Source organism: Leptosomus discolor, chromosome 1 (genome assembly GCF_034619465.1).
Source record: "Leptosomus discolor isolate bLepDis1 chromosome 1, bLepDis1.hap2, whole genome shotgun sequence".
Classification (NCBI taxonomy): Eukaryota; Metazoa; Chordata; class Aves; order Leptosomiformes; family Leptosomidae; genus Leptosomus; species Leptosomus discolor.
In genome coordinates, this window is record NC_141391.1 from 98,128,030 (window position 1) to 98,414,908 (window position 286,879).

Here is a 286,879-nt window from a genome sequence, read left to right on the forward strand (position 1 = left end):
CCCCCTTTCATGCCCACCCAGCCTGCATGGTTGTGGGATATGACTGCTGAGACCATCAGCAGGGGAGCGCCTCACTGGTGTTGTGTCAAGGCCTCCAACAGACGGGAAGGTCAGATTTGTCTCATCCTTTGGCACTGTTTCTGGTCTCCCATAGATATTATTAGAGTTCCTACACTTCAGGCAGTTTTTAAGGTTACTTTCAGAGCCACGTGATTTTGGACGTAATGTAATACGAATCCAGACCTAGGGCACAGCGATGCAGAGATGGACCCAGATCTCTGGATACAGACACCTGGGCAGTTCTGCAGCACCATGCCAGGAACTAACCAACCTTTCAGGAGATACATGAGAAATCCTCCAGCAGAGAGGAATTTAGATGTTGACCTAGTCAAGGGGCAGGTCTTGTTTCTTTGTTCTTTGGGCCTCTAGAAAATGTGTCTGTATCCACTCAGGGTAGGCAAACAAATGAAAACCCCACTCTTGCCATTTTTCTTATATCAGATGTTAAGGGAACTGAACACAATGAGCAGAACGCAACTGTATATTACAAGGTGGAAAACCAGTAATGCTCTTCCCTCCATGCACCAGCCACCTCAGCATGGCATGCTGCCTCCAACACTTGGCTTTAGGGCTGGGCTGGCTGCTCCTGGCAGGGGTGATGCCAGGGTCTGTGCCACTTCTCAGAGGTGGCGAGGGAGGTGCTTGGATGCTGCTGTTCCCAGGCGGGTGTCCAAGGGGTGTCCAGGTGCTCCTGAGCCCCCGGGGAGCTTGCCCGCCCTCACCCAGGGCTTGGCAGGTGGTTGTCCGCACAGTTGGACACGTGGTGTTGGCTGCTCACGTGCTCAGCTGAAACATGAAGTGGCTCTGGGGACACCAACCTAAACTGAGAGTGCAAACCCCAGCATGGAGGGGGGCCAGTGGCACCGTGCCCTCTCCAGCGATCCCTGCAGCTTGATGTTGCTCCTGCAGCTGCCCCCCGGGGAAAGATGGAGCACAGGCAGCTCGCCCATGCATCTGGGGCAGAGGGGGCTTGCGTGGGGCCGATGTCGGCTCCTCCCCTGGGGCTGGAACCCACCAGGGCAGAGGGAAACGACTTGCAAAAGCAGCGCTAATAATTTCAGCCCCCTGCCTCTCCTCTCTTTCCACCCCACAGCAAAATGGTGGAGATGGGCATTACCAGAAGAAAAAAAGAAGAAAAATACTTGTAAAATGTAGTTTGCCAACATTTTAATTGGTAACCAGTGACCTCAATTGTGAAAGCGTGATAACCACCTCTGATACACTGTGGCTTATCTCTTCTTTACCCACAAGTGACTTTTGCTCCTTCCCAGTTAATTCACTAGGTAAACAAGGATTTGCTTGGGGAGATACACTCAAGGCCGACACAAATCCTGGCTTGCAAGGAAAGGAACTTTTTTTCCCCCTTTAATCCCTGCCAAGAAGCTAGAGGTTTGGCAGAGGTGGGGAAGAACGCCAGGAGGCAAAATTTGCAGGGAGAGCTTTTGTCTGACTGGCTGTGGGGTCGAAGCTGTTTTGGTGTGACTGCCCTACACCCTCATGGTCTTTCGCTGCTTTGTGGGGCCAGGATTGGTGCCTCTGGCTCAGCATCTGACATGGGGGCAGCCCAGCGTCCCCTGCCTGCCATCCTGCTTTGAGTTTGGTTGCAGGGCCAGGCAGGTTGTTGACCTCCATCTTCAAGATGCCCTAGCACCTCTGGCTGAGAAGGAGGCTTGGCTGCATGCTGTGGGCTGTTTCAGCCCTCTGCTATGGCTAGAATAACAGTGTGGTGTACTTCTGTGTTTCAGGGACAGCTCAACACACAGGTAGCGAACCACAGCCCCATCCTGCTGACCAGTGGGGAAACCACCGGGAAAGCACGGCGCGAACATCAGGTAGTCCCGACACGCTGCTTCAGCGGAGCTCCCTCCAAGTGGGTGAAGCAAGCAAGCAAGCAGCAGGAGGATGGCAGAAACGGTAATTAAGGCTGCTGCTGGGCTCACGTGTCAAGCCACAAATTAATTAGATAATCAGGACCCAGCCATAGCAGCGTGCTGTCCCCTTGGCTGGCCGTTATGTGTCAGCTGGGCTTCGCAGGCACTGCAGGCAGCCTGGGTGTCAAGGAGGGGCAGAGAGGTGGCTCTATGGCCTCAGATGGTGCTCCGAGACATGTTGTCCTTCACTATCTGTGATGCACATGTTGGCTCCAGCATCCTCCTGTCGGCTGCCTGAAATCCTTCCCTGGGGCAGTAGCTAGAGTGGATTTCCCACATCCCCTCCCCTCCACGTGGCAGCAAGCGTGGTCCTTCTGCAAGTGATCCTCTGCGTTTAGAAAGGAGATACTTGTTCTTTGTGTCACTGGTTTGGTTCTATCAAATTTCAAAATTACATCTTTGTTCTCAGTCTGAAGTTAAATGTTGAAGGAAGGTCCAACACCATACACTTGAGAATTTCTACTACTGTAACATTAACGAGAGCATTGCACTTGCTTTAATTGCACCACAGTAGTGTAGAAAGATAGGGCAGACTATGGTACAACAAGCAGGTTAATGCCAACTTCCATCATCAATCGAAGTAAGGTACAAGTCTCCAACTGCGACCCTACTGGGTTGCAACCTCCCTTTATTCAACAAAGGCTGAATCAGGGCAAATTAATTCTGTGAACAAGACAGAAAAGAAACTTCCAATTACCAGAATCATGTGTCTTTTCTCCGTGTGGCTGGTTTAGCACAAAAGAGTGACTGATGAATTACAAAGGGTCGCACCAGAGTCACATCAAAACTCCGTGTAACCCTCGTTTCTGCTATTGGTCAGCTGCAGATGCTGAGAATACTCTATAAAATCAGACCCCTCCTTTTGTCTCTATACGTACTAGCAAAACAGAGGAGCCAGCACAGCAAACTGACATGACTGAGCAACTAATGAACTCAACCTTCGCAAACTTGTTTAACCCTTTTCTGGTCTCACTTTACCTGCTCTGCTTCTCTAGTTGTTTCTGATAATTTCATTTTGCCTTATTATTTGATGCTGAGAAAAAAAAAAAAATTCTCTGTCACCTTCTCCAGATCCTCCAGGATTTACAGCCTGCTCTCACCGCCAGCCACCTGTCTCATTTCCAGTCTGATGAATCCTCATCCATTTAAGCTGTTTTACTGTGGAACTTGCTCAGTGCCCCTGAGCACCTTTGCCACCCTTCCCTGACATTTTGTTTCTACTGATTCTCTTTTTTCACTTTTAACACACTTGGTTGCCAGAGTAGAGGTGTCCTCTGGCCCTTTGAGGACCACTACCACCATACAAGTATTCTCAATTTTTTTCTGGATAGACTTATCTGCAGTTTCTTCACTGCTAGGGCGATGAAGTAATTCATTCTTGACCGAATAATTAAATACAGAACACCAAATTTTCTAGTACACGGGATGCTTCAATGTACTTTAGAGTAGCAGAAGATTTACTGGAGATGGTGGCCAGATGACAGTTTACCACATACGTGATCTAGTATACCACGCCGAAAGAGCAATTTATGCATCTGTAGAACTGGGTTATTGAAATGCTGGTAGGGATGCTCCACGCAGGCTGGCCACCCTGCTTTCACATCCAAATGTAATTTCTTGCCTTCCAAAATTATTACCCAGGTGTCTGGCTGCCCACTTTTCCTCCCAGGTGACTGTGGGTCTCTACTTCCACAACACAGGAGCTGACCGAGGAGTGCCTGCTCACGAACGGCAGTTGCCTGGGAAGTCAGGAAAGCAAAGCTGACAGCCCATGGGTTCTTCCTGATTTGCCCAGTAAGTGCACATGGACAGCTGCAACGCCTGCCACCAAGTCTCCACACTCCTGTGTGCCCTTGTAAGTAATTCTTTCATGCTGATTATTCCAAAGTGCAGGCAGCTCAGTATCTTTTTCTGAAGACAAGTTGTTACATCAGGATGGTCATGATCAGAAGCCAGTAGTGTGACAGTATTTTAATGATGGTTTATTTTCCAGAAGGCAAAACCCACCTACTATCTCCTCTCCACAAAGAGCTTTCTCACTCCCTTTAGCCTTGCATAAAAACGTGGCTGGCTCGAGACTCAGCTCTGTTTTCCAGCACTCATTTGAAAGCATCTGCTAGTTTGGTGCATCTTATTTTAGAAGAATCAAGAACTTATTTCAGAGGTAGTTTCAGCCAGGGACTTGTACGCTTCTGCAAAGTGGACTCAGTGATGTCTGGTGTTGTACAGCAGAAGTGAAGGCGTTCCTGACTGCTAGATGCTCGAGGAGATGCAGTAATGGCTCTCCTGGTTGGAGTGTAATGCATGCAATACACCCCAAAGCTGCTGCACCCATCCTGTTGTACAACACAGTCATTAATAGCCAGGCAGTCCTCAGTTGAAGGGCTGCAGCTGGCTGCCCTGCAGCTGGCTGCCCTGGCTCATTCAAACAGTCTGAAGCTGTGCATAAGAAGATTTCAAAGCACTAGCAATGTCTTTACCGATGGCTGAGAGACCTTCATGAAAACAGGCTTTTAAATAAGCAGAAAGTGGCCCACACAGAGGTTGCCCACTCTGCATAAGCAACCCAAGAGCACAGTGCAAAGCAAAGTGATTGCCGTGAACGGTTCTTGTCCTCACAGCAGCGGGTTTCCTCCCAGAGTGAGGTAAGCTTGCAAAAGTGCCCAGACTAAACTCGATGAAAGGTGCTTTTATGGCCTGGCAAACCAGACCCAGACAAGCTATTAAAGATAAGGCTGTCCCGTAAATGTCAGGGGAACTGCGGACACATCCCTGGCTGTGCCAATGATGTAAAACATGAATTCATCTCCAGCATGTGAGGAACTGGAGCCCATGGGAGGTGCAGCACTGCTCTGTGTGGGATGCCTGCCAGCTGGGAGCTGGCTGGGGGAGCTTCATACCAGCATGCCAGGCGGGACATGACCAGAGCACAGCCAGCAGCATGTGCGACGCCAAGAACAGCCTCTCTGGGTCTGGCCCATGAAGGCATGAGGAGTGGGCTCCACAGCTCCAGAGCTGACCCAAAAAATGTGCATACAGACACTCACCCCGTGCAATCCCTGCAGCTAGTGCCTGAGGATAGGCTCAGCTCTTTTCAGTCAGACTGGTTGGGTTTTTTTTTTCTCAGTTATGGTGCTGAGCAGCATAACATTCTCGGTTTTTAGCAACTTAGTATCAGGGAGCCACAGGGCAGCAAGGCCGGGCTGGTGCCAGGGTCCCATCCCATTCCCCCAGCCAGGATTTGGGCAGCTAGAGGTGGGCACTGGGGCAGCCCCAGCCCTGGGCATCGGGCACCTCCCTGGGGATGGGATCTGGCTGAACGGGGCCCATGCAGCGTCGCTGGGGCAGGGACTGAAACATAGTCCACTGCAGAGCAGTGAAGAAAATTCACTGGGCAATGCCACATCGTTTCTTTTGCTTTGCAGCAGTGCATGGAGAGGGTTGTTTGGTATCTCTACTCTGGGTAAACCGCAGATGGAAGCCAATGTAGCAAAAATCTCTGGACTTTCTGAGATTCCCAGGTGAAACCTGGTTGAGTTTCGGGGGTAGAAGAAGAGGATGAGGGCAGAGGGAGAAGACATGATGGGATTTTAATTAAGAATATTAATTATTTAAATTCTTCCAAAGATACAGAGGTAGACTAATTCTGATATCCTTTGAGCCAATTCTGAGCCACTATAACCTCAGCATGAATCACTTTGTTTGCCAGGACTGGTTTTCCCCCAGGCATCTTGTGGAATAACATGCCAGAAGCAAAAGCAGGAATCTTGGAGAAAAAAATGTCCTTTCCCACTGTGATCCTGAAATGATACCAGCAGTTTCAAGACTCGAGTGTCCCCAACACATCTTTAGGAGCACCAGAGACATTCGCCACAGATCCTTGTATCCCCATAGACTTGCTGCCTTCAGGCCCACACACAGAGCTTATACAGCTGGGGAAGGAAGCTGACCATGCTACTACTATTTTTGTAGTAAAATATGGTAGTTATTAGGAAAGGAATTTGATAGGAACTGCAGAGAATTTGCCCCATAGTAAGAGAAAAAGGCTATTGTTTTTAGGGGACGGTAGCTAGAGGCATTGCAAAAGAGTAGTCCGGTTTCTGGTTCCAACTTTTGCCCTCCTGGCAAGGCTCGACCTGGAATGCAAGGCAGCCCAGGTTGCTTTCCCCTTCCCCATCCCCTCACCAGATCCCACAGCACCTTGCTGTGCCGCATCATGCCTTGCTGGGATTCAAAGGGCACGGTAGCATCTCATTTACTAGCTGAAGGTAAATAAATTTCTTCTCCTGAGCTGACTTCCTGCAATCTAGATGTGTAACGTAATATGCGAGTCACCATCTTGAAAGATGGGCTCTAGTTAAACACTGCCTGAAGGAGCTGGAGTCTCCTGGTACCATGGCTTAGCCCCACTGATATTCCTGAGCATTTTGGTGGCTTTTAGAGCAGATGGAAAATGGCTTCAGCTGTGGGGGAAGCTCATTTATTGAGTTATTGCCTCACATTTACCAGCACTGAATAGAGGTTGCGATGTGCATGGTAGCTCTTTCCATGGAGGGAGAGGTAACAGCAAAGCTGACTCCTTTTGATAGTAAAGACCTGCACTAAACCACTACCCCTGTACTTTTGCAAAGCAAGAAGTGTTTATATCACGCTTGCAAAACCTGGAGGGAAGGGTGTGTGTCTAAGTAAATCAGTATGCCATCCCTTCACCATATGGACTTTCTGTCAGCAGACAGCCGTGATAGCAGACAAGGATAACTTGGGTTCAAGGTTCAAAGGATGATAGTAGGTGAGAGCTGTGCAAAGGAGAGCTGAGCAGCGAGGGAGTGGGGCTTTGTCAACCCACTCAGAGGGATCATGCTGGCTGTCAACCAGGAGCAATACATTTGTGGCCCCAATAAACACAGTCCTTGTCAACCTTTTCCCTCTGTCTTTTAAAAAGTTCAAGGACACAAGTGCCCTGGCTGCGTGGCAAGATGCATTTAGTTGTGCATAGGGCAAAGAAGTCTTTTTCATTCTGGTTGCAATTGCTGTGACATGGTTCTTGGCTTCTGCCAGAGTCTGACAGAGACTAGCAAAACTGGGAGGCTGGATTGCACTGATCCAAGAGCTCAGTTTAATTATTTGCAAAAAAAGCCTCTGGAGTCCTCTGTGGCTTGGGCCTTTCTGGTGGCTTGGGGCCATCCTTGCAAGTCCAGGAGTCCTGTCCAGGCAAGAAACTGCGGCCCAGAGATGGCTGGAAATGAGAAAAGCACAGGTTGTGCTGGGTAGGACAGAGGAAAGAGGAGGAGGCTTGTGTGTGTTGTGCATGGCCTTCTGGCTTTCTCAGCCACTACATAAAATGCCGAGGCTTATCAGCTCTTCTCACTTCACTTAGTTATAGGCCTGGCCTAGGGCCTTGCAGAACAAGACCTTTCCAAACAGCGCTGGAAATTATTTACTTTATTTTTTATGCAAAATAATCAATAACTCATTGTAAGAGTGATGGAAAACCATAACTTGCTCCTGTTGCCATTGTCAATGGAGACTTTTTCTCCTGGAGTTGGGGTGTCTTTCAGTGGCCTTGCCAAAGTTGCTGAAACCTCGCTCATATTTTATCTAAGTTCATGTTGCATAACAGTTGCTTTGGTTTGACGCATTTCTTTTTTTTTTCCTGCATTATTTCAGGCCAGAAGAAACAAAGATCTTGCCCAACATCCTGAAGAAAATTGGCTGCACGCCAATGGTTCGAGTCAACAAGATTGGGAAGTCCTATGGGCTCAAGTGTGAGCTCTGTGAGTGTCCCTTTTCCACCAGGTTTTTCTGTGCCATGAGGTGAGGGTGAGGGGCGGTGCTGGAGGGGGGGTTCAGAAGAGGCTCTGTGGAGAGAAAGCACAGATGGGGAGGGCCAGATGTGGCACGTGTTGGGTATTCCCACTTATTACATTACACTGCAGTCATTTGTCAGACCAAACAGGATGGTTTCAAACTGGTTTCCTCCACTAGGGAGGCATCTCTCCTACCAAATAACTGCAGCGTAAACTCAGAGCAGAACTGGGCTGAATTTGGGGATGGGTGGATGACATCATGGCAATGGGAAGAAATGCTGCAGCACCCAGGGCAGCACGCAGCACGCACAGGAGAGACTGGCAGAGACTTCCCAAAACATGGTGGCTGGGATGGGGCGAAGGGCATGGTAGGACTCTTCCTGCAGCCTGCCTGGGAAGAGGGAGCAGCTCGGGCTGCGGGGAACAGACACCAGCGTAGCCCCTGGCTGCCAGGCAGACCTCCCACACAGGAGGGACTCTGCTCTGCCCTGGCGTTGTCTCCACCAGGTCAGCTGGAGCTGGGCCAGGTGCTGTCTGCTGCATCCGTGTCCTGGGGGCAGCAATAGCTTCCCTTGGGGACCTTCCCAAAATGCAGTCCTGGGCAGAGCAGCAGCATCTGCAGACAGCTGGGTTTATCAGATACACGCGTGCCAGGCCCTGGTGCTAAAAGCCAGGCCATGACACTGGCTGCGGGGCCAGGTTTTCCAGCAGGACCCAAGTCCTCCCCTGAGGGGATGTTAACTGTAGCGCTGATGTTATCTCATGTAAGGGTTGGTTTTAGCCCAGTGCCCTACAGTCAGAAGGATGATAAGATTAGACTGTCTCTGTGCATATGGACTTTTCAGTCCCCTTTCCTATTACATTTAACCCTACTAATTAATTTCAGCCAAACTGGGCAGAAAGACAGATGTCTTACAAGGCAGCAAGATTCATGAATGTCACATAGCTGGGTAAGGAGGAGAGGCTTGATGAGTGCTCACGGTCAATAAAAAGGCATGGCGGGACCTTGTGGTCCTGTTTGGCAGCTGGGAATCCGCACAGCAGCCAACCTCCGCTGGGCACATGGCCACATGAAACATGCCGTGCTCTTCAACCAGATGCCTTCTCAGGATCTGGGATCCTTGAGCCCCTAACCCTGCAACCTCTATGTTACACCACCTCTCACTTCCCAGAATGAGACCTCAGGGGATGGTAGGGGACCGTGGAACAGAGATGGTGGAAGCAGAACGACAGGTCTGCAATGTCAGGCCCACGTCTGAAGCAGTCTGTCTCTTGGAGGTTGTCTTGCTGGCGCCTTGGGGCATGGGAGGATTTGGTGCAAACAGCGGTGGGCAAGCCAGGGAGACCCTGTTTGCTGGGATGTTGTCTCCCTCCCCTGGTGCAGGAGGAGAAGGAGAGCAGGACAGGCAAAGCAGTTGCAGGGCCCTCTCTGAGCTGCAGGTCAGCACAAAGCCTCTTACCAAGCAAATACATGAATGCTCGCAGCACTGTTGCATCACGGAAGCAGTTACAGTTGGATGTGATCACCTTGTAATCTCTGTGCCTCCAGGGATCTCTGTGTAGCTAGAGTTTTGGCACTTTGCATTATAAAATGTAATGATGAGCACAACATGGGGTTTTTTCCCCATTCTGGCTGCTCAGTTTTCAGGTGGTTTTCTCAGCCTCAAATAGCTGTCTCTGCTAGGATTAAGTGAGTGACATCCTGAAAGTACCCATTTCTCCTTGTGGTCCATAAGAAAGAGCTCAGTACCATCAGTTCGGATGTAGATGCTCATCAAAACCTTGGTAAGAAGAGTCCTGCCCTGAGCATTAGCAATGTGGAGGGCCTGATTAGGACTTGAGGTGTGCCTTGCAGTTTGAGCATGCCTTGGAAAGTCACTGTTACTTGTTTTTTCAGTAGCTCAGTGAATTAATGATAATTTTGGCTGACACTTGAAAGTGCTCTTTCTATTGTTTTTTTTCCTTTATGGCACCCCGTTCAGGACTATAGATCAACACTACAGAAGCGGACCTTTTTTGATACCTATTAATAACTGTTATACCCCAGCAAAGACTGTGAGACCTTACTGCTAACCCTGACAGTATCTCTTCTCAGTGTATCTTGCTCAGAGAAATGTCCTCAAGGCAGAGCAGCAAGGTGTATTGCACCAGTGTGAGACTTTCCCCACCTAGCAATCCCTGTATGTGCAGTTGATTTTAAACCCATCGTGAACTTACCAGGCCTGCCCGTTGCCTTCAGGATGCTGCAGGTAGACGAATCATGGGGGCAAGATGGAATATGGGCAGGTAGGCTGATAGGTAAGCCCATGGCAAGCTACAGCACCCTGTAAGCAGATGGTGGCTGTGCTCCCCTGAGCAAAGGACCATCCCGCAGAGGAGGAATGGGTGTCCTCAGATGACTGCAGCAAGGGCTGGGGGCGCAAGGAACTGGTGCTCCTAGCTGCAGCTTATCCCTGACAGAGCCTCCCCTTTCATTTCCAGTGGTAAAATGTGAGTACTTCAATGCGGGGGGCAGTGTGAAGGACCGCATCAGCCTGAGGATGGTGGAAGATGCAGAGAGAGCTGGGATTATAAAGCCAGGAGACACGCTGATTGAACCCACTTCAGGAAACACAGGTGAGAACGGCAGGGATGCTCCCTCTGCCTGGGTACTGGGCAAGGTGGCATTTCTTAGGGGTTGCAGGAGGGGCAGGGATTCCAGGAGCTCTTGCACTGGCGACACAAGGTTAACTTGAAGGCCCACGACTCTGGCTTCATCCTCCCCTTGGCTCCCCTCCCAATGGCCATGGGCATCCTGGGGTGCCAAGGTGCTTCATTACTGAAATTCCCAAGGGTCTGTGAGGGTCCCATGCCTGCACAGGTGTGCCCACCAGGTTACCTTGCAGCAAGGCAAACAGCCTTGGGAGCTGGAGGAGTCAGGGCAACCCTGAGTGTTTTCAGGCTGGAAACCTCTTGAATATTCTGAGGTTCCCAGAGGAAGTTTCCCTGATGGGCTGGAAGATAAACCATCTATTTGTTTTCCTTGTCACTGTCATTCTGCTCAGGCATTAGACTATGGTGGGATACAAGGTGAGGGGGCACGATAGAGAAGCATCCCTGCTATTCTGCAGCCTGCACAAGACCATTGGTGCAAGTTTCCATGGCCCTTTGCTGCTCCCTGCAACGGTGTGCCCACTGTGTCAGGGACATGTGTGTGCATAGTGTGCTTTCCTGAGAGAAGGCACAGTGGAGGCTGTTGAGGTGCTCTGGACACAGTTGGGGCCGTGTCCCTCGATGTGCCCCCTACCTCCCCCTCACTAGCCATGCAAAACAGGGCTTGTCTCTAGGAATTTTACTCCTTACTGGCCCATTTGCTGCAGGCTCCCCAGAGCCAGCCCCCCTCCCTTTTCCCCAGACAACCCTCGGATGGGGGGGGGGGGGGCGGGGGGCAAGGGGTCCTGTGTGCCCCCAGCACTGTTTTCCAGCCAGCTGCGCTGGCTCCCTGCCCACCTGGGGCAGTCAGGGCAGCACCATGCTCCCTGCAGCTGCCCCCAGCACCCTTTCACAGGGACATGCTGCTCCAGCATCGCCTTCCCCCCTAGCTGGGGAGCAGCTGGCTCCATCCATCACCCGCAGTGAAATTGGAGCAGAGGTCCCCTTCGCCTGCTTGCCACGGGGTGAAATGTGCAGCTTCATGTGTGTGTCCCCACTCGCAACTGGGAGCATTTGAGGGGGAGGGGAAAGCACTCCTGAAGCAAAATCACCTCTCTCCTGTCTTTTGGAACACAAAGGAAGAGGCCTGAGCCTGAGCGCGGGGCAGAAAGCACTCCCCAGCCTTGCCATTCGCTCTGTGCCATGCTAATAGACTCCTGCAAGCAAGAGGGATCCTGCAGCTGGGCTCGCCTGTTAGAACATCCTCCCATGCTCCCTGGCACTCCCAGCACATCCCGAGAGGATGCCTTCACCTGTAGCTCGTTGGTGAACCTTTCTAGGTTTCGTTTGCTGGAGGGAGAGAGGAACATGGGAAGCAACGCGCATCGGTCAGCCTTGCCAGACGCTGTTGTCAACTGATTCCCTTTCCTCCCCACCACCTAGGAATCGGGCTGGCACTGGTAGCTGCACTGAAAGGTTACCGCTGCATCACTGTCTTGCCGGAGAATATGAGCACGGAGAAGGTCAGAGCTCTGTACGGTATTACTCCACAGCTGAGGAACATCTCCTTCCCTGTCTCTCTCTGCCTCTCCCTTTATAGAGACGAAGTCTCCTCTCCTTTAAAGGGTAATGAGCCTTGCTGCACACATTGGCATAGCTTAGTTATTCAGAAGATTTTCTTTTGATGAAAGAAAAGCACACTGCGATGGCGTGGCTGATTATCTAGCATCAGCGGTGCAGCCGGGTCACATGTCAGCCAAACACGGTGCGTGGCTGCAGAGAAATGGAGCGATATCTGCTGTCTGCGAGGGCAAGGGCTGGATGGAGCAGAGGAGAGGCAGGCAGATGCCAGGGCTCGGCTGCTGGTCCTGCTAACTTCCCCTCTGACATCTGACCTATCACTTGGTCTCTTTGTGTCTTTATGGTTTTCTTTGACCTGGAGACACGGTTGCCTGAGCCGCTCTCTTGAGATGGTGGAAGGCAAGTTGCTTGCACAAGAGTTGATGATCAGGTAAAACTGCCATCCTGGAGATGGCACAAATCTCTGCCTTGGGGAGCCAAAAGTCTCACAAAATGCTCAGCTGAACTCATGCCAGTAAAGCCAGACCTGGATCCTGATTTGTCTCAAAAGTGAGACCTTCTCCAAAGTGCCACCCTCATTTCAGCCTAAATCTCGCTTAAGCAGTCTGGATCAGATGCCAGCTCCAGCTGCCATGGGCTTCATCTCCAGGCGCCCTGACATTCACCCACCCTTCTCTTTTAATCCCCTCTCCCCCCTGACAGCCATATGTCCCAGTGGATTAATACCCTAGGGCTGATTTGTAGTTGCTCATTCACCATGCTTGGTGAGTGGAGAGAAGGGACTTGGGGCAAAGAAACCTCCTGCTTGCATGCAGGGGCTCAGACCACAGCACATTGGAGACACTGCTCCCTACCCCAGTTCCCTCTGCTCCTTTCCCCAGGCACCAAGGAGCAGCACAGTGCTATCTACCTCTGCTGTGTCCCCAGCCTGCCCTCCAAGCAGGACAGGGCAGGAGGCAAGGCTTGAATCCATGTGCCATCTTCAGACAGGAGGCCTTGGGTGCCAGGAGGATGTCAGAGATAGTATAATCAAAAAACGGATATTTTATCTCTACGTGCTAAATGTCTCCTGCACGCAAAGCTCCTCTGGCATCTGATGCTGCCATGAGTCCACAGGTTCAGATTACCATCGCTACGTGGGATCAGCTGTGTTACATCTACTCTCTTCCCTCCAAAAGGTCGATATCCTGAAGGCACTGGGGGCTGAAATTGTGAGGACCCCGTGCGCCCGCTTTGATGCCCCAGAGTCTAACATTCGTGTTGCCTGGAAGCTGAAAAGTGAAATCCCAAACTCTCACATCCTGGACCAGGTAAACACTGTTTCTCCACTGACACTCTTTCCAAATACAGTTTATAATGTGAGCTCCAAGCGTGCCTGTGTTTGAGGGCTTCGTTCAAACTGGCAACAGAGGCAGATTTCATCAGTGTTTTATGGCGTTTGAAACTTAATCACTTCTCTGTAAAGCACGGGGTGGCAGAAACAAAATAGGGGACACTTCCAAACCTGTAATACTTCTGCCAAAGCCTGGTGGTGGGCAAGGCTGGGTTTTCTTGCGCAGTTCAAAGACTCCTCAAATTGCTTCAGATTTAAATTTGACCTGCAGAAAATCACTTTTTATGCCTGGCTAGCAGCCTCTGTTCTGCCTCAAGAATAGACCTCATGCTGTAAAGGGCAAACACCAATGATTCATGCCAGCCTCTGATCTGACCCAGCTGCAGGAAGGCATCCCTACAGCGAGCAGGGAGCCCCTATAGTGCATAAAAGTCAGGGAAGCTCCTTCCTTTTAAGAAAAAGGGAGCTCAGTGTCTGAATGCCCTGAAAAGTTCTACAGATATGAACATGGGGCTGCACAGATTTCAGTGCTGTACCTGTGTACCCTGTGGTAAATCCCTCTGTACAGGTAGGACAACTACTCTGACCCACAGTTCCCAGCCACATAACTTGCACTGGCAACCACAACCACAAATACCCCTAAATGACAAAGCAGCTCTCAAAATTATATCTATATCTATATCTATATCTATATCTATATCTATATCTATATCTATATCTATATCTATATCTATATCTATATCTAATCTAATATATATCTATATCTATATCTATATCTGTATCTATATCTCTATATCTCTATATCTATAAGACACTTGAAAGAAGTTTTCTAATATGGCTTTTGAGGAGGGATTTTGTTTATTTGTTTTCTGGGCTTTTTAGGAGTATTGTAGGGCTGTTTTCAACTTCTTCAAGGCAACAGAAAAGGTTAAAATGCTTCTATCTAAGCAATAGCAAAAATGTCAAAATGCTCTCTTCCTTCTGGCAGCTCAGGCTTTAACAAAACCACTAGATCCCACAAAACCTGGCAATGCAGCATATAGGACAGCCACACCATCCTCACATGGAATGGGCACCAAGTGCCAGACAGCGAGTGTTTGTGGGCACATTTAATCTTCCACTGTGGACAAATCCCAAGCGTCCTTGGAAATCTGTCCCAAAGCGACAATACCTGTGACCTGGGATAGCTGGGCTGCTGTCCACCTCTCGCCAGTGAGAGGAGGGGGCAGCTGCATGCTTTGGGTAAAGCTTGTCAGGAGCTATTGCTAGTTTGATATTTGACCTACATTTCACACAGTAACTCATGCTGTTCTCTGTTGAAATAAACAGTATCGAAATCCAAGCAACCCTCTGGCTCATTACGACACTACAGCTGAGGAGATCCTGGAGCAGTGTGAAGGTAACGTCTGCGCTGTTGTTTCTACATGTTGAGGATGTGCAGAGGGCTATAACCCTCTCCGAGAGGCTTATTTTACATCGTTTGTTGACCTAAAATGTCTAGAAACAACCAAAAGGGCCTCTGGAGGTGAAGGCACCCTTAATAATACTGACATGCAGAGTGTAGCAGCTTCTCATAATTCACTCCAGATACACCTGAATCTGCAGGGCTGCCTTGCTATGGCTTCCAGTTTCAAAAACCTGAGGGAGGAGACCAGAAGCTTAACAAATTCAGGCTGTACCCAAGGGGGAAGAACCCGTCTCTTAGTGGCTACAACATCTCTGCGACCTGTCACCTGGGAACACATGATGGCTCAAGAGGCCTCACTAGGGAATATAAATCCATCAGGGCATGGTAGGCTGCATCTGATACAGCACACTCATTTGCAAATCAAAATAGACTGAAACTTCACAGACTAATGACATTTTATGTGATAGCTGGGGGAGGATAAAAGGCTATCCCAGTCCATGTCTGTGCAGATAGAAGTGAAATTTATTACCAAGACTGGGAGCACTGCAAAATGTAAACAGGACTCAAGGGTTTTAACCAGAGAGCAGTTATGATAACAGTAAAGGAGTTGGGTAGCAACAGGAACAAGAGAGTTCCAGCCTTCCCTTTACTACAACATTTAGATTTGCTCCTACTGGCTGCCAGCACTGAATTACAAGTCCCCTTTTCCCAATGCAGTTGCAGCATAACGCTCTGAAGTCCTGACTCTGATTCTGCTCCTACCAGCCTTAAATCAGTATAATCTCACTGACGCCAGTGGGGCTACATCTGACTGACACAGGTGCCAGGGCAGAGCTCGGCCGCCTCTCCACTGTGGATGCTAACACTAGCTGAAAAGTTGTGCCTGTTGTTGATGTGTGCTGCTATTCACGTGCATGCTTTGCTTCAACGCGGTCCTGCTTGAAAGGGCTGGAAGTGCCGAGATACTCCTTCCACCTTAAGCCAGCAGATGCCAAAGACGCAGAAATCATGGAGACCAGTGGGAGATTTGGAGGTCACCTTCAGCCCCCTATGCTGAGCCAGGATCAACCATGGTCAGATCCTGCAAGCTCATCTCAGCTTCTCCACAGGACCACTCTTTGGCCACTGGCATGACCTCTGCCTATCCTTTCCACACATGGGGTTCTAGCAGCTGAGGGACATGGGCTCTGCACCTGTGCAGGGCCCTGAATAAAGGGGAGACCGCGCTGGAGGCCATGCTGAGTCCCTGCAAGCCTCTCTCTTCCTTGACCTGCAGGCAAGGTCCACATGGTGGTGATCGGGTCTGGGACAGGAGGCACCGTCACTGGTGTTGCCAGGAAGCTGAAGGAGAAGTGCCCAGAGTGCAAGGTAAGCTGGGAGGCAAGGCTGCCTGTGGGGAGCCATGGGCCTCCTGGGTTTTCCTGCCTGTGCTTTTGATCAAGCCTAACCCTATGGCTAGCAGCTGTTGTCTCCACCTATTTGTTTTTTCACAGTGAGCTTGGCTTCTGTGGAAGCAATTGGGTGTTACACTTAGCTTGACCTAGATCCCTCTGAGTACCTTAGAAGTCAAAGGCTCCACAGCCCCATAACTAATTCCACCCTGCATGGTGCCCTGCCCTTTGGAGGACACTGTCAGATGTCCGCTGCTGAAGTGGCTGGCCCAGCTGAGAGCATTTCTGCTCCTGTTTAACCCGCCTGCTGCAAGATTCTCTTCTGGCAGCTCGGCGTGGGGTGCAGACTGTGCAAGTGCTTCTCATCTGCCATTGCAAAAGCCTCCTTGCTTCATGGTTGACACCAGTCATAGATGCTCATTCTGCAGAGCTTGTGCTTCAAGGCAGACTGGAGGCTTGACAGTTACTGCCTCTCCAGGATAGCCCGTGTGTGAGCAATCCATGACCCACCAGAGGCAAACTGAGGTGGTATGGACCCAGCCACTGGAGGATCTGGGCATGAGATTACCTCACTGACTGCTTGAAACTGTGTGTGGAGCAGCGTCACCATCCCTTCTTAAGCCGTGTGCTGAGGGAGGCATCCTCAGCCCAGGTGTAAAGCTATAAGCAATAAAGGAGGTGCCACTGTCAGCCAGCACGACAAGATCCAGAAAGGATGCCTGTAGCCATGGGCTTCCACAGGTTTGAGCTAGCTGGCTGGCTTTGTGCTGGAGCAGATTAAGGAACACTCACACTCTCCTAAGGGTTGAGCTTTGGAAGTAGCAGGCTCTGCCAAAGGGGTGATGACAAATACCTTGTGAGTGATAACACTTTAAGCAACTAGTTGCTTCTGCAGCAGCTGAACACTGCCTAGGATCTATTTAAAAAGCCAGTGGGAAACAGTACTCTTTTATCCTGGAAGCTCTCCATACTGCCAGAGGATAGGAATATTAATGAATATCATGGGAAGGAAAATGTTGCTGATAAGGGCGTGGGTAATTTTTCCTTTGAGCTGTGTGTTTGACTATTTCTGAACTCCCTTTGTGGTTTAACAAAACTTCCTTCCCTCGAAGATCATTGGCGTAGATCCCGATGGCTCCATCGTCGCTCTGCCCAGTGAGATGAACACGACGAACACCACAACCATCGAAGTGGAGGGCATTGGGCATGACTTTATCCCTACTGTCCTTGACAGATCAGTAAGTCGCCATGTGACGAGAGGCCTGTCTGATCTTTGGGTTTGCATCCAGCGTACTCCCAAGTTCAGAGGCAGCCAGCTCTGGCACCTGGCTGTAGCCCAGCCCTAAGGCTACTCGTGTACCTTCCCAGTGCAGAACAAGCTGTTGTAGAGGGACTGGGACCCCAGCACTAAAGCATCTCTCTGAGTAAATCTGACTATAACTGACCTATAAGGAGAAGGCAAATACAGGGGCAAATGAGGAATATGCCACAGTACCAGCCTCCTCAGCTCAGCCTCACCAATGTTCATAGCATGCCTCTTTCACTACAATCGCACAGAAGAGGTCAGCGCTGAGGCTGCTCTTCATCATGCTAGCGTTTCCTGAGCCTTCACTATTGCAGGCACCACACGCACACAGCAAAAACCTTGCACCGCTTATGGGCTGAAGGGCAAGTTCCAAGCCATGTAAGACAACAGATCATGAACCTCGTACCATTTCCTATCAAGTTTCTTCTCAGTGTATCAGTTGCCACCAGGCACAGAGCTTTAAAGCCTTAGTTCTAGCTGCCTGTGTTCCCCTGGCCTCATTCTTAGAAAGGTCCCCCACAGCCTCAGACCCCAGATTCCTTCTGCTTCCAGATGTTGTGTTAACTACATCTTTGCTGTCAGCACATGGCTTTAAGCTGTGACCTGTAATAACCCAAAACTCTTTTTGTAGTTGGATCTGATTTTGCCTGGCAAAACCTTGACCATTATTGTAGCCTAGCCTGGGACATCATGTACACCACTCCCTCTTCCACATCCTGACTCTGGACCTGTCAGATGTCCCTAAATCTCCAAGGAAAGGGTGCCAGCTGGAAAGGCTAGAGTGGGTGCCTGCAAGGACGCACTCTCCGGACCAAGGATGCCCTGACAAATGTGTTTGCTTTCAACAAGTGTGGACAGCATCTCAAAGCTGGCAGGTGTTGTAGGCATCGGCAACATGGCATGCCTCAGGGGGTCGCGAGAGCCTGAAATAACACTGCCAAGACCCAACCTTCTTGTTTTCTTTTCAGGTGGTTGATCAGTGGTATAAATGCAACGACAGAGACTCATTCCTCATGTCTCGCAGGCTGATCAGAGAGGAGGGATTACTGTGCGGTAAGCACCAAGAAAACAGTTCTTTCTCTTAACAAACTTTCTGAGCCTCATCCTTTTGGGACCAAAGTTCTTCAGGGTAGGTGGTCTCAGCATTTTGTGTCAGTTAGATTAACAGGACTGAATGGCTGAACCCAGAGGTGGTGTGTAGGTCACTGTAGACTTCAGAGGTGTGGGAGTGAGTCCGTGGTCTGGGATCTGACTCATCGGCCACAATAATTATAGAAGCAATAACTCTCCTCTTACTGGGGCACTTTTGCACATGGAACTGGATCTTCAAGCCTAACTCTGTGTGGCGTAGTGTTACAGGGGCTGAAGGGAGGATTAATGGGACTCCAAGCAGGACAGGTGGGCTAAAACCGTTGCTCTGCTAACAACTCTGTGAGGCTGTACTCTGTGTCGTTGAACAGTTGCCACACTAGAGGTGCCAGGTTTGGACCAGAAAAGTCTGGAAGTAAAGAAAGTGTAAGATGTTCTTACTGAGTATTTCTGCCTGTGCCAACAAGCTGTAAGTGATCCCACCAGCTTTCTAAAATGAACAGGAGCCCTCAGACAACCCTGCCTGCACCCTAAAAGCCTCTACACAGTGTGTAGAGGTGTTTTTTCAGCCTCCCCTGCCACTGAGCAGATAGCTATAGGTTTGCATCCAAGACCAGACAATATGTAAACTTGTAGTTACAGCTGATAAAAGTCCTGAGCGCTCATATCCAGGGAGTTTTGAAAAAGATCAGGCCATTTGTGACGAAATGCTTAAATGTTGATTTAACCTAGCAGCGCAGAGCCACTGTGTTTCAACAGAAACCACTTGCTGAACTCAACTATAATTTGTGAATAGCTTCATGTTCCCTGAACTGCATTTTTCAGGGCCTTTCCTCATTTGTTTGAAAAATGTGACCCAGTGCTAATTAACCTGCTGTAAAATACGTGCAGACTTGAATGCAGTGTGTAATTGGCACACAGATAGTGGAATGTTTTTGACTTCCAGTACGTGAACTACCGGTGGAAGAATTGCCTCTGTAAAGCAGGTACCTGTTTTCCCTACGTGCAGCAAACCACATGCGTGCACACAGACACAGGGTGCGTTTAAGTCTTCCCATCAGGTTGGCCTGGTATTCCAAGCATGAATGTAATGTTTATGGGTTTTTCAGTCTTTACAATGCATTTAAAGCCGATCTTTGCCAAATATGTCAGACAGAAACTCTAGATTTGGCATGGTCTTCTGCTCACCCAAAGGAAGGGTGAGGCATGGGCAGCAGTGGTATGAATGTCCCCATATTGAATGCTCAGCCCTTGGCCTGCCCACAGAGTCACCACAAGAAGAGGTTCATGAAGTTCATAAGGTGACTGTTATGTTGCCTCAGAAGCCCATCGCCAGGAGTGACCATATGAACATGTCCTTTCAGTCCCTACCGCTTCCTGATCCCAAAGCCTACAACGCTGTGGGGCTGATTGTCCTCCCACTCCCAGCATCTTGAGCTGTCCCGGTGTACAAGGTGCCACATCTGCTACACTTTGCTTGGGTGCCTCTGTGCCGTTAGCTGGGGCAGCGCTGTGCTCCGCGCACCGGCGCTGTGCCCCTGCACCCTGGGCAGTCCCAACGCCTGTGTCTCTCTCTTCTTGGTACCCACCCAGGTGGCAGCTCGGGCAGTGCCATGTCCGTTGCTGTCCGGGCTGCCAAGGACCTGAAGGAAGGTCAGCGCTGCGTCGTCATCCTGCCTGACTCCGTCAGGAACTACATGTGAGTTTCTCACTTCCTTGCCTGCTTGCCAGCGGCAGGGCGGGTGCTCCCATAGCCTTCTCCCTCACTCCCTGCCAAGCCCAGGTGGTGTGGGTTGCTGGAGAACCACCCCAATAACTCTGATAGCATGGCACCTGGAGTGGGTCCAGAGCTAGGAGTCTCCTGCGAGCAGCTCACAGGAAAAAAAATAAATAAACAGCAGGGAGGACTCTACCATGGCAAGCACCAGGGGCTGGGTGTTGGGACACTTGAGTTTTATTTCCTCTTGTCACTGACCTACTGCACGGAGCAGGAATCAGTCAAGCTACAGTTTTTGAACTTGCATGCCTAAAGTTAGGAAGTCAAATAGCTGACGTGTTTCTAAGAGTTACTGAGCACCTGCAGCTCCCATTGACCTTAAAAGGGGCTAAAAGCAGCCAACTGCAAAAATCATGGGAGCCCTGAGGCAGTGCTGCAGTCTACTGCATGAAACAAAGCACGACTTCTTCTAGAAGGCTCACAGACTCACTCTTTGTTGGTGATTTCTAGGTCCAAATTTTTGAATGATAAGTGGATGATAAAAAATGGTTTCCTAAATGACGTCCAGGAGCACAAGCCTTGGTAAGACAACTTCCATCGTTATAAACTGTGCTAAGGGAGTCAGCTTTCTGAGTCTGGGAATTATTATCTTCAAAGGAAAGTGTTATCTTTTAGTATTCAGAAAAAACACAGTTAAGTCCAGATCGTTCTGCGGAGGCCGTAATGTCATCTGCTCTCTTTTGAGTGGTTAGATATCCCAGTTCTCCAATCAAAGTCTATAAAGGAGCCATTTCTGTCCCGAAGTTGCCAATCTGCTCCCGCGTGGCAGTCATTGTCCAGCCCACCTAAACCCTGCTGAGCAGAATGGCTGTGGTAGACATCTAGCTCCCCTCAAAACCTCCTCTCTCTACTCCACAGCTGATGTTCATAACAACATTGGGCTGGCGGAGAGATGGGTCCCTCCTGTAGCAAGCAGGCTTTCAAGCAGCTCTGGAGGTCTTTTCAGGCAGAGAACAGTAAATTTTCACCTTCCAGAGCTGCAGGCCAGAAAAGATGACCAACTCATCTGTCTCTTGGACTCCATGGAGAAAGAGTACCCTCAAGGCAGGGAATCACAGACAAACTGCTGATGCCAGATGGTTGTTTAGAAATTGCCTAGTCTCACTTTAAAGACAGCAGGTATTATTGATGTCATCTGCTCCTTTGGGTTACTACAACCAAAGGTTATTGCAAAATATTTCCTGAAAAATTAATACATTTCCAAGGCCTCTTGTGCCTGGTTAGAATTGCTCTTGGCCCTTCCAGCCTCCAGCATTGCCCTGCCTTCCTGCAAGGATAAAGGGCTGAGATGACTTGGGAGTTACCTGTGGTCCCCAGCAAACAAGCATATCTTGTCCCTCATAAGTCACACAAGCACCTCTGCCAGGCTCTCTCCTGGAGGAGCTGCAAATGCTGCATTTTGAGAACCAAGATTGCAAACTAAAGAAGTAAAACTGGTAGGAGTCCCCACTCACAAGCTTGAAGTGAAGCCCTCAGTATCTTCCTTGGATTCAGGACAGCTCAGTGCCTTGCCAACTGCTGGCCTCAGCCCTGCCTCTGGAGTTGTATGAACACCGGGCGTAGTGAAAGCTTGGTTTCAACAAGACCTGGTCATGGTGGACTTGTAGCATTACTGCATGGGGAACAGGAGCGGGACAAGCTTTGTAGGCAGGCAGACTATCTCTGCATGGTTGGTGTCATCTCTGCTGGCCTTGCCTCCCTCAGCAAGGCCCACAGCCACACAGCAGAGAGTAACAGCTTGGTGCTGCCATTTGTCTTTCAACAGGTGGTGGAACATCAAGGTGCAGAAACTGAATCTCTCAGCGCCCCTCATTCTCCTCCCAGAAGTCAGCTGTCAAAAGGCAATTGAGATCCTTCAGGAGAAGAGATACGACCAAGCTCCTGTTGTTGCCGAATCAGGGTAACTATTTTTACTTATTACAGAGATGGCCATTCACATGGGAAAAGCAGCCATGATGAAGCTCAAGAGAAAGTCCGATTTACCAATCCAGTGATGGGGCTCTTGCATTGGATTCTGTGATGTGTATTTCAAAAATATCATTTGCCTCCTTGTGAAGATTCATCAAGAAAACTCCCTGTAATGAGCTAGTTAAAGTCAAAGCCAAATCCAGTGCCCACTAGACTTGGAGGAGGTTGAATCGGTGCACAGGCAAAGGGAGGTCAGAGGAGAGGTGAGGGCTGGGTGGGAAACCCACACAAATAAGCAACAGGAGGGCCCACAGGTCTTCCTTCTCCCAGCTGCTAAGTTCTAGACTGCAACACCAGGCTTTAACTACTGTTAAACCAACAGCTAGGTGAGGAGGAGGATCTTCTTCTCCTGCTCAGATGAGGGGAAAGCTGGTGCCTTCTGCTGACGGCAGCAGCAATTTAGTCACTGACTTCAAGGGGAGCAGTTCAGCCCCTATATAAAATGTATGCCCTACCTTGGGTCTGACCTTTTGGAAAACTCCGTGTTACCTTACAGACGTATTTTGGGAACGGTGACTCTCAGCAACACCCTCACCTCGGTGATGGCTGGAAATGTGCAGTTCTCGGACCCTGTTACGAAGGTTATCTATGACCAGTTCTCAAAGGTACCGCTAAGGCTGTGGCTGGTGTCAACCATTGTCCAGGGCTGGGGAGAGGTGCACCACCACCCTGAGGTGTGAGAGGAGCTGGGAAAAGAGGTCAATGAAAAGACAGAGAGCTGAAGGTAGAGAGACGTGGGCAGGGTGATGGACACCGCAAGGAGATGAGAGTAAGGACAGGCACCTGCAAAAATGCTGCTGAGCCTGTGGCATTCAGACATGAGAGCTTTCATACCAGGAGCAAAGCGCATGAATATCCACCCCCAATCTCACATTAGCAGAGGATTTTGTCCAACTGGGCGATCAGCACGCTCTGAAATCAGAGCCCAGTCTTTGCCAGGGCTCAGCAGGGCTGGGGCAACAGGCCATGTCCTGTGGGTGTGCAGGGGTCCGCCTGGGTCGGATGGCCATCAAAGGTCCAGAGATGGTGTGAGGTAAATGGATGGTGTTTTAGGGGAGCTGGAGCCAACACCTCATGCTGGCCCATGGAGGCCCTTTAGGCTGGGAGGGGGAGGCAGCACTGTATTTCAGCTACAGCAAAGCCAGGTTCACAGGTTGCCTGCGTCCCCTCCCATCTCCCAAAAACAACATGGGTATGTGAGGCGCACCCGATTCTGGTCCATCTGAATGCCACCCTGCCCACTCACGGCTACTGTCAGAAGCAGGAGCCAGGCTCTGCACTGCTGTCCTTTAAATGTGAAGTGAAACGTAAAGTACCTCTTTTTGTCCTGTTTAGATTGGCCTGGAGGACAGCCTTGGGAAACTTTCCTGCATCCTGGAGAATGACCATTTTGCTATCGTTGTACACGAGCAAATGCAGTGTAGGTATCTGCAGAAGCACTGCACGGGCTTTGCATGAATGTGTGAAAGGGGAGAGGGAAATTCTTATACTGAGCTTGGCAGGTATAAGCGCAGCTGCTCCACATGCGTGGCCCCTAAGCCTTTGCAGGAAGGATTTCTGTCCCATGACTCTGCAAAGCCCTGGAACTGCCAACCCATTTCCTTTCCTGACACCACAGGGATGAGGGGAGAGGGGGGAAGTCTTAACTACAGGAGCCTGGGACCAGTACACTGCTGGATGTGTGTCCTGTGGGAGCACTTCCCAGATCCTGGCCATGGGAGCTGTGTTGTCCCCCCATGCAGGGGTGATGATGAAGCACCCATCATCTCCATTGCCTCCCCTCAGCTCATGGTTTCCCATGGAAACCCACTTTTGAGGATGGAAAGGTATTCATTATGGGATTTAATTTGGTCCCTCTGACAGCCAAGGTGGACCTCTAGTACTCGTTTAGTCTCTTGACCCTGAATTTAAGTCACTGCCTTGCTGGCTGTGGGCAGCAGAGGAAACAAGGGGGAAGTAAGGGATCTCAGTAGACTCAGTATCCCAAGGGCAAGGTCAAAAGGAGCATTTGGGCACATTAGATAAAGCTTAGGTGGAATGCAGGTGTATAAGTGCAAGGGAAGAAGCTACACAGTTTGCATCCCATTGCTTAAAGACCTTCTGCTGTGCATGACCTGAGGCAGTGCCATCTTCTCTGAACACCCCTGTTCCCAGCTCCCACTTGCCACCCTTGGAGAGGCAGCCAAGAGACGTTCTTATGTCTGTGGGCCCTGGGGGGTCTGGGTAAATTGATATGCTAAGGGAGGTTTCCTGTTAGGTGCCATCAGACACCTACCCTGGAGGTCCAGGGTAAGTTGAGAAAGCTGAAAACAAATGCGTTGGACCATGAGCAAGCCCTGTGACAGGGGCACAGGAGCAGGGAGTCAGGATGCACAATGCACACTGATGCATGCAGTCTGAGGCACCTCTGTATGAGCCTTACCTGGACAACGGCTGGATATAGGCATGCTCTGCCAGTTTGGGAGCACCATTAGACGAGTCCAACAAAGCAGCCATACCAGCAGCTTTGGTTTATTCTCAAACCACTGTACAGCCACCCCCTCCGCGGTGAAGCAAACTGTCTCAGTAGAGTCACGTGCAGTAGGACCACGTCAGCACAAGGGTTGCTGACACATTGATGGCAGCAGGGATCACACCTTATTGCTCCCCTGACCAAAACAGGTATGGTGGCAGGTGCTGTTCTGCAAACCTGACCTAACACACCTTTCCAGCACAATTACACCGTAAAACTTCCAGAAGTACAAATTTGTTCTTATCTCAAGGGAGTTTCTGTGTTTAAAATGTTAGCAACATAAAAAAACAGTCAGAAGACCCATGTTTAGGTCTTCTAAATTAGAGCTGAAGGGTGCAATTATACTGATTTTCTGGGATTACACACTGAACACGCAAGGTGTTCCTGTGGTGAGCAGCATGCAATAGTGCACTGTATGGACTATCAGCAAAGGGCTGCCTGCTGAACTTGGGACCTCTGAAACCCATCGTGCGTAAACATCCCAGCCCCTCTGCTTGTATCTCCGTGGCCTGCTGCCCCAAAGCCCCATCAGCTCTAAAACTAGCTTCCAAGTCCAGCCACGGTCCCACAAAACGTTGCAGACATAAGTCTCTCATTCGAAACTGCCTTTGGTGCACATTTCTGATTCTCTCACCAAAAGTAATGCCAGGCAGAATTTCTTTTCTCAGCTATGTTGTCACAGAATAATGAAAATCTATTTTGTATCACATTTCAGTATAAATTAAATAGTACCTGCAAATTAAATGGTGCCTACCAAAAAATATCAGCCAGCTCTATGTAGTGCCTCTTGCTCTGGTTTTCTTTTCCAGAGCTGCTGTTTTAACGCCATCACAGTTACCTCCTTATCCACAGTTACCCCCTTATTTATTACTTTCTTCCCACACCTTTGGAGCCTGCATTTTATCTTGTGTTTGGGCTCTGGTGGCTAATTTTATTTTTATTTAAGAAAATGTTTCTCAGATAGTTAAAGCAGTTGTTGTGATGCTGTTTTATTAATGGTGATGTAGGACATTATGAGAACAGAGCGGAAAGTGTCTCACTGCTGCTCTTAAAGAGTCTTATTAGTTTGGCCTGAAAAGTTTTGTGATAGAAGCAGGACTGGAACAGAGGTTGGGTAAAAACAAATGGGAAATTAAGTTTCCTGCTCTGGTAAAGGGTTCATTATTTGCAGCTAAAGCCTCCCTGACGTGATTCCAGTAACCCGACCGAGGCTGCATCAGTCATTTCTGTTGAGGCAGAGCAGAGACAGCTGCTGTCCCTGTTAAATTTTTCTCTTAATAAACAAATAGCAGCCTCTGCAGAGCTGTGGGGGTTTTTTTCTTCTTTTTGCTTTTTTTTTTTTTTTCTTTTCCCACTAAACTGGCGTTTTCTCTGCTTACAGTCAATGGAAATGGCAGTTCCTTCATGAAGCAGATGGTGTTTGGTGTAGTCACAGCGATGGACCTCCTCACCTTTGTCAGCAAAAATGACAAGCAGCAGCACAGCAGCTTGGCTGCACCCACCTCCGCTCCGACAGCAGGGCCAGCTGCCCCCCCGGAGCCTGAAGCACCCGGCCGAGGGTGCTTTCTGGTCTAACCCAGCTGATAGTTTCTCAAAATGACTAGGTGAAAAATTGTAATGTAATAACCATTTGTTTGCTAAATGCCACCCAGAATGTCACTAAAGAGAAGATAACTAAAGAAATTGCGTTTAATAGCCATGTGTGGTTACACGGAGCTTCCCAGGGCTGGAGAGGTAATGTGGCCGGTAGGGAGGGGAAGGCTGTTATTGCCCAGGTTTTAGCAGGTGGGGGTTTGGGGTGTTCGTTAGCAGTAGGTACCTATGCACTGCCCATGGTGTAGCTGCTGTGGGTCGCCCCGATCCCACTGGGGCTGGAGCCTGTCTCCACCATGAGAAGCTCCAACCTTTTTGAGGGCTGGGGGCAAGCCACATCACGGATGCACCCTCCTGCCCCTCTCCACCTCTTGCAGGGGGGGCTGCAGGCACCCCACAGGAGACCACCCCTCCATCTCACCCCCAGCTCCATTTGGGGGGCCAAGGAGGCTGCTTCTTCCTCCCCTCCCCAGGGGCTCATGGGAGAGGCAGAGCCCTGGAGGAGCGATGAGGAGGGGAGGGGGTGGGGCATGGCACCCTGGTATGTGAAAGGTGGGGAGCTGGACAGGCACAGGCATGAGGGACAGGAAGGGACAGCGGAGGGCTGTGAGGGGCAAGGGGGATGAGGTGCTGGGCTGGTGGGGAACAATAGCTCCAGTAGCGGCGACTGGCCATTGGAAAGCACCTTCCTCAGCCCTAGGGGAGCTGGTGGGACCGGCTGTCTCGTGCACAGTCCCACGGGAGTAGGCAGTGAACCGAACCTCTTCAAGAAGTAAAGGCTCATTCTCATGATACAGGAACTGGGATATCGGATATGGCTTCATCCCCATGTCCTGTGACAGTCATCTCATGAATATGCATCCTGAGAGCTCTTTATTGGGGGGTAGAGAGGAAGGAGAGGTTGATCTTAATTTTGCTGTCAGAGTATTATATTCCGGGAACTGAAAATGAAGGTCAGAACAGCCATTTGCCATGGCTGCAAAAAACATAAATGAAAGCAAATGTGAAAGGAGAGCTGTGGGACCAACCTGAAACACCGTTGAAACTCAGTTTGCAGGAGTTGCTCTCAAAAGATGTGAGGAACTTTGCAATCTTTCCGTAAGTCTTGGGAGCTGCTCCAAGGTGGCAACAACCAATTTATATTTTGGCTTGCTGCTAAGTGGCTAGTCAGTACTTTCAATCTAATCTAGATTGTACAAGACTTTTATTAAATTATAGAATGTTGACGTATTTATATTTAGGAAGAGTGTCTCTGCTGTCATGTTTCCTGAGTGACACAAGCCATACCAGATCTTCTGTGAATTTTTGCTTGAGTAATAACCATTTTTGTCTAAAAAGTAAAAACCAATTAGCTCAACCTTCTTGTACTGTATTTATTTTAGTAACTCTGTTGCAAACTGAAGGGTATTAGTCCACGCATGTATTCCAAACTCACATGAATAAGACTTAAAGTGCCCCAGAACTCCATGAAGCCCAGAACCGAGTCTGAATCTGGATCCCTTTGAAACCTGGGGCATGCCAGACCCTTCCTGATGCCCCTAACTGCAGTATGTCCTCCTGTGCAGCAGACATGGCTGCAAGAGAAGGAGCGGAGATTTGCCTCCACACAACAGCCAGTGACTGGCACACCTCTCTTTGCAGGGAGCTCCACTTCACTGGGAGTTGGGACCCTCCCCTCCAACCCTCAGATCCCCCACCTCCTATGCAAGAACCCCAATGGGAGAGCTCTTGTCCCAAAGGCAGCTCACCAGTTTTAAGGTCAGGCATTGAGACAGCTCCTTGGGCTGCTACAGAGACATGGGCACCTTCAAAGGGGTGACTTGCCCATGCCTGGAGACTGCTGCCACCCTTCCCCAGAGAGACCTCTTCTACGTGTGCATGGAAGTAAGTCCCTGCATGCAGGGCAGATCTCTCCCAGGGGGTTAGGGAAGCTTTAGGATGCCTGGGTCACACCCAAGACCTTCAAAGTAGGAATGAGAGCTCCAGGCTGCTGCTGCATGTGTGTGTGCGTGTGCAAACAAGAGCTTAAGACAGCTCCTCTTTTGCTCTAGCAGTGCCCAAGGCTGTGGGGACAAACCATGTCCTCTCAGAAACCGCGCATGTTGATGCGAAAGATGTTCTGTTACTGTGAGTTTGGACAGAAACAAATACATTATTTGACACATTTGAACTGAATGCCTGCAGAGCAGGCTGCTGCCTGGCACGCTGAGCCTGTGGGGCTGTGCACTCTCCTGGGCATGAAAAATGTGGCAGCTCTCAGAAAAACCAACCAGATGACAGGCTGACGGCACGTAACCACTGCCCAGAATTCTGGTGCCCTGAAGTTCCTCTCAGTCCACATGGCCCCTACACCTACGTCTGAACCCCAGTGCTCCCAGCAGCAGCAGCACCAGTGCTGTGGGGCTGTAGCTGCCAGCTGTAGGCAGGCTATGGGGCAGGCAGCTGCACTTCAGCAGAGGGTGAAGTAACTGCTGTGTTAACTACGAATATTTACAAGGGCTTCTGTATGTTAACTATGAGTGTGGGAACTAATAAAGTTGGGTGCAAGCTCCAGACATTTTGGGATTGCTTCACCTGGGCTGTGCTCCAAGGGCCCCCTGCCCATGGGGGCATTGCCCTGGCCAGGGATGTCAGTGTTGCATCTGCTGTAGTTTGCCACAGACCGTGACCTTGAGGGTGCAAATGGGCCCTGCAGCACACACTCAGGGCAGACCCCCACCCCGCCAGCCCCTGGGGTGTTGGGTTGGGTGTATGGGGTGGTGAGAGGGACCGGCTGCTGCTGTCCTGCCTGCCACATCTCCAGAGAGGAAATGGCCTCAGCAAACAGGGGAGGAGGTTTCATTTGCCTTGTCTGCAGAAATCCCCACAGGACCTGTAAACAGGCGCCCGCACACAGCATCAGTGGCAGCAGCGCGACCAACAGCCAAGTGTTTCACCCACTGTCCCTTCTCCCCACGTCCTCAGGGCTGCATTGACAACCCCCTTCAGATAACTGGTCTTTCAACTTCATTTTGCTTCATGCACTGCCGAGGCCCTGTCAGTATTTTATGTCTCTAGTGAGAGGTGGCCGCCCAGCTCAGCGCAGCCCAGCGCTCTCAGGCTCTGTGGGCATGGGGGTTCCATGCATCTGCCAGAGGAACGGGATTTTCAGGCTGGAGGAGCCATGAGAGGGTGGTGGGAGGAGGGCGAGCGCCGGGCAGCATCCCATCCCTCTGCCCTGAGTGTGGTGCCCAGCTCTGGTGCAGGAGACGGACCCTGGTCCTGCAGCACCGGCCCACGCTCTTCTCCAAACAGCGCCTGCTCCGAGGGGTGTGCGATTGTGTGCGTGGGGGAGTATGTGCTCCTGAAACTCTTGCTGCTCTCCACCATCCCATCTGCTGCGAGATACCTTTGCTTTTCATCCCATTGCTCTGCCAGGTTGGGGGGCACATTTCCAATGAGCTCATTAGTACATCAGGCTAAGACTTTTTCTTAGCAGGGAGCAAACGGCCCTGGAGGAGCTTGGGCTGCCTATGCCAGTCAGGGCACACGGGTTACGCCTGCACGTGAAACTCATGTGAACCTCCTCCACTGAGATACATGGCCTTAGCTCCCTGCAGCTTAATCCAGAGGAGAACACCCATGCAGGGCCTGAAACACTTCAAATGGTGTGTGTCAAGCATGCAGCATGGGAGGGCTGCCCTGCCCCAGGAAGCTGCATGGAGACAAGGATAAAACATGTGCCCCGAGAAGGTCTATGCCCACCTTGAGCTCCTGGGGGGAAGCATTGTGGGGTGCATCACCCAGACCTGGCTGCCCTCCACCCGTGCTGCCTCACTAGAGCTTTTAAATCATTTTGCTTTCCCTCTGGACACTGGCATCTGTGCCCCCAGCAGTCTGAGAAGTGCAAGGGGATGCTGACGCTTCAGAAACCCTGGCTGAAGTCTGCAAAGAGGGGTGTGGGGAGAGATGACAGACCAGCAGACGACTGAGAGGTGCTGGATTAGTTTGCGGTCAGACTGACTAAACCAACACCACTAGCAAGATAAACATCTTGTTAGCCCTGCCCAGCTACGGAGGAGGCTTCCCCGCCTTCTCTGTCTCCCCCCCACCAGTGTTTCATTGTGGAGCCACCACCGGCAGCACATAAATAGAGGGCCTGGGTGGGCTGCAGGGCGGAGACCAGAGACGCTGCTCAGGGTCCCGCACGGCACACCAACGCTCGTCCCGCCTGCCCGGCCACCCCGCAGGTAACCAGCACCGCACGGTGCCTCATGGCACGGCTGCGGCCGGGACCCATGGGGACATGGAGTGGGGCAGGAGGGAAGCCCGCAGCCTTATTTTCCAAAACTAAGGGGAAGGATGAGTATTTTCACCAGGAAAAGTGGCCTGGCTTGAGCAGGAGGCTATTCCTGCTGCTCAACAACAATCTCAATATTGTGGTTTTGCTGGAAATGGGCTCTGTTGAAGAAGCCCGATTTCATTGCTAGGAGGGGTCAGAGGTTCTGGTGGTGAATGGGACTGCCAGGGCTGGGCGGAGGTCTGGGTGTGCAAAACTTTTGACTTAACGGTGTCTGATGGAGGTGCCCTGCTCTGTCTGTGTGTGAAGCCCAGAAGAACCGGGTGGCTGAATCCAGGATCAGCTGGGAGGGAGCTCTCAGCCTGGGGCTGTGGAAGGGAGGTGCTCACCAAGCAGCAGGCCTTTCCACGGGGAACAGGTCTGTGCTCTGTGCTGCTCAGCACAGGGATCAGTCCATTGGGAATGGTGATAAAGTAACCAGTAGATTAAAATGTGTGGGTGAAATGAAGGGCCAGAACAGTACAGCAAGGATAAAATTACTGTACCAGTAACTTAAACAAGCAAGAATTTGCTTTAAAAACTGGAAAGCTTCAAAGTCTTTCTTTTTTCAAACTGAAGATGGATGGAGTTCATGCTTTCAAGTTTCTTATTTGTAGTTAGGCAATTTGAAAGTGATTTTGTTTAAAGAAACTGCAATTGCAAGCAGTTGCATGCCTGCAAACGTAGGCAACTGAGGCTATAAAATACGCATCATGAAGGCAATGATATAACTGTAATCAAAGGTGGCATTGGGGCAACCAGAGAAGAGACCCAGCCTGGAAGGACTCAGTGCAGGAGGGAAGCAAGTGTGTTTAATACAGCAGGATGTAAAGTCACTCAGGCAGAGGGAAGGGATCTGAAACGCTGCCCTTAAAGAAATGTAACGTCTTGAAAAGCTGGGAGTCTGAAAAAAAGTGTCCTCAGCCTTAAAATGGAGGAGGGAGAGAGCATGAGCTGTGAGGCGGTGCTGTGCATCCTAGGAGGTGTAAATGGAAGATGGAGCAGGCACGGGGAGGGGGTTTCGCACCCATGAATTACTCCGTTTGAAAACAGACTGGCTGAAAAAGAGGCAAAGAGCAGAGTGAGTCACACAGGAGTGCCCGATAGCTGAAATATCTTCCTTACAAAGCCAAGGCTTCACAAATCGAAACAAGAAGGAGGTGACCTCCTTGGCCTCCTGTGAGGGAGTGAGGTGGCTGGAAAAGACAGGCAGCGAGCTGCCAGGTGGCCAGCGGCGGAGTGTGAGGGGCTGGGAGCTGACACCCAGACCTAGTCCATGGAGAAGCAGGGTCCCCATCACAGCAGTGGCTGCGGCATGAGCTACCAAAGCAGACAGTGCTTCTCTAAGCCCTTCATGTGTCCAAGCCCAAATGCCTCCCAGGAACAATTATTCACTGAAATGTAAATTATTAGCATCAATATAGGGGTGAACGAGTGCCATTTGCTGCCAGGGCAACCGTGCCAAAGCTCAGTGTGTGCTGCAACGTGGACCTTACTAACCTGGTGCCCATGTTGCAGCCATCTGAACACCTGGTAGGTGGAGGACGTGTCGGTCAAGCCAGGATGAGCTTTTGGACACAAGACTTTATGTTTTAGAGCAAACCACCCTGATCCCAACAAGCTGCAGATGACCAAATCTACGGCTAATGGGCATGTCAGGGAGAGGTGCCTGCGTCCTTTGAATCACTTTGAATCTCAGGCGGGGTCCAGACCTTGGGGGTTTGGTGTCCCCACGCCCAGTGTGACGCCTGTGCCTATCTCCCCCTTTTCCTCCCTAGAACATGGCTCTCGCCGGTGCCCTTCACCTGTCGCTCGCCTGCCTCCTGCTCTGTGGTGCATCCCCGAAACCCACGTGTGACCCCAGCGCCTGCACCCCATGCTCTGAGAGGGACGTGGAGGGACCAACCACCACCGCCACCAGGGGCTGCTGCCCTCCCTGCCCCCCACCCTGTGCCTGTCCCCCCTACCTGGAGAGCGACTGCGAGATGCAAGGCTTCGCCAGCGGCCACGTCCCCTCCGGCCGCTCTTTCTACATCGACTTTGCCCGCAAGCTGTGCACCTGCCACCCCAGCGGGGACATCACCTGCGCCCCGCTGTGCCCCCGCCTGCCCCCCACCTGCCAGGCCGTGGGCAGCCCCGTGGCCGACGGCTGTCCCCGCTGCGTCTGCTACGACGAGGAGGAGATGGCGGTGCCCGCCGGCACCGTCACCGCCCGGGGAGCCCAAATTTGCACCTGCCCCATCCATGGGGGCCGGTTGCAGTGCAGTGGCAGAGAGAGCAAGGAGTGAACCTCTCCTCTCTGCCGGCTGAGGGCAGGAGGACAGGGGAGCCTCTCTGGCAGCGGAAGGCTTTCTGCACTGTGGGGCATCCTCCCTGAAAAGCGTTAAGTGCTTCAAATTGTCGGACTTGGCGATGAATACGGCCGTGCCACAGAGCGCTGGAGAGATGCTGCATTGTATGTCATTTATACGCCAGGGCAAAGCATCTATAGCGGGTGAGCTTTCTTTGTTGTAAGGTTTGTTCCATGGCGGTGGGCTATGAAAGGTTACCTTGCTGCTCATATGTACCTGAAACAATTCAGTTATTTATTTATTTGTAAGATGGTTGGGCATTTGTACGCATTTATGTTTATATAGTCAGTTTATATAGCTCGCTGGATAGACTTCCTCCTGGGAGCCAGGTTTTCTCTTCCTGTAACTCTGTCAAATTCAAAGTGGTGGGACTAAAATCAGAAGATTGGCTGACATCCTCCTTTCTAGGCTTTTTTTGAGGTGGGAGGAGTAGATGGGTTAGCACGTGGCTGTGTTCTTAGGAGGAGGCAAACCCCTCTTGTGCCTCCATCCTCCAGAGCAAAGCCTTGAAGACTCATCTAAGGATGTTGGCAGTCCAAGGTCAATCTTTCACAGCCACCTCGATGAATCAGTTACGCAGAGCTGACTTTGTTGTCGGTCCCTGCTGTGTCCTGGTTCAGTAGGAATACCCCAAACTGCATGTCAGTGACTGTGTCCTCCTCGCTCTTGCTCTCCCCTTACCACTGCTGGAGACATAGGATATGGCAGAACTGCATCTTCTGAACGCTTTTACATATACACATATATAGATGTACAGGGAGACTGTAATAAAAAAGACAGCTTCATCAGGCTGAGATGTTAACAAGTGTTAATTATGTTCCTTCAAGGTGTTTAATAAAATAAATTTTACCAATAAACTATTGAAAACTTTACTGATGAGCACTCATATACTTTCCTCATGCGTTATTTGGCGTTACTTGGGCCAGGCAAGCATCTCTCTGGCCACCTTGACTCCGGGTATACCCAGAAACCTTAAACATTTCACCCAGCTTCTTTTCATATTCCTCTCTACTGCTCTGTTGGATTTTATTCAGCTGCAAAAAAAACGGTGAGTGGATGAGATTCAGGCAAAGGGTTAGAGAAAGATTGGAGGAAGCAGGTGAATTTGCTTTTCAAGATTAAACAAGGGTCCCCATTGACTGGAGCTGTCAGAGGCTGACCCTGCCCAGGGCTCTGGTCAGCCTTGGCCAGAGACGTGAGAGCTCAGCACGTCTGAAAAACCACCGCACCTCAAAGCTGAGCCTGGGGAATAAAGGCACCAGAGTGACTACACTGTCCCCCTCGGCACAGCCACCCCACCGACGGCCCTCCGCTGGTAGCTGCAAGGTGGGAGTGGGATGGGACTTTTCTTGAGGCTGGAGGGCTCTTGGAGACTAAGTGGGTCCCACTCGTTCAGGACCTTGCACTGGGCAGTTTGAGAACACAGGAAGGGGACGTGCTGGGGACAAAAGGGGATGCGTTTTGCGTGGAGCTGGAGCAGCCGGGATACCTCCTTGCCCTGGTCCTGCACTGGCTGCTGCAGGGACAGGGGAGCAAGGGAGGAGAAGGCCACCTTTAATGGTGAAGGAGTCCCCCCCAGGCGCCTGACCCACACGTGGCAAGCTCCCCATCCTGTCCCCGCTGGCAGGACGACCCTTGCGGCCACCACCCACCCCACAGAGCCGACGTGCTCAGCAGTTTTGCTGCCTGCCTGCGTGATCTGCAGCAAACCGCAGTAAACCTGAGGGTTGGTCTGGGTGAGGAAGAGCACTCACTGCAAACTGAGACGTGACAGGGCCTCGCAAGAGCCACCACGCGCTCCCACTCAACGTGGAAAACCACAGGAGGCATCAAGTCGAGTCACCTTCGGGCAGTCAGCAATTTCTGCAGTGCTTGCTTTGCAGTTCAGAGTTGAGAAACTCGTCACTTGCAACAAGCACCAAGGTTAGGAAACAACACCTCTTGCCTCCCCCCGGTTTTCTGAGGTAGGTGTTAACCAGAAATGGTAGACGGAGGCTCCAGATGTAACATTGAGCGTGTGACAGTGAACACACACCTCTTCCACCAGGGATTTTACTGCAGCCGAGCCGGGGGGAGGGGGGCAGAAATTGCCGTCCCTGAGCAGCGAGGGTGCCCACGCCTCTGCGTGCTCTGGGTCCAGCCGGCTGCCAGGGCTCCCCAGCTCCAGCACAAGGTGAGTCCCCAGCCTCATGCACATCCCTGCCCCATTCCCAGAGGATGTCTTCTTGTCATGGGGAAAGGGCTTTTGCCCAGTGTCCCTTCCCCCTCCACTGTTCTCCATTTGGTTGCAAAAATCTCTCAGTTTTTAATAAGGTTAAAGCTCACTGCCACCTTACAGACCAGACACAAGACATCTGCTGCTGCTGCTGAAGCCAGCAGTGCAAGAAATTCCTCCCATTACCAAGGTTTTTAATTACATGCTGTGCAGGTATTTACAAATAGGTGAACGCATTCACATCCTGCGTACCCTTGCAGTCCATGGGGTTACCTCTTGTTCATGTCCGCCAAGCATTTCAGGAAATCAGTTTGCAAGCGTAGCGATCGGTTTTGCAAGAGTAGTGATTGTTCGGGGTGAGTCATGAGTGATTTGGGCAGACTCCTTGCCGCCTGGGGAGGGTGGTGGTCAGCTGAGGCGGTTTATTCTTTGTCACACACCTTATCTGTCACACCGCTTCCCCCCCCCCCCCCCCCCCCTTGTGCAATTGATAACCTTTGAACAAGAAAGAACGACTGACAGACAGCAATCCCTGAATAATATTGGTTTTGTGTGAATGCTCTTTATACAGGGTCAGTATGGGAACAATGAGGAGTTATTCTTCAAATATCTGCGCAAAAAGTCCCCACTGGCTTCTCTGCAAGCTGCCTGCTGGAGGTGGTGAACACCTTCCCTCTGCCATCATCTCTGATTTGAGGATAGCTTGCATCTCTAGCCTCTGCCTGGAAGTCTTGCAGGATCTGTCTGCATTTCATTGCATTGAAACAAGTAGCCGCATTAAGCTACTTTTCCCACGAACAGCTGCACCAGCACAGGGAGAAAACAAAAAGAAAAACTGTTCAAAGATGACACACCATTCAGTTGGCAGAATTTATTCACTTATTTTTAACGTCTTGTTTTTTTAGCATGCTTTATTTGAATGGGTGTTGTCCTGGGTTCTCCAATATTAATCACCCACGTGCTTTTCTACATTCTGGACACGGTACTGCTGGTATTGTTATTTATATCTTTCCAGGTCAGATTTTCCCCACGGTGGTCTGGACATCAGCATAGTTTTATGGTTACCCATTTGCACGGTCACTGTAATTTTGCATCACAGCCAGGCACGTGTTTGCAGGTAAGGAGCCGTACATGTTTCTTAAGTGCAAAGCAGCATACAGACTCTCGTGCAGCCCTAAGCTAGCCCTGAAAATTGAGTCAAAAGCTGAAATTTGCAACTCCTAAAAAGAATTGATTTTACATACAGTGCAATCAAATTGGGGTGGTGGTGGTTTTGTTTGTGTTCTTCAGCGTCCGGTAACTCTGCAAAAGATCATTACTGCTGCTTAGTTATTTGTGGAACTGACAGGGCCTTTCTTCACTGTATCACAGTGATTTAAAAGAACCATCAGTCCTTTTAACATGCCCTTGCAGTTCCTGCCTCATGAGGCTGTAAAATATTAAGGTAAAATATGGAGGGAAAGCCCATTAGATGTCCCCTTTCAGCACAACTGTACCCAGCACCAAGAAGTTGAAGTGTTTGCCCAAGTCCTTCCACCTTTCCTAACACCCTGCCAGAAGAAGTGAATTCCGCCTGGATGGCTCACCAAACAGCTTTAGCACCCCTGCTGCTCTGCTCCCCCAGCCTCTGTAAAGCCTGGATGCAGGGGGAAGGCTGCCTGTCATTTTGTCTAGGTATGATGCTTTTAAATTACCAGAAACCCTCATCTTGAAGCAGGTTTGGCACTTGCAACTTCTGATCCGGATGAGAACATTACAGAGCTTTCCTCAAGGATCGCCTCACGTACCCACTCAGTGTTGGTAATGGAGTGACCACATGCCCCTAGAAATACTTTTCCTTTAAAATTTGGGGGCAGGGAGAGAGGTAAAATTTGGCACTTTATCTTTTGAATGTGTTCCTTACAGGAAATTCTAAGAGTATATTTGCCTGACTTGCCTGCTGGCGTAGCACCGATGCAACATGCTAACCAGCAAACGGCACAAGGATGAGAACTAAACTCGCACACACAAATGTGACTGGGTCAACACAACAAGAAAAATATTATGAAGCAAAATGTATGACCTACAGCAGGACACGGAGCTGAAGTAGATTTTTAAAATGCATCTTCTTCCCGTGTCCCTTTGGTTTAATATCACAGTGAAAAATCATGGAGATATTTTAGAAGAAACTGCGAAAAATATTGCATAGTAATAAGAGAAGTCCTGATGGCCAGGTGTTCCCCGTGTTACAACTAACAGCCTTTCCTTCCTCTGGGCGGTTGGGCGGGGGGGGGCCAAAAACATAGATTTGGTATCTGTTGTCTGGGAAGAGCAGAGGAGCTGACACTTCGGTTGCCTTAGTCAAAATTACAGAACAGCAAGCAAGGGGCTGCATAAAAAGAGGGATTTGCTGGTAAAGAGTTTCAGGGCAAACTCTATATATGCACACTTGATGTGGTATATATTTTACTTTTGAAATTTAAAACTGAAATGGGTATTTCTGAACATTTTTAAAGTGTAATTTCTTTAAGTTAAGGATTTGCACTATGTAGTAGGAAGGTTTTTTGCATGTTTCCCTAATAAGTGCGTATTTTGTGACGCAGATAGAAAAATATGCATATTTTTATGCCTAAGACCTTTAACTGGAGCAAACACAAACATTATAAAAAAGCATGTACGTGACAAAAATGACACACATTCATTTGGGAAAAGAATGTACAAACTGTTCTAGATCTAAAGTTATTTATCTTTAAGCTTGTGCATCTACGCTAAAAACAGCTTATTTTTAGTTATCTGTGCAATACTGCATTCATAGTAGCACCCACAACTCAGTTCTGTTGGGCTTTTTCCAGCAAAGCTGGCTTTGAATCTTGGAGTGATTTGTGAGTCATTATTCAACACTATTCATAGTTGAAAAGCTCAAGAGACACAGAAGTTTAGAGCATGTAATCAAGGATTAATTGTTGCCAGCTTTCAAAGAAAGGAAGGAAGCAGAAAAAAAACCACAACAGGAATAGAAAAACAGTTCTTTGAAAGCAGGATGGAGGATCTTAGAGTAAAATTATTATTTTTGTAGCTGCTTAAAGTGTGACTGCATTTACAAGTGAGTCAGGAGTATCGCTTCCCCCAGCAAACTGAAAAGCTGAAAAGGCAGTGCGGGTATTATCTATCAACTGCCAACCCAGTTCCTCAAAATCTCTCTGAGTTTCATTTGAGGATGCTTCTTAACGTTTTCAAGAGCTTTCAGGTCTCAGTCCAGCTGTAGTACTGAGTTAAGAAAGTTAATCAGAATCAGCTGTGCAAAACAGTCCTTTTGTGAATTTAAAAAAAAAAAAAAAAAAAAAAAAAAAGAAAAATCACCCTCTTGTTCCAAGATAAAAACACAGTGAGGCACTAGTAACAAATATTCTCTTTCTCCTTCCTGGCCTTAATTTGGCTCTCACCGATGGAACCATATATACTCCTAAGTATCTTAGGAAAATCAGTACCCGCGCAGTAATTGATTTTGCATATACAATCGCACATAATAAATACTTATGTCCCCTTGTCTGTCCTGTGTGCCAGCCTCGGCTGAAAGGAAGTGGTCTACAACTTAAAGCCCAAATAAGGTTATAAACCGAGCTATGCAGAAATGCGTAGTGAACATCATTTGATGAACACGAAGACATTAAGGAGAGTCTCTGCGGTTTGTAGCTCTCAGTGAAAGGCTGCGGGTGGGGGGCGGGGGGAACAGCAAAAATGGCATGTTACCCCGTCACTAGTTAAGTATGATCTGCCTGTTTTTCATCACTATTAAAAATGTTTGGATCTTAACAAAAATGTCTCTAAACTAAATTTGATTACCACATTCACAAGTCGTGAATATACACCGGTTTATATTTAGGATTCAGTGATCAACTTAACAAAAAGCGCGGTAGGAATAATGGCAGGAGCAGGTCCAAGGGCCTCATCTTCTGACTCATGCTCGTCGTGGCACGCAAAAGTCCGAAGACCAACACAGAAGATAAATATCCGTTGAAGATTTTCCCCTATTACTTCATAAGCTCTAGATCACATCTCAGTTGCATCAGGAAGACAAAAAACCAAACCTGACCTACGAAGGTCACGTTGCTTTCAGATTTTAGTAGGGTATCTAAATGGTGGTTTGTCATTTTGTTCTTTAAATACGCCACAGGCTTAATCCTGCGCACCTTGCACTCTGAACTTGCATGAATTTAAATATGGATTTTAAGTAAATAATACAGCACCTAATATGCGTCCCAGCCTTATCTGCTACTTTTTGGAGAATCCTCATTTAACACTGCATGTGGAGTTTATTTTCCCTTGTTTTAGCATTGAAGATACGGTTTTCTACAAACAAGGGTATTTAGAAACAGCCCCAAGTTGCTCACTAAAGGTTACTGGTTTGTAAACAGGTGCTCCACAAAAGCAAACCAGCTCATCCCTTACTTACGACTACACTTCTAATTCCTGTAATGCCTTCTTGAACAGGGTGTGTTCATCTCGCAGGGGAATTTGAAACCAATGGACTAGGAATACACTATCCTGGACATAATTTAGGTGAAGTAATCTGCTTTACAGGTTTTTTGTTTGGTCCTTTGTTTTTTTTATTCTCTTCAGATTAAGGAAAACATTACTCCCTGGCAGCAGCAGAGTTAAAACTATTTCCAATTATATCACCAGGAGTTACTCGCACTACTCTCAGGGACTCTTCTAAGGTCAAAGAAATGATCAAATACTCCTGTGTCTAGAACACATACTGCTCAGCTAATCACAGATTAACCCTTTAAAACAAAATACAATCCAAAATTCTTGGGCACACGTTCTGGACTACGTAAACACCTATAAAAATAAAATCTTCTAAGAAAATGGTTAATTGTGCTTAGACCTGCATGTTCTTCAGGGCAAGAGGAAGTCTGTCGTACAGTTGGTCAGAAAGCTGACAGACACCCTGGCCTGGTCACGGGAACAGTTTCTACGTGGCCCACGAAACTCAAAGGAAGGTGCTCACACCCTGCCGTGACCCCCGTCCAGCCGTTACTCAAGGGGACGTGTCCCAAGCACGGCGCGGCATCATGAGGCTGTACCAGCGGCTCTGGCCAGCCCCGTCACACACCACCCCTGCAGCCAGGTGTACTGGGCTCAGGGCTCTACTGTCTGGGGATTGCTCTTGGATGTCACCATGTCAGATGCAAGAGTAGGAGTAAACAACGCTTCGGTGCTAAGCAGAAGCACACCTTGCCTTCAGAGCACCCACGTCTGTCTGCAACTTTGCTGAGTAAGACTCATATACGCTGGATGAAAAGAGTTTGAGTTTCTTCCTAGAGAGGAATTGCTATCTTGTAATAAAAAGGCTGCTCATTTCCTAAGATTTCTGATCTAGTAGAACATGGTAATTTTAGAAATGCCTGACAATCTATCTGGCTAAACAAGTTAACACACGGGACTTGCACAGGGGAAGCCTTTTCAAATAAATTGCTACCATATATGCTTGGAACCATTACCGAAACTTTGATGTCCATGCCATTTTAATTAACGGTTTTGAAACAACAACAAAAAAAAAACCCAAAGTCACACAGCTATGGACTATTTACCTGCTAATTCTTTCTTTCATTGAAGCTGCTCCCGCATTACAAAAGCGTAATAAAAATCCCCATACTGGTAAGAACTGGTAAACATTTTTCTTCATTTGCATAAACAAGAAAACCCAAACAAATAAAAAGGCTGAGGATTGTCCCTGGCCAAGAACTGGTTAACTAGTTTGAAACTACACTCAATGTTTCTTGAAAACATATTTGTCTTTCAGCCAGACAATACTGTTAATGTTAAAGTAATGCAAATGCTTTGCTTTAAAAATGTGCTTTTTCCTCTCACAGAGAACAGTCGTGTAAAAATAAATCATCCACGAAGCATATTCTCATTTTTAATTTTATCCTTTGACAGACCAGTTGCTTCAAAATCCCTTAACAACCAGAGAAAAAAAAGTTACAGGGCTGACGTTTTAAAGATTGTTGATTGTATAGAGCAAATGTTGCTAACCCACGGAAGGATTTATGGGCCACTTCTGTCACAACCTGAAAACACTGGATTCTATTACCATGAAGTAAGTATCTTTATAGTAGTCTACAAGGTTGGTAAGGCATTTCACTGCTTTCTCGCACCTTGCTTTTCTCTGGCAAAACCAGCTGCGATCACTCAGCAGGCCCTAAAGAACTAAGTCACAGAAAAGGAACAGATCTTATATTTCCAGGTGACAAGAAGGAACAAATAACATGATCTGGGCAATCACTTAAAAGCACATTAGTGCCAATTTCACTACACTTTACACTGGATGATCAAGTTACTTCAGGACTTAAAAATTAAACAACCCCAAACCTATTGGAAGGAGCTTAGCAAGCCAAGGGCAGGGGTGGGGGGAAGGAATCTACACTGAGTTTGAGCCTGGCAAAATGAACCTGCTTTACTATTCAGCTACACTGAACAGTAACGAGCGAAGTGTATTCGGCACAAGGCTGATGATTTGATCATTTGCACACTACAATTAAACGTGCATTTTCATGGATATGGTCTGGTTTTAGGAGGTGGTGAGAGTTTAAATTTATTATTAGGAAACCAAAACATTTCACTTAATTGTTTAACATGCGAGACTTTCATGAGGGCATGAAGGTTAGTTACATTTCCAACAGGATTTCAAAACTACATTTTGCCTATTCAACTCTAAAACTAAGCTGACTATAAGGCTGAAAGGTTTAAAAGACTAACCAAAGCAGCAGAAGTCAGAAAGACAGTAACAATACAGCACCTAAAAATGGGTAATTCACACATTTTTGACATTTGTGTCTTGCATAGACAAATACTTACTCACTTACTTCTCCCAAGACGACCCAGCTTCAGGAAATAAATCAACTTTAAGTACAATTAAGTGCATGTGTTCCAATTTTTCAAAATACCAGGGTGTTTTGTTTTTTTGTTTAAGTGCTACCAGTCTAACGGCTTTATGAAACTATCATCCCTTGGAAAGGCATTGTTTCATCCTTCGGGCTGTCAGGTTCATAAAGTCAGGAAGCTGAACTGCCTTCTAATTCTTCCAGAAACAAACAGATCTATTAGTCATGCATTAACTCTTTGTGGCCCTACTCCACTAGAATATCCATAAACCTGAAGCTACTTTTAAAGCACAGGAACTTGGAACTCTAATTCCTCAGTGTAGGACTGCCTCCTGGCCATATTTTGAACATCAAAACAGTATGTGGTGCACACTAGGTCAACGTGAATTCCTGTCCTTCTAAGCCTTTCGTCCATAACTCTGGTTTGCACTGAAAGAAACCTAGGTATGCAGGCAAGATAAAGTTGGAGGGCTCCCCAAAAGGGAACAGAACAAGGAACCAATTCTCTTGCAGGTAAATGCAGCCCAACATGCAGCCTTACGGAATTTCCCTGAGGTCAGCAGGACTCCACTTTGACCCAATATCCAGACCTAGGAACTCTCTGCAGAGCCAGAGCCATGCCTGTCGATCCTAAATGTCTCCCAACATTATTATTTCTTTGGAGCATTTAAAAATATCTATCCTGATGGATTTGGAATTGATTTACTAAAATGCAATGTTTCTAAAAGTTAAAGAACAACAGGAAATTGCCTTGCCTGTTACAGGAATCTTGCAAAAATCGGACTGAGAACCCCATTCTGGATTAATGACCTAGATTATGTTGAAGAAAATTTAAAATTTTCAATAGTCATAGTTGCAGAAGAATTACATTGCTGTTAAAACCAAATTAGTTCTATTGCATATGAATATGACTTTAATTGGGGGTGGGGGAGGGGAATTATACATGAGTTTAAAGTTAGGTCCCCTATAAAGACTTTTTAAGTAGTGTAAACATGTACCTTTCCTGAATAGTGATGCTTTGCTAAAACCAGCACTCTTTCTTACACTGCAAAAAATGAAAGAAGTTACCTTTCCTTTTTTTTTTTTTTTTTTAAGTTGTGAAAAGAACAAGCATTTCTGTGCAGTTCATACCCTCTACAGAATCCTCACTGAACTAAAAGACAAGGTTTGAGTTCCATAGGTTAAGCAATACCTTTGACTACATCGGTAAAGCCTTTTCAGTTTTAGGAATTCACATCCCTATGTTTTTAAGTTTCTAATTTGACAGTAAAACTATTCCATACCCCGCCTTTCACAGTAAATTCTGTCAACTTCACCTTCCAGGAACAGATAAACTAGCTAAAGACAAGGTCACAAATGTTTCAGAAGAATAAAACTGCTGCTGCAGGTAAGGTGGGGGGAATAGAAAAAGCTAACCAGGTAACGGTTTCTTTCTGAAAAATAAACTTTCAGAAGTCTGCAAACCTTGATGCCTGGTTGTTTCCAGTTGAGTTCCAACTGCCACATAAACTACACATTCCTGAACCCTCTTCTGGCCAGCTGTACAGACATTAAACTATTTTAATACCCTCTCTCTTATTAAGATCTCAGTTCTTATAGTGTTGAAGTGTGGGCAAATGCCCATTGCCCATTATCTCCAACCACAGGAGTCTTGTCCATTTTGGCTTACCCTTCCCTTCACTGCTGGCTACTTGCTACTCACTCCAACAGATCTGCCAACTGAGCTGCTTCCTAGACCACCTCAAAATAGGCTGGGGAAAGCTCTGCTAGTAGATCCGAGGCAGCACCAACAGGTCAGGAAGGGAAAGGAGATTAGTAAGAAATCGGCCTGTTCCTCCAGCATATGTTGATTTGGAAAAACACCTATTTGTCCATAGGCCTGTACACACTGAGAAGTAGATTATTCCTCTACCTACGTGCTAAAAGTACGAGGATTAACTCACTATTAAATATGAACAAGGGTAGCTGAATAAAAAACCCAAACAGACTCACAAATATAACCTACTATATAATGGAAACTGTGGGGGCGATGAAGCACTTACGGAGTTAAATCAAAAACAACTAAAAAGAAAAATACAGAATCTGTCTCTTGGTTCTAGTCATCTCAGGTATCCTTTGTAAGAGCAGCAGGCTGAACGTTTCCAAGAAACATGATTTGTACATGGCATCTGTCTTTTTATATGTTTTGAGGTCAAACTGGATTTGTCAACAGCCTTTGAGATAGTTATGCTCTGTCAAAGCTTTCCTATCACATCTTCATTATTCATTTACTACACTTTTTAACAAATGTGGCAAAGCAGAGAAGTTAGAAAAACCCAAATTCTTTAGAAATTACCACTCCAGCTGGAGTAGATCATTGCAGCATCTGAACTAAGCAGCAAGATCCTCAGCCAGGAATAAGCAAAAGCCATAGCAGAAACATCACCTGTGTTGAGTAAAACCCAGTGCCAATTCAAAATAACTACTAGTCATTGAAAACCAGTATTACTCTCCAAGTACATATGCCAACGCTACTGACACTTCTTTCTGAAGTTTTTCTTCATACCAACTCACACTTGCCTTGGCAGACAATCTTTACAGACCAGCTTCCAACCATTTAAGCATGTCAAAAACTACATGCGTTAATCCTACTGAAATCAACGGGACTTAAGCACGTGCCCGAGTGTTTTGTGAAGCAGAAATTAAGTATTCAATTAAACATTTGCATCTGTCAAAGGGCTTTGTACAAATACAATGTCTAAAGATTCTAAAAGCTAATGTCTTTTTCCCTGTCACATTAAAAATGCAACTAGATTTGGTGTAAATCAGAAGGAAGTTCTGGCTTGGATCTCACCCAACATTGCGACAAATGGACAGGGAGGGGAAAGAGGACATTGATCATACCATGAGACTCTTGGAGTCTGTTACTTGTACTTAACAACAGGAAATACAAAGCTCCAGAAGTAAGTGTTCATGGATAGACAGACACAGACTCCAAACTTTGAGAAAAAATGAGAAATGAACTGTTACCACAAAAAAAAAAAAAAAAAAAAGAAAAAAAAAGGCGTTTTCAACACTAGCTCTTAGTTTTTAAATAACAGACAAGGATTTTCTACTCTAACAAAGCCTGCTGTATATTCTGGTAGCGACCTTCAGATTCGAAGAAATTTTATATAAATCCGTAAGTTATATTTCTTTTTGTATTAGGGGAAAACATTTCAAATGCAACAAAATAGCAGAGTGATAGCAGAATTCATGACTGTATAGTAGGCAACTCGCCATTGTTCAGATTCGGTTGTACAAACTATAAACTGTTAAATTTCTCTAATAACTGAAAAAGTTGTGGGTATTTGAATTTACTTACCTGAATACTCATTTAGCAAATATCTTCAGATACAAGTCTAGATACAGAGCTAATGTAATTTGAATATTAGTTTACACATAATATAAATCAATGTTTGACAATATCAAAATCCCATCAAACAGTGGGCCCTTCTTATGCTACTATCAAATATAGTATATCACTGTGGGATAGCTGAGAACCATAGAATGCTAGCGTAGGCTTGTTTATTAAATTGGGTCAGTTTTCAGACCTTCCAAATAGGAATACTAAACATTTCTTTTTCCCCTCTGGAAATTATTATTTTTTTTTCCTCCTGCTTAATACAGTCATCATCCCAATTCCTAGTGAATTTATAAAAATATTTTTTATCCAATAACCCCGGCAAGGTAAAAATAGGAGTTTTTATAGCAAATGATAAACAGGCTCACAGACTATGAGAGAAACTAAACTTATTTAAATTGCCATACATTCGCTACTGAATCACACATCAACGTTTTCTTTTTATGTGTGTTGCTGTCCACCTCAGACTAGCAGTTTTTAAGGTGCAGAAGCATCTTTCAAATATATGCATCTAACTTAATGATCAAGTTCCACACACTAGTGTCACATGCTTTAAATTTACATCACCTGCCCATCAAGAGCTGTGTTAAATAAGAGCATTAACTGAAACTGCATAATTCTTTAGAAATTGCAGCACTTCCAATTCGAAGAACAAAGGGGTGCTTACGTGGTTCTTCATATTACTAGATAGAATTTTCTGAAACAAGGAAATGAAAAAACACATTTGAAAGAAGTTGCTGCACCTGCAAAAACACTCTTTAAGCTTACTATGAAATACAAAAAAGTGCACCCTTCTATATCTACATATAAAACATATTAGAAATAAAACTTGTGTAAAATGTTTGCTGTGCAAACTATAAAAACAGTCAGTCAGTCAGTCCATTCTTTTTCCTAAACATTTTATCCCACTCTCTTGCTTCTTACTGCAGAGAATCGCTGTTATCCAAGACAAGCCCACTGATATTTGTTGTTGAGAGATCTCCTCCATCATCTTCACCGCTGTCTACAGACTCATCCTCACTTTGCCCTGCCATCATAACTTGCTGAACAGCCAAAGTAGCACCATCGGATGACAAAGACTGAAGACTGTCTACATTCATGTTGACTGGAGCTGTAATTGTTACAACAGCACCTGGAGAAGCACAATTGTAGTACTTTAGCATCTTTCTCAGTTTCAAATTTTAAGTAACATATATTTATATATAACAGAGTTTGTTTCTAATCAACAGGAAGAAAACCTAAGGAAATAAATTAAAATAAAAGCTATATAGGTTGTCAAATACTTAAATATCAGGAAATGCCAGAATTAAGTTGGCCAGGAATCTTAAACTGAGCTGTGTTATGGACACCCATCACAGCAATTCTCCAACCAAGTCATCTCAAGACCACTTCTGCGAAGTGTTCCAGCTTAATTCGTTGCAGAAAAATGGGAGCGTTCACAGAGATTCAAGGTGACTTAAATGGATAAAGCTGTAGTCAGATCCAGCAGAGGCCAAGGGAGAAGCTGCTGCCAACTGGAAAGGAATAAAGCAGCAGGCGGTAGGATGGAAAGGATGGTCCTGAAATTAAAGCAGTTATTTATCTTTCTTAAATTGAGTCTACTTGTTCGATCTAATGCTAAGGAAGTTACTGCAGACAGAGTCTTTGGAGGCTCCGTTACATTTCTCTGCACCTCAATGTTCAACTTGAGACACAAGAGGCATATATGGAACTGCAGATGCTCAGTCTCTCCAGCAGCAGTGAAAGGAATGTGAACAGGATGGAGTGTCATGCAACTGAAATTGCAGTCCAATGCTGCTAATCAAACAGAATGCTACTGACATGCATACACATACTGAGAGACCTTAGTTGAATATCTAACCTTTGTTCTGTTGTTTCATAACTTTTGAAACAAAAGCAACAGTCTCACAACATAAATTCCAATAAAATATCCCCCTGAAACACAGAAAATTTTTAAAGAGGGAAAAATTGACACATTTCTGTTACGTTTTTCCAGACTAACAACACACTTCCACTGAAATATCAAGAAGTTTCCCTCCCCCCACAGGCATCAAACCCTTCATTTCCCTGTTACAGAGGAATTAACTCTGTTATCTGTGGTTTAGCCAGTTCTCCTTACCATCTGACATTGTGAGCTCATTAGATTGCTGCTGAGCAACTCCTGAGGCAATGGAGTCAGGCCAGAACCTCTGAACGGGTCGGTTCTGAGCTGTTTTCTTCTTTGTTTTTGGAGTTTCAGAACAACTGGAATCCAGCATCGGCTGAAGAATTCGCCTTCTAGCATTGATAAACCTAAACACAATCAAAGGCAAGGACTACTTATGACCAGTCCGCTGCAAATTCTCTCTCAATCAGGTTCAAAAAGTATGCAGCAGCAGGAAAAAAAAAAAATGAGGAATATAAAATCTTGTCCCTACCAGCTTGGCTTGACACTGTTTTTAACGTGTAAAACTGCTCCTAGAACACTGGCATCTTTCGATTTTGGCAAACTAGCTAAGAGAGTACTTCTATCATTTTGCTGCTAGCAGCATTTTTTCCCCACCTCAGAAGGGGAAATTCTCCAGACAGCATGACAGATGTACATTTCAAGATCTTATTAAAAACTAGGCACCAGAAAACTTGCTGACAGCGCAGCTCAGAAAGCTGATACTCCTTTCATTAGGGCTCACCTAAAATCTAGCCCCTGCCTAGCCTAGTTTGTTTGGTCTGGTTTCTTTTACTTCCTTAAGCTCCCGCATTACTTATTTTATAGGCTCCCTGGCTTTCCAAGGTCTGGTTCCTGATCCAGGAAACAGTAGCAAACACATTTTTCAGATCTTTCCCAATTCCTTTTTGTTCCCTGATTTTCACTTGTTTACTTTAGCATGACAATTGCTACCCTTCCTCTTTCTGCTACTGAACAGGAAAATACTGAAAGCACGTCTCACTTAGCTACCAGCAGTTAACTGAATCAATTTTAATGTAGCTAGCTGTGGCAAGGAGCTGTGACTGAGGAGAGCATCCCTTGCTAAATCTGACAAAACACATCCAGGACCAATCTTTACCTGCAGGAGGTAAAGGAAGGAAGGAAGTAGGGTGCAGCTAGCTGGTCCACATGCTGTAACGTAATGCTCTGCAGAGACATTAATTGGATCCTGGTACCATAGAGCTCTGTTACTACAGTGTCACACAGGCACAGTTACGCTGTTCCACTTTTGGAACCACTGCACTCCCACTGTATCGAGTATTTCCCCACTGGACCCCTCTGCAACCACGCGGCCAGCGTCATCTCTGAAATCTGAGGAAGATCCCTGCAATACTTTTAGGAACCAATACCACAAGCAGAATAGGATTCAAGTTGGCACCCTTGCTCCTCTCTTCTGCAGGGGCAGGTGTATTATCTTAAACCTCTAGTGAAGGTAAGATGTGCTACAACACGTTGAACCACGAACTAGAGTAGTTGAGGTACGGACACTCTCCATTTGAACATCACAGCATCTCTTGATACAAGAGCAGAATGAGTATGTGTTGACAGTAACTTCATAAACCTTTGCAGCCGTGATTACCAGAGAACAGTTTTCAGAGCTTCAGGTCACTAAACGCCTTTAAACTCCAATTTCTTTAGTTGCAGAAGAGACATGAGAGTACTTCCATCTCTTCCAGAAACAGAACAGAATGTAATGCCTTAATGTTGCAAAGTTTTCTGGAGTACTTCTATAACTTAAATGGCACAAGTACTATTATATCTTACTATAAAAATAATATGCTTGTGTATCAGCGCAAAATTCTTGTATTTTTATACGTATTTTGTAACATATGTAGAACAGTAAGTTCAACTCCAGATGTCCCAGTTACACTCTTAGCTGTTTCTCTATGTTGTAAGCATGTGGAGACAACAACAGACATTAAGTATGAGTTTTCACTCTTACCAATTGTTAACCTGAAGTAGTGTCAGATTTGTTTGTGCTGCAATCTGTTTCTTCTCATCCTCTGTTGGATATGGATGCTAAACAAGACAAAAAAGCAAACAAAAAAGGCATAAGCTTGTTTCATCTCCTCATCAAAAATAAGGACTCCTTTATTACCACTGATTAAAGCTGCTAGATCAAGACCACCTGACTCATTAAAAAACAAACTTTAGAAACCTCACAAACTTTTATAGATAAATATCACTTAACAAAGAGTGCTTTGCTACACAAAACTGATTTTATCCTTGAAAGTGTACTGCTGATGTGTAATTCAGAAGAAAAAAAGCTTCTCATGGCTGACAGTCTTTATTAAACAGCGTGATCCCTGGGCAACACAGCATGTGATAAGATCTGATTAGTTATGCTGCCTAAAGGCAATGTCATATGAGAGTACTGACATGCATTTTCTAGTTAAATAAAGCTACTCTGAACTACACAGATGAAGAGAGTGTACGTAATGCAAGAAGCATACACACAGTTTCCCTGTACCATTTGTCTGTTGTAACATAGTTGTAAAAGACAAAATACCAGTCAACTAAACATTGTGATATAACTCGAGACCCACATATCCTTTCAGGATAAGTATTTATGCAAAGGAAAAGCATTGTTTCAAAAGCACAAGTAGATAGTAACACACTCGGTACACATTAGCAGGATTGTTGGAAAGGAGATAAAGCCAGAAAATCTGAAATTCTCCTCTACAAAGACACCCCACAAAACACAGACAGAACTATTTTTCCTTGTGCCGTGAATCAGGGTGTAGAGAGCATTAAGTTCTCAACACGATGAAATGAAGAAAGATCCCTTTTAACAATGTTTATTGAGATAATGAGGTACAAATGTAACACACTTATTAAAATAATAATAAAATCAACTGACATTAGACCGTGGAACTACTCCAAACGACTTCAGGGAAAACTCAACTGAGATTACACAAATGACAACAGAATAAGTTCACCTCTCTATGGAGCAAAATCATAAGAGACCACATAAAAGAGTTACATAAAAACCTGTGACTCCTGATCATGTTCAGTCCTTACCCCTATGTGCTGAAAAAGCCAAGATCTCATCACATTTGTAGCGTGCTTGGGAAGAACTCCTCTTTTATTTTTTGATGAGCCATCATCTTGATGCAAGATGCCTAGATCTTGGTTTAATTGCAACTGAAGCTGCACATATAATTTTAGAAGAAATAAGGCAGTTAACATAGTAATAGTAGTATTCTGTATCAACGTATGAATAACTCATTTTATAGAAGGAATGAAAAGAAATTAGGCTTGAGGCATGCCGATTATAAAAAGCTACTTTATTTGCTAGGGAAGACTTACAATAGCAGCTCTCCTACAACAGCATTCCAAAATTTCTTTACCCAGGGAAAATGCTGTATCAGACTTCTATAGTTTTCACATTTCATATAACTTCTGTTTTAAGAACTACAGCTGTTATCAGGCTGTGTATGTGATCCTGTGACAACAGCCAAATACTGATTTACTATAATTCAGAATAAAATCCACCTATGTAGTACAGGTCAGGTTAATGATCCTCTGTATTAATCTACACTGCCCTAGGGATCCAACTGCCTTGTCACCCTACGTAGTCGTTTGCACATGTGAAGAGCAATTGAAAAACACAATACTGAATATACTCACTGTGTGCAAACATAAACAACTATGGAAGCTGCAAAACAGTACTGATTTAAGACTTAAACTGAGCACTTAAAGTACAATTAATTATTATGCTAGAGTTGCAAATAAAGACGCTAAAGGTCCTGCTAAATAAATGCATCTAAATTCTCAAAGAGCAAGAAGATATATACAACAGAACACTTAATTCACTTTACAACACTCTTACTATTTTCCTAAAGGTTCCTATTTCTTTCTCACTTTTGCTTTCTTTTTCACTTCCTATGGATACATCACATCATCTGCACATCAGTTATCTGAACATTAGGGAATATGTTCTTAAACGCTTCCGCAGAGATAAGAAGAAACAGCATATAAATTGCACATGAGATTATATTTCAGACAATTATAACGGAAATCATTCTAAATCAGTTTTTTCAGACAATACCGAGCAATTTCTTCAAGCCACTCATTATGGCTACGTCTTGGACGAAACAAGTTTTAAATGAGGTTTAAGCTATCAAATTACAACAAATATATATTCGGAGTATACTTTTATTTCCAAAATAATGTTTTACATTCTAAATAATCTGCTTGTACTTGGAGGCTTTATAATAACCTTTCAATAGCTCTCCCTCAGTATTTTCCCCCTACCTCCACAGCATTCTGAAACACTGAAAAGAAGAATCTGAAGATGGATTTCCTATGGGTGACAAGGAATACAGGTCCAAACCTACGCATATGTGGGTCTGGAGATTCCTCTAATATCAACAGTAGCCACAGATATATATAGAAGGTCAAGTCTTTTTTTTGCTTGTTTATAGGCTATAGGTATTATTTTCAACTCGGTATTTAATTTTTTTCATCAGAAGTATAAAAAGCATTTTTCTTCAAAACCGCTTCAGTCTGGGAAAGTAATTTTACATATTTCTTTCTGAAAGGTATCTGAGGACAGAACTGCATGCTTTCTAGTGAAGAATATGGGCAAGTACATATATGCTACTGCCAATAAAAAGAAGATAAGAATACTCCAAACATACTTTTTAGGTTAGAAGATCAGAAGAAGGCAGAAGAAAAGACAGTGAGTCAGTGATTACCAACAGATTTTATGCTGTGGAGATGGTAGCTCCTCATTCACATTTTTAATTGACTCCAGATTCCTGGAAGATTTGATTTACCACTCCCTGCTCCAACAGAAAGCTAGCAAGGTTTTCTGTAACTGAAGATGGTCTAGTTTTCATGTTTCCTTTTCCTTAGTTGCTTCTTTGAGCTCTCCAGATCCAGCACTTAAAAGCCTCCCCGAAAAAGACTGCTGGCCCATCCCTTTTAACGCTATGATATAATGAGCCCAATGTGAGGATCCCCCATAATCTCAACTGAGTATTGTGAAGGTTTTACGGCAAAATGCTTCTCAACGTACATAAATTCCGAAATACGTGTAATTTCACAGTACTAGTGGTTGCCATCATGATAAAAAGTCCAATTTTTTACAACAGCAGTGTGGCACCATAATGCAATACAGTAAATCTATCCAGCCATAAACCTTGTTCAACAATTAGGAAAGTTTTAATCATTGAAAAAGTGTCTATCTAATTCAGAGGGTTTTTTGGTTTGGTTTGGTGGGAGTTTTTTTGTTTGCTTGTTGGGTTTGGCAGTGTTTTTTTTTTTTAATTATTCTTTTTAAAAAAAAAAAAAAATCATGTATTTATACTTTTCTACCAACAGTAAAAAACCGATATTTAACAGGTAGGAACTATGCTGACCTGTTGTGGCAAGGGAGATCTGTGTGGGACCTTATGCCACGTCACAAATGTTGTAACTCCTATAGCAGCACTTGCACTCATTTTACATTAGTTACTACGTGTGTGCACACAGAGCTCATTCTGACAGTGTGTCAAATTTAAATCAAAACTCTTAAAAACAGTGAGATTTATTTGAACCCAGAATACTATTCTGTGAAGCCCATGAAACAAACCTGAGAGTTCTGGATCCGAATAGTCCCAGGTGACAGTGCTTGTGTCACCACTTGACCTTGTGGAGTGACCACGGTGACTGGCTGGTACACTGTCCCCCCTTAAAATGAAACAGCAACAAAGATTATAGCTAAGCAAAAGCCCTTCAAATATTATTCTCTTTAAACACACAAACACATCAGCACTGCAGACAATACAACAGTTTTGATAACATATCAACTATTCTTTTCTAGTATGCATGTAAGATGTGCTCTTTGCTACACTAAAATTTTTTCATCCACAAAAATCTGTATGAAACTTGGTATTTTCAAAGGAAAATGCCATGACTATCAGGCTATAAAATAGTTCATCATTTTGTTTTAACTGAGCTAACTTTTCAGCCAACAAGGCTCACAACACCAAAACCACACCTAGTGGTTAGGGCACTCAGCTGGGTGACACCTGGATGTTCAGGCCAACTAAGATGACAGAATCCCAGTGAATGCACAGGGGGTCCCGGGCACCAGAGCCACAAAGCACATACCGTGTCTCAGGATAACCTCTCTGCAAGTATGTGGTCTAGGAGCAGACCGCGTTGCTTTGTTGCATTTGTCCGTCAAGGGTTTTTTTTTCTGTTTGTTTGTTTTAAAACCTTACTTAGAAGCATGATAAAACATTTCAGTTCAAGTGTCATCTCCATACAATAGCAGAACAACTTGGACATCAAGGATTTCAGAGACTTGTAGGTCTGCATGACACAGTTAGCAAGTGCAATATTTTAGGTAATGCATGTTTTTGTCAAAACAGAATTCTTTTTTTGAAGAGGGAAAAAAAAAAGAAAAGAAAAAGTAAACCATCCCAGTCTCTGAAATGTCTTTTAAAAGTAGCATTGCACAGAAAGATCTCTTAATATTATATATATGTAACCTCCACTCACATTTGCATATTTGGTGCACGTATAAATTAAACAAACATTCAGAAACCAGTAAGGCACTTCACTGTATTATAACAACTTTTCAGGTATTAGATTTAAAACACATTTTTGAAAGTATTTGTGTATTTTTTTGTAACAACTATAAAAGAAACCAAAACGAAGAGCAAGGTGCCAGTTTTTCTTTACTGTGTCATACCTGCTACTGTTGCCATAGTTACATTTCCCTGCTGCAATGCTGATGCTGGCACCATAATCCCTTGGGGACTGAGTGTGCCTGCAATGGCACTTGGAATTTGCTAGAAAAATAAAACAATTAGTTGCTTGCATTTTTTTAAAAAAGTTATTTTATTTTTTTTTTAAGGAGATAAAGCATGCTTGTGTAATTTTGGAAGTAAAAGTACATTTGGAGTCTAATCACAGGATTAACTTCAAAGAGAAAGAGACTTCATTAGATGTTCTTCATTACCTACATTAACTTCCTTGTTATCACCAACCATTACCTTTAAAAATCCTCATGAAAGCAACTGTTAGAACTAAGACATAAAACTACATTGAGAAATTTTAGGAGAGAAATGAGTCTAAGAGAAACAGTTTCCAAAGGCATAAGGGAAAAAAGACAGATGAAATGGACCCTTGATGCTCTTATTACAAGCATCAAAGCTTTAGAATTTTAGTTATTACCTTAATTCCTTCAATTTCAAAATAATGTATTAAGTATTCAAGATGCCCAATATGTTTTATTATGCTCAGGAGACTTCTTACTCAAGCCTGACCATGCAAACTCTTACACATTCCTTAATATGTATGAATACTCTACTGTTACCAAAAGCAAAATTCAGTCCCTCCTGTCTCCCTCTACAGAGACAGGACATGCAAAAAACATCTTTTAAAAGCTGTTTTTGTCTGATTTTAGATTCTCCTTTCCACACTTCCAGACACCAAAACCTAAGTAGGGAGTCCAGACAGTGAAGTTTAAAAGTCATTGAGGCTTTTCAGAATACATAGCACCAAACACATTAGTAAGTCAGAGAAGAACCATCCCCCTAAGACTAGATATCTAGTAGGTATTCAGATGGCACGGCTCACTTTCCAGCATCTAACCGCAGGAGCATCAACCATAATGTACTAATTGTTGTCCATTTAGTAAAAAAAATGCAATTGTTTTATTGCATTTAGCTAATGTCAACAATATATAAACTGAGGTTCATATGTTTAGGGTGCTGTTCATAACCACACAGTTACCCTAGCTGACATGCAATGACATATATCTCAAATATTGCAACTATAATCTATCAGACATTGTCTATTTGCTCCAGAATACAGATTGTGTATAAAAAGTATGAGACATCTTGATATTTTAATGAGACTAAGCAGATAATCTTAACAAGGAATGTTTTTTCTTCTCCCTTGTTTATTCTGTTTCCAAGTTTTTCTTGTACACAAGAAAAAAAAAACACAGCTTTTTTACTCTTAACAACAGATTTTGAGAAAGTGAAAGAAACTGCAGAAACTCTGCAAATTAATAGCAACAGAAGTGTAATTATACCTTCCTAAGAAAATCTAAGCAAAAATACATGTAACTATATTTGAAACATACCTGAGATTGCACAGGTGAATAAGGACTTCCAGGCTCTCCGCTTAATAGAGTTTCACTGTTCATTTTTGTCTTCAGGCAGGCAATGTAACGACTACAGAAATCCTTGCAGAGTTCATTAACCTTTTCTAGCTCAAGCAGATGGATACGTAGAACTTGGATTGCTTTTACCATCTAGGGAGAGAATTGGAAAAAAAAATTTAGAAACAAAATAACTGCTAATTTAAAAAATATTTAATGTGAGATTCAAGCAAACACTACTTTCCAGTAACAAAGACCATCCATTTAAAGCAGAGTTACTAATTGCTAAGTGCTGACTAGAGTTCTCTAGCTCTGACCATTATGCTCCTGAAATGTGACAGGAATGTGTTTACATACAAACTCTGTATCCATCCCCTGCATAGGTAAACTACCATGCAGGGGAAACCAAACACAACAACAACATAATCTTTGTCTCTGCCACATGTGACAAAATAAGAAGACAGAGCACAGTTAAGGTGTACATGGAGCACAGAATCAGCCTGCATGTCCATGTGATCTTTATCCCCATCATGCAACTCTGGGTCATACACCACACAAGACCAAAACTGAAGGCAAGTAATCCCATCCACATATACTACTTGGAAAGCGTGGTTGGAACAGGCTTGGTAAGCAACAGTCGTCTTGAGCTACTTATCAAATATCAGGTTCAGTTCCACATTACACCCTGACCCAAGAAAACCAAAAGTGTACAGATTAATTTGAGATGCAGTGAGAAGATCCTTCTGTGATTTAGCATAAATTTGTCGCACAGATTGCTAGGGAAGGAGAAAGGTACAGGAAATGGTCTGCCATCTCAGCTACAACAAGAACACAATAGCTTTTATTTTTCCATAAAACGAGAATAGAGAGGTCCCAAAGTTCGACACATTGTTCAACAAAGCTTAAATTAATCAGACAATTCTTCAGTCCTAGAGTCCTTTGAAGTTCCTCTGCAATTGTATGTCAAAGACTAACAACTTTGGGGTAAAATAACATTAGAACTTTCAGGTGAGCAGACTGTTTCTGAAATATAAACCATTAAATACAAAGCACTAAACCAAATAACAAATCCATGTTTGAACAGAAATTGAAGTACAGGAGATATGTATGTGATGAGACTACTTATCATGCTTACTGCGAGAAAAAGACTCATAAGCTTCTATAGCTAACAATTATATACTGCATAAAAATAGCTTAGGTGATTATAAGGGTCATGGCAGAAGATCAAAAGCTAAAACCAAATCCAGATGGTCTAAATTTTCATGAAGCAGTAGGAAATCCAGGACATTCAAATATGTACATAACACATTGGCAAAGTAATTACTTTATTTTTTTATACAGCCTGCCATCCCCAGCATTTACTTGCTATGCTAGATCTCCAAAACAAATATCCTTCAGTTTCATGAAACTGAATAGATTATCATTTTGAAACATAGTGCAGAGCTTGATTTTAGCTTTATTTGGAAAAACTTGTCCTATATGAAGGGTCATTTACCTGGCCAGAGCACTGAATCCAATGACCAGACATGATAGCTTACTAAGTAATCCACTTATCACTTCTAACTAAAGAAGCCAACTGAGGGCTGAAGTGGCCTTTGTTCAAAGCACCTGAAGGAGATCAAGGCAGGCAAACTCCTGTGCGTACTCCCCTCTCCACCACAATGACTTTAGCTTTCACTGTGACAGATCTTTTCCCCGTTTTTTCAGTAGTAGGTATTCCAGTTGTACACTCACCCAGTCAGAAAATCATATGTTCAAATAAACAAAAGAAAAAAAATGAAGTGATAGATAGCAAAAAAGGAAATCTCATCCCTTCTCAGGGCTAAAAAGAAGAAAACCAACTCCATATATCTTTAAAAGCACAGCTGCAACAAAATCTGAGCTGCAGACTTGAGGCAGTTGATCCAAATTAAAACCTGGTAACTTTTACGACCTATGACACCAAAAGCCTTTGAAATAGTAAGTGCAATGGCCCAGTGCTGAGGTATATAAACCAGCAATCTTCTAAAACAGCCCTCAGCGGTGGTTGCTGCTTAAACTGTGTAAATACCTTTAAAGACAACCAAGTTAATCTACGCAAATTTTACTAGATTTTAACACAAAACAAAGGTCATCTATAGCTCTGTAACACCACAATAGCCAAAGAGTTTCAGAGACAAAAAAAAAAATCTTAAATTATATAATCCTTCATGTGTGGAAGACCAACACAGAGCACATACATTAGTGAATGCCTTAAACAATTGGCTAAAACCGAAATTACAAAAATATGCCTTTGGGCACATAACATTTGACCATATTAGTGATTAGTTTTGCTCAGTCAGGAGGGTTTTTTCCCTTAAACCATTATCCATATTTATATTATTTATTTATCAGCATTTGTTTGGAGGAAAAATAAAAGCCCTTTCTTCAGCTTAGATTTAGCTGCAAATTAATTCTTGATATTTGAAGTGAAAACTGAATTCAAGTCAAAATTAACTATAAACGAAGAATTACTAACACTATCCAGGTTTCTGCAAAGCCACACACAGTCACACTACTCTCATAGGAAGCCGTGCTACTGTGGTTAGGAAGGCAAACAAAACTTTGTAAATATGCCATGCCTGTCACCAGGACTTATTTACTCATTTACAACTACAGTAATTGTGGCCATATGGCTCCTGGCCTCTTGCAGCACGGGTGGATCAAACTTACAATTTGTTGGCAAGAGTTCACTTTTTCCTTGAAACGAAAAAAAAATATCAAGAACTCCTGATAAAATCACCCATGTTGAACAAATGTAATACAAAGAAATGTGTCCAGACAGATCACAGCAGCAGTAGTATTTCATTGCTATCTTCTTAAAAGGCACACCTTAAAAACCTATAATAACCGTGGTTTTGTTATTTAGTGCTACCGAGCAGAATATGCCACAGAACAATGAACTTTCATAAGCCACTTGATTCAGCCTTTTCAGCTGTAGAAATAAACTTGCAGCATCATTTCAGGGAAATCCTCAAAACCAGAAGTAACCATGAGATACATGTATACTGTCCAAACTCTTGTAAATACAGACAATAGTAAACTAATAAGCTGAGAAAAATTATTTAAAAACTTCAAGTCCTTGCTAAAACCGCTATCCAGAGCATATTCACATATAAATAAATTATATATTAAATTTGGAGACATCTTTAGCCCTAAAAATGCTGTAGATTGTGCCTGCATCCCATCTTTTCAGTTCCTCAAGCACGTGGTGCAAAGGGCACAGAACACACTATGCACTACCTTAGTCATAATCCCCAGCTCACCTTTGTTTATCTAAAACATACACCCACACTTTTTTATGGATTTCAGGGCACATAGCATATAGCAAATACACATGTGGAAAACATATAGGAAAGAATATACAGACAAGTAATCTTCTCACTCAAATGACTCTTCTCACTTGAAAAAAAAACAACAATTAAAATAGGTGCATTCACAGCTCACCTACCTTCCTGAGCAAAGCCTTCTGGGGCTATTTAGGTCTTCAGGTAAAGAACACAAACTCTGGGAGAGGGGGTATTTTGTTTTCATTTGTTTTGATTTGATAGCCTCTCTCCCCTATTTTGAGTCCCCAGCTACAAGATATAGCTAGGAAAGGTATGACTATAGGTTTATGAGACAGTGCTGCACGTTACAATAGTAAGAACACTTTTCAGAAACGCAAAAGCATGGCTTGTTCACTCAAGAATATTGAAACGACATCAGCTGGCTTCACCACCACTACAACTTTTCCTAACACAACTAAAATTTCAATAGGATAGTCTTTGAGAAGAGGATACTGAACCAAAAATCCTTACCCCAAACGAAACAAAAAACTCGGGGGTCTTCAAAAAAGGCAGTGTCCTGTTCAAATACAAAAGTGAGATTATATTTAACACCCCATGTTTTGTATTGCTTCTAAACTTGATAAAGCCATAAGTAACCTGCTCTGACTTCACAGCTGACACTACTTTGTGCAGGAGATTGGACTACAGACCTCTTGAGCTTGTAATCCAACCTGAATTGTCCTATGAATGTGAGGAAATTAAAAAAGCTACCCATATATGGGAAGAGTTTACTCTCAACAGAAGCTATACAAGAGGCAGGAACCACCCTGGGGCAACATGATATTTCTGCAGTGGCTGGGTTAACAGCAAGCAAACAAGTGTTAAGTACTGAATGTCTTAAAACATAATGTAATCTGTGAAAGCTCTAAAAATTATCTGCCAACACTCATGCTGAACAACTTCTAAGACATGGAGGAGCCTGTCTATTTAAGTTCTAAGCACAAAAGGATACTAATGGAGAAGAAGAACCAAAGAGAAGTTGCTTCATTGTTTCATTCCAAGATCTGTTTTCTGTGAAAATGAGATAGAGTTATCAAAGGGTAAGGGGCAAAGGACAAGAAGCTCCAACAGATGATTCTCCACGTTATGGGGATACAGCTGAGCATCCTTCCAGAAAGAAGCATGTGCACTTGGGAACCTCTGGCTAGCAATACAGACCACCAAGATCTGGGTCCTAACAGCAAACATCTCTTCTGGTACTGATGTTTGACATAAGGACTAAGGTAGATGCAAAGTCACAATTCAAAAAGATCAGAGGGAACTTAAAGTTCTGGGAAAGAAAGCACATTTCCAGTCTAGTAAGTAAAACATGAGCACAAGCTTCAGCTTCCACTTCCTTCCCACAGGGACTAGGATTTGAAAAGGGGAGGTCTGCAGCATTTCTTGCAGCTAATCAGCACTTACATCAAGTTCAGAGAAGATCAATGGAGACACAGACAGCATGAGTGACAAGAATCAGAAAAGAGAACAAAATCATGGAAAACCGGAAGATTCCTGAAGAAGACATTCCAAGACTGAGGATAATTCTGGTTCCAATAATATGCTGTGCCATGCATACCTACAAGAGCTAAATATTTACTGCAAAAAAACATAAACTTGTACCTCTCTCTTTTACCTCCCTGAATAGTCTAACCTGTGTGGTCAGAGCCAGTGAAGTTCGAAGGGACGGGTTTCAAAGTTTTTCAAAATACTATTTCAAAACAGCTCTTGAAGAGCAAACATGTAACCACCACAGAAAAGCCACTTTCATTGTGTATTTATTCGGGATAGACTGGAACTCCTGGGAGAGTTTCAGTCCAAAGACAACTACCTCTTGTGACTGGGAGATCAATCTGCATTAAAAGTAAAGACATACCTAGAATGTCAAGACTTCCTAGATCTCAGAGCAAGCTGATAAAGTCTGTCCCGGAGCTAGCACTGAAGCTTCTCAGTTTTCTCTCAACAGATCTTAGAACTGAACTTCTCATTTTCCTGCGATATGCTCTTCCTTGGAAGGAAAAGAGGCATCTTTTCCTCTCAGACAAAGGAAGAGAGAACAACTGAAACTTCACGTGAGACATAACACAGTTTTGTGGGTTTTTAGTGCTGCAAGTTTTGAATGCAAAGCATTGCTGACTCTATTACGTGAATGCACACATAGAAAAAGAACAGGAACATAGCAATATATCAAATAAAAATATGCTTAATTCAGATCATTTCACAGAGTACCTTAAAAATTCATTTAAGGAAAAAAAAACCTCCCACAAGAAAGTGACTTTTTTCCCATCTCTTTCCAAATTCTTACAATCACTTCTGAGAAATTCTTGCTTTTCTAAATACGCTGAAGACTAATACCTGACCTGATCCAGAAGCCATCAATATTTATAGAAATGCTCTCATCCATTTCACTGCAAACAACCTGCTCTAACATGTCTGACAAAGTCAGCCTTGGGAAAGACACTGCAAAGGTAAAAGGCCTAGTAACACTATTTCTGTGTTGACCACAACCCTTTGCCGTGCTGCTTCAAGATCACCAACTGACACTGTTGGATGAGTTAACTAGAAAGAACAGAACCCCTCCATCTAGATAATAAAAAAAGATTGAAACTTGGTTTACAGGCCAAGCTTAGCAATACATGGATATCCTTAAAATTCAGTTTCAGGTGGATGCTACCTCTGTTTCCCAGTGCTGAAATCCTTTGTACTACTAATGCAGGAAACCACCAATTAATTTAGAATGGGAACTGTAACAGTAACAAGGTAATCCAGACCGCAGCTTACTAAGAGCTACTCAAGTTAGATCAACCATACACTGCTCTGAACGAACTTTCTTTCTGGTCAAACTGATCTAACACTTGTGCCGTCCAGATTAACATTCTGTGGTGCTCTGGATGAAAACCAAACTTTTTCTTTGGAATATTCAAGGCATTTCAAGGGAGTGCACAACATGAAACATTACCAGGATTGTAAGAGATCCTACAATCAGTATCTGTGACCCTTCACAATTTGTGTTACCCAGCCTATTAGCCTACAGGCTGTATGGAGCCTGAAATTATATTCTGCTGATTTGGAGCCATTAGTTTAAGCTCCATCACAAAACCTGTGCAGCGTGGTTGAGTTCTACCTGCCGCTTCCAAAAGAAGGAAAAAAAACTGAACCAGCTGAATTAGTGGCCAGTTTCCCTACTGTAGGCAGGCCTGTGAATCTTTTCAGATAGGACCTGAATTTGTCTCTTTACACTGCTACAACATTCAATTCATCTCAGTTTAGCTCTAGCTCCAAGTTGAATGATTGCTACGAGCAATTTGTTTGACTCCGCTGGCGTCAGATAAGAGCACAGATGGAAAGCAAGTAGTTGTCTGGCCTACCTGCTCCAATCTTCTGGCTCATTCTAATCATGAGTCTTCACTAGCTTCTCCTTTCAAGTGAATAGCTGATTTAACATTGGAGTTAAAAAGGGAAGGGCAGCAAGAACAGATGACATAACAAAGGTGCATAATATCAAAATCCCTCTCTACTAAAAACAGATTTTTAATCTATATAAAAATGTATATACTTATATGACACAAGGCAGAAAAAAACCACTCGGCTACAGCCTTCTCTGTGCTAGCACCAATATTTCAAGCTGAAGAAGAGACTGAAAACCATAGTAGCTATTTCACAACTTGACAGAAACTCTTCTGCTCTTCTGCTCACTGCCCCTGACAAAATGAGCAGAATGTCAGCTGTTCAGAGTCCCCAGCCTTCAGGACAGGCAGAGGACAAGTTGCACTCAGATTTCATTTGGTATCTAGTAACAGAAAGTCATAGCTAACAATATGACTACAGAACAGGAGTTCAACGCGAAAGATTTTTGATTTTACAACGTGGTTCCAGTTTAAGATACTACTGACCCCAGCCACCATGGAATACAAGACATAAACAAATACTTGCTCATGCACCTCAAGCGCAACCAGACAGATTTGTGCAGCCCGTGAACAAAGATGAATACCACATAAACCAAGAGACTTTGTCACCACAAAACAGGTCAATCATCAGAAAGGACTATTTGAATGCAGCAGACCCATCTACAACCAAAGTAAGCCAGATATGAGAGAATGTGTACAACCAAAAGCATGTGACGCAGGCCAAGGTATGCAGGATCTTTAGGAAATCATCTTTCAAGGCTCACAGAAAACACAGAACAGTTGAGGTTGGGACCCCTAGAGATTGTTTAATGCAACCCCCCTAGTCAGAGCAAGGTCAACTATGGCAGGTTGCTCAGGGCAACGTCCAGTTGGATTTTGACTGTCTCCAAAGATGGAGACTCCACAACCTCTCTGGGCAACCTGCTCTGGTATTCAACTACCCTTACAGTAAAAATGATTTTTCTTATGTTTTAATGGAACTTCCTGTGTTTTGATTTATGTCATTTCCTCTGGGCCTTTCACTGGGCACCACTGAGAAGAGTCAGAGTCTGTCTTCTCTGGCGGAGTTCAAGATCCTTCAGGAAGCAAGGAAGGTGCACAGCAAGCTCACTAGCCTGTACTTCAGAAAGCAGACTTTGACCTCTTCCAGGATCTGCTTGGTAGAGAACCATGTAATAAACACCTGGAGGGAAGAGGGGCCCAAGAAAGCTGGTTAATATTCATGGATCACCTCCTTCAAGCTCAGGAGTGATGCATCCCAGCAAAGAGGAAGTCAGGAAAAAATGCCAAGAGGCCTGCATGGATCAACAAGGAGCTTCTGGACAAACTCAAACTCAAAGAGGAAGCCTACAGAGGTTGGAAGCAAGGACAGGTAGCCTGGGAGGAATACAGAGAAATTGTCTGAGCAGCCAGGGATCAGGTTAGGAAAGCCAAAGCCCTGATAGAATTAAATCTGGACACAGATGTCAAAGGCAAGAAGAAAAGCTTCTATAGGTATGTTGGTGATAAAAGGAAGACTAGGGAAGATGTGGGCACTCTCTGGAAGGAAACGGGAGACCTGGTTACCTGGGATATGGAGAAGGCTGAGGTACTCAATGACTTTTTTGCCTCAGTCTTCACCGGAAGTGCTCCAGCTGCACTGCCCAAGTCACAGAAGGCAAAGGCAGGGACTAGGAGAATGAAGAACCGCCCACTGTAGGAGATCAGGTTTGAGACCAGCTAAGGAACCTGAAGGTGCAGAAGTCCATGGGACCTGATGAGGTGCATCTGTGAGTCCTGAGAGAACTGGTGGATGAGGTGGCTAAGCCACCATCCATCATAAGCTGTGGCAGTCCTGTGAAATTCATGCTGACTGGAAAAGAGGAAACATAACCCCCATTTTTAAAAATGGAAAAAAGGAAGACCAGGGAACTATAGGCCAGTCAGTCTCACCTCTGTGTCTGGCAAGAACATGGAATGTATCCTCCTGGAAACTATGCTAAGGTATACGGAAAATAAGGAGGTGATTGGTGACAGCCAACATGGCTCTGCTAAGAGCAAACTGTGCCAGGCAAATTTGGTGGCCTTCTACAATGGGGTTACAGCATTGGTGGATAAGGGAAGAGCAACTGATGTCATCTACCTGGACTTGTGCAAAGCATTTGGCACGGTCTCGCACAGCATCCTTGTCTAAATTGGAGAGACATGGATTTCACAGGTGGACCACTCGGGGGATAAGGAGTTAGCTGGATGGTCACACTCAAAAGACTTGCAGTCAATGGCTTGATGTTCAAGTGGAGACCAGTGACAAGTGGTGTTCCTTAGGGGTCAGTATTGGGACCGGTGCTGTTTAACATCTTTGTCAGCATCGTGGACAGTGGGATTGAGCGCACCCTCAGCAAGCTGGCCGATGACACCAAGCTGTGTGGTGCGGCTGACACACTGGAGGGAAGGGAGGCCATCCAGAGTGACCTTGACAGGCTGGAGAGGTGGGCCTGTGTGAACCTCATGAAGTCCAACAAGGCCAAGTGCAAGGTCCTGCACCTGTGTTAGGGCAACCTCTGGTACCAATACAGGCTGGACGATGAGTGGATTGAGAGCAGCCTTGCGGAGAAGATGCTGGTAGATGAAAAGCTGGACATGATCCAGCAACGTGCGCTCACAGCCCACAAAGCCAATCGCATCCTGGGCTGCATCAAGAGAAGGGTGGCCAGCAGGTCGAGGAGGGTGATTCTCCCCCCTACTCTGCTCTGGTGAGACCCCACCTGCAGTGCTGTGTCCAGCTCTGGGGCCCCCAGCTCAAGAAAGACATGGAGCTGCTCATGCGGGTCCAGAGGAGGGCCATGAAGATGACCAGGGAGCTGGAGCACCTCCTCTGTGAGGACAGGCTGAGAGAGTTGGGGTTGTTCAGCCTGGAGAGGAGAAGGCTCCGCGGAGACCTTATAGTGGCCTTCCAGCGCTTAAAGGGGGCCTGCAGGGAAGGTGGGAAGGGACTCTTAATCAGGGAGTGCGGTGTTAGGCTGAGGTGTAACCATTTCAAACTGAAAGAGGGGAGATTTAGATTAGATATTAGGTAGAAATTCTTCATTGTGAGGGTGGTGAGGCACTAGAAGAGGTTGTCCAGAGAAGCTGGGGCTGCCCCCTCCCTGGCAGTGTTCAAGGCCAGGTTGGATGGGGCTTTGAGCAACCTGGGGTAGTAGAAGATGTCCCTGCCCATGGCAGGGGGGTTGGAAGGAGACGATCTTTACGGTCCCTCCCAACCCAAACTGTTCTATGACTCTTTATTCCCCCATTAGGTATTTAGATACATTCATAACATCCCTCCAACCCTTCACTGCTGCAGGTTATACAGTCCCAGCTTGCTGAGCCTCTCTTCAGGTAAGAGATGCTCTAATCCCCTAATCATCTTTTTGGCCCTTTGCCGGACTCACTCCAGTACGTCTATGTCTGGCAGTGGGGAGCTCAGAACTGCATCCAGCACTCAAGATCTGTCTCACCAGTGCCAAGCACAGGGAAAGGATCATGTCCCTTGACCTGCTGACAATGCTCTTCCCAACACAGTCCAAGTATGTTGAATTTCTTGTCCGCAAGGATGCATTGCTGTCTCATACTGGCTTGGTGTCCAGCAGGACCATCAAGTCCTTTTCTGCAAAGCTGCTTTCCATCTGGTTGGCCCCCAGTGTACTGGTGCATGGGATTATTCCTCACTAGGTACAGGACTTGGCATTTCCCTTTGTTGAAATCCATGAGATGCCTGTTTGCCCATTTCTCCAAAAGTGACAGAGTACGCCTGAACGGTGGCACAGACATCTGGTCATCAGCCACTCCTCCCTGTTTTGCAACATCTGCAAACTTGTCGAGGGTACAGTCCGTCCCATCATGCAGGTCGCTGACGAAAATGTTAAAACAGTATTGGTTCCAGTATCAGTCCCTGGAGTACACTTCTTATGACTAGCCATCAACCGGACTTCATGCTGCTGACTGCAATTCTTTGAGCCCAGTAGCTCACCCAGTTTTCAGTCCATCTCACTGCTCATTTATCTAGTCCATATTTTATCAGTTTGTTTTAAGAGAATATTATAGGAGACAACGTCAAAAGCCTTACTACAGTCAAGATAAACCACATCCATTGCGCTCTCTGCATCCCCTGAGCCAGAACTCCTACACTGCAACTAGTAGATTGTAGATTTGCTTCTGAAAAGAAATTTGGATTAGAGAAATAAGGGGAAATAGTATATTTGTGTTGAATTCAGAGAGTTACAAATAAAGAAAATAACCTGAGGCTTAGCAAGTCAGCAGACCTGCTTCATGCAGAACAGAACTAACTCTCATTTTTGAGTAAAGTATTGGATGCAAGTATATCCAAAAAAAGTCTTTGAAGAAAGAGCCATGGAAAATTTTATTGGTGTCTTCAAATTAACAGCTGATGTGCAAGCAGCACTCCAGAGGTGTCACTGATAGCAGTAACAAAACCCCAAACTTATTTCAGAGTGAAAGAGATAAAGAAAGAAGCAATTCCAAAATTATAAGCATTCCTGGTAGGCAACTTCCTAGATACCTGGGTCAAACCACAAGATCCTGAAACTGGTATGTTATTTGGGGAACTCTGTGTGCAACTCATTCTTTAACAACCAAAGGTCCCACAAGATTTTGCACACTTGGAAATCAGCATCTGTAACGAACCAGAGTTTTTAGCCTGGATTTAGTCTTCCTCAGAAAATAATGGGTCTTTAAAGTATTTATCTCCTCCTCCCTCAGTAATGCACTTCCTCCCTCCCACCCCGCTCCCAAATTTGCCTGAGCGCTTTCCCGCGCTTTCCTGTTCAAGAGAGATCTAAAATGATGGTACCAGTGGTCCTCAATCTCCAAGGATTTCTGCAGCCCAGTGGAACAGCCATACTTTTCACAGAGAAACCACCTCATTATAACCATTCTGAAGTACTTATTTCTGCTTACAAACATAAGACAATTATTCCACTGTGCTGCAAGTATTTCATAAATGTACTATTACATCACTCACATTTCAAATCAAAAAATTTCAAAAGCAAAGCACCCCACGCCACTGTTGCTCACACAAGGGCAGTAACTAAAGAAGAGAATTATAATTTATTTCCCCATGCCTTTATTTTTCTTCTTTCATATTCTATTTTTAATTCCTACAGTGACAACAGTCACTCTACTACAGGACTTATTCGAGGAATTGTTTTAGCAGTTATGTCAATGCCTTTTTCTACTTAGAAAACTAAGTCACTCTGTATCAATAAATACTTCTCGAGAAAGCTGCATCAAAATTTGCCCACAAAGATCTAATGATTAAGATAATAAATTGAGATTTCAGAGTTTCAATTCTGTTCCAGTTGTAACTTTGGTCAAAGCAGCCAATGCCTGTTCTTCATTCATAACCTGAGAATTTTTACACTAATACTGAGAGTATCATTACGTATCGTATTATGCACCCTCCTTCAGCTGCTTTCCCATCATTCTGAAGGGCATTCTTTCGGATCACTTTCTAACACTAAAACCTTATTTGAGCCTCAAAATGCTTCTAAACTGTAAAGAAAAGCTTCTGTAAGACAAACCTGTAAGAGAACTTTTTGAAAGCACTCCTACTGCTGGATTAGTGTAAAGTGAATTGTGTTAACTTGATCCACCCTCAAAGAAGATGTAATCTAAGGTGACTTTACACAGACTAAGATCATTGACACTATGTATTAAGATATTTCAATCCTGGCCACTGTCCCCTACAGTTAAAAGGATGTAACAAGGAGCTGAGAAGGTAACTTGTTATGTCTCTCTAGCCAGAGCTGTAAAAGCGTGCCTCACTCTGGAACATACTGTCTTCTGCCTTCTTTACTCTCACACTGGTCTAATTATACATAGAGACTCTTGTAGCTTTATTTTCCATGACACTATTTAAATACTATCTTCCCTGAACTTAAGTACACAAACGACTGGTCATAAAGTGCTTGGAAAGAAATCAAGTTATGCAAAATTACTATTTAGGCTGCTTGCAAAAGCAGCCAAAATTGACCCCTTTTTTGCTACAATATGTGCTCCCCCTAACATGCTGTTCACTGCAACACTCCTGCCAAATTCTAAACAGCATCTCAGATTTATTTCTTGTTTAAGTATTAGTTTTAAGTGTTTTCTCCAGGTACGGTTTTCTCCAGGTACGTTACCTTAGCCTCCCACACAGGCTATTATTTGCCCACATAAATCTTTCTAGATATCAGCTTTAAAACACTACCATTTCTGTTGTTTACAACCTCCCATCAATTTAGTTTTGTTTGTGAACTTCCATATTTTAAGTAGCTTTTTCTCCTATGAAGTACACTACAGGGTGAAGATTTGTTTTATTACACGGTCCCCTTAAAGGAAGAGGTTTTCAAAAATGAAACAAAATACTTGACCTCTATAATTCTAACACTCTTGAACATGATAAAATCTAGTTGCAACATGACTCTAAAGAGACAAAGGCAAGCGGACAGTTTAGAGACGAGCATGCCAAGAGAGGTGTTCTCTAGAGATGTGATTCAAGGGGGAGACTAAGGGACTGGGGAAACCACTGCTGCATCATGGGAAGGAGTTTCAGAAACCCTAAAGAGACAATGACCTTAAGAAAAAAAAAAGTACACATACATGTTGTGTATATATATGCTAAACAGTTTCTAAAGCTCATCTTGTAACAGCTTTTCTCCTACATTGACTAGATGAATCTTGACAAAAAAGTTGGAAAAAATTTACATCAATTACATGTTTTTGATAAATATATATGTTATACACTTGACACACTAAAATTGATTTGCAGAGTCAAGCTGGCCATGGCAAGCATATATTTCTGTTCATCTCCAATACACTGATCTCAGACAGTTTAGAATGGGAAACACTGTGAAGAGCCCAATGTAAGTTTATAGATAAGAGGGGAAAAAAATGCGTCAGAAGATTTTTTTTTAAAAAAAAATGTTTCTCAGCACTAATATAAAGAAGAATCTCTTGTAGGAAGTAAAACGTGAGGAGAAACTATACGCACCAGCTGAGATCAGATATTAGGAAGAAAAGGCAAATGTGATGAGATTGTTTCAAAAATAAACCAAAGCGCTTATACTTACCAAATTATCAGTTTCTGGATCTTCACAGAAAAAGGGTTTTCCTTCTTTCTCCTGCTTCCTTACAAAATTTTCAATATCTACATCAAAACTAGCAGAAGTTGTGCCTTCTGAGCCTTGTGTAGATTGTTCACATTTTTCAAATAATAGTGCTAACAAGGGAAATAATGGGTGCCTAGAATAAAAGTTAAAATAAATGAATAAGTATTTTCACTTACATGTACACCACTGAGAAGTAAGACATCTAGCTCACATAAGGTAACAGTCATTCATGCAAGAAACAGAAAGACCAGTTCTGGAAAAGACTGCATATAACACCACTGGCTATAGCAAAACATGATGAAAGTCTGGGGTTTCTTCTCCTCATTTTGATTTAGCACACACTTTAGAGGCAAGTAAAGCAGTAAAATATATATATTTAAATACAGAGAACAATCACGAGCTAAAAAGCTATGACATACTATTTAATTCACTGTAATTGAGTGGCAAGAAATACATTAATACAGTGCATTAGAAATGAGGATTGGGATTTACAAATGGGATGAATGCAGATTGAAATTATGAAAGAGTGTCTAATAAAATTAATTTATTCTTTGACGTGGACCTTATTTGTACATCGCAAATAACTTCACAGAACTGAGAATAGTATCCGGGCTGTACTCAGAGGCCTCCTATGAAATCATGCTCAGAGCAGAAGATGATTTTGTTAGCATAAGTCTGTAAACGAGTGCATACATTTTTCTGCTTCAGGTTTTTGGTTTGTATTTTTTTTTTAACCTGCAAATAATTCCGTCTCTATAATGTACTTAAAGTGAAAGAACATTTAACCTTATCAAAACTAAGCATACTGCTTAGCACCACTTAACACTGGAAAATCTCAAATCAGTGTGTTTATGCATCAACACTTAATCCAGTTTGAGCTAATTACTGGGCAATAGATTGTTATACCTAAAGAAAAGATTGACTGAATAATAAAAATAAAATCTCACATTAAAGATAAAAACTACAGTATAGCAAATAGTGACTATAGTTTAACAGTCTGAGTAAGTAGCTTGGTAAATTTCACTTGTGCTTTAAAGGCAGGCACCTTTAGAATACCCTTTAGAACGATGCTGAAACTGAAAATCCCACAATAAAGGGAAGTAATTTTTTCTCGGCTGAAGACTGACAGCTCATTCTTTCCCTGCAAACTGCTGAGACAGCTAGCCAAGAGATCACCTGATTTTAAGCTACTTATTGTTAATAATAAAATAAAATTCCTCTATCCTTTACCCTTCAAAAGATAGAACACGAGTCCATTACTACCTGTAAATGGCCTGCTTGTCTGCATCCATTGGAGTCTGAGATTCTACAGGGGCAGGACTCACCCCTTCTGCATCAGTTTCAGAGCAGTTGGGATCTTGTTCAGTTTTTAACTCTGTTACTACTTGCATCTGCAGAAAAAGAGTAAGTTATAAGCAAATATGTATGCTTGACGTAAAATAAGTCTGCTGTTTTCTAAGGAAATAGCAATGCAAAGGGCTAGTAAATTGCCAGAAGGCTGGTATGACTTGGCAGTTACACAAAAAGTTGTAACAGTAACAAAACCCCTCTTTTAATCCTTGACACTTTTTGATGGGTAGCGTAAAGGTCACTTCAAGTTTCAGCACTCTGCTTTAAAATGGGAATTGGTAAATTGTTAAAGCATTTTGTCTCTGAAGTGATTATTTTTGGAAGAGGCTAGCAAAAAATAGGAATTATTTTGCTCCAAAAAAATATGGGCATGTCTGCATAAAAAGCCTTCAGGATGAAAACAACAGAAACGAAATTTTCTACTCTTAAGTTTTCTTTATTTTTACTGTACATTATATCAAGGTACTGAAATAAAAGAGATCCTGAAGTTTTTCCTGTCCATTAAAACGTACATTTTCTTACGAAGAACTGAAATACTCTGTGTCCCTCCAATCTTTCTACTATGAGGAGCATAACCTCCCCTGGCCTTTACCACTCAAATTTACATATTGTAATAATAAATTATTTTAAGAATATCAAGCTACTGGAGAAAAAAAATCAGTAACTGCTTCTACAAATCCATTTAACACAGTTACACAATCTGCCACCACTAGAAAAACAACATAGAACCACATCTTCTACCCAGGACCTCCTCAATTGCTCTAGAGCCTGATAATGCCTTTGGGGTGCTTTGAAGGTTTTGAAAGTGGTTTCCCCATCACCTCCAGCTAAATATCTTTCAAACTAAAAGGTCTTAAAGGAACCTGACCTCTAGAAGTCATAATTTCCACCCCTCAACCCAAACTCCTTGGTTTTCTCCCCTTTGAGCACTAGGAACATCTGTACAAAGACAAGAAGTCACTGCAGTATTTTCTTCATACTTTAACCCTACCAAGTTTTATCTCGAGTAGAGAACAGCCATTGTTCTAGACATCACCAGGCAGCCAGAACTGACACCTGCAGAAGGGAAGTGCACAGAATGCAACCCGCTGCCCTCTTTTCCCTGTGAGATGTACATATCACATCGCTCACAGGAACCCTCCAAAAGGAGAGCTGGTCTCTAGAAACTATTAGAGAACCTGACCCTGACAGAATTTACTCTGTTTCCACACAGCATAAGCAAAAGGAATTTATACTATTGCAAACAAGAAGTCTGAAAGAACCAAAAGGTTTGTGCCTTATTGCCTGCTCGGGCCAAGCCACCTCCTAGTCAAATCAGAAACTAGAAAACGCCAGTGTATCCTACCCAACAGAGCAGCCTGCTTTGCAAAAAGCTTCCTCAGCAAGCATAGATGACTTTTAAGCCAGAATGCTTGCAAAAGAGATGCAACTAATGGGCTCATTTCTTGGCTAATGACAAGAAGGAGGAGCAAAATAGAAGAGGATGACTCATATAAGTGATTATAAATGTTGAGCCATACATCTGCAGTGCTTGAAGGGAGAGAGCCTGTTCAGTTCGGGCTCTAGCTCAGTAGAAGGAAGAAATAGCTCACTTAAAACTGCAAGCTATTTTCTGTGGGTCACTTCCAAACTACTAAAGCAGCAGACACCCAAATTACTTATCTTGGTCACTGAGAACTTAGAATACAAAACAAATATAACGAAAATGCTCTCTCCCAATCTGTTCTCTAAAAAAACATGTATTACTTTCAGGGATGTGTCACAGGATGGCATGTATTGCTGGGGGAATAAAGTAAAAGGTGTAAGGTAGGCGAAAGGAGAGAGAGAAATTAGAATTGCAATAGAAGAGGCAAACAACAACAACAAAATCAGTAATCCCAGATTGCATTCAGATAAACATCTTTTTATCAGAGATGGGAAAAATTGCTGATTTTCTTCTGACTGTTCACCACTGTTGCCATCTGCTGACAGAATTACTTGTATTTACTGCTTAGGGCTGACACACAGTAATGTAAAAACGGGTTTTCAGAGTACAGGCCACACATACTTGTCTCCAGTTAACAGAATTTTAATTTAGCAATTCAAATTGTGGCATTATACAGCCTGTTGTGAAAAAAAGAAACATCATGACCAGACACATCCGAATGTTTCAATATTCTAGCTGTTTGTTAACAGAAGCAAGAAACTGGAAGTCCACTGACCACCTCTGTAATTAGCAATTCTAATCAATAACCTCATTAAAATTGTGCATGGTCATTAAAATTAATTTAAGTATTTTATCAGTTTTCAGCCTGCAGCATTATTGCATCAACTTAAATGTAGTCAAAGTAGCATACAATTCTAGATAACTAAGTTTATCCTTCACTTGCTGAAGGCCAACAAGTCTATGACCGCGTAAACATCATCTATCTACTGTAACTGCAGACACATAAGAATACCAAAATACTACACACACAAAACATTACAGATGCCTATTTGACTTTCCTAAAAATAGGAACATTACAGCACACAAATAGTCTTGAGCAAATTCAGAAGAAATCCCCTTATCTAACTACTCTTCCAGAATTTAAGCAAAGTCATGCAAAGATTAGCTAAGCCTTTAATAAGTACCCAAGTATTAAAGAATAGCAGCTTATCACTTTAAAGATCTTGTTTTACAAACAAGCACAGATACTTAAACAATGCCAAAGCAGGCATTAAGGAAAAAGTCACTACCTTGTTTCTCATGCTAACCGTACTTAGTTCACAGAGAAAAAAAAAAAACAACACACCTACCTGTTGTCCATCTTGATAGTTGTCTATACTTAATGTCTGTGTTGCCATCATGGTTAATAAAACATTAGTTATGTCAAATCATCATAAGTATGACCAAATACTCTTTAAAAAAAAAAAAAAGTCAATTACAAAAGTGACCACTTAGAAATCAGTTTTAAAAGATGAAAAAAGACAAAGATTTATGCACATCTCCGCCCAAAAAATCAGCGAGTTTACTGACAATGATAGTTACATGCATTTTCTCACTCAAAAAAAAAAAAAAAGAGATGGAAAACACAATAGGTTTCATCAGCAGAAAGTTCACTGTAGCATTTCATATTTTAATGTAAGATTTTTAATAAGAGGCTCAGGTTCTTGTACATTCACAAACTTCAAGTAAACTTTAGCGCTTATTTTTTCACTGCTTAACTAACGTATTCTAAGGCCATACATAAAATATAGAAACGAGCAAAGATATACGTTTCTGTGTTTTGAAAAGGCTAACAACACCCTGAACATTACTGTAACTGAAATACTAATAGTCTACAACCAAAGCACCAAAGTGCTAAGGAATACTCGATTTACCTACGAGTATGAAAATCCCATATAAGTTAGGGCCCAAAATTACTTTTAGAAATCAAAGTCTCAAATCATTTTTGACATTGGGAATCTACCATGCAAGTCATTTAAAACTCAACAAAAAATATAACAATATCTAACAACTTTAAAACAGTTAGGCCAATGTAATTACACAGTTTCAAAAGTGACCTAGGAATTCAGAATTACAATTTTCATAGACATTTCATACCTAGGGAAATATTAATTTTAATAGGATTTCTAACACAAGTAAATTCCCTCTAAGCATTAGCTGGAGTTTGGTGCCCAGATGAGTTAAACTTTTTTTTTTTTTTTAAAGGTAGACATCCAGTAACATTTAAAAAAAAAATAGCATAGCACCACCACCAGACAAGAGTTTATCCATCAAATATTGATTTACATTTAATTTCCTTGCCAGATTAGCAGCCATTACAACTGAAATCACATAATTCATTAAGCTATTACCATTAAATATTACCATAGAACTCCATTTTCCTTGACACGTGGGAGTCCTAATGTTTAGCTACTATAAAAAAATATTCATATTAAAAAAGACAACACAGTTCACATCTTGAAAAAGATTACAACCAGGTATTAATTCCAGGGTTTCTGCTCTCTTCCACTTATGTCAGTATTGAAGAACTAAGTTTAAGAATTTTCACCAGTTCAAGATTTGAAACAAAACCTTTTTTCTTTGTAATATGTTCAATCACTACAGATTTGTCTACTATTTTTAAATCTTTCCCTCACCATTATATACTACTACAGTATATGGCCCTTTTTGAAGAGCAATTTTTACATTTCTGGATATTTTCCCCTACATATTCTAATAGTCTCAAGTAAACGTTTCAGTTAGGAAACACAGGACAAATTTCAAGATTCCCTTCTTTGTTTACTTAACAGCTTCAGGCACAGAGACAAACCTAACTCCTCAGGACAAACCTCAAGCCTTACTTTGCATCAAGTTCTACTCAAAGTACGATTCCTAAGCATTACTGCGGCTTTTATTTATTTATTTATTCTTAAAAACAGCTTTAAAGACCAGAGAAGTTCACCAGGATGATGTAAGCATGACTTCCTTTACAAACTAGGTTATTGACTTTACTCACTCATGCTTAAACAGAGCTGTTACTCTTTGGGAGCCTATGCCATTTTACACACACAAAAGCACCTTGGGAAACACGAGCAGACAGAGCAGGTCTTGGTTCTGGCATTGGGTCATGTGCTTGCAGAGCTGAACAAGTCTCCATCCGTAGAAAACAGCACATATCATCTTCAGTAGTTTGTGGAACACCAACTAAAAGGTGCTACAGTTTGGGAACTCCTATGCTACAGCAAGTTTTTCTTAAGAATACAATTTATAGAAGAAAAGAGTAAAGACTGCATTTAGAGTTTTTCCAATAGCTTTAATGAAAGTATTTTCTGGTTCTAGTTTGTCTTTATAGAACACCGGTTTCTCTTTCTTTGAAACGCCAAAAATATTACCGATTTCTTCACCAAAATACAAAAAAACAGGAACAACACAAATGCACTGACTGATACAAGCACTTCAGATTTTTCATTTTTTTATAGTTACAAATAATTTAATGTTAAATCAGCATTTGCCACAATAGCAAAGTGAGATACCCTCCAAATATTTAAGGGGACACATTCTAAACCATCAGCCCTGTAAGCATTTGCCTTACATTCAAACACTTTCTTTCAAAAATGGTAGCTTACAACTAGGGCATTAGTGTCTTTCTGTATGTAGAGAGTGAAACGACACAGACAAAATGCTGCTTTTCTTCCTTCTCAGAAGGCATACATTTAATTTCTGACTGTGACTACCCTCAAAATAAACGTAGAACAGTTGAACGTAGAATCACAGAATCACAGAACAGTTTCGGTTGGAAGAGACCTTCAAGATCATCGAGTCCAACCTTTGTCCTAGCTCTATCAACACCACTAAACCATGTCCCTAAGTATGACATCTACCCATCTCTTAAACATCTCCAGGGCTGGCAACTCCACCACCTCCCTGGGCAGGCTGTTCCAATGCCTGACAACCCTTTCAGTAAATAAATTCTTCCTAATGTCCAGCCTGAACCTCCCCTGGTGCAGTTAAGGCCATCTCTGCTTGTTACTCGGCAGAAGAGACCGACCCCCACCTCGCTACAACTTCCTTTCAGGTAGTTGTAGAGAGCAATAAGGTCTCCCCTCAGCCTTCTCTTCTCCAGGCTAAACAGCCCCAGGTTCATCAGCTGTTCCTCATATGAGACAAGCTCCAAATCCTTTACTAGCTTGGTAGCCCGCCTCTGCACCTCCTTCAGCACGTCCGTGTCCTTCTTGTAGAGAGGGGCCCAAAACTGGACACAGTACTTGAGGTGAGGCCTCACCAAAACTGAGTACAGGGGAATGATCACCTTCCTACTCCTGCTGACTATTCCTGATACAGGCCAGGATGCCCTTGGCCTTGTCGGCCACCTGAGCACACTGCTGGCTCACGTTCAGCTGGCTGTCAATCAACACTCCCAGGGCTCTCTCTGCCTGGCAGCTCTCCAGCCAGTCCTCCCCAAGCCTGTAGCGCTGCCGGGGGTTGAACAGATCAACAAAGAAAGAGTAAACATGATTTAGAAGTTCCTCACAAAACGCTGTTAAAGAAATTGTTTGGCTGTGGAGGAAAGATAAAGTTCTTAGTCAGAAATGAGGAAATAAGAGGTAAAACAGTAGAAGAGGTAGAATGTCTTAAGAGTTAGCAAGGATGTGAGATCATATCAGTGATGCAAAGAACAACATGGAGAGGGAAGCAACAAAGATAACCCAAGTAAACTGGTGAAGACAATAGGACATGGCAAGAACTTCTGGAGAATCAGACAAGCTGACAACCCTTTCTTCCAGATTTCCATAAGGAAGAGACATTCCACATCTGGAAATCCCTCAGGCCTCCCAAAGGAAGAAAGAAGTGCTTAGCTTTAAGCTAGATCCATAGATTATTTAATCAAGAAGGACTTTTGCCCTATTCTCTCCCAGGGGAATGGCTGGAATGAATTCTACACGGGTATAGCCTTTATTTCCCGTAAGACCTTCCCCTCTGACTTATAATTACCGTAGAAGACGATTAAGCTATTAGGCAAGATAGCAACTGATGAGATTTTGTGAAGACAACTACTGCAAATCAAGAAGAACAAATTGAGCTAATCGCATACTTAAATTGAGGCAATTAACTGAGGAATTACTTTGGTTCACTAAAGAGAAATGTCTCCTCATTACCCAGTACTGGTAAAAAACAAACTATGTTAAACTTTAAGAAAAATAACTGAAAAGGTATTTACACATTTGGCTTTTATAACCTAATTTAGGATATAGCATCCAGTTCTAGTTAGCAGATACACAGCCTAAGCAGATGTTCACCCTGCAAACAACGATGCTAGATGAAGCTGGTTTCGCTCCCAGATGTTTATCACTGCCACCCTGCCAGAGCTAATTACTTCCACAGCTCTACCACTGAGCTCACAGAACACATGAATCATTTCTGATCCTTTTTACATAAAGTCGGCCAGGCTAGTGCAACCCGCTGTTAAAGGTGGCTAAGATGTAAACCAGCTGACTTTGTCTGAAGCACATTGCCGTGCACTCGTACAACCCCTGCTCCTGGCTGACCTATTAGTGTGGTAATTTCTGGCTCATGTGTGGCGATTATCAACTCACAGCAGGACCATCTTTAACCAGCACAGCTATACCCAACACTATATGGCCTAAGGTATCTGAAGTGAGCCTAAGAACATATGACTTCTGGGCAACTTAGCTTTAAAAATGCCAATTACTCTCTGTTAAAGAAATTGAGAGCAGAAGGAAAACTGTGCATCTGTATTATATTCAAAGAGTTACAAATAACAAAATAACCCGAGGCTCAGAGAGTCATGTTCTGCTTCATGCAGAACAGAATTAACTCTCGTTCTATTTATTTTGAAAACAAGGTGTGAGGAAAACCCAAGGAAATGTTTAAAGTCATCCAAACTGGAAGCTGACATATGAACTGCAATCAGAAACTCCATTGATACCTGTGGCAAAAGGGAATTCACAAAAGCATTGTGTTCTGCAAAACAAAGTGAAAGGAAAAAAAAAAAATCAAGTTTTTATAAAAAAATAAGTATGAAGGTAAAATGTAGAGTAGAAAGGAAGCTAAATTAACAGGCATAATCATAATCAGAAATGTGGAGACTGTGCAAGTTAAGGAGTATCTAAGAGAAGAGATTAAAGGTGAGCTGAATCGTGTACACAAAAGCGATCATTTAACATACATCATTCCTCACTTGCTCTACTTACTCCTTCATAATTAAGCGCAAAGGGACCACCCAGTAACGTTAACATAAAGTCCAAGTAAGCTGTTGGAGTTCAGTAGTATCATTTTTAACATATACAGGCTACAACAGATGTTTGTAAGAGATATAAATAGTTATGCTTCAGGGTATAAACTAACCACTAACTCTCTTAGGGTTGTGAAGAAACTACCCAACAGACTCGTTAACAAGTAATCATTCCTTCTAATTTTCCCCTATATGCATTCCTTTGAAGCCCTTCAGAGAGAAATGGACAATTGGCAGATTCAGCATGGCTATTTGTTCCTTCTTATTCAACTTTAGTCCTGGCACTTGCTCCATAACACAGATCCTTCTATTCACATATAAAGTTAAAAGGAAACAAAAATCAAAACAGCAAGCCTGTTTGGCACATGAAAAGCATCTAGAACTGCCTTCACTTTTCATCAAAATACATAATGGTATTTGCTTCCAGGGCATACTGGCTGCGAGAAAGCTGCTCACCCCTTTCCTTCAATGGGTTGAAGAAGACATTCTATCGTTCCAGCAGAGCGATCCCACTGATGTACAGTGTAGAAGACAGAAACCTAAAAACCAACAGAGAAATGTTCAGAAGGAGAAAACAACATGGAATATACTTCCTCAGACTGAATACAACTAAAGTAAACATTTTTGTTTATTATGCGGTTCCCTCCCCAAGTTTAAATAAACTGACAGGATTTTTTTTTGTATGTTTTGCAATTTTTTTTTTCCATTTTTAATAATCTCTAATCACTCCCTCTACCCCACACTATTAAACTTTCCCTCACCTTACTCCATTCATTCTCCACATTTATCTTTGTCTTTGCTGACACCTCTAACAGAAGGCTATATTTGGACTGCTAACTCACTTGCTGTCCAACCTTCACATTTTACTCTCTGGCTCAGTGACTGTCTGCTTAGGCTAGAGAAGACACATCCCAAAAATAAAACTACGAAACGCAAATAAGAATAATTCATCAGTGTTGTAAAAATTAAGCGTGAAACCAAGAAAGGTGAAAGCCTTTTTTTAAAAAATTAAAATCTCCTTCATAATCATGCTGTGATTTTACCATGGAACGTATTTTAATGATGGCTATGATCAAGTAATCTACATGATAAAAACTAACAGACTATTGGAAGGGGTGCGAGCCATTGTCAGGATCACATGTTCTGTGAAGACAGGTTCTGCTATAGGATTATTCAGCAATTTTAAAATTTTTAAAAATTACCACTTAAATTTACTTTAATTATATTTAATAGCACCTGTTTGATATATTAAAGCTACTTTTAAAAAACAGTAATGATGGGGAAAGCAAAGTAGTGAAGACTGTGAAAATGTATTTAGAAAGCACAACTGCTAAAAAGCGTTAGAAAAAGCCTGCAAAACTATCTCAGGGGAAGTTCCAGACACTAACGTTGCACAAAGGCCATCTAAAATGATATGATGGCTAAAACACACAGCTGAGATCTTGAATCGGATTATCTCTCTTTCTCACACAGACAACATTACTGTACTCCCAGTTTTGCCAGAACTGGAATGAACGTAATTCCAACATTTTTGAAAGTGCGATGAAGCTGGTATTTGGATTTGAGAACCAAAATTTATCCATGCGTGCTGTAGAAGTAATGTTTTTCAGACAAGTTCACAGAAAAATAAAATGCTAAGGGCCACTCAATATAGATGCCACCTCTGGTTCATGAAACTTAGCTCTACATGAGCAAAGAAGATACTCTGAGGAGTTATAAGGCGGTATAAGCTTCAGCCATTGGTTAGAGATTAAATACTGAGCTAGAAGGAGTTTCAGTCCAAAGGGATACACCTGGTCCTGAAGCCTCAAGGGGGCAGATGACACATTCAAACTTCTTACCACTTTCTCTTAAACTGTCAAGGACCTATGTCCTCAAAGAATGGGCTTCTCTCATTTTTGCAGCTTTTAATTCTGAGAAGACAGTGTACCCTCTTATTCCCTTCTCTGCATGCTATTTATTGTCTATGACTTTGGGACTCATTTTCACCCACCTCAACTTACTGGGCTATTTTCAAATAGAGGACTTCTCACTATTCGTAACATCTTCTGAACGTAGGTCACTGCCAGACAAATTTGGATTATATATCCCTTGAATCTGCTCAGTCATAAAGAAAGACTGCTTTGCCATTGCAAATCTGAAAAAACTGCTCCCTTCATTCAGAAACAGCTGCAGCAAAGAACCGATTGTGCCACTGCTGCCAGATCTGGTCAGTCAAAAATATTTCATGTATGAAGAAACAGCCCTTGCCTGCAGAGCCTTCAGCTGAAACTGAAGGCTCTGCAGGCAAGTTTCTAGACAGCATATGAGATATCAAGAGCAGAAAGAAAAAGGTACTGAAGAAATGCAGGCCCAGGTGAAAGATGCTGCAGAGGAAAAGATTTGGCTGAGAAGGAGCCAGAAGACATCTTAGTCATATTGTCTTCTTCCAAGAGACACTTGACAGCAAATAAGACTAGAGTCTACCCTAAAACATATCGGACAAAAAAACAAGAAAGACCTGAGCCTGCAGGTCATGTCCTCTTGCGTACCTCAGTGGGCGGAAGAACAGGGAGCAGATGCACCCGTTAAAGGATGGAGAAACACCAAGGCACTGTGAAGGCTAAACTTGGAACTGCTATTGCCAATCTGATTTTTCCTTTTATTCTTCTTGCAGACAAGCTTTACAGTCATGTTATCATAATAAAGAAGATACCTAACTATGAAACCAAAACCAAGGGCAACTTGCTTTGTCACTTAAAAAGCATATCATGATTGAAGCTTTTACTACAAAGTAAAATACAACCTTGTTCATTCAAGCACAGAAGAACCCCGTTTTCAGCCATTCTCTCACTTTGCACATCAGCCAGAAAGAAACAAAAGACCTATGCATACATTCACATATACAAACATTAGCAGACATTAAGATCAAGATACATTTATGTTTTTACAGATTAAAATAATAATAATGAAGCAATATGTAGACTGTATATGACAACATGCCATCAGGGATTCATTCTACCTTTGCTGCAGTGGTTATCTTTCTCCATCAACCTGCCTACAAAGAGACATTCAGTAAAATTAAGACAAACAAATCAATATGAAGTTGAGGCATACAAGTTTATTAAAACTGAGCTCAATGAGAACGTACTCCTCATTCAGCAGCAAGGTGGTTTCCATTTCCTCTTACTTACTTACAAAGTACAGTCATTATTCAGAATATTATACTTTTAGAAAGATAATGTTCCTGTTCAGGAATATAACACCAGCCTCAGGGAGTTGTGCTACACAGATACAGCTAAACAGTTATTACAGAACAGCTATGCTGTCAATTTCGCTGGGAGACAAGCCCTGAAAAGCCACAAAACCAGTTTTAGGTTGCAGTAAAATGAGATTGACTTTGTGTCACTTTTTTCCCTTTATTGCTTGTTGGTGCAATAAAGTTATTTATGTATTAATCTTGATGAATATGAGATTACGTTAAAAAAAAAATGAATGACTATTATGCTTTAAGAAACAGGCAATTAAAAGTAAACCCCATCACTGAAGTTAAATTTCTTCAGAAATACAGGTTGCACTACAAGCTATCATCAACCTTTCTTTGCCTGTAGGATTTTGAGCACATATACTACGTAACACTGACTTTATTCAGCAAGACCTCTCCGACACTAGATATATACTGCTTTGTTGTCCCATTAATCTTTCATAGCATCCTCTTCTCGTATCATCCCATTTCAGAACTTAACAAGCCATACTAAGTATTTATATCACAGACTATCTTCCAAGCATCAGCACACAACGTCACACAGCATGACAAACAACAAACTGCCTCATGAGAAGACTTGCGTTCCTTTAGCAATTTACTTTTCGCATAAACTCCGCTTTCAGTATTCTAAAGGAATTCTGGAAATCCTCCTATTTGCAGGTATCAAGTATGAAAGTAGTATCATAAAAAACGTGCCCCTTGACAAGCTAAAATTGCACATGCAATAACTAATAAAATGGATATTAAGATGCGTAAGATAATATGAATTACTCAAGGCAGAACAAAAAAAAGCACAATCAAGGGCATCTAGGCCTTTTGAAGATCTTCAGCTCCTTAATCCTGCATACACCCTTTGTGTTTACACCAGCCTATTTCTTGGGAAGCAGGCATAACCATGGTTCATGTAATCACCAATTTACCACAGCGCTTCTTAACAACAAGGAAGAGAAAGATGAGAAATTCTATCCAATCTAGTCATAAAAGAATGCCACCTCAGTATGCTAGGTGTCCTGCCTCCAGGTAGCTCTTGGCATCACAGAAAGAAACCTTCAGGTTGCTCTCCTACCTTCTGCAAAAGGAAAACCTTGTTCTTCTATTAAGAGATTCTAAAATTCAAGAAAATTCCTGCAGCATCTCAGTTTCTCCTACCCATTTCACACAGTAGTTTGACCCTGCTTTATTAGCTCCATAAAGTAATAGTAAGGAATTAAGGGGACTAAACAGAAATTTTGGTAAAAGGAAAACAAGGAAACCTCCCTTCCTTAATTGCTCCAAGAGTTCTGAGGGATCAGGGTATCAGGGAGGAAAAACACTTCCCATCACTCCCTCACCCATCCCCAATATTCACACAGTAAATGAAGATTCCTTTAGGGTTGTTTTTCTGTATTCTTAACACAGCAAACTGAAGGGATTTTTATGGTTCTTGCTTGTGAATCCTAGCATACACATTGTGAACCCTCACACATACCTGCTCATCACAGGACAGAGAAGTGGGTTTTTTCCCCTCAGTATTTATCCAGTGTGCTGTCATTGTTACATTTTAGATCAAAAATCAAGAAGATCACGTAGTATCTACCTTGCTCCTACCCTGGTAAGAGGACTGCATTAGAAAGACTACCAAAAGCCCCCTACGTACCAGAGGACATGTATCAGCAGTTCCATAGCTGGAACTGATTCTGGTACAACTTTCCTACTTAATAATATTGAATTACTTTTTCAAACACAATTTCATTTTTAAAAAATTAAAAACAACAACAAAAAAAACCCCAAAACAAAAAAAAAAAAAAAGAGACCCCAACCCTCCACATTTCCCCAGCGTTCCCCACATGGATGAACAACAGGTTTGCGTATGTGTGCAATTCCATTCCTTTGCCACTGAAGCCTTTGGAATATCCACACGAGCATATAGTGAATCTCTTACTTCTGGAGATGCTGAGACACTCATTTTATCATATCCTTCCAGGCGAATTAAACTGAAGCAATAGGAAATCCTATTTTAATCATGCTTTGTATCAACATCCAATAAACTATGACTGAAGTTAATCTTGTTTTGGGTTTATACTTCGCGGTTTCATAAAGAAGACACAGATTAACCACCAATCTCACTATGCCTTTATTGCTGTTGAATACTTTACAATGTTAGCAAGCAGTTTACGTAAGCATATGTAAGTTTTCCAACACTTTTATTATAAGTTATAAAACTACAGAAGTTTCTTATGATTCTTTCTATGAAAGACTGAATTCCTAATGCTACCAAAATACAGTTAAAGGATGAAGAGTTTTATTTAACTAATAACTGCATTTAAAATGGACTTAAAATAATGAACGCATTAAGAAAATCCCCTCTACTCATTTTTGGCATTTAAACACTTCATCAAGATTAAAATGTTCTATTGTCAATTATTTCATTTTTATGTCCTTTATGATTTCAGAAATAATGAGTCTGTCAATGAACCAAGCATTAACTTGGACCAGCTGAATAAACTAAAGAGACACAAAGTCCTGGTCCTGCAACCCTCTTTCAAATCCAGTTTCAATCGGTCAGTAACTTTTCCAGAATCTTCCCTCTTTGAACTCCTAACGTGAACAACTTTGTTTTGCTTCTAACTGTAGCCCTGAAATGAACTGTTATCTTCTTTTCAAAATCATGATTACATAAAAATTCTTCCTTTCCTGCTCCACTTTTTCCACAACTCTTTAGCAATGGTGAGCCAGAAACAATCAGTTCAACTCGTTTTTGCAAGGAAGACGTGGCATGCGTTAGCCTCTTCTGTTCCGGCTGCCAACACTCTTCGCACTCTTACTTTTCTACCCACGTTCTTTCTGCTCTTCAGCCTCATACTACCCTTCCCCATTGTTCCTTCCACACCAACGTTCAGCTTGTCCTCTTTCTCACCTCTTGCCCTCTCTTGTTCCCCCCACTTCCGACCAGCTGTAATTTTGCTAGCACCATCCTTTTCAGGTTCTCAGGCCTACTGCATTTCCACGAAGCTTCCATCTCTGTTCCTCACCTCTCCCTGAACACCAGTCTTCATCCCTCCATGAGCAGGACTGTGGCCTAAGTGTTCTGGGGTTGGGGGAGGAGCACAGATAAAGAAAGACTACTTAGGATTAAACTTACCCATCACCTACTGCTGTGGGATGCATCATGCTTAACTACTTGGTCCAGATGATGACTGCACAGTCAGGTGACATGCCAAGGACCAACACACAGGAAGATACTTGCGTTACATGGACTATTCAGATACTTTAGTTAATAAATTTGCAGAGTAACATGCACGAAACAGTTTTTCAAGAGCTTATGATTTGTTGGAGTTTCTCAAGGAACAGCCATGCACTCTGTGTGAATGCTTACACTCTCCTTCCCTCTCTCCTCTGCAATGCTAAATTCCAGAACTCAAGTGTTCATACGCTCTTAAATAAGGCAAACAAGCATTTTTTCCCCACTCTTTTAACGTATTTACTTTCTCTTAAAAGTAGTTTTCAAAATGCTGAGTCATCTTAGCTTAAAGTTTCAGGAATAACCCTGCTCAAACGTATTCATCATAGCAAATTTCACTATGACTAAGAAATAAGTTACTGAAAACAACATCTCAAAATAAAAAAATAACCAGGTAACCTCACTCCTTGCATCGCTGCTATCATCACTACCACTGTGCCTAGGAAGATCATGGAACAGATCCTCCTAGAAGCTGTGCTAAGGCACGTGGAGGACAGGGAAGTGATTCAAGACAGCCAGCATGGTTTTACCAAGGGCAAGTTTTCTCCTAACTGACCTAGTGGCCTTCTATGATGGAGCGACTACATCAGCGGATAAGGGAAGAGCTATGGACGTCGTCTATCTGGACTTCTGTAAGGCCTTTGACTCGATCCCCCACAACATCCTTCTCTCTAAATTGGATAGATGTGGATTTGAAGGATAGACTGGTGCATGAGGAACTGGTTGGATGGGCACATCCAGAGGGTAGAGGTCAATGGCTCGATGTCCAAATGGAGATCAGTGACAAGGTGCATCCCTCAGGGATCTGTACTGGGACCAGCAATGTTTAATATCTTCATTACTGACAGACAGTGGGATCAAGTGCACCTTCAGCAAGTTTGCAGATGACACCAAGCTGTGTGGTGTGGGTGACACACCTGAGGGACAGGAGGCCATCCAGAGGGAACTGGACAAGCTTGAGAGGTGGGGCCGTGCAAACCTCATGAAGTCCAACAAGGCCAAGTGCAAGGTCCTGCACCTGGGTGGGGGCAACCCCAAGCACAGATACAGGCTGGATGATGAATAGATTGAGAGCAGCCCTGCGGAGGATTCAGGGGTGTCGGTGAATGAAAAACTGACTATGAGCCAGCAGTGTGCGCTCGCAGCCCAGCCAGCCAATCACATCCTGGGCTGCATCAAGAGAAGGGTGGCCAGCAGGTCAAAGGAGGCGATTCTCCCCCTCTACTCTGCTCAGACCCCACCTGCAGTGCTGTGTCCAGCTCTGCATCCCCCAGCACAAGAAAGACATGGAGCTGCTCGAGTGGGTCCAGAGTTGGGCCACAAAGATGATCAGGAGGCTGGAGCACCTACCCTGTGAGGACAGGCTGAGAGAGTTGGGGTTGTTCAGCCTGGAGAAGAGAAGGCTCCGGGGAGACCTTATAGTGGCCTTTCAGTGCTCAAAGGGGGCTACAGGAAGGGTGGGGACAATTTTTTTAGGAGGACCTACTGCAATAGGACAAGGGGTAATGATTTTGTACTAAAGGAGGGCAGATTCAGACTGGATATAAGGAAGAAATGTTTTACACTGAGGGTGGTGAAACACTGGAACAGGCTGCCCAGAGAGATGGTAGAAGGCCCATCCCTGGAAACATTCAAGTTCTTCAGAGGCTCTGAGCAACCTGATCCAGCTAAAGGTGTCCCTGCTCACTGCAGGGGGGTTGGACTAGATGGCCTTTAAAGGTCTCTTCCAACCCAAACCACTCTGTAATTCACAGAATCACAGAACAGTAGGGGTTGGAAGGGACCTCTGGAGATAAGCTAGTCCTACGCCCCTGCTAAAACAGGTTCACCTCGAGCCGGACACACAGGACTGCATCCAGGTGGGTTTTGAATATCTCCAGAGAAGGAGACTCCACAGCCTCCCCGGGCAGCCTGTTTCAGTGCTCTGTCACCCTTAATATAAAGTTTTTCCTCATGTTCAAGCGGAACTTCCTGTGCTCCAGTTTGTGCCCGTTGCCCCTTGTCCTGTCACTGGGCACCACTGAAAAGAGCCTGGCCCCATCCTCTTGACATCCACTCTTCAGATATTTATAAGTGTTTATAAGGTCCCTTCTCAGTCTTCTCTAGGCTAAAGAGCCCCAAGTCTCTCAGCCTTTCCTTGTAGCGGAGATGCTCCAGTCCCCTCATCATCTTAGTAGCCCTCGGCTGGACTCTCTCCAGTAGCTCCCTGTCCCTCTTGAACTGGGGGGCCCAGAAGTGAACACATGATCTATGATCATGACATGGGACACATAAAAATGGGCTAGAACACATATAAATTAAGTGATCATAGACTGACCTAGAAGGTCTTCAGTTACAAAAACATACAACATAGCACACACGTTTTTGTCCCCCTGTTCTCTAGGGATGTTAAGCACGTATAAAGCTCCAATTTCTGTCTTATAATTGCCCCCATTTCCTCTGAATATAAAAGACTTGGACTCTTAGTAGTAAGTATTATAATATCCTTTTCCCTTTGTTTTATTTGCTATGTAATTCGAAAAAAGCTAAGCAGGATGTGAAGTATAGCCCCATTTCCTACCTTCTTCTGTCCTCAAGAAAAAAAAAAAAACACAGGCAATTCTAAAAGCTAACAAATAAAATATAAACTGGAATCTGGTGGTTTAAAAAAAAAAAAAAAAAAGGATTAATCTTTCAGTTCACCAGCAGTAAGCTATCATATTCTACTTTTTTTGCCGGAATTTACTGTCAGCTGCAGAAGATGACGGTTACAGACCTATAGGTACAGCAGGCTAAGGGACAGCGCATGATTATCACAGTCAGTTCACTCCCATTTTCCAAGAATCACCTTTTGACTACATACTTAAATGGCCTTCCTGTTTATCAGCAAACACGTCTTTTATACACATATGTAGAAAAAACCAGGAACATCATGGCCTGGAGTAGTTGCTACATTAAAAACAAGCAAGCATGTTCACAAAGAAGGATGATAAGCAAGCATGTGACGACAAGGAGACCTAAGTTTTATTTCCACTTCTAACACCAACTTCCTTTTTGCCCTTCAGAAACATATACAACTTGGTATCCCCACGCTGCTGGCAGGGGAACCACCAACTTCATAAAAGCACGTCAGTGCTCCACTACCAACAAAGACTGGTATTTCCCAGATTCTTGGTGTCGTTATTTTATTTTCTGCCCCACCGGTAGTTCCATTTGATGATACCCACATTCCACAGTTACGACATGAAACAATCTTACCAAACGAAGTGAAGAACCTGCTAACAAACGTGAATACTTTGGCATTCAGTTATCTCAGGGAGAGCTATAATGGTCTGGGTAAAATACTTGGGTAACAACTGGCACCAAGTAAGCAAAGGAAAAAACCCTATCAGCAGCTTTTTTTCCTTCCTCTTGGAATCCTCTTGCTCAGAAGAGCGGTAAGTTGGTTCACATTTTGTTCAGCACTGAGCTGTGGTAAAATAACCCCCCCCCAGAGACTTATCATTTGTAAACCTACAGACTCGTTTAACAAGTGAGACTGAAGCAACCAGCTGCTACAAGAGAGATGTAACGTTTGCGGAATTTCAGATTTCACACACACAAAAAATAAATCCGTCTTTCTTACACCAAAATAAAAATATTAATCTGCTTTATTCACGTGTGTGCCAGTTTTGCAGAGATAACAGTTGGCTCCCAGACCACTACATAATATTCTGAAATACAATTTGGACTACATCTCTCTTCATTCAGGACATTAACAGAGCCATTAGAACAAGCAGTTCCACTATCACAGTAGTGGTTCTGTGGATCATTCACCCTTGGCCGTTAGTACAGGGCCTAATAATAGCAAGAGAGTTATTCTTTTCCAGGAGATGGAATTGCTCCTTAACACTTCTAAACTTGCTGTGGTAGCAATCAGAATTATTATGACTTTTTTACAGCACTGCATCTACAGCACAGGGAAAGGTATGAGAAAAACACAGTCGGAAAGCAAAACTCTGAAAGTACAGCTTCTAGATGACATACCCATTTAATACAACTGAGGTATTTAGAATAAACACATACATTTCATTCATTCTAAACTCCTTTCGGTTGTACTAATGGAAGACTGCAAGGACTTAGTTCTAATTCGTTATTTTTACATTCAACAGACAATCCGAATCTTTAAAATGGGATCTAGATTAAGAAAGAGCACAAATCAAGGCTGTAAGGTACTTAATACTAGACTAACACTTTACACGCCAAAGCGAAACTTCCAAATACAAAATAAAACCCCAAAACCAACTGTAACAACAACATACACAAAATGTGAAGAATTCGCAGCTTTCCTATTTGCACATAGGAAATGGTACAAGATAAATTCCAGTCGAGCAAAGCACTTTAACTACATGATAATAAGGCCCACTTCAGATGAGACAAGTATTCGTATTTAGTTCATGTAGAGAAGGATACACAGGCACAGATAAAAAAAGTTGCATGCCCCAAAATCCCTCAAGAGATCAATGACAACAGTACCAGTCTTCAAAGCCTCAGTGCCGTGCAACAGCCTCTACACTACCTGACTTTACCCGCGAATGAAGTAAGCGGTGAAAAGCACAGATCCATTTAACGGCAGCTTAAGTTAAGAAAATGTGAAACCTACACTGAAGTTCTCCTGTGGCTACTTTAATCATACAATGACAAGAAAATATGTAAAGCAGTAACAGTCCAAAAATATAGTATACACTTCATAAAGTAAACTGAAGATACATTAAAAAAAAAAAAATACATCGGAACTACTTATTTTGGATAGATTACGAATAAGGACATACCAAAAAGTGTGAAATTGTTTCTTCAAACTGAATAAATGTGAAATGTTTTGGGTTTTCTTCCTCACAAGTTTTCAAAAACTTAAATGTAATGGTTGTATATGTTTACATACAGACTCAGAAAAGGATAATTCTACATTTTTATTTTCCAGAGCTATTTAGGAAATGCAATCAAAATGCATTTGCTGTTGCTTGATACTCTTAGCAATTACATGGTCTGGAAATAGACAGAAGGGTTTCACAACCATTTGTTTCCTGGTTTAGTATAATCCACAAATTTGTCCATGCAGCTAACAGGGACTAACCAGGACTTGTTCTTAAACAAGACTTCAGCGCTCACCCAGCTGCAGAAGCTGTATGACTACAACTACATGCGTGTAACTGAAGTGATATAACCCCATAGCACAGGCAGACCATGAACAGTCACATCCTGCAGAGGAAAGGGAACAACCTGTAAATGTAGTCGGCGTACAGAGAATGGCGAGGTGCATAAACTTCTTAAGCTACAGTTGTTACAATTCCCCTCATCAGACAATCTACACTGGCAAAACTTTGTGCAGAGCAGTCCCAAGAATAAAATTATGAAATAAAAGTACTACGAACTAACTATATGTGCATGTTTTTGTAAAGATTAAGAAAAAATTATTTGGATTATTTTTAAAAAAAAATTAGATGAGACATTTAGCACACACTGAAAATGATCTACACCCTCCTGCTGTCCTCCATAGGATGCTGGCTCAAGTGTTTTCCAACATCCCCAGACCAGAATGTATTGTCCATGCTCCCTATTCCTGTCATCTGTTTAATAGAACACACAGATCATATTCCAAATAGGGACAAGGACAAAAATGAATCTTGCCTGGACATCTCTTAACTGCACGTGACAAAGAGAAAAAAAAAAAAAAAAAAAAAAGTAGTAATTCATTGCATGGCCTAAAAATTCACTTATAAGGGGTGTCACACCAGATCTGGAGTCTCATTCTCCCTCCCAAAACCATACTGATTACTTACTTAGACATAAAAGGGGGCACAAACTGCAGCAGCAGATTAAAAAAAACCAAATACTGTGACTGTGTCTCTAAAATTATATTGTATGTTCCCATTTAGGACAACAGAAAATATAAAAGAAATTTAAAAAAAAAAAAAAAAAAAGATAGTGATAAACTATACAGAGAAGTGTCACATGGACGTGTTAACTACTTATGCTGTTAACTGATGAACTCTGGGCCATACAGCTGGCGCTGTGGGAATGAGGGAAAGCTATCCACTACTCCACCGAGACCCGGGACATGTGGCTAATTGAGGCAATATTTCAGGATAAAACCAGCACTTAATTTATTATTGTTTACACACATCATAAGCAGGGCCTCTGGGCAACGTCAAGTTTCAGCTCCTAATTGCGGCTGTGTAAACACTCAGGAAGCCTCGGTCTTAGGTGTCAAGAAGCCTCTACTCGTAACCGAGCCAGGAGACAATGAGGTCACATCAAAAATAAAGAGAAGAAAAAAAAAAAGAAAAAAAAAAAAAAAGGGGAAGACACCACCTCACGCCGGAACCGCGCACACTGCCCCAAGTGCCGGCGCTGACAGGACCTGCTTTCTATGAATAAGTGGGGAGGCGGGAGGGGGGGGGGGGGGGGGGCGAAGCACGGGCAAAAACGCGCCAGCCCCCGCTCTCCCGGGGGCCGGGCCGGGCCCCGCCTGACCTCGCCGCCACCAGGGCCGGGGGCAGGGTCTGGGGGTCGTCACCCCACCACCACCCCCGCCGGTACCGGTTGCTGTCAGCAGCACCCCCCGCCCCCGGCTTCCCCCCCCCCCCCCCCCGCCGCCCAGGGGCCGCACCCAGCCGGGCCGGGGCAGGTGCGGAGGCGAAGCAGCTGCCGCGACGGTTTGATCCCCGCCATAGGGCGAGGGCTCCCCGGGCTGGGCTGGGTCGTGCCGGCTCGGCGGGGCTTGGGGAGGCGGAGGCGAGGAAGACCCCGGAGAGCCCCCGCCGGGCGCTGCGTTCTGCTCTGCTCTGCCCTCCGCAACACCCCCCACCCCCACCCCCCGCGAAAGGAACGGCTGCCAACGCGGCGCTGGCCCTTTAAATATCACGTCGCCTCCCGTCGCCCCCTCTCCCTCCTCCTCCTCCTCCTCCTCCCGCCGCCGCGTTCCCTCCGCGCGGCGCCGAGCCGCGTCCCGCGCTCCCTCCCGCCCCGTCTCCCCTCCCCGCGCGCGCCCGCGCGGCGCGCGCCCCCACAAGAGACAACGGTTACACGGCGGCCGTTCCAGAATTTTCCTCGCTCCCCCCCCCCGCCCCCCTTTCCCTTCCCTTCCCCTCCCCGCGCCTGCCCGCCACCGCCCCTAACCCCCCTCTGGGCGAGTCGCGGAGTGTGTGTCTGTGTGTGGGGGGGGTGCCCCCTCCCCGCCTGACGGGCTCGCCCTCCCGCTCCTTCCCCAACCACCCCCCCCCGGGTCTGGTGGTACGCCTGGGCCCGGCCGGCGGCGGCGGCGGCGGGCGCGCCGTGATGGATGGCTGGCTGGCTGGTTGGGAGCGGGTTTGAGTGACAGCGCTTACCTGGGTGCCAATCTTCGTCACACTGACAAGCGGCTGCAGCAATCGGGACCCGCACCGCCGCGACACGCGTCACCGCGCACACACGCACCCGGCCAATCGCCGGCCGCGCCGCCCGAGACGACACCACGCCGCGCATCACGCCTCATCAATATTCACCGCGGTGGGCGGGGCACGCGCCGGCGTAGGGAGGAGGCGAGCGGTCGCCCCGCCCCTCTGCCACAGCGGCGGGGCGGGGCGACCGCCCGCCCCCTCCCTACGCCGGCGCCTCCCGGCTCACGCTCATGAATATGGAGGACGAGGGCGGGGAAGCCCGTGCGGACCCGGCCACGCCCCTCCCCCGGGTCAGGGGAGGAGGGAGGCGAAACCACCTCCTCGGGGGAGCTGAGTGGAGGAGGGAGATACCAAGTGGCTCCGCCACGGAGGGGGGAAGAGGACAGGAGCTGTGAGGGGGCGGCCCCCCGCCGCTTCTCCTCAGGCAGGGCCCGCTGCTCTCCCTCAGGGCTGCGGGCGGGAAGGCGTGCCCGGGAAGAGCCCTTGAGGCTGGGAGCCTCGGTGGAGGCAGCCGGGGGTCTCACTGGAGCCGTCCCCGAATGCTGTAGAGGCCTGCGTCCCAGAAACTCGGCGGGGGGAAGTTCTCCTCAGCCTTGAAACGCAACTGCCCGGCGAAACTGCTCGGCAGATCCTTTGCCGTACTGTGACCCTTCCTCCCCCAAAGCTGCTCCCGCCTTCCTCCACACCCCGGCCCCACTGTGTGAGGACGGACCCTGCGCTGCCACCAGCATACCCCCAGGATCCCGCCCTGAGGTCCTGCCATGATCCGAAATGAAGGTGCTGGGTACAGATGTCTGTCTTTTACTGAAACTCCGCTTGGAAGAAGCACTATCCCAGCTCTTCCCTCGTGTTTTACCACTGGTAAATATGCCCTGTTGCCCTAAACTGCTCTGCAGGAGCAGGAGTATCGGGGAGATGTGCTTTCAGACAGATGAGTGCCTTGTGGCTTCGCCATTTTCCTCTTGGGATACTTTTAAAAGTTTCTTGCAGATTCTCTGCTGTACAAAAGGGCTTGAATGCGCACCTTTCAGTCGGGTCACTTAGGTGATCTGTCATCTCTACCTCACTCCTCATTCTTCTGAAAGATCATCTTGGCAACCTCTTTCTTTGAGGGTAAATGTTATCAAGGTGGGGAAGAAGCTGATAGATGCAGAGCAAATCTCGTTTTAGGAAGCTCAGCTCACAACCAAAGCAGGTTTAGTTGCAGGTTTTGTAATCCCTCTGCAGAACAGCAGCTGGGAATCTACCTGATTCTCCCGTACCCCAGTGAAGTGGGACTGCCCTACATTTTTTTCCAGGTCCATGGCACTCTTCCCGTTGGTTTAACTGTAGCAAGCCGCCTAGTTTGTTTTGTATACCACTTTCCCGGGCCAGGCCACTTAAAAGAAGATCTGGCTACCAGTCTGGCGATAGAAACAGCTACTTAAACATCCCTGCAAGCCAGGTCTGCCTTCAGTCCTCCGAGCATAGCTGCTGTGCCAAGACCCTGCTCAGCCAACACAGTTGCTCTCGGTCTTCAGGAATCTAGTCACTCTGTGCACACTGCCACCATTTGTCCACTAACAAAACAGTCGTTTCAGCCTCTCGCTAGACCGCCTGGAGCCGTTACAGGAGTTCATTTTGGAGCCATTTTTCCCCGTACAGTCAGAACCACGTGGACATCAGGCTTGGGAACAGAGAAGGAACTTGTACACCTAGCAGAGAGGGTGGGAAAGAAAATGAACTATGCTAATCCAGAGTGCTCAGATGTGTGAATCGGGTCTCAAAGTTCATGTGAATGACTTGTATAAACAAGATTTTTTTAAAAGTACAACTCTCAGTTCGTCTTACTCACAAGAGCCTCTTTCTCTATTTCTGCTCTTGCACCGTGTAACAATGCTTCTAACAGAGTTCCTGTGGCCAGGCTGGCTTCTTCTACCACAAATTTAATCTCTCATTATCCCTGACACATTCATTAGTGACACATTCACTAAACAGTGCTTAAAATTAACTGGTTCCCGTGCCCAGACCTGCCTCTTCTTCAAGCTGGATTCTCCCTGCAAACCCTTTGTTCTCCTTCTGCCATGCCTGCACTTCTTTGGATAGGAGTTCACCAATTTCTTCTGAGAAAGTGCAGATTAAATTCAAACTAATTTAGTTTCTGTTTAATCTCTTCTCCCAGTGATCTTCAAAGCCTTTGTTGATCCCTTTCCCAACTTGAATTTTCTTTTCTCCTCCTGCTTCCCTTTGCTTTTCCATCCCTTCCTGCCTGCCACCTTCTCTTCCTCAGCTCCCCCCTCACAAATGACAGGTGTAGAAATTCCTCATCTGCTGTCTTCCTCTCACCCCAGTAATCCTATCTCTTGGTCTCCTTTGTAATTTATCCCGCAGTTCATCCTTTACTCTCCTCAGCCTCTTAGGCTTTTCATGATATCAATAAACATTCTAACTCCCTCGATCTTAAAGCATGTGACTACCCAAGCACCAGAATTAAGAAAGCTTGCTTCCCCACACATTTGTGCCTCATGATTTGTTAACTTTAAGGTCTGAGGCGCAAGCTTTAACTGAAATCTCTTCCAAGGTTGTGGCATACATGAGGTCTCTCTTTAGTCAGTGGATGCTGTTGCCTAAGAGCTGCTGCTGCAGACTTTCCATCATTTGGGGAGCGCATGATACATCTTTCCTGCTCCACAACTTATTTTTATTAAAGTTGCAGGAACTACATTATTCTGACAGCTTTAATCCTATCTGGAGTAAGTCACTAGGTTCAAATGTTATTGAACAACATGGATACACCCCCAAATATACCTGTACCTACATGACTTGACCATATAAACCTTGTTCCCATACGAAAGGAACCTAAAACCTAAAACGCTTGATCTAACCTGTGCATTGCAGCTGCCAGTCTCTAAACTCACTGAATGCACTGTTCCCAACCACTGTCGAGAGGTCCCTGCTTTTCATTTTGTCTTCAGTTCTCTCTGACACAGCCTCTACAGGCTCGAAAGCTAAGGCTAATTTTTAAAATATCACAGCTGAAATGACTCCAGGAGATGAAGATTTAAGAAAAGCACTAAAAATTACAAGGCTTTTGAGAGAAGCCTGCAACATTTGGAAAACAGAAGGAGCTGGGAGGAGAAGAGCAGCAGGGGAAAAGAATGAAGAAGTAACTGAGACAAGTCATTCAAAGGCAAACAACAAAAAACAAAACCCATACAAAAAGGGAAAGGACAGGTACCCGCTTCTTCCTTTTTTTCTAATTGTCCAAAGAAACTGTGTTGTCCCTCATCAGTTCTGCAAAAGGACTAGGGTCCAATACCTAGGACGGAAGACCGCAATCATGAGGAAATTCTCCATACTGCACATTTTATAAGGATTATTGGACAACTGATGTAGTTTTATGCTACAGACTTCCATTGGTATGTGTATACTCATTTAAATGCAATGGTGAGAGGCCTGCTTTTTTTTTCTAAAAAAGCAAAAGCTACATGCCAGGGTGAATGAAATGCCATTTTAATACTTTGTAATCACAAATTACAAGTGTGTAAAAAAGAGGTTCTGTAATATTTAGGCTTGTAACTGCAAATAACAGAATACTGAGATTAAGATTTGCTTAAGTACAGCTCATTACTTAAAGCATGCACAGGTATGTTTGTAGAGTCAGTAGGACCTTACTTGGTTACTGAGAATAGTCCCAGATCCATAAGAGCATTCCTCACAGTTGGACCAAATATCTGCAAACACTAAGCTATGAAGGTCCTGTCTCACCAAATGTGAAAAGCACTCTCCCAAATCTATTCCCTGAAACACGCTTTCAGTTGCAATTTAGTGATAGTAGGGTTGTGTAAAAGTATTGGAGGGCAAAACTGTGTTCTACATGCAGTTGCTAGATGAATTAGGCTTACTCTGATCTCCTTTAGTAATTTCCAAGCTCTAAATATTACAGCTATGGGCATAATATTCATATACATTTAACCTCTTCAGAAAAAAGGAGACTTCTCATGCCTCTTGATTGTGTGCTTTGCAATTCTTTCATAATTAAGCTTTCAAAGGAAACATTTACCTAGAGGTGAAGGGATGGGCTTCCATGTAGGTGGCAGTAATCTGTACTCATAACTTACTGAATAAAGACTGTAATTGCAGTGATAGGACTGGAATAATCTAAACAGAGCAGGGTTTTCCCCGGATTCCCGTAAAAATCAGGTGAGTTTTTAAGTGCTGATCTCTTAACAATGGGAGCAATAAGCAAACCAGCTTCTTCTGTCACTCCAAGGGAAAAAAAAAAAAAGTATGTAAGAAGCCATGTCAATGACTTAGATGTCCTCTGGCTGTTTGGAGAACATTCCAAAAAGCAACCTCTGTGCGCCCTGTTTGCAGGCGTAGCACATTCACATCTGCAGCCACAACTTTACGTGGTACAGGAAGAGCCTGGGAAAAATGTATGACTTGTTTTATAATGGATATGGCTTTTAAGATTTTAAAGCTGAAATTAATGAGTTAAGTCAGGCTAAATAAATGTCAAGCTTTGCTTGAACTAGATCATGGAGATTTGTGTAACTCAGCTGGGAACACTCCCTCTGGAGAAATTAAGAGCTCATGTCCCACAGCAGGACTTGGGCTCGGACCAAGAGCTGGCACTGCAGTGCAGTACTGCTGCAAGGAGTTTCTGTGTGGGGCTCAAGATGCCGTCCTTTTGACGAGCTGTTATTGTCCTATGTTTTTCCACCCTCTCTGTTCGGTAGAAAAATCACTGTACTTAAAGCCTCCTTCAAAAAAGGTAAAGTTGTAAATGTCTTATTCAACATTTCTCCTCTTGTTAAATCAAATTTGAATTTCCAGAGCTGTACATCAGCTGAATCATTGGCTGCATACTACTCACTCCATCTGTTTATATGGTTGAGTCACTGCATTACCACTATCTTAACACGTTACTTGGAAAGAATTTTGAGTGATCTGGAGGATAAAACCCCAAAGCTCTATAAGATAATGTTCCCTTCTGTATGTTCTGTAGTACCACACTCTACATTGCTCCTTTTCTGCTATCGGAGATGTTAATTTGAACAAACTGCTATTTTAGGAAAAAGATCTTATCATAAAAGTACAGCTTCCACTTAAAAGCTGAAGATTGAGCTGTGGTGTAGAAATCCACTGTCACCTCCCCATGTGCAATGCCTTGCCCTGGGAACTGTGCGAGGAGTTCCATGGTGATGGAAAAAACATCTTTCACCACCCTATGTATCTTTTTTCCACTTCAGATACTATAAACAGATTACCTTCTGAGGGCAAACTGTCTGCTTTTAATGGTGCCAAAAGTTGAGAGTATCTTGTTGTTTGACTGCAAAGTTTCTTCAAAAATGTGTTGTAATTAAAAAGACATTTTCATAATTTTCATTTACCTCGGGGGTTTGGGGCGGGGCAAAAAACAGGGCAAAAGGGCAGAAGGACAGAGGCGCAGTTGCTAATACTCATCTTGATTTTTATTTTACAAAAAATGTAAAAAGAGAATATTTTGTATGAATCTCACCACGGAGGACTAAGAATGCTGTCCTGGTTTGTCTGGGATAGAATCAAAGGCTCAAGCCAGCCAGGGTGGCCAAACTGACTTAGCTACAGGTGTAGCCCGTACCGTAATGTCATAGGCATTACAAAGGGAGGAGGTTTAGGGAGGAGAGGGAGCTCCTGTGAGGTTATTCCTGCTGGGGTGCCTCCTGCTCCTCTGCTTCTGCTGAGGACTGCTCTGACAACAGTATATTCATTTGGCTAAGTATTTTCTGTTTGTACTGCTGGTGGTTTCATTAAATCTGTTGTACTTCAGCCTATGGGTCCTCTCTCCTTTTTCCCCGATTCCCCTCCCTGACTGGTGAGGGTTCAACGGGTGATAGAGCAACTGTTACGTTTAGCCCCGGGTACAGGCTAAAGGTAGACAAATGCATTCATGTTACTCTGGGAGCTGAGAAGCCGAAAGTGAAACCAACTGAAATAAAAGAAAACCAGTGAGACTAGTTTTACCTTCCAGACCAAGGGCTAGATCCAACTCTTACAGAAGTCAGTGGAACAATTCCCACTGGCTTTAGTGGGATTTGGATTTGGTGAAGTGAAACGCAGAAGAAATAACCAGGAAGCGTTAATGAGAGGTTCTCAAACACTGGTCTACAGAGCACTTTCTTCAGTCCATAGAGACCTGTCTTTCCTCACCGTTACTCATTTACTTCCAGCTGCTTTTATGGCTTTCTGCATTTTGGAGCCCAGAAGAACTGAGAGGTGTTGGTAACAGGGAATGAGAACAGCCAGCCTGTTCCCGACACTATTTTGCAAATGGAAGAGGAAAGAATTCAATTGCTGAGCAAATATAGGAAAAAATAAAGAAGGGACTATCTGAAGCAGTAGAAGGCCATTAAGCTGAGAGGATTAGGTGGCCTTCAGTGAGGATTAGGTGCTTTGCTGCCTAATGCAACTGTCTAGCCAGGCACCTGAGCTCCTAGCGCAAAGCAAAAGAAAAGCTGAGCTCCACACAGATGTCTGCCCTGAGCTAAAAGCAAATAGGAAATGCCAAGGGCAGAAGCGTCCCACAAACGTTCCCCTTCTCGTCTCTGCCAAGTTGGGATTTGTGGAAACTACCACGCACACCCACTCCTGGGCTGAAAGTAGACAAGTCTCTGATGGTCCACACTGCAGTACTTGCACCATATCCTCCAGGCCCACATCCACTGATGTTCCAGATGTGACACACATTCCTACCACCGCATCTAGCTGAAGCCTTTCCTTTTTGGACCAGCCAGGGATCTGGACCAGGCTTTGGATCAGCTGAAGGGGCATGTTTGGGGCAGCAAATGCTTTCAAGCTCTTCCTTGACTTGAAGGGCTGTTCTCATCTGAGTACAAGGCTAACACGCGCATGCATGACTGCCTGGATGGACCTAGCTCGCACCCTGTTCTTAAACGCAGGGCAATCCATTCTTCCACATGTACATGTGGGTCAAACTACCTTGAGTCCAACAGTGGGCAGTGGTAAGTCCTTACTGAAGAAGTGTAAGAAACACGAAAACAACAGGATCAGCCTTCCTCTGGTGTATTTTAGGAGTTCTTGTGGTCAGCATCTTTCTGAATCAGAAGTTGGAATCAGACCATCATATTCAATGGCCACTGGTAGACTCCTCCATTAATTCCACTATTCCCTTTTTTGCACACATTTACAGATTGCAATCCGATAATGTTCTTTGCCGGCCAGTGCATCTCTCCTGGAGTCAGACTAAGTCAGCCTTTCTTCACAAGAAAGAGGAGATACAGGAGACATTCTGGACTTTTTTTCTAAGATCTATCGATGAGAAAACATTCTAGGAAAGAAAGGATGTGTCAACAGCTTGCAGAGCAAGAAGGTACGGAGATCCTTATACTGGCTCTGCATGAAACGGCTTTGGATCTGGAAGCAGCAGAAGTAATACCAACCTCATGCTGTGCCCAGGTTTGTTGGTGGGCTGAGAGGCAAGGCAAATTAGCTTGAGACTGAATGCTATGCTACAAGGCAATCCTGCTTCTGGGATCCAGGGTTGTATCCCTGCCAAGGTCTGCTCCTTCTTCCAAGAAAGGCTGGCCCATTCAGACGTGGGTTGGGGATCTGCAGCACAGAGATGCATTGTGCCACCCTGGCACATCCCATGCTCTCAAAGCTGTGAAATGCCTGAGGATACAAACCCACCTCCCCCATGAACCATCTAACCTGGAAGCTGCAGGGCAGTGACTTCCCAGCTCTTTTCAGTTTGCAACATCCTGTTTATTTCCCAGAGCGGGTGCAGATTCCCAGGGAGGGACTTAAGCCTCCTCCCATAGAAGGGGTGTATGAAATCCCACAAATCTGCAGACCACATTGCTATAGGGCCCCCTGGAACAGCAGCTGCACCCATCCATTACTGAGGTTCTTCCTCATCGCGTACAGTATTTATTGACCAGCACAGACAACGATGGCACGATGCTCTGTAGGACTATTTAAGCACATCTGATCCAGAACCAGACTAGAAAGAGAATTTTCCCTGTACCATGCCCTGATTGCTCTCATGCCCCATGTCCAAGCCGAGTCACATCCTGCATCCATCAGAAAGCTCCATACTTCACATCTTGCTCCCAGGAAGGAGCTGAAGTGAGGCCAGGTGAATTGCTTGGTGTGCCCAACAGCCCACTGCTGTCACACACTGCTTCCCACTGATGGGACCTTGGTAAAGTTCTCCAGCTGCTGACCAAGACTCATCCAGACTAAACGAGTAACCCTAGTCTAGTGAGCAGCAACACTTACCAGGGAGAGGGTAGATCTAGGTCCCAGCTCACAGCCCCAGCCAACGGCCTATGCAGTCATGCTGGCTGGTTTTATTTCTCTTATCCAAGGAATTTTGAGCCCAGGAGAAGAGAGCTATTAGCAACTCATTCCCTTTTACTCATGTAAGGCGTAAGTCACATCAGTAAGGGCTGGAATTTTTGTTTTTGAAATCTAATAAGTGAAGTTCATGTAGATTACATCTCTTTTCTAATAATCTGTATATTTTGGTAGCTTTACTTTCATAAATATGACATTGAACAGCGTCAGAAAGAACACACTGGAATCAGCAGAGGCCTTTCAAAATGTGCCAGAAACAATACCGCTTATGGCTTTGTAACTGTTCATAGAGCCAGCATTGCAGCCCATTTCATAACTAACCCATACGCTCCATAAGTAGTTTAGAGCATCAGAAAAGGCAGCGACAAAATCCACTTTTCATTGAGAGGTAACTCTTGTTACGCTCCCTCACCATTTCAGAGATCTACAGTTTGGCTGTCTCTGGGGTTTGCTTCCCTCAGGCCTACTTTCTGAGTATTTTCACCGAACCCTGTCAAAATTGTGCGTTTGTTTTGCAGTGCTTTCTCCAATTCTCTTCTAAAAATGATCATGCTTTTGCTTTTCCAGTCGGACAGGAATCAAAAAGCTGTATCAAACCCAGCGTGTTTATCTCAGTACGACATCCCACGCATAAAATGTATTCCTGTTTTGGATGTCAATATTCATTATTTTCTTCACTTCAATCAGACCTAGGAAAACAATCACAAAACATGCAGAGGATTTTGCTTCTTCCTCACTACTACTTCAGTGCTGTATGCATCCATAGGATGAGGGCCTTCCTTTGACTGCTAAGTAAGCATATTCCCTGGCTGCACAGTCTCCATAGGCAGCAAGTAGCCGAGCTCACGTGCTGCACAGTTTGCGCAACAGGCTGCGTTTGCACAGTGAGATTCAATTTTATCTGCTTGTAGGGACCGTAACTTGCTTTTTCCTTTTAAAACTCAGGAGGGAAGTTTTACGTGATCAAAGGTTTGGAGTTTTGTGGGTTTTCCCCAATTAGTATAACATAAGCTGCATATAGCCAGAATCTGTGGTGACCATAAATCCCAGCAGCTCCCCTAGTAAGACCACAGAGTGGTAGGATGCTACAGATACAGTTAAACATGAAAAAAAAAGAAGAAATTTCAGAACCATCATTTTCCTGTCATACCTAGATCCAGCCTTGCTCCTTTCTCATACTCCAGTTCAGTTTTGTATCACCACCTCCACTGCTGACAATACTTTTTTCAATGGGAATATCACGGCTGTAGCCACTGCCAGAATCTCTTGGCAAACGAGCTGGTCTCCGAGTCAGAGCCTAATGCCATTACAAGGTCTGCAACAGCTGCAGCAGTCATACATCTGCAAGTCATTTGAACGTTTTATGATGAATAAAAACTATCCATTACATAGACCTATACATTATATATTAACCCTAATACTTATTCTGTTACGCTAACAATAACCTTTTCCCTCTGCATGCTGTAAACTTCTTTGGCTACAGCATGTGTTAACAGAGATACTTAGAGCTCCGGTCCATGGTGCAGCAGTCCCTCTGTACATATAACCTAACTTATTCTACCTATTTAAACATGAAATGGGATGATGGAAAGGAAGAAAGAAAGTGAATATAAAGTTATAAAAATTCATACCATGCATAAGGAAACCATTTTTATATAATTGCATACACTTATACAAACGGAGAGGATATAAAACAATGAAAAATGCAGAGGAGGAATGAAAACACGGACTCAAAATAGTTAAGAGGCTTGATTATGATATGCACAGATCTCAAACCCATCCAGATGTCCCCAGCCGGCAACCTGATCCTCAACACCATAGCCAAGATTTGAAACCTAAAAAGTCAGAATACTGAAGATAGCGTAGCAGGGCTTATGGAAAAAGAAATGGGAGTTGTGAATAGTTAAAAACCTTTAAAATAATAATAATAATAATAATAAAGACACATAAATGTGGTTTCACAAAGGAAATATATACGCAGCCGCAAATTATGAAGTCAGCCCTTCAGGACATTACATTCCTCATGCAAGTTGCTGAGCCCACTCAGCATAAATAGGTGCAAAATACACTCACCAGTTTAGTGACTTCAAGGATAGAGTCCCATATGCGATTCCTACCAGTGAGTCTTCTACATATGTATACTTTTACAACAGTAAATGCAAACTGGGCAAGACATACCTCCCTATGAGTTTCACCATAAGAGTTTTAAAGAGACAAGGCGAAAGTCTGGCATGACAGAACTCTGTCATAGTTTTTCCATGGGATTCACCTAGAGCCAGAATTTTACTAGCAACCCATATGCATGTAAATACTATTTCATGTTCGTTCATTACCTATCATTTGCAAACCCTTCTTGGATTCTCAGAAGTACATCTGTATTGCTCCCTACTCACTTTTACTCTATTTCACCTATCAGCTTAGTGCCCTTCATAATATGCTGTACCACTTTGGAAGCAGAATGTCGATTAACTTGCACTTCCACACTGAGTTAAACGCGCGGATTAGTAAGACTACAAAACAGCACAGGTTTTAAATAAGAAGCAGCTATTAGAATAGTCTTATAGTTAGAGAAGTGACTTTTAGGAAAAGTTTTCTTGACTTGATCTGCTTCCTTTGTGCAGTCAGAGGCCAAACTGTTTATTTTACTGGCAATCCGTCTTTATTGCTTGTGCTGGCTTTAATATTTCCATTCAAACAATCCGCATACTAAAAATGAAAAAGAAAATCCTAATACGGTTACAAACAGTTCATTTAAAGGGGATTCGAAAGACGTCCAGGAGACACCTTTTTTTTAAGGGTCAGAAAAGCATTACATTCTGGGGCTGAAAAACCACCTTGCCACTGACAAATGGGACACTTCACTCAACACGGCCGAATCCCCGTGGTCCATTTGTGGAGCACCTACCTCCTGCTTAAAAAAAAAAAAAAAAGGGAAAGCCCTGGCCGTTCTGATTGCAAAGATAACTTACCAAGCATGATGTGACGCAATGATGTCTTTCTAAGTCAGCAGCCAGCCAGCTGTCTCTTTGCTGCTCCTACTTTTCCCATGCTCCGGCAGAGCAGAGCTGAGCAGCCAGGCCAGTCACACAGCCGCTATCGAGTCAAAGGGCAAGAGCAAAGCTTAGAATAAACACGTTGTTTTCACTCTCTTGCTTGAAGTGCTGCCAAATCTCTTAACATTAGCACACATAAATCTGTGAGTATCATGAAGCCCGAGGCCTGAGCAGCTGGAATCTTGTAGTTGTTACCTGAAATCTTAACGTCCAAAAAAATAGCTTCCCCATTCCTTGAGGCTATGTGGAAAATCTCAGAAAACACAATCATAAAAGTACGACTAACTTCAAGGAAAAGAACTCCCAATTATTTCTTTCTTTAGTTCTCTTTTTTTATAGTCATCTCAAATTTGCGGCGGTGGAGGGGGGGAATGGGGTGTCTTTCTCAAGATTTTTCAAACATGCTGGTTTCCCAAGACTGCACAGAAGAAAGCAGTCAATGATTCTAGAGGTAAATACTAAAGTTATTCAAAGGGGAGGAAGACTATGAAGATAAGCAGCTCAGGGCCCAACAGTAAACAACCGTGCAGCAGGAGCTAAGCAGCTGGAGGAAGGGTAGACTGGTCGATTTTTCTCTGCCCAACGGTGACCTTCAGGAGGCAGGAGTAGGGTAGAGTGGTGATGTTCTTCCCCTCGACAACAGCTTTGAAAGCGCTCTTCAGCAAGGACGTGAGAGAAAAAGCTCCTTCTCCATATCCAGCCGCCAAGAGAAAAGGAGTTGAAAAATACCGAATCCTTATGGCTAACGGGAGGGTGATATAAAAGATGGAGTCCATTGACTGGTGTCCAGAGACAACAACCTGGTATGAATTCCAGCACCATTCCACTTCCCAGCAGCTGGATTTCTCACCAGGGTGGATTGCTGGTTTTGGACACCTCCCCATTTTTTCCCGTCTGTTAACTGTCTTCCACTAGTAAGTATTTGGAACAGTTGTAAAGCTTTTTTTGTATCTAAACGGCCTTGCCATTGCCTGAATGCAATTTCAAAATTGCTGGCACTTCTGCACAGGCTATCTGAAGTGTATTTTTGTTATGCTGTTAATAAGCATTGCGTCTCCTGGGAGAACCTCAGCTAGCTCAGAATTTCTAAATGATGTGCACGCTCGACACAGAATATGTAAGAAAAAAAATCTTTCCCAATTTTTACTAGTTTTTATTCCGAGTTGCTCGTTAAATAGACGTGATGTATAAAGAGAAAGTTGGGACCATTAACTCTCCATCTATAAAGTGAGGACGAGAACCCAAGAAATGATGCGACTTGCCAGTGGTTACACAGGCAGCCAGGAGTCTCACAAATGATCCAGAGCCAGTCCAATACCTGTGTCATAAGGACCATCCTTGCTCTTAGTTCCTACATTATCCTTCTGTTTTCCATATTCCGAATTTCTTTCCAGCTTCCCTCACATTTCTCCCAATTACTCAAACAATAGGCTACAGCTCACGTTTAGGGATATCCCAGGAGAGTTTGGGAAACATCAATACAGTTTAGAATGGCCTAGTCTGGCATGATTTTAAACTGAAATAAGCATAGGAGGTGCTTTTTGGAAAAGGATGAAAATAAGAAACGAAAGCGCGAAGGGGTGGTTCTTTCAAGTCCCTTTCCAAGCCTCCAGGGAAAAGGAACTATTGCCCCCTTCTTTGATACAAGACATTAGCATTTGCCTAGTACAAGGTGTGTTGTGGCTTGCACGTTCCCCCTCTGATGCTAGATAGAAGCTGTTACAGATTTTCGAAACCAAGTGTATCTCCGCTGTGCAAACAGCCAAACAGAATACCAAAAGCACCTCATAACCATGGAGAGATGCAAGACAGAAACAGAAAATGAATCAAAAACTCAAGAAACAAAAAATGAAAGCATAAATAATCTTACTTATCTCATTTTTTACATTCCTGGATATTAACTACTTTAGGAACTATCTATTCAGACTTCATAACACCACTCAGATTTGGAACGAGGTACTGCCATTTGAAGCATATATCAGGCTGGAGAAACAAAGACGACGACTGCTAAGAATTTTAGGCATTGATTTTAACTGACACATGGCAGGGGTTCTGTGAGCTTTAGAAGTTAACATGCATACAGGCTGTATTCTGTGATACTACAGATTTACAGAACCATGCTCCTGTTACTTGCAGTTAAAAGTTTCTTGAGAGTGCAGGGGAGACCAGAATAAATTTTGAGAGCTGATCCACTGACTCCATACACTGACCCAAAGTTTGTGGGATGCTTTATTATCATAAAAACATACGCTTAAACTTATGTCCCGAACTATGCATTAACACAGTCTTTTCTGTGCCAAAGCTGTCACATATCCTAAGACTTTCAGAGGTGGGTATGAAATTCCAAATGTAATTGAATGTGTGTAGGCAAAAAAAAAAAAAAAAGGGAATTCAAAAATACGTGCAGATTGTCTTGGAAGTGGTATCATCCTGAGATGAACACTGAGGACAATATGTAAAAGCACCAAACCCACAGAATCATAGAAAAGATAAGTATTTATAATTCCATTAAATAGAACCACCTGAGAGGAGAAGGATGATCTGGAAACTTGATGGGATATTTTGTTTAAAGTCCTAAGAGCTTAATTAAAATCATCTAGAGTTTAGAGGAGTTTCTCTGAAAGGATAAAATTAAAACAAACAAACAAGCAAAGCCGCAATACAAGAACACCACGGTTGTAAAGTCAATCACTCAAACATTCAAAGGACCTGTACTAAAGTGCCTATATTACCTTTATTGTGTTAGCTCGTTTTGTCTAACTTTATATGCAAACAAGAGCATACAATAGAGAATGGCGTAGGAGGGTTGTAAATCACAGGCAGATAGGAACTACCCGGGCCAAGAACAATTCCAAGATTTTGTTTGTTTTTACAGCAGGACACAGCAGGGATCCGAACCTGCCCCGCACTACTGTCACTGCGTAGCATCTTGAGGAACAGGAGTCTCCCAGGTCCCTTCCTATTGCCTATGGATGATTCCACACTAAAAACTAGGAAAATTAACATGAGCCCCCTTCTAGCATGTTACACCTTGAAGGATAAGCTATGGAGAGGAAGACAGTCAGAGACCACTTAGGCAACCTGTGTTGCTACAGAACAGAGTAGGAAGCGTGAGGGTGCACTGTGACCCCACAAAGATGCAAACGGGCCTGAAGGACGTTGCCTGAAGGAATGGAGGTTATCTAGTCTGAAGAAGAGAGTAAGGGGGGCCTTATTACTACCTTCAACTCCCTCCTTGGAGGGTATAGGAAAGACAAAGCCAGGCTTCTTAGAGGAGTGTAGTAAGTATTGGTATCAGAAAACCAAATATTCCAGTTAGATAACAGGTAAAGGTTTTGCTTACTGGGTTTTTTGTTTGTTTGTCTTTTAAATCATGGGGGTGTTCAAATGCTGGAAAAGGTGACCAGAGAGGAGACTGTAGGATCTCCGTCCTTGAAGATACTCGAAACACAACAGGACAGGTCCAGGACAAACAGATCTAACTGCACCTGCTACAGAGCAGAGGACTGATCATCTCAAGACTTCCCTTCCAGACCGGGTTTGCACAATACCAATGTTACGATGCCACAGGATACTGTGAACTTCCTGCTCACTCACTGCACAAGTCATTGATTGGACCCACCAGGAATTAAAACTGGAACAGGCAAGCCGCTGCTCTCACCAGTTTCTCCTACTCTTCCTCCCAAATGCCACAAGATCACAAAATCTCACCAAAGCACTTTATGAGCTGTGGGATTCTGATCAGCATAAAGCTAAGAAGTCCTGCTCTTCTACAGATCTTCATCAGACTTGGACCGTCTGGTGACTGTTCTCAGTTCACGTTCTCATTACTGTGAGCAGCTGAAAGAAGAACTGCACATTATCCTGAGATAGCCTTAAAAGTTCTCAACATGTTTTCATGATGTTAAAAGCAGATTCCACTTCCAGATTTTCATGTACTCCCACCGTTAACACACTATTTACATTGAAAACCTCACCTCTGAAGTTTATGCTCATTCTGAAGAGCTGGTTTTCTCAAAAACTAAACTACTTAATTTCTTTCACATTTGAGGTTTTCCAGGAATTATGCTAATATCCTGGACTGTACATTCTTTAAAACAAGGCCCCTGACTGTATCTGACAAGTGCCTAGCACATCAAGACAAAGTTACTAATGTTACAGAATTTGAGCATATTGTGTCACATCCTGCTTGAAATTTAAATGCTAGCATATGACTCAAACACGATAACATCTGATAATAGCCAAGTACAAAAAAATGAGGCCTTTTTCATTGAAGTCCAGGAAAACACAACAGTGGAAAAAAGTCTTGCTGCCCTTCCTCACATTATCTTCCTTTCCTGGAGCAGACTGGGTCACTGAACAGAACAAATGTAAGACATATACCACATGTGCCAGAAGAGTTATGAAGCTATTTGACTTCCAGCTTGATTTTAGAGGTGCAGAAAAGATCACTGGAAGACACTTGAAACAGGATTACACAGATAGGAAGGGCATTCACCACTACTTTGTGCTGTAATTGTGAAACAAGGGTAGCAAAATCCCCAGCCAAAATACAGATGAGAACCTCCTTAGCTAGAAATGTTAGCTAAGGAGAGTGTAGGAGTTGACAGAAAGCAAGACACACTTCTGCTTCAACCCACTCCTCCTCAGCTGATTAAGTCAGTGTTTATAGCACCAACCCTCCTTAGAAATAAAAAGGGCACTAGGTGAACAAGTCTGACTCCAAACAGCTAACAGTCACAGCTACTGTGGGCAGTTCTAGTAAATACATAAGCATATTCACGGACTACATTTAACTTCGACTGTTTAGATTCTTTCTGACAATTTGCAGCCTCCTTCCGAAATCACAAACCAAACAGGAACAGTTCAGCACCAACACAGATCTAAGCTACAGGGTTCGGGTTACTACGTGTGAGTCTCAGTTAGTAACAAAACACAGCAGCTTTACTGGGGCCCTCCGCTGGGTTCTTAATAAAGGAAGACCCTTTTCCTTATTCTTTCATGTTTTTAATGTTAACAGCAAATTTCTTTCCCTTTTACAAGTACAGTGTATGTGGTACCACCGGTGTCTCAAAGTGATTTTCTGCTCTTTATTCCTAAGCACATGGATTTATAAATTTGCTGATTTTTATATTTCATAGTTAGAGTAATATGCTTTTTAGTTTTTACAGGACAATAAAATTGCTTGCCAGAGGTTTCTGACTTAAAATTCTACACAGCAGATTGATGTAGGCCTCTTGATCCTTCTACCACATTTTTGCCAAGTTAGGAGTATAAAATAGCTGTTCTACTAATTGCACCCAGGGATTTGTGTCCGATATCCAGATAGACTCCTAAAGCTGACTCTGTCTTCCCTTTGATCTTGTGTATTCTGTTGCTTGAAGGAATACAGACAGGTGATGGAAAATGCCGGAGCTATTGCAACTGCTCAAAGACCAATTAACTCCAAAAACCTCAAAACGAACAAAAAGCCAAAATGGAACTAAACCCGCAACAGCTGGTGGTCATCAAGGCAGTTTTCCCAGAGGGCAGAAGACTGTTACTAATAGGGTGGAAATACAGTTGGTCTCAGTAAATTTTGTAACTGCTGGTAACATAGATTGAGAAGTGCCTCCTTTCTCTCACTTTCTGTAGTGAAGCTGGACAGCAATCTTAACTTTATTGGGGGGGGAGGAGGAAGTGGGAACTCAAACATAGTTCCACTGAACAATTAGTACCAAGAGCTGATTTTACCATAATGCTATTTTAATCCCATTTAAAAATAACATCCAACTGATTCTACCCATAGAAATACATTATTTCTCAAGAGTTTAATCGATGTAGTATATAGTTCATTAGGAAATGCCCACAGATTCTCTTACATTTTAAATTAATTCAATTACTGCAGAATCTGGATGCTAGAAGCCCCAACAGAAGATTAAATGAAGTTGTATGTTCTCCCTTTACAACAGCAGAGGTTTTGAGATGTTTCAATCGCATTACATAAGCCTACATTCCTCTACTAACACAAAACATACACTCTTGCCACAGGAGACAAACACTCTTTATGCTGTTTCCAGCCAATGATTTTAACTTCAAATCCAGAGTAAACATAACCTCTTCAGAGCTGGGAATATGTTTGTGTGCAAGGAGGACAGCCTGCTGCACTACAGCGGTAACAATACCTATTAAAGTCATGGCACATACTGAACAGGCACATGCAGAAGGGCCATTACGTTCTTTGACACGGTACTAAAAGAACGGTCAGTTTCAGAAGTTTGGAGGCGCTTTTTACACTATCACCAAAAAAATATATACTGAGGTAGAAAAGCTATTTTTTTTCAGTAATTATTCATTTGTATCTCATTCATAAAAACCCAAGAGGTGAGGGACCCCAAGAACCAAGAAGAACTGTTCAAAAGCACAATCATAAGTTATAATGCAAATATTTATTTATTATTTGATTTGTAATACAGATGAAGCAACAGCGCTAACAGAACAGTGCATCATTCTGCCTGGGCATTTGTTTTAAATGGGGTTCCTTCAGTGCCTTGGTGATGGTCTTCCAGAAGATGGCTGAGGCTGCCTGAATTTTGAGAGAACCACAACAGAATCAACAAAGGTATAAATGTTATATTCATGATGCTGAAGGTTCTGGTAGGTAGAATTATCCAATTCTTCCGGAGCAGGCTCACCAGCTGCTGTGGTCCCTGTGAAAACAAACAGTACCTGGTGACTATAAAGATGCCACACAGGAGGGAAATATTCTTAATTGCTGAGCCCAGCCTTCATATACCATCAGATCCCTCATCCATTCAACGTTAAAAAAAAGTCAGCAACTTTTTTGTAACAAAAGGATAAGTTTACTAAGTTCTGCAAGTACCTTGTCTGGCCCTAAAGCAGCGCATTAGTATGCAGTAAGGGAACAGGAATCAGCACAATTTATCTAATACAGCACAGGTTTTAAAACCCAAATTACCACCTAATGCTGGGGTTGGACAGGGCAGAACATTTCATTTATATTTTTAAGACATGATGTCTGCATTTCCTGGCTTTTTCATAGTTGCCTTGGTTTTCACTCCAGACAGAACAGTAGGTGACATTCTGAGCAAGCCAGGAGAGGCAAAGCAGCACTACAAATGATGTATCATCATGTCAGACCGTGAGATACAGCTATTGGAACTACTTTACAGATTGAATTTTTTCCATGGGGAGAAGTGATGGAATTTTTCAGATCTCCACAGTTTAATTTCAAATGTGGTTATACTGAGTAATACTACATCAAGAGCCTTTGATGTAAATTTCCTTTGTTTTAAATATAATCTTCTAAACTTTGTATCAGCTCTTCTTCCTAGAAGAATAACCTAATAAAGTTATTCAGAACTCCTTACTTCGTCACCTTAAAGCCCACATTAATTCTTACATTTTTAGAATACTAGGCAAATTTAGGCAGCACCCTTTACATAAAAGGTTCCTGTTATGGGCAGATTTTACAACCAAAGTAATTGCAAGAAACAAAACTTTACTCCCAATATTAATTTATTCTCATATACCCAGAGTTCTAACAATAGGGAATACATAAGCATAATCTAGTGAAAAGCTTTGTCTCATAAATTCTTATGTAGTGGTTTAGGTTAGATCGTATTAAGCTTCCTTTTGTAATACAACCATCTACAATAAAAATACAAGAACTCAAGCAACTCAACACCAGAATTTCCCTTTAATTAAGACATAATTATTGCAATGTAACGCTATCAGTTTAAGAGCATGTATCTGTAACATTTAGCAAGACTTGCTTATAAAACACAATGTATTAAGCCGTGGTCTCAGCAAAACAACACACACACAGCCCACGAAAGGAAATATCCCTGTGCCTACTGCTCAGTTCCTACTGAGACAGCTCATAGGAGACCACACCACAGATATAAAAAGCCAGATGATGCGGTCTTTGCTGCAAAGAGCCCCAAGAACAGGCAAGCGTAGGCAAGTGTACATTCAACCTGCAAGAGACAGTTGTTCCAAATTAAGAGGCAGATGCTCAGGAAGAAAAGCAGATGGAGTGTCATTTTTCCCGCCCAAATACATGTACTTGGCTTCTTGAAGGAAAAATCTCCCCGAGTTCATCCTCCCCATACTTCAGACTTCATCTACGCTTTCTCTCCTAAAGAGCTGTGTTTCACAGGATGTTCTTCTGAAATGAATCAGAGGTGTATTTCTGAGTTACCGTGCTACTATTTTGCTACTTACTTAGCAGTTAAAGTCAGCAGTTTTTGCTGCCTGCTTAGCATGCCTGCTCTACAAAGTGGATGACATCACCTTAACATCCAGGTTTGTAATGGGAAAAATTGCTTTCACATCTTCGGTGTGCCTGCTGCAGAGTTTGCAGATGAACAAGAGAACACAGGAACAGGACAGAAGTACAGATTACAAAAGGTGTCATTAACTGTGAACATTAAACATGGTAAAGCAGGAGCTGTTCTCAAAGGTGGCCTCAAAAGGAAAGAGAACAAGATGTGCCCGGAGATACCAGTGACATTGTTGAACACGGTGCAGCTAGGTTTGACTCTTCCATTACCCTCTGGCACCTGAAGACATTACACCAGCAGTAAAGGGGTGTGAACTTGCCTGTACTAACCTCCACCTCTCCTACAGCCACTGCAGCAGAGTCCTGTAGCACGTACCCAACGGAAACTTTCCTGCTGTCACAGCCTTCCCACCTCCATAAAGCAAGAGGAGCTCAGCTGCAAAAGTGCTGTTTTCAGCAAAGCCAGGTCCTACCCAAAAGAATTTTGCTGGTGTGGTTATGACGATGGTGGGTCAGAGGCACAGCGGTACTATTGCCCCGTCAACAGAGATCTGCGGAAAAGTTGGTCACATGGGCTTAACCTTCTTCTGGATTTACAGCTTCAGCGTAAAGGAGGCTATTTCATAGATCTCTGATGTGTCAATCTTCACCTTGAATCATCAGCACATTTTAAGACCAAGTCCTCCCTCTTATACTCATTTGTTGGGCCTTCATGTTGGTTTCAATGTGGGGAAAAAAAATAAAATGCTTGAGCATCCGTAACTCCACTGTGAATGAAAGGGGAGAAAAGCATCATCTGTAAATACAAACAGCCTTTCCCAATTTTTTTTTTTTTTTTTTTTTTTAATAAAGCTCCTGCTGCTGACTGAAAGGAGGAACAAGTAAATGAAAATGCCAGTTGCAAACAGTCCTGCATTTCACCATTTGAGTTGTAGTCAGGGAAGAAGGTAAGCTTAACTTCCAACTCTTACAACAGATCAAATTATGAGCTGACTAACCCCTTAGAACAGAAGGCAGGTCTCTTACTCAGCGCTGTATCCTGGAAACTGAGATACAAAAGCAATTATTTGTCACTTGACCTGGTTAGACACTTCAGAGTCAGCAAATGGTTGAGGTTGTAAGACATTTCTGGAGGTCACCTGGTACAACCCCAAATGCTCAAGCAGGGACAGCTACAACAGGCTGCCCAGGACCACGTCCAGACAGCTTTTGAATGTCTCCAAGGATGGAGACTCCACCACCTCTCTGGGCAACCTGTGCCAGTGCTCCATCACTCTCACAGTAAAACAAAAGTGTTTCCTGACGTTCTGGCAAAACCCTGAGTATCAGTTTGTATCCACTGCCTCTTGTTCTGTCACTGGGTAACACTGACAAGAGTCTTACCTCTGTCTTCTCTGCACTCTCCCTTCAGGTATTTACACAGATTGATGATAACCTCCCTGAGCCTGCTCTTCTCCGGCCTGAACAGTCCCAGCTCTTTCAGCCTTTCTTCACAGGAGAGATGCTCCAGTCCCTTCACAATCGTAGCGGCACTTCGCTGGATTCTCTCCAGTAGCTCCGCACCTCTCTTGCACTGGTGAGCCCAGAACTAAACACAGCACTGCAGGTGCCTCTCACCAGGGAAGGATCACCTCCCTCAACCTGCCCACAGCACTCCTCCTAACGCAGCCCAGGTCACCATCAGTGGTCTTTGCTGCAAGGGCACATTGCTGGCTCACATTCAACTTGGTGTCCACCTGGAGCCCAGGGCCTTTTCTGCAAGGGTGTCACTTGAAGGATGATATCCAAGCAGCTTTACAATTACGCTGCTTTTACTTCCGAGTAGGCAAATTCTTTAATTCAAAGCAGCAACCAGAAGCGGGGTCTTAAGAATGGTATGCTGCCCAAGTTGAAAGGCAAGAACGGTAAGCCACCACAGATCAGGACTGAGGGGCATTTGCTATTGAAATAAACAGAATGAGATCAGTAGGGAAGTTAGCAGGACTGGTAGGAAATAAGAAGGGTAAGTCAGATAGGGAAGTATAGCTAGGGAGATGATGCACGATGCCCTTTCCTAAAACATATCACTGTCTCCTCTACAAAAACTAGGTTATGAGGTACCCTGTGTTACTTCAACACGACTCACAACCTACCAATCTCACAATCAATACCTGTTTCTGGCATTACACTATGATTTCCTGAAGTCTACTGAAATCCAAAATATGGCAAGAATTAAAATAAAATTAAAAAAAAAAAAAAAAGAGAAAGAAAGACAGTAGGATTTAAGCAAAAATCAGATGGCATCCAATTTGGCTAAGGAGGAGGGCAGCTACCAAATCCTTCCGAGAACAGAAGAGGGAAAACAAGTTTTGTCATATAAAACCCATGATATTGCTCACAGTGGAAACAATCTTGTTTTCATTTTATAAGTAACTGGTTTATGAAACTAAAAATACGGTGAAATGAAGACCGCTTCCTTTTACTACGTAACTAGAAACAGAGTATTACTGAGGACTTATAACAATTAGCAATAAATAAGAATTTATCTTCCAGAAGGTCACTGCTACATGGTTAGCTTCAGTATAAAGATCAGAGAATCATGAACAGAGAAGGCTTGGAAACCCTTTAAAAAAAAAAGAGTTAAACCCTAGCCTAGACGAATCAATACAGTTCAAACAATTTAAAGTTGTACCCTCTATTGTGCCTCTTTCTCCAGCCTGGACTCCTCCTTCCTGAACGGTCTCCTCCTTTGCTGTAGTGCCCATTGCCAACATTGTGCTTTCTGAAGTCTCTTCCTCTAGTTTAGGAGCAGTTACTACTCCTGCTTCTGACTCCTGTGCCTCCTTCATCTTTTTTTCTTCTCTGGATACCAGTTTTTGCCTTTTGTCTTCCTCAGTCACCGAGGAAGCTTTCAGCTGGATAGCTGCTACTTGGGTTCCAATGGACTTTTCCTCCAAATAAGCAGATTCACGAGTAACATTGGTCAGGTCTTGGCTTTCAACCATGTGTGGTTCTAAGCCCAGCTTCTGCCGATCGGCTTCTTTTGGAGTTGATTTTACTTTGGGGTCTCTTGCCTTGGATTGCGATGTTTCATGGCTGACTGAAGTTTTAGAAAATCTGACCTGCTTGATAGGAGACAGATCAGTTTCTGTTTTGCGTGGCTTCTTCTTAGCTACATATTCTTTGTGGGATTTCTGGGACAAGTTCTCTTTTGCTAGCATTGATGCCTTTACCGCTATGTTCTCAGAAAAGACGGAATCTCGTCTAGGAAACTCAGCTTTGGTTTTACTGGAAACTTCTGAATCATCATCATAATCTTCTTCCTCAGAATCTGAATCTGAGCTGGATGAAGACGAAGTTTCTTCCTCAACTGACTCCTTCCTCAAGCCTCCTTCTGTTGCAGGTGTAGTGAGGTTTTCCTCCTCAAGGGAGGAAACAACTACTCGCCGAGGAAATGCCACCACAGTTTTCCTTGACATGAACATCCTCGAGTCTTCAGGAGAAGGTTCCGAAGCTTCCTCAAGGTTAGTACTAGATATGCTCTCACCTTTCTTTGCAGATACTAGGAGAGAGCTAGAAGACATTTTACAAAATTCAGCTGGTGCCTTGATGGCCAGCGGCTTGGTGCTTCCCTGTGGTGCCACTCCATCTAGGAAACGGCACAAAGAGGATTATCATCATTGTATTGCTGTTAATTAGTGATCTTAGTCATACAATCTTAACTTTCTGAGAAAATCTAGTACAAAAAGCAAACTGAAAGAAATTATTAGACTAAATACTGGCATTATGAAGTAGAAAATTTTAAGACACTGAGTTAAAGAATCTAGAGTTCTAGTTAGCACTTAACAGTTTTTGCTGCTGAAACTCATGAGATAATGCCTTTTGCTCCTTGCTTTGCCAGACTCCTCACAAGAGCTGTTTTTCTCCGTGCTTCAATTCTGCATCACTGCAAATGGTTTACAGACACCTTCCTATCTCAGATGAACATTAAGACAGCTTGTTAGCCCGGCTCTTCAAATATGCGACTAAAGAGATAATATTTGTCTATGAACAAGCCAGCGAAGCAGATGACATAACAAACACACATAGCAATAGCCAGCCTCTTGCAATAGTCAACTTTGAAGCAGTAGGGAGGGATGACTCCCAAAAGACAAAGCAGCAGAGTAAGAGACACTTTCACTTACTGCCTCAGTATTACTTGCGTGACCCACCAACTGAATTGTCTCACACAGTTTTGCATTATTTCCCCAAGACCTTATCTCCTCCAGTCTCCACTGTGCCCACTTTCTATTTTTGTTTTGAGACCTCTTTGTTAAAAAAAAAAAAAAAAGTCTTAGAAGTTCTCCTAACGGTTCATGTTAGCACGCTTTTATTTCTTCTCCCTCATGGATACTTTCATTAAGCTAAATTCTCCAGACAAGCAGCCAACAATTGAAGAGAAAGCAGCAACTTTCAGAGAGTACCAAATACCCCGTGGATGCTTGTGCCAATGATATCCTCCAGAAGCTGATCCAACAGCGAATACTGTTGTGGTTACTGTTGTGGACTGGGAGCACATTAAGAAGATACACCACCACTGCAATCTGCTACAGCAAAGCCAACTCCATTATGAGTTGCACCACTTCCAGCCAGCAGTGTAATTCAACAGATTTCCAGTCTGTTGCGCAGATTTATCGGCACAGTTTGGAACCGCACATCTACTTTACCAGACCATAAACTAGATGCACTTTTCCCCCATTACTAGTATTTTATAGTAATACCTTGTATGAGCCAAGGAGTTACTATAATTAGTTCTGAATAGAAGCAACTCTTTAGCGACATCCAAATGAAAACATCACAGAAGAAATACACACATGAAATTAAAAGTAAAGTATTTAAGAAAGAAATACAGAGTTCTTAATGTAAGTACAACTGAAAACAAAAAGTATCAGTTTAATATACAGGTAATACTTTTGAGTAACTTCAGGCACGTACTTCTCTGAGCCAGATGGAAGGTGCAGGGCGGGGAGGGAGGGCAGGGGGAAGCAGGAGGATGGGCAGCCACTTTTGAGAGAAGCCTGACTCCCTGCACAGGCTGGCACAGCCAGACGGCAGCCTGTAGAAACTACCGCTACACGAGGAAACATTGCTCAGGATTGAAGAGTTCTTCCAAGAAGCGTACAGGAAGGTCACACTAAAACGAGAATGCCCAGAGAGATGACAGGCAAGCAAAAGCTGGGCAAAAGCTGAAGTATTAAAGTTAAGGCATCCTGAGAAACCAAGGCGGCAGGTAACATTCAACTTGACCATTCGCAGTAAGTGCTACTGGAAAAATACTTTAAACGGTAGTATTTGGATATGCGAAAAAGATACATGTTTCAGCTTTTAATCATAGTCTAGTACAACTGGTACAGACACTTTAACAGGGGTACTTCAACCTTTGTACCACCTGATCTGTATTCACATTGCTTTGCCAAAAGAACAATACACCCGAATCAGTAACACGAATATTTTTCCCAGATGCATTCTTACTGATGTTTGCACTCAGAAAGGTGGTGTGCAAAAATTACAAGTTTATTCCCCATCATTGACTTCCTAAGTAAACATGACCGTTTTATCAAAGCAAATTTGCACACCCTGTTCCAGCTAGAAACTGAAAAAGGCAGCTGCATCCTACACACCTTAACTAACCTTAACTGTTTGCAGGGGGAGCAGCTGGCTGAAAGAGGTGGCCTAAGAAGTCTCCTGACACCTTCTGAAATCAGAGCTGCAGGACAACGAATCTAGAAACTGATGCTAAAGTACATCTCAAATATGTTTAAAATAATGCAAAAGAAAAAATTTACAATAAAAAGTGATTTGTTGTTCAATCAAGCTTATATCAATCGACGCAGCAAAGGCTTTCTTAATGGAACAACCACACTTTTATTTGCCTTGGCAATTAAGAAGGTAACATGGGAAGTCACAGGTCTGCATTCAGCTGCGCTTTCAGTGATCTTTTCACTAGCTGTCAACTGGTCTGACCACTCCTACACATGGTCCCACGGAGCTTTGCTGTTTAAGCACCTGGATCTCTAACTTGGTACGGGAATCCTATTGACCAAATCAGTGAGCCTCTATTTACAAACAGCGTTTTGCTCGAGATATCCCTCTTTAAAATGTGTATTCATGTTTTGACTTTGGTCAGGGACACACGGGGTTCAAATACTTCTGAATGTTGACTGCACTGCAGCACACAAACCCAGGTCCATGTACTGCCTTGCCTGCGAACCTACGGAGCAAGAAGCATTATAACTAAATTTAGCACAACAGGGCCATGGTAGTTTTCTGCAGCTTCTCAGTACTGTTGCCTGGAACATATTCAGATCTTGCAAGTCTTTCTCTCTTTCTGTAAAACAGGATGCTTTTCGACCCTCATAATCCAAACATGTCAAAAGACAAGGGCGAACATCTGAAGTTCAAAAACAGATTTTGCACCTCATTAAAAAAGCAACTTGCCACGCTCATTTCCATTAAATTTCAGGCAACTTGCAAAGTTTCTTTATATTAAGACAAATGTAACGATAGCTCTCCTTAAGCCTGGTCAAGCATCACAGCAGCCAACATATTAGGGGGAAGGTCAACAGGAAGGAAGCGTCAAGCTCATAGCATGGCCTACAAATATGAACACATTCCACGCAGACCCACTGCTACCTGACCTTCACTTTTAGTTTTCTTACTGCAGTTCATCTGAACAGAAATCCTTGTTTCCATGGTGATGACCTTTCACTTTCTTGGCCTACATAGCAGCTGTTCAGAGACATGGCAGCGAGCATTTCTAAGCTGCTATTGCTTATTTAATGTAAACCAGAGGGACCTGAACTTCAGAATTGCACTCCCCAGTCCGATAGAGACACTTTTGCGGTCTGGGCACCACCATAGGGTGCAGAAACCCGCCTCACCGAGGCTGGCAGGCTGCAGGGGAAGGCGGTTAGCCACCTTCCTAGTTTAACACAAGGATCACAGAACGGTTTGGGTTGGAAGGGACCTCAAAGATCACCCAGTTCCCACCCCCCTGCCATGGGCAGAGACACCTCCCACCTGACCAGGTTGCTCCAAGCCCCATCCAGCCTGGCCTTGGACACTGCCAGGGAGGGGGCAGCCACGGCTTCTCTGGGCAACGTGATCTCCTACGAACAACGTGACGCCCCTTTGCTTTTATTTTACAACCCCCTCAGGGCCAAACAAGCATCTTACTCTTTGGCGGCGTCCCGGAACCCACCGGCCTGGTACAAAACGCCGCGGAGGGCAGCCCCCGGGCCTCCAACCGCAACACCTACAAGGCACCGTAGAAAACAAATGAAAACAAACAGGATAAAAATGAGACACACACCCCCCCAAGACATAGAGACCCCCGCGGGGGGGGGGGGGGGGGGGGGAGGCTGTATCCCTCTCCGACCCCCACTGCGCATGCGTGTAAACACAGCAAGCCGCCCCCCCCCGCCCCCAAGTGAGGCGGTTCAGCAGGCGGCGCATGCGCACCTCCCCTCCCCCGGGGGCCCGTTGCGCAGGGACCGGCCGCCTCGCCCGAGGCGAGGCGGCCGGTCCCTGCGCAACGGGCCCCCGGGGGAGGGGAGGTGACCGGCTCGGTACGTGCCACCGAGAGGAGCCGAGCAACTCCTCCCTGCCCTTCTGCCCCCCGCCCGGTGCCCACCGTGCCCCTTACCTTACGGGTCGCCGCCCGGCCGTAACCCAGCAGCGAGGGAGCTGCCATCTTGACGCAGGGCTGTAAGAACGCCGGGGCGGTGGCTTGGGGCCCTCCCGGTGGGCAGGGCCTAAGCGGCAAGCCTCCGCACCCCCTCGTAGCCGTTCCAGCGAGGCGCAGGCGCGACACGGCCGTGGTGTCGTCGCACCGTGCGGTGACGTCTGCACGCTGCGCCCGCCGCGGCGCGCACGTGGCGGTGTTGACGCATGGAGGGCGGCGGTGGCGGCGGTAGCGGCCGCAGCCCCGGTCCCGGGCCGGCGTTGGCGCTCCGCGGGGCGCTGATAGCGGCCAGCGGCGGCGGTCGGTTCCTGGCGGTGCGGTACCGGGAGCCCGGGTCAGTGGCGGGCAGGGCGGCTGCGGGGCGAGGCCTTGCCCCGCCGGCGGGGACGGGGCTGCCGGGGGCCGCCCGCCGGGGGCTGGGCTGGCCGCTCGTCCCCTGCGGCCTCCGCAGCGAGTGGCGGGGGCTTCCTGCCGGGGCTGCGTTGCTGGCGGCCGGTGGGAGGTGGAGGGGGCTCTGCGTGGCGCAGCGGCGGCCTTCAGGGGCTCCTTGTTTGCGTTTTTTGTTACTGAATGTCGCTTCAAAGCTTTTTTTTGGTCTTAAGTGTTTTCTGGCACGGTTATAAACCATGATATGTGCGTCAGTAGTATGCGAACATCGGGGTAAATGCTAAAGCATTTGTGCTAAAATACGTCAAGCCTGGCAAAATACCGCGGTTACTTTGCCAGCAGGCGACAACCTCATCTTTTTTGAGGTGTGTGTGCTGTCCAAGGTTTTAGGCTTCTAGTGCATTGGTGGCACTTCGGGAGCCCGTTTCACAGGAGTGGTTCCTCGAGGTAGGGGTCAGCTGCAGAGGTAGCTGCGAAGTAACAGCATGTTACAGTGCATACCACCACAGCAGCGTACAACAGTCTTCATAGTTAAGCTTGTGGTTGTTCCAGTGGTTTTAGTCTGTTGTTTTTTATTTGCAGTGATGATAGCCTCTTCGTGTACGATTGTATGAATGCGGGGAAGAAGACCTTAGGAAATAAAGGGTGAGAAAATCTGCTTGGTCAATGTGCTGTTCTCCTGGAGGGTGCATCTCCTCAGGTTATGTGAAGATAGTAAAAGAAAGTCAAGGGGTGATTCCCTCATCAGGTGACAGCTGGGTTGTTTTTGCTAACCCTAATGGATATATACATATGTATTTTGTTTGTTTGTTTCTGTTTCATACTAAAGGGGAGACTGTACACCTTTTTTCTTTTTTAGACAAACACCAGTAGTATAATCAGTGATTCTGCATGACTCTTCTTGGTTAAGACATTTATGGAAAAATGCTGCATTTTTTGTTAGACCGTCTAAGTTAGAAAAAAACCCACCACGAACCAGTTACGTAACTCATCGTTCAGGTCTATTCTCTTAAGTCATGAGATTTCAAAATCCCCAAACATCTTTTTCTTAGTTTAAATTCAGCCACTGGACATTGTTTTACCTGTAGCCAATTCTGTTGTTTTCCCCAAGACCTGCCAGCATAAACCCTAGTGTTTTGTTGTGGGTTTTTTTTAAGCAGGTAATGATACAGGCTTAGATCTTGTATCAGCTTCCTTTTCCTTGTTGTTTTTCTTTTAATTAATTTTCAAGTTGGCTAAACATTTTAAGCACAAATAAAACTTTTAGAGTTGTGCTTTTGTTCTTCATGCTTCTTCTTTGTGGTGTGAGAACAACCTTCTTAAGGATTTCAGTAACTTTCAGGTCGTGAATTGTTCTTCCCCTTCTTTCTATTAGGCAGGATGGAAAACCAACAGATAAAGGAAGTGATGACATCCTAGCTTTTGCCTTCTCCCCGTCAGGAGATTATTTTGTCTTGACAGATGACAGCAAACGTCTGATTCTGTTCCATACGAAGCCTTCCTGGGAATGTGTTAGCGTCAGGTAAGGAAGCGGGATATTGCATGTCACTTTGTTATGGAATTATGGCTGATTAATTTAGAGTTATAAAATAGTGGTACTTGGGTTGTTGCCATTTGTTATCCCTAAGCTTCCTTTTTTTTTTTCCTTGTACTTGCTCAAACAGTTCTTGGGAATTCAAAAATATTTGTCAAGAAGTGATGCGTGACATGCCCCACACCAAGAATGAGAGCACAGATGTTTATATCATTGGCCAAGGAAAGGATAATCTCTGTTTTTATTCCAAGAGACAGTATTTGCATCTTTAAGAACTGAAACTTTGCCCACTTCTAACGAACACAAAGGTTAGGCTTGTAAGAGCGATACTGAGCAGTGCGTTGTCCATTTCTGTTGATTTGGAGGAGAAGATGTTTTGGGGAGTTTGTGAACTCTCTTAAAAGCACATCTTTAGAAATGCTGCCAACTTTTTCCCTTCTGTAGTATAGTCTTCTTGAGAAAACAGTCTGTAGCTGTCCACCAGAGGTCCTCCAGTTACAAGTTTTCTGCTGTTGCTTGTGGCAATTGTCTGTGAAAAAGAGGACCATGAAGGACTTCCTGAGAAAGCACCTCGGCATGTGACGTCTCTGCTTCTGGTGGTCTCTGACAAATGCGAGGCCCTGGCTGCAAAACAAAATGGACTCTTTGTCAGCTTGGCTGTGTGCGTAGGGAACATGATGGACCTTTGGTGAGTTAACCAAAGGCTGTAGTGAGGCAGTAATCACTGGCAAAACCAGAAACGGCAAATTCTGTTCATTCTGTGTTCTGTCTTCCCTGCTGCCCTGCCCTGTATGTCTCGCCTGTAATATGCCATTGGATAATTGTTTGATGTTTGTTTTCCGCTAAAAGATTAGCTAGGACCACAGCTATTTTTTGGGAACCTAGCTACCTCCTATTAGGAAACTGGGAATACTGGCAAAAGGGCCTCTACATGAAAAAAAAAATACCAAAGTTGAGCTGTGTAACTTGCATTGGTGTTTTGTGGTAAGATGTATAAATGGTTTCACATGGTGCTGCCTTTTGTAGTCGGCTCATTTCAGTCAAGGGCAACTTGAAAATCTTTGTGTTTAACATCAAAGGAAGTACAGTGAACTTGGAGCAAGACTTTTCTTGTTGGCAAGGTAACCTATTTTGAAACTGTGCTGCCTGAGCCTGCCGTGTATTAGCAGGCTATTCTATATATTTTCCCATTGTTACGGTGTTCCTTTAAACAGTGACTAAACAGTATTAGAGTATCTGTCTTCCTACCTGAAGTACAGTGTATTGTTCTTTTTCCTGCAGATGGTCACCAGATTTCAGAGTAGGTGAATAGAAATGTCCATTCCCCATGAACCCTGGTGTCCACTGTCCTATGCTAACACAAAGGACATAGAAGGGTTTGGAAAAGAGGTGTTAGGAAAAGAAGAGAGTAACAGTAATAACAATAGCTGTTAAGTTGCAGAAGCATTCTCCAGTCTAAGTGATTAAACCTATTTTAAAATGAGCTTTCTGACATATATGGTCCTTAGATTTATCTGAAAAGTTGTAAGAAAAACGTTACCTGCTACGCTGGCAGCTGGAACTGTAAGATACTGGCAGATGATGAGGAAAAGTCAGACTTCAAGTCCAGGGTTTTGCCTGAACAAGGTACCCTGAGATTGCGGCGTTCTGAGACTAGGTGCGAGGAGGAAGAGTCCTTGAGGCTCACAAGGAAGGGCTTTGTTTTATGGCATGAAGTGGCAACTGCAGAAGTAGTTTCAACACAGTTTTTGGATGTGTTGCTGCAAAGGACTTTTACCAGGAGAACTCCTACCTTGTGTTCTCTTCTCTACATGTTTAATTTGTTGGGTTGGTTTTTTTTTTGTTTTGTTTTGTTTTTGTTTTTTAATTATGGAGAGTACAAGAAAGTCAACCAGCTTTCTTTAGAGTACTGGGAGGCTACCTAGGCAACATGCTTGGTTGAGAAAGTACCTAAGCAAAATGTGGGCATGCAGTTTTAATGGTTTCTCCTTTTTAATCTCCCACCCCCCAGGTGTTTGCTATTACATAGTTTGGCCATTTAATAGATCTCAAAAGTGCTATTTCAGTCCCGTGCCCTCCCTTAACATTATTCTCGTTGCTGCCATTTCAAGAATGTTGCATCTGAGAGTTTTTTGTCCAGTCTCTTGGTCTATTTAACTGGTCTGAATCCGGACTTGCTGAATCTGCCATCTAGAGCTGTTCAAACTGTGCCATTTTTGTTTCAGGTCTGTGAACAGGAGATGCACGTCCCTGGTTATTACAGCTGCAGAGGATAAGATTCTGGTTGCAGACAAGTCTGGTGATGTCTATTCTTACTCAATAACTGAACCTCAAGCAGAGGGAAAATTTGAGCTGGGTCACTTGTCTCTGCTATTGGATGTGGTAAGTGTGTGCCTCTGTGTAGTTGGTGTACAAACCTGCATTCCTGCTTGTGTTTGGGTCTTTCGTTGTTGCTCTTGTCCCAGATCTGCAAGTTGTTTGTTTTGTTTGGTTGGTTTTTTTTAATATAAATGCAGTACATGGTCTGGATTTCTTCCTACTGAGCTTGGATCTGCAGAGTTTGGTAAGGAACCAAGCTTACCAAAGGGTTATCTGTTTTGGGAGTGTGAGTATTCAAAAAGGCTTCGTGTTACACTCATGGAAGACTTGGTGATAGAATGTATATGGGAGTTCACCCGGCCTGTCATGTCAGTTTTGCTCTTCCATGTGATAAGTTTCTTTCTTTTTAAGATGCAGTGAGACTTCTGCCTGTACCATTGGAGCTCAGTGGCTTTCACTGGACCCGGTAGTCAGTGTTACTTGTCTTAGTAAGCAAGAAAGTTACTGTCATAAATATTTATGCTTCCATTGTTGGTGGAAGAGCATGACTTAATGGTTGCACCTGCCATTCAGAGTCAGGAGAAACAGATGGTTTACTGCTTATCTTTTTTTCTCCTGGTTGGGAACAATTATGTTAGAACAAATGTTGAACTACTGGGCACTAAAACTCTGCCTTTACCAACAGGCACTGAGTCCTGATGACCAGTATATCCTAACTGCAGACAGAGATGAGAAGATCAGAGTCAGCTTGGCAAAGGCTCCTTATAGTATTGAATCCTACTGTCTGGGACATAAAGAGTAAGTTTGTTGTGTGCAAAAGTTACTGTGTGCAGCTCTTCACTGTGCCTCAGTGGATGAAGCGATTTGTCTCCTCAAATCCTTTTAAACAACAGCTAGGTCTGTGTTGGATTCACAGAATGGATTGGGCTGGAAGGCACCTTTAAAGGCCATCTAGTCCAACCCCCCTGCAGTGAGCAGGGACACCTTTAGCTGGATCAGGTTGCTCAGAGCCCTGTCCAACCTGACCTGGAATGTTTCCAGGGATGGGGGATCTACCACCTCTCTGGGCAGCCTGTGCCAGTGCTTCACCGCCCTCATCATAAAAAACTTCTTCCTTATATCCAGTCTAAATCTGCCCTCTTTTAGTTTAAAACCATTACCCCTTGTCCTGTTGTGACAGGCCCTGCTAAAAAGTCTATCTCCATCTTTCTTATAAGCCCCCTTTAAGTATTGAAGTGCCGCTATAAGGTCTTCCTGGAGCTTTCTCTTCTTCAGGCTGAGCAACCCCAACTCTCTCAGCCTGATCTTCATAGGAGAGGTGCTCCAGTCCTCTGACCATCTTTGTGGCCCTCCTCTGGACTCGCTCCAACAGGTCCATGTCTTTCTTGTGCTGAGGACTCCGGAGCTGAACACAGCACTGCGGGTGGGGTCTCACCAGAGCAGAGTAGAGAGGGAGAATCAGCTCCCTTGACCTGCTGGCCACAAGAGGCTTTGCAGCCTGGAGATTGTTAGTTCAGGATAGAGCCTACCTTAGTCTTAGGAAGGGAAGTCTTAGGAACTCTATGTGGTTTGAAGAGATGCTGATCTAATGGCATCTCAATGCAGAGCTCAAACTTGAGGGTTCTGTGGTAATACAAAAAACTCCAGCTGTATCAGTAGGAAGGATAGAGCACTCTTTTTGCCTGGATATAAGGCTAAAGTGAGCTAGGAGGTGTAAAAAGGTCCGGTAAAATAGATTCAAGGAATTGTGCTTCCTAATGTAGTTACCTGGCCTTTCTAGTAGCTGAGAAAAGGGACTTGCTGTTTTTCTTGAGATTGGTTCTGTTGCTATGGGTGAGAACACTTAGGCAAGTAGAGGGATCTGCAGAAGGTGGATCGTAGGGGATATACCTGTAGAAAGGTGATACGCTGCTGTGCTACTTAGTCTAGTAAAATGCAGGGTTCACTCTGCATACAAACAAGAAGGATGACCTTTTTCCCGTTCCCTTTTTCCCGTTCCCTTTTTCCCGTTCCCTTTTTCCCGTTCCCTTTTTCCCGTTCCCTTTTTCCCGTTCCCTTTTTCCCGTTCCCTTTTTCCCGTTCCCTTTTTCCCGTTCCCTTTTTCCCGTTCCCTTTTTCCCGTTCCCTTTTTCCCGTTCCCTTTTTCCCGTTCCCTTTTTCCCGTTCCCTTTTTCCCGTTCCCTTTTTCCCGTTCCCCATCCTGAAGTGAAGGTCCCTCTGATTATAGCGAGCTGAAGAGTGGAAGGCAGCAAAACAGTGTGCTAGCTATACTGACGTGACTCAGATGTGCTCTGACTTTCTAGGAGACCAGGGGTTCTTTTGGTATAGGAGTAGGGGTTGTCATCTACCCAGTTTATCAGGACTTCCTTTTCGGCCTACAGCAGCGACTGTTCTTCCCCTTTTCTTCTCAGTAGTCCTTTTCCCATGAAGAAGACTGAAATGGCAAATAGACTTTTAAAAGACTTTTCCCTCTACCTTTTGCTGCCTGAAATGTTGATCAGTTGTGGTATTTTCAAAGTCTCTTGACTTTGCCTTCAACCTCTGGGTGGTTTTGTGGGCTTTTGGAGGTTTTTTGTTGTCGGGGTTTTTGAGCAGGGTAGGGGGGTTGTGCAAGTTGGGGTTTTTTGCGTGGCCACTGCTAAACTCTACAGTGACAAGGTAGCAGAGAAGATGTGACCCTGTGTAGGTTGGAGAGCGTGTGTAATTCTGTTTGTCTGGCCACTCTGTTGGGGATAACGACACCCTTCCAGGCACATTATTCCATAAGGTGATGCAATATGGTGCGATCAACTCGCTGTATCAGAAACAGGAGTTAAACACAGTGTGGCTGGGGAACTTGAAATAGAGGTAGCAACCTGTCTAAATCTGCCCACCACTGTGTTTTAGTAGAACGTTTAGGACACAGATTAATTTGGTGTGTCAGTCTGATTTTAATAACATCATTGGGTAGTCTAACCTGTGTCAAATTGGCACAGTATAAAAGGAAGACTACTCATGTTAAAGAGCTAAGTAGTCTTTCATCAGGTCAGTTTCTATAGCATATTTACAGAGCCATGTTTGATGTTTCCACCTACTGTGTACACAGTTGTACTTTCTAATGAATGAACTTGATGGTCAGAAGGACACGTTTAAACAGGGGCTGTTGTGTCTGCACAAATAGTTCATTAGTGGCTGCAGAGTGGAAAGGCACTTAGTGTAAGTTGATTGAAATATATTTAAAAATTCAGTATTTAAATTAGGAATGAGTAAGCAAAGGATTACATAAAGCAGCTATAATTGTCTTGTTTCATGTTCCTGGATTATTTTCTTTCAACTGGGTGCGTGGAGATTCTTGTTGGATCTATTATGCCTGCATGCACCTGCCATTACTGCTTTGTCATGGAAGTTTGTATTACAGCGACCAAATGTTTTCCTTATATTTTTTTTTTTCTCTTCTGTTTTTAATGACCTTAAAATACCTGTTTTCAAAAGCAAGACTCTCCCACTCAGTAATGTTCTGTTCAGGTCACTATGCTTTAAGTTGCTGAGCTCTAAGATGATAATGAACTCCACAAGTCCAGGTCCTCATTCCTCAGCAAAGACAAGTCATGGTAGACAGAGCAGTATCACATGCTTCTGAAAAACAAGGTTTCTGGCTGAATGTTGACACTGGTGGTAAATTGCCGTATGCTTGTTTTTAAATTTTGTAAAGATTGCTTTTGAATGATCTCCAGCTGTGATGGGAGAGATCTGGTGCTCTGAAAGCCAGATGATCACTGTTGTGTTTTAAAAGCATCTGTTGAGTCAGATTTTTAAGGTGCATCATGAATTGAGAGAGGGGAACATGCCACCCGAGTAAACATGTCTCCATTGGCATTTTTTTGGTCTAAATGGCAATGTTCTCAGGAGAAAGTTAGTAGAATTCCTTCAGAGCTGATGGGAAATATTTTTTTTTTTTTTGTATTAAGTAGAAAGTCAGTAGTTTGCATAGTACATATACTGTATTAAGTTCTGTAGACCTATTTTTTTTTCTTCCTCCTAATTACCTTGATGTTGAGAATCGGTTTGTTTGTTTGTTTATTATAAGGTTCTCTTTAAAATTGATATTTTCTCTTTCTGTGTGTGTTTAAAGACCAGGGTGTCATGCAAGAGTTCAACTTTTGACTGCTTTCCCTTTAGGTTTGTAAGCAAAATACTTGTAATACCCAACTATCCTGATCTGCTGTTATCAGCTTCTGGGGTATGTATTGCCGTTTCTTTTTAGAAGTGTTTTTCTTGAAAATTTAGACCTTAAAACTGTTGTTTGCTTGTGTTTCCCCCAAGTTCCTTGAGATACTTGGAATAATCTCTCATGGTTGACAGCATGCCCTCGCTCTCCCTCTTTTCCCTGCTTTCTCAGCTTTCTGTTCAGTGTTCGGCCATTCTATTGCTGGGTCATATAAGAGCTGTTTGCTGTGTTTATAGCAAGGCTGGCTTCTTATTGGGATGGAGAAATCGCCACGTCCTCAGTATTTCTTCATCATTAACTCCTGCTTTGGAGCGCAGACAAACTTTAATCATTGGACTATTAAACAGCTTTGAAGCAAATGGGTATTATGCCAGCCTGCCACAATAATGAGTGTCTTCAGAATAAATGGCCTTAGAATCAGACTTTTTTAGAGCTTCTGAGATGAGAAAATTATTCCCTCTGCACCCTCCCACTTGCTTTCTCCTGTGAGACTTGTTCTGAACTACGTGCTTGTCTGTATGTCCGCATAGTACATCCAGCACGTGTTGTGTAGGGACTGCAGTGCGGTGCTACACAATGCTTGGGTGAGGACTGAAGAAGTGAGTGGTCCCTCCTTTCCCTGCCCCCAGCCCTTGTCTTAAATTGATGGCATCTTCTTGTCATGCCAGACCTGTACAGAGTGGGTAGATGCAGTTGGCCTAAAAGATGAGAAACAACAGTCTTTGTTTCCGAGACTACCAAAACTGCATAGGAAACGAGTTAATGTTTTCTGTGAAGATCATAGTAATTCTTAGCATTTGGTTTCAGCTGCTACTTTTGCTTCTCTAAGGCTGTTGTCCCTCGTTCCTCTAATTCTTTAAGCAACTCTAGCATTAGTGCTGTGTATGCCTGTGTTTCATTCTTAGCAAATGTTCTTTGATGGCTCTGTTTTTCCAGAGAGGTGTTTAGCTTCTCTCCAGGAGGTTACTAAATCAAATGAGAATTTGGGTGATAACAAGACTAGGGGCAGAGAAGGGCTACCTGAAAGAATTGCCATTAAAATGCTGAGCACGTGTGTTGCTGTGCTGTTTGAGGCAGACTTGAAATGCAGTCCTCCAGCTACCCAATTTCCACTTCAAAAGGAGAATCAAGTTAGCATGATTGAATAATTTAAAGTGGAGGGAAAAATTATGTTAATTAAAATGTTTTATCTGCAATTTGAGGTCTTAACTAAGTGACTATTCAGCAGCTTCTGTGGGAAGCTCTTCGGGGAAATAGGATTTAGCTGAAGGCCGCGAGTGACCTCTCTTAGCCTGAGGCGCTGTTAGTAATAGACTTGTGTCCACTTCCATCTGTCCAGGACTCGACTCTGAGACTTTGGGAGTACAAAAGCGGGGAAGAAGTGTACTGCTGTCATCTAAGTAGCATCTGTGGGCCTGAGACAACCAAAACTGACCAGGTATGCCCATGTGTGTTAGTGCTTTTGTTATCGTCCTGATCCTTGTGACTCCCAAACACATTTGTTGCATTTTGTTAGGACTGCCTCCCTTCTATTGGCGGGTTTGGAAGTTATGTGAGACCTAGAAACTGTTACAATAGCCTGGGATTTCAGGAATGGAAGAAAGTCACTGAAATCCATTCCTGTGTCTTATTTGCATTTCTAAAAAGTGCCAAGCAGTGACCAAAAGAAGCTGTAATTCTTCCCAAATATAAGTTCTTTGTACAGTGGGCAAACCCTTCACTTGAAAATTTTTCCAAAAACACAGGTGCCTTAGTCTCTTAGCCGGAAAATACCTTGTAACACAAGAAAGATGTAAAAATTCACCCATTTTTAAGAACACTTAGAATTTCAAGTGTCAATGTTACAATTATCTGAGCAAAAAGCAGCTTTGTAACATTTGTAATCAGTCACCTGCAATGGTACTGCTCTGTGGAGTCAAAACGCTGGGCTTGTTCTTTTGGGTTGTTCTGAAGCTGGTTGGTGTCCAAAATTAAAGTGTACGAGTCCTGCGTGAGAACTGAATGCCCCAGGAGATCTCCTGAGCTGGCAGCCTGTACATCAGTGGTGTCGTATGTACGCCTTTGGGGTGCTGCTGTGATTTGGGGTGCTAATCTGATGTGAGCAGTGGTTCTGGTAGTACTTGATCTCTGGTTTTGTTCTTTTTTTTTTGTCACGTGAGTTAGCATACGACCTATTAGCAGTGAAACAGCACTCGTTCTTGTCCCTGCTGTGTACATCATATTAAGCCAGTTGCTAATCTGTTGGGTCATTTAAGAGTTGTTCATCTTGCCATCCATCCTGCTGGGTGTGTTTTTCATGTGAATCTCTAAAAACACTTCTTTTTCTAAGACTACAGCCGTCTCCCAGTTGTTAGGTGACTGGGAAGCTTGTAGCCATGCGTGGCTCTTGAGGCAAATCCACTGCGGAATTTGTATCCAGGCTGAAATGGAATTGAAAAGTTCTGTCTTTCCTCCCTTGTGTTTTGTTGTGGTTTTGGTTAGTTGAAGTGTGGTGTGCTCGGCCACTCCCAGCAGTCGGAAGCCCTTCTTGGGGATCTTTCAGAGATGCTTTGTTGTCCATGTAGGTCTGGCCTGATCCTGTTAGTGGGATTCCCAGTTACTGAACTGGGAGCACAACCCCTGGAAGCACCAAGCTCCTAGAGACAAACCTGACAACTCAAGGGTTTTTCCTGTGCAGAAGATGTCAGCAAGAAGTTGTTCTTTGTGTTGGAGTCACAATGTGCAACTTCGCGTGTCCGCGTAAGCCCAGGAAGGCAGCCGCTTGCGTCACAGCATTCAGAGCTTAGATGCTGGAAATCTTGGTTTTGGCCTAGAGTTTCTGTTAGCAGGAATTCAGGGTAGTATCTATATGGATGTTTTAACCTGCTCCTGAACTTGAAAGAATACTTTGAAGTACACCTGAGCCAGAGACCTCTCATACACATTCTCAAGATCTCTGGCTCATTTCAGCTTGTGTCTAGCGCTTGAAATCTTTGAAATAGCTATTGCTTTTATTTTTTTCTTCACAAGAGAAAAACGGGTGTACTAAATTACGTGACATCTAGCTGTAGGTGTACCATCTAGGTGGTATCCTCTTATAGTCTGGGTGCAGCAGGATTTGAGTGAGGAAGGGTTAATTAAGATTGAGGCAAACCTACAAAATTACTTGTCTTGGTTTGAAAAAGACAGGTGTCTGTGGAGGAAGGCAGGAGCCTCCCTTGAAATGGAGAGTGCAACCCCCTTCCCTCCAAACTATTATAATTTTGAAATTAACGGGCCTTCAGGCAAAGATATGGGGAATAGGAATAACAGTTCTTTACTAATATATATATATATATAACACAAGGCAGGGAAAAAACAAACAACCCACTGGTTTACACTGACAGAGTCAGGAATACAACCTGACACCCTGTTAGGGTGGCAGTAGCAGTCCGATAAGATGCTGGCTGCAGTCCTCCTGAAGTGATGGGTGTAGTTCTGTGGAAGCAGCAATCAGGTAAAAGAGTCTGGTCTTCCTCCGGAGGTCCAGTGGTCGGCAGGTAGCTCTCGTCCTCTGGAACTCAGGTGGGGGGGAAAGCTCCTCTGGGAATCCAGTGGAAGAAAGGCGGCTAGCGTGTTCAAAATCTCCGTTTTTATTTGGCATGGACTGCTTGGCTCCTTCCCCCCCCCTCCCCGGGCGGAGTATCTCACAATGGGATGGGGAGTCGTGAGGCAGTTCCTTGATGGGCCATTAACAGGAGATAGCCCAGGAGCGAGTTACCGATGGGTCAGGCGATAAGGCATTGTTGTGCCCATTGACAGGAGATAGTCCAGAGGGGGGGAGGCAGGGAGCACCGCCCCACCTGGTCTCAACAGCTCCTGAAGATGGTAATAGAATATATTTTTTTTCTTTTGGCACATTTTACACTGTAACCCAGGACATAATCCACCCCTTATTCTATTACCATCTACACCATACCCAACCCAATGCCCCCTTACAGATACATATATACATATATACACAATGAAACCTTACACAGAGTTCTCACTTAAAATTAGGTCTCCTTGTGGTACACAACGGGTTTCCCCATTTTTCTGCATTACCCACCAAGTGTAACCAGGTCCTTGAGCAAAAACAACCCCACGGAGGGGTGTGCCTTTGCCTGATGTGGGATTAATCCAAACAGTCTTTCCTAACATACCTCTTGTGTGTACCACAGGGACTTTATCTCCGTCCACTGTGTGCAAGGGTCCAGACTGGGCGGGACCAGCTCGATTGATGGACCCTCGGGTATTGACCATCCAGGTGGCCTTTGCTAAGTTCAGTTCCCAATTTTTGAAAGTCCCCCCTCCAAGTGCTTTTAGGGTAGTCTTAAGTAGCCCGTTGCACCGTTCAACTTTCCCGGCAGCTGGTGCATGATAAGGGATATGATATATCCATTCGATTCCATGTTCTCTGGCCCAAGTGCTTATGAGGCTGTTCTTGAAATGTGTCCCGTTGTCTGACTCGATTCTCTCAGGGGTGCCATGTCTCCAAAGAACTTGCTTTTCCAGGCCCAAGATGGTGTTCCGGGCAGTAGCATGAGGCACAGGGTAGGTCTCCAGCCACCCAGTGGTTGCTTCCACCATGGTCAGCACGTAGCGCTTGCCTTGACGGGTTTGGGGAAGAGTGATGTAGTCAATTTGCCAGGCTTCCCCATACCTGTACTTCGACCATCGTCCACCGTACCACAGAGGCTTCACCCGCTTGGCCTGCTTGATTGCAGCGCAGGTCTCACAGTCTTGGATAACCTGGGAGATACTGTTCATGGTTAGATCCACCCCTCGGTCCCGTGCCCATTTATAAGTGGCCTCTCTGCCTTGATGGCCTGAGGCATCATGGGCCCATCGAGCTAAGAACAACTCTCCTTTATGTTGCCAATCTAAGTCTATCTGGGACACCTCTATTTTTGCAGCCTGATCTACCTGTTCATTGTTACGATGTTCTTCGTTAGCCCGACTCCTGGGGACATGAGCATCTACATGACGGACCCTCACAGGTAGCTTCTTTACCCGAGTGGCAATATCTTTCCACTCATCAGCAGCCCAAATTGGTTTTCCCCTACGCTGCCAGTTGGCCTTTTTCCACCTTTCCAGCCAGCCCCACAGAGCATTGGCTACCATCCATGAATCAGTATAAAGGTAGAGCTTTGGCCACTTCTCTCTTTCAGCAATGTCCAGGGCCAGTTGAACGGCTTTGAGTTCAGCAAGTTGACTTGATCCACCTTCTCCTTCAGTAGCTTGTGCGACCTGTCGTGTGGGGCTCCATACGGCTGCTTTCCACTTCCGGTTCATCCCTACGATGCGACAGGAACCGTCAGTGAAAAGAGCATATCGTGTTTCCTCTGCTGGTAGTTGGTTGTACGGTGGAGCTTCTTCAGCCCGCATCACTTGTTCCTGCTCCTCTTCGTCAGTGAGGCCAAAGTCTTCACCTTCCGGCCAGTTCGTAATTATCTCCAAAATCCCAGGGCGATTTGGGTTTCCAATACGGGCGCGCTGTGTGATGAGGGCAATCCATTTGCTCCATGTGGCGTCAGTGGCGTGGTGGGTGGAGGGAACCTTTCCTTTAAACATCCACCCCAGCACCGGTAGTCGGGGTGCCAGGAGGAGTTGTGCTTCGGTGCCAATCACTTCCGAGGCAGCTTGGACTCCTTCATAGGCTGCTAGGATTTCCTTCTCTGTGGGAGTGTAGTTGGCCTCAGACCCTCTATAACTTCGACTCCAGAATCCCAGTGGTCGGCCACGAGTCTCTCCAGGCACCTTCTGCCAAAGGCTCCAGGACAAACCATTGTTCCCGGCCGCAGAGTAGAGCACGTTCCTCACCTCTGGTCCCGTCCTGACTGGGCCAAGGGCTAGCGCATGAGCGATCTCCCGCTTGATTTGGGCAAAAGCTTGTTGCTGTTCAGGGCCCCAGTGGAAATTGTTCTTCTTGCGGGTAACCAGGTACAGAGGGCTCACGATCTGGCTGTACTCAGGAATGTGCATTCTCCAAAAACCTATGGCACCTAGGAAAGCCTGTGTTTCCTTCTTGCTGGTTGGTGGAGACATCGCAGTGATCTTATTGATGACCTCGGTGGGGATCTGACGCCGTCCGTCTTGCCACTTTACCCCCAGGAACTGGATCTCTCGGGCAGGTCCCTTGACTTTGCTCTTCTTGATGGCAAAACCAGCTTCCAGGAGAATCTGGATGATCTTCTCTCCTTTCCCAAATACTTCCTTTGCTGTGTTCCCCCACACAATGATGTCATCGATGTACTGCAGATGTTCCGGAGCTTCACCCTTTTCCAGTGCAGCCTGGATCAGTCCATGGCAGATGGTGGGACTGTGCTTCCACCCCTGGGGCAGTCGGTTCCAAGTGTACTGTACGCCCCTCCAGGTGAAGGCAAACTGAGGCCTACATTCTGCTGCCAGAGGAATGGAGAAAAAAGCATTGGCAATGTCAATAGTGGCATACCACTTTGCTGCCTTGGACTCCAGCTCGTACTGGAGTTCCAGCATGTCCGGCACGGCAGCGCTCAACGGTGGAGTCACTTCATTCAAGCCACGATAGTCCACAGTCAATCTCCATTCTCCGTCAGACTTGCGCACAGGCCAAATGGGGCTGTTGAAGGGTGAGTGGGTCTTGCTGACCACCCCTTGACTCTCCAGCTCGCGGATCATTTTGTGGATGGGGATCACGGCATCTCGATTCGTCCGATACTGCCGGCGGTGCACTGTCGAGGTGGCAATTGGCACTTGTTGCTCTTCCACCTTCAAGAGTCCTACTGCAGATGGGTTTTCTGATAGTCCGGGCAAGGTGTTCAATTGCCTAATGCTCTCTGCCTCCACAGCAGCTATCCCAAATGCCCACCTGAGACCTTTTGGGTCCTTGTAATAGCCATTCCGGAGGAAGTCTATGCCCAGAATACACGGGGCCTCTGGGCCAGTCACAATCGGATGTTTCTGCCACTCCTTCCCAGTAAGGCTCACCTCGGCTTCCAACAGAGTCAATTGCTGCGATCCCCCCGTTACCCCGGCAATGGAAACAGGTTCTGCCCCCACATGTCCCGATGGCATTAGGGTACACTGCGCACCAGTATCAACTAACGCTTTGTATTTTTGTGGCTCTGACGTGCCAGGCCATCGGATCCACACCGTCCAAAATATCTGGTTTTCCCGTGCCTCTCCCTGGCTAGAGGCAGGGCCCCTCTAGCACTGGTTACCATTCCCTTCCTGGACATACATACTAGAGGTTCCTTCAAGGGGATCTGTCAGATCATCCTCCCTTCTGTAATATCTGGCAGCTCGGTCCTGGGAGGTTGAGGCTACCTTCACTTTAGTGTTACTCCCCCGGTTAGTGTTTCCCTCCTTGAGTTGACGCACCCGTGCTGCCAGGACAGAAGTGGGTTTCCCATCCCACCTTCCCATGTCTTCCCCATGGTCGCGCAGGAAGTACCATAGCTCAGCTCGTGGGGTGTACCCTCTCCCTCTAGCTGGGGGACGTTGGGCTCCGACTTTGGGGCCTGTGACTTGTACCGGTGCCAAATGGGAACTGCTCCTCCTCACCTCCTGCTTTATTTCCCTCATCTCCTCTTGTAGGCTCTTAATCACAGCAGAAACGTTAGCCTGCATTGGGCCATTGATCATGCTTTCAAAATTTCTAAGCTTGCTCGTGACAGAACCCACTGTCTCTCGGTCGTTATCTGCATTAATCATTGCAATGAAGGTGGAGTATTCGGATGGCCCTAGAGTTGCCAGATTCCACAACATTTGCCCTGTGCACCTGACTTTGTCAGGGTCATTACCATGCTGTCCATCCCTCCCAAAGAGTACCTCCAATACTGCCACTTCTCTCAGCTGCTGGATCCCTTCCTCAAGGGTCTTCCAGCGCATTCTATGATGGTGCTCCTGCATTCTCTCTCTGTGGACAAACCTCTCTCTCACACTCATTAAAAGCCGCTCCCAGAGGGAAAGGGTCCCTGGCTCCCTTACAAATACCAGATTGACACCTGAGTCCTGAGTCAAGGGTCCCAAATTCCTTGCCTCACTGCCATCCAGTTGCACACCCGTACCCATAAGATCCCAGACCCGAAGTAACCAGGTTGTAAAAGCCTCACGCCCCCGCCGTACGATGTCTTTGTGCAGATTACGGAGACTGTCGTACGTCAGGGACTCGGTGATTATCTCAACCACTGGCTCGCCTGCAGGTTCTGAGGGCCCTCCTTTCTTAACTGAGTGGTCTGATTTCATCTTAGATTTCCTCGTTTCCACAGGGGCGACTGCTGCTGGCTCTGACTGCCCTTGCGTTTCAGCTGGAACCTGGACGGTTGTAACGTCTGTGGGTTCTACTGCTGCACCATTAGACTCTCCCTCTTCAAGGCAGGAGGAGGGATTCCCAGCAGCTGAGAGAATGCACTCCTTCAGCATCTGGCCCATCTCACGTATCTCCTTCACCCAATCCGAGTGGTTCATTTCTGATGTGAGCTGTGAGGCAGGGTCAGATTCTGGAGCAGCATTCCTAGTCAGGGTAGTTATCCAAGCCAATCTCCCCTGATCTCTGAATACTGAATAAAACAGGATTATCAGCAACACCAGCCACTGTATGATATCATTAGCACTTAGGAAAGCTCTGAATCCTTCGAAAACTGGTGGAGTAGACCCAAAGAGCTGGGTTAGGGGTTGGGAGAAAGTTTCTCCCGGTGTCATTTCCTCACAGTAGGTACCATTATTAAAGTAACCCCAAAAGCATACATTTAGTGTTTGATAGCTCCGAATCCATGTGCCCGCCTTCCAGAGGAAGTTAATAAGCCATGAATTCCTCACCTTATTAATCCATAAAACAAACTGGATAACAGTCACGGTAGCCTTAGTTATAGGACCCATGTTTAGATAAGGGCCTGCAAATGGGAGAAATACAGCCACCACCACATGCCACACGAATCGGGATAAGCTAGCCCACATGATGCCACTTAACAAGGAATCTATATCCAACGCACAAGAACCGTTATTCCTTTTATCTCTCGATGCCCTCGAGCCCCACGTTGGGCGCCAAAATCTGTCTTGGTTTGAAAAAGACAGGTGTCTGTGGAGGAAGGCAGGAGCCTCCCTTGAAATGGAGAGTGCAACCCCCTTCCCTCCAAACTATTATAATTTTGAAATTAACGGGCCTTCAGGCAAAGATATGGGGAATAGGAATAACAGTTCTTTACTAATATATATATATATATAACACAAGGCAGGGAAAAAACAAACAACCCACTGGTTTACACTGACAGAGTCAGGAATACAACCTGACACCCTGTTAGGGTGGCAGTAGCAGTCCGATAAGATGCTGGCTGCAGTCCTCCTGAAGTGATGGGTGTAGTTCTGTGGAAGCAGCAATCAGGTAAAAGAGTCTGGTCTTCCTCCGGAGGTCCAGTGGTCGGCAGGTAGCTCTCGTCCTCTGGAACTCAGGTGGGGGGGAAAGCTCCTCTGGGAATCCAGTGGAAGAAAGGCGGCTAGCGTGTTCAAAATCTCCGTTTTTATTTGGCATGGACTGCTTGGCTCCTTCCCCCCCCCTCCCCGGGCGGAGTATCTCACAATGGGATGGGGAGTCGTGAGGCAGTTCCTTGATGGGCCATTAACAGGAGATAGCCCAGGAGCGAGTTACCGATGGGTCAGGCGATAAGGCATTGTTGTGCCCATTGACAGGAGATAGTCCAGAGGGGGGGAGGCAGGGAGCACCGCCCCACCTGGTCTCAACAGCTCCTGAAGATGGTAATAGAATATATTTTTTTTCTTTTGGCACATTTTACACTGTAACCCAGGACATTACTGTACCACATATAGCCTTCTGGAAATAAGTGGCTCAGGGAGTTTCAAAGCCAAAGTGTTTTATCTTTGTGTTCAAAAGTAGCTAATGAGAGTGCTTTGTTGAAACAACATGGTTTGATGGCCATTAAATCCATGTCTGCAGTAGTCTTGCAAGGCATTTCTTTTGGAGGGAAGAATTTATTTTTTTTTTAAAAATACTTTGCTTTCTATCTTTATTGGGTCGTTGAGGACTAGTAGGCAACTAGCTGTGAAGTGGGTTGTCTTATTAATTTTAAAAATGCTATGTGTTGCTTAGACTGGCTTAGCATTTAGTAAGATAGCTTGCATATAAATTAATGGTGATTGATCTCACACTGAATCCTAACACCATTACTTACAAACAAGTTTATCAAAAAAAACCCCCTAAACTCTATAATAAACCTTGAATGTACCAGTGGATAAACTAACAAAAAATGTTAGAGGGAAAACACTTGCTGCAAGCAGGAACTGATTTAAAAAATCATCTCCAACTCTCTTAGAATGTTTTTGAAGGCTTTTGAAAGGAGCTTAGTAATTTGCCTTGTCTCCAAACACACCTGATAAAGTCCCTTCCATAGGATACTCTTTGTGCTGATGGAGTCTCTCAGTAGAAATTTGGGGTGCCCTTTGACTGTTTGAGGAGTCTCTGTTTAGCTTCTTTAACTCTGTGTGAGTAATCAGTGACAGAAAGGGAAAACCTACAAACTGTAGGTTAATAAATGTAACACAACAGTTAATAAACTATATTCCTGCAGTGCTTTGCCGTTCTTCTGTCCACTGCTGTATGCGTCTTCTCATGGTGGTCTCGGAAGCCTCAGGCTGGCCTGTTCCTTGAATCTGTGAAATTCTGCTTACTGTCCACTCTTACAGGCTTTTTAAAATCTGTCTCTGCTGACACTAAATTTGCACAATGCTTGAGGGCTGCAGAAGAAAGACTCAGTTGACTTCCAGAGTTCATACGTACTTGGAACAGTGATCAGGAAGTGTCCCAGTGACTACAGACAGATCAATGACAGATTTAAACCTTAATGTGCTGCATTGCCACCTTTGTGCTGTGTTGCTTGCTTCACAGCTGCCAGTGTGTACTTCTTTCCGAACAATTACTGTCTCGATGGCCGGCAGGGCCAAAGAGAAAAGGAGACTTGTGTTTTGCTGGGATCCTAGTGCTAGAAATGCCAGAGGTGACATCTGGTGGTAGTATTTAGTCATGCTGTGCATCCAGGTGTATCAAAGATCATCTTCACAATAGTGTGACAATTATGGTCTGAATTTAGGAGAACAATCTCTTGAGTCAGCACTTTGTAGGTTGTAACTCTGGCACGCTGTCTGCAAATGGCTCTGGCGATCAAAGATCAGATGGGGATGTAAGTGTTTTACCTTCTTGTGTTGCATTTTGTTTTTACTGTTGATAACCACCGTGAGTGCACTGAAGCTTGAAACACAAATTGAAGCACAATGATAATGGAATCATCAGTAATAGCAGGCACATAAATGTGGGCTTACTTGTGGGCACATAAATGTGTGCTTATTTTGCTTGACAGATGATGAATATATGTCTGTTTTGGGAATGTAGGAGTGTTTTTGAGCAGTGTAGCATTGGTTTCAGCTGATGGGTTGCAGATCCTCAAGTTCATTTTCCCACTAGAATGGGAGAAATTCTCTAATTTCGTAGTGCTATATAAATATTTTTCCTGCTTTGGAGCTTTCACCTCATCTGATCCTCTTGACAGCAGAAGCTTGTTTAAAGTCCATAACATGAATTGCACAACTCTACCCCAGTGCACCGGTACATTAATTTTTCATAGGGTCACCTCTTCTCACAAATGACATCAGAAGTTAATTTTAAGGTGTTGGCAGGCTGATAACAGTGTCATATAAATGCTGAATGAGTTCAGAGAGTATCAAGTGAACATCTGTTTATCACAGACTGCTCTTGTAGCTCTTCTTTAAGTTAACTGATTTTATAGGCTTGTCCTTGAACAAGATACTACTCTGGGACTTGCATTCGCTTTACTGATTGTTAACTTGCCCACACATGGAGAGGAAGGAGCTTGCGAAGAAGATACATTTTCTTGTCTCTGTCCAGCTGTGAATAACACTTAGTTCAAATCAAAAAAGCTGCCTCCTCCCTCCCCCAGTGAGGGTGGTGGGGAGCTGCTGCATACTCCAAGTTCACAGAACCTTTTGTCTCTCTGACAAAGCACTCAGCTGTGTAGGTGGGCGCTTCCCGTTGTTGCATTTGCCCTGCATGTTTGTTATAAGACAGGTGGAGAGCCAGAGCTTTGTTATTAGAAATAAATATCACAGGTTTGGGTTTTTTTTAATGTATATATATCTTGGCTTGTTCCCTTAAATGTCTAGAGAGCCTGCTGGTGGTTTACAATAGGAGCTGCCAGTTCCACACTAAAGCTGTGATATAAATGGCTCCATACTGCAGTAGCTACATTTAGACGTATTGGCTGCAAAGAACTTCTCTGATTCAGCCCACTCATCTGACCCAGTATTTGGAACTGTAAGCATTTTTTATGTCCCGGTGCTAAATATGGACTAACAAATTAGTATTTCTGCAGAGTAGCAAAAGATTAGTCCCATCTGTTCCCAAGAGCTCTGAAACATATCATCCTTTTGATAATGTTTTTTATAAAGTGCTCCTCTTCTGACCAAACAGGTAGTCAAGTATGTGAGTGAAAAGTGTGTGTACCCTTGTTCTTGCTTCCCTGCCATGAGATTGTATCACACAATGGATTGTATTTTTTTCCCTCATGTGCTGGAGCTGTGCTGTGTAACCCTGGTTTTCAGCTATATTTGTAACATCAATTAACTTTTTATTCCTGTGGTTGGTTTATCTTTTAGTAGTTGCATCATGTACTGTTGACAAAATAGTGAGCTTCTGGTATTAAACTGGCTGACTTGAATGTTTGGAAGTTGTACGGCTTGTTTTGCTTTCCTACATTGAGTGCAAAATTCCAAAACAAGTACCCTGGCAATGCCTGTACATCAGCTGGTAGCTCAAAGGGTAAAATGCTGTGGTTACTCCCAAATTCAGCTTAACCTGGTGAAGCAGAGGTTCTGTTTAGTGACCAGTGTCATGTTAGGGAAAAAGGCGAAGGCTGGAAAGGGGGTAAAAGGGGAGAGAACTTGATGATGCATCTGAATTTTGTCAGCAGAGTGTCAAGAGGATGTATTTGCCCTGCCCTAAAGGGAATAACTCACTGCTTCTCTAGTATGAAGGTTATATTAAACAAAAGTGGTGATGTTACCGCTGCTTATAAAATATATGAGCCTTTTGCCTTTGCAGTTTCATCTTTCACGTTATATAACAGATAGTTTTGAAAAAGCACCCTAGGGTGTATTCTTGCAGTTTCTCTGCTCCTCCAGAGTTCTTATTTCCCACTCAAGGAGCCTCAAATCAGTTGTTATATATTTCAAGTAGTATGGTTTGTGCAGCAAAAGTATTTCTCTGATTCTCTCCCAGATAAGACTACGTATCTTCTAAATTAGGAGTGTGGTGTGGGTTTTTTTTGTTGTTGGGTGGTGAGGTGTTTGTTTTCATGATGAAGGTGGCCTCAGGCGGTCTTGCTGTGTACTGAAGAACATGTTCTGTGTTAAGCATCATGGCAGGTGGTACGGCTTCACCCAGACACAGGTTGAAAACAGAGGCAATGCAGCAAGGATATTAGCTATGCGTCACTATCTTCTTTTTTTAACAAACATAACAGCAGCTAATGGCTTGTGTTTATAATCTCAAAGCTGCTAGTGCGATCTCCTGGCTGAGCAGGCTTAATGTTGATGCTTTTGCCATTAGCATTGCAGGAGAGAATGTTTGAAGGTGGTGTACTTTTCTTTCATCTGTTAGTTTGTCTGTCAAGAGTAGTTCACTAAAACCTTTATATTTGGTCTCTGTTTGAATGGCTGTGAAGGGAGAAGCATGGAAAAATTCATAAAACAGCAAACACTGGTAGAAAAATACACTAGACTGCAGTTAAAAGGTAATTATGTTGCTTAACTTGCTGTAAATTAAGACATCTGCTAAATTTTTAAAGGCTAAGACATGAAACAGATTTGTGAATTTTCTGCCCATAGATGGTCTTAACTTACGAGGATGTTTCTTTTTCTTTTCATAATAGAAATACCCTGTGTCAAGGATAACCTACTGCTGTCAAGGTGGTTACGTTGCTATTCTATGTGACTGGTAAGAATAAATGGAATAATGGCTAAAATTATCACAGCTCTCCTGAAAGGCAAGAGCAGCTTTCCCTGTTGGCTGTCCTAACTTTCCCCTAGCCTGAAGTATGTGGTACTGTGGATCTCCAAGCATCCCAGGCATGCCCGTGGCCTCACAGGGAGCCTCTGAGTCTTTATTGTGCTTGGTCTGAGTGCAGGGGTGAGTGCGAGGGTTACCTGGCTTTGTTAAGTTTTGCAGAATTTGGGATGCCTTTCCCTCATGGGAGGAAACGCAAGGCTAGGATGCGCGAGAGCTCTGCTCGAGGCTCAGGATGTCTCCCTAAATTGTTGTGCCTGACCCATGTGGTTTGGGTCCCATTTTGCTCAGGGTGCTGTGGCAATGGAGCAGCTGAACTTCTGTTACTCCATTCCCCTCCTGTTGATGGGTTGAACTGTTCTGTTTAAAACCACAGCCTTGCTTCAGTTTAAAACTGTGGCGAAGGGCTCTGTTGACTTTGGCTTCAATCGTATGTATTTGCATAAGGAGCGAGCACCCGGGAGCCGAAGAGCCCAAGGAACCTTACAAGTCCAACCAGCAGGGAACGTCTTGCAGGGATGGACAAGCCCTCTTCCCCTCTTGTTCCACAGCACAGTTCTTCCTGGCAAAAGCTTGCCAACAGGAAAGGGAGAGATTGCTGGAGCTGCCTGTACGGTGAAAACTGGCAATCTGTCCCCTCAGTGCACTTGCTCTGCGCCAGAGCGAGGAGCTGTGCCTGCTTCCCGTCAGGCCTTGTGCACGGGCATCCACACCGGCCCTGGAAGGGGAAGCCACGCCAGCTGAGCGCTGTGCCCGTGTCACTTAGCCCAGGTGCCACGCCGTGCCCCGCGTCAGGCTTTTGTTTGGAGCTCCCCAGCCCGGCGGTTCTGAGCGGTGCTGCCGTGCGGACCTGTAGGCGACTCGGGAAGGAGCCGAGGTGTCCTGCCTGGCACGCTGGAGACCTGTCCAGGGGAGGTCAGGGAGCTCTGCACGTAAGGGCTGTGGCTGTTAGAGGAGTGAGTGCTGATGGGAGAGGTGGAGGTGAGTGCGGTGCCAGAGCCCTGTTCTTCAGCCATGTCAAGGTTTCCTTTCCCCCTCATTCCCTCCTCCCCTCCCCAGCATGTAATACCTTTCCTGTTTTATTTTGGCTGGTGCTCAGTTCCTTCAAGTGAAGCCCTGTAGGCCAGTGTGCTATGATGCAACACTCCTTATATAAATCCTTAGTAATCCCTTTGAAATTCCCTTTACTACCTTTTCTTTTAAAGAAAAGGCAGCATTGGCTGCGTTTTCTTTCATGTAAGACTTGAAAAGCCATTTGACGTGTTAGGTATTTACAGCTTCTGCCTCAGATCATGTAAGCAAACTGCACTTGAAGTGCTAGGGTATTTTTTGCAATTCCTAATGACTTTGCTTTGGCTCTGTTTCGAATTAGAGTGGGTGTTTGTAGTTTGCTGTACAAGTGATGGCTGTAGGTGGATTTGGTAATAATGGTAATTAAGTTTTTCCTCTCAAAAGTATTCCCACAGTCTACGTGTTTCAGCTTGATGCCGTTGCCCAGCAGCTAGATTATAGGCAGCAAATCTCTTTGCAACATAAAGTTTGGGACATTGCATTTGAGGAAACGGGAGACCTATGGATTTTGGAGGAAGACCGTGAAGCTCCTCTTCAATTGTACAGACCGTGTGATGGACAGTGGAAGGTAGATACTCTGGTTAATGCCAATATCCTGAATGTTTTGTGTTGTCTAGAGGCTGTAACAAAAATGGAGTAAACTTATGTTCCATGAAAGCTAAATGGCAAGCTTCTCTATGTCTTGAGACTGAACAAAAGTCATAGATAGACACCTCATTCTACTTCTCTCACCTGTGTATAACGCAAAGCTGCTGGGAGCTTGTAAAGCTCTCTGGTAAAGCTGACATTTGGTGCAGCAGGATGAAGCAGAGTGGTTGTCAGCCGCTGCACTCGGTACTTTAAACCATGTGCTCTCTGTGTGCTATGCTTGATTGTTTAAAAAAACTACAAAACAACAAAATCCCTCTGTGGTTCGCTTCGGAATGCTTTACACACAGCCTTCCCTGTGCCTGCCTCTGAGGGATCCTTTAGGGGACAAGGCATTGTGGAAGCGTTAAGGGTTTGGTTTTTTTTTCCATTGAGAACAGGGAGTCAACTTTGAGAGATGTGCTGTCAAGTTCTCTGTAATAGGTTATTAAACAACTGGAAACTTGCTTGTTATCCGTGTAAGTCCCCAGCTAATTATGCTGTAGTTGTGCAGTGGGTGTAAATGAAACTTCTTTGACCCTTCCGTGTTCCTTGTTCCTATTCCTTTGCCTTACGTATTAGTAAGTGGAAATCTTGTTTTCTTTTCCTTCAAGCTGCAAAGCTTCCCCAGCAGAACATGTGATCTCTGGCTGTGTTTCTATAGCAGTCTATAGCCTAAAAGACATGATGGAGAGCTTACACTTGCTCTTCTTTCACTGTACTCATCTGAAAACTGTGGCATTTTTCAGTGTGCTGTTGAAACATGGAATTGTTTATTATTCCTGAAATACCATGCAGTGTTTCTTCTTTTCCTAGCCTGTAACTGATGACAAAGGATTACAGAAGGTGTCAAAACATATTCAAGACAATTGGACAGCATTTGAAGGTAAGAAATTTGGCCTAAAGGCCAAGGAAACACAATTTTTACAGCTAAAGCATAAGATTTAAAAGCAAAATCAGAGTTCAGTTCAGCTGGCTGTTGGAGTCAGTCTTCCAGTTTTCTCAGTTTCATCACTCCATGTGGTATGGAAGTTAGCGTAGATGATGAAGTGCAAAATGATGTAGGTGTTTAGATCAGAATTACAGCATTATAACTGTTTTACGTTATCACAGGGATATATCTAAACACCCTATGACAGAGCTGCAGGGGTCTGTCTTACTGCTGTGATATCAAACACTGGCTTTTGTCATCTTGTCTCTTACCTGGGCATGACGCTTTATCGGCAGTACAGTGGAGATAGTAAGAATGGAATAGCCGGGGGGGAGGGGCAGCTTTGCTGTGAAGATGGGCCGTTGGGTCCACCTTGGCAAGGCAGATTATGTGGAGCTTGCTGTGGCTGGAGGGTGAGACCTTGGATGGTACCATCAGGGATGAAATTGGTTGGTATCAGGGTTGGTTCATTTTGTTCTTGATTTCTGCCCCACCTCCAGTCTCTGGCAGAAAAATAATACATGGTTTGCTAGGTCAGAAGCACCCTGTGTTTCCAGGATTTTATTTAAAAGCTGAAATGATGGCAGCGGTGGTTGCAGGGTAGAGAAGGGTTGTGGCGTGTGCTAGTGGATGTCTCATGATGTATTGAGAGTTGCTTAATTGAATTCTCTGTCCTGTTCTTTGCTGGGAGACCGGGAACCTTCTTTCTTATAAGAGGTGTTACAGTCCCCACCGGTCTCTCGGTCCGTTCATGGTGGTCATATGTAAAGGTAATGAACCCACGTTAGATGGTAGAGTTGCGGGAATGTGCAGTCTAATGTGAATTAATACCTAATATTGGATGGTTTAGAGTGTAGCTGTCATTAAATTTTCATTAAGTACATTGATGCAGTCTTTGAAATCTAACAGGAAGTCAGGTACTCCTTTAGAAGGGAGAGTGTTTGCATGGAGGTGTTGTAGACTTAATAGTTACAGCCAGGCAGGTAATTAGAAGTTTGAGGTCTGAGTGAAAATGAGCAGCAGAGAGGTAAAAAGAGCAGACAGGGGAAGAGGTTCTGCGCGTAATTAGCCAGCGTAGCAAATTACTGTGGTACACGGTAGCTGGCTGCATCTGCAGCTGGGAAAGGAGGACGGCTTAGATGACAGAGTCTATTATTGTTAATTAGTAACGGGAGGCTCACTTGATGAGCACTTATTCCAGTGCATAATTAGTGCTTGAAAATGTAGTTACTTCTCTTAAAGGTGATCATTATATTGTTTAAATCCAGTCTTAATGCCTGCATATCGTCCTTTTATAAACTTGTTTCACTTTGATTAATGGTTGTGTAGGATTTAAGATGTGTAGGTCAATCTTGAATTACACGTTGAACAGTTTGACATACTGTTATAACTGATCTCAGAAAAAGGTAGAGCAAGATCTAGCGCAGACCCTATCCAAGTAGGGTGGCATGGATATTCAAACTGACAGCAGGCAGTTTCTCCCAGGGCCGCAGGCCAGTGAATTGGTTGCTATGGGAGTGCAAGACCCTCGAAAGTAAAGGCATGCGCTTTCCTGAGTACCAGTGAGGGCAAGTTGTTTTGTTTGCGTACCGAGAAGCAAGGGGATGCTGTATGTACGTTACTGTGGAGCAGCAGCACGCCAGCTTCAGGACCAAACCCTAGCAAATACTGCATTTCCTTGTGTTGGCGCTTTAAGATCAAGAATTTTTGGAAGTGGGAAGAGGTAGGAGTACAAAGAGAACAAGAGGTAACTGGTTTTGTCGGGTACCACTCTAACAGTTTTTAGAAATGTGGAGCTAGCTGACTAGTCTTGTTCTGTATTCTCTGCAGAAACAATCTGATTGGGGTTTTTCGGGTAGCAGTTAGTTCCCGGTTAAACTTGTCTAAACTTAGTCTTGGAGATGGCGTGATAAATAGGATGTTGAATTCACAGGAAGGGTATGAGAATAAGAGGGTTTACTATTAGAAATTTCTATGTGCTGCAGGACACCACTGCTTGAAGTCTACTTCTTTGAGCTTCTTTTAAGTTAATACTCTAGGAGACAAGTCAGCGAAGCGCGCTTGGGTAGCATACGCCCTTTGCAGTGCTTGCATCTTGGGGAACCACTCCGGCGAGATGTCTAACAATGAGCGGTGGCAGCAGTCATTTTAAAACAGGAGCCTTGAAGTTCTGCCCAACGTGTGAAGAGAGCGCTGTGTGCCCTCTTCGCTTGGGTGTCAGGCGATTGCCTCTGCGTGAATTTTTTAGCCTAAAAATGGAGGCTGCGCTTGGCTGTGTGAATGCCGGACAGGTGCTTATCAACACGAATCAGGCTTCCACAGAGTAAATGCTGATATTTAATAAAGTGCAAAGGACCACAGTAGTTGAGTTGAAATGCCACTGTCTAGAATTACAGTACAGGAAGTAACTGGTGAGGCCGCTAAGGGAGTTAACCCTTGTGTTCTTGCTTTGCCCAACTGCAGGTTTTGTTGGCGCAGAGAGCCGCTACAGCAGTCTCTACAAGGCTTCATTTGATAACATGGCGGCCTACCTACAGAGGAAAGAGGAAAGGTCACAGCAGCAGAAAAAGAAAAGGCAGGGTCTGCAGCGTGGTTCAAACGGACAAACAAAAAAGGTGAAGACTGAAGAGTCATCACTATGACACTGCTGTAACTTTTGCCTTGCTGAAAGGAACAGATCTGACTGCGGACTGCTTTTAAATGTAAAATGAATTATGGAAGAAGACTGGTTTAAACTTTTATTCAGAGTCAGGTTTTCAGGTAGCCCGATGTCAAAATACCCTTCTTGCAGCAGATGATGCATTTACAATATGCCTAAACTTCTAGCAGCACACCAGTGTTAGCGGTTCAGTCCTAGGAATCTCTAATGCATGATATATGAATATTGGAGATGGTATTTTCCTTGAAACAGGATTTTCTTTTTGCCTGCTGTGTTCAGGCTCTGTTCTTCAGGTGGAAGTGCAAAGATTAAAGTTGATGTGATTTTTTTTGTTTGTTTGTTCTGTTTTGCTTTTTAAACTTTTTAAAAGGTCTGTTAGTTAATGTAACCAACTTAGTGTACCCGGCTATGGGAGAGGGAATGTAGCAAAATCCTTACGGTATATGAAAGATTTTAGCTGAGGCTTTGCTGTCTCTGTTTTTCCACTTTATATGGTAGGGGTTCTGCCTAGCTTCTAATCCATTGTTTCTTACTTGTGGCATATTTCTATAGGAAGAAGTGCAAAAGTGGACTTTATACGCTGGGAAGTAAAAGATGATACATCTCAGTTAGCTTTGTGTTATTGGAAGATCCTTCTATGGCAATATGATCCTAATCTGTCTGTGAAAATTATTTGAGAGCCCCGTGTGCAAAACTTGGAGTGCATTCTGCTTCTTTCATCAAGAACTCTTTCATGTTGCAGTTAGCCAAGAAATACATCTTTTTTTGAAAAGTTACCAGTAAGAGCCTTATGGAATCACTTGTTGCTTCATCACAGGGCAGAGGATTCACATTGATCTATCAGATGGCATCATGTCTACATCGAATATTATGTACTTCATAAAACCAGGTGCAGAAATCTGTACAATCCATTAAAAGCATTCAGAATTGGCCCATGAACCATGAATAGTTCTCTAGGTCTCTTTATAAAGCTGTCCTCTTTGGAGGACACTCACTGAAATTTGAGTGCAAAATGTTAGTTACGCTGCTGTGTAGGATGTTGTTGAGATGTCGCTTGTTTTGAGAATAGCAGCTGTTCAGCAGCAGAGCAGAACTTGCTGCTTATGTCTGCTCAGGATTGCAGTCTTGTCCTTATCACGTGTCCCAGAGGCCACGAGTCTTTCTCATGCTGTAGGATATCACATGGATTTTCATATTCCTTTTGGAAGTGCCTGCTTAAGCACAGAGCATTGCCTGCATTAGTACAGAGCCAGCCCTTCACCTCCAGGGTCTGATTTCTTTCGGTGATTACTTCTAAGTAAAGAACCTTCTGCCTTGGCAAAGGTCTCGGGACAAAAATTGTGAAGCGTCAAGAGTGGTATTGTCTGTTCCGGTTAAAAGTCTCAATTCTGGCAGGAGCTGCCTTGGTGTGAGTAAAATGTGAAGTAGTTCCTACTGCGTGTGCAGTTACATGATGTAAGAGTGCAGTGTCCTTTCGACAAAGATTATGGACTTGTGTAGCCATTCAGCGCCCTCTCTCCAAAATCCACGTACCAGTGATACGAAGCATCTTGTTTGGGTATCACCAAATCAATAGAGTGCTCCTGGATTACGCTCCCTCTTAGACAAAGGAGAGGCTGGTAGGTGGGTGTGTTTGGGTTTGATGAGGAGTTTTACCCCTGTCAGGTGCAATAACAGAGTCTCCCGAGATAAACAGACCTGACTTTACATAATCTGGAGCAAATGCTTTGGGGCTGATGTGTTTTTCTGATTTTCAAGAGAGTGCCTGAACCACCGGGCTGGCCTGGTGGCGTGGCTTGCTGGCTCTCACGGCAAAGAGCTGGCCTAGCGTGGAGGCTCACGCCTAGGACAGGGTTACTGTCTGCGCACCCCGAGTGCCTGAAGGCTCTTGGGCTACGTGGAGCCCTTACCAGTTCCTAGAAGTTGGCTTGGGTTGTTTCTTGGTTTGTCCTGTTGACTGGTGAGGCTCCTGTTCTCGTACGCGCAGTGCTCTGGGAAGGCTGTGGCTGCCCTTAGCTATGCTGTATTAGAAGTAATTATTTCTGCAGTGCGTCATTGTATATATGCACATATGTGATAGCATATAAATGGAGCAAATGCTTTCCTATATTTAGGTTGGAAATGTGGTAAAAGGCTTAAACTTTGAGCTCAAATGCAGATGTGAGGCCCAGCTGCTTGGTTTGCTGCCAATTTGTAGCTTCCCATTCTCTGGTGGAATATGTTGAGTGTCGGTAATGGATAACCAACAATCAGCTACATCTCAACAAATTTCTTGGTAGTTTGCCTGCATCCCATGCTGATGAGAAGCTAGGATGAAGAAACTCTCATTTCATTCTTCTGAAGGGCAGTTGCATGTGTGAGGTGAAGACCTTTGACTGGAGCAGGACGTACATCGGTACGATACTGGTGATGCGTATTTTTCTTGGCCCTCAAGAAGGGATGAGAAATTGCCATGTGAAGTGCTTGATGTTATGGGTAGGAATGGTGGCTTGGAGACTGAGATAACCTGCTGCGTGATGGTGGCTATTCAAACTCTGTCGTCCTTGTATCATCTAATTTAAGAGGGGGCTCTAGGGCAAGGAGTTGGGGAAGCAGTGAAGGAAACTCCAGCCCCAGGGTGTAGCTTTGTGATCATTCAGGTGAGGAGTTTGGTTGTGCACAGATTCAGTAGTACGATCTTGCCAGGAACGCGCCAGTACTCACGCTGCTCGTGATTCAGAGCAGACAGGAGGAAAAAGCTCCAACTAGTTATTTTGCTGGCTGCTGGTGGAGAAACGATTCTTTACCCAGCATGAAGCCTGCTGATACAAAGCAAACTGCAACACTTCTGAACAGATTTGAATCTGCAGGAGGAGTCTGCACTGGACCACTTCTGCACATCACGAGGTAGTACTGGTTTTGAGGTGGTGGTGTGAGCTAAAGGCAGATCTTTTTTGTGTCATCAAACCGTTATTTTAGCCGGGTCTTCTGAGGTTGTAAGGGCTGGTCCCACGGATTGCTGTGATTGATGCTCTTACCTGAGCACGGGAGAGGTGCAGGGATGCTGGAGGCTGTGAGCATGCGGGGCTCTCCTGCAGGGGCTGGCAGGGCAGGTCGCCTGTTCTCTGTGACAGTCCTGCTCACCACAGAGGTTTCTGCCCAACCCTACCTTAGCAGCTTTGGTGTTGAGTGTTAGGAATCCCTGTGCATAAACAAAACCCTTTACTCATAGAGGAGGAAAATCTTCAGAGGACGACACCGGTAACTGCTTTCAGTGGGTTGGTCACAGATCTTATGTGGGGTTTCGGCGTGGATGTCGGTGTTGTTACACTTCCAGAGGGTAAGAGACTGCCATGTTGTCAGTTCCTGTTCCCGAGGGATATTTTTCCCCAGCCATCTTCGCAGCACAGGATAGAGCTTGGCAGAGCTCTTCACTGGCTGTGGGATGTTCTCTTGATCCTCTCCCTGCCTGCTGTCCTGGAAGAACCCCAGAATTTCTTCCAACGCCTGAACTCATGACAGATCGCAGCGTGTGGGAGTGACATGAGATGTGATATCTGGCAGACAAGTCAAGCCTTTTTGTTCTTTTTCCTGCGAGTTTTCCTTTCCTGTTCCATTTCGTGTTTCCTTTTCTGCATGCAGCAGTTCCTGAGCTTAAGCTGTGAGGCCGTGCGTGTCTGTGAACTGCTTTGAAGGGGCCTGTGAAAAGTGATCAGAGAAAGGAAACTTGCTGGAAGGTCTACATCCGCACTAGCGTGCCTACACCTTGAATGGAAAATGGTTAGACACCCACCAATCATTAAAAAGGAGTAAATACCACTGCCACAGAGAGTGGGACAACACTCCTCTCCCTGGTATTTGAAGTATTTATTTCTAGTGGTTAAACCTGATGTCGCTCGCTTGTGTTTATTTTCTGAACTTGAACTGAAGCATGTACGTGTGCCTAGTAAAAAGGGGATGGGTCAGCTAGGGTGTAGTTCTATAGCAGACCTGGGAACCCTTGAACCATTGCGAGGGGTATTTGTAGGCCACCTAAGTTCACCCCACACTGTGCTAGACTCTTTTTGTGGAGATTTTGCAACTCCCCTGCTTCTCTCCTCAGCACTGACAATCCAAGGAGCCTTTAAAAATGCAGGTAAGGAAAAAGTTGAACCAATAATGAGTTTCTTTTCCTCAGCATTTTAAACCGAAACATGTACTTCCTTCTCCTGTCGCTGGGATTTCACTGAAACCCCTTCAGCAACACGTTGTTGAACAGTGACCTTTCATCTGTCATAGCAGGAAGGAATCCTAACCAAATGCAGCCCAGTAGCATGCTTTAGAACAGTCCTTACATTTCTAACAAAACTTCAAAAGCCAATTTAATCTATAAACAAAAATGTCTGTAAGCAAAAATGTTCCTTTTCTAAAAACAAAATAAAAATAAATCCCAATACAATACAGTCGCTTTACCGTCAGGTAAATAAAAAGTTGCTGCCAATTTCAATACGCTCCAATGTCTACTTCGGCTTTCTTTGCTGAAATATTTTGTGTGAAGTGCTTTGGTCTGAAAAGGAAAAACTCTGTGGGCTTAACTTCTACTGTTTGTCCCTGCTGCCATCAGTCCTAGTGATGTGGTCTGAATGAGCCCAGGGTGACTCGGCCGTGGGGTGGTTCGCAAATGAGAAAAACCAGGTTGGACGTGATTTGTCAGTAGTTGTAGATGCAGAGGCTGGAAAGAAAAATGTCTAGAGGACTGAATGGCTGTAGAGGCTGACAGATCTTGATTTCCAAAGCGTTTGTGTAAGTTACTGTGCACCTCTGGAGACCAGGGTTCTGGAAAGTCCTGCAAGAACTGGAAGTAAAGGGTCTTCCACTCCTGAAGTGGATCACTGCTTGATATCCCACATCAGCACTTTTTAACCCAGCAACCTTCTGCACATCCCCTTCCCTCAGTCAGGTCGAGGTTGGAGTAGAAATTCTGTGGGGAAAAAAACCTCTCAGTTGACTAACATGACTCTGGAAGGCAAAGGAGCAGCTGAGGGATAAACCAGGGGCGGCAAGGAGGTGAAACGTCCCCGCAGAAGGCAGGGACCTGCACGTGAAGGCCGCAGCCAAGGGCACACCCGTATGCAGGCAGCGAGCTCTCGCAGGTCTGTGCCCCCTGGCCTGCTGTGTGGCTGCTTTGAGCAGAGGAGCAGGGCGCAGAGCACAGCCCAGCAGCAGCCTGTGGTTGCACTGGTCTCCACCCCCGGCTCTCAAAAAGGGAACGATCAGGCTTTTTGCTCTGCACTATGATTGTGTCTTTGCTTTTGTCCCTGGCATCATCCTTCTCTTCAGGCTGCGTCACCCACCCCAGCAGGGGCTTTGGCAGTGGCAGCTCTGTGGCCAGAGCTGGGGACGCCATGCCCAGCATGCAGGCAAGCGTGCAGTCATCACTGGCAGCAAGGTGCAAGTCTTGTGTAGCGTGTGACATTTGGCAAGCCTATGATGCAAGGCCACCATGTCCCGTGGGGATAAGCAGTTAAAAATCTATCAGAGCTCCTTTCCCAGTTGAGCTGCCCTGGCTATGGGTGCCTCGGAGGCTGGACCGCAGCTGTCAGCACCCATTAACGTGGACAAAGAATGTGTCGTGTGACCTGATGCTTTGTGTTCAAGAGAGCTCACAGCATCAGCAACATATTTCTTTTAATACTGTATTTCCTCCCCCCCCCCCTTTTCTGTTAATAGAGATAATGGATGCATTTGCACATGCATAAGACAGATGTTCCTGTGTGCATAACCTGAACATCCAGGAGTGGCTGTCCCTCATTTTCTAATCAGTACGTGCAGCCTCGAGTCTCAATGACTTTTGGTAAGTTTATTAGAGTCAGTGGGACTGATGTTCATTGGATATGGAAGTTAGGTACTGTTGGTTATTTAATTAAACTTTCAACTCAAACAGTACATCATAGCTAGGTGGATGTATTAACTCCAGAGAATCAGCACAAAGCAAATACGGGTAGAAGCAGATACACATTAATGCAGTCATGGAGCCGCCCTGCTTCTATTAACAGCAAGGCTGGAGCTCTAGATGGAAAAGCTTTGTACGCTTGCTCACTTGTCTGAGATTGATCAGATTTACATCTACAAGCGGGATATGGTATTTCTGCATGTTGCCCATAGGGATACAAAGAAGAATTTAATAATCTCATCTGGAATGGAAATTTTTATTTTGGACTGCTAGATCAAGTTGTTATATATATATATATATATATATAAAAATATAAAATTAGAGAGAGAGAGAGAGAGAGAGAAGCACCACAAGCAAAAACCCCCAACCATTAGTAGGAGACCCAAACTGCTTTCTAACATGAAGTTAAGGAGACCCTCACCCTGTGTGAGGTACCTTGCTGTCATCGTTTGGCTTAAACCTCATTTGCACATGGGAAAAGAACAGTGCCGCTCATAGCCCTCGCCTCTCTTGACCACCGTGGGAGGAGAAGGGGGCAACCTAAATCCTGCGTGATGGCCAGGGAGCGGTATATTCTGGCACTTTTGAGTTTTCTGTGCTTTGTGTTAAAGAAAAGAGAGCACAGCCTAAGCAAGTAGCTGTTGCTGTTAATCCTTTCCGAAGTGACTACCAGGGGAAGGCAGTTATGAAACACAGTATTCAATGTGAAAAACACCAATTAAAACATCCATTTCAGCGTTCCACCTGTGCAGATTTTTAGACGTGAAGCTTGATTTAACTGCCTTTACAGCTGTGTGGCAAGCCACCAGGGTTTTTTGCTTTTACATAAGAGGGGTGTTACTGTATTTTTCTCATCAGCATGTTGTTAAGATGGCAGCATGCAATATAAATTCTAGTTATTTTTTTGCAATGCTGGGTGTCTTGGGTTTCTCCATTGACTTTGCCCCTTTATAATTGCAGTATTTCACATTGCAGTGCTTCTTTTGCTTTCTAATATTCCAAAGTTCAAGAAAGTTAGGATGAGGCACGGCAGCTATTTTAAATTAAAAGCAACATTGATCTGATTTTTATCCTATTTCCTGGTCTGTGGAAGAATTCCTATTATTATCTATGTACCATTTAGATTTACCTGAAATAATAATTCATCATTGTATCTATGGGCAATGGTATTCAGCAAATAAACCAGCCATTAGAAAGTGAAGGCTTCTTATCTTCAAGGAAATAATAATTGTAATAATTAGTCACTGTCTCAAGATTTGCATGTACTGTGTTTCTGGAATACTTGACCAAGAAATTCTGTTTTGTAAACAAGGCAGAACTGGTTTGTGTGAGGCGTCTTCTCGTAAGAACAATGCAAATCAATGAGTACTTCTCAGTTTCCCTGAAATATCATGAGAGTTTGTTTAGAGAGAAGAGCAGTTTCCAACTCCTTGTTTTTATACAAAGGCGTAGGAACTTTTGTCGTTATATCATAAAACTGAGTTTTCAGCCTTTTCGCACTCTTGTTACTGCCTTCATTAAAAAGGTCTCCAAAACCAACCCACAGCCAAATTAGGACAGAAGACCCCAGTGATCCCCCTCTGCTCAGTGTAAAGCCAGCTATATAAGGTTTTAAATTGCTCGTCAAATATAGTCAGGTCAAATCAGGCTCTGTCCCTTCTCTACTCTCCATGGCACAGCCAGGAGGAAGTTTCAGACACTCTGCTTTGTTTTGGTTTTGTAACCCAGCACAGGCAGGATCTATAGCAAAAAAAAATGGAGAGAGAAGAATCCTCCGGACTGTTTCACCTTTGCAGCTAGAGAGTCCTCTGCATAAAATGTTAGTGGCTTAAAACTCAAAGTGCTCCTCGGTCAGATGCAGCAGCTCGGGCAACAGTTGGGTATAGCAGCTCCGTTTGGATGTGCCAGGTACCAGTGTGGAAAAGCTGCTGCCGCATTTTTGCTTCCTGCTAATAAGCAACAGGTATATTTAGGAAGGCACTGAAAATGGGTTGAATGAATCAAAAAGCAAGAGGTTTTTTCACCCTATCTGCCTTTTTTTTTTTTTTTTTTAATGCTTTCTGGGAAGCCCAACAGCATTATCTAGATAGCATAGGGGAAATCCATGCATGAATTAATAACAATTACTGTAATTCTTAGGAGGTTCCCAGTTCACTTACTGCCCTGTGGCCTCACCTGGGGCTTTGCTGGCACTTTGTAAGCAATGCCCTGTCTTGCTCCCACGGGGTCAGAGGCGGCAAGATTGGGGGACCCAGTCTGTGGCTAGGCCTCTTGCTGTGTCCCTTTCTGGGAACGCACGGCACAGTGAGAGCAGCTCTCCTTGCCTGCTGGGCATGGGAAGGAGGCTCATGTGCCTGCCAAGGGATGCAGGACTGTGTGAGCCATCAGAGCCCTGTTTCCAGCTCTCCTTCTGGCTTGGTGTGTCTCTTCCTCTGCTCACTTCGCCTTTGTGCATGCTGTTGGTGCTTTGGCACAGCATCCAGTGCTCCTGGCTCCAGTCTGGGCTCTAACATCTCGTGTCACGCTAACAGAAGTGACAGGTATCGGGCTCTCCCCACAGATGTCACTGGCATAATGTGTCTCGCTGAGCAAGGTATGCAATTGCACCAAACAGTTCAGTAATGAGAAACAGAGAATTTGCTCTCTTGTTAGGGCTCTCTGGGAAGTACTGTTGTCTTCCCGTTCCTACACTCGTCATTCATGGCTTGGTGAAAGATGCCACGTCTTTATTCCGCAAGCAGAGCTAGACCTGTGGACCATGTGTGCATCTCAGCTGTTTCTGTAATTGTCACTGAGAATCCAGTTCTTCTTACAAGCCTGAGAACAATTAACATGTGCAAAGCCTGTTGGTCAGCCTATTTAAAACCTGTGATTTTTATTTTTTTTTTAAATAAAATTATCTATTTTAAAAAATAGTTTATGTCAAAATTGCAAGAGATGAAGAAAGTGTTTCTAGCTTGCTTTTGCCGTATTTTCCCACTCTTGAGCTACGGGCAGGGGAGGCAGGTGGGCAGAGAGTGTTGCTGAGGGTGGGAGTTGACCCACCCTGGACACCTCTGAGCCATGGGGGACTTCTGTGGAAGAGGATGCCGGAAAAGCTAACCTGCACTTGGGCTTTACTGGCAGTGCTGCTCCTGAGCTGGTCCACCCTGTTCACAGCACCATGCTATCTAAAGCTGCACAGCCGCTACCCACACCCGGGTTACATTGGGCGGGCTCCCTGTTGGGACAGAGCAAGCTCTTATCTGCCTGCAACGTATCACATAGACTCAGCCCTGTCTGCGCTGGCCGAATGAGGTCTCTCAGGGCCTCAAACCAAAACCTAGTGAGCCCTGACTGCTTGTTTTTAGCCGTGGCAGGAGGAAAGCCAGCTCCTCTTCAAAGAGATGTGGCTGCAATTAGCCCTGACTCACCCAGGAGGTGGTAAAGTGTGTGAGCGTGACCCTGCAATGACATTTCGTGTGTGAGCGTGACCCTGCTCCCCGGGCAGTAGTAGTCACTGATTTGCAGCTCACATGCCTGTGGTTAGTCAAGTACACCTTCACTTACAAGTCTTTCCTGGGGAGGGTAAAGGCAGCCTGTTTTTTGCCCCAGTGTGCTTTGCTTTGTCCCTGTGAGTTTCGCACTTAACTGAGCTGAGCACAGTGTTCCCAACTCAGCTCATCCACTTACAATAAAATTATGTAACTCAGGAGGAAAGCATACCTCAATTATCCTGATTTAAAATCAGCAGATAAGCTGAACATGCAGGAGTAACACAAGGCCCAGCAAGATCTAGGGGAGGAAGGGAAAATATTTCTGGATCTGAGCTTTCAGGCAAGCTCCTGGAGAAGCAAACAGGTCACCTCTGTACAGTTATCTAGCAGGCTTCTGTCCAGGTAGGAAGGAGCTGCATCAGCCCCTGCATGTGCCATCATGGATTGGGTTGGCGCAATCAGCAAATCTTTCCTGAACTACAGCAGAAGAAGCATGCTATAACCATCACTGCCACAAGCCAAGCAAAAAACTTCAGTTGAAAAAATGCAAATGGGTTTACACTGGCAACTTCATTTTGGAGAAATGTAATTAGTGTTTTACTGATTGCGTTGTGCATCCCTGTGACTCTCCTGACTTCTCTCTTAGATCTCTTGGTGACCAAAGATGGCACCAGCACTGTGTTCACACAGAGGTTAATGAGTAGGACCTAAACAAGGAATGAGGGTGGTAGGAGTCGTCTGCTGTCCCTGCAGAACGTTCAGCATCGTCAGAGTGCTGCCATCACCCGCTCGCTCATCCTAGGGCACGTATGGCACCATTTGAATTGATTTGTCCCATTTTGGATTATGCTGTCCTTGAGGTAGAATCCATGCTTCTCTTCACATTTGCAGACTGCCCAGCAATTTGGAGCTACCACAGTATGAAGTCTCCTTCCAATGGAAAGTCATATGTGGGATAAGAAGTGAAAAGAGAACTAATGACATCTACTCCACCCTCCCCTACAAAGGGGAGACACCCATTTCCATTCTATCCTTACAGATGTCTGTTTCCTGGTGGCACACGGTCGTCCCTGGAGAAAGTTGGATGAATTTTAAACTGAGAGGCTTCCAGTGAAATGTTACTGTTTTACATACCTGTGTGGATAACCACTGTAGACGTGTCCTTATCAGAGCTAGGCTGAAGAAGCAGTGTTTACATTTTATAGATATAGTCTAAGATTTGAGATCAGGGTTGCAACTGAGCCAAACCTGTTTGGGATGATTCGCATCGGAAACCCTGGCCGTGATCTGTGATAACTTTAAAATTGCCAGCTGGTTGATCTCAACATGACCTAGAGAAAGAAAATACTGGTGATCTCAGTGTTGAGAGGGTAGGTGTTGGCTCCATCATTAGCTATTGTGGCCTTAGTGGCCATGTAGCTTGCTTGTCCTTTTGGGGAGCTGTGCCTGTGGGGCCACTCAGAGCTGGAACCTACAGGTGGCTGTTGCACATTACTTACGGAACCATATTCCTGACAGAGATGTTTGAAGTGATATGGGGCTTTTACAGACATACAACAGTTACGAAAGTTGTTTATTGCCAGCATCATGTAATCACTGAGAATAGTGGCTATTGTCCTCCTCACCCTGCTAACTCGTTAAGAATCTGAGAATGTAAAAATTTTGCCTAATTTTCTTCACTGATCCTCCCTTGGCAGTTCTTTAACACAATGGTTGTGCAGTTGGGTGTGAGGACTGATGTGGGTGTCATCCAAGGGATTTCAGTGTGTTTTGCAAAAGGATAGTGAAACGGCCTGCTTGGTGCAGCATCTTCCAAAGACGGAGAGTCCTTTCAAATGATTGTTCCTCTTCACCTGTGAAAAGAAAGACATCACTGTTATTCTTCTAGGACATTTTGAACAGTGAGTATCAGCGTGAAAAGAAATGTCAGGGTCCTATGTGTTTCCTTGTTACTATGCTGCTTTTACGTATGTAAGAATACACCAGATGAGCTAAAAAGGGGTTCTTAATGGAGCAGAGTAGATAATAATATCATTCTGAAAAAAAAAGCAAAACTGGAGAAGATAAAAGGTTTCAGATTTGGACAATGTGGGAAATGGATGGAGCTGATGCAAGCTAATGAACCTGTATTTGGGCAGAAGAGGATATAATCATGTCTAATGTGAACACTACAGCCATCACGTAGCATAAAACAGTACACCTGTTAGGGCTGCGCGTCTGCCATTCTTACATGCACTGAATGCTTAATCGGAATTTGGTCTAGTGAAGCCAGTATGCGAATTTGTATGCAAATCTGACTGCCAAACCTACTTTGTTAAATGCTGTATTGCAACTTGGAAAACACACCAACAGCATGAAGGCATTCAACTCTTGCGCCCTGGTAACCAGTGCTTCTTACTTGCCGCGTTGGTGACTTGGCAGCAGTGTCCAGCACCTTGTTCCTTAGGGCCAGCCCAGTCCTCGGTTTCATTCTTTACATGCAAAGCCCAGGACAGGGGTGCCAATGCCCTATCTCCCTTGGCTCTGCAGTGCCAGCTCTTACCCCCACTGCCGTGGGAGGTGTGTGTTGCATGGACCCCATGCAAGAAGAGGTCCTCATCATGAGCCCTACTGCCCTTCCTAAACCTGATAATCCCTGGTCTACCAGCACTGGCAGAGCAGATGTGTGCAGCCTCAAACCTGGGCTGCCTTTCCCCTCTAGGAACGCTGGGGGTGAAGCTGCGGCCATGAGATGGGCATTGTGGGGGTGCCAGGTTTGCTCTTCCTTTTGCTATAGCTGCGCCCCTGCTGCAGGGGCTAACCCTGCCCTGGCAGCTGCCAGCTTCCCTATGAATTAGGCTTGTCAGCGAGGTCACGGCCATGCTGCCATCCCTAGCGGTATTGTGCCTTGGTCATTGCCATGTCTACCGCCCAAAAATAGGTGAGCTGTGCAACTGTGGTGCTTTAAGGGGGCTGGCCTTGCTGGGAGTGCAGATTGGAGCATGAGCTCCCCTTCCTGCAGACCAAAATGCTCCCGCTGTGCACTGAGGGAAATGGTAAAAGGGTTTGGCTGCAGATCACCCTCTAACGCCTACTGTGATACGTCCTCCTCTTCCTCCTCCTCCTCCTCCTCTGGGCAAGGAAGCCCCACAGCACAGAGCTATGTCACTTGGCAGCAAAAATACAGCAACAGTTGGGATAGTAGAGTAGGGGCAACGTGCACACATACCCAGGGCTAATCCAGGCACTTTTGTCTGCTCTGGATTATATATGACTTTTTTACAGAGAAATTGATTTTCCAGGCAACTAGATGGAGGCTTCAGGAAGGCTGCACTGTGTAAATACACGTTCAGAGGGCAAATTCTGATGCAACTTATAGTGGTGAAACTAACTTTTTACTGAGGTCTAAACAAGACAGGGCTCAAAAAAAGAAGTTTTTAAAAAGTCAGGCAAACCTTATCTGGCAAATAGGTTTTGGTTTTGATGCCACTGTATGGAAGGCAAATCCTCCTATGCAGTGCAGCACAGTGCAGGATCCACCTCTTTTTTGAAAGAATGTCCCAGAGGTTATTACTCTTTTTTACAGTCTGCAAACACCATTCTTACTCTGCAACCTTTGAGTTCCTCTTGTAAGTCACGCCACCGAATCCCCCTCCGTGTGCAATGTGTCTTTCAAGATGATTATTGTCTCCCTAGTTAAATTTTAACAACTGGGATGAGAAAAGACCTTTGTCCTAGAGATAAACTTAGAGGTGTTATAAGGTTATTACACTGGAATTAATGGATTGAATCTCAGTTTTGAAAAAAGTAAGCCTCCTGAGTTAGCCTGCATAGTTGATGTTCGAAAGAGTGAGCTCTACCATCCTAATTGGTGCAAACTTTTTATATTGATCAGCTTGTAACCGTTACAATTTAATTTTATGTATTTTCATGCAAAAGACACATGTTGAGCCTCGATTCTGTACAACACCTAAATGAAGCTATATGAATGCCTATAATTCAATGCAGTTCAGAACTGTGGGTGGCACTATCTGTGTGTTGACCATTTTCCGTTTAGTCAAACCAGTAACATAAATATGTAAGTAAAATAAGATGTACGCATAGGAATGCATTTTTGCTCCTTTTAAAATATACTTGCCAGCAGATGAAGCAGGATGACCTGTCATAGCGCAGTCTCTCATGAAGGTGCTTAGCACTGTGCAGAGATTGAGCAGCAGCTGATGCTTTCTGCATGGGTGGAAATGACAATGTGAAGCACAGGTCAATGAATAAATCACTGTACAGGATGAATGAATGAAACAGCTGGTAGGTTAAAAGGAAACACTATAAACAAAGAGGAGATTCTTGTACTTTTTGTCCACTAAAGTTCTACAAACTAGAATCTTCCTGGATGCAGGCTGCCTTCCAGATGGAGAAGAAACTCACCACCCTTCTCTGGCAGAGCATGGCCAGCCTCTGGCAGCTCTGGATGACACAGCCTTGGCTCACCTTCTGTAAAATGAATGGCGTGTCCTCTGCAAGCAAAGGAGCTGGGACGAGTCACTGCAGCTGGAGGGCTGCCCTTGGCAACACACACAGTAGCCAGCATGACAAGGAGGATCAAAGTCTTGAGTGAGGGAAAAAAAAATACAGCCTGGAAGAAACGAAGTTGTCATTTATGACATGCACATTGCCCCAGTGAACTTTCTGAAGTACACAGTGTTTTAGACTTGTTATCCTATAACCTTTAGAAACATGTTTCTACAGCTCTTCCCCAAGATAAGCAGCTATCTTCCTGCAGCCAAACCCCACCGGCCAGCCCTGGCGGCACCATGCGAGTCCTGGTGCCCTGGACGGCACTGGGAAGAGGTGGGCGGACAGCTGCTGGTGTGGAAGGAAGCACAAAACTCCCGGTGTGAGTGGAGTTTGGACCCACCAGTGCCTGTCCCAGGCTCTCGCCCACTTTCTGGGTTGCACTGGCCTCCTCTCCAGTGCAAGGTGCTTACCCACTGCCTGCCCAGCTCCCCTGGCCTGACCCCCATCCTCTGTCCCCCATCATCCTCTGCTGGGCCTGAGGGTGGCAGAGGAGGGATTCCAGCCATGGCCTCGGCATCGCCTATGGGCTGAAATCGAATTGGGCAGGTTGTTTCAAAGCAGGGCAAGGAAATGCGACGGAGAACATACATTGTGGGTTGGTTTGTTTCAAGGATAATTTTGCCTAAAATAACATTTTTTGGAAGAGAAAATATAGCTCGAAAGTGAAGCAACACATAACCATTGCTCTGAATGTTCATTTCATGTAGCTGAGGATTTTTTAGTAATGAAAATGAAATTTCAAGATTTCAAGTTAGTGCAAGAATTTGGAAGGAGAGGGAGGAATTTGCTCATCAAGCTGGAAAAATCTGTTATTCCTGTAACTTTTATTCCCAAAGCTGTGGGGCTGTCAGAGGCTTTTCCCCAGCGCACACCCCTCCTTCCCTTCATTTGCGAGTGCGGGGGGCTGTGGGGGCAGACATGGCTGAGGGGGAAGGCTGGGGCTAGCAGCCAAGGGGCAGACATGGCTGAGGGGGAAGGCTGGGGCTAGCAGCCAAGATGCTTCCATGGCGGCGTAGAGGCCCTTTGCTCCCTCTTCCCCCACAGCTTCCTCCCATGGGGGCTGTTGGGGTGCCTTGACGCCGATGGTGGCTCAGGGCCTCTGCCAGGGCCCGCGGCGTGCTCCCTGCGGTGCTCCGGGAGGTTCGGTGCCCCACGGTGAGATCTGCGCTGCCACCACCGTCCCCCATGGTGTCTGGGCTGCTGCTGAGCCGCCCTGCATGGCGTGGGCATCGGCTCTGCCTCACCACACACGTTCCAGAGCCACGGGCCCACTCATAGGCTACGTTTATCATTAAACCACAAGAAGGGATTTCAGCCTCCGGTGCCATTTTACATGGCCTCGATGTGAAGGCCTGACAAGGCGGCTTTTGTGTGACAGAAAGCCTGGCTGATCCCCAGGCACTGGCTGCAGCGGTATGCGAACATGGCCGCTGTGTTTCCAGCACGTTGATTTGAAAAGCAGACCAAGTGCTGCAGCACCAGATGGAAAAGTGCGTGAAAAAACACCCACCCTCCAGCCCAAAAGAGAAGTTCCCTTTCAAAAAGTGACCTCAACGAGCTTCCCTGTTACGAAGCTGGAAGGAGCAGAACGGCCTCAGAGCCAATGTCCCGTTCGTGTGTCCTTCACTTTGGCAGTTGTTTGCGTTTACATTGGAGCCCTTGCAATGCTGGCTGCCGAGGGTGGTCGCGGCTGGGCACAAGAGCCATGGTGCTCAGAGCCCAATGTGTCCACCACCAACAGTCCTTTGTGGGGGGATGTTTTCGCCTTTTGGACGTGGCGAGCAGAGGTAGTTGGGGAGCAGAGGTAGTCATGCAGCAGACGAGTAGCTGGAGACACCACGTCAGGAGCAAGCCGTGCATACCCAAACACTAAACCTATCTGGGAAAGCCTGAAAAAAAGCCCATATTATCTGAAAAATTACAAGGGGATGCTATGTCCCCATACCATATGGTGGCCTGGCTGCCTCTCCTTCTGACACAGCATGTTCTCCTGTTTCAGGCCAGGCCAGGGGCAGGTCTGAATCTGCCTTTCCAATGAGATGCATGCATATCTGATGGTTTTGTAGCTTAGTTGTCCATACACAAGCCCATTAGTTATGGGTGCTTTAGAGCATCCTTGTGTACTATGGGGCGGCTGCAAAGCCCTGGCAGCTCTCTGGTAGCACAAGTGCTGTGGGACAAGCTGTCTTCCACGGGTTAACCAGGGGAGCTATTAACTGGGCATGCTAGAAGGTGTGGCTTGGGCACACGGATTTGAGGAGGGTTTATATGGTTTTGTGTTGATTTTCTTGTTGCCTTTTTCAGCCTGGAGTGTGTCCCAGCTGTCCTGAGCCCAGAACACCATCAGCAGGCTGACAGCAAGCTCTTTTTGTTTAGAAAGAAATAGAGCTGCTCCAAGTCCCTGTCACCTTGGAGCTTCCTTTAGGGCAGAGGATCTGCTGGGTTCGTCAGCCAGGCAGCAAGTGTGCTTCCACACAGTTTGGAAAACAGAGATGTTTTTCCTCAGAGACATTATAGCAAACATTGGCTGTGACAAGACTGGTTTGCACTTTCCAAACCCTCCTGGTTCTAAGTTTATCTTGCAACAGAACTAAGAGCGATATTGCAAAAATGTCTACAGATAGCCATTTTGTGTGTGTGTGCACGTGCCTGAGTACACCTGTAGTTCCTGATTACATGCCAAAATAGTCAGAAAGCTTTTTTTGTGTATGTGAGATAGTGAGAAGTCATACTTCTCACTAGCAAAGAGGCAGATGTATTACAACGTGATCACAAAGAAAGAGATGTTTGACTTGCTGGCGACAGCTTCTTCATTTATGAAGACATCTAATAAGTTTTTTGGCCAGAAGTTTCTATGAAGTCATACTTTCTGAAAATGGTAACTGTTGGTTCTTGCATCCGAATACCACAACACACTTTACAGAGGTGGGTCTCCCTGTTCGAAAGGAGAGGGAAGCCCTGGCTTGGTGACTTGCTCTAGAGGGTATTTGAAGCCAGCGGCAGATCTAGGTTTATTGTTTAGTAGTTATTATTATTACCGGTTTCTTGTGCTGTCATAGCACTCACACACAGACCAGGACTCCAATGTGCCAGTTTTTCAGAGTACAAACTTTACCTCTGCCTAGGCATTCCCCTGGAGAGCAGAGAGAAAGGAGAAATAGCCCACTGCACTGCCATGTTGCCTAGAAAAGCAGCATCCAAGCTGTTTAAAACACACTTCAGAAAGCCTTTGCTTCACTTTGCTGGCACTGAACAATCATAACCGCAAGTGTGCTGCATGGGAGAGGGCTGGGCATACAGAAGGGTGGCTCAGGAGAGCAGGACCTGCCTTGTGTCCTCTGGACCACAATCTGGAGCTGGGATGTGCCTCATTCCAGAGCAACCCCTTGAAAAGTAATTTTTTTACATTGGGAGTCAGAGCAGCAGCTGGATGGCCCTACGTCAGGCTGTCCTTTCACATACATCCTTCCCGCAGGCTGGGGCTGAAGTGCTCCTTGTCACTAACAGGCACATTGCTGTGTTTTACACCCTGCCTTGCCACAGGGAAATCGAGGAGAGGATAGTGTGGGGAAGAGATAAATACGGGGAGATTTTGCATTAGTAGGGTAGGTGATTTGCCCCACTGTGTCTGCTTTCTCACAGAAACTTTCACAACAGAACAATATGACAGGAGGATAAAAAGAAGTGTGTTGCTCTTAATGCTACAAACCAAGTACAAAGGTAAGGCTCATTCTTCAGCTGTTTCCAGAGAGAGGGGGGCAGTTTGCAGTGAAAGCCCACTGTTCCAACAGGAAAATTGAATACAGCTTGACAGCGCTTTTCCTGATGGGCTCATACTCCATACCAGCACTCTGCTTTGCTCCCATATGGAACAGATGCTGTTATTATTGCTGCTCAGAGGCAGCACTGAGATTAACAATTTCCGTGTACAGATACTTCTTTGGCATTACCTAACCCGTGTATTTAACACACACTAAATTTTCATTGCAAATTGGCTGCTGTGGGGGTATTCACATTTTAAAAAAGCTGGTTCCTTCCCAAGACATGCAGTTATACTATAGCCTTAGTTTGATCCGATTATGAAAGCCGTACTAAAAAATGAAGCGAGTATGGGGCTGTGGGATCTCGTAATTTAAAAAAATTAAGAATTAGAATTCCAGGGCTCATCATTAGTTTTCATAGCTACACAGCGTGGAACAGTTGTAAACTTATATCACAAGTACAGGAGTAGCAATGTAAGGCTGGGATGCATGTGGCACTGTCCTGATGCCGAGAAGATGCATGCAACAGATCATATAGAGCTCTTTGTAAGGCACCTACCTTAAGCTGAAACAAGAACACTGAGATCTAATATTCACTCTTATTCATTGGATTAGGGAGAGAGAAGATTAAATCACACCTGAGACATCTGTCTGGCTGCCTCAAGAAACTTCATTTTCATGCTCAGTGTAGTTTTAAAATGTCACCTTGAAAATGTGTGATGTTTAATGGCCTGATTGGCAGGATTCTCAAAACTGTTAATTTGCATATGAATCACAGCATGAAATATTATGGAAAAAGTATAAGAAACTAGAATTATGAGAGAATGCCTTGCATTCCCTTTGGTTAAACATATGTTGGGAAGATTGCCTTTAGAAATCTAGTATTACAAAGGCAAATGATCTTAAAAATGCTGTGGTATTCCTATTTATACCAATAGATGGTTGTGATTGCATGTGGTCTTTTTTACAGCTGTCAATGACTAGCAGCCTGGATGTTGCCTGTTCCTTCAATAAGCCACACAGTGCATTATAGCATCTAGTGCAGCCCTGAGGAAGGGCTGCGTTCCCTTCTCCACGTTTCTGACGCAGCTCCAGTAAAGTTAGCAGGATTTCACCAACCTTTTCTGATCACCTCTCTCGGGTAAACAGTTTTCAGGTTGCTCTTAAAAATTATGGAGCCAAAACAAGCACCAAGGGCAACCAGTTCTCAAACTCCCATGCACTTCAATTAGAGAAATCTAAGGAGCCTGCACTATGCAATTAGCTACTGCATGCCAGAGTCCATGACTAGGCTTGTGGGAGTTAAGCACACATATAAACACTTGTTGGATTAGGATTTATGCTTAGAGAAAATCCCTCCAACTGAAACAAAACTTCCTATCAGGATCTAACTCTTAAACAGTTTTAGTGGGAGGAAGATGCAGTCAAGTTCCTACAGCAGGTTTTCTCATCTAATGAACTAGCTCAATGAAGGACCTAGTATATCCTAGACAATTGTTTACAGCTCCTGCACGGCACATCTGCTTTAGGAGCTGATTCTTGAGGGAATTCCACTTGAGTGGAAATGGTAAACTTGATTTAAACTGATTTACTTGTGAAAAAGAAGTCCACAGCAGAACAATCTGGGTCACGATGTACTTTGGATTGTAAGATGTAGTACAGAAAAAAGGCCCAAACCTCATCATTCAGATCCAACTTTCAAGCACCAAAACTTTAAGGCTAGTCAAAACTAGGGTTTAGTTCTTCCATTCATGGAGATGTCTGTGTAGCATGGAGCTGACCCTTTGCTTTGATCTTCCCATCTCCCTTGAGGTCCCCCAGGACTGTTCAAATCCAGGGATCAGACCCTTTACCAGTTTCCTAAGGTGTTTCCTGGGTCATGGGGGGAAAGATTGGCCCCCACCTCCTCATCTCTTTCTGAAAAGCAAGTTAAGACAATGCATTGCCTTCGGACTTTGCAGAGGCACAGCCCAAGTGTTACCCTTACTGCTAACACACCTAGCAAACTTGATGAGGCAGCCTCGAGAACTGAGCCAAGGAGGACCGGAGCAACACGCACGGTGCTTCGCTGGCTGCATGCCTGCGGCTGCCAGTGCGGGGGATGCCGCTGTCATGCCGTGACAGGAGCTGATCCTGTCTGCTGAAACCCCCCAGGGAGGGCGACCTTTCCACAGCGGGAGAAACCAGGAGCGGGTGAGCAGCGTGGCCGTGGCTCACCTGTCGTGGGCACGAGGAAGGGGGATTTCTTCCAGCCTCCGCTTTGTCAAGGCGGCGTGCAGGAGTCAATCACAGTACTGCCTACTGTCTGTTTGCACGACTGCAACTCCGGGCAGAGCTTGGCTCCCAGACTTTACAAAATTATCAAGGGAAGCGAAGCTCTTTCGATATTACACTTACGATGCAAGTATACCACAAAAAATGTTTCTAAAGCTTCTCCTCTTCAGGAGAACCGACCCTCCCCTCTCCTTTACAGTCCCTTACCTTGCACTCGTTATAAAAGCATTTGTCTTTAGGAACAGAGACAGTTCTCATGTGAATGCATATGCAAAAGAAAACAAGTACAACACCCATTTCTGTAGAAGAATATATTATTTAGCAGATCAGTTTAAAAGTAAAAAAAAAAAATCTGTTCATCTTCAAAGGTTTATCTTGTTGTTGCTTTTTGCATCCACGAGGATGAAAATATGCTTGCACAGTGGTTTCAGCTTTGTGCTCCCTTCTTTGCTCGTGGTGAAGGATCCCATCATCTCTAGCTGTACCAGCCCACAAAGCGAACCTGCAAATTCACTAAGGTTTCTTCTGATTTCTTCTAGTGTAGAAAACAAAAACAATTGCATCCACTATGCTGGGCTTCTGAATGTGCTGTGAACACTATAAAATTCAGAGAACAATACAGAGAAATGTGTCGTCAGGGCCTACTAGGCAAACAAAAATATATGCCAGGACCCCTGTCAGAATATAAGCGTCTGTTAAGCTATGCTGTAATTAGCATACTGCTGTACACATATATATAGTGTCTTGACTAAAACAACTTTTTCTTTTGTTTTTGGATGCTAGTGGATCATTTTCCAGAAAAGGCTCCTTAGCTAAACTCCACTTTGTCTCTACAGACTGTGGTCCGTGTGGTCACCAAAAAGGCAAATCTGCTGAAGATTTGAGCCGTGCTGCAGCCTGTGCAATGTCCGCAGGGGAAGTCCTGCTGGGGGGGCTGCGGAGCGCGGGGAGCCCTTGGTGCCCGACGGCAGCAGTGCCTGTACGAGCAGGCTGTAGACAGGGCTCTCGGGCAGGCAGACGGGCAGGCAGGGCATCCGTGCCTGTCACCTCTCCGCGTACCTGGTCCCTGTTGGATTTTGACGCAGCCACCAAGTCTGTTTGGCAAATACAGCATTTCTCAAAACCAGAATAACCTTAGGGCTTATGTTTTGCTCAAAGACTTTTTCGTCTCACTTTTCAGTATTGCCGGTGGTCAAACTTTCACTTTTCTTTTTCTGCAACTGAAATGAAGAGCAAAGCAGGATTAATACCCCTGACTCACACAGTGCCACTTTTCATCGCTGCTGTGAGTCAAATGCTCATCTCTGCACAAGGCATGTGCAACATTTCTTGGGAAATAACAGGCAGCAACTTGGTATATGACAGGCAACTTTTCATCCAAACAGCTCTGGATGTATGTCCTCAGTAAACAGCACTCAGTCTTTCTCATCATCTGCTGTGCTAGGCTCTTAGATTATTATCTAACTCCTCTTGTTTCAGGATATTTCTGAATTCAGGCAGCTCCTATTTTCCTAAGACCTCTTGTGCCAATGTACCATAATTAAAGCTCCATCAATTTGTATAAAATTTCTGTTGTGACAGCTTCTGTAAACCAGAAGTAAAAGCTTGGCTCAACTTGAAAGATGAATAGGACTCAAAGTCTGGCAGTCGTATCTGAGTTGTTCTGCCCTCCTTTGAGAAATGCTCCTCCCTAAACTGAAGAATGTCTAAAAGATTTTCTTCTCCTTTATAACTTAGTGTGCTCAAAGCATGTGCCCTTTGATTAACCAGCCTTAGTATTTGTGCTGCTGGGGGGCTTTTCCTCCGAAGCACTTGGGAGGAGGTGGGAGCTACACCAGAAAGCTGCTATTCCCCTCATCCAGCCAAAGATGATCAAGTGAATGAACCTTCATTTCCCACAAATCAAACAATATCAGCACAACTAGCGCTCCAGGGCGCTTCCCAATTTATTTTAATGTCAGAGTGACTGATAGTCTCCTGTCTACATGATAAACTTGTTCATGTCAGAAAACCCCTAGACTCTGATGCCATCTGGGCTGGTTTTGTCATCTGCCTCGGCAGGGAAAAGCAGCACTCCAAGAGGCGTGCAAGGAAGGCGTGCAGGCCCAGTGTCACAGGGCACTGCGGGAGCCGGGCCAGCACGCCGGCTGCTGCACTTGCGGGTGTGGGGCACCTGCTCCCAGGGCCTGGCCTTGGCCTCTGCCCTGTCAGGCAAGGTGGACGTGGCCAGAGAGAGCAAACGTGGTTACATGTACATCCTACCTCCCCTAAGCCTCGCATGTCAAAATGGGAGGCACTCTGTAAATGGAGGTCCCCAGTCAGCCTGGGCCATAAAATGTCTTCGTTTGTTGTGTGTTTAATTCTACTGGGTGCTGTCTATGAGAGTAATTCCTCATAAAATTTCAAGCACATCCTTGATGATAGACACGTGAGTGGAAGTTTCTTCCCAGAAAATAAACTTCTGCCTTGGTGGTGCAGTGCCTTGAACTGCCCAACCCCAGGACATTTTGCTGCAATCCAGCCCAGGCTAACTCCTTCCCAGGGGAAGGTAGCTCCCTCCAGGAAGAGGTGTTTGCTAACACGCTCCCCTCAGGCAGTTATTTCTGGGTTTTGTCTCCAGGTCCTTCTCTTGTAAGCAGCTCCCTTCCCACGGCCGTGCTTGTGTGGTGCCTGGTGGACTCTGCAAAGGCGTGCTCTTGTGCATGCTTACTGCTTGTGTTACCGCCTCTCTCCAGCCAGGTATAATGGATATGTTTCTCATGATGGTGATTATGCCATCAGCATTCCCACTGTTTTGGAATTAAGCTGCTATTAAATTATGATGTTTGACTTATTCAATCATAATGTTTTCTTTATCAAAGAGATATTTAGAACTTACCTCTTTCATAGCATCATCTATCTGTTTTAATTCCTCATAGTGGTCCCTGGATTCCCAAAGGGGCTGGAGCATCATCTCCTCCACTTCCGGGAATAGCTAGGTGAAAATGATAAAAAGAATCATCGTTTGCTTTTGTATTCATTAGATTCATTAGTGCTAGAAATGGGGTGAAAGGCAGGGTGTGAACTGCACATCCCCATTTCCCCGGCTAACTGAACACCTGTCGGAGCAAACGCTGAAGCTCTGCACACCCCCACTTCTGCTTCTGGCCTTGGCTGACTTACCTTTGTCACTGTTTCGAACATGGGGATGAGAACAAACTTCAGGAAGCCTATTTGTGCTGTTGGCTTGGTCACTTTGTCACGGTCCATGAATGGTGCCACTGGAAGCCCCTCAGATTTTTCTCGGTCACTCTGGAACAAACCCAAATATTAATCTCAGCTAGAAGCCCATGAGGAAAGTAATGTTCCAAGTATATCACTAGCTAAAGAGCAGTAGCCCTCAGCTACAGATCTCAGTGGTGTCTGAAGATAGCATGGAATAGCAATATGCTTCCCTCGGGCCAATGTATCCTGATTTGTTGAGGGCAAGCATCCGAATAAAGAGAACTCTGTTCAGTTACATCTGCACAGTACTGGCCTGAAAGCATTCACCTCCAGGCTTACAGGACAATGAGGCCCCCTGGTTCCCTTTGTAAATCCATGGGACTTGTGAGGTAAAATATTTCTGAGCATTCAGAAAGGTCGTAATGGCTTTTGCCTCTCTAGAGAAAGGGAATAGGTCTTTGATTTCCTCATCGTTCTCCAGAGAGTGATTATTCTCAGGTATTCAACCAGAAATTATATATCCTTCTTTTCCAATGATTAAAGCTAGTTCTGGCTAGCTGAGTCAATGGAGAACAATTCCATTGACTGCAATGAGTTTACCAAGCTACTTACTTGACCACGTAACTCACTGTTTCTATGTGGGCTCATGTGCAAGGAGACTGTGCACAGACTGTGTGTGCAAAAAGGGTATCCTGTAGCGGACGTTATCTCTCACTTATTGTGTCTTTCAGCCCATAGTGCTTTTGCCAGGTGACCAAAACAGCAAGGCACACAGATACTGTAATTTTGAGTAAAAAGCTGCAGATGTGGTGAGCAAGGAGTGTTTCTGACACGTCATCCGAGGTGTCTGTCTCTTGTGAGAAGCCCTCCTCAGTATGCACCCTATCAAATTAGAGACAAAACACACAAGAAGCTCTGGCATCTCCTTCTCAGAGCACTGCAGCTGTGTGTCTCTCAAGATCCCACTGCTTCAGCCCGTACACGCTGCACCAGAGGCAGCTGAGGGCTGCTCTTCCAGAGATCGTTCTTTCAGCAATCAGAAGCTCTATTCAGCTGGGAATACAGGGAGGAGCAATGGTTTGTGGAGCTTAAAGTCTGACTTTGTGCACCGCAACAAGTCTTCTGCTTTCTTTTTAGGGGAACGTTCACATGCAGTGAAAATTATCTAAACTAGTTCCCACGTGGTATTTGCTATGATTTCCTTGACAACTTTCTCTTGCCACTGCTCTTGCCCTTTTGGCTCAAAAATCTTTTATATGTCAAATGAACTTGCAAGGCAGATGCTTTTCAGAGAACAGCCTTCAGTCTACTAGCATTAGGGTTTCCAGGTTGCTATTGTCTTTCGTCTGCAAATTGCAGTCAATTGCATTCACTTGCTTTCTGAACAGCTTCTCTCGCTGACATCCTTCTCTGACTTTCTGCAAAAGAAGCCTTTCCATCCTAGAGCTAGACTGGGCTGTCAGACAATGGAGCCCCTGTAGCTGAGGTGGGATTCAGGAAAAGAAGCAATTTCTGCAATTGCATCTCTCCCTCATTCTTACCTGCATAAAATATTCCTCTAGTAAGCAATCTACCCAGGGCTCAGCTACTTCCATCGGGCGGACTTCATTGGAGATATCACAGCATTTTATCAGTACCATCTTCAGCTGAAAGAAGATAATACTTCAATACTGCAGTCATATTGCCAGCCCTTTTTCCTCTCTCCAGAACCTGTGTCTTTACAATGCAGTGGGAGGGAATGTTTTCAGACAGAAAGGACAGTTTTAGGATTAAATCAGAGGTCTTAAATGATCTGGATTCTTTTCCACTCTCTCAGTTACCCTGTGTAAATCACTTATCCCCTTTCTGCTTCGGTTTCCCTGTCTGTAGCACAGGGATGTGTCACAGTGGGATGTGCACTTATCTGCTGCGTGAAGAGATTCAGCCACAAATGACCATGAAGTTGTTTGTGAAACACCCAGAGGCAGCTGGGGAGAGCTTCCCTGGACGTCAAAGAAGACTGGATTAGGAAGTAGAGGAGACTAGAGTTTGTACTCTTGTGGATACTTCTTGCCCCATAGTAATGGACAATAAGAATTTGTATCCTGACAGTACTTTTTTTTTTTTTTTTTCTCCGTGGGACTCCAGGGTTTCTAAAGCTGGAATAATCTATTTTATATAAAGCACTTCAAAATTTTAATTCTTTTTGGTGGGGCAGAGGATGTAGAAAGGACTTGGTTTTGGTAGTGTGTATTGAATCTCGGTTTTTAAGCAAACGAATGTTAATCTACAAGCTTTCACACTATGCACAGAAAAATAATAACCTACAAAATGTCCTTACACAGGTCATGTGTTCTTCATTTGAGTAATCAAAATTTTCCATTTTTTCCTTAAAAGAGTCCAGTATTTCTGCATGTCTCGCCATGTCTGTAGCCAGGATTAACGTAATTATGCCCTAGCAAAGAAAACATGTTCACATATTAACTTGACATTCTTTACAAAGTCTACTATTGCAGAGCAAAGTAGGATCTTTTTTTACATGCAAAAAGCCTCAGATGCATTACATTGTTAACACTGAAAGGGGAAGTTTCTGACTTGAAACAGCCAAGCAAACTGGAAGAGGGTTATAAAGAGTTCATGGTACACGAAGAGCACAGTTGGATCAATCTGTAACGCTGGTGTGGTATTCCAGGGGCATTGAGGTTTTTCCTTTCTGATTAACTAGTTGTGGAAAAACAAACTACAGCAGGATGATAAAAGCCACACTCTGTTTGCCAGGATCCACTTCTGGCTCCTTGGAAAGCACTATTGCTTTTGCTGCCGACTCTTAGTGGCCCTAAGAAGAGACAAAGATCAGTAGATGTGAATGTCCTCTGTGCTTATCCTCCTTGGATTAAGGGCTTTGAAATACTCAGAGGCAGTCAATGTGTTAGAAGCTCTGTATCCTCCTGCTAGGCAGAGTTTATGATGGGAAAACATGTGGTTAATTTAAAGTTGTGGGTTTTCAAACAGATCAATCCATTTTGGGCCCATGCCTGCTTCCCATGCACTGGCAGAATCAGTAACTCCAACCAGACCGAGCGCTTACATTGGTCTGCTTTTCCATTTGGTGTGTAAGGAAGGTGTAACGTGGAAACTAAAACCAAATTTTGGCCCTTAGTGCTCTGATGGGAATTGTAGCATTGTTCACTGTCTCAGAGATAACTGTGATGACTCCCAGTCCGCCAGAGCCTCTTCCAACAGTACAAGTGCTCTGCTGTTGTAAATCTGTTCCCCTTTTGAAGCCCCTCTTAGAATTGATACAATGTTCTCTTAAAGCATAGACTTCTGCCCTGAGAGTTAATCCTTTCCCAGTCAGAGCTAATTGCTCCTTCAATAATATAAATATCTACCCCCAAAATGTCATCAGCTTTAATAGTCAGGATGTTCTCATTATTTCTCAGCAAGACATTCCAGGGAGTGCTGCTGTGGAAATTTTCCAAGAATCCCTCTTGGATCCTTCCAGTGTGAGGGGCTTTTTCAGTTCTGTCCTCTAGGGGAATGATTCACTTGCTTTGTACAACAGGGAAGTCTGTGTGTGCTTACATCTTTGGGAACAGTTTGTATGACACAGATGAGAACAGCATTCATACCTGTCTTATCTGTTTGAATTGGTCCTGGTCGACATTGGAGAAAATGTTGTATTCTGGCTGGGAAATAATCTGGAAAGCCACAGCACAGTGGTGGTTTTCCAGCGGGGAGATGTCATTGTAGCGTACCGCAAGCTCAGTTCGTGCGTTTATCTGATAGCTGATGTGAAGAAAAACAATGAGAACTCCTGCAGACACACACCAGCTGCTCTAAACCATGCTGCTTTCTTTTATTTACATTCTTTTCAATACTTATTCAGTTAGCTGCAGTTTGTCTTTTGATTGTTAATACTAAATCAGACTTTTAGAGAAGATAGATATTACTTTAATATCATCTCAGGCACTTTTCCCCTGTAGAGTTTATTTATTGTTTTTTTTTAAAATTTTACCAAGTCTATGTAGCTTAAAATGACGTAGAACAAACACAGAAGGAACTGTCTGGGCTTCATGGGGGGTTGGACTAGGTGATCTCCAGACATCTCTTCCAAACCCTACCATTCTGTGAGTCTGTGAGTCTGTGATTCATTCAACCCCCTACTAGCGTCAGTGGAGAGATTCTCACTGATCCCAGGCATAATTTAATGAATGGCTACAAATAAATTAGATTATCTCTCTTTTTCACACACACATAGATGCACACAAAAGTGTCCATGGGTCAACAGTTCTAATTTCCTCACATGATAATAAACAGAATATGCATTTCATGATTTCTAATTGTGAAATAATGTGTGAGTTAAATCACCCTTTGCATTTTAGTGTAATTATTCCATTTCAGTCAATGGAGCTATAATCATTTATGCCCTATCTCAGCTGTAAAATATTTTACCTTGTTTTCTCAGGAGTGGGGGAAAGTGTTGGAACAGAAACCTGAAAAATCATTGTGCTTGCAGAGCCAAGGACAGCTGGCAGCCCCAACCCAGACCTGAGTTTTCTGCATGAGGCTCTGCCTTGGCCCATGTGTGAGTGAACAGCAGGGCCTTGGGGAAGGTTGTGGCCAGCTCAAGCTGTGAGCAGGAAAACCTGATCTACAAAAAATGCCAGCTGGTATTACCTTCCCAATAAATTTTAAGGGAAGACAAAGCAAGAGACAGACTTACGTATTGTTGTAGCCCGGATGGTCCAAGTCATGGCATACTGCTGCAGTCATGAGAATCAAGATGTCAATTTGGGAAAATTTCTCCTGTAAAATACAAAACAGTAATGTAGTATTATGTTTTCTACTTCCCCTATTCCCATAAATGAAAAGCAGTGAAAAAACCACCCACATTTACTTTTTAGAGAAAAGCAAATCCGAGCAAAATGAAGTATTTTTCCGCAGAACCATTTACTTAAGTCAAGAAAGAGAGTTCTGCCTTCCCTTCCAGTAAAAATGACTCAGATTTGCCTTTGTTGCATTAAAGAACAGCAGCTCAGAGGAGGCAATTTGCTTGAAACTTGCTATTATGCAGAGATCATACAAAAGCACTGAGATATTAATACAGTCCCTTACAAGTCATTTGAGCACCCTGATTAGTTAAGGAAGCGATGGCAGGCAGCTTACTTGCCATTGCATTCTGCACTAACTAAAGTTATAAAAAGAATGAGAAAAATTAAATAAGTGTTGCATTCCCACAGCTTCTGGATAAGATGAACTTCCATTAAAGCAAGTTTTTCTTCGTACTCTTATTGGCAAGAAAACAGACTTAGGCCAGTAACTGGTGTGTTTAACTATGGAGAAGAAAGGGGTTTTTTAACTGAGTAGAATTAGTTTGTACAGAAACAAAATTAATATACAAATACAGGTTATCTAGTCAATGAACTGAAATGATGCCTACAGTTTTGGACAAAGTACAGGTTGAATATGAATCTTGCATACGGTACATGCAAGGCATTATTTGCAGTAGCTCACCCAGGTGCAAGCACACACTTGGAGAAAACATCTTGTGGGAACTTTTTGTGTCACAGATGAAGACCATATCCGCAGACTATAATTCAGTAGGCTTTTGGATCTGATGTTTCATGCTATCAGAGTGTCAAAAGGCCTTCAGTGTACAAAATTGGGATATGCAGGGGGTGAAAGTAGCTTCCTAGCAGCCTCAGAAAGCTGTGTAGGTTCTTGGGGTCTGGGATGGGGTGGCTGAGCAGGCAGCCAGAGGTGGAAATGCAACACCTCTCCTCCTCTCCCCAGGGACTGAACAAGTGCAGCTAGCGCAAAGCTTATCACTTGTTAGCAAGCTGGTGGCCTGTTTTGCAAGAAAAGATGGCACAGGTGTTGTGGTGCTCAGTGGATGAACACGTGCCCCATGATGGAAATGGAGTGATACTATTGAGGTGGGGGCATACCTGGAGGCTGCAGAGCGAGATCATGCTGTACATCATCTGGGTCACGCAGAAGCAGTGTCGGAAATTATGAAAGGGGTTGTTTCTGTAATTGTCGTGAATACACAGCTGCAGAGAGGGGGAATGAAGCAGTCAGAGACAGAAGAGCTCTTTTTTTATAAAAACATGATTACATACGCTTCCTAACCTCCCTGGAAGCACTGTGTATCCCTACAGGAGTCCTATCAAGACCAGTATTATTTTCTGCTAGGACAGAGTGACAGCACAGCCCCCTCTGACACTCTGCCTTCCTGGGGAAAGGTGAGAGATTACTGCCTTTCGAGGATTTGCCATCAGGTAAAGCTCCTAGCAACTTCTCTCTCATACCAGCTAGCAATGAGTAAACATCTCAGCACAGCTGCCAAGTGCATCTCGGTCTTGAGACAGAACTCTGTGCTATCATCCTGAATTTGTATTTCAAACCGTGCAGTGGTTAAATGGTGACTTTGGGGTGTGTAAAGAGCTCAAAGTACATCCTCTTCTTCTCTCTGGCTGAATGCAAATTGCAGCTTTGAAATCTTCAAGGCTGAAATGTAGTTGTTATTTCATTTGCAAAAGCTCAGAGGTGGCACTTTGGGATGTGTTGCTTGGCAAAGTGAAGATGTGACTGCATAGGCACTAGCATACCTCTGCGGATTTCCTGTGCTAGGCAGCATGGGAGAGATTTAGCCATATAGGCACATGGGGCTGATTTTTGTGTTTATTAACTTTCTACAGATCCTGGCTATGTGCCCTTATTACAAATACAAGCTAAATCTTGCCTTTCCATGCGTCCTCGCTACTGTCAGCCGGGCTAGCTGAGTGAAGCTGCCACAGCCGGGTTAACACATGCCACATCCATTCTTCCAGTGCACTGGAGAGCCTTCGGTATCCTGTTCTGCACAAAACAGCCAAGCATCAGCAGCACTGCTGGACTCCTCTGCTGAACCCTCCGTAGCCTGGACCCTAGAGAGCCCTTATGCACATGCTTCAATTACTGAGCCTGAATTGATGACACGAAGAGAATTCATGTCCCCTTCTCCAGCTAAGCAGTGAATTTACTTCAAAAGTCCTCAAGCCCCATCAGGATCAAACCCTTCAACCTGGGACCTGACTTCTAGGAAGCCTCAAAGCTCTGGATGAGGTCAAGAGAACTGTGGGTTTTCAAGGCTTATTCAATATTTAGGGGCTTCACTGCAAAAGCTGTTCAGATGATTCTGCAGAAAGGACTTTAGAAATATATTATATTAAATTAAAATGAATAAATAATGGCACAATACGGTTGGCAGACAGGCTCACAGGTGGTGGGCAGTACCTCATAGCCTCCACATGGACACCGTGGTCATGCCCAGGCACTCTATAACACTGCACGGATGTAATGTATACATCCAGCAGTGGAGCCCACAGCATCCCGGGGGACTCCTGACTCAGAGTACCAAAGGGCTGGAGTGACTGGGTTGTATTAGTCATCCTTTCCTCCCTTTTCTGGAACATTTCTGTTGCCAGTGGATGTGGGAGCAAGAAGACAAGCATATGCATGAGATGGCTTTTTCTCTCCCACTTAAGTTCAAACTGGTGCCCATACTGTGCCTGGGGAAGTATCATAGTTTGAAGCAGAGTCCTTGGGACTTTTTAAAATCAGCTTTCTTTCTGTGAAGCTAGTGTTTTAAGAAAGGAAATCTCACCCTGCCTTACTTTTGTAGAAAATACGTAATAAACTCGCTTCTTTGTTCAGAATGAGGCTGTCTTAAATGCTAGTGGTAACAAATTACTTGGAGATACAAGCTAACAGGAACTGCCTGTAGTAATGCATGTGGGTGGAATGTTGATGTGTGTTGACATATCACCTTGTTTCCCATGTTTTCAGGCTGTGAGACAGGAGGAGGAAATTTTCTGTTTGATCAACTCTGTGCTAGCCTTGATTGTATTTGGTTTCATCCCACCCCTTTTGTTCAGCTGCTTTCTAAGGTCAACAATAGTGAGCTTTTCATTTGCCTTCTTCAGGGACAGATTTCTTAGGTCTCGATCATTTTTTCTATCTCCTTTAATGTAGTCACACTTTTCTAAAAAGACTCAACCAGCCCTAGGCATAAATTCCAGGCTATGCCTTCTACAGAGACCACTGGTAACATTGGTCCATTTTATTCCCTATTCCAGTCTCTAATCAGCCTAACGCCTTGTCAGTTTCAGCTGGCAGCAGCACACCAAGCAGTGACAGTCACTGCCCTGTGTATGCTGGTGCCCAGGTGCTTTTTGCTCTTGCTTTACTTCATAGAATCGTTTTGGTTGGAAAAGACCTTTAAGATCATCAAGTCCAACCATTATGCTAACACTACCAAGCCCACCACTAAACCTTGTCCCTAAGCACCACAAGATGTGATGAATCCAGTGTTTTGCTTTGTGTTTCCTGGCCACCTTGTGAATTTGTGGAATTTGTTCAGGCCTTTCGGTGAGTCTACATCAATCGTCTAAAACAGTTCCTTCTACTCCGTCCACACTCTTCAGGTGATTAGAAGAGATTAGTAAGATCTAATTCTTCATTACAGGAATCATATGAAACGTCTGTATAATGAACTTCACATCATAATGTTTTTAATTGTTGTTTCAATCAATTTGTCAGGTAGAGATGTAAGTTTTACTAACCATAATTCTTCAGGGTATCCCTGGATGCTTTTTAAACAATGGGTAAAATATTTACTGCTCTATGGTCCTCTAGGAACACGATGGGGTTTTCTGAGAAAGCCGATATATTGTTCATCTTTTTAGGAAATACTTTCTTATGCTGTCCTTTGGAGCTGATAACACTGTTTTTTAAACACTCCATTATTTCTTTGTTAGACATCTTGGTTTGCCACGATCTCAACTTTATCATGTCTTGCATCTCTGCAACATTCACAACATTAAAGACCAAGGCAAAGAAAGTTATTTAACTTCTCAGCAGTTCCTTTTCCTTCTTGCCTTGTTCTTTTACTCCCTGTGATTTAGGACATCTGATGATTATCACACATATTGGCTTTTTCTGGGCCGTATCTGAAGACACTCATCTCCATTTACAGTAGGTATCAAGAGCATTCACCAGAAATGAGCTGCTTTCAGTAACAGAAAGCTCGGCAAACAAATGTATACCAGTTAAAAAAATATCATCTATTACCACAAGAATGCAAATATTTGCTGAAGTACTTAAATTTTAAGAATGTGTATAGATTGGCTACTTTCAGTGGGATTACTTATGTAAGTCAAGTTAATTCCATGACTAAATGTTTTGTTTATTGATTGTTGAATTTGAAAAATTGCAAATATCAGGAATTTGAAATACTTACCAACCACCTCTTTAACGTAATAGGATTGATGTTGAAGTCTTTTACCAACCCAAGATCATGGTACATGTGTTCCAAACAACTCAGCATCTGCAGCCAGGAACAGATATGTTATTGGCTTGGTAGATATCACTTTACTTTGTGATACATTGCAGAGTGAATTTCCTCCTTGCAAGCATCAAATAATTGCAGAGCCCTCTGGTTAAGATGAAAGAAAGATGTTTAAAGATTGTGCTATTAAAGACAGTGCAAGAGGGGAGACAGAGAGGTTCTGAAAGCTTTTTGAAGTAGACAGATTGCTGTTGACTTCATAGGTTGTGTGCAGGGCTTTGAATCACACCACCTCTCTTTAGCAATTGAGATTCACGTGTATCATAGCAATTCCTTCCCACAAAAAAGTATTGTCATTTTTCTAATTCAGCTGGGGTATGTTATAATGCTCAGTGAAATCAGTGGGGGGTTTTCCACTGACTCCAGAGGCCCTAGCTGTACAGAAATGGATCAGGCCCTAACCATATAGAAAGTGACTGTAGAAAACAGGAGGTCTTTAAAGAAACATTTATTCTAGGCAGATGTCAATATCTTCTTTCTTTATGACTTTTTGTGAATTCCGCTCTCTTAACTCAGATTTCTTGTTTAACAAAAGACCTCCCATTATAACACTACAAAATTAAAGGAAGTTTGTGACCATCCACTCTGGTAAACTGTAACTATGAATCCCAATAGCTGAAATGCAAAAGCAGGCTCCTTTTTTGAGACAACATCTGCTCTGCAGTAGGAAGGCAGATACAGATAATTTAGCACTACCACTCCTGACGAACTTTCTGGGTTTGAAAATATTGTAAAAGAAAGGTATTGATAATCTGATGTGTCTGGGCACTTAACAGCTGCCACCAGTCAGAAACAAACAGAATTCCAGGAGCTCAAGAGTTTGTGTATCTGCATGCCCACTTCTGAAGGCAAAATCTGCAGGGGATGAAATGTAGCCATTACATTAGCAGATATAGTTCTTAGACTGTGAACTGATCCAGGAGTTTTTAACATGATGAGTGTAATGTCACAAATATGGCCTTGGAGACATTTTTAATTAGGTCTCTGTTATTTAGGCTCTTAAAAACTCTCCAGAAAAATGATTTCATCTAATGAAACTTTATATTTATCCAGGGAATATACATAGTTCATGCAGTAACAAGGGGGCTAGTTTTGAGTCATCTGAACAGGGAGAGACTTTCCTGCAAGGCTTGAGGGACGACGTCATGAGCTGAACTGTCTCAGATCACATGGCCAGCATTTTGCTGTAGACCACCTTGTCTTGTTTCTAATCCCTGAGGTAGAATATATGTCTTGCAATAGTTTCAGAAAAGACTTTCCAAGACAATAAACTTGACCTAGAAGGGCTGAATTACCCTCAGAAACGTCTGTCTCCCTCCAGCTGTTGCCAAGAGAGCTTTGGGTGAGTGGCAGGGTGACTCTGAGTCCCAAAGCCCCTGCCCCTGAACACATGAGAATCTCTGTTTTCATTTTTAAATTTTTGTTCAACAGCAAAATTGGACTCTTCTAAGGTTTCAAAGCGAGTGGGCGTTTGAGAAGAGCAAGCTTGCTGCATAGCTCTATTTACTGAGATGCTGCAGAGCAAAACATTATTAATTTGCTTACAGAAGACCATGGTTTATAACCTGCCTGCCCTACATTGAGCACGTGGGCAAATGCTCTTTGCTAAACAAGCATTGATGGAATTAAAATATTCTCTGTAAACATAAACCAGAGCTGCAAGGGTGAGATAAACCCATATGGCGCTCGGCTCACCAGATTTTGTGCGGCGTCTTATTTCTGAGCAGCACTCCTCTTTGCAGGGCATGTCTAACCTCCGCACCCTCTTGTTAGCCTCGTTCATGCCACCATAGAGTGTTTCCTAGTACTCTGAATGAGTTACTGTGCTAAAATACTATGCCTCAGCACACAAGAATCCATGGATAATGGTTTTTGTCTCTCCCTATACTTTCTTAATAGTCAGAACAACAATGAGCCAGCAGTGTTATGGTCCACCTGGCAGGTCGTAATTCTCTCTCGCTGTAAAGACCTGACAAGCATTCAAAAGCTGGGGGTGAGCCATTTTGCTTGAGCAGTTGTATGCCCGTGGTACAGAGAAAAGGGGCTGAAGAGGGAGCAGCAACTGCAGAGCACCAGCCTCAGCTTGGCATGGACCACACAAGGGAACCTCTGCCAGCCTGTGTGAATGGGAGCAGGACCTAAAGCCACCAGAGTCCTTCTGTTATTCTACCAGCCAGATGAAACATCTTGAAGGGGTTATGCTGTTCCTGTGGGTGCAGTGTAGGGTATTTTTCCTTGTCATGTTGACCTACAGGTGCTGAGCCAGACTGACTCTTGTACGCACAACATCCAATTGAGAAGGTAATTAAGGTGATTGCTGCTGCGGGTGCTGCTAGAACTACCCAGTCCTTCCCTCTGGGAAAACGTTTTCCCTAGGTGAGAACTGCTCATATTTGCTGGATCGGTTTTTACGTCATATTATAAGCTGGCCATTACAAAACATCCTTCTCCTTCATGTTTCTGCGGAGGTTTACACATGGCCCTTCCAGAACCTTCTGCAATACAAGTGATGAACAACGAGTAATACTAATATCAATAAGAAAAATAAGAAAATACTAACAGGCTATGCATGCAGCTTTGCAACCTCTTCAGAAAACATCACAGAAAAACCCTTGTCTGAAAGGGTTTGAATCAATGCATGCATCTCTGCCTGGCTTCACAGAGCAGCACGCAGATTCATTGATTTGAGCAGAGTTATTGATGAGGTGCTTAAGCGTACACTTTGCTAGGGATCAATCTGTTCAAATAAAATGCCATGGAAGAACTCATGCGGCGGTAATGATAGCGCACTGGTTGTTGTGGGACATCACTAGGAAGAGATTAAAGAAAAAATAGAGAAGGATGAGGTTATGGTAATCAGCATAATCTACCTGGCATCTGTAGGGGAAAAGTACTGTATTCTGGTGTGATATGAAAATAAAAAAAATACAGAGATGGAGGGGCAGAGAAGGGGAAAACCCCTGCAGACCACCTCAAGGGGCTTTTCTGGCCTTGTTGGCTCGCAGTACGAATGCTAGCCCAGCTGACGTGGTATCCTTACCTCGTTGGGCTCCCACAGCCAGACGTCAAACGTTGGTTTCCGAAGAGCTTCTATGGTCTCCTGGGACAGCATATACTGCAGACAAAAAGGCAATCAGCGTAAGTGAAGGTCCCCTGCCCTGGTGTGGGACCTGCTGTTGGCATGTCCCTGGGACTCCTGGGGTCCCATTTACACAGGGTTTTACTGTATTTCCCAAGGCTAGAGCAAGTGACCTCTCCCTCTGCCTGCCCCACCCTCCTCTCCCTCCCCACTGGCTGCTCGTGGTCACACCAGGATGCCGACACCCGGTGAGCAGCAAGCTCCCAGGCAGCTCACTGCCTGCCACGGCACCAGCTAGCAGGCTGCTGATCGGTGGAGACCCTTACAGAGCAGGGAGGTGGAGGGTTTGGGAGAAAAGGGAGGAGAGTGGAGGTGTTATGGATGGGGTTGAGGGCAGATCCAGCAAGGGGGTGTGAGGGGAGCAGGGCACAGATCCATCCCCAGCTGCACCGGTTCTGCTGCCTGCAGTGTCTATGCTTATAGTGTTAAATTAGCTAGCGGGTGTGGTATATTTACTTTCAGATGATTTATGCTCTCATTTTGAGTATTTTTCAAGAATGCCCACATTTTCAAATTGGCTGTCAGCCTGCAAGATTCAAGTGATCTTTTATCATTATGCTCGGAGGCTTAAAACAAAATCAAGCTCGTCGGCCAGTTATGATTTGCATACAAAACAAAAAAAAAACAGGAATGTGTAGGGTTAAAAGACATGGGGAGATCTGGATTCTACCAAATCATATTTCCTAGACTGTATTGATCAGAGTGTTTCTGGGACACAAAAACCTTGTAGATTTAATTGGCTCATTTACCATGGCTGTCTCTAATTAGTTTGGGCTTACTGTACTGAGCAGGTGAATGAAATTTTCTGAGCCATCCAATTGTTGATATTTAATCCAAGGAAGAATAACACTGAAGATTCATTTTCCTTCTTGAGAAGGCAATGATTTTTGCATTTGCCTATATAATGTACATTTGATATGACATTCTGCAAGAAATCCGTGATTTAGCAGTAGAGATTTGTTATTTGATAACAGTGTTGCAATAACATCTTCTTTTAGTGGACTCACTGACGTTGGACAAATCCAGCACTTCTCGACTGATAACAAATTTTGCAAATCTGTCAAACAGAACCCAAGCTTCTGAAACCAAAACTCCTATGAGCTTTGGTTTTGGGACAATACAGACCAACAGTTTACTCTGCAGTCAATCAATACAACTCTTCGTTGCACTTGTTAATTCAAGATCTTGATGTCACAGCAGTAGATCAAAGGTTAATCTGACATATGCTTATCAAGGGAAAAAATAATTTTTAGAACAGATCCATTTTGCGAAAACATGCAAAAGTGTCAGGAGCGCAAGCTTCTTGGGCAAAAGGTAATTAAAAGAGGTGTGGGCCTCATGATGTCTGCTTCAGAGATCTAGGAGTCACTTTTGCCAGGCAGAGCAGCCTAAAGAGCAGGACTTAGAACCTGTTGCTCTGCAAGACCCTGAAGACAAATACGCAAGGATGCATGTCTGTATCACACACCTGCACCACATGGGACCACATGAACTTGAGAGTGGCTCAGCCAGCTTTGATGTGTGGAGACAAATGCCCATGTTAACCATGATTAGCACATGTGTGGGCTGGTGTTTTGTCAAGGTGTGAGCCAGGCATTGTGCAGACACAACCTGGCAGCTTTGAATAATTCCTGTGGGCAAAGACTGCTGGTGCTAGGACCAAAGATCCTGTGAGCTTCATGGTTTCAGCCTCATTCATCACTGTGGATTCGTACTTGTACTTGCCCAGTAGACATTTTTCTTCAAGCATTACTGTTTTCTGTAGCAAATACAGTAACTCATTTTCACAGGGAGAATTAATCATTCTGGAGAGAATCCAGTGTTGCATTTTGTCTTTGTTTCCCTAGGTGAAGCATCCCCATAAATTAGTTTTTGAATTAAAAAATAGTCCATTAGGAGCAAAGAAGCAGCAGCACCATTTTCAATTAGCGTACAACATTCTAGGCTATTTTTGATTGTTTGCTACGAGCATGGAGAATAAACAAATATAACTAGACAAAAGAGTGTTAAATGTTGATGAATGCACAATGTTCATTAACATTTCAAACGCTAATGAGCTTTCAAGTATTAAAGACTGCTGAGGATCCAACTTTAAGTCACCGCAGGCAACAACAGCTTTTTCCATTGGCTTCCAGGGATTTTGGATCAGGCCCTGGGTTTAGAATAACTAAGAGGTAGGTGGCTAGGGAGTCATGCATTGTAAACCAGCATTTGTCAGGATGGGAAGCGCACGGTAGGATCCTGGGAAGAGCAAGCATTGCGTGTACCTTTGGGTAGGCTGGTACATCCCGCCGGGGAGCTGGCCTCTTGTTTTCATCCAAAAAGCTGTATTTGCAGGGACAGTTAGTCCTAAAATGAAATATTCAGCTCTTAACATTGTGGGAACAGAACAACGGTACCTTGAAAAATGCCGGAAGTACTCTGGTGTCTCAGCAGACATCGCTCGGAGAATTACCCCACTCCCCAATCTCTCCTTTTCTAATGTTGTGTTGCTCAAATGCTTTAAAAGTGAAAATCCTCTTTAGGATTTTCTCCGCTTGTGCAACACTCCCTTCGCCCCTTTTCCCTATATGAATTCAAGTAGGAGCATCTGTCTCCAGGCATGTATCCATGGATACCCAATCACTTCTATTTAAACCAAGTAACTTCCCTTTCAGCGAGCAGCTTGCTGTCCGTGGCAGGCATAGCTGTCCAAAGACGGCAAAGCCCTGCCAGGGGCCACGCTGAGTGTGGATATCGGCACGCCTGTGCTTATTTACTAGTGTAGGCACCCACTGAGCCCGTGGCTTATTGCAGCCCAGCTTCAGGCCTTGTAAAACCTTGGGTAAGACCATCCGTTTCAATGGCATGACCATCTTGTCTGCTGCCCTTCAGGCAGACAACAGCACAGGCTCAGCAGACACAGTCTGCTTGGCTCCCCAGTCCTAGAGGAAAGGAGCCACTGCCAGCAATTACAGGTAATTAACACGTGACTGGTTATTAACACCAGCACCCACTGCCAGTTATTTACTTTTCCTTCCTCTGCATGTGGAAGAGCCAAGCTGACGCTCTCCCATCTGAGCAGAGGACCATGACGGTGGGAGGTGCACATCAGCCTTTCAGCCTTTGCAGAACATCTAGGTTGCTGCACTGCAGTGCGAGAGCAGTTTCATGCCTTACAGCTGTGGGGGCACAACAATACTAAGAGCTTTGTGGTATCACCCATGGCAATCATGATACTTCAACTCAGCATGTGTTTCCCAGGTAGCTGGTCACATGGACTTTAATAACTCTCATGTGAGGTTGATCTGCTTGCATTTTGTCTTTATCCCTGTAGTCCTAACATTTGGATCGTCCTTTCTCATTTTGCAAGTCTCCTGCCAAATGAAGCTAAAAGAAACTCCCGAAAAGAAGCCAACCGAACTATTCCATTAACTTTATTTGTCCCTTTTTTTAATTATTTCACATATTCTGTACTTCATCTCTTTTTAGTGCTTTTCTTCTCTGATGGGAATTGGTCCAGGTCTCTTTTCTCCTCTTAACATTGTTATCATTTCTGACGGTGGTGTCTGAATCCTGCAAAAGTTATGTCATCTCACAGTACATGGTGGTCAGCTGGCTTCAACCAGCTGCCTTTTACTGCCCTGTTTAAGGAGATTCTCAGTTGGTGAAAAGCTGTCTTAATCGTTTCTAAAGCTGTTTCCTCAAAACTCCACTGTGAGGGGTATTAGTAGGATAAAAATAGTGAGATTGGGGCATTCCTTGCCCTAATTGGAGCTGGCTACCAGGGTTAGCTTAGGGTCAGCCAACTATCTCTAATTCCCAGCTGCAGTAAGACACTGAAGCCTTCACCCTGCCACACTAGGGAACACACCAGAGCCAGGATGCATCAGACCTTTACAAATGTAAAACTCTATCTGCAAATGATCATGATTTTAAATGACACTATAATGTTATTAGCATCTGCCAGTGGTGAGTGCAAAAAGCAGACTAGCAAAAAAAAAGCAATTTGAGTGGATGCAAGTGGGGCTGCTTTGCTTTTCTGAAGAGGAGAGATGCACAGTTCACTGTGCGTAATGACTTTCATAAACCTAGCTGTTCATCCTTACTCTGTCATTTGGTGATGCAACAGCAAATGTAGGAATACGTAAACGTACAAGGATACAGCTTTGTACACTGTGATATTATTGAAGGAATATACACGTTCACACATGCTTATGTACATTGATTACATTTAGATGTGATCCCTAATTGCAACTGTAACGCATTGTCTAGCAAATGACATTGCACAAGGGATGACAAGTCTAAACAGGAGCAAAGCCATTTCCACTCACCCTGGGATGCCTCCGTTTCCCTCACAGCATGCGCGTATCTCATGTCAATGGGAGAGAGCTTGCTCAGCTGCTCTGGAGTGAAGCAGCCCTAGGCTGGGGTCACTGCACGTTAGTGGCATGTCTCCTGCAGAGCTGTGGTCACTCAGGAATAGGGAACCACAGCTCATTCCTCAGCAGCTCCCAACGGGGTCCCTCTTGGACAATGGCCAGCCACCAAGGAGCATCCTCTCCTTGGTCTTGTAGCAAAAAAGAGGTGACTTGTATCCGCCCCTGGTTATAAACTGAACCTATCCACATTTAGCTGCTGCTTTGAGACCCAAGCCCTTAGGGTACAGATAATCATGGACAGAATCTTGTGCGAGGAGGAGGAGCTTTTGTGGAGCTGGGAGGAGGAAGACCCAGCTCAAGGCAACAAAGAAGAGCTGTGACAGGTAGCTGCCACATCGTTATGGCACAAAGTGATGCCAAGCAGAGCAACTTACGCTCCTGCTTCAGGAAAAGCAGCTATGCAGTGTGAGTGCAGAGAAAGCCAGCGTGAGTGTCGGTGCCCAGCCCTGCCTGCTGCCGAGCACCACATCCATTTTTACCACAGCTGTCCCGCATCATGCTCCGTGCTAATCTCTGGCTTTTGGTGGCTGTCATGTCTCACTACAAGCCCTCAGCAAAGACTACGCTGGGCAGACACTGCACTCCCCATTCCTGTTTTTCTTGTTAACAGATTGGTGTTTACACTACAAAATATAGATTGTATAGGTGACAAGGTCTGGGACGGAAATGAGTCATGGCTGCTGCCAGGACAGTCTCGTACTTGTGTGGCAGCAACTGGGCGCATATGAAGTTGCCATGACTTCTTTTTTGTTTGTTTTTAATTCCCTACCTGCCTGAGTGTCACTGTGTTCATAAATGCAGCTCTCCCAGCTCCCCACAAGAGTTGAGGAAAAGTAAAGACACATGCACGGGCACACACATTATTTGCATCACACCCAGCACAAATTAGTGTACATTTTTTGTGTTTGCTGGCAATCTGAGCTCTGATTTTTCTATTGAGATTTCCTCACACACCTGAACAAGAAATGATGCAAGTCACAGGGCAAGCTGCAATCCATCCTACTGGTATAAATCTGGAGCAGATCGGAGGTTAACAATGTTGCTCTGCATTTATGCTAGTATGACAGCCAAATTTGGCCTTAGACTTAATAGGAATATATTAACACTGTGCCTCCTGACAGATCTGGATAGAAAATTTGTAACAACCAGTGATTACAAAGCCTAATTCTTTTAGCAAATCTCCCACTGCCCTCAATAGGAAATAGCCTTGATTAAAGGTCAGAGAATTTGACCCTAAATGAAGAAAATGAGAGAGGCTGCCAAGATAGTGTAGTTACATTTGCTGAGAAAAATCCCCTTCACCCACACTTTGAGCAACGCGGTATATCCTCTTCAGCAACCTTCCCAGAGGTATTCATAATCTCACAGTGATGATTTGTTTGTCCTGATGGCATATTTCAGTGACACAGGGGGCAGACTTTCCAGCCGAGACCACGTACTGTACAAAATGCGATTTTTTCTGCTGTTGTTTTAATTACAGCGAAACCAAGCTTTGCAATCACAGTGAGCCCTTGAATTAGGAAATAAATTCCCGGTTTCTTGTTGAATTTGAAATGGGTGTTTTATAATAGCATGAGATCATAATTAGGAGAGCTGCTACATATTTATTTGATATTTTCCCAGAATATATTGGAGCTGATTTGAGGGTTAGCTGGTTCCCAACCAAACACCACACTATGCAGAAATTCTTTTCCCATTCCCTCCCTCCCAGTAAATCTGGATGAAGTATTCCCATTCTGTATGGTGAAAAATATCTCTCTGTGGCAAGACCTTTTTCTCTATTTGCGTGGCCCGAGCTGTTTTAACTGATGAATAGTTGTAGACCTTCAAGTGCTAAATTAAAACCACTATCCTTAATGGTTATTAGTTTCCTTGCTCCTTTACTTCTAAGCCCAGAAGGTAACTCAATTCTGCAGAAACATTGCATTAGGGTTTGAAAACAGATGCTTATTTCTTTGGTTAGGTCCAAAGGAGAACTTACCTGCTGCTTCTTGCTGCCATTTCCTCCCTCATCTTTTTAATGTCACTCTTGCATTTCTCAATCTCCACTACTTTCAGGCCTTCCACTGTCAACAAAGGAAAACAACAGGGGTGTTACCATGGCGAAAGTCGAAGGATCTCGTTTCACAATTGTGCAAAATTTCAAAAGGCTTGAACAGTGGGGTTATCCAGTGAGCCAGCAAGCCCTTACAGTCTGCCTGGGTTCTCACATATGCAGGTGCTGCCAAAGCAATATAGCTAGAAAACCCATAGGAATTCTCTGCTGCCAATTTTAGATAATAGCTACGGTATTTTAATTCACAGAATGGCTATAACTTCTCAGCTTTTCCACGATTGTTAGCAGCAGTCAGCTGTTCTGGTGCCTTCACTTCTCTGCCGTAGAACACAAATCAAAGGAAATCCTGAGCAAAAAAAACCCCTCCCGTGATGGGATGATAAGCGCAGCTAGGCACAAACGTCCCGGTAGGATTAGAATTCCCATTAAGATAAAAGGTTTTAATTTGAAAGTTCACGCAGAACATTAAGGAGCTCTGAGAGGCGTTGCTAGATACAGAGAAACCAAAGTGCAAATGCAGGAGAGAAAGAGAAATGTTGAAAACTTTTGCTCTAATGATTGATTTCAATTTATTTTTTTTTTAGATATTGAAGAACTGTCACTTCTTTTTACCAATCAATTTTGTAATCAAAGGTTGTTTCTGTATGTGGCACAAAAAATCCTATATTCCCTTTTATACGTAGTTACGAGAGCCACAAGGCAAAAAGTTCGATTGCCTGTTTATGCAGCAATGCACTTCATGCCACATCGCCATGAGAACCTAACACAGTGCAAGTATGAGAATGTTCTCCCTTTTCTTCCCCTCTCGTTGAACTATCAGCGTGCTCAAGGACATAATAGAGCACCGTTTATTAAGTACATGTCATTCATATACAATCATTTCACAGATCATTTGTTTACTGAATGCATTGTTTGCGTGGCCAAGCTGTGGTTCAGGGAACTCAAGCAAATGTGCAATTGTACAATCAGTATTCAGTCACTTTCTTAGAAAATAATAGTCTAAATCACACTTATCTGGAGGGTAGCATGTATGTGGTAAAAAACTGCCTTGGAAGGGCACAACTCTGTAGATAAATAGAGATCTGAATTTTGTTTTCTTTATGCCAGTAAGAACAAAGATTGCTGTTGGAACTGGGAAAGGGGAAAAGCAGGGAGGTATATGAACCAAGTCCAAAATGCCACATATCAGGAGAAGAAAGGGAAAGGATTTTGACTTATGCTTGATTACAGGGATACCCTCAGTTTAAAAAACCCCATTTCCAGGTTAATGCTTTTTGCCTAGCATTCTTGTAAGTGATTTCTATGTGTGATCACAATGGGATGGTACAAGCATGATGCTGTCCTGCTTATTCAGTATCTTCATTCTGGATACCTGGCTGCACTTTTTGGGTACTTTGTTCAACTGCTGATCAGCTGCAGCTGACCTGCAGGCCCCATGCTACTATGTACCACCCCGGTGCATTCATCCAGAAGTTGTTCACGGGTAGCCCATTTGCCGAGCTATCTAAATGGTGGCCGGTGCCTATTTGAAGCAGTGGGAGCAAAGCAGAGTTATCAGACCCACAGGGCAGTGGGGCAGGCAACTGCAGGGAGAAGAGGAGTTATGGTGCAAAATGGCAGCCTTGAGCATTATTTTGTGTTGCATCTCTTTGGTTTTCTTCCAAAACCTCTACAGGGGAGCAGAGAATTTACATAATTATTTTCTTAAGGTAGATGTGAGATGCTTACAAATTGTAAAGGGTTTCTGCCAGCTTCCTTATTCATGTGTGGGCTGCTGCACAAACACTGGAGCAGAGTAAGACAAGTCATGGGACAAAGCGTTCACAGAGCTTGCCCTGTGTGGATGCATTTTCCAAGGGGAAGTCACAGACTTTAGATGGGATTTAAAAATAAGTTAAAAGATTTGTCTCCTTGAAAACGCATCTCTGTGATGCAGTCTCTAGACAGTAATGGGAAGGAAGCTGAGAACATTTTATGTGAGGTGCAGATGTAGTGCTGTCATGAGCACTTAACCTCACACACACATCCCCTCTGGGGAAGAAATCCTGGAGATCACATGTGAAAGTGGTGGAAAAGGGATCACCCAAGGAGGTAGGAGAAAAGGCAAAACAAAAGCACAATTCTTTTCACATTTGGCTCGCAAATGATAAATGGCCTTGTCATGTGCACTGATTACGGGCTCATTATACTATTCTGCAGCAAGAAATACCTTCTGAAAAGACCCTGTGCTGCCTAAAGAAATTCTTGGGCTGAATCCAGCACTGAAAGACAGCTCTTAAAGCAACCTCTGGGAGCCCAGCTCGAGTAGGGAGGTTGGATGCTCTCTTTCTTTCACAGTTTTGCTTTTAAACACGAAAGCCTGGGATTATTTCAAAATGTTTCAGATTTGGCTTTGTTGCAAATTCTGGAAGTCCGATTTCGAGCAGATGGGTGCATTTTAGACAGGCAACTCAGGGAGCTCCTTCCCACAGGCTGAGGCTGCTGGAGATGGGATTGTGAGCGCTCAGGCAGAATGGCAGCAGATTGCTGCATCTGCTGCTATTTCCATTAGTGGTGAGACCCACTTACAGAAAGCAGCCTCGTCTGGGGACCGGTGAATTCAGTTCACCTGCGTGGCACGGCACCTCTGAGTAGGCTGCCTTCCCTAAACCAGCAATAAAGTGCAAGCCTGCAAATTTTCCCCGCTGGCAGCAGCATGCAATTCTTCGTTATCTCCCTCCACTGCCGTGGGCTGCCAGTGCTGAAAGGCAGCGTGTGTGCACGGTGCAGCTAGGGGTCCCAGGAGGTCATCAGGGGAGACAGTGGCTGAAAGCAGTCCCTAGCTCGCTGGGATAGTTGCTCGCCTGAGCTGGCAGGGGGATAGGAAGACCCACAGGAACACTTGCCTCATTTGCTCTAGTCCATGGTGCTTAGTCCTGAGGACTGCAGTTGGTCAGAAGTTTCACAGAAAATGCAGAGTGACTAGGCTAATTTTTCTTTTTTCTTTTTTTTTTTTTCCCCTTTATTTTTTGTTTTGGACAAAAGAATAAATCAGCAGAGCCTTGGGAAAAACAGCAGCCAAGCAGACAAGAAAGAATTGCTACCCCAGCTCCTTGCAGAGGTCTGTGCTGGGGGTAGGCACGCTGCAGGGTGCCCCCTCCATGGATGTCATCAGAGGGCTCCCACCACACTGGGAGCCTGCGGCTGGGGTGGGCTCAGGGAGAGGTTCCCCTGCAGCTGCTCTTCGAATAGGGACATTTTTTCCTTTCCCTGCTGACAAAGTTATCAGTCTCACTGAGCAGCTGCAAGGTCAAGGTAGCTTCTGGTCAGGGAAAACAACTTCTTCCATGAACCAGAAACTTTTTTTTTTTTCAGCCAGCTCTAGTGAGAAAGTGCTTTCTGCAGCTGCAGTGCTGGGGAAGACTCTGCCCGCTCCTGACTTAAATGCTGCTTATCAGCAAGGATGTAACCTTTGGTGTCAAAACGGTGCTGGGTGACAGCACCTTATTCATATCCCTTCTCTTCCTTTCTGGGACCTGTGTTCTGCATAATATACTGAAAAACAACAAGCCAGATGTTGCGTGGGGAGGGAAAAAACCCCCAAAAAAACCCAGAAAAGGAACTCTTTGACCAGACGAACTTAACTTGCTTGTTGCACAGTCACTGTGTGTGGTTGTGTTGCTGTTAGCCCACAGGACAAGCGGGGAAATTGATGCTGCCTAGCAGTCGGCCAGGCAATACGGCCAGCGAGGGGTGAACCCCTGTGTGCTTGCAGCCGAAATCACTGCCTCGTGAGACGACGAGACGTAGCCTCCCAGCTGCATTGCCACACTGCCCGTTTATGGACGCTTTGGCGACCGCGCTGTATTCGCGTCCCTCGTGTGTCATGCGCGCGTGCTGCGGCGAAGGGCCTCGCGCCGCTTCGGGCCCCTTCCTGGCAGGGGGGAAGCCGTGCGACACGGCCCTGAGCGGACGCACAGTCGCGTCTCGGGGCTGGCGCTGAGCCTCGGTCAGCGGCGAGGGCCCCCCTGACCGCTTGATACGCAGCAAACGCATTTCTGAAAGGAGAAAGTGTCTCCGCAAGACAGCGTGTCTGACCTGCGCGAGCATCCCACTTAGGGCGGGAGGCAGGCGGCTGCGTTCCCCTCCTGACGGTTAATTACAAAATGCAGCAGCAAGCGCTAGGCCCCGGGTGTGTTAAGCGCAGAGGCATGGGGGTCACCGCTGGGTGCAGGGGAGGTGACGGGGGGCTGGGGCATGGAGGGCAGGCCAGGGGGCTTGGAGGTGGGGGACAGGGAGGTGGGTGGGGGAGACCCTCTGCTGTGGGGACGCGGTGGCAGGAGGACGTGGCCCTGGGCCCAAAGCTCAACAGTGGGAGGCTCAATCGCCCTTCAAAGGGCAGACCGGGGGGTACTGCGGGTGGCTGCGATACCAGATGCCCCTTCCCGACCTTGCCCCATCGGTGAGTGCCACCATGGGCTTCTGCCTTCTCCACGCCTCACCTCGGGCTGGCCTGCAGCCTTTCGGGCTCAAAGCTGGCCAAATTATGAGCGATGGGAGAGAGCGGAGGGGTTGTGAGAGAGGGACAGAGTGGGGGTACAGTGAGGGCAGCGAGGCGGGGGATTTCTGAGGCACCAGTTCCCACTGCAATAGGAATAAAGGGACACTCACATTCAACCTTTTTCTCCAGCATTGCCAAGTGATTAGCTACTTCCGTTTTCAGCTCATTGATTTTAAAAACCCTGAAAAGAAAACCCTCATGTATTAATGTTATACATTTAGCGCTGTACCTACCCTAGGTACAAAGGACTTTTGCTAGAAATGTCTATATTTTTCAGAGGATTGATCTGGCCAATCACGGTTGCCATAAGGAAAAGAAAATTTTCCACGGAAATGCTAAAATTTGGGCAGAAAATACACCGGAGTTTAATTTTCAGAAAAATTAACAACGAACGATTTTGTTACGGCCCTGGGAATGTATTGTGGCTCTGAAACACTTCGTTAACCCCTCTCCCAGCAGTGCCTTGTTATTGTACCCCCCAGGGAAGCAAAGTTAAATTGCTCATGCTTTGCCTAAGAGCAGCTTCTTGGTGTCTGCACACTCTGAAATCATCCTCTTTTTGAGCCGTGCTGGTGATTTGCTGAGCTGTGGTGGGATTGATCTGTCTTATTGAAACCAGCTGGAATAAAATAAGCAGCTATACAGATGTTGAGAAGTCCTCTCAGAGGAGAGACATGTTTGGGTGATAAAGGGAGAAATGAAACAAATGAGATGATTTGACTGTTCAACAAGGAAGCATTTCTTTTGCTTCCTAAGAGGGCAAGAGCACTATAAGAACATTTATATTTACCACTTGATCTCCTTTTTAGATCAAAGATAATCATCCAAATTACTTTTTGGTTTAAGCTACCGTATTGCTCTCAGCAGGAAATAACATGTGTACCAGGCCTAAATTTGACAGGAAGAGTGGGATTTGAAAGAGACCTTAAATACCCGTCTGCCTCCTATGAAAATTTCACTTCAGGCTGATGAAAGAAATAGCATTTTAAATTAATAATGGTGTTCAGCTTCTTACCTCGAGAATTGCTCAGCAATCTGTCCTAATAAATTCTGGAACAATTCTTCTTTCTCTGAAAAAAATAGGAGGGAGCATAACAGAAAATGACAGAGGCAAGAAGACACCTTCAACCCCCCTGCAAAGTGGCATCCCCAGACTTCCAGCTCTGATGGTGAGGCATTTAGCCAAAAAGTTGTTCTGTTCCTTTGAACACAGTGTTTGGGAATGACTCCACTTCTTACCTGCCTTCCTCTGTGTGCAGATTACAGTCAAGGTTTCTCAGAAGATTTTTTGGGGGCTGCTGGGTCTCTGAGAGGTGGCTTGCTTTAAGGCAGTGCTCTCTGGAAAGGAGATCCCTTTTCACATTTCTTGGGTGGGACACCCAGAATTGCTATCTGCTTTTGAAAGGTCTGGCTCACAAGGACTAACTCTACGCCACCAACATGCTGTGCCAGAGTGCCCACAAATAACGCAACATCTTATGAATGCAAGAAAACCCAGCTTGCCTGTCAGATTTACACTGGGACATTACACTGGAGACCAATTTTTTGGTGCGAATTCATAAGGATCTCACTGCTTTGCGTAAACTTCAGGTAAACATGAGATGCCAAAGTGACTGTCCTTGCAAAATGAGGTCTGCCCTTCATGTTTTTTGGGATGGACACAGCAGGGCAAAAGTTTCCCAACCCCTTTTCCCTTGAGAGCATAACTTAGACAGAGCTGCCGCGGGGATCCCATCAGGATCCCATCACTGCCTGAGCTGCTGCAGCAGTGGCCGCACTGGGAGTGCTTGTGCCAGCAGCTCCCCACCTCCTGCTGCCAACTCCAGCATTCAGGCACTTCAGCTGGCTCGGGAGACTCAGACTGGTGAAGCCCCAGTCCCTTCCCAAGACCACCACAGGATTACAATCACTAATGAAGGGAAAAGCAAATGAGTCCTTAAAACAGGACCCTAGATTTTGAGCGACAGAGCACTTTAGGAAGGAAGAAGTATGATAGCAATGTCTTCCCATCTTTCAGTCTGTCCGCACTGTATTCACACAGACAGGGGAAGCATAAATCACCTTTGCTGAGCTGTGAGCTACTGTTTTGAGATCGCTCCCACTTTCCCCCACCAGCTAATTTAAACTGCACTGTGCTGCAGTTGTTCTCATGCCTGCAACGTGGATCTACTCTTGGTTTCTCATGCTCAAGGAGTGGAAACATTGCATGCTCTCATACACACGCTGCAGATTACAGAACACCCATTTACACCCTACGTAGAAATACCTCTATGGCATTTCTGAAGCTACTTCTTGCACTTGCCTGAGGGAGCACAACGCCTCACGAGTGCAATCACCCAGGCAAAACACATCAGACAGAAAGACAGCCCAGCATTTACACTGTATTTCTAAATAATAGATCTTGTACCTGTTGAAAGGTTTTATGATTCCTCAGGTATTAGAGATGTCAGAAATATTTGTCAAGAGCATTCACTTTGCTGTTCAAAACAATTTGGCTGTTACCCCTGTGTCTCTAAACTGGAGGAAGCACTCTGTGCCCTGAAAGTCTCAGATCTAATTCCCTTTTTTTTTTTTTTTTTTTTTTTTTTTCTGTAATCCAGCTCCCAACGGAGCAGCTAGCAGAGCAAATGAAGAGATTAGTTCTTTTCACAGAGACCTATTTTTCAGTTTTCTCACAAAACCCATTTGAAAACCCAAGTGCTGAAACAAAGCAAACGCTGTGTCCCATTTAAGACAGGAGGAAAGCTTACCGTATGCAGCACCTGAGATGGTACCCGAGTCCAACAGGGAAAATAAGCAGAGAAACCCGTGTCCTCTCACTTCGATGCTGCTCAGCTCTCTGACAGTGGCTGTAGCATGCCAGAGCCTGACAAGTTCCCTATAAACACCGTTCCAGTTAAAAAAAAAAAAATAAAAATCTTACTTTCACTCCCTCCCCCTGTCAAAACTCACTTGGAGTGCTAGGACATTCTCATCCAGGGAACAGTCAGCTGCAATCTGATGTTTATGGATGTAATAAAAGACTTTCAAAACGAAGATGTATGTTTTTATAACCCTAGGGTGCAGTAAAGATATATGACTAAGAGTGGCAGTTAGTCTCATCTTAAAGAGACAAAGATCCATTTCTTTGCCCTGCTCTTTTCCGAGGGAAAGACCTCTGCTAACCCCTGATTCTGAAGAAAATGAGACATCGCACCAACATCATTTAGTCTCCGTTGTAAAACAAGAGGACTAGATGTCCTTTTACTCCCTTCATTACCTTCTTTTTTTTTTACACCTCTGGGCAGGGCTGATACCCCAGGTGCATGCAGCTACCTTTTCCCTCAGTTACTTCATTTGTTTTGCTGCCATTCCTTCTGTGAAAAGGAAACCCTACTGCACATAGCATGGGCAGCTGCAGTCTGTGCACCTTGCTGAGAGTCGCCAGGTTCCTGCTTGCAGCAACCCAAAAGCCAACAGCAACCCTCTGCTCAGCTCACCCCCCTGCTGGCACCGTGAATGTGCAACATTTGCGAACGCATGTGTTCAGCAAGTCAGATTTTTGCACAATATGTGGGGCATTTTAGAATGGACAAATGAGAATTAGAACACCCCCCCCACACACACACAGAAGATGCTGCAATAATGTAATGCTAGGCAGGGGACAGGCCAGCTCAGGCCTCCCCGGGCTTCCCATGGCTCATTCCTGTGCTCACTTGCGGGCGCAGAGACTTCGGCTCCTTGCCCACTGGCCCCTGCCAAGCTCAGCAGGGAGTTTGGCCAGGGCATCGCAGAGCAAGGAGCCCTTTTGTCTCCCCTCCCAGCAGCCCCCGTCCCCAGCAGGTCTGAGCAGAAAGCAGGTGCAGGGGAACATGGCAGCAGCACTTTTTCCTGTGGCTCCCATCGCGGCCGGATCGGAGGGCTGGCAGTGAGTGCACACCTTCCCTGCCAGGCTGGGACTAGGTACGTGCTGGGGCAGCTCAGGTTATGCGTGCGCTGACACAGACGGCTTATAACCCACTGGCACGCACCCTCTGCTTCACGCTGCCCTGCTCCGCAGTCACTCTTCCTCTCCCATCTTACCCGCCAAGATTACGGCTGAGGAGCCACCTCCATCCTCCCGCCCTCCCCGGCTCCCCTCACCGTCCTGCCAACCTCAATGGGGTGCAAGCAGGGAGTGCGTGGGTTGGTGGGGGTGGGTGGGTTTCTCCTTTTCTGCTGTGGCCAAGCAAGGCTGGGAGGAGGTGGGTGTCCGCCTTTCCTGGCCAGTGTCAGGCTGGTGAATTCCTGCCGCACAGTCTCTTTCTCATGCGTGCTTGTGCCTCTGGCTCAGGCTCCTGTCTGTATTTCACTTTTCTGTGGTTTGTTTGGATCTGGGCAGTCACAGGAATTTGAAAAAAACAAACAGCCAGGTGGACAAAAGCCTCAGGAAGCCGTGTGCTTCAAGCCCAAGCCCACGTCGGTGAATCGAGTCATATCGAGTGCCAAATTCGCTTGGCAGCTCTGGTTAATTTGGGCTGTCGCATGCAAGTTCCCGCTCAGGTGAGTAATCCTGAAGTAGCTGGCCCCGACCCGATGCACGCATCCATGTGGGATGCATGTAAGGAGCAGCAGGTGGGAGGGGGATTTTTCTCTCACAGTCTCTGCCTCTTCACTCTTGCCTGAGCTGCAAGCGTGAATATGCCTCCAAAAGGAGAGATCCCAGCATAAGAAGATTTAGACACAGTGACGAGCTTCTGTCGCATTACCAATAGCAATCTGCTATTGTGTATTTAATCATTTTGGGGGAAAAAGTGGTCCGCGTGGACCTCTGGTGCAGTTGTTGATGGGCTCAGGGGTGGGCAAGGCAGGGTTGGCACCAATTTAGATGTGGGCCTTCTAGCAGGGAGCTACAGAGGCCTTGGTTGAGCTAGCTCTCCTGCTGCAAGCTGACGTAACCCTGAGGAGAGACTGTGGGCTTTCCTCCGTGCGAGTGCTAGATAGCTTGTTAGCTGAAAAGGCAAATAACTGAACGGCAAGTGAAGTGGGAGGCAGAGACGCTGCCTACAGCCTCAGCCTGGCCAAGCGGTTTGGACGCATGCTGGCAGGGTTCCCTGGCACTGTGGCTGCTGAGTGAGGAGTGGCAGGTGGCGAGCTCTCTCCGGGCACTGCTCTTTTTGGGTTTCCTTGCCGGTTTCCCCAGGGATGAGGGGATGCTTGTGTTGAAGGACCCACCAGAACAAGCTGAAGCCAGGTGCAGAGAGAACTAGGGCTAAGCTTGGCACATCTTACACTCTTTTGGGTCACATCGCTGGTGAGATCTTTAAGGGCTCATTCAGCCAACTGTGTGCTTTGCTGCCCTAACTTTGGAGCGGTAGGAAAGCCCCTGTGTGTATTTCCCCCCCCCCCCCCCCATTTAGGACCGCGGTGGATCAGGCTCACTTGAACCCCACAATAGCTCCTTCCTCTGTGCTCTCAGAAATGTAACAGACTTCAATTTTATTTCTCAAGAGTGTGCTGCTAGTAGGATTTCTTCATTTAATTGGCATCCCCAGCAATATTGCAGATTGCCTGAACCTTACTAATTACAGCCACAACACAGCCATCGGTTTGTGAGTTTTGAGCCTGTTCCACCATGAGGACACAGACCAGAGCCCTTCTGCTGTTGGGAGGGAAAAGATGTCCACTCGATGGGCTTAGGAGTTTAAACACCCCAGAAAGAAGGAAGAGTTTGTCCCTGGGGGCTTGATGCACTGCTGGGATAGCCATGCGCCTTCTGGTCAGGGGCCGCAGGAGGAGGGACAGCACGTGATGCAAGAGCCCCACAGGCTCAGAGCCTCCAGCTGGGCCCTCGCCTTTGCCTCGCAGACAGACGACCTCACGGTGATACGGCGGTCGCCACTGCATCCAACAGACACTCACTGGAATAATGATTTTTTTAATTCCAACCCTCTCCCATGACTATGTCCAGGAAATGAAGAACGGTTTCTTAGCAGGACTCCGGTGGATATCTCCTCTGCTGGATAGAAGCCACTGCTTGTATTTTCCTCCCAAAGGATTGTATTTTCCAGTCCCACCTTTTACAGCCTTTGTTCCACTGAAGAGTGCGTCATTCTTTTCCAGCTGCCTGGGAGACTGCTGAAAGGAGGTGCATTACTTCCCACTGCTGTGAAAATTGGGGTGACCCGTTTCTTGGCAGGTATTTGGATGAGTTGCTTTGGGAAGCAGAATCACGCAGGCAGAGTTGTTTAAGAAGTGAAGACTAGAACAGAGCTGGGTTTCTTCTTTTAATGAAGAGGAACAATTTCCCACTCTCTTTATCCTTCCTACTCTCAGCAAAATGTCAGGAATGCTTAAGATTAATGACAACCCATGTGAAAGAGAAACAGATACCAAGGAACATTAGTTCCATCACACTCAGTTCAACTTTCCTCCTCTTCCCATAGCAGACTCTGTCTTATGCTTTGGCAACGTACCACCAGAATTTTCCTTGCCCTTTTCAGCTTAGATCTTTGGAAATCCTTGTTTTATAAAATGCAGGGAAGGAAGAGAGACCTTGCTGACACAGTGAGCTGCGCTCTGCACGAAGCAGAGCCATGTGCTGTCAGCTGGGGTGAAAAATGAGGGCCCTGGGGAGTGCGAAAAGTCATACATGGTCTTATGAAAATACATGGTTAGCTTCATGTTAGGAAAAAAAAAATAAGCAGAATTTCTAGAAAGCCCTTCGCTCAGCTTCCCAGCTGGTATAACACAGTGGCATTCCCCAGCAAAGCCCTGCTGGCCCCATTCCCCGACGTTTTTCTGTCTTGGGGCACGTCACTGTCGGTTCCCCACACCAGTTGGTACACAGAGACACACACTCCAGTTAAGACCACACCTTTCCTGATCTGATAAAGCAAGTAGTGTACTCCTGGACCAGAAGAGTGATGCTGTTCCAGCAGAGTTTAGGACAGAGTTTAGGAGACAGCTTCTTTCCCCTTAGCTGTCATGTGCATCCCTCGGCTTTGACTACCTCCTTCTGGCAACAGCGGCAATCACCGACACAGGACCTCATTATGGCTTGTAACAAATCTTACTGTGATAAAAGTTCTTCCCTGTTTCCTAGCTTTGTTCTTTTTGCTCTCTATTTGCCTTTGCTCTCTGCCTGCGCAAGCTCCCTGCTGTTGCCACTCCGTGTGTGTGTGTGTGTGTTCCCCATCCTCCTACACTGCCTTGCTGTGCTCTTTTCCTACAGATGTTTCTGCCGCAGCAGCTATGGGTACCTTAGAGAATGGCTTTGGTTCCCTATCTAAAAAAAAAGACAGTGCTGTGAGACAGTATGCTTTCTTGCATAACACAGGAGCCTAGGCAAGAAGAAGAGGTGGAACTTGTAATTAGCATTAACAAGAAGACAGCAAAACCACCTTGCCCCTATCCCAGGAGCCTCATCCATTCCTGCAAACTACTTTTTCCAGCCCCAGACTTTCTGGTTCCCTCCTGTTCTTTCTGTGCACACCACATTTACAAGATGATCTTAACCTTTTGCCCCTTGTCTCTCCAATCTTCCCATTTCAATGCTCCGTACTATGTCCCCAGCTGACGTCTCCTATCCTCCTGCAGCCCCTGCCTCAGCAGCCAGCCTCCCCCTGTGGTTCCACAGCATCCAGGGTAGGCCTCTTGCTCAGGCTGCCTCAGAGCGAGTGGCAGGGGATACTGCAGTTGCACGGATGAGAGAGACCGTGAGCCAGATGCTCTACAAGAATCGCCCCAAGCAAACGCTCTGCTCCAGAGAGCTACTGGCCTGAGCACGACACTGGAAGGCAAAGAGAAATGGTGAAAGTGCCACTTCAGCCCTGCCTGCGGGACACAACAGCTCTGTGTGCTGTGGAATGTGTTCCAGATGTGCTCTTTCATCCAGGCACTTCTTTAATCTTGTCAGGTGTACTTAAATATTTATTACACTTAGAGCTACCATGCCCGCTACAGAAATTATGCTCTCTCCTCAGCCATTTGGAAATAACATGGGGTTCAAATGTTGTGCTCAGCTTTCAGCAGAGCCTTGCTGGGAGGCAAACAAGTTTAACAAAGCAGGACAGGCTTTCAAACACCGTCTGCCTTGCCTGGAAAAAAAACAGTGCTCCATGCAAGACTTTCCCCAGCACACCAGTGGTGCTGAGTCAGACCAGACCTAAGCACTGTGAAAGTCCCCTGGACCCCAGCCATTCCACCTCACCCTCAAATACTTTGAAACTTGGAGACATTTTTTTTTAGCTTTCCTCTACAACACTGTGATCAGACACTTCTTATTCTGCTGTAGCTACAACCACAACAACATCATCTTTCTTGCATCACAGCCACGTAATTTCCACATGTCAATGTTTTAAATTCAGCTTTAGTAAATTCAGTTTAAAAGGGACATTTTACCTGAGAGCTGTCCAGAGGCAACAGGTATCACTTTGTACGGAGACCTGGAAGATTCAGAGAGGGTTGATTTTAGCAACGCTCCTAAAGCTGGTTGTGTTTCACATCTATAGTTCCTGAGAAGTAGGAAGAAGTATTTGAATATATTCTAAGCTCCTCTAAAACATGTCCTTTTAAATATGCAATGGGCACTTTTTATGAACACATGACCCTGAGATTTACTTCTGAACTAGAGACAGAGAGATCTTTCTTGTGCTGTACAATCACACAACAAACATGGTAAAACTGCCTCCTCTTTGGCAAGCCTTGATAGCTTGTAGGCTGAGACAGTGAGGAAATTTTGTAGGTCAGAAAGGAGCTCCAGTGGTGAGGATCATCTTTTTACTCTGTGTTCGCGCGTCATCCCGGGCAGTAGAGCCCTCCCAACTGCTGGGGCTCTGCCACATAGTGTCAGTGAGAGTAATGCCAGTGACGAGTAACGACGAAACATGCAATGAAGTAAGTAACAGCCGAGGGAGCAACTGCAAGCAGTCAGAGTGAAACTAAAAGTGCCAGGCTGAACAAGCAACAGGAAACCAAGGAGAAAAAGAGAAAGGGATGTGGAGGTGGGAAAGGCCAAAGCCAGCATGGAAGAGACCTAACCTCATCAAAGACTTTGACTTTGCCTTGCAAGTAATGTCATAGTTGTGTCCTAGTAGAGCAATAAAGGAGTGGGGGAACAAAGGAGCTGGGAGCCTTGACAGCAAACAGAGTGGGATGGGAACAGATGTTCTACATTAAATACTTAAAAGTGGTATTTTTTCCTCAGACAATTACTCCTACTTTAATAACAAGTAAAAATCTTCAAAACCAGCGGGCATTAGTGCTATAAGCCAGCATGCAATTCTTACTGTCATCTCCCTCCCTCCAGGGAGCTGGTCACCTCCGGCTGCACACAAAAGGCATCTTTAGGCAACCACCACCCCTTCTCTTGGGTTTGACCCTATTTTTGAAAAGCAGGTGGCAGCAAGGCTTACCTCTCGGAGTTTGCAGGCATTGTCGGGTCAATGGATACCATACAATTGTCTGCCGTCAAAAGGGAGATTGTTGTGTTCCTGAAAAGCACATTTCAAAGAGGTTTATTTGACATAGAAATGCTGGCTGAAATTCTGCGCCGCTGAGTACGGTGCATAGCCATCTTCTCTCCTGCAGCACTCCTGGCCTGGCACTGTCTCGGACCCATTTTACCTTGATACAGAAAGGGTGAAAGCACAGGACAGGGCGGGCTTGATTCTCCATGCATTTCAATTACCAGAGATGTTTCTGGCAAAACGTTAAGTGTGATCATCTTTGACCTCAGAGAAGACTTTGCTCCCTGCTAACTCATGTATTTTGTTGACGCATCAACTAATGATTTCTGTTAAAAAGCTATGTTTTGTGATACATTGACTCAGCAGCCATGTATTGACTCACACTATACAAATGACTACTGGTGCTATGAATGTCTTGAAATTATTTAGTTACTCTTTTACCAAAACAAACAAAATAAATGTCCTGCTGAATATGGGGTCTTTTTTATAATACTGTGCTAAGTGTAATTTCACAGGCTGAAAAGAATTTCGTAGGATGAAAATAAAATGCCAAATATGCAGTGAACACCCTGATCATGAATCACTAAAACTGCTAAAGTTTCCTGGGTGACGGAATGGAAGTATTTGACATCATAGGCAAATGAGGGTTATTAACCTCTCGAATGTCAAATGGGAGGAAACAGCCAGGATAAACAGCAAAGGGCATTAATTCTGTCCAGCAGCTTATGCAAATTCTGAGTCAATATAGACAATTTTGTCTTTCAAGCCGAAGAGCTGGAGTCATGCCATAAACCCGTGATTAAAGGATTGGCTTATTTCTTCCTGTGCTTTTTCTGTACTGTAAACCTGTGTGTAGAAATGTAAGGACTAGGGCTCATTGCCCGGTGCTGTGCATCTGGCCGGCGCTGCTCAAGGTCTGTATGTGGACAGCAGATGCCTCCTTCCAGATGTGAGCAAGGGGCTTCCCTCCCCCTGCACCACTGCCCTGGACACGCGGTGGGTACTACACCATACCGCTCTCCACGACATACCGGCCTCTCCCACCCCGGCACACACCTACACCTGATCCTGGATCCCTCTCAACACAGAGATTTAAGTTGCATGCTGCTCTCCAGGTTGAAGGTAAGAGAAACAAACTCTTCAGGAAATTGGAGCAGAAGAGATGTGTGGACTTGGCAGGACAACATAAATTAGGAAATACTTGGCCTGGGCAGTGGATTTGGGGATATTTATGTTCTATAAAATGGTTCTGCTGGAGTATTTTGTGTTTGACTGTCCCATACCTGGGATGAGATTGTAGTGTATCTAAATAGAAAGCTTATCACCTAGTGTCAATGCTTCTCGTTGGCCCCAAATTTTTCCCTAAAAAAGCGGGTTCTAAACATATGGTTGCTTTTCACTTGATACGGGTAAAAATGTAATGCTGAGGTATAACTGGTAGGTGCACACAACCCGTATGCACTCAGGGCTGGGCTTCAGCACCTGCTTTTTGGTTTTTTAGACCATATCTCTCCAGTTCTACTCTATTCCACTCTGTTCCTCAGGCACAGCCGGCACCGAGATGGCTCAATGCCTGCCAGAGCTTTGTGCACTTTTCCAGCTGGTGCTCTCTGGATTGCCCCAATTTCTTCTTCCAGTAGACTGGAACGAGAGAGAAGCCTGAACAGCAGGTAAATGAACCATTTGGGGCCTGTCTTTAAATTGTCCCCAGAAGTAAAGGAACAAAAGCGATATGAATGTCACAAATGAAAAGAGAGACCTACCTTGGTAACCCTGTTGCAATGCAGAAGAGGTCCATAATATCTTTGGAGTTGCAGTATTTACTAAAGAGCACCTTCCAAACCAACCAGCAGTGGGGTTGGGGGGGGGGGGGGGGGGGGGGGGGCGGGGAGAAGACAAAGAAGAGAAAGGACAGTTAGTTCCCAGTGAGATATGAACTCTGTTCAGGCGTGAATTGGGCTAATTTTTAAGGCTCATCCTACCATTTCAATTATCTGATTTGACTTGTGACCTGGAATATTTTTCTACTCCTGTTTAATGCCTGTGACTTTTTTGATAAAGCAAGCAAGCTCTGGAGACCTAATTGTGCTGTTCAGAAGTAGAGTAATAATGTATGTGGACTGGGAGCAAAAGGTTTATCATAATGCAGTATTGCTGCAGGGTGGTAACAACTGCAAATTTAGGGATCTAAGAGCCCAAATTTAGGAAGAAAACAGCCCAGATTTGGGGAGGTCCTTGGATGGTTTAAAAGGGCACTACTTTTTGAACTGTATCAGCTTAAGCTAGCTTTAAACCAAACAGAGGGTTTTTCCTCCCCCCAGGTTGTGACAAATTTCCTTCTGACTACCAGGCTGTATCGTTCCTACTGTTAGGTCAGAGCTTGGACCTTGAATTATGAAATTTGCCACTGTTACCTTCCCATGCCCCCCAAACAGCTCGTCACCCCCATGCCCTTCCACACATGCCTGGCAGCCCTCATGCAGAGAAGACTGTTGGAGCAGCGCATCTAGAGTGCAACATCGCCTTGATCCCTGTGATACAGCCTTCAATGACACAACCCTACGCCACAACTTTCCCCAAGACCCCTACATGCGTCAGGACATGTGGGTGATGGTGCTCCTTGCTTGAGAATCTCTTCTGCAGCTGGGATGGGGGGCAGAAAGCCTCTCTGTGTGCCTTTGATTGACTATGGTGGGGGCTTTGAACCTGCTGTGGAAATAAAATGATGCACTGCAGTCAGGTCCAGCTCATCTTGTCAAAGCCAGGAAAAACAGCAAGTGGCAGAGCTGGTTTGTCTGGGGGTTGCTGGTTTGTCTGGGGGTTGCTGGTGTTAATGGGGTGTCTGCAGGCTGCAGAGGGGCAGCTTGCTGTGGGGAGTAAGGGGGGTGGGGGTTGTGGTGTGGTGTGGAGAGGGGCAGCTTCCCTGGCTAGCACTGGAGCTCACCTCCCTTACACTCCCAGAGAGCCTCTGGGACTTGAGACCTAATGGCAAAACCCAAGAGGAGAAAGAAAGTGATATTTCACAGATGAGGTCTGAGGCACAGGGAGATCAAGGTCAAAAGTCTCCTCTCCTTGCGAGTGCCTTGCTGGAAATGCTATTTTGCACTCCCCACAACCACCCATAGCATCCCATACTCTCAGGCGCATTTTCTTTTGCTGTTCATCATGGGCACGGGGGGTGTGCGCGCCCACAGATCAACCTCGAGGCTGGTAACCCAGAAAATGAGGAATACATCACCCAGGATGGCCTTCCAGCAGTTTGTTTTCACTGCCTTGCCTCGTGCTGCCAGGAGAAGGTAGGGGGCTGCAGGATAGTGGGGGCTGCTGCCACCCTCCCCAGATTGAGCAGGTCCTGTGTTCAGCAAGTCGAGGACCATGCTGGAAAAACATGTCATCCTCTAATTAAAGACTCTTCCGAAAGGCGTAGGTGCCAGGAGTTAATTAGCCTGCAGCCTCACTCCAGCAGCCTTGGCCTTCGAGTGTTTTGATTCCTGAATTGTAACAGTGTCGCAGTAGCACGGTTCCCTTTTCTAAGGTGCCTTTCGGACACCAGAGGAAACCCTTCACCCAGAGGTGTCGCGTGGTGCTGACCCAGGCCTCTGCCATTGACAACGGGGAAGCCATGGGAGAGCCCGTGGGATGCTCTGCCAGCGAGGGGCTGATAACGCCTGCTCACAGCTCGGGACATCGTGAGCCTGAAATATCAGGACAGTCGGGACAACGCTGCAAGATTGAGTCCCGTTGTGCCTGGGGTGAGACGCACCGACACTCGAGCTGGTGCTGAAAGCAAGGCTTCAGGTCTCAGTTTTTGCTGATGGTGAGGAGCCCTCTTACTCTTGAGCGAAGCGTCAGGGGTTTTGTGGTAGAGAAGGGAACGATATTGGTCACCTCAAGAGGTGGCTGTGACCGATATGTGTGCACATTCCCCTCATTCCCCGTTTTCTGACCCAGATGCGATTACACCAGGCAATATCTTTACTTTATAAAACATCAAGGCACTTGATTGCTGAGGTAATTAGTAACTGCTACTGGGGAAATGGGTGGGATTAATGCCCGGTTCTGTTTTAAAAGCCTATTTTGCCCAGTGTTTGACCCTTGGTTATTAAAATACAGCAGCAATCAAAGCAATAAAATATAGCCAATAGAGTTCAGATAGGACTGAAACCCCGCTCCTAGCAGAACACAGCGTCCTACTGGAGTGATAGCTGCTAAAATTGGCTGACAGAGTATTGGAGGGTACAACAACTGGTACACGCAGTAACTGAGCAGATGATGTTAATTGCGTCTGAACAGAGGGTAAAGGCTTGTGATGGGCCAGGAGTGCTATTTCAGGTATTGAGGTTTCTTATTCTGGAAATCAATTATTATTGACCAGGACAGATAAGAGAGGAAAAGATAAAAAAAAAAAAAAAAAAAAAAAAAAAAAGGTAAGAAAGCCAGTCTGACTCATAGAAAGCAGCAGGGGCTTTCAATGCATTGAGGATGAATTTTGATGCTTCCTTTTACTCCATGAAATAGTGAAGGAGTGGGAAGCAAAACAAAGACTGTAGATACTAGATCATGGGCTATCTCTATACATACTTTTTAGCTTTCCATACTTGGCATTTTTACTTAAGTTTACTAAAAGTGGATTTGTGAATCACTCACTGCACTTGGATACTCATCTCAGGATGGTTGTCCTCAGCTATTTAGTTTTTTAAAATCAAAAATCATACGCTACTGAAGTTTTTTACTGTGGCAAAGTTCTGAATATTTCTGACCAACTTCCTCCCGTTCTAAAGCAAAGCAGCCAGCCTCAGACATTTCCCAGCAATATGGAGTTGTTCCTGTTATTGTCTGCAGGTTTATCTTCCCAGTAAAGTTGATGTCAGTTGTGCTAGTTGTGCTGATGGAATAGGATTTCAATGCATTTTGGAGAGATGAGAGGACAGTGCTGCGTACTATTGATAGCTCCAGCACAGTACAGGAATCCTGTTTGCCTAAAGTCCATTATCATTGCAGGGACAGTAGCAACATGAAGGCAATATAGTGACATTTGGCATGCAGCCATGTGGGACACATGGTTTCTCCTGTGATCGGGGGGAGATGGTTGACCTGCAGCTTCGAGGATAGGCAGTCCTGTTGGCACTGGTTGCAGAAGCGAGCATCTTACCCGGTCCCATGAAGATGTCTTTGCTTGGGCAGATGTCCTGAAGCCGTTGTGTTCAGCCTGGGTCTCCATGATGATACTTCTCTGGCACTGTTTGTGGGTCTGATCCAGACCCACAGTCAGCACTGAGGGACTTCATCTCCCTTCAAACCTCTCTCAGCTCCCTCTGACCCATAGTTGTCATCTTGCTTAGGTCCCTGTTCTTATGCCTGGATGGCAAGCCACTGCTGCGACACATCTCACAGCACCTCACTCCGTGCTTTAACACCTGATGCTGTAAGATATCTCTGCTTAGGCCAGCATCGAGACCTTGCCGTGGAACATAACAGAGGCAAAGACAGGACACCACAGTAGTTTCTACAGCTGTGGTAGTGGGCTAAGACTATGGGCACAGACAGATTTTCCCATATGTGTCCAAAAAGTGCATAGTCACACGGGTCAGTACAGTCCAAAAAAGCCAGGGGATACATCCCCTGACACACCTCCTACAAGAAGGAGTGGACACAGGGACTCCAATATTGCCTGGTGATACGAAAGTCTCCTGCAAGACCAGTCAACACAAGACATTCAGTTGCCGGTGTCACTTCTGAAAGCAAAGGCAGAGCCAAAATCATGTGTAAGCAGAGTCACAGTAGTGATACACCGCGTGGGAAAGGGAAACAGGCCTCTGCTTCTGCTCGCTGATTGATGACTAAATGCCATGAAGAAAATCAGCCACATATAAACCCTGTTAATTGCATTTCCCTTGGATTTGTGCCAGGAGGAAAAGAATGTATGTGATACAGAGTCTATAAACAATTCGTTTGAGAGTTAACATTATTTCATATTTCTGTCTTTGTTACTGTTAGCAAAACTTCTACCATGTGTAGAAAAAAATGGCAGGAAAACTGGTCTTCTCTGAAGGCTTAGCTTGATTGTTTCAATAAGTCTTCATCAAAACCAAAGAGCAGCCATTTGATTTAAGTGGGGAATGCTGTCTGTTTGCCTTGGAAAGTAATGTGAAGCAAAGGGGGAGAAAACAGAATGAATAATAACTGAGGCTTTTTGGAGTGGAAACAACATTTTGATGAAGCATGCAGCGACTGCAAAGTAGGACATCATGACTCAATGGGGATGCCTGGTTCCTGGCCCAGAGCTCACTTCTGTGGAACTGTTTTCTTTCCTGGAGACAGTTCTGTGTTTTTTGAAACATCTTCCTCTGAAATAAGTGGCCATTGTCTCTTAATACATAATATCCACCTCTGGTCTGAGCCAAGGATTTTAAAACCTCTCTCAGAAAGAGTAGGGATTAAGAGCCCTGGTACTCTGGCTAGCTCTCCCACTTAGAGGAGCAGTTCAATATTAAGGACTGTGATGGAGATATTACTGAGGGACCGTTGTGCACATACTCCGCAACCTAGCAGCTTACAACTAATCACATTATATTTTGCTTTCAGACAGGATGGGTAAAAACGCAGCTTACAAATCCAATTTCTGTTCTATATTTGATCCTCAGAACAGCTAATCCTCTCTGTAAACTGCAAGCCCTGTCCAGAATGTTATCCTGTTCTGATCTGCTATTGGTAATTGGGTTTTCTTCCAAGAATTTAACTTGTATTTGTTTGGGTTTTTTTACCCTAGTAAAATTCCTGAATAAATAATGCAGATGTATTTTCAAAGCCAGTGTACCCTCAGTTTCCTTTTGCTGGTCCCAACCTGCTGTGTTCAAGAATTTTAGCACTTGGTAATATCTTTCATTCAGCTCAGTGTACAATGTTCAGAGTCAGGGCTGAAATTGCAGAGTTGAAACAATCTAAAACTATAATCTTTCACTAATGAGATTGGAGGAGAGTGTGTCAGAAAAGAGTCTGGTAAAACTCAGTTATGTATCTTGCATGGACTGTGAAAATTGTTGCTGCTTCTCTAAGAGCAGCTTTCACAGAGGATTTCTGAATTGCTAAGGCAGGAGGCTGATGTGAAATTTTTCACTGTCATTTTCCCTGTCTCTCCAGTGGTCTTTGTTGTCCATTTCAAACTGAAGCAGGATCCAGAACTTTTAGATACTACTCTGTAGAAGGAATTCATATTTTAAACATGTAAGAAAATAGGTCTTCCTTAAAAAATAGTGATAAATGATCTATCAATCATAGTTCCTAAAATCCAACAGAGGCCTTACCTAAGATCCCATATCTAAACATCTCCCTGGTTTCTCATTCTTTGAATCCAGATACAAGCATAACATGAGCCCAACTATATCCAAACTATCTGTCTATTTTTTATTTCTTGCACTAATTAACAGTTGATATTCAGAAAACCACTCCGTTTATCTGAGCTTCACATGTTAGGTGGTATTAAAAATAGTAAGCCAGATATACCATCTGTTTGATGCAGTACGAGCTTCTCTTAGAGAAGAACAGAAAATAAGTGTGTGTGTGCATGTGTGGGGAGGAAAACATGAGAGCCCTCAGCTGAGAGTCTGAACAAAAATTAAAGCTCCCCCAAGCTCTTCAAACACCTATTCTGTTAGAGGATGAGGAGCCTGGTAGATGTTTTGCTTCCAGCAGCCAGAGCTCCGCAGTCCTGCTGATTCACACTCTGGGTGGTGACGTGGCTTGACAACGTTCATTTCAACACGACGCCCAAGTGAAACGTATGGGTGGGATTTGTCTGACGTAACTTCAACCAGCTACAAGTTCGGCATCTCATGCATGTCGCTCTGCTAGACTACTTCTCTTGCCAGTAGAGAAAGAGGACAACTTCCAAAGGGTAAATCAGCCCACACGTCTCTGAAACCCAGCTTAAGATGGGATGAATCATCCTCTGGAGACACCACCCGCCTCCCCAGTGATGACTACGGGGGGAACCTGCGTGACTAGCTTGGAGCAGTCATCACTAACTTTTAGATGGCTATGGTTAATGGTTAAGTGGGGTGAATCCCGTCAGTGTCCTGATTATATCGGTTACCCTAAAATAAGAAACAGGAGCCGCCAGACAGAGCTGACGTATCAGGATCCCAACACATGTGGCTATATGATAAGTCAAAATTCCCCTCCCTATAACATCCCTGAACAGAGACCTATGGGAAAAGAGATTTTTCTCTTTTCAGGAAAGAGAAAACATCTGCGATACACTCATACTTGTGACCCCCAGGGCAATCTTGGACATCCATTGAGAGAGACAGCATGCCAGAGGTTGGCTCTTTCACTGTGAGCAAGGAAGGATCTCATTACTTTTTAAAGTCTTTTAGGTTCAGAGAAGAAGCAAGGTTACATTAAAGAGAGCCTTGTGCAACCTACTGACTATACTAAGGGACATATTGCTAACATTCAGTCTTTCAGTACCAACGATTAATGGCAGAATATAACCAGCACAGCTGATTGTGAGAGGCTAAGCTGCAAGTTTCTTATTTTCTGCAGCAGACATAAAAGTATTTCAACCTTTGACAAATAACACAAATGTCTATACTCTGGCTTTTCTTAACATAAAAAGGGCACACGTGTGCTGCTAATGAACTATAAGTGCAATTAACCCTGTAGCACATTATTGCATTAGGCTTGAAATGTTTCATAAACTGGATAATAAGGATGTGTTAGCACCAAATGTCCTCACTAAATGCGAGTGAAGCTAGGCTGCTTGTTTCAGAACAATTAATGTCTGACATTACAACAGCCTTGATAATACAGGACTGTTAGAAGGGTAATGTTAGTTAACAATAAGGAAAAGCAGGTATGGTGAGAGGACAGTGAAAGGCTGATTTGCAGCTGTAGAAGTAAGATCACTAGAAAGGTGCTAGAAATAGAATGGTTTTCGTTTGTTTGTGCTAAGCCAGAAGAGTTGTATATGAGTAGCCTAAGTTGCTACGGTTGGCTTGTCCGAATCCGTAGGTAATGCTAGCAGGAATGTTAAACTCACACTTTGTCTTGGCTGACGTGAGCATAAACTGCAATAACTATGATAGACTGCATGTGACTTCAGAATGATAAACGGCAGTAAATAAGCCTTTCTGGATGATGGGTACAGAATTACAGAGCTATCCTGGAATTACAGAGCTGTGCTGGGATTGTGGTTTGGCCCCCAGAATGCTCTGAGGACCTCTTGCTGGGGAGGAAAGAGTAGGGGGAGTAGGAGAGAGAGAGAGGCCTCAAGTATAACATTGTCTTTCATTTTTTTAAAAGCATAGGTTTAAGCCATTTTTATTCTTTAAAATGTTTGTGTACTGTAACGTGACGGAGTTTTAGGAACCTGCTGTTCATTTCTTGCTGCTTTACAACAAGAACATCTAGCAGCCGCCTTGGATTCACTGGGGTCAACTAAAATTGGAGACCCAAGGTTAGCCAAGATGACTGGCCAGACTCAGGCTGTGCTACCTTGCACCCTCCCTTACCTACAGAGATGCTCCAGCACTAAGAAAATGGCCTCGATCCCAGAAAAACATACTTATGCCTCACCATGCTAAGCAGGTTTTGGCTTCGGCTTGTCCATGCATGGGAAGAGCCTGCGAACACTGGCCAGGCAGAGCTGCCCCCGACTGCCCATGAACGGCCCTCTACACACTCCTCTGACAGTCGGCAGCTGAAAGGGTGTTGTCCTAAATCCTCAGTCCACATAGGGGATGGGGTCCATGGGCACCTCAGAGCACACTTGCCCTGCTGTGCTGAAGAGAGTCGCCGGGATGCAAAAATATTTAATTACCTCAAACTGATCATCACGCTGTTATTTTTCTGCTGTATTGTCTTTTCAGTCTGAATCCAGTTTGATGTGATAAAAATAGCATGGTGAGCTTTGGAAAAATTGGTTGGGTTTGCTAGAGTCTAGGCATTTATGCCACAGTTGCTTTTGCTCTAATTAAAAAGAAAAGCTTGAATGACAGAAATGATTCCTCTGTGCTGACGTTTCGATGCAATAACCACAGCACCAAAATGCAGTCTTAACATTGTTCTGTTCCTTGTGGACCTTGGGCCAAGATGGAGAATGGCTATGGATGGCTCAGTGTCCTGCTCTACAGGTCAGTACAGTAGACAGACAAAAGGTTGAACTCAGAAAATTTCTTTGAGAAAAAAAAAAGGTAATTTCTCTGTCTGGCATCCAGAAGGACTCAGTAAACCAGTAAAATGACTCCAAAATTCTTTACTTGCTTTCTGAAGAGGAACAAAATACCACCCTGAGTGATTTCATAAAATCCTTGACAAAGGCGGCAGTCGTTTTCTTTTTTTTCCAGTCAGTTCAGGCTCTGCACCCCTCTGACTTTCCATCCTTGCTGCAAATATGATGTTGATTAAGACATTGGAAACAGAAATCCTCTTGAATTAAGCCATTTTTCAGAGGAACTCCTTTACAACTCTATAAGCAAAGTCACTGCCCTGTGACATTTGAAAATGAGAGCCATGAAGCCACCCACCTGGGAATAAGGCCACTGGCTGGTTCAGCCCTGCTGCCATTTAAATCTCAAATGTCAAAAGAAAATGTTCCTCAGTAGTTTCTTCATGGAAGAAAAAATGGGCATGAACTGGGGAACATTTTCCTGCTGCTAGATTTTTAATTCAAAACAGACTCAATAGGAATTTTTCTTAAAAACACAGCCCAAGGGTTAATAACATTATGAAGGAAAATAAGACTCCAGATCTGGCTTAAGTTTGGTGCAGCAAACCTCACTTCTCCACTGGCAGGTTGGGGGTTTGGGTGCTTGACCCCATCTAGTGGCACTCCAGGAACAAGGAGAAATCCCTGTCCACGGTGGTACCACAAGATCACCTTATCCTATATGAAACACGGCCACGGCTTCCCCCCGTCCCACCATCTTCTCCTTCACCTGGCAGCAGAGCAGGCAGCGGCAGGGGTGGGACACAGACGTGTTTCATCGATGTGCTAAGCCCCGGACACGCCTGCAAAGCGCAGAAGGAGGTGTGTGTCCAGGCAAGCGGGTGATGGACTGCTGCTGTTGTCCCTGGATGAGGACCCTTTGAAAATAAATAAACCAAGCAGCACTCATTCCCCTCAAGGTGTGCATCCCCTTTGCGTAGGCACTGGATAGGAAGTGCATTACACTGTAATTTCGTTTTTTCAATCAGCTCCAAGAACAAGTGACCTCTTTGAATATGGTTTGTGCAGAGCCCTGGTTTGGTGCGCGGCTGTAATGTCGCAAAGCCTTCGATCTTCCCTCTCATGCAGCCCCAGCACGGCTGTCCCCTCCACCTCCTGCTTCATGTTCAGCTCTACCTCCACCGGCTCAGCAGGTGGCCGCCCCAAGGGAGACGCCCCCATCCCCTGCTCCTTAGCTGGGACACAGCTATCAGCAGCCTGAAGCCTTCACCTGGTGGACGCCAGAAGCCACCTTTTTGGGGATCTTGAGCTCAGGTGCCTGGGGGGGTACCATGGATGGTGTCTGCTGGGCTGGGGTGGGTCAACTTACGTCCCTCCCAAAGCAGAGCCCCTGCTGCCCCAGCATGGAGAGATGCTCAGTCAACTCTGCTCACTTGGAGGAGAGCCCATCCCTGTGGTCAGCTTTGGGGAACACCATTTTGTGCCTGCCCGTGCCTCTGAAAGGTCAGTTTATCAAGCTGTGAAAAATGACCAGGAGCCTTTGCGGGCACAGGCAGGACAAGGACGACAGGAAAGGGCAGGAACCAAGGAAGTTATGGAGGTGAGGGCTGGGCTTCCCCAGTGTCATGTAGGAGTGATGCACAGCAGCACCGGGCTGGAGTCCCCTCTGCTCCCAGCCTCGCACCGCCCTCCTGCAGGAGGCTACTGGACTCCTGGGTGTTCACAGAACTGGCCTTGCAGGTATGGACCTCAGCCCTTCCTCTGGGACATACTGGCCTCGAGCACAGTCCTGCGTTCAATCCCTGCTGATGGTGCCTCCTTTACTTCAGCAACTACTGAGAAGGGTTTCAAAGCCAGCAAACTCCCCTTAAACAATCGCCAGATCCCTTTGCTCTCCTCGCTGTGCCCCTCTGGACCTGCCGACACACAAACCTACTTAGCTTAATTCAACACTTCTGTCACAGAGCACCTTCAAGTGCTCATCTGCAACGTGCAGGTTCCCGGGAGAGGTGCCATGCAGCTCTCTGAGCCTGGTTTGTCCCTTCATTCACTCCAGTGCTGAGGTGAAACAACTTCTCCCAAAGTCAGTAGCATGCCCTGTGGTTGCACTGGTAGAAATTCAGAATGAGGCCATGGAAACACAAAATCACCTGCAAATAATTGCCATCGCAACTGGCGCTATCGTAGGATGCCCGGTTCTGCTGCACCACTCTGCGATGTGCAGCAAACCAGTTGCAAGCTGGAGCTGAGTCCTTTCAAACTCAACAAGTGCTGTTATAATGAAGCTCATACCTCATTACTGGGTTGACAAGTAGCTTAGCATTGATTTAATGAGTCCCCTTTAGAAGCCTCCAATACCGCATTCCTTGGAAGATTAAGGGTTGGGTTGGTTTTTTTTTTTCCTTTCTAATGATGTTGTTACTGAGGAGGCACGAGAATCTGAGCTATGCCCTGCTCACCCCTGGGTGAACCCCATTTACATGGCATTTTTACTGCAGAAATCTTTCCAAACATTGCACAGATGGAATTTCACATCTGACAAAAGAAACAGATAACATTTATCAAGCAAAAAACCCCCCTTAATATCGCCTGAGTTTGCATTTGCTTGCTCATGTGACTGTGCCTCTTCTGCATTTTTAGTGTCAAAAGTACTCTGCAGAGACTGGTTCTGAGAAATGCTGCTTTTTTTTTTTTTTTTTTTTTTCCTTAACCAGCATAGATGATAGCAAATGTGCTTTACCAACATCTATGGAAACACTTGCCACCCTTTGAAAATACTGAAACATTTTCATACTGAACTGTGAAGGTGCCAGGCAGCTCCATACAAGCCTTGCTTCTGGGGGCCGTCAGGCAACCATCTCATTAAGCCCTGGCAAAAGAGGAGCCGTGCCTGTCGTTCAGCAGAGCCAGCACGCTCCCGCCTGCCGGTGTGGAGCAGCCTGCGGCGGCAGAGGGACCACTGTCACATCCAAGCTCTGAGATGGATGAAGAGGAGCAGCGTGCTCTAGGGAACCTGGCACAGATTTGGATTCTCTGAGGTCTTGTTCCCGAGGACATGACTTTGGTGGTCGTGTTGGGTCTCCAGGGCAGTAGCAGAGGGGACCGTAGGCAACTGAGGTGTGTGCGGTGGGACGGGACTGTGAGTATCAGCTCTCTCTTTACCTCATTTCTGCGGTCACTCATATACAGCAAAAGGGAGGGAAGGGAAAGGGTATCACTGCTGTTCCTTCTTAAAGAAGAAACAAAAGACGAGGCTGGGTGAAATAAAAATTTAGAGCAGGAAGACGAGAGAGATATATTTGAATTTTGCAAGTCAGAGTTTACTTGCTCTTGAGCCTCGCAGCGGCTCTCTGTTACAAAGAAGGCACTTGGTTTGTGGCCAAAGAATTGCTGACAGAAAGAATTAAAAAAAGACTTGCAAAAATGCGGTGGCATTGTTTCTGTTTAAAAGCAGTGGGCTGTCAGCTCGACAGCGTGCGAGCTCTCCCTTTTATCCAGAATACATTTCTCACGCAGTTTTCCTTACGCCGTGAACCGTGGTGAAGCAAACACGGCAGGCTAATGGCAGTGAAAGTTTTAATTAGCATTTATCATCATATACAAACAACGTGGCAAAGGTGGCGGGGGCCCCGAAGCCCGCTGGTGATGCGGCGGCACACCCCATCGCACAACAGCCGGGCACCTGCCTGCCGTTCAGCTTGGCGGTAGGAAAGTGCCCATCGCTAAAGCCCCCGGCGGGCAATCTCCAAATAACTCGTCACGCTGCACTTTCCGTCTCCCGCTGCTCGGGTGAAAACCTCTCCGCAGGCAAAACTTTGTAAATACGTCGCGATGCTACCCCGGGAGAGGAAGCCTGCACGGCTGCTGAACCAAGGATCCCCACACCGGCAGTGAGAGCTGGCGGCGCCCAGCCCTCCCCTGCTGCCAGCCTCCCCTTCCCCTTTAAATAAACATCCGTGTACAAAGCAGAAGCCGCTCAAGATCCCCCCACCCCTCCCCTTAAAAAGAGATTTGAAGCCCACAATGGCACTGAATGCAAACACGCGTCTAACTCGCGTTACAGAAATAGGTCGTGCAGCAAACACAGCCTGCAGCTGCTGCTGTGTCCGGAGACGCTACTTTGTGAAAAAACAGCAAAAGTACCTTTTGAATTCTTCCATCAATATCCAGATAAATACACTTGGGCCGGTAAGTTGAGGAGGCAGATCCCATGTTGCTACAGTCGGGCTTTCACTGGACTTTTTTCCAGTGTCGAACAGAGCAGAAAATAAGGTTTATCCTGCCAAGCCGAGCCACCGCTGCCTGACAGTTTAGTGTCCCCGCTCTTCTGTATCCCACTGTACTCTCATTCTGGGAAGGTCCCTCCTCTAACATGCATGCATTTTGCTGTGCCTCTGACTCTCTCTGCCACCTCCTTGTAGTTTGCTTCCCACCAAATCCAGCTGTCTCGGACAGGGAAAGACACAGGCTCTGGATGCTGCCTGCAAGTGCCCTCTCGATTCCCATGGCAACAACCCCTCTTGGCTTTAGGGCTGAGAACTGCTGGGCATCCGCACTGTAGCTCTGACCCTGGGGCTGCCCAGCTCCTGTTACGGACAAGACCAAGTAGCCCTTGTCCCCCCTGGGGGGCTGGGGAGGAGGGAAAAAACCTCCTTCATCAGGGTGATGAGAGATGTTGTTCATTCTTATGCTGAAATAGGACCATAATTATTAATTAGCACTGACCCTTCTGGTGCAAGTGGTGTGACAGGCTCCCGGCTGTGCCCTGCGCTGGAAGTGTCCTTTCAGACACCTGCTGCAGTCGGGGCTCGGATCGTTCTCAGCCCAAACTCAGCAGATTGATTTCTGCATCCCTCCTGTTATCATTACAAGGATAGAAAGAAAAAGCAGCAGCTTTTGTTTTCCCTGTGAGCTCCAGAAGCACGAAGAAAGCGTAAAGACTGTGCTCTTGCCCAGCGCCATCCGTGCCACCCCTGGAGTGGAGGAATTTGTTATTTAAGGGAATGTGAAGTATCCTGGCAAAGACATCTCCCATGGGAAGGCACAGCCGAAAACCAGGAGGGAGCAAAGCATCCGACAGTCGATTCCCTGAGCAGATGCCAAATGCCATCTGTGGCGTGTCTGTGCTGCGCTGCAGTGCCTGCGCCCGCGGGGAGCTGAAGCGGCGGCGGGTGACACTCAGTCGTGGAGGGGAGAGAGCTTTGGAGGCAGCAGCTCCTCCGCCCTGGCAGGGTAGAGGCTGTCTGATGGCCTGCAAAGCACGCACAGCAGCTGGAAACAGCTCGTCCTGCGAGCTTTACTTCTTGGTGTTTTCTGAGGCTTCTGATGGAGGAGCTGCAAAAACATTTCTCGGCCTCTTTTGAGCTGCAGTCTGGGAGAGTTGGGCTGGCAGCGGCGGGGTCGGTGCCGCCTTCCCTGCCCACCCCCAGGCCCTCGCTGCAACTTGAGTGAGACACAACCGATCCGCAGAGGAGGCCATCGTGGCCCTGCGGGCTACGGCATGACGTGCAGCCTCAGCTGCCCCCTGCAACACTCAGGCAGGGCTCGCTCGCTCTGTGAAGGGGATTCATAAGAGCCGGCAGGGCTGAGCACATCCGAGAGCCAGTCTGGGAGCCAGAGCCAGGCTGGCCTTTTGGACCAGAGCCAGGGGTGCTCCTAATGCCCTCAGAGCCAGTGGCAAGGTGACTCTCTTGGGAGGTGCGAGCCTTTGGTTAACATCCTTCCTCTGCCAGCTTGGAGCGGGCACTTGAAGTCTTCCAGGAGAGAGCCCTTGCCACCGTTGGGCTATCCTGTGGGCTATCCTGTAAGCTATCCCCTAGGCTGTGTTACAGTCTATCCCTACAGCTGGCCTGGAGGCTACCCCCAAGGCTATCCTCAAGACTATTTTGCAGTCTATCCCGTAGGCTACTCTGTAAGCTATCCTGGAGGCTAATCCCCTAGGATATCCCATAGGCTATCCCCAACGCTATTCTGAGGTGGGCACAGCCTCTCCCACAGCAACAGCCCTTCCACATCAACCCCACTGCTTCTGTACATCGGTCGGGACTTCAGTGACCGACCATTTCATACCCTGCTCTGCTAAGCATTGCCATAACCCTGTTTTACCGTGGTTCACTCCTGAGTGACTTGATTGACCTTGCTGAACATCAGGCAGCTGAGGAAGACGGCCATGATGACAAAAATGCAGCCATTTAGAAAGAGGCAGCAAAAGCACTCGCACTGGGAGCTGCACATGGGGCATTTTGTCTTGTAGAGGAGGAGGCTGAGATCTCCCCCCCCCCATGAGGACCCGCTCCAAGAGCAGTCGGATGAGGTCACTGGTGCATTGCAGGATTTGATTGCACATCATTGAGACACCCAATAATCAGAATCTCACACTGGTGAGCATCTATTTTTTGACTTCTATTTAAAAAAGCCACCAGCCTCTCCAGCCAGCAAAAGACAGGCTCCAAAATCTAGGTGATGATCCTGTTCCTGCTTCTCCATCCTCCTTCTCATACCTATTGTCCCCATATATTGAAACTCTGTTTCTTAAGCTCCAGCACACATCCCCCCCCCAATTATATTAATACTTGTTGGAAAAATTGCTTTGCTGTAAAGTTGCTGACTACTGCACTTTTCAAGAACTTCTCATGAATCTACAAAAGCTGAGCTCTCAGAAATTATGGTAAAAGCCTGATGCAATCTAAGGCACAGCTCAGGCCCACGCCTGAAAGGCGACAAAAGATGGTATGCATCAAAGAGGATGTGCAGCTCCATGAGATCGCTGCCTTCCTTTAGCTGGTTTAACATTCCCGAATCTCCTTATTTCATTATATGCTGTGCAACGCAGGGCAAAAATGACTGGGAAGAATTATCCTATCTTATTGAACCCTTCAACAGTTCATCAGCTGGGCCAAATCCTGGCAATATGGCACCAGACAATGTTTCTCCATCATTTGCCTTAAACAAGCACTTTGACCAGCTACGGGCAGCACTAAGGTATTATCCCCCAGACCACAGGCGGCACGTCAAGTGTTGCACAGCTCTGCTTTGCCTTCTCTGCTAAGTTGTTTACCAAGGCCAACACACACCACTTTGTACACACAACCCTTAAAAGCAGATGCGGCTTTCAGAGGTCTGCGGGGCTTGAGCCTTTGGCCCGACAACCTGGCGGTGCCCCAGTCAGATGTCACTTACCCCGGCGGGTGCTCCCAAGGAGTAAAAAAAGGTGCCTCTGTCTCCTGGTCCTGGCGTCTGCTCCGTGTACGCGGTTCAGTGGCAGCTTTATTAGGGTTTCCAAGGTGTAACTGCAGCATAGTCAGTTCACACACAGTTTGCACTTGGGCTCGCTGCTGTCAAGCCACAAAACAGTCACATCGCCTTTATGCGGGTCAAGATCCCCCCCTGCTGCAAACCCGGCTTAAAGGGTGAGAGTAAAGCTTTAGGGACAAAGAGGGCTGCCCCAGGCACTCTACATGCAGGGCTGGCTTGGGGTGGCATGGCACCATCCCTGTCCACCCTGTCCCCCTGTGCCCACAGCTGCAGCTATGCAGGAGGAACCAAGGCAGCAAGCTGTCAAAGACAAGGCAGGGACAGCACCGCTGCTTTTCGCATGGACTGCCAGCCTGTGCAGCCCCTCTGAGAAACTCTCCCTCTTAGACACGTCTTGAGGCGGCAACATCCTTTTGCAATAGTCTCCCCAAATCTGCCCTTTCTCTGAAGCGTGCCCATCCATCACCACCACCTATTTACAGCCATGGGATGGGGTTTCCAGGCCTCGCTTCACCAGTCCTGAAGTCACTGTGCTCACACGGTGGCACCCACTGCTGGCCATGAACCCCAGCTTCTCTAAAACCCAGTTTTCCTGCAGCAATCAAGAAATTAAGTGGCCCTTGCAACCTGCTGTGAGCAGCTGCACATCCACACTTGGGGAGTGCAGGGTGGTAATCTTCAAACAGATTTAGATGGGGGAAAAAAGCCAAATAAGTTAAACCTTTCAGTGAAAGGTCTCCCATTCACTTTTCATCAGAGAAATACATTTCCACGAGCCATCGCTGACCCCCATTTCCTCACTCTCTGCCACACTTTGGCTCTCCTTATCCTCAGTGATAGAGCAAGACCTGTCTGCAGTGCCTGCCCCTGCCCTGCACCCCTGGAGAGGCTGTGTGGGGCTGGACTCAGCACCAAATATCTTGTCCCACCTAAATGGGAAGGGAAAGGTGCCCGTGGTCGAGGCTGGGGAGTGAGAACCTTGGGTTTTGTGCAAAGCTCAGAAAGCATCTAGGTGCCTACAGAGGGGGCTGATTAGGGTCTAAGGCTGTATTTGGAAGTGCTTCCTGGGCCATTGGGACTGGGAAGGTGATGGGCAGCTGGAGCATGACTCAAGCCAAGTAATTTAAGGGCAGTGATACATTTTGACCAGTTCGCCTAGAAGAAACAGTAGAGAATAATAGTTTTTAAAAATCAACTTTTCTCCTTACCTGCTCCATGTCTAAGCCTCTTAGCTGCTTCCTCTGCCCACTAATCCCTTCTCTTGCAGGTCTCCTCCTCCAGCTGCAAGACTTTTGCATGTGTCTGACTCCACGTTCCCACAGGGCCTTGTCTTACTGCTTTACCTCTGAGTGCCATTTCCTTCAAACCTACCGAAATGCCTGATGGCCCCTCAAGCTGGGAAGGTTTCTCCGTCGCTCCCCTGGCTCCTCTTCCTCTCCCTACTTCGCTCAATCTTCTCTCCCTCCTATCACCATCTTTGGTGCTTTGCCACTCTTGCTTCTAGATTTTTCTCCTCCCCGAACTCGTGAGTCAGGGTTGAGTCTATACAGGAATTAACTTTCCGTGGTGGTTACGCTGTTAATAGCTAAACCGATGGCTATGCCCACATAGGCTCCTCCACCACGCCTGTTGCAGAGCATGACAGACCTTTCCAGTCCAGCGCTCCTTTCCATAAGCCTGTGGAAAGCATATGGCTTGCTGTATAAGGAACTCTCTGTATATGGAAATTTTAGCTTGCTTCTTTGCTTTCATACACCGCCAGCTTTCCACAGGACTGGCCCTAGAAATGATCCTATTTAATGCAAATTACAGAATGACTGATTATTAATACTGTGCTCTTTATATGATTTGTCTATACCAGCCCTGAAAGCCTATGTTTTGCCCTTCACCATGCAGCAGCACAGCTCCCCACCTTGCTCTTGGCTCCAGCCCCATTTCTGTGTCCATTGCTCACCCCATCCCCAATCCAGGCAGTGCAGCTGTAATCACCCGCACCCCAGTTTCCATGACAAACCCTCAGGAACATGGGCTGGAAGGGAACTGCGGCATCTCCTGACGTGGCTGGTCCAGGGCACGAGGGTGCAGATACAGAGCCACAGCAGTTTAGACAAAGTATTACTCACTCAGGAACCAGCCTTGCTCTTTAATCCAGCAACGCTGGCCACCTTGGTGATAATACTGCCTTTGTTCTGTTTACAATCATTATTAAAATTCTGGTACCAGTAGTTCTAGCTTGTGTCTCAACACTCACATATACCGGTTAATAGGCTCAAATCTTGGGAAAGGAAAAATAGCAAACCCTGTTAACTCACACGTACTTGTCCATGTATGCGGTACTGGCTTGGAGAAGGAGAAGAGCAGTCTCAAGCCACGGGCAATCCTTCCACTTTACAAAAGCATGTGTCCATTACAGCATCTGGCATTTCTTGACTTTCCTCTTTTGTCTACTGAGGGAAAATCTTTCTTTCTCCAGCTCTACATAAGCAATTTTTTTTTTAGTAACCTGTTTCCTAAAGCACTTGCAATACCTGGCAGCTCCCCAAGCTGATTTCCTGAAGGTCTCCCAGCCGTGCAAACCCATCACCTTGCCCTGCTCCCTGCTGGGTGTGGAGGAAGCCCAGCCTCCACAAGCAGTTCTTTTCACTGCAGCGCTACCATGAGTTCTTGACACAGGCCCTGCAACACAGAGCCACAGCCAACCCTACATCCTGATTTTACTAAAAGTGCTTTGTATCACACCCCCAGATGACCCTTTCTCCCTGCCAGGAGCGAGCAGGACCTCGGACATTGCCATGTCCCATGCCATGGTGCCAAGCACCGCCAGCTGCCTACAGAGAGACTTGGCGGCACCCTCTTCCATTGCAGCAATCCTGCAACCTCTCTGCTTGATTTTCAGGCTCCCTTCCCTCTCTGCTTTCCATTTTCCACCTCTTCCCTTCATTTCTCACTCCCCTCCCATCTCTGCAATACAGCTTTCTGTGCCTCAGCCTTCATTTCAAGTATCAAGTGGAGCCAAGGGTACCCAAGTGCCTTGCAATCTTGCCCTAGGCACTGCTGTATACGATATGACGCATGCAATGCATACATAAGCACACAGACCCTAACTAGCTGCTAATGACACAGGCAGTCAGCGTGCTGGATCCCTGCTATAGAGCTTCTGGGAAAGCCCAGCTATGAAAGCTGTGTTATTATAAGGTTATGGAAGAAATTAGCTGGAACTTCCAAGAGCTAATGAGAAAAAAATAAATGAAATTAACTGTGTCTGGAATCACCCGCTAGGATCATTCAGAGGGATGATAGTCAAGAAGTGGAAAAGTCAATTCCCTCTGCTGGACAAGGCTGGCTCATGCTCTTGGCATGAAAGCCTCAGCGGGGGCCGCAGCCCATGCTCCCAGTCGGGAGGGAAGTGCTATATGGCTCGACTTGAAGAAAACTGCCTGGCATTTTATGTGGTGCAAGAAAGTGAAGTTCCTTCAGATGCCTGTTTTGGGAGACTGCCATCTGAGCAGCTCAGAGCTGTTCAGTGACTCACTGTAAATCAGTTATTTCCATCTTTCTGACAAGCAGACCTCAGACACCCTATAACATCTTGGCAACTCGAAGATTAATGAAGGGTTGCTAATACCGGTGCCAGCCTGGCGTAACGTATTCCACACATTCATGAGACGTGGGGGCCTGGGGCATGGGGGTGTCCATACACTTTTGTGTCTGGCCTAAAGACCTGACATGGGCAGAGCAGGAGGCAATCACTGCTGCATCCATGACTCATCCCTGGGTGCCTCCACGTCTGCACACTGACGCTCACCCCCTCTTTACGACCCTGACCCAGCGTAACATCAGCAGGAATGGCTACAAAATGTTTCACTTCTTGGGGTCGCTTTTCAGCGAGTCAGGTGCATTGGCAAAGTTTGGAAACGGGGTGGGAAATTGTACCTCAACGGTGTCACATCTGCATCCCATGAAAATCAGAGCTAGCCATACGAATTCCTGGAGGGCTAGCATAAAGTTCTTTGCAGTACATAAAAAAATAGACCTTCTATTTCAACATGATTTTAAAAAGACAGACCTTCATAGATAGCTAGATAATATCTCAAATGTGTAACATTTTTCTACAACGTACGTATTTTCTCATATTCGTTCTGTTGGCACAGATCATTCAGTCCTGTTTCCGTTAATGGGCAGAAACACATTTTCTCAATAAAGAGATTAAAGAGTCTCATCTTTTAGGGTGGGAGGCCAGAACAAAGCCATAGATACAGTGCGAAAAGGATGACAAAAGCCTCAGGTAGCACTGAAAGTGCCTCATCCACTCCACCAGAATACTGAAGGCTGCATGAAATGGGGAAACTTTTAACTATTCTTGCAGTTTCCAAAATTACATTGAGTTGAGTGACGCTTTTCCCCAGGAGCGTTACCTAGACAATCACCCATCACACGTCTCTCTATTAGCATTGTCATCATTTCTAAAAATCCAGGGTCACGGCCAAAGAAACTCAGAAGATTGGATGAAAAATCATTAGTGTCTGCTTTCAAGTGACACATTTGTGGGTTTTCTTTTTACTTGTCTCCTGTCTTCTGAACCCGACTGTTTATCCAGGTTACATATGTGAGCTTTCCTCTACAACTTTGAAAGCCAGAAACTTTCACCAAGAAATAAAATTGAAATGAGATTGTCATGCAATAATAAGACTCCATTTCCTGAGGAAAACTGTAAATATCATAAATTAATGGTATGGTCAGGAGAAAGCGCAGCACTGAAGTATTACAGGAAATGAAATGGCCATAGCTTATGGGGAGGAGGGAGTGCCCCCCACAAAACCAGACCTTTTTATATTTTTTTTTTAGTAAATATTTTTCACTACCCTTTCTCCATCCTCCATTGGATTTTGCCCTGCACAGTCCAGGTTTTCACCACAGTGCTGGGTCACAGCCCATACCTCCCCTCCCATTCCTGCACCCTCCCTTTCTTAAAGGTGAGACCAATAACATTGGTTTGGAGACATGAACACTCAAGCCAAAGATATTGCAGTAGATGTCGTACTTAGGGACTTGATTTAGTGGTGTTGATAGAGCTAGGACAAAGGTTGGACTGGATGATCTTGAAGGTCTCTTCCAACCGAAACTGCTCTGTGATTCTATGATTCTGTAAGAGGTAAAGAAAACAAGCTCAAGCCGGTGCTTCCCTTCCTAGCTCCTGCACAGGGAAGGACCCAATATCACCACGTTGAGGCTAGCTCTACAGCACGTATTTAACCTCAAAATTGAGGAGAGCAGCTCAGGGACCGCCCTCGCAGCTGTCCGCAAGGGCTCCTGGCATGACAGCTGCTGGCTTTTAGTGGGAAGCTTCTTCCAGGGGGGGATTTCCTCCCCCACCACATTCCAACACAGCTGAAGCCGAAGACATGTCTCCTTCCTTGTCTTCCATCCTCCTCTTCCTCCTTTCTTTTTCCTTATTCTTTTCAGCTGGATTTTTTTTTTTTTTTTTTTAAATCCTTATCCTCCCACCTTCAGCTGCCTCCACACAACCTGGACACTGGATGTGAATGTTTTCCCCTCCTTGGATCTCTCTCTCCACCCAAGTGCTTGATGAAAATGCACTGTTGGCTCTTAGCCATTGTCCAAAATCTGCCCACAGGCAGCAGAGAAGTTTTTGGACAAGAAACTATGATAATCAAGAACATACAGAAATAAGTAAACACACAGAAATAAATGAAAAACCCAGCAGCTCTCCACGAAAAAAACCACATTATGTCCAGCTCTTCTCTCCAACTCTGCAACTTTTCCCTGCACTTTTACCCTTTTTTGTTTTGGTCATTGTTTCTCTTGCTGCTCTTCCATCATCATCTCCTCCGACCAGTGCTCTGCTCCCCACTGGTGTCTTCGCCAGCCATTGCTGGCGGGGCTCCACACTCTTCCCCCTGCCCCATTCGACCCGAGGGGAGCAGCCTCCCCACCATTTGCCATCCAGCTCCCCTGCCAGGAGGGCAACTGGCTCTGCACCGTCCCTCTGCCCAAGGAATGGTGCCCAAAAGCAGCAGAAAAGCCAGAGTCAGAATCAGTTAACAACAAAACAGGATTCCTGATGAGACGCCGAGCCCTGCTTGCTTTGGAGCATGTGGGTGCTTGACCCTCGTGCTTGCTAGGGAGAAGGCCAAAAGGCAACACATCGTTTTGTTTCTCTTAATAAAATGGTGCTTTTGGTCTATTTGGTCTCTTCCACACGTCCCTCTCCCCTCCTCCAACCCAGTCACACCATGTTCCCAGACTGAGCAACTGAGTCCGGAGTTTTATTCGAAGAACTGCGCTTGTTGCTGAAGAGCCGCTCTTCAGAGACGTGCCTGGTTCGTGTGCACGTGCCTGTGAGCACATACGTGTCTGTGTAGATCTCTATAAATCTCTATAAATCCTTAAGGTATGGTGTCCGTTATGAACATGCCCCCCCCACCCCCCAAACACACACCTATCCCTGAGACACGTGGTGGCTACATGAATTAAATATTGCTGGCGTGCTATAGCATCACATTGCAATACACAAAACATGACCATTACTAGCTGGTTTTGCATCACTGAATATTATTTGTAGGCATTCCCACAGAGTCCTCCATGAGGACAGCCGAGCCTCCCACAAGATTAAGATATCCCGCCACCACCCGAGAGGAGCCACACACTCTCCTCACACCTTTGGAGTCCCATTTCTCCCCAGTGCTGCCGCTGCTGCTCTCTGGGTGCATCTGCTCTGTCTTTCTTTTGATGCGATGAAAACTTGAGAGCCTGCCAGCTTCAACCACCGGCTCTGCTTCACATCCTAAAGGTGAGGAGGTTTAAGCTCGGCCGAGTCTCAGGGGACAAAAAAATCCATCGTGGCAGATCACTTTGTGAAAGACAGGTATCTGTACAGGGAGCAAAGGATGCATGCTCCGAAACGATCCAGGATTTGATTCTGGGTGAATCAAAATGTAATTCACAATGTGATTACTTTGACAAACTTGCTTGAAAATAGACTCATGCCCCAGAATACTAAACTTGCTGGAAAGTCACACAGCACCCAAGCGCTTATTACATTCATTTTTTGGCCTAAAAAAATAAGACTAACAAGACAGGGTGGTTTGTTGTTGTTCTCAGCAGAACACATTAATGTGGATGATTTCAACTGTGCTTAAAAAACAGATACAGCAAAAAAGTTCCTGATGTTTGCAAGAATGCTTAAGGTGAACGTACCAGAGCTGCTAATCATCCATTTTGACTGCTTTTAAGGGTCTCGGAGGGCTGAAAAAACTGTGTATTGGAAGTAGCCTGTGCTTAGGAATAACACTTCCTTTCTGATGACACACAGAAATGACATTTAGATGCTGCTTTGATAGATGCATTATTTTATTAGAGGATTTCAAGCACAGGTAAATACAGTAGCTTTGTTTTCCCCATTACTATATGACTTACATCATCTGTAACATTTTTACCAAAAGGTCTCATTTCTAATGACAGTGAAAATTGTTCTGAGAACTAGATGTGTTAGTTCTGCTTCATATGTTCAAGGGATTTTATCAATTCATCATTTCTAGGTGCTTTGCTGGAGACTGATTTCATCATCTTAAAAAAATTATTTATTGAAACCTGGGGTAAGTTGAGTGTCTCGTGATTTGCCTGACAGTGAAGTGCACGGGAAGTTAGTCCGTCTAATGCAGCTCTAACACAGATATCAGTCCTAAACCGCACATTCGCAGGCTCCTCTGCCTGCAGGGCTGGTGACCCCTGTTTTGAGAACCACCGCTGTAAAAATCAGAGCAAGGACACCAGAAGGTTTCTCTCCATTTCTCTCCGCTTTCAGCAACCGCACCATTTTGTGAGCAGACACGCAGCCCAGCTGTGGTGGTGGATTCCCCTCGGTGCCAAGCACGTGAGCAATCTTCCTGACTTCCAACCCCCCGACACGGCCGAGAGGAAAGTTAAGAGCTGGCGCCAGCTGAATGCACACATGCTTGGGTGGGGCGACGGTCACAGCAGCATGGGAGACCCTGCATGCCATTTCAGCTCCTTCTTCTCTTTGGGAGACAGAACATGCTCTTGATACATTATTGTGACCTCTTCTGTTCTTTGTTAACAGGCTTTCTTCCTTTGTGTAACTGGAATGCTGCAGCCAGAGGAAAAGGGGGAGAAAGCTTTGTAAAGACTCCTAACATGGATGGCTAAACTGAATCCCACTGTACACCTATTGGTATAAAACCAAACCTGCAGATTCTGCCACGGACCGACACAACATTCAGCTGTTTCCTACCAGATGATCACAGCAATTTAAGAATAGATTCAGAACCTCCTGTACTTATTAAGCTGAAGCCTCACGTGGTCTGTGGTGAAATTGGGTGTTTCAGACTCAAATATAATACTCCATCCTCTGCACCAGAAGTAACATCACTGTGTCTGGCAGAAGATTCAGAAGAAACCCCCTCCTTCCAAAAGTTTTGCCTTTACATCACTCAGATACGATGGGCTGCCTATACTGACTATCCTTGGTATCACAAAAAAAGAGAATTTGAGAACTCAGAAATTACTGATCCTTTTGTGGCTTCTCTTTTGAGCTAGACTCCCTGTACGTATTGGGCAGTGAAATCCAGCCCTTTCAGCCTGATCCAGAGTTGTGCTGCAACTCACACGCACGCGCATTTGGATCCCTCTTGATTTAGCATATGAACTCAGGCTGCTGCTTTGAGTCCTGACCTCGATGCAAGGAGCTGCTGCTGGTTTCTGAACGGCCTCAGAAATTCAGGCAACCTCTTAAGGATTTGGGTATCAGATAAACTAGAAAAAAAAAATCAAACCTGCAGTGCCCAAGCCAGCAAGGACTTAAATAAAATGTTTGGGTTCTCCAAATGCTTGCCCCTGAGCTATACAAGCAAAAGGACAATCAGTTCCCAGGCGTAAAGGCTGGAAGGGATTTACACCTTCGCTGCAGTCTGTGAGTACAATCGCAACAGTACTTACAGTCGGGAAAGGTTAAGCAACTTACCTCGCCCGCTCTGCCGCGGTTCATCTACCCAACATCACCTCGCCAAGGTCTTGCCTTCCGTGAAACAAACAAAGAAATTAACTCAGTCATAGACGGCAGGCCACAAACAGCCATTTTTCTAACAAACATGAAATCTGCATTCCGTGATACTGTGAGAAACCTTACAAGCTCAAGGCCAGGTTTATGCAAGATGACGACCTCTAGGGGTGAGGAAAAATGAGAAATAATTTTTAGTTCAAATTTTTCTTTTGTATTTTTAAAAATACTCTGTAAATGTGATTAGAGCAGGTGAATCTATTAGTGTGATAGTAAATAAATGCAAATATCAGAGGAATGCAGGTTCCAGGATGTTTATTTTTGAAGCACTGCCTCCAGCCCCAAGCCTAGAATCAAGTAACTGCGGTAACCTGAAGATGATGGAAGTAATTCAAGGTGGGCTCCACATGGACAGGCCTGCACCTTGCCTGGAAAGGACATCCAAAATTTCAGCCCCACTCAGGTTTTCTACTAGCTGCTTATCCAACCCTGTGTCCAACCTGCCCTCACGTGAGCAAAGGAGCACGCTGATGCCAGGAAGTGAAAAGCCAACCGAATGCCGCTGGATGCAAGTCCCGTGACAGCTCCACAGGGATCTGCAGAAGCCCTTGGTGGCTGCAGCGCCAAGACAGGACATCACCCCAACCCTCACAGGCGTTTCTTACAATCACAGCAACCAACTGGCTCCTGGAGAGAAAAAAATAAAAATAAAAATTACAGGTGTGAGCACAAAACCACCAAACTTCAAATGAATCTGCTGGTAGTGGAAAAATCAGAAGGTTGCTCAGGCCAAAGCACCCGGGTATCTTGCAGGTTATGTAGACCTAAATAATATGTGGCAAGTGACCCGGCAGTTGCCCCGTTCCACATCCAGCCACGGCAGCCCTCTTTCCTTGGGGATGTCTCTCGGGAATCCCAGGCCCTCCAGAGGCAGGTGGGGAGAGCAGCCCCCTCGCTCCAGCCTGCAAACCCGCTCAGTGCACAGTACCTTTGGGGTGAGGTGGCTCTTCCCTTCTCCGTCTTTTTTAATCCCAACAACAGATTTTTCACCTCTCCGTCACAGTCAGCTCGGTCTTCTGTGCTTTGCAATTTTGCCATTATCCCATCCCACATTCACATTTCTATAGCACCTCAATTACACCCTGCATTTTAGTCATGCGTCATCACTTGACGTCCTCTTTCTTTTCATTTCCAAAATGGAACCATCTTTCTGTCTTCCCTTTTTTAATCTGTATCAAATTTTCCATACACAAAGGCCCTTGCTCTTTTTTAGATTAAACCTGATCAAGCTCTTGAATGCAGCCTTCCGCTGACTTATGCTGACGGTATTTCACTTCCCTTTACCTCCTTCATTTTTTTTAAAACCTCCCTGACGTGCAGATACACCTCTGGGGGAGGGTGGGTGGGACAGAAGACAGACTCATTTGTATTTATTTGCATCTGGATAGTTATTTAACGGCCACAAGCAAGGATATTCTATGGATGTGTGTACATACCTTTATTGTATGGCACAGAATACACGTATCAACCCTCAACCAGAAAGACAGTCCCTTATGAAGTGAAGTTGCAGCGTAAAGCATTCATGAAGACAGTTCTTAATTGTCTTCCATGTCTGAATGGCTGGAAAAGCCTGGAGCGAAGGCTGTAATCAGCCACCAGGAAGGAAATGTTTTTGCAACCCCAACTAAGTGAGACACGTTACCTTGTTCATCAGCCTTTTAACAGCGTTCCAATGTTTATACTTACAGGGCAGCACACCTTAGGTCAGTTTAGTGTCCTCCTCTGCCTGAAATAAACCACTGGACCATAGGGAGTATTGCGGAAATGTGGCGAAGTATTCGTCAGTTGCTTTTACAAGAGAAGGAGGGACAGAACCCCTACCCCCAGTATCATTGCAAAGTGAAGAAAACATCCTTAAAACCCTCTAGGTAAGTACAGCACCAAAAGAGACTTTTGATACATTTTTGACAGCTGATCTCCCAACACAGGAGATAAGAAGGTTCCCTGAAATATGCCTGAAGAAAGTTTGGCTCTTGCATTCACAGTTAACAGAGCTGCAAAAGTTTCACTACAGCAGAAGGGTAACTGGTATTCTACACCAAGAGAGAAATGCAGGGGACACAATAAAAATAGACCCCAAGCATCAGCTGCTGATGTTAACTAATTCTCGCCTTATTGCAAACTGGAAACAAACCAAAAGAAGGGAAATTAAAAAAAAAAAAAGGCGGGGGGGAAACAACAATTACAGCAATCGAGTTGAATAAACTCTTGAGGCAGCAGGACACGTAACACAGCGTTAAGGTCACTGGACACGAGGCTGCAGCAAACCAGCTGTTAAATCCTCCCCTTCCCCCTCCCCAGCTTTAAGAATGACAGTCAGATATTTAACTCAGCATGGCAGAAAATGTAGTTCAAGGTGACCAAAGCCCCAGAGCATGTGGAGTCCAACCTCCCAGTGAGCGGTCTACAGGCCCTCCACAGGCTCAGCAGGCTGCAGGAGGAGGGCAGGAGGAAGAGTCCGTACCATCGCGTGGCTAGTTTAGCAGAGAGCAAAACAAAATCAAAACAGACTTGCTGTAAGGTGAAAGTGACGTAGTTCAGCAACCAGAACATCGTATCAGATAAACTCTGAGGTTGGGACAAATCATGAAATAATCTAATCTAATCTAACCTCCTGTATAATATGCAGGCCATAAAATTTCATTCAGACCAGAGAACATTACTGTTACCAATTCCGGGCCTCATAATTTAATGGGTTTGTAAACAATCTTCCTCAAATTAATTCCATACGAAGAACAGTCCCCTCCAATAGCTCTAAACATCCTCTGATTTCATTTATAACATCTCCTGTCTACCTAGTTTTGAGCAGCATTTCTCATACAAACAACCTCACTCGTCAGTCAATGGAGAAACCTATCAGCAGCAACCAAACAGATTGCCAAGTGTAAACGTGACGAGGTCAGCCAAAGTCTGAGGCAGCGTGACATTGGCACAAACACACGTAGAGGATTGCCATTGTTATTCTAAGGGTATTACACCAGAAACACAGGCAATAACCTCCCGAAGGGCATGGCAGAATCCCTTCTGGAATTTCCTAACCAGCAAAACACACAGGAGCTGGTGTATCAGTGCACGGAGCAGGATAGCAGTTCAACTTAAGAGGCAAAAGAAGTCTCCAAGCGACCTGCGAATACACCACCACCACCTTCCTATCCATTCATCTTTTCCCCACCCCATAAACACTTCCCACCCTTCCCACACACAATGGAGACAAACCTCCACTGCAGCGCGTCCAGCAACAGCCAGGGCGCTCACGAGGGTACAAGTACGCTGCGGGAGGCTTCTGGTCTGAATCAGCCAGACCAGAAACTTGGGTCCTTCTATAAGATGCCCCAGCTATTATTTGCCTATTCCTGGGAGACAATTTGGGCACATTTTGATGAGGAATTTCTGTCCAAGACCCTCAGACATCTTTTTCTAACCAGAAATTGTTTTCCTTTCCAAGCAGTTTTTCCCCAGTGTATCTGTCATTTGGACATTGTGTCTTTGGTAGAGGCACACAAGCCCCATCAAACATTGGAACAGAATCAAGACAATAAATGTTCAAGATGATTAGAGCTAGAGAGAAAAGACGAAGCTCTTCGATTCCAATTCCATATCAATTGAAGAGCAAGCAAAGCAGACAACAAAAAAAAAGTCACCCTAAAGCTATGCTGTAGGAGCTGGACTTAAGTCTCTGACTCAGGTGAGTGTCCTCCTTCCCTACTAGACCAAAACAAGTAAGCAGAATATACCCATCCGATGCAGCTGGTCGGAAACACTGGTGTTGTACAACCCACAATCCTATGAAATGAAAAAAATTACATGTTCAAGTTGAGAAGGGCGCTATTTTCAAAACAAAAGGCTCTAATTTGTTCTCCTGATGAACCATTTTCATTACCCTCACAAGACACAGGAGCACTGTCCCAGCAGGGATGTCTATCCTTCCAACCAATACATGGAGCATTTCTTCACAGAGTTCTAAAAGATGAAGTAATCAACATTTCTCATTTTAGAGTAGAATCTATTTTTATTCAACACAGGACGGTAAATGGATGAAATCCACAATAACCAGCATTAAAAAACAACAAACAAACCCTGCAGCCATACTGAAATTTGGCTCTACCTACTGGTCACTCACATTTCTACATACAAAATTTCGTTAGTCTTGCTCATTTCCAGACTAAGGGGCACTGACACCCGATAACACACAGTTTATTCACAACTTGGGGGACCTTAAAGGTTGTTACAAAAGAAAAGCAAACCTTTCTCTTTTTGCCCAACAAATTTGTGGCTGGAACTGAAATGCTGCACATCAGCAAGGAAGAAGACTTCAGCACGCTAAGAGTCCCAGCTCCCGCCTACAATGGATGGAAAGAAGGACTCAGCCCCGCACCTCCAATGTTGTCATCATCCCATACCCGAGTCACTGCAGTGCAAAAGCTATTCAAATAAATAAATAAATAACAGCAGCTGCCTGTAAACAAGTTTTACAACGAGTAAAACACATAAAACCCAAACCCCAGTTAAATATCTTTACAAACTGTACCTGTTAAAATACAACTGAAAGCATTTAACCTAAGACTTCAGCCCATAGGGAACAGCCTCTCAAAATCTGCGCACAGCAGAGTTTAAATTGTTTCGATAAGCTAATACCCAGCTCTACATAACTTTTGGGGGGGAAGGGATTGTCATCGTCAGCTGAAGACATCCTCCATCCCTCCCTCCTCACACAGCCATTGAAGACGTGCCAGTACAGCTGTTTTGGCGTTGCAATGCTATTTTTTCCCCCCATCAGAGGCTAGATCAGTCCCCTGGTCTGGCTAGCAATCCCCGAGAGCCAGCCTGGCTGAGTGAGGGGCAGTGTGCCACGCCACCGGGATGGAAGCCCTTTCAAGCAACATCGCTGCAGAATTCCGCCGCATTTAACTACAGCCCACAGCCCAAATGCAGCATGGATCTGTGAAGTCACACGTTGAGTATCCCCACCAGTCTCAACAGGTTTACTCAAAATGTGTGAAGTTGGCCATTCATCTAAGTGACTGCAGGGTCAGGCCCTACATAGAGCACTCACTTGCAAGGACTTTGGTACCTTCCTTAAGTCTTTGTGGGAGTGAGGTCTTCCCTGTGCCTCTGTTCAGCAAACCAGTTAAAAACGAACACATTCTTACACTGTTCAAGTCAGGCATAAAGCATGTGCTGAATCAAACCAGTGAAATAACTCATCAAAGACTGAAGAATTACAAAACATCCCTGGAAATTCAGTGTTGTGCCAGCACATGGAACACAACACCAGCAGCTGATGAGACATTTCTCCATACTTTGCAGGACTATTTCAGAGTGTGCTGTTTTGTTAATCAACTGTAAAGACCACTGCACTGTTTCAGAAAACCTAGAGCATAGTTCAGAACAAGACACAGGCCTAGAGCTTTAATAAATATGGTTAAGAATAATACAACAGTGTAAATTATCTAGCCTTCATGATTGAAGTATAAACACCTCATACAAAAAAATTCCATTTTACTTTGTACATCTTTAAAAAAAAATAATCACAGAAACACCTCTCTTGCAAAGGAGACAGCTGTACAAAGAAATGATATGTTTTGAAGACATTAAACTGTCTACTTGCTGGGTAACACTAGTTATTGAAATGTTCTCTTACAACCTACCTCCTAATTCATTTTTCCTTTTCTGCTATTTTGGCTCCAAATCTGAAATTCAGAGCCACTTGAAATTAGCCACCTGAAAGAGACTTCTGGTTATTAAGGCCCTGATCCGACGATGACTTCCATGTGCGCACACCAGCACCGAAATCGGGGAGTACCCAACGGAGATCGGTGAGGCAACGGGCACTAAAGCAGCTCATCTGTTCAATCCTGTAGTGCTGAAGCATGACAGCTCACAGTCCTCTGCCACCCCAAAGGAACCACCTCTCAGCTCAACCCAGCCTCGTGGAGCAGCACAACAATTACGTGACGTTTGCACAATCAGTTTATAAGGCCCTGAAAATCACTAGAGCCTCCCACTGGAAATTTTGAGTCATAATCTACTTTTTGTGGCTTATGACTCCTTTTTGCACAATCCTAACTGAGGACTAACATCCACCTAGAGAGTCTGTGAACACTGCTAACCGCGGTACACCGCAACGGTAAATTCCATTTCATTACCTACCAAGAGGCTGGACGTTGTCCTTGGGATTACAAGTAGGACCGTAGTTAAAAGCTAATAATATGGTGAGGTTATTATTGTCTGAGCAGCTTCAAAATGCTAACAGCAGCGCATCTTAATAACCAGCTGGTATTGTCCTCTATAAAGCGGTGCCCTCGATGCGTGCAAGGTGACACACAGGATACCTACTTTCCTCACTGACACTGGGACACTTCACTGCCAGGCTGTTATGACTTCAACTTCCTTCTGCTCTAGTGCTGACTCGTTTTTTGGAAAAATACACAGTTCGGCATTTTAATTAAAAACATCCTATCAAAAGAAATAAAAAGGCACTTGGTATTTCTCTTTGGCTCAGTTGAGGCGCGCTGCTAAAACCTTCCCACAGTTCCTGCGTCTTCATCTGATGAACAGTTGCCGTCCTGAGGTACTTATTCATGTGCAAAAATAAGAGCTTCAGGCATTTACCGGTTGCATTTCTCACACTGCTTCCAGTAAATGTGCAAAGTTCTTCGCCAAACAGAATCTCTTAAACATAGAATAATGCATCCCATGAAGTTTGTTTTTCAGGGAAGAGCTCTGATCACGGACACAGTCCTTATTCCAAACCTGGTCTCGCAGCTCAGTGTTCTTTAAACCTGGGAAAGAACAGCAACCAGGGAGGAAAAGTTAAGCCGTGAGGCATAACAGCCACTAACTTCAAGATGCAGGATCCATCCCGTGCCATGTGTTTTTCTATTCTCTGTCCATTTTACTTCTCCAGAACTACAACCAAAAGGCTCAATTGAGGTTTTGTGTATGCAAGTGTAACCCCACTGATTCAGTGGAATTTTTTTTTTTTTTTCCTCAATTCAAACCACTGTAAATTCAGAGTCACCCTTTCTTTTAAGGAGACCTTTTGGAAAAAGTTATATTTAAAATTACTACGCAAACACACAGCAAGCAATTGAGTAGCTTCTTATTCCCCACCTGCATGCTCCACGATGAAACACAGGAATATTACATATTTGGGAAAAAACAAACCGTAACCAAGAGACTGTGACAGAGATGTGTTTTCAGATACTTTTCAAAATAAGATGTTCTAAAGAAAAATGTTCATGATTTGAAAACATCAAACTGAGATTAGTCTTTTGAAGGAAAATTACATAGAAACAGTAGCACGTTTGGTGTTACATCTAGGTATTACGGGGCAAAGGCTTAGTAACGTGTTTTTAAACTGTTATCAAAGAGCAACTGCCAGGCATAACACTTACAGGGTATGATCTGTGTTGCACCGAAGCTCCTTCTGAATAAGACGGAGTAAGAACTGTAAAAACAGTCACAATATCTGTGTTAACATCTATACAGATATATAAATTAGCTAAGTTTCAGGATAAGTTGTTCACTGTTACTCAAATACTTCCTCACTTAAAACATTACCCCGTAACGCTGAACTCAGTTTTAAAAAAAAAATAAAAATAAAAATTAAAAGACATACAGATGCTCAGTCAATGTTTGGAAGAGGAGTTTTCACAATGAATAGGCAAGAGGAAAATCATTTCCTTCTCGCACCACAGATAACAATTTCTTTGTAAAAAAACAGAACGGCTTTCCGAAGTTAGAGCAGACGTGTAAAGAAACCAGCAGAGGGAACCCAAGACTTCAAGAAAACATGGCAGACAGAAATTTTGGAGCATAAAAGTATTTTAGCTGCTATTCTGAAAAACAACTGTTTGTGTGAAAAGCTTTAACCACACAATTAGTCAGATGAGTAAAGTCAGTCACGTTTACTCGCCTGCGCAGGATCAGGACTTTCAAGTGCACTTTAAAAGGTGTACTAAGAAGTACCCAGGAAAGTGATTTTACAAGTAAAATTTGATGATTCCCATGTATATTAAAGACAGAGTTAGAACTTCCAGGGTTCCTCACTGTTACAAGTTTCCTTATCCCCAGAGTCTCACTGATATAAATGCAAGTTTCTTCACTATTACAAGTATTGGTGTTTTAAGAAATTAAATGTAACATTTCAGATGTATGGGATTGGCCAATAAAGACAGATCTGAATACCATGTAAAGAGGCTAAAGCCCCTCCAGATATCTTTGAAGAAATAACATTTGAACACAGGCATCTATATGCTGCACTGCAAAGAACAGGAAAAACAGAACAGGAGTTACAAAAACCAGGGTTTATTAAAACAGCACAGAGTCAGCCCTCTCAAAACCAGAGCTTTACAAAGGCATTTTAACTGATACTGCAAAGAAACATGGGATTTTTTAATTTGGTTTTAATAAATAACTATAAAGGAAAAAAAAATAAACCAACCAACCAACAGAGCTTTAAGCCTACTTAGGAAAACTATGACAACCTCCCAAACGTCCCTCTGCACCATGGAATACCCAACACTGAAAACAGCACAGATCAGCATTTATAGAGCTGCTGACTACCAGTGGCAACATACTTCAACTACTAATTTACCTAATTTATTTACTTAATTTCCAGAGATTTCACATCTTAAATGTGGAAGGATTTACTTTAAAGTTTTGGGGTTAACTTGAATTTAGAAAAATAAAACCTCAATCAGAACTCAAAGCAAGACTTTCTGCTTTTCTTGTGTCAGGAAAGAGTGGTCTGACACACTCACTACATTAGCTCCTCTGCAGGAGCACAGAGCTCAGTGCAATACCATGCAGGCATGGGGCTTTGTCTGGGCACAGCCACTACAGAGGAAGGGGTATTTCTGAAGTGTTTCACAGTCACCCTGCCCTTTCATGAGCACTTCCAGCCAGGGCTTCAAAAGGAGAGGATAAGCAGGTGACACTTCAGGACATCTCTGAGGCAGTCCCAGCAGCACTCTGCTCTGCTGGAGAACAAAGCTGGTACAGGCGCCTGCCAGGGAAACCTGTGGCAAACGGAAAAACGCAGCCTACGGGCTAATCTACAGGTGGGTGCAGCAAGACTGACTTCAAAAGGTACAGCAAGACTCGCCTTGCCTCATCTTGCGTCTTCTTCGGTCTTTAAAAGCAAAGCAGAGCAAGTCAGAAGTGAAAAAAAGAACGCCAAGACCTTTTCAGATCTTTCTATCAATCACACAGCATCTCAGACAGGAGAAAAAAGGAAAATGGACGTGATTTGTATCAAGCCACCACGTGCGTGTTGCACTCCTTTTCCCTAAACATCTGCTCCTGGTTACCGTCAGAAGTTAGGATGCCAGTTTTTCATCTAACCCAGTCCAGCAGTTTTAGGGCCCATCTGGAGAATTTGATGTATTAACTTTCAACAGCTTCATTATCGTGGTGGGTTTGGTGATACAGCAATGTAGCAAAACATTTGCTACCGCTTCGCTAAACCGGCTTTAAAGAAAACAGAAGTAATTCTTCCGTGAGTGGAATCTGAGGCATCTTCTAGGTCTACATATGAAGGTTTACTTAAAATTATTCCTGCTGTAATCTGCTCAGGCAGCAATTAACAGATGTGTATTTGCTCAGGAATTGAAGTGCATCAGAACTAATCTCCACTTTTGATTAAAATTAGATGAGAATTTAAAAATGAGCAGATTTGCTCTTTAATTGAAAATCTCCTACACAATTGGAAGTTTCCTATAAGATGGAGTATTGAAATTGCAAAAGGAAAAACTGCATTTTAAGATAGTTCAGCACAAAGGAGACACACGACAACCAAGTAGTATTTTTAGACTTACTAGCAAGGCACATGCATCTGCCACCATGAGCATGTAAAACACGTTGTTCCAACCAGATGGGGAAATGAGACCAGCTAAGAGAGGCCCCAAAGCCGCACCTAAAATACAATATCGATATTATCAGAATGATGCAATGTAAAATTTATGACGCTGACAGATAGTTGGAAGATCAATTTCCCCACCTAGTCAACTCAGTATTACCTTATGTAGAAAAAGGTCGCAGAAAGTGCGAAACATTATTGGTACAGCTGCCAGCCAAAGGGAAACCTAGCGCAGGGGAAGCTGGAAGACTAGAAGTTTGAGAATGCCTGCTTTGGCTCAACAAAATGCCCATCCAGTACCAAGCCGAAACCTACTTAATTTTCCCTTCCACATACCAGGGCGGAGGGCATGAACAAAATATCCCTGATCTCAGAAACAGCCCAACGGCATCTACAGACAGTATTGCTGTCTGGGCCCAGTGTCAGTCTACCACCTTCCTCCTTCTTCCCCTCTGCAGGTATGGGACCACTAGAGAGGTTTAAGGCTAAGCTTGCTCTACTCCCCATTCCCAAAGCTGTACTGAGTCCTGGCAAAACGTGAACTGGAGGGAGCTTAGTTTCTCGAAGATTCTTTGTTTTAACCTACCACAGCTAAGGCAGGCTACCTTACAGCTCTGGCTTACCTACAGATCCTGTTCCATCGATGATTGCTGTCACGGTGGACAGGGCTCTCGCATTCCCTTTCAGGCTTTTATGGGTACCCTGAAGTGACAAAGACTGCTTAGACCCATCCTGAGCTGAACTCCAAAAAAGTCCTCACAACATCATCTAGCTCACACCCCTCCAGGTTAGATGCACATTGTGAAGACGCCTTAAATATCGTAGATCAGACCCTTTTATCACCACTTAAAGAAGCCCTGTACTCCATCAACCTGTTGCCTACATGTTCTCCTTTATTAAATGTTATTTAAACCACAGGAGTCAAGGAGTTTTCTGTTCTGCACATTGTGGATTCAAGCAACAGGGACAGCACTTCAGCTTTGCATTATGCTGCAAGGCTGTTTCCATGGCCTTCTTTTTCCTTGATAATACAGCAAAGCTCTGCGGAACGGTAACAACAACAACAACAACAACAACAACAGATCACTGCTGTGACAGGAATACTGGAGTACCAGAATTACCAGAAGTATGGATATATACATTGACATGCCAATTCAGAGAATTCTTCAGCCAAAAGAAGCTGTTCAGTTCCAACTTTAGAAGTCAGGTCTTTGGAACAGAACAAATAAAGGGAGTGACTTAGTAGAAAGACAGAGAAACTGAATAGTTCAGAGAACCACTAATAAAAGACAGTCCTTTATCTCCAGTACACTGAGGAGAATCTAGTCAGGTAATCAGCAATTTACATTTGCTTGTGTCAGATGTTTGACTAGGAACTGGTTGGCAGTTTCAATCCTCTTCTCAAGGGCCAGGTAGGGATCTCATGATGTCAGGCCTCACTTTCTAGCTAGGAGTCCCTTCAACAAGGCTAAGGACAATGCATGGTGGCCACCTTTGTATTGCCAAGACCTCCAGGCCAAGGACAGGGCTCCAGGGGACATCCAGAGATTTCTGTTCCATTCCTTTCCCTATATTTAGAGCATTTGTTGTTAGAGGACTTTCACTTCTTGCTTGCTGCCTTAAGGAACCCACACCTTTGAAAGCAACCTTCCAAGGCCGACCTAACAAAAGGTACCAGGGTCAATGTTTGCGCATGGCATTTGTCACTTGGCTGACCTGGTCCAGCTGGAAGTGCTGGCAACCAGAGTCACTGTACAAGAAAGGGCAGAGCGTAGCACTGGCAAAAGTAAAGGTATGTGGCAGGCATAGCTTTCTGCACTGATGGGAATTAAGTCTCCAGCTCATCTCTCACACAGATACAGCTCCTCCCCTCATTTAAAGATGCAAAGTGTAAAAGGGGAGAAGGTGTCTGTACAGAGACCTGGCTTTCCATGCAACCTTCACATTCACTTTGGGCTGTCACCTACGAGATTTGGTCTGTCTTGTTAATAGGCAAGGATAATTTAGAAGCCTCTCACGAGCATGACACTTATTCATACCAATACACAAACTTTGAAACAATCTCAATGGCTGAGTTCAGCACTGCCTACCCAGCTCCTTATCCCTTTGCTTTGGGACAACGCAGCCCCTTCACTGATGACCCTGCGGACGTCAAAGGGCTCTCTCTGGAGGCCAAAGCTGCTACTCTGGAAGCAGAGGGGAAGCCAAACTCACCAAGTCGGCAGAGACAGCAGTGGTGATCAGTGCATAAGGGCCATTCACCAGGGCACCACTGATAAGCAGCATCACTGTTGCAAGTTGACAAAAATGGGAAATGTGAGTTGCCCGAAAGACTGTTAACCATAACAACAGGAGACATCATAGCCTGTGGTTCTCAAACGGTTTAATCCATCCTTGGCTCCCCTGACCCCATTACAGAATTGGGAAAGGACGAAAACCAACATACATTCCCATCTCCCTTCAATGCTTACTCCACAATGTGAATTACAAATATAACAGGAGATGGGGCCGAGTCAAAAGGCACTTCCCAGGGCCTTTATTGATCCTGGTAGGTCAGAGAAAAGGGAAAAACTGACCCTAAGAGCAGGATGCTCACAGGATCCACCCATAAGCCCTTTCTCTGCTTGTACAGCACCAAGCACCAGAGGACCCTAAAACTTAACAAGGTCTTTAGGTAGGTGAGACACTACTGTCAGCACTTGTGTTTCAACTTCTGTTTTGAGGTAACAGATAGAAAGCCAAAAGTGAATTCAGTCTATACAAGTAAAATTAATCTTGCTGTCAAAAGTACTACAAGTAATCCTTAAACACCTCTGACATTTGGCATGAGGAACGTAATAAAGCCTGTGCTGACACAACAAGCTCCAGAAAGAAGACTAACGATATTAACTAAGTCACTGTTCTCATGCCACCCTTTACTCATTTCCTAGCCCCCCTGTTCCTCACCCTGTAAAAAGCCTGCAAGACAAAGTCTAGGGAATTTGATTCAATGCTTCCTCCTCTCACAGAAAATATAAAATAAAAATAAATTTAAAAAAAAAAGTGCATCAAAGGATCGTAAATGAAAAGTCCACAGAAAGCCAGGCAGAAAATAATGTAAAAATACTCACCTACAGTAGCCTCAAGGCCCATTTTACTGACTGTAGAGAACATGTACAACTGTAAAGATGAAAAAGCAAACATGTTGAATACCAATATATGGACTAATCCTAGGTTCCCCATTTTCCCCATGTTAACTACAAAAAATAAAAAAAAAATTAAAAAAAAGAATCTTAGTTGGTATTATGTGAAAGCTAGTTCTAGGTTTTACTAAACCGTTTTAGACCACAGCAGAACGACTGTTTAATTGGACACAGGAGGTAGATAAGGGGTATGCTCCTATTCCTCTGTATGCCCTGTAGAGGAAAGGGATGTGTTATGAGACCACTCAATTTTAAACTCTCGAATTGCTAGCTTCAACACAGCACAGAATACTGTTCACAAAAGAATATCTCATATGTCCAACTGTCACTTTTCCAACAGTTATAGCACAGCAATTTCAGCTTTTGAGCAGCTAAAATTCTGGCTAAGAACTGAACATCAAATTTTACAAGGGAGTGATAAACTTCCCGTATAATTCTGTCACAAGCAATACATCAGATTCATTTGCTCGTTTAGCAAAGACAGGCCCAATGTCTACACTTGCTCAAACGCTTGACTCTTCATGTCAGCTTTTAACCTGGCCCAAACTCTTTATATCCAAGTTAGAAGATGCTGCCTGCACAGCTTCCCAATGAATGCCGTCAAAGTCTCAGCCCCAGCTATAAGAGAGGGGCAAACTCTTACTGTGGGTGCTGCAAGCAACAACATCATTCCGCAGGTTGATGCCCTCTTCTCCAGCCTGTCTGAAATCAGGCCTGCCAAAATTCCACCTGAAAGAAGAGATAACGTGTGTGAGGAAAACACTCAGTGCATGTTTTACACAAAACCTATCAGTTATACTCAATGAAACCCAACCCAGATTAAAACAATAGGAAAAACTTTTAATGTACTGTTATACACAGCAGCACAGAGCATGAGACTGACAACATAATTTGCACTTAGCAATATCCTTAACCCAACTGGTTTTGACTTGGAAGATAACAACAGCAGACAGTTGCTCTTCCTCATTGTTTATTCCAACTAAACATCCAAGATGACAGGGGTGGGGGCGGAATAGAGGCAGAAGAAATACTTAGAAATCATTGTTCTGCTGCTTTTGAATGCAAATGCCTTTTCACTAGGTGCCACATGACCCCACTGCTGGCATTCTGGAATCCAGCTGTGCCCAGCTACTCACTGGTCTCTCAACTCCTCACACGCAACAGCAAACTTGGCTTTCGAGTGCTCTGTCCATGTTGCACTGCAGCCAGGGGAAATGACCTATTCTAGATCTTGGGGCAAATGAAATATTTGGTTTTCTCTCCAGGTAGTCACTCCAGGGTCTTTAATTTTCCCTACTGCTTGTCTTTGCCAATGACTGTACACAGAAGTACTAATTGGACCTCGTGGCAGGAGGAGGCTAGAAGGCCTGAGGGAAGGAGCTGCCAAAATGATATAAAGGGAACTTGACACAGGGAGAAGGAAAGAAGTTCTCTGGATTCTCTGGATTCCTAAATACTGCTGGGCCTGCCTCTCCCTTCCCAGCTGCCCATCTCCAAAGTGCTCACATTCCACTTGAATTTAAATGTAGAGGCCAAAGGTCCAAGCAGCACCGGCACACTGTTAAGCTTGTCTTCACAGCGGAAAAAGATGCTGCTGAAAGAAGTCACTCACATCTCTAAGGTGCTACTGACTCTGGCCTCTAGTTGTCTGGGATGAAATAAGCAGTGAGAAATGGCAGAAGTCACATCCAGCACAAGACTATAACAGTAACTGCAACACACCTTGACACCTGCATCTTGAACTACCAGGGTCTACACAGCTCTTAACCCAGTGAAACTTCATCATGAGCATTGTTTTCCAACAGACTGATAGAGGGCTTATTTTCATAAGGAAAGGGGGAAAGGTGGAGAGGAAATGGCTCTGTGTGTGTGTGTGATAAATCAACCAGGCATCAAGATGACGATGCTTGTTTTATTGTGAGCTATACTGTCTGCACTGGCATAAAAAATTAATTATTCAGGGGTGACCTCACAAATTACAAAGGAATAGTCTCATCCCTATTATTATTACAATCTCCCAAGTTTATCACATACAGTTACATGAGGCATCAAGAAAAAAAAAAAAACACAAAACACCTGTGGCCATTCAACTCTGTGCTCACAAAAACCAAACAGCATAAGCTGGGTTAGTTCTGTTATGCTAGAGTGACAAAAGGAAGATATTTTGACAGATGGAGTGACCAAGACCCATGGGCCAGAGCTGATGGAGCTGAAAGATTCCATAATATTTGGCTTTTGCAATCTGTACTGGACAATATCATTGGTTAAGTTTTCAACATCCAACGCAGCTGTCAGCTTAGTACCTTTACTGCCACTCTTCTTCAGTAGACATAAGGCACAAGGACTAACAATACATGGAAGCTGTGTATACTACAGCTTTTCCTAAACTGGTGTGATTAAGGATGAAATATTAATATTAAAACTTACCAAAGATTCCACCCACATCAAACAGTGTAGAAAGGTCCCCAGCTCTTTTGGCATCAAGATGCTCTAGTGAGAGAAGTAAAACATTTGTCTCATTTCTAGACTATAAAACAGAGAAATGTAATCACAGTCTTGGCACACTAGGGTAAAGGCACCTTACAGCAGTATTGTTTATTCACAGGAATAAGCCACCATAAGGTGTTATTGTAAGACAAATAAGAATGTATCGTAACTGGGTGTTCACGGACACATTTGAATGTGATTACTCATGGCAGGAGACATTTTCACACTCATAGAATCATAAAAAGTTTTGGCTTGGAAGGGACCTTTAAACATCATCTATAGTCCAACCCTCCCTGCAATAAGCAGAGACATCTTCAACTAGATCAGGTTGCTCAGCGCCCCATCCAGCCTGACCATGAATGCTTCCATGGATGGGGCTTCTACCACCTCTCTGGGCAACCTGCTCCAGTGTTTCACCACCCTCATTATAAAAAGTTTCTTCCTTATATCTAGTCTAAATCTGCCATCTTTCAGTTTAGAACCATCACCTCTTGTCCTACTGCAACAGGCCCTGCTAATAAGATTGTCCCCATCTTTCTTCCAAGCCCCCTTTAAGTACAGGAAGGCCACTATAAGGTCTCCCCGGAGCCTTCTCCTCTCCAGGCTGAACAACCCCAACTCTCTCAGCCTGTCCTCATAGAGGAGGTGCTCCAGCCCCCTGGTCATCTTCATGGCCCAACTCTGGACCCGCTCGAGCAGGCCCATGTCTGTCTTGTGCTGAAGGCCCCAGAGCTGGACACAGCACTGCAGGTGGGGGTCTCACCAGAGCAGAGCAGAGGGGGAGAATCACCTCCCTTGGCCTGCTACATTTCTCCTGATGCAGTTCAGGATGCGATTGGCTTTCTGGGCTACAAGCGCACATTGCTGGCTCATGTCCAGCTTTTCATCGACCAGTACCCCCAAGTCCTTCTCCGCAGGGCTGCTCTCAATCCCTTCATCCCTCAACCTGTACTGATACCAGGGGTTGCCCCAACCCAGGTGCAGGACCTTGCACTTGGCCTTGTTGGACTTCATGAAGTTCACACAGGCCCACTTGTCAAGCTTCTCCAGGTCCCTCTGGATGGCATCCCATCTCTCCAGCATGTCAACCGCATCACTCAGTTTGATGTTGCCTGCAAACTTGCTGAAGGTGCACTCGATGGAGATATTACACAATGCTGGCCCAAATATGGACCCCTGAGGGACACCACTTGTCACTGATCTCAATCTGGACATTGAACTGTTGACCACTACCTCCTGGATGCACGTATTCAACGAATACTCATCCACCAAACAGTCCATCCATCAAATCCATATCTATCCAATTTAGAGAGAAGGATGTTGTGGGGGACCATGTCAAAGGCCTTACAGAAATCCCGACAGACGACATCTGTAGCTCTTCCCTTGCACACTGATGTAGTCACTCCATCACAGAAGACCTCTAGGTTGGTCAGGAGAGATTTGCCCCTAGTAAAGCCATGCTGGCTGTCTCACATCACCTCCCTGTCCTCCACATGCCTTAGCACAGCTTCTAGGAGGATCTGTTCCATGATCTTCCCAGGCACAGAGGTGAGGCTGAAAGGTCGGTAGTTCCCAGGGCCCTCCTTTCTACCCCTTTTAAAAATAAGTGCAACGTTTCCCTTTTTCCAGTCACCAGGGACTTCACCCGACTGCCAGCACTTTTCAAATATCACGGAAAGTGGCTTGGCAACTGCATCAGCCAATTCCCTCATGATTCTGGGATGCATCTCATCAGGTTCCATAGACTTGTGTATGTTCAAGTTCCTCAAGTGGTCACAAACCTGATCTTCTCTAACAGCAGGAGGGACTTTGCTCCTCCAGTCTCTGTCTAGCAGCCCATCCACTCGAGAGGTGCAGGAAGAGAGGTTGCCAGCAAAGACTGAGGCAAAAACGTGCCGAATACCTCAGCTTTCTCCTTGTCCATTGCTACTACTTTGCCAGTTGTGTTCATCGGCAGGGGGCAGGGTACACTTTCTTTGACCTTCCCTTTCTGGTTGCCATACCTGTAGAAGCCCTTCTTATTATTCTCTGCATCCCTTGCCACGTTCAGCTCCAGCCACACCTCGGCCTTCCTGACCCCATCCCTACACAACCGGGCAGTGTCCCTATACTCTTCCCAGGATACCTGCCCCTGCTTCCGCTGCCTGCGCATTTCCTTCTTGCCCTTTAGTTTGACCAGCAGGTCTCGACTCATGCATGCTGGTCTCTTGCCTTGCTTTCCCAATTTCTTACATCTGGGGATCGAGAGCGCTTGTGCTCTATGGAAAATGTCTTTAAAGATCTGCCAGCTCTGTTCTGCTCCCTTGTACCTGAGGACAGTTTCCCAGGAGGTCCTATTGACTAACTCCTTGAAGAGCTGGAATTTTGCTTTCCTAAAATTCAGGGTCCTGACTTTACTTTTCACCTGACCCATAACCCTCAAGACTGCGAAATCCACCAGTGCATGATCACTGCAGCCCAGGCTGCCTCCAACCTCGATGTCACCATCAGTGATCACGTCAATGACCACTTACATTGGTGACCATCAACAGCATTATTTCTTGGACTGTATGTTAAAGTTTGGCCTAACGATATTCCCATTTGTGAATAGCCACAGATTCATAAACAGCTAACGAAAGATCATAAGTGAGGCATTTCACTTTAAAAGCATGACTAGGAAACATTTGGATCACTTATAGAGCCTCATCCTGGAGGCCTCCATCACATAATCAATAATATTCATCATTAAATTAAGTCTGGCCACCCTGCCTGGCACAACATGCACTGTGCAGTTTAGGGGCACTACAAAAAGACAGGGATTTCCTCAGCTCCACTGTTTGCACATACTTACATTAAGCCTGATGTAGTTACTGATATGCCACGGGGTCAGATTTCCAAAAGTAGATCAGGAAGTTGGGCAACCCAGTCCTATTGTGTTAAGTGTGAAGTTTCAAAAGGAGCTGAATTTCTAAGCTCCTTTGGTATTTTTTTTAAAGTCTCTGAAATACATTTGAAAGAGCAGTATGTGCTAAAACAGTGGTGTGAGTGGCAGTACCATAACCTCACCAACATTTGTCACAGCACAGATGGCAGTACTGTGGTAGGTATCATTAATCTTTCTATTAAAAGACCGCTTTCAAGGTACCCAGTCCCACAGGAGCACTGGTTATTTGGAATCCACACACAACAGTCTTTAGCTATAGGATTTGCAGCTCTGTGTGTTTTCATAGGATGTTCAACCCGTCTCTCTCTGCGCTGGTTGTTACTGCCATACTTGTCCAGCACAGCTTTTTTGTTAGCTGGGGGTTTAAAGATCACGCCATGACTCACAAGAACATGAATTTCTCTGGCTAGGGAGAACTCCTTGCTCTGCACTCTACAGCACAATGCAAAACAGCTGCACTGAACAGATAAAGAAGCTTATTCAGGTTTTTTTGTATATGTTTTAATAAGGCATTTCAATCATGTAAAAACATTATTAGAAAGTAAACCTTTTTGATTGGTTTGCAAGAGCCAAAGACACAGCATTTATACTTGGAATCGCTGAAGGTAAGCCAGATTCTTGTTTTGTTTGTTTTGAAAATGCCCTCTCATAATACTGAATTCATAAAACTGAGTAATGTGTTAGTTGGTGACTTACAACTCTCCTGCTCCTGTAGCAAAGATAGCCTATTTCAGAAGCACTGATGTTTATTTTCTTATTTATTTCAAGCTCATATTTCCAGACACTTTGTAGTCACAATTCTGTATCCCCTTACGGTGTACTTACCTACACTTGTGATATACAAGGGAAGCCAGAAGAGGAAAGTGTAGCTCACCAGCTTTGCAAACAGAAGACAAAGAGAGAACTCTATGACTCCCTGAGAGAATAAAGAAAATAGATGTTAGTATCTTGACAGAGACTTCTATTTGCTTTCAAAGACCATTATCAAAATGGTTGCTAAGAAGCATTTAGGCTTCTCTTTTTCTCTCAAGATTTTCCAAGAAGAATTCTTCCCCTGAGAGGACAAAGCTTACAATCAGAGCAGACTGTGGTATTTCACTCACATGTTTTATCTTCTCTTAATTGTACTGAATTGACAGAAAAGAGAACACCAAAACGAACAGGAAGGATTTGTTACTGTTTGTGACACCTGCATCACTTGTTTTCCTCATGTAAAGAGTTTTTTATATAGCATTGTAGCAGGCTTGGAGTGTATTCCAGAGAAATCGGCACATTTTTGTGTTCTTCCGATCCTTTTCTCTTATTGTTTAACTCTTTACAAAAAGCCAGTACACCAGTATGACTCAGTTCAAATCAGTATGTGGTAATACCACACTACAGACATTGCACATGTCTATTTAAAATATTAAGTTGTTCCATTCTCTTTCCTGCTGGGTACATGAAAAGTATACTTACTGCACAGAGCTGCAACTAAACCACCAAATGAACCTATCTTCATTCCCCTCACCATCTGATACATTTTTGCCTGAAAACCAATTTCTTAAATCCCTGGTATGGAGTATTGCAGTTATCTGCACAGACAACACACATACACAGCTAGCTTTACTTCACATACAGCTGTCACTCTTCTCAACAACAGGCAGGAAAAACACCACAGAGTTACAGAGATCCCAAGCCACGGCAGCAGCAATTTCTCTACCCGTTACTTCCACTTTGCCACAGGAACAACAGTTGAGAGAGACGACCAGACTAGACAGGATGAGAAGATGCAGCAATACAGTGGCTGGGTGCTGGGGATCTCCTCCCCTACATTTACACCTGGCCAAACAATTTGCATATAATTCTACTTGTGTATCCCATGGAAGCTGCTAGGCTTCAAGCCAAGAGGACAATCTCGGACGATAGTCCCTCACCTAAAGGAAACTTCCTTTCCTTTTAACACCAGTCCAAATGCTTGGTTTGTCTGAAGCTTCTCAATATAAACCATATAAGAGATTTTAAAATTAGGGCTTTTAAAAACAATGTTGAGGAATGTAAAAAGGGAAGCCATGGAATTTATGATGCAGTGAAGTGCTTAAAGACTCAGCCTGCTATTCCATCCTTAACACCTATGTGTTGTTAAGTAAAACCAGCAAACTTTTAGAATAGACTTTAGAATAGAATAGAATATTTCAGTTGGAAGGGACTGACAATGACCATCTAGTCCAACTGCCTGACCATTCAGGGCTGACCAAAGGTTAAAGCATGTTGTTAAGGGCACTGTCCAAATGCCTCTTAAACACTGACAGGCTTGGGGCATTGATGACCTTTCTAGGAAGCCTGTTCCAGTGTTTGACCACCCTCTCAGTAAATAAATGCTTCCTCATGTCCAGTCTAAACCTCCCCTGGTGCAGCTCTGAACCATTCCCATGTCCTATGACTGGATCCCAGGGAGAAGAGCTCAGCACCTCCCTCTCCCCTTCCCCTCCTCAGGAAGCTGTAGAGGGCAATGGGGTCGCACCTCAGCCTCCTTCTCTCCAAACCAGACAATCCCAGATTTCTCAGCCGCCCCTCACAGGACGTGCCTTGCAGCCCTTCACCAGCTGTGTTGCCCTCCTCTGGGCACCTTCAAGGACCTTCACGTCCTTCTTACACGGTGGGGCCCAGCACTGCCCACAGCACTCAGGGTGAGGCCGCACCAGCGCTGAGCGCAGCCGGACAATCACCTCTTTTGCCCGGCTCGTTGTTCTGTGCTTGATGCACCCCAGGATGGGGTTTGCCCTCCTGGCTGCCAGGGCACTGCTGACTCCTGTTGAGCCTGCTGCCGACCAGCACCCCCAGGTCCCTTTCTGCAGGGCTGCTCTCCAGCCACTCCTCTCCTAGTTTATACTTGTGCCCAGCGTTACTCCATCCCAGGGGCAGAATCCGTCATCTGGACTTGTTAAATTTCATGCCATTAATCATAGCCCAACGCCCCAATCTATCCAGATCCCTCTGCAAGGCCTCTTGTCCCTCAAAAGAGTCAACAGCACCTCCCAGTTTGGTATCATCAGCAAACTTGCTAATGGTGCATCCAACTCCTGCATCCAGATCATTGATAAATATATTGAACAGAACTGGCTCTAGAACTGAACCCTGAGGAACGCTGCTGGTGACCGGTCTCCAGACAGAGGTAGCCCCCTTCACTACAACCCTTTGAGCTCTACCCTTCAGCCAGTTCTTCACCCAGAGCATTATGAACCTGCTCATCCCACAGCTGGACAACTTGTCCAGAAGGATGCTGTGAGGGACAATCAAAAACCTTACTAAAACCCAGAAAAACTACATCCACCACCTTCCCTTCATCCACTAGGTGGGGGACCTTATCACAGAAGGATATCAAACTAGTGAAACAGGACTTTCCCTTTGTGATCCCATGTGCCTGTCCCCAATGGCTGCACTACTCTTTAGATGCCTTTCAACAGTACTCAGTGTAATCTTCTCCATAACTTTTCCAGGAACCGAGGTTAGACCAACAGGTCTGTAGCTCCCTGGGACCTCCCTCAGGCCCCTTTTGTGAACTGGAATAACATTGGCCAGCTTCCAGTCAGCACGGACCTCCCCAGGGTCCCAAGACTTTTGGTAGATGATCAAGAGGGGCCCTGCCATAGCATCTGCCACCTCCTTCAGTACTCTGGGGTGAATCCCATCAGGCCCCACGGACTAGTGAACATTCAGCTGATACGGCTGGTCCCTCACAATTTCAGTGTCACGAAGGGAAAGTCACCATTCCCACGCTCGTCGTCCTCCAACTCAGGGGACTGGGCAGCCCAATATTATTAAAGAATGAGGTTAAAAAAGCATTTTGCATCATAGGCTGCTGGTAAAAAAGATGGGGGTTGGGGGGAAGCCATTTACATGGGTACTGGAGCCTAGACGCTTGTAGTTTCTAAGGTGCAACCAATGAGCTTACGCTATCTGCTTACTGGGGAAGGGTGTACTCTGGTATTGATTTTCACTCCTCCTCCGCAAGGGGCACACCTTCTCTTGTGTACCAGAACCTGCTTTAGCCTATATACACCAGACTTGCCAATCAAAGCTCGTGATGCAAAGTTAATGTCATCTACCACTCCATCTAGAACTTCATGGAAATATGAATACTGAGACAAAATTTAATCCTAAGAGGAATAGGCAAGAACAGCACATGTACTCACTGGTATTCGCAAGGCCCCAAGGAAGCTGATAGCTGATGTCCCATGTCTACCTTCCCCAGTGGCCACAGTGCTGGAGGTCAGTGACACACTGCAATTTTCACTGTCAGTAAGTAAATGCTGCATCTCTGGATCCTGCAATTTCCCCCAGCAACATGATATGAAAAAGAAAGGAACAATGCATCAAAACACATCAAGGAATCGAATAATTAAAAAATAATTTTTTAAAAAATTATCTGTTTTATCACAGAAAGTTACGGCTTTTAAAAATCTCTTGATTTGGATATAGAGAGTATATAAAGAGATTATATACAGAATACCAGGTGAAACAAGTCTGGTTTTGTCTGAGTGCACACAGTCCATTATGGAATCAAGTTTCTGTTCTATTGTGGACTTTCAGGAATAAATAGTCATCAGTACTTCTTTTCCAGCTGAGAAGAAGGATGGGATGTAGCTATCCTCACTTTCACCTGCTCGCTGAGCAGCTTACCTAGCTGTGTACTTTCAACAGCTGCATTCTACATACTGTCTTCTTTCTCCTAATTCTTGTGCATTTGAATAAAGCCTTATTGAAGAATTAAGCCTCAAATATATGTTTGGCTGTAGGTGAGTAAGGATAAAAGAGCAGGCAATTTCATTACCAGTAGTTATCACAAAGATAAAAACTTTCTGATTAATATTTGGTAAGGTGATGGAGGAAGAAAGAAAAAAAAATAAGCAGTGCTGGACAAATTAAATCCTGACATTTTATTCTCAGTGATTCTAAATAAATTCTGTTTTTAAAAAACTTCATTTAGGAGAAGACACTAGGGAACCAACTGGGCACCTGAGCCCAGACACTTAGCATAATTTTAGAAGCTACCATGCAGCATCCAAAATGTTTGTACAGGATTGGCAGACAGGACACAGGATTTACAGGAGACCCTGCACCTTGATAAAGCATTAATTAGAAGAGAGGAAAAACATCTAGGGACCTCTGACATAGCACTGTAAACCTATGATATGGCACATAAGTCACTCCATCATCATCAGTATATATCTTCTGAATTACTGGAGCAACTTCAAAACTTGAACTGTTTTTAACAGTAGCAATTCAAACCATCAGCTATTTATACTTCAACAAAACAGAAAAGAGAGTAAAAAAAGAGAGAAAGAAGAGCCAGGTTGAAAGAAAGTGAGAAAGAAAAATAGAGGGTAAGAAGAGAAAGGAAAAATGAGGGAGGAAAAAAAAAAAGAGAGAATGAGAGAGAGGGGAGAGAAAACAGAGGGGAAGGGGGAAGAAAAGAGACAAAAAAGAAAAGAAAGAAAAGAAGAAAAGAAGAGCTTAAGCAGCGAAGCTCCCCACTGGATTCAACAGAAGACGCTTCTAGATCGTGTCTTAAGTGAGCATCTCTTGCACAATTTGCACAGCAAACTTAACCCGGATTGCCTGAGGTAATGCTGCTCATTTCTCACACAGGTAGCTCTACGCCTGTTTAAGAAGAGTGGGTTAAATACTGAAGTGGAAGTGACCAACATCCAAACAACTTATTTAACAACTCATGCTGGAAACTTTTATCGACAATATGGGACTTATATGCTTCATGTAGCTAAATGATAAACTAAACCAGCAGTTTGTGCTTGGCAGAGATAACATTGTTCAGCCTCGCCAGCTTGTCATAGGCTGTGATTCGCCATACAGCACACTCTTGATCTCTGGGGTAGGATTCATTATCCCTCAATTTTGTGTAATTTTTAAGAGGCCAACCTTACATAAGCAGTAATGAGCATGGAGGCATTCAGGTCACGCAGCCAAAACCACATTCTGCTTTCAATCACTGCATATCCTGAATATTTGCTTTCTTTTTACAGAAACTGAAGAGGTCAACGAAAAATCAGTAAAAGCTGCCTTTCCAGTGTGCTTGGAGGAGACCAGCTCATAAATGCAAAACATATGTTGTTTGAACAGGCACAAAAGCTGACTGCGATAATGAGCTCAGCATAACTGTGACACAACGACCGTAAAAAGGAAAGATGTTCAACTCCGCTTTGACAGCAGAAAGATTATCTTCTGTCACTGTCAGAAAATCAGGGGGTCCCAAACAGTGACAAGCAAGGATTTTTAATTTTTTATTCATTTCTTTTTAAGCCTTGTTAGGACTCCATATTACGAGCACATAACCCATCTGGCAAGGGGCAGGAAGAACACTGACAGGATTGCCAGCAAGTGCCCTCACGCTTCGCTGTCTGTGTTGTCTCTCCGTCCTGCTCACAAGGGAGCACCAGTGACTGTGGGAGGGGGTAAGTTTTCCTCGCCCACTTGCTGTGCGGACTCTTTGCACAGGCTGACAGTGGAGGCACTAGCAGAGTTCAAAGAGAAATCTTTATCTACTAATTTGCCGACTATATTTTAGCTCTGTCTTCGTGACTTGTCTAAAGACACCTGCTGATATTCTTACATCTTCTTCCCTTATCTTCCAGCTGGTTGTGAAATAATATTGCCACCGGGTTTCTGGGCTGGAGACAGTTCTTGGGCAGCTCAAAACGAACACAAATAAACTCAGTACAGAGGGGGTTTAAGCTGGACTGATCAAAATTATGAGTAAAGTGTTTCCTTTGAAAATATTTCAAAACCTTTTCATCAACACTGATTATTATATCCCATGAATGCTGATTATTATTCTATGGACAAAGGATGAAAAGAACAGGAAGTTCCTATTTTCCTGTAAAAGTCTGAAAGTTGTTAAAAAAAAGTTCTCTCAGGATACAATATGCCAAGTGCACTGAATACAAATACAATATTTCAAATAGAATTTTCAGTTAATGTCCATCACAAGGTAAAATGTCTTTTTTGCTCACAAATGAGGAAATACAGAATTCAGTTTCTAGTGCGAATTACCAGCACTTACAGTTACAAGTTTTAAGCAAGACTTCTGTGAAGAATTGCTCATATTTAGAGCTCTCCATCTCCATGTATAATCTTTTAAGTACACAGATCTATTACATTAAAAAGGGAGAGAAGCAAGACTGCAAGGATGGGACGAACACGATATAAGTAGTTTAAAGTCAAATGGGCTATCTTCAAAATATTTTGCAGTGCATTACTTTTGCTGGAATTGTATGGAGATCACAAGATCAGACCAACTGAGTAAGCACGCTGTCTTGTTCATCTTGGCTTGCAGTATTTATGTGAGATGCTGCTTACTTCCCTTGATTGAAGTTACATTTGTGTATGAAGACGGAACTAGATTTCAGCATCATAAAAGGAAGAGCAATCTTTATTAATAGTAAATCTACCATAAATATTCCACGTGACCTTTAGGAAGTCTTCTATACTATTTTACAACAATATTTTATATTTTACCTGAGGTCCACTGGTTTCCTTAGCATTTAAGATTGGCATCTGGACTCTGAATCGAGATGCACCATTCAGGAAGGTTTTAGAACTCTGGAAAAAAAAACAAAACAAAAACCACCCATACTTTCGTTGCTTGTTCTTTAAAGGATTACATTAGTGTCAATCTTTTTTCTGCTATGAAAGTCTTTGTTCATTATAACGTAAACATAACCCCAAACGGAGCATCTTTAATTTAACGACTGTGTAGTTTGGGCTTTTAAAGTTCTTATGGAGACCTATGGCAATGTACATAAAACGCAATCACAAACTTGTTTGAAGGCTAACTTCATACTGGTTTTATATAGAGGCAGCATACTGAATTCAGAGCACAGTCATGCCATTCTTAACATCTTTAGCTGCTTCTTCCTCTACTGACCTGTCATTGACATTGCAAACTTAGGTTTTTTCTCATAAGCAGATGATCCTGGTAGCAACTACAGAAATTGACTTGTTTCAGGCAAATCTTGATTCTTCATTTCCCTATCCCTTTACGATAAAAGTTTATGCCTTTAGCTTATGCTCACTATATTCTTCTAACCCAGAAATGGACTGTGCTCTTGTGGGTAGGAGGATTAATGAAGAGTCTGAGCACCTCCAGCATGCTTAGTACAGAAATTGAGGCAATAAGTTGTATTTTAGGCCCCAGACAGACCTGCTCTTTACACTACTTAGTAACAAATGCATAAGTGTATCAGTTCACACCAAAATTCCATTCATTGGAAAACATAATTCTGAGATCCTTGGTCTAAAAAGATTTACCGGGGACACAAAGGTTTGTCCGCCGAGTTAAACATACAGCTTCAAAGTAGGTTTGGAGTCAGGCAGGGGTAACCTAATGCTAAGACCACAAGAGGCACTGTGCACTTCTCAGAAACGAGATGTCTAATCACACTCTGGATGCCACATTAAAAAAACAAAGTAAAACAAAAAACCTCAAGCCCTGCCCCAAATGAAACCCCCAAAACCCACCACCACAAATAAAAAAAGAATGCCCATTCTCACTGACCATTTTAATTCAAAATGAATCACTAGGTAATTCTTCCCCAACAAAAATATGTATTGCAGTATTCTTTAGACAAACTGCCATTCATCAACCAAATCCTTCTAAAATGGCAAAAAATTTTTGAGCATAAACTAAAGTATTTCTTCTGCTCAATGCAGAGCTGAGGCACAAGCAGTCTTGTGCATTCCCTGAAACAAACAAACAACACTCGAACCCCCAGGGTCTGATATAACAGATCTTTAAATTTTATCTTACAGAAAATTAGGCTCTTGTCAAAAAAGTGATTTACAATAATCTGTAGGGAAGAAAATCCATTATCTAGAGACAAGTCATCTACATCTTTATTCAGCAGCTCAGCAGAGAAAAAAATGAAAGACTTTTTCATTTGACTGTCAAAAGTAAGATTTCCTGTGGTAAAGAGGAAATGTCTGGGGAAAAGGACTAGACTGAGAGGCCAAACATTTAATACTTAGACTTCTTTCTCCTTTTCAGAAGATAAAAATTGTAGCTTGGTATCTTTTAAATGCACAAGTATTTTGCCACAGGAGCTTAAGAGAGCTAAGTTTCCTGGAAATGCAAAGTCAGGTTAAAGAAAGTTCCTGGAACATAAAGAGAGGTCTGTATGAACATACTGTAACTAACATGTTTACCTAGGGGGGAGGAGGAGGGGAAAGGAACAGGGAGAAAAGATGAGACAGAATAAAACCCGTTCTAAATCATCACATTTCACAAATGCCATTAAATCTGCTCTTTAACTCTCATTATGAAAGTGCATCAATGCTTAATGAAGCACACTGACTTCTTGCCTTTGTCATAGGTACAGCCTTTTGGAAAGTCATAGATTAAGCCTCCAATGCTAGCATTTAAAAGTTCTTTATTGTAGTCAAATATTTGTTTTGAAACAAATTTCAGATTCATAAATCAAGAGCTGAGGTAAATACAAGCAAATGAAGCAAGAAATCAATACAGAACAAGAACTGCACATCCAAGGCTCTGTGCCTGACTCTCCATCTGTGCTCCTGGACAACTCAATGAAATCAGATTACTCACCACTACAAACTCTGTAGAAATATTGGGCTCATGAACATGCTGCAAATAAACAGTAGACTAAATTCATACAAGAGAGCGATATCACACAGAGATGAATCTGATCTATAAATCTTAATATAAATCTACCCTAAATCCTTCCCTCATGTTGAGCAGTTATTTCAGTTGTGCTTAAATTTAACTGGCCTCATTCTTTTACAATAGGGCTGGGCTTTTGGCACCAACTGGCAGAGCTGCTTGCTCCTAAGACGTCTGTCCAAACTGAGCTACTACAGCCTTGTGAGCAATGCAAGTTGTATGTTTCTTTAATATCTTAGAAAAGAAACGTTTCTAACTATTTGCAAAAGCACACAGGGTGTTCAGGTTGTCACTGAAATGACTGAGTAAAAAAGGACAGCTAGCATTTTATGCCTGCCAGCAAATTCTACCCCTTGTACAACACGGGTGAAATTTTTTGTTCCCAGTAATAACACAGTCTATTTTACTACAGGAACCTTCCTTCAATTATCAATCAGTTTTCTTTACAGTCATTGTCATTACCACACCTGTATTTGTAGGAGACCTTCCTGAACTTCTGTTCTTACCTTATTAGTTTCCTTAACTTCTAAAACCACCCTCCCCGCAGCGAACAGAAGCTGTGAGCCCTATTCACTAAGGATTTAGAGTCCATTGTAATTTGCAGACCACACAGGTCCGAAGAGAGGTATTCAAGAGCAATTCAAATGGCATACAGATTCCCAAGACAATCTGAGAAGGGTCCAAGGCAGGTGGGGAAGCACTTTTATAAACCTCCTACAAGATTTGCAGATATGAATATATGGAATAGGGAAGGAAGAAGTGATGCCTTTTGCTGTGAGAGCAAGGTTTCCAGGGAAACAGAAGGTCAAATGCACCCCTACACAATGAGACTGCGCCCGGAGCAGTGATCCTGCTGGTGCCAGAGAAGATTAGGTCAACTGCTAGCCCTTTTCTGGGTCTCAGGGAAAGGGTAGTGAATGGAAGGGGGAAAAAAGCTCCTAAAATACTATTTTTTTTTGTTAAAAATACCATGGCAAGTAGATATTGAATGTCAATTTTTTCTATACCAGCTCCTTGAGACACAGGAGCAACATACTGTGCAGAACTCTTTAGCTACGCTTTCCATTAAAGTTATATTTGAAACTAGTAACAAACATTTATTTCCATAAAGCTCAAGAGCAAATTCTGCAAACGTTATGCTCTAGATATTATAAACAGCAGTTGAAATATTCATGGGAGTATTTCTGAACTACTTAAAAGCTAAGGAAAAAAAAGCCTCCTGTTAGGAGTCTCTAAGAGTCACTTGAAATATTCTTGTACTTGCCAGAAGTTACCTTCAGGAAATGAAAGAGAATTAAATGAAAAATACCAAGTGCACTGTGAGCACACCTTATCTTATAGTAACAAACTAAGAATAGGAGTTCCACAGACTATTAAAAGTATTCGGAAGTTTTACCAGAAGTACTTCATATGAGGAGAAAAAAAAAAACCCAAACACATTAACTGGTAAAGAAGAGATAACAGACCAGAGAACCTGCCTTCAGTTAGTATTCAAGAAGATGAGAGCATTTAAAATGTAAAAAGCCATCTATCTGAAACTATCGGGGCAGGGGTGCTGTGTAAAAAACCAGCAACCATCCCTGTACAATCTACCTGTGAGAGCTGCAGCTAAAAGGTATAGTTCACATATACCTCCATATGCAGGCAATTTCCATGTACAATCGCCTAGCATTGGAGAACGTATGTGGGATTCCCTTGGGACCTTCGCTCCAACACCTCCCCCAACAGCCCTCGTTTGCCTTCACACACGGGAAACCTTAAGACCTTCTTTGCCAATCTCCCCCTACTATTCTTCCAAAGAACCAGTTGAAAATGTGGCAGACGTGATTGCCCACAGGTCCCTGGGAGCCAAAGGAGAAAAAGCCTGGAACAACATCCTAGGTTTTGGTTACAGTAGAGACAAACAAGAGTCTTACAGAACATGAAACAGAGGTGAACCTGCAAACACACTCCTAAATGAAACTGGGCTACAAATGACATTCTGTTATGAGAAGTTACACACAGCTGGTCTTCCTAATGCTCTCTTTCTTTGGTCCCCCTTCCTTGCTTTTTATTTTTCTCTCATTCTATTTGGATTGCCTCCCTCCTCTTGGGTTACAGCTACTCAAGGCAAGACAGGAATCATCTTCTCACATAGTTAGCTAAAGCTTTCTAAGGAACATCTTTTCACCATTGACACGGCTTTCTACGAAACTTAAGTATGTAAAATGTCTTACAAACTTTTGTTTCAAAAGCATTGTGCAAACATCTTGGTACCAGAGCTTAACCGTTTCCAACCTACTTTTAAAACAGTGGTTGAACAACCTTATACTAAAAGAGAAAGCTTTGCTTTTAGAAACAGTTTTAAAAGTTAGGAGTTTTGCTGCTACAACAGCACAAGGAAGTATACATGCAATGTTAAGCAACTCAAAGATAGCTCAGACATTTGCGCACACACACACACTTCAATCCTACATCAACAGTGCCTTAAGCAGGCCATCTCTGATGCTGAATTTTCAAACTCTTCTGTCAAGAGAGTAATATTTTCTCTTGTGATCCAGGCTGTATGTGTTCCACAGTTTGTGTGTGATAGTATATTTACAGCTTAGTGAAGTTCACTACCTTGCCAAAATTTAAGCCCTTAAAATACAAGCTCCCATACAATAGCAAGATCCGCTGCTTTGATGCCAGTGAAACATGTGATCAGTGCATTCTAAAAACTCACTGTATATTTAAAAAAAAAAAAAAAATCTATGTATAAACAGCATCTCCATCCTTGAGGATTTCAAAATATGACAGGCAAGCCCTAAGCAATTTGACCCTACGCCAAATTTAGACCTGCTACGAGCAGAGGGTCAGACCACACAATGTCCAGATGTCCTGTCCCTTCTGACCTAAATTATTCTGTGATGTTGCAAGAACTAAAGCATTTCTCTCTCCTTTTCACAGCTCTTCATTAATGTCAGTTTTGATTAAATAAAGGCCGTATTTAATATCGTGACTAAACTCACTGTCACAGACCGACTTTGTTCCAATCTCTTCACCCCAGCTTCAAAACTATCTCTTGCTTCCTCTTTTCTCTAGCCATGTGCTCCTACTGTCCTTCTCTCTATCCAAGGGAACAACCCACCTTCCATCCCCAAGCCCACAGATGCATGGGTCATCAATGTTATGCCAGCAAAAGGGCTGTTTGCTCTTTCTGCAATGCCTAATATAGGGTTCTCAAACAGCGAGACCCTTCAGAAGATATGGTTGGCAGCTACCTCATTATGCCATACTAAGCAAGGAAGGCAACAGCAGGAGATGGGTCAAAATGCTCTCAAGATGCCTAGGAAAATTGGAGGAAAGTAAGAAAACTCAAAAAAAGATGAACAGTTTTACTTGGTTTGCTGTAGTAAGAAAATCTATTCCAAAACTTTAAAGTTGTTTTTTTTTTGACTGGAGAAAGCAACAAGTTAAAACTAACTCATTCACCTCTTGATTCACATTGCTTTTAAAGTAAGCTACTGGTTTACAGCGAAGCACAGAAGACTAATCATTCCCTCAAGTACAGGGTCAGTTATAACAGCCTGGCACAAAACTGCCATGCAGATTATCTGATTTCCAGAACTAACATAATAAAAATGTGTATTAGGAGGCAAAAATCAAAACAGAAAAAACATTCACTTACACTGGATGGTGTGCAGGAGCAACTTATATCTTTAGGATCTGAAATACAATACCATGCATAGTTAATAGTGAAAACAAGCACAACAAATATCTCTTGAAACACTCAGTAGTAGTGTAATTTACCAACACTACAGGTAACACAGAAGTAATCCTGGTAGAAAAGTGTAACTGCAGCTTTAGAGAAAAAGAAAAGTGTGCTCCATGGTACCCTTGCCATCCTATGACCACGTTAAGTGCTATATTCTGGCAGTTCAGCTCATTACAGCATTCTAGTTGTATCAGCAGAACTTTTTACTTCCTGAGATAGGACAGTTACAGTAAAATAAGCATTTGTACTAATACATCTGGGCCAACGCAGGGACAAGACAGGGCATTCCTTTTTAATTTCTAATTTAAAGTGACAAAATTTGCTCTATCAACTGACTTCTCTATTTCATAGCACAGAATACAGATGGCACGGGTTGAATGGTAGCACAGAATATTCACTGCAGCCAGGTGAGACATTCTGCTAAGACACATTTGAACAATTTATAAAGACAGGGAACTAATGACAGGGCAGCGGACTGAATTCTGAACTGTTACTCTCAGGTATGCCAGAGTCTGAGCGTATAAACTCTTTAGACAGACACGAGCTCTTCCCCATCTAGTGTTCTAGGAAGCAGCTCTTTAAGTATTGGCATAGCTTGAGGCATATACTTTGCACTGGGTTATTCAGCTTAAACAGCTGGTGTTCTTCACCCGTGACAAGCCCTCCATGGTTTTACCCCATTAAAGCACTTACGTTCAATAAGAAACAGGAAACAAACAATCCCCATCACAGCAATGATAACACCAGGCACCACAAAGGAGAGACCCCAGCACGCAGACACCCAATAAGCAGCAATTAAGGATCCCAAGATATTTCCCACTGAGGTGTGTGAATTCCAGATTCCCATGATCAAACCTCTCCTGCATTTAAAAAAAGCAACAAACCCACAAACATTTCTTATTATTCCAACAATAAGCATTACTCTATCTTGAGAAAAGTGTATAAAAAATGACTGTTCATCTGTGGTGTTACAGAAATATTTGCAATCATTGTTCTTTAACTGACCGCTTCTTTATGCTACAGTCTTTCATCTGCCAGCTTCAAGGCACCTAAATATTAAGAGAAGTGTTCTAAATACTTCCCTGTGTGGGACAGAACTCATCCTGCATTTAATAGCATTTACGGCACCACTAGGGCTTGGATACTTCTTGACAGAGTTTCTTTGATAAAAACAAATATGCAGATGTTGTGTAGCATGTGCATGCTAATTCTGATGCTTCTGGGAATGAAAGTCCCCCTGCAAACACATGGCACCGATCATCTGATGCTTTCAGGATGTGTTAGACTTATGATGCAGAAGAAAACAATCTGTATAGGATAAGTAGAGCAAATTCAATATTTTCTGACCACATTCTGGACTTGCTAGGCACTACTAGAGGATAACACCTGTGCAAGCTTGGCTAACAGACACATCAAACTGCTGTCTGTCTGCCTGGAAATCCCAGATCAGAGCTGCTGTAGAATAGCTCCAGCTGAGTTAACATAAACCACAAAAATCCTACTGAAGTCACGACAGCAGGGTTTTTCTTCCTTGAAAGTCACAGGAAAACTGCCTTGCCCTCAGCAGGATTTTACCTGGAGCATCCTAACTTGAACTAAACGAAATCTTTTCCTTTGGCTGAAGAAAAGATCTAAGAGGTCTGCTCACGTTTCACGGATTTTGTAGCAAAATGAAAACAAGAACTGGATCACTGACATTCAAACCAGAGCCCTATCCACCAGTACACCATGCGGCCTCCTGGAAGTAAAGGCTGTTGCTTTTGCACAAAGCAGAATCTGAATAAACGTATTTGTTCTGCACAGACTCACCAATTTTGTTCAGTATTGTATGACAGTTATCATTCTCCATATTTTGTAACGTTCACCAAAAAGGCTGCAGGGACTACGGAAAAGTAGTTTGAACCTGTATCTTCTTAACTATCCCATGATTTTCCATAGCAAGCATATACCTAATTTTCGTATGTCCTTCTCTTGAACCGATTGACAATAATGTTCATTCAGTGGTACGTATCTAAATGGATAGCACATTACTATATGCTACATGCATCAACCATTATCAGAGCCAATGGATTTAGCACGCAGCTCTTGCAAAATTTATGGAAAATTCCTGTATGGTATGACAAAATAAACATTACAAGTGATGTCTATGCAGGATTAAGGAGAGGAAAAAAAAAGAAGACAATTTAAAGAAAGTGACAGAAAGGTTAAATCATTTGCCATATGTTTTGGGGGTTTTTAGTTAAATTTTCAAGTTTCTGTAAGTGTGTTAGAAAAAAAGACATTAGGCAAAAAGATACTTTTAGAATTACACCCTGACAGCTGCTTTGAAATACAAATGAAAACATGGGAAATTCCACATTAAAATGGCATAATAACAGCCTTTATTAAAAGCAGTTCTAGACTGTTAATATTAGCAAGAATTATTCTTAATTCAATTCTGAAACATTTCATCTGAAAAATTAAACACCAGACTAAAGAGCTACCACAGAACACTGCTTTGACATGAGAGAGAATATTTCAAACCGATACATAAACTAATCAGCATAACAAAGGAAACTCCTCTCAAAGATCTACCTAACTGTTTCATCCCAAAAAAACACTGAAGCAAAAGAAAGATACTTAAACTGACTATATTACAGCCCAGAATATACTGATTTGTACTTCCAAAACTTTGGATTATGTATTATTTACCTTCCTTTTCCAAACCAGTTGCCAATACACGTAACGACACTCGGCCAGCCAGTAGTTTGCACCAACCCATTAGCTATCTGAAAGTATATAAAAATAATAATAAAAAACCACACCCTATAATAAGTCAGGTTCCTACACAATTTCTGCCAAGTGCCTCATTGGGAAAAGGAAATTTAGTGGGGGGTTTTGAAAGCATTCTTTTCAAAGAATAAACAAGTCACTATGTTTTACGGAGATTCTTCCCTCTACCTACATCTCTCCAATTATTTTATGATTTAAAACACAAAAGATTGTGATTCAACCACATGATTACCAAAAATCACATTGCACTGAACTGAACAGAGAAACAAATTCCCCACACTCAAATAGCAGTATAATACTTACCTCAATTTGAACACACAGCAAAGCATGTTTGTGATCAAACAAAGCAGAAAACCAGAAAACTTTAGGGGAGACCGGACAGCTTTGAACATTAACTTTAAAATGCCAACAGACACCTGTAAATAGGCTGAGGAGAAACTTAACTTACTATATTCAGGCTGAAGTAAGAAGTATTTCAGCCTCCATGTTACACAGGTCATAACCCTAACTCATTGCAAATCCCAAAGAGCTCCTTATCTAGAATCACACATTAACACAAAGATCATGATGCAATAATGCACATGTACAATGAGCACTTGAACACGCAACAAAAGAACCTTACTCTACCCAACAAAAAAAACCAATTAGGTTGGTGGTACCAGACCACCCTGGGTATTACAGGGTTCGCTGGCCACACCCTGCAGCGAAGCACTGGCAGAGGTACGTTAGCTTAGCCCTAAAGAAGCCAGTTCCTGACTTGGAAACCATGCAAGCCAAGAGTGCTGGGGCAATGCCATGGTTAAATGGATGACTCAGTGAAATGGTTATAAAAGCTTGCAGTACCCAAGTTAGCGTCGCTGCAGCACGCCACGTTGCACAATGCCGTGCAAATGTGCCAGTGGTGAAAGTGCTGCTGCAATAACACCAAGGAAGCAGCAGTGCAGACCTGTCAAAAATGACTGAGAAGTGCTAATCATATCCTGGTTGTGACCTAAATTCCATTTTAGGTCAACGGCAAATATTCTGGTGACATCTGATTAGATCTACAAGTGCTCTGAAAAATGGCACACAATGAATCTCGTTAAGGGAAGCTGCCTGTTCTCAGCCACACCAATGTGGGAGACTGTTCACCGTTAGCAGATAAGTGTAATTTTCCTGCAGAAAAAGTCAGGATGTGTCACTCAGGTCTTGGCAGACTGACAAAAGCAAATACATTTGTTTTAAAACTCGCCCACATTTAGGCTTGCAAAGATTTGATCACTGATTTGACACAGACTGAAACGCTTTAATTTGTTTGCAAAGACTTCTTCCACTAAAAAAACATTTTTCAAAAATAAAACCTGGGGCTATCCACTCTATCATTTCTGCCTGTCGCCAATGACAACGTACGCCAGCATTTACATCCTCCCATCCAACAACTAATCATTGCTCGTAACTGAAAAAAACCCAAGGCAACACTAAACAGCACCATGGAAACTCACAGTATCTAAATAACACCGTGCCTACCTGGGCCATTATGTAAAACCACAGATTATGTATGTTATAGAAATAACCCAATCCAAACATTGCAGTGAAGAGTCCGCTAGCAAGCATCCCAACTGTCAGATAGTACCGGATAGGCAGCCGCTCTCCTATTATTCCACTTAGAATGTGGAAGAAAACAAAAAGAAAGGCAGTAATTAAAAATGAGATCATATCCCAAGCCTTCACCAATAAAGAATATTTTGTGTTGTTAAATTCTGGTTGAGGAGAAACTTTATTGGTAAATAAACTATTGTTTTCCTTCACAGCAGCAAACAAGCAATTTTTAGCACTTGACAGAAGAAAACCCCAAACGTTTCACATTCACTATTTGCCAAGTGCTGACATCTGCACAACCATCTTTCAGGGAGACACTCACCTGGAGCACACTGGAAGTCATTCACTTACATTTTCCAAATGACCCCTAAGGCGGGACATGTCCCTGGCCATTTAAAGTGAGACTTGTCTCCCCTCCTAATGATTCTAGCTATGAAGGTTCTGGGTTTAGTCAATAAAAAGAAGCAACTCCAAACAGCAGCTAATACTGCACACCTTAAGATGGGTTTGGTATTATTTTTTAGGAGGTGTCTGCTTCCGTCCTTTGACTACAGAGAAAGCCATGACAACCAGTTTAATCTACATGTGCAAACTGGAGACTGATGAAGTTTGAGGACATATATTCCAGCGTATATTCCTTTATATTCCATAGGAAGGAAAGACAGGCTAGACTGCAAGTTGGAAAGCATTCCTGTACAAGGCAGTCAGGATGGGTGCAGGTAAGCAGCTTTCTATACACCAACCCATATGATACCACTGGGGACTCAGAAGGATGTGGGGTTTTTTTCCCCTCAGCAACCAAGTGCTCTGTCTCTTCACCAGAAGCTTTACAATACGAAAGGACACTATCTCAGAAGTAGTACAAGCCTCATAAACTAACAGTAAGCAACAAAGCAAGTTCCCAAGAGAGTGAGGTTTACCTTAAATACATTCCCACAGCATATGCACACAGAAACGAGTAATCCAGTGCTCCCAGTAACTGTTTGTAGTTGTTCTTGTCTAAGAATAATTTTAAAACAAATTATCAGTTTAAATGTACCAATAACTTCCCAGCCATTTTTACATATTACAAGAAAAGTGTTAGTGACATGCACTAACGTTTAATTTTCAATAGGCACTTTTAGACTTAAGCATGCGTTTTGCAAAACATTTTATTTAACAAAAAAAAACCCCAAACCTCTACAACTGACCCTTTTGCCTGCAATATATTAGGAAAATATTGCTAGACTCGTTCTTAATTCCACCTTATTCAAAACAGCATTTTGGAAGAGAAGACACATCAGTAATTAAGAAGGTGCCCTTTTCTTACAGGTCCTTAGATAAAAGAAAACCCAAACTTTAACAGACTTCATTAAAAGTGAAGAGACGTGTGGCAAATGTGTGAGGTCCTAACACTCAAACTGGCTAAAAAACCCCACCATTTTTAAGGAATCAGCTTAATATATTTTTTTTTAATGGTTAAATCCTTTTGCATTTCATTTTCAACTATTCATAAGGCACAGAGATAGAAGTCTTGTTTAAAAAAAAAAACAAATAGGGTTCTGCTGTCTACAGCAAATGACCATAATCACAACTAAATGGAATTTGCAGGCAGGATGGAGGGAGCAGGAGGGACTCCACCCAGATAGGAACACCAGGTCTAGTCTCAAGAGACCTGAGCTCATACCAAGACAGACAGCTTGTGTATTTGCAAGCAGCCACAGTTCCCATTGACTTCAAGAATAAAGTCACAGTTATTAAAACATTCCTTCTTTCAGTGTTACTCCCAGCTCGCCAGCTATGTTGCCTGAAAAACAGAGCTGAAAGAACAAGTCTGGAGTGCCATCCCACAGGGGTAGCTTTGCCATAACCTATGTGTTCACGGAAAAAAGGAGGACACTGGAGCTCAGAAGTCTCCATTAAGAAAGCTAACTAGTATTTTAGGCAAGAAAATGCTGTCTCCCCTTGGTCCAGGGACAAGAAACAACTTAAACTGCATCCCAATACATCTGGAAACCTGTGGGACTAAATAATTTCAGTAGACTGATTACCTTCCAGTAGGCAGTTAATACATAGAATTTTGTCCACAGAAAACCCAGAGCTCAGATCTTTAATTATCTTTGAACAGAGTAGGGCTTTTTTTTTAATTGTTAATTAAAGAATAATTAGAATGGATGGCTAGATAGACTGGAATGGACTGGCACATTGACAGAATGGACTTTCTACTTCACTGATGTTCTCAGTAGTGATAAAAGTGTCAAGGAATGATTCAAAATCTCTATTAAATTCAAATACAATTAAATTCATATTTAATTGTAAGTAGTCAAAATTTTTTCTATTTAAGTGAAAAGGCAGGTTCATAAGCTATTCAGTAAGTTGTCAACTCTATTCTCCCATTTTTCTCCATTAAAATGGGGAGAAAAAAACCTCTTCCTGACAGATAAGGACTGTGAAAAGTTCCAATTTAGATAAACACCAAGTAATTTCATGCAAAAGACTGCTGGACCTTGCATTAAACCAGCAGAAAATTATAATGATTTATTTTATTCTTCACCCTCTTTTTCATTAATAGATATTCTAAAGACAAATGCCATTTTCTGACTGAAAACTGATCTACTGAAACCATCTCACAGCTATAACAGGCAAAATAACGTCAGTTGTTTAAGTGACTTTAAGCAGTGAAGACATCATAAGGTAAGTCACAACTTAACTTTCTTTGGAAAAATCAATGAGAACATGGAAAACAAAACACCCCTCCCATACACATCTCCAGAACCCCTCCACACATGAAGAAGAAATAGCAAGAGGCAAATAATCTAATTATGAATTTCAGCTCATTATTATGAAAAAAAACCCAACAACCAGCAAACCAAACCCCAAAGACAAAACCCCAACCCTTACCAAATGGCTCCCAACCGCACTGAGATACATTAGATGCCTTCTTGACAGGCTGAATGCGTGCAGCATACTCTTTGTAGGAGCTGAGTTCCACTTCACGTGAAGCAGCACAATGCTTATGCAGCTCTCCCTGATACAGAAAGGAAATTTCAAACTGGAAAATTCACTTGTGACTGTTAATCCACACACAGCAACAAATTTAACAATTCTAGCTCTATATGAACCTGTGTCAAACCCACTGAAATCAGTAAAATTGTTAGCCATTATTAATTGCTTGGTATTTTGCTGGGTGAAGCCACCATTACACGAAAGAGTAATTATGTGGTTAGAAGGAAATGCTACAGTGAACCGGTACTTCTGATACTGCAGAATTTCAAAATTCTTCACAAACACCAAGCTACTTTGCCCAATGTTACTCATCAGCTATATACAACACAGCCCTGGGGGCTTTGATTTGTGTTTGGCAAGTTACACAGGCCAAAGATTAAACTAACAAACCTAGAATTATTATCTTACTGACACCAGCTCCACCGGGAACAAACAAATTTGACTATGATGCTCAACAGTTCTTGGAACAGTCTTGCAGACTTACCATGTTTGATTCATCAGTAACAAGCAACTTTTCTCAAACATATGAATGTAAACCTGTAAACTCTTAAAGATCTATAATTGGATTAATTCACAGGAATTAAGTGCAGGCATAGCTGTTTCGAGCCTTAAATCCAAAGATCAGACATACACACAGTATTCTAGGTGTGGTCTCACTAAAGTTTACCAAGTAAATGTCACTGTGTACCAGCTTTATCAGTTTTTCATCTTTTAAACCATCCCAAGTTAAACTTTAATGCCGCCTTTCACAAAAGGAAATACTGAAAAACATTACGACTTCCGTGTTTGACAGGAGTAGAAGGATGTTTAAACAAGGATGTAACCTTGCTTACCTTAACTATACTAATAGGTTTCCTTGACAAATGGAAGCTGGCATACAACAAGAAAGTGAGAGAGAAAATGAAGGCTCTATACCTATGATATAAAAAGAAAGAAAAAAAAGAGTATTTGAAAATTATTTTATTCAGATTTACTTTTAGCACTAAGTTACATAAAAACATTACATAAGCCATTGGTAATCTTGGAATAGTGGAAAACAACTTTTTTCATGTTCTCTAACAGCCTGAAGAATGACTGGGTGGTAATCTGGTATCACACAGCCTATTATGGTCCCTAATTTTTAATGAACCTTTTTCAATCATTTTCTGTCTCGTAAACTTTTACATAACAAGGGTCTTGTTTTATAGTTCTGACATATTCACAGAATCATTTAAAAAAAAAAAGTTACCCTCCGAGTTATTCACCCTCATAACTGAAAACATCCTCACAAGTGATAAAACTGAAATGACTTTGTCCTTGCTGCTCTACTAGAGAAAGCATGTGATGATAAAATTGCTCAAATGGGAAGTGCTTGGTTTTTCACTATTTTTTTGTTATTCACACACAACTGACTCAGTATTCTATCTCAGAAAGCATGAGAACTGATACTATCCAACTTCCAGGATTAGTTTTCCTAAAGCAAAGAGGTTTTGGTTTTGTTCCGGGTTTTTTTGTTTGTTTGTTTGAAGTATTACAGTAGCAAGAATTAAAACTGTAATTCTACAAAACTATACTACCCATCAAATTACAGGCGAGAAAATACACTTCTGGTTAAGAAAAGAACACTACCTTCGAGCACTCCTCCCACCCAAGAGCTTGAAAATAAAACCCTGAACTTTATCCCTTCAAATACATACCTTGCAAAGAAAAGAACAAAAGGCTTTATTCTCTAGCACACTTGACTAGTAAGGGTCTGTCTGGGTTCCCCCAACAAAGTATCTCACTTTTTAAATGTCAGCAATATTTATTTGTAATACAGCTGACTATGTTTTCTTGCTGTATATATTAAGCCACGAAAAAGCAAAAATAGAGGAAGGCAACAGTATCATCTTCCCCAGATACAAACTCACATTGTCCAAAACAAGGATCACCACCATACTTTAAGACTTACCACTGATCTCGTGAAAATGAAGTGATGAAGCGAATCCCAGGAGGAAGCTGAGCCATCTACTTTACAGCTGGTATCAAACTTTAGGCGATACAATTATGTACTTGTGACAACGTTATCTGTTCTTCAGCATGTGTAACAAAGATCCTCCCAAAGCCCTGCGATGGCAGGCAGTTACAGACGTGGAAGACACGCTGCTGAGTTGATCTCCCTGCAGGGTTTTTTTCTTATGCCTTCAGTCACGACGCGGCAAACTCTTCACCCTGCCTTTGTTAATTGCTGATCTTCAAATAAGAGAAGCTGATAAGTAAATATTCTTATCGAGTTACGGTAATATTTTCTAATCATAACATTTGAATCAGCAATTATCTATTTCAGAGAAAAGTAATTAACATAACTAACCTTCTAGGCATAAAAAATGTAATGGGGAATTTTAAGCCAATATAAATTGCAGCCTTTTCTGAATTTTATAATGTATAATCTGTTTTGAGAAGTCAGCAAAGTATAAAGCAGCGGGGACACAAGGGAAAGATGCACTTAGAACATGATCCAAAGCCAGCTGATATCAAAACACTCTACTTTGGTCCCAGAAAGACTACAAATAGGCAATTCCCAACCTTGCAAAGACCTATTTTAACCCATCAGAAACATTCATGAGGTTGAAATTTGTTCAAAATAGACTGAAGTGTTTTCAGTCCAGAATAGAGACTCCTCCAGCTTGAGAGTGGGTGCTGCTGAACAATGCCGCCAGCAAGACTTGACCAGCACTCCTTCCAGTCTGATTTCCCTGTTCCAGTATCAGTGCTGCACAAAGCACAACATTGTCAGAAAAGTTGGGGGGGGGGGGGGGGGAAGTAGTTTTCTCACCACTTGAACTCCCTACATCAGCTCATCCAGCACAAGGGAGAAGGCAGGCTCACATGCGTACATGACACGCAGGGAAGAGTGAGACTGTGGCAGCATCAATTTAGTTTGGTTTAAAATCTTGTAGAGTTCCTCCTGTTTGTCCAGATAGGGGCTGAAGCCTCTCATCAGAAAAAGATGTACAGTACCCTTTATTATAGGTACCGCAACAGGAACTAGCTCCACTGTTATTTCACAGCACGTCTGAGCCAACTATTGAGTAAGATGACAAAAGGCACTGTAGGCAAAAGGTGTGACCGCAACTTACACGTGCAAACCAAGGCTCCCTGCGTGCTAACAGGCAGAGCCAGCCCAGCAGGATGCAAAATAACACACCAGGGTCTGCAACATAATCACTACCCTCCCAGTAGCCAAGCTAGTGGGCTTAACACCAGCACCAGTCACTGCCATGCTCCTGACAGCAAGCTGGTAGGATCAGGACTAGCTCTCCTGGTAAACAACGGGAGGCAAGCTAATGCAAAATCTCCTTTGAAGAAAACACGCCTGGCAAGACCAAGGGTTTGTCTTAACCTGGGAATTTTAGAGGCTGCCACAGGGCAGGAAAAGGCCTCTCTCTCCTCTCACCTTTATTGCCCCATCTTACCACAGAAATCAAAACTATTCCTCCTCAGCCAGCTGAATGACAACACCAAACAGTATCTACTGTGCCAAAGCTGGCAACTTGAAAGGCCTCTTCCCCAGGAATGGGGGGAGACTACCACCCTTCACATAACAGAGTATCCCACCAAAAGATCAAGGGTCTGCTCCTTTATGCTAACACATTTTTGTCATACCTTTCTTTTTTTCCATAGTGCCCTGGTTCAGCTTGACACCTCCCTCCCCTAAAAGTGAATTGACTTGCTAATCTCGTTTGGCATGTTCCACCTCCTCTCCCCCCCACCGGCCCTGAATCAGATAACTGGTTGTGCAATTAATCAGCAAGCCCCATAATCATTCCCACCCAAACATGAGTTTCCTACCTCCTCTCTGAGGTTGCAGAGATTAGGGAAAGTGCAATCCTACACCCTCCTCCCCTCTCCTACCCCCAGCTGCAAGTCCCTGCTTCCCTCTGTGCCAAATCTTGTAGACACAAAGCAATGGTTCAGGTGGTTGATCCAGCAGAAAACCTGCCCTGAAAAACAGCTGATCAAATAGAGAATAATAACTCACTCTGTGGCCACAAAACTACTAGGTAGGATGAATCTGAAGTAGAGGGAGCATAAAGGTGGGACTGCCCCTTACAGCCATGGCTAGCTAGGTAGGTCAGATGAACCTTAATTTGAAACCAACATCTGCTTGTCAGCAATTTCACGTTTGGTTGAAATGCGCTGTGGATAGCTCCACCGGGAGAAGAAAGGCAAGAAGAAGAAGAGGTGGGCACAAGCAGCCCAGAGCAGGAGTGAGTTTTTCTTCCAGCAGTAACAGATCTATTTCAGCATGATCCCAAACCCCATTTCCCCTCTCTTGCATTTATTCCAAACACCAAAACTATTATTTAATCTGACCACAATAAGTGAGGTGACAGAAATATCTACTGGGAAAAAAACCTGAGAGGCCAGCAAAAAACCAAAAACTTGAGGTCATAAACCTCTTTAAATGGTTGCCTTAAAATATAATGGAAGAAGGCAACTGCCATCATAGAAAAGTAATTGTTTAACCGGTTACTATTTAACAGCTTTAGCATAAGCTGAAAAAGGCTTCAATGCACCTTACAAAAGGTTTCAATGCTAAGCGGTCACACAAGGTTGCACATCTGTGCACCTGCTGCACAGATCATACCACACCACCTCCTAACAGCGTATCCTTGCCATAAATCCAGAGTCACAAGGCCTTAGCAAAGACAACTGGGTACTAGCAGTGTTTACAGAAATGCACCCTAAGTCTCCTTGATGGAAGCTGATTTCATTTTATCTACTGCGGGCAGAGAGACCTGAGTTCTCATTTACTCATCAATAACTTACCTCTGTCCCTACATATCCATAACTTCCTCTAACAGAATCACAGAATGTCAGGGGTTGGAAGGGTCCTCAAAAGATCATCTAGTCCAACCCTCTTGCCAGAGCAGGACCCCCTAGAGTAGGTCACCCAGGAACACGTCCAGGCAGGTTTTGAATGTCCCCAGAGAAGGATATTCATGTGCTTTTAATAAACAAATAAACTTCCTTCACAAAAGCAAAGAAAGTTGTGGCAATAAACCTTGTGATAACAGGTTATAAAGATCACACCCTGCTGTAGATTAAACAAGACTTTAAAACTAAGCTATTCTTCAGAAATTACATTAGCAGGCAACAACATGTAACTGGTAGTTTACCAATACATCCTTTATATTACTTTTCACTAAGGAAGCCCAAGGACAAACTCCAATTCAATCACTTGAACTGGTTTTATGTTCTTTCATTTTCAGCAACTATTTCACCTGACAGTGAAAACATACTTCTGCTTCCTCCTTGTTGTACTGCAATGTATACAGCAATATACTGACCTTGAATTCATATTTACCTTTGAATCCATATTTAGCTTCCAAACTTTGTATTGCTTCTTCAGGCTTCTCGTTGCACTCGCTGAAACATAGCTCCCTCCCTCTTTCAGGAAAATACAGTCATTTGTGACTGGCTTTTACCACTGCAAATCTTGGCTCAGCTGTGCTGTGTGCTGAAGAGACCGAGTGAAGCTCCTGCCTGGCCCCTGCCGGGTTATGCACAGTTCCCCTGGAGGGCAGATATTAATTCCGTGTATGAGAGACAGTAGGTAATGCAAGTCCTCATCAGGGTGTCCTTAAGGACTCAAAAGGCCTTTAAGACACATGCAGATCAAATGCATATTGTGCTTAATAACTAGCAGCTCTGCACCTGAGCCATAAACTGCCAAATCCATCAGCTTTGGACCTTAAATGGGCATATTCCTTCCATTTAACACAGAAAGCAGAAAACAGTTAATCCTGGCTTAAAAGCAGGGGGCAAGAGTCCTTGTGAACCCCCAGTGAATCCAAAAGTGCGTCCCGGGACCCCGGCACCCAGCCTCCCTCAGCGCCCGAGCCCAGGCCGAGGTCAGCACACCCTCACCCGGCGGGGCCGGGCCAGGAGCCGGGCGAGGGGAAGGCGGCAGGCACACGCCTCTCCCTTGGCGGGCCTTCCCCAGCGGTGCGAGACCCTGTAGCCTCCAGCAGCCCCACGGGCAGGTTTTAGGCAGCTCGGTGCCAGCCCAGGGCTGGTCTCTGCCTCTGGGTTACAAGTGCTCGGCGGGCTCCCACCCGCCCACCCTTCGGGACATAAGCCTACGGGACTCCCCGCGCTACCAAACCTAGGGGCGCCTCCAAATAAAACCCTCTCTGAGGCCTGAGCCCGCCGGTTGGGGCGGAGGAAGGGGGTCTCAGAGCAAACCAAGCACGTAAAAAAAATAAAAGGGGGAAGAGGAAGACAAAAGGTGAAGGAAACAAAAACGGAGAGCAGGGGGCGGTGCTGGCCGCAAGGGAGAACGCCTGAGCCCCGGCAGCACTACAGCCGCCTTACCGGCAGAGAGCCGGTGCTACCGCGCCTGGGACACCCCCACCCCCGGCCACCGCTCCCGAGCGGCCCCGCGGGGGAAGGGGCGGCGACGCCCCCGCTCCGCCCCCGCCGCCGGCACGGCAGGTGCACGGCCGCCCCCCCCGCCCGCCAAGCCTACCCGCTGCCGCTGCTCTCGCCCTCCCGCCGCCGGCAGCTTCCTTCTTCCTGCCTGGCCTGCGCCGCGCCGAGCCGAGCGGCCGGGCGCGGCTGTCGGTCGCCGCCCGGCCGCGGGAGCTACGCGGCGGGACCGGTCTGCCTGGGCCCCTCCCCGCCGCACCGCGCCGTGGAGGAGGGGGAGGGCGCCCCGCGGCGGGCCGCGCTACGCCACGGCTGGGCTCCGCACGGCACGGCTCGGAGCGGCAGGAGCCGCGCCCTGCGCTGGTCCGTGCCGGCAGCGCGCCCCGCGGAGGCTCCGGGCCGCCTCTGTAACGGCCGGCGAAGCCTGCGAGGGGAACCGTCGCCCCCGGCCCGGCCTCCAGCGCCGGCCGCGGCTCACCGGGCCTTGCCGCCGCGGGGCTGAGAGGGCGGCGGCAGCGGCTCCTCGGCGGCGCCCCAGCCCGCCGGGGGGAGAACAGCCGCCCTTGAGTTGGTGCTGCCTGCGCTGCCTGCCGTCCCTGCCGACCCACCTGTCACCCCGGCGGCCTCTCCCGCTCCAGAGCGGCGGCCCGAGGCCCTCTGCGTTGGCCGGCGTCGCCACTGCGATCGGCAGGCAGGGCCCCGGCCCCGGCCCCGGCCCCGGCCCCGGCCCCGGCCCCGGCCCCGGCCCCGGCCCCGGCCCCGGCCCCGGCCCCGGCCCCGGCCCCGGCCCCGGCCCCGGCCCCGGCCCCGGCCCCGGCCCCGGCCGGTGCGCACAGGTGCTTCACTGCAGCGCTGCCTGTTGCCTACCTGAAATACACGAAGGTATTTCTGGTGCCAAACCGCAACAGTTTAAGAAATCACGCAGCAGGTCCTCTGAAAAGTGATGGGAAAATTCGGTGGTGCATCTTTAAAACAGAAGCAATATATTTATTTTATTTGCCTTCTGCTTTCCTGATCCTGCAGTGTGTTTTTGTTTTCAGCAACCATATATATTTCAAAGTTTAGTTATTTATATACAGGCATACTTCCAGCTGCAGGTATATTTCTTTATCGTGACCACTTCACCAGTGTGGATAACCCTATGCTATTTACTCCACCCAAAACTGAATAGCTGCTAACTTACCTCTTGCAGGTTTTAATTTATCTGTGTAACCATTTGTCCCTTGTAGAGTATCACCTGCCTGGCACAAGCAACCTGCTTAAGGCACTCACCAGAATGTTCAGTTTTATTGTGTCTCTTCCCTCTCAGCTTGCTCTGCCTTTGCTGGTAGTACCAATAAAAGAAACCCTTTGACTCCCAGTGTGATATTACTTAGGCCCCACAATTCAAACACTTAAACGTGTGCTCAGCTTTGCTCCGTGTTCCCAGTGGTGTCTTTCTTTCATTTTCCCACAGTCAATAAACGAGCCCTTCTTCCCTTACCATAACATTTGCAGAACCAGGGTCTTGGAGCTGCACCCAGACCATTGCAAATGCAGATGGATGTTCCCACAATCTGCTGCTTTTAAGCTTGTTACTGGCAGATGTTGATTCCTTCCCAGGCTCACATCCTTCTAGATTTGTAAGTGGTGGATCAGAGGTTAAAAAAAAAAAAGTTCACATCATCTCCCCAAATGCTACCAAGTTCCTGCTTGAAAAGCTAATGCACTGCTCCTGATTATCATCAATCTTATCTTCTAAGGAGATGATTTGGGTTCACAGATAAAAGCAAAAGCCGCTACTCATCATCAAAATGCATTAACACAGCTTTTACAGCACCATCCTGCAGTACAAGACAAACCAGTTTTCATCCAGTGTCTCCAGGAAAGGACAGCATGTAGTTGCTTTTTGACAATACAGTCCCATGCCCCTTGTGAATCCAAAAGAAAAAATCATCTGTGCCAAACCCTCACCAGCTCAGCTGAAATGGCTGATGCCCTGGGCAGCAGGACTAAGTTTAGCAGACTCTTAGCACTTGGAGATGGAGCACAAAGAGGCATGTCCCAGAGCTGCTTCAGCTCTCCACATTTACTGTCCCCTGTCTGATGGTGCACAAACTGAAGGAAATACTTCAGCCTCTCCATTCTTGTGAGCAGGCATACCATGGGCATGCCATTGTCTTACGGAGAGGGCATTTATTCTCTAGGGTGGAAGAGCACACACTAATGTCAGATATAGGTGGGGTAGTTACAGCTGGAGCAGAGCATCTATGTATGTTGGTATTTGCTGTTTCTGCTGTAACAACCATTTAGTAGAGACAAAACTAGTCAGGGAATGCTCCTCTGAGAACAGTAGTTTGCACGAATCATGTGGCTGCACTTTTGCACCAGCACGGGAAGGCACCTATGCACAGCCTGTGCTGACTGGCACACACACACACGCACACAAACAAATGAAGATTTGTCTCTTTACAGCAGAAAGGGACAGACCCGTCACTGCATTTGTTTGTACATGCGATTAGCTATCCCAAATTATCACAACTATCATCATCATGTGGGATCCTCATCTTTTTTAAATTGATGTTGGCTTGGCCCTTTTTAAGTTCCTTAAATAATTTAATCTTGCTTGAGTACCTTTCTGTCTTCTGTTACAAGCAACTTGCAAAAAGCATGAGCCAAACAGCCACAGAAGCCCCTGATGTTTTCCCTACTTGAAGTCGAAACTGCATCTGCCATTAAAATAAAGGTCCCTCGTAACCCATTCCTATAACATCACTGAACCTGCTGGCTGCCACAGTTGGCGCAGCTGCTCGCTGTGCTGTGCCAGAGCTGGTCACCAGCCGCTACAGTTGCCAGAAGCCATCAACTAAGTAAGAACAGAGACAGAAGGAGCAGCTGGTTGCACAACGGCCTGCTGGTGTCGAGTATCAAAGGAGGGCTGGGGGTTCGTGGGAGATAAAAGGTCTGCAGCCAGGAGTAAATGGTTAAAAAACAGAACACAAAAAAGCAGAACACAAACCCCCCCATTTTTAAAAAATAACAGGTGTAATCTAGAGCCTCACAGAAAAAAAAAAAAAAAAACCCAAAACAGAAAGGACATTTTGCCAGTTTGTTTCTAGAAAGAAATACAACTGAAGGGTATGGTCCTGGAGATGGTCGTATTGGGTAGCAAGTGTGGCAGCAGCTTGGCTTTCTAAGACTCTGGCAATGTTCAAACTAGAGGAAATAGAAAAGAGTGTGTTCTTGTCTGCAAAACCAAACAGAAGTAAAGATGTATGAGTTGACAGACGCTTCTCCCAGAAAAGATAATCTAATTTCCTGGTTGACAGTTAAATTTTACTTCCACTGAACAAGAGTGGTGCTCTTAACTCCTCAAGTCCTGCCATAGCAAAACACTTTGAAGTCAGTGGATGTCAGCATAGTCTTTCCTTGGCTGAATAGGTGACGCTGGCTGAACAGAGGTCTGAATGCAGACTATTGCATCCTTTAGCTGATTGATGTATTTATTTTCTTTCCAGTAAATCGCACAAGTATATTTTATGATCCATAATTGCACAGATGGAAAAGCTAATCTGTCTAGTCACTGAGTGACCTCTTTGTCTTCGGGGTCAGACAAGTTCATAACTTCTTTACATAATAATGGGTTGTTAAATAGTATTTTACTATATAAAAATCAATGTTTACTTAGACTTTATTCCACACAAGTAGCAGGATTCTCAGGGCTGATATAATCATGGCTTTTAATTGCCTTTATTAGTTTTACATGCTTTCTTTTCCCAACAGAGCAGCTGGGATATTGTATAAGCAATTCACATCAACACTGGGTCCAGTCCAAATAAAATATGTCATTGAGCTTTGGCAGACCAAAAAAAAAGTTACCTAAAAGAGCCAAAAAAGAAAGAGGCTGCAAAGGCTATGCCTCTATGTGTGGGAGTAGACAGGTATAGCCCTGCTGTGTCCATACTCAGAAAGGGCTGGAGGTAAGCCAGCTGTGGTCTGGAAGCTATCTAGCTGCGTGAGTACAGTATGTCCTGCCTGCTGGTGAGAAATTTTAGTGCCGGCACAGTGCCACGCTAATATGACTGCATAGTTTCCAGGCTGGTACTTTCATTGTGTCATTTTTGCCAGAAAGCTGGTGGGAATCACCAGTCAGTAGAGAGAGACCAGCGGACAAGACCACTGTGCCAGCACAGCCTTTTCCCCAGCCAGAGCAGGACAGTACCTGAGTCCTAAAGGCTACTTATGAAGGAAAAAACTTACAGCACATGGAACAGGGAGAGGAAGGGGCAGTAAAACTGCCTCCAGGCCTCCTACATAAAGATAGATATTGGTATGACTGCAGCAGACATTTAGGAATAAAGGTATTTATTTAAATCCTGTGAGTTGCCTGTCAGTCTCCAGTTTCATCCACAAAAATGAGGTCGGTGGTGATGACAGTATGCTACTCTGACTCTCCCCAAGGCTTTCCGGAGGGGTGGAGAGTGGGACTGTTAAATCACCTTGTGCTGTCTAAGAAAGATCGGTAAAACAAGTGGTTATAGCAACAGCGGTGTCTGCTGGGGCATGATCTGCTGGAGGGAGCCCTGGGCAGAGCTGCTGCGTGTGACCTGTTGCCACAGGGATCAGTGGCCCCTGTAGGTAGGATGGAGGTTCCCTGGTCAGAGACCAGATCAGCTCTCATACCTTAAGCGACCTGCTCGCAGAAAAATGAACAAGAATGTACTGAGAATGCAGAATTTTAAAAAATGCCACAACCAAGCTGTATTATGATAAATGGAATCTGTAAAACAATATCTATTTTTCAGTACAAAAGAAGAACATCTATTTTAAGGAACTTATCTTGAAGAATTTATTTCTGCTTCCAGCAGGAAATGAGAGATTTTCTCTTGTTACTTTGCCCTTATTTCTACCTTTGTCAAATTTCCTGGAGAGCTGAGCGGAAGAGCAAGAAGTGGCTGTGGAAACAGCTGCTGAGGAGTAAACAGATTGAAATAGGGAGGTAGACTACTGATAGATTTCATTTTCTCCGTGCTTGCAGACTTGATCACTGGGGGTAGTTACATGAGAAGGGAGGACTGAGGCATATTTTGATAGAAATCAAATACTAGAGCAGTTACAAATACCGTGGTAAAATAGAAAGCAGACCAGAACAGAGAGCTTATGCTAAAGCAGTTGCCTTCCAAGTAATGTATAAGAAGATGAAGTAAGAAGGTATTGAAGCTGACAGGAATGAGGAAGCAGCAAATTAGTCCCATCCACCTCAGTTGTTTCATTCTTCTGTATTGAATTCATTCCGAGATACCAGGTAAGGACTTCAGACGGGATGGGCAAAAGGATTGGGCTGCTTTAGCTTTATGTCATTACAAGCTATGCCTATGTAAAGAAGCTTAGGTTTGGGGTTTTATTTATTCAACAAAACAAAACTCACTTCCAGAGAAAAGTAGAGAAAAATGTAATATTAACACTGCTTTATTCTTATACTGACCATAAGATACTCTTTTATCTCATGAATGCCAAGTGCTTTGTTGGTAGCAGTAGTAATGCTGGCTGTCGTAAAAGTCTTGAGAAAGACATTAGCAACCATCTTATAAATGGAATAGAAGTGACCAGTATATGTTCCCGTTGCACTTCAGTGGAAAGGTAACAGAGAAATGTGACAATTTTCCCATATGTCTGAAGAATGGAATGCACTCCATGCTTCAAACCGAGCAGTGGGGTCAGGGAAATAGGAGGCAGGGTGTAAACACAGCAGAATGGTTTCCCTTGGATGTTTTGCAGGAGGGAACTGAAAGGTTGTATTTAGCCAAGATGCAAAAAAGTGTTACCGGTATTTCAAGAATGGCTTTCATATAAATTTTTCTAATCTTTCCGCCTTCAGGATATCCTAATGTTCATTGTACTTGGAGGAGGCAGTTGTAAACTGAGTGGCTAGAAAGGTCATTTACTTGTTTTTCTGGCTTGGTTATGAGAACAAAAAGAGGCTATCTTTACTTGGCATACAAGCATACTAAGCAGCTTTCATTTTGCCTGTAAAGGGCTTAAAAAAGAGCTGTGCAGAGAGAAGTTACCTTTTTGCAAAGGATTTTGACATTTCAGAATCTGGCTTCATTATGAGTTGGAGGAAAAAGCCCAGTATATAGAAGTTAGTGACAGTAAATTCCACTTTGTCCACTGTTGGCTCCCATAATCTAAGAAAATATTTTAAATTCTTCAAGTGTGTCTGATAGTATATATTGCAGAATAATAAAAAGACCTGAAATGTATATTCCCAAAGAAGAACTCCCCTTTAGATACTATTTTAATTTCCTAATCCCACAGTTTTCCTCCAAAAGGCTGATGAAACCAACCTTTCTTTTATTTAGGTTACAGGAGGAAGAGAGATGATTTCATTAAGTTTTTTCTGACAACTCCAGTTTACACTTTGCTAATATCTGATGCTGACCATGCAGTACACTAGACTGTGGTTTTAGCTTTTGATAGGAAAAATATGTGAATTACTATCTTCTGAGAAATAACAAAATACTTCCCTCCTGTTCTTTAAATTCCTGTCAAAAGACATAATCTTGCCCTGGTCTGCCCTACCGAAGGCAATATTTCCACCTCTAATTTAGCCCACAGCGAAACTCAAAGTGACTTGGGTGCCCAAGGACTGTCCCTCACAAAGTAACCAGCTCTGTCCGTAGTGCTTGAACGGTATGTGGAGTGAGGGAACCAACCAGTCAATCAGGCAAATTACCGCCACTCTTCCTATTAATTTTGATGGCAGAATTTGAAAAGGCAACTCCCTAGAGCCACATCGCTGGCTGGGTGGAGAAAAGCTGTTTCACAGAGGCATTGCCCCTGGAAGAACGTGGTAGGACAGGGGCGTAGAGCAGAGAGATCCTAGAGGGCAGGAATGCCGAAGTGCACCTAGCCTGAATTAAGAAGCACGTCACCTTGACCACATCAGAGGTAACCTGTGCACCCTGCTTCTTTTTATCACCCCTTTGAAGCGAGACACTGATTGCAATGTCAAGGTGAACAAATAGTACTGTTGTTTCTAATGTTCATTGTGCAACATGTGTGTTCAAAGTTCAGTCAGCGCCGGAAGGAGCCCCTGAGGCCAGGCATGGCTCAGCAGCATTTTCCCTGCAAAACCCTTGCGCTGCCAAAAGTCTCCCCCCTCCTAACACAGGGTAAAGTCCAAAGAGAGCCAGGAGCATAAAAGTGCCTTTTGGCCATTCCTCCCTACAGAGGAGCTCTCTGCCTAAATTCAAAGTGAGGACCTGAAAAGCTGGATAAAAGGACATCCCAGGCTGTCCTCTCCTGCAGGAGGCACCTTACAGGGTCCTGTGCCTGGCAGCCTTTTGCTTTGCCATGTCACTGTCTTTCCCTGTTCGTGAGCACCTCTGGCAGGAACGGCTTCGAGTTTCTCTGGAAGTCTCTCTCCCTATGGTGTTCCTGCTCAAGCTGCAAACCAGGAGCTTCTCCAGGGCAGCTCGAAGCTATGGCAGCTGCTGCCCTCTCCTGCCAGGGTGACCGGCAGTTGGTGCCCACAGCTGCCAGCTCAGCCAGCAGTCAGAGCAGAGCAGATAATCAGCACATCCACTAACCCTCTCGGGCCTTTTGCCAAATGAAATCTATATCCAAGATCAGCAGGGCCTTAAGAATATTTATGGTATTATGTTGGTCCTTTGACAAAAAAGGAAAAAGAATAAGAACGTAAGGATGATAGTGGCCCTTCTTTCAATAGCAACATCCTTAAAGCTTAAGTTTAATCTGACGTTAAAACACACTCAAATGCAATGGAAGACCAGAAACTACAAAATATATCCTCCTTGTCATTAATTACATGCATCCGCATAAGCTGTAGTCCTCACAAGACAATTTGTAGGTACAGAAGACTTTAAATGATGCCTCCCTCATTGAGGTCAAACTATGTGATCCTGACATACAGACGTTTGTACTCTCTGCCCCTTCCAGGTTCAGAGCAGTTTAAGTTTTGTGAAGAAATAGTTCTTGTCTGTTTCCCAAGAAAAATGAACTGTTCCTCCTTCAGACGCTTTCCTCTTTCAGGACTCTGAAACAACACACACAGAGCAGGAGCGGTTAGTGATCATTAAGGGGAGTGTCTCGGCGACTTGTCACTGCTTCCTGTTTGTGTCACAGCTGTTCCCTGGGCTACGTCAGCTTTGAAGCCAAAAGACATATCCGGTTATTTTTGTCATCGAGTTTAACAGGGAGCACCTCTATATGCATCCCGAACATATCTTCCCTTCCAACTCTGAGCCGCAGTGTCTGCTTAGAATTAATACACCGCTCACGGACTGAGTAAATCAGTTTTGTAATTAGAGACATGACCTTATTGCAGACAAACGAATTTAGCTGTCCTTAGGTGAAAGAAGAAACTTGGGCGTCATCAAGAGTAAGAAAGGAGGAAATGAGCCGACTGTGCTTCTGACAACACACACTCATGCCCAGTTGTGCAGGAGGTAAGCAATTGGAGCGCTAGTTTGCATACCCTGCAGTTACTTATTAACATTAGGGCCATTACGCAAATTAGGCTTCCCTAGTCGAATGCTGCGGAGGTGCAGGAAAGAGAAATAACTGTACAATTTCGAGTTAATAAATTTATAGCTTCTTAAAGCTCTGCCAGCTAACAAAATTTAGTTTCAGTGTTCTTAAATGTTTCAGAGAACACTCTCAAATTAGTAACTGGGTGTTAACTTGGAAGCCCAAGTGCTTCCTATGACCTAAGAACACGATGGTATTTAGCAATGGTTCTCTTCCTTTTTCGTCTTTGTCCAACTGAAAACAAAAGGACACATATGCCACATAAGTGACACATCTTAATAAATAAATACTATTTATGTATTATCTAAGTACTGGCTATTTAGTTTCCTACCTGTGAAAACTAGGAAGATTACCTGAATGTATGGCATATCTTTGTATAGAGACGACCCTGTTTTTCTTCTGGTTTAGGTGGTAAAGCTTTGACCTAGGGTATAAAGTGACCTCCACCACATTTTCCAGCCACTTGCCACTCCTTTTGCTGCCTGCCTCAGAAGCGTCACCTCCTCTGCCCAGTGCTTGTTTAGCTCACTGCTTTTCACCACACATATGGAGGTGAAAGACCTCCTGCAGCAGGTGGCTGAGCTGCAGGAGGTTGTGAGAAGGCTGCGTAGCATCAGGGAGGCTGAGAAGGAGTTAGATAGCTGCTTCCAAGGGCAGTCTGCAGTGGACCCTCAGTGGACCCAAGTGCTCAAACAGCCAAAAACTCCCCCATGGGCACACACAGAAGGGAGTGGGATCAATAATGCAAAAGAATGGAAGCTTGCAACGGCAAGGACCTGCAGGGGGAAGAGTCTTCCCCCAAAGCCTGAGGTGCCCTTGCAGAACCACTTTGCTGCTCTGCAGACTGAAGAGGAAAGACCAGTCACATCAGAAGAGGTGCTGGAGCTGAGCAAGGCAGCCCAGTCTGCTCCCATCGATGACTTTTCTACCTCAGTCTTCACCAGCAAGTGCTCCAGCCACACCACCCAAATTGCAGAAGGCAAAGGTAGGGACTGGCAGAATGAAGAACTGCCCGCTGTAGGAGAGCATCAGGTTCAAGACCATCTAAGGAGCCCAAAGGTGCACACATTCATGGCACCTGATGAGATGCATCCATGAGTCCTGAGGGAACTGGTAGATGAAGTGGCTGAGCCACCATCCATCATATTTGACAAGTTGTGGCAGTCCAGTGAAATTCCCACTGACTGGAAAAGGGGAAACATAACTCCCGTTTTTAAAATGGAAAAAAGGAAGACCAGGGAACTACAGGCCGGTCAGTCTTACCTCTGTGCCTGGCAAGATCATGGAGCAAATCTTCCTGGAAACTGTGCTAGGGCACATGGAAAATAAGGAGGTGATAGGTGACAGCCAACATGGCTTCACTAAGGGCAAATTGTGCCTGACTAATCTGGTGGCCTTCTACGATGGGGTTACAGTGTTGGTGGATAAGGGAAGAGCAACTGATGTCATCTACCTGGACTCATGCAAAGCACTTGGCACTGTCCAGCATGACATCCTTGTTGCTAAATTGGAGAGACAGAGAGACATGGATTTGACAGATGGACCACTCGAGGGATCAGGAATTGGCTGGATGGTCACACTCTAAGAGTTCTGGTCAACGGTTCAATGTCCAAGTGGAGACCAGTGATGAGTGACATTCTTCAGGGGTTGGTATTGGGATCAGTGCTGTTTAACATCTTTGTTGGTGACTTAGACGGTGGGATCAAGTGCACCTTCAGCAAGTTTGCTGATGACACCAAGCTGTGTGGTGCGGTCGACACACTGGAGGGAAGGGAGGTCATCCAGAGGGACCTTGACAGGCTGGAGAGGTGAGCCCATGCAAACCTCATGAAGTTCAACAAGGTCAAGTACAAGGTCTTGCACCTGGGTTGGGGCAACCCCTGGTATCAATACAGGCTGGGGGATGAAGGGACTGAGAGCAGCCCTGCGGAGAAGGACTTGGGGGTACTGGTCGATGAAAAGCTGGACATGAGCCAGCAGTGTGTGCTCACAGCCCGGAAAGCCAGTCGCATCCTGGGCTGCATCAGGAGAAATGTAGCAGGCCAAGGGAGGTGATTCTGCCCCTCTACTCTGCTCTGGTGAGACCCCACCTGCAGTGCTGTGTCCAGCTCTGGGGTCCTCAGCACAAGACAGACACGGACCTGCTCGAGCAGGTCCAGAGTCTAGCCACAGAGATGATCAGGGGCTGGAGCACCTCCCCTGTGAGAACAGGCTGAGAGAGTTGGGGTTGTTCAGCCCAGAGAAGAGAAGGCTCCGGGGAGGCCTTATAGCGGCCTTCCTGTGCTTAAAGGGGGCCTGCAGGGAAGGTGGGGAGGGACTCTTGGTCAGGGAGTGTGGTGATAGGACGAGGGGTAAGAGTTTCAAACTGAAAGAGGGGAGATTTGGATTAGATATTGGGAAGAAATTATTCCCTGTGCGGGTAGTGAGGCACTGGCACAGGTTGCCGAGAGAAGCTGTGGCTGCCCCCTCCCTGGCAGTGTTCAAGGCCAGGCTGGATGGGGCTTGGAGCAACCTGGTCTGGTGGGAGGTGTCCCTGCCCATGGCAGGGGGGTTGGAAT

The 286,879-nt window shown here is 44.7% G+C and overlaps 7 protein-coding genes across 12 annotated transcripts; 3 read left to right on the plus strand and 4 right to left on the minus strand.

The window, feature by feature from the left end:
• Nucleotides 1-1,962: 1,962 nt before the first annotated feature.
• Nucleotides 1,963-30,358, plus strand: LOC104351143 (cystathionine beta-synthase). Its single transcript, XM_086482186.1, has 19 exons — nucleotides 1,963-1,974; nucleotides 3,692-3,846; nucleotides 7,659-7,765; nucleotides 10,280-10,414; nucleotides 11,873-11,952; nucleotides 13,189-13,320; nucleotides 14,673-14,742; nucleotides 16,028-16,119; nucleotides 17,255-17,380; nucleotides 18,417-18,501; nucleotides 20,131-20,236; nucleotides 20,765-20,836; nucleotides 22,080-22,214; nucleotides 22,779-22,887; nucleotides 23,618-23,702; nucleotides 26,176-26,277; nucleotides 29,468-29,561; nucleotides 29,633-29,708; nucleotides 30,260-30,358. The coding sequence occupies exons 1-19, from the start codon at nucleotides 1,963-1,965 to the stop codon at nucleotides 30,356-30,358; spliced, it is 1,872 nt and encodes a 623-aa protein (XP_086338312.1).
• A 2,128-nt stretch (nucleotides 30,359-32,486) lies between these two features.
• Nucleotides 32,487-32,993, plus strand: LOC147416262 (fibulin-2-like). The gene has a single exon (XM_086477447.1). The coding sequence runs from the start codon at nucleotides 32,487-32,489 to the stop codon at nucleotides 32,991-32,993; it is 507 nt and encodes a 168-aa protein (XP_086333573.1).
• Nucleotides 32,994-45,302: 12,309 nt separating this feature from the next.
• PKNOX1 (PBX/knotted 1 homeobox 1) lies at nucleotides 45,303-92,364 on the minus strand. The gene is made up of 12 exons (XM_086477575.1): nucleotides 92,307-92,364; nucleotides 78,953-79,035; nucleotides 73,575-73,676; nucleotides 70,713-70,840; nucleotides 69,411-69,582; nucleotides 55,572-55,742; nucleotides 54,171-54,270; nucleotides 53,064-53,161; nucleotides 50,507-50,635; nucleotides 49,428-49,504; nucleotides 47,639-47,811; nucleotides 45,303-46,651 (listed from the first exon to the last, which is right to left on the minus strand). The coding sequence occupies exons 3-12, from the start codon at nucleotides 73,623-73,625 to the stop codon at nucleotides 46,440-46,442; spliced, it is 1,311 nt and encodes a 436-aa protein (XP_086333701.1). The 5' UTR covers nucleotides 73,626-73,676; nucleotides 78,953-79,035; nucleotides 92,307-92,364; the 3' UTR covers nucleotides 45,303-46,439.
• A 17,798-nt stretch (nucleotides 92,365-110,162) lies between these two features.
• NDUFV3 (NADH:ubiquinone oxidoreductase subunit V3) lies at nucleotides 110,163-119,815 on the minus strand. Of its 3 annotated transcripts, none has more exons than XM_086477615.1 (4): nucleotides 119,701-119,815; nucleotides 119,232-119,310; nucleotides 114,709-115,665; nucleotides 110,163-110,442 (listed from the first exon to the last, which is right to left on the minus strand). In XM_086477615.1, exons 1-4 carry the CDS (start codon nucleotides 119,746-119,748, stop codon nucleotides 110,276-110,278), a joined length of 1,251 nt encoding a protein of 416 aa, XP_086333741.1. In that variant the 5' UTR covers nucleotides 119,749-119,815; the 3' UTR covers nucleotides 110,163-110,275. The 3 variants fall into 3 exon arrangements, with proteins under 3 accessions (XP_086333741.1, XP_086333726.1, XP_086333733.1); XM_086477600.1 differs by having other exon boundaries at nucleotides 110,163-110,433; nucleotides 119,701-119,784; XM_086477607.1 differs by lacking the exon at nucleotides 110,163-110,442 and adding an exon at nucleotides 111,881-112,804 and having other exon boundaries at nucleotides 119,701-119,784.
• A 130-nt stretch (nucleotides 119,816-119,945) lies between these two features.
• On the plus strand, nucleotides 119,946-147,872 carry WDR4 (WDR4 tRNA N7-guanosine methyltransferase non-catalytic subunit). The gene is made up of 11 exons (XM_086477590.1): nucleotides 119,946-120,073; nucleotides 120,709-120,771; nucleotides 121,502-121,648; nucleotides 123,886-124,042; nucleotides 124,665-124,777; nucleotides 128,138-128,198; nucleotides 129,526-129,624; nucleotides 142,121-142,185; nucleotides 143,710-143,893; nucleotides 144,769-144,838; nucleotides 147,347-147,872. The coding sequence occupies exons 1-11, from the start codon at nucleotides 119,946-119,948 to the stop codon at nucleotides 147,523-147,525; spliced, it is 1,266 nt and encodes a 421-aa protein (XP_086333716.1). The 3' UTR covers nucleotides 147,526-147,872.
• A 20,815-nt stretch (nucleotides 147,873-168,687) lies between these two features.
• PDE9A (phosphodiesterase 9A) lies at nucleotides 168,688-218,059 on the minus strand. 4 transcript variants are annotated; one of them, XM_086479098.1, is made up of 18 exons: nucleotides 217,991-218,059; nucleotides 205,443-205,513; nucleotides 203,626-203,703; nucleotides 202,613-202,656; nucleotides 195,267-195,321; nucleotides 194,362-194,432; nucleotides 189,637-189,721; nucleotides 185,502-185,583; nucleotides 183,136-183,210; nucleotides 179,988-180,074; nucleotides 176,653-176,757; nucleotides 175,428-175,510; nucleotides 174,334-174,490; nucleotides 173,043-173,156; nucleotides 172,264-172,368; nucleotides 170,681-170,809; nucleotides 170,397-170,492; nucleotides 168,688-168,738 (listed from the first exon to the last, which is right to left on the minus strand). In XM_086479098.1, exons 1-18 carry the CDS (start codon nucleotides 218,057-218,059, stop codon nucleotides 168,688-168,690), a joined length of 1,557 nt encoding a protein of 518 aa, XP_086335224.1. The 4 variants fall into 4 exon arrangements, with proteins under 4 accessions (XP_086335224.1, XP_086335314.1, XP_086335392.1 ...); XM_086479188.1 differs by lacking the exon at nucleotides 203,626-203,703; XM_086479266.1 differs by lacking the exons at nucleotides 195,267-195,321; nucleotides 205,443-205,513.
• Nucleotides 218,060-236,964: 18,905 nt separating this feature from the next.
• Nucleotides 236,965-271,382, minus strand: SLC37A1 (solute carrier family 37 member 1). The gene is made up of 20 exons (XM_086482201.1): nucleotides 271,327-271,382; nucleotides 270,230-270,311; nucleotides 269,292-269,418; nucleotides 267,332-267,410; nucleotides 266,340-266,475; nucleotides 264,753-264,829; nucleotides 262,755-262,921; nucleotides 261,975-262,012; nucleotides 258,251-258,289; nucleotides 256,165-256,248; nucleotides 252,825-252,956; nucleotides 249,478-249,568; nucleotides 245,670-245,732; nucleotides 243,886-243,971; nucleotides 243,171-243,219; nucleotides 242,275-242,348; nucleotides 240,684-240,762; nucleotides 240,020-240,117; nucleotides 237,596-237,648; nucleotides 236,965-236,980 (listed from the first exon to the last, which is right to left on the minus strand). Exons 1-20 carry the CDS (start codon nucleotides 271,380-271,382, stop codon nucleotides 236,965-236,967), a joined length of 1,626 nt encoding a protein of 541 aa, XP_086338327.1.
• Between the last annotated feature and the right edge of the window lie 15,497 nt (nucleotides 271,383-286,879).

What these genes read in the sequence shown, in the direction of transcription:
- NDUFV3 (XM_086477615.1), bottom strand. Translation starts at nt 119,748, where the DNA reads ATGGCAGCTCCCTCGCTGCTGGGTTACGGCCGGGCGGCGACCCGTAAG. An exon ending in GCCGGGCGGCGACCCGTAAG is followed by an intron (nt 119,311 to 119,700) that starts GTAAGGGGCACG and finishes GGTGCCTTGTAG; the next exon opens with GTGTTGCGGTTGGAGGCCCG. An exon ending in AGAAAGAGGCACAATAGAGG is followed by an intron (nt 110,443 to 114,708) that starts GTACAACTTTAA and finishes TTGTTTTCACAG; the next exon opens with GGACCACAGCAGCTGGTGAG.
- PDE9A (XM_086479098.1), bottom strand. Translation starts at nt 218,059, where the DNA reads ATGGGATCTGCCTCCTCAACTTACCGGCCCAAGTGTATTTATCTGGAT. An exon ending in TTACGTTAAAGAGGTGGTTG is followed by an intron (nt 176,758 to 179,987) that starts GTAAGTATTTCA and finishes CCCTCTCTGCAG; the next exon opens with CTGTGTATTCACGACAATTA. An exon ending in TAGATGATGCTATGAAAGAG is followed by an intron (nt 168,739 to 170,396) that starts GTAAGTTCTAAA and finishes TCTTCATTTCAG; the next exon opens with TTGCAGAAAAAGAAAAGTGA.
- WDR4 (XM_086477590.1), top strand. Translation starts at nt 119,946, where the DNA reads ATGGAGGGCGGCGGTGGCGGCGGTAGCGGCCGCAGCCCCGGTCCCGGG. An exon ending in AAGACCTTAGGAAATAAAGG is followed by an intron (nt 120,772 to 121,501) that starts GTGAGAAAATCT and finishes TCTTTCTATTAG; the next exon opens with GCAGGATGGAAAACCAACAG. An exon ending in AGACAACCAAAACTGACCAG is followed by an intron (nt 129,625 to 142,120) that starts GTATGCCCATGT and finishes TTTTCATAATAG; the next exon opens with AAATACCCTGTGTCAAGGAT.
- PKNOX1 (XM_086477575.1), bottom strand. Translation starts at nt 73,625, where the DNA reads ATGATGGCAACACAGACATTAAGTATAGACAACTATCAAGATGGACAA. An exon ending in ACTATCAAGATGGACAACAG is followed by an intron (nt 70,841 to 73,574) that starts GTAGGTGTGTTG and finishes CTTTTTCTGCAG; the next exon opens with ATGCAAGTAGTAACAGAGTT. An exon ending in TGAGCTCACAATGTCAGATG is followed by an intron (nt 46,652 to 47,638) that starts GTAAGGAGAACT and finishes GTGCTTCTCCAG; the next exon opens with GTGCTGTTGTAACAATTACA.
- SLC37A1 (XM_086482201.1), bottom strand. Translation starts at nt 271,382, where the DNA reads ATGGCTCAGCTTCCTCCTGGGATTCGCTTCATCACTTCATTTTCACGA. An exon ending in AACTGGTTTGGAAAAGGAAG is followed by an intron (nt 262,922 to 264,752) that starts GTAAATAATACA and finishes TTTTAAATGCAG; the next exon opens with GAGAGGTTTGATCATGGGAA. An exon ending in TTGGGGCCTTGCGAATACCA is followed by an intron (nt 249,569 to 252,824) that starts GTGAGTACATGT and finishes TTATTCTCTCAG; the next exon opens with GGAGTCATAGAGTTCTCTCT.
- LOC104351143 (XM_086482186.1), top strand. An exon ending in AGAAGTGCCCAGAGTGCAAG is followed by an intron (nt 16,120 to 17,254) that starts GTAAGCTGGGAG and finishes CTTCCCTCGAAG; the next exon opens with ATCATTGGCGTAGATCCCGA. An exon ending in GGAGGAGCCATGAGAGGGTG is followed by an intron (nt 29,562 to 29,632) that starts GTGGGAGGAGGG and finishes GCTCTGGTGCAG; the next exon opens with GAGACGGACCCTGGTCCTGC.
- LOC147416262 (XM_086477447.1), top strand. Translation starts at nt 32,487, where the DNA reads ATGGCTCTCGCCGGTGCCCTTCACCTGTCGCTCGCCTGCCTCCTGCTC.